Genomic DNA, 265,984 nt, shown 5'->3' with positions numbered 1-265,984 from the left:
AGGAATGGGGATGACAAAGCAGCTCTACTGAATGTCAAGCTGACACAAGCTGTGTTTAGAGAAAATGTCAAGAGGGTTAGATTTTGGCTCTGTCTACGCTACACTTTGGGCCATCTGGCCAATTACATGCTGCTTGGCTGGGGCATAACTTTTGTCTTTGTTCTGGTTTGTTTATTGTATTCTAGGTTATTAATTGTATTCTAGTAGTGCCTCGAGGCCCCTGTGAATTAGAAAATTGGAGAGTTAGACACTGAGGGATTTAGGGCCAGATTTTTCAAGGTATGTAGTTGCTTAAAACTCTATTGGTGTTAGGCACCCATGCCCAGGCTCTTCTAAAAGTTCCATTAAGGATGGGCTTTGCAAAGATATTTAGGTGTGGAATCCACGAAGGGATTTAGGCATTGCAATACTCGCCTAATTTTTAGGCACCTAGAAAAATCACAGGAACGGCCCTGTGCTCCGCAAAGCAGATTTAGACACCAAGACTATATATAAAATGGGGAGAGAGAGGTGCGTTAAATCTACAAATCGACCATGCCTAAGCTGACCAGTGGGAGATGCAGATGTGTTAAGTACTGCCCCTTTCTCAGAAATAGGCACCTAAATCTGGCTGCAGGGAGGTGCCTAGCTCTGCTAGTGATCCACAGACAGGGCCTGTCTCAGTACTTAGACGCATACATAGTTTTTTGTGGAAAAGTGTTAAGTGCCTGCCTTGCACCATGCAAAGGGGGGGCGGGGCTTATTCCTGCTCACATCCTGGTGCTCAAATAGTACTACTTACAGGTGGAGGTGGTGCCCACCTTATAACTTTTATCCCAGTGGTTAGCGCACTCACATAGAATGTGGAAAACTGAGGTTCAAGTCCCTATTCCCTGGCAGAGAATGAGAAAGTATTTGAACAGGGGTTTCTCCACCTCTCAGGACACTGCTTTAACCACTGAGCTCTGGGATAGACTGATATGAAGATAGAAATAAAGAGTGATTGTCAAAGGGGGACTTGACACATTGTCTCCTGCCCCCCTGGGACCACTGGAGTACAGAGTCATTCCCTCTCTCTCTCTGTGGCCCAATGACCAGTTAAGGATTTATCCACAGGGGAACAGCCTCAATTGGATATATTGAGGGAGCCCCACATCAGAATATCTCAAGCTCAGTGGTTAGAGCAGCTTCCTGAGAGTGGAAAGAAGCTCTTGGTATCCATTCACTGAGGTGATTACATTGTTGAGTGGGGGTATTTTTCATGAAAGATTTTATCCTGATTCCTGTGAAGCCAGTCAGCTCTGCAACAGACTGAACTTTGGGGGAAAAGCCCCTTTATTAGATAGGAAAGGTAGTGTAAGTATCTGTAGGCCCTAGTTCGCATTTTATAACTTCGTTTGTATTGTAGCCATTTGTTTCTGTCACTTTCATTTGTTTCTAGTAGAGTCTCTATTAATTCTTAAAGAAACCTTTTGTTTCATTACAAGTGGTGTGTGTTATACAGGAGTAGTGGTTTGAGGTAAAACTGGGGTACACTGCTCCTTTGGAGATAGAGGATCTGGGATTTCTGTCAGTAGCCATTGTCAGGGGAATGCTTCAGGGGACTCAGCTGCACCTGTTGCTAACCTGCAAGGCAAAGACCAGGTTGGCGTGCTTGAGTGGCTGAATGGCTGGTGGTGTTAGTTACCACAAGCCAGACTCCTTTACTCTGGAGGCAGGGGGTAACAAGATGATTCACAGTGGGAGGAACCCTGAGAATCATCACAGTTTCCCACACCCAGGAGAGTCCTCTAATCAGTGGGCTAAAACACCTCTTCTGGTTGGCTTTTAAATGGGGCCCGACTCCAGTAGGTGCCCTTTAGTGTGCCTGCTAAATAGAGCCCCACATGCAAGTTAGGTGGCTGAATGCCTATGTTCACCTGATTCATGAATCACATTGGGATTTAGGCAGGAGATAGACGTCAGGATGTCTAGAGTGGGGTAGCAATGCGCATGTCCAGAGGCAGAAACTTATGTGCCTAGAGAATTTTTACTTTGAAAAACTTAGGCACCAGGTCAGTTTTAGTGCCTACAGGGTTTGGTGGGAGTTTTGTGGATTGCAGTGGGGGACTTAGGTGCCTAAGTAGCTTTGTGGATTCCATCCTAACTGCCTAAATCCCAGACTTAAAGGCATCTAACTTTGAGGTGCCCAGAAAATTGGCTGGATTCAACCTGCTTGAGTTCAGCGCCTGGGCTAGTTTAAGCAATCCCATGGGAGCTTATGCGAGAGGGGTGTGTCCTAAGTTATGTGCTTCTCAAGGAGTTCAATGCTGAAGGGCCAGTCTATACTTAAAATGCTGCATCGGTGCAGCTGTGCCACTGTAGCAGTTTAATGAAGGTGCTCTAGCCCAACGGGAGAGAGAGAGCTCTCTTGTCCACTTAGTTAATCCACCTCCCTGAGTGACGGTAGCTATGTTGGTGGGAGAAGCTGCCCAGCTGACATATCTCTTAAGCAGTTAAGTCAGTATAACTACATCACTCAGGGTGGATTTTTCACACCTCTGAGTAATGTAGTTATACTGATATAGGATTGTAGTGTAGACCAGACCTAAATCTGGGCTGCAGGGAGGCACCTGCCTCTGCTTGGGATTGTCAGGTGCTAACCCTCTCCTGGAAATAGCTACCTCTATAGATAAATAATAAAAGAAGGAAAGCAAGCATGGAAATGACTTTGTAGCTTGGTGGTTTGAGCACTCCCTTGGAAGGTGGGAGACCCAGGGTCCAGTTCCCCTGTTGTAATAGCTTTTTAAAAATATTTATCTACTAGCTTCAACAGGAGAGATTGAGGGAGCCCTTCCCGTCAAGCCCAATGGCTAGGGCACTCGCCTGAATGGCCTGTTCAAATCTCTTCTCTCCCTCAAGCAGAGAGGGGACTTGAACTGGCAGTGTCCCAAGTTCTGAGTGAGTTCCCAAACCCACCAAGCTAAAAGTTATGAGGGAGGTCATCATCCTCCAGCTGTTTTGTGTAAGTTTGCCTATAGGCGCTCGATCCAGTAGGTGAGATTTGAGCATGCTTATTGGATTAGACCACACTGGCAAGTTGGGCAGAGGAATACCTATCTGTCCCCATTTGTGCAACACTCTGAGGAACGGCTGATAGGAGGGAGAAGCGGGGACAATTGTACTGTGGGGCTTAGCCCCACCCCAAATATCTATAATGGGGTGTGGTAGGAGCAGGTGGGGCCCCAGCAAACACGATGTACTAGGCCCCCAAATTTCTCTTGATGGGCCTGACTCTAGGGCTTAGGCATCCAGATGTCTGGCCTCATGCTGCAGTGTACCTGTGCACAGAGAGAAACAAAGGCACCTAGGGAACTTTTACTGAAAAAATTTAGGTGTTGAGCAAGTTTAGGAGCCTATAGAGCTTGGGGGCAGTTAAGTGGGAGTTTCATATATCTCAGTGGGGCCTGATTCTGGGATTTAGGTGCCCCAAGTGGCAATTAGGCATCTATGTCTTTTTGTGAATCTAACCCTGATAATCTTTCCATTGAATGAAATGGGTTTTGGATCAGGTTCTTGGCATGGAAGCAGTTATTCTGTTTACTTAGGACTGGAGCAATGTATTCTATCTTTCCTGATCATTAAAATTAAAACATTTATATGTCACTGTTACGCTCTCAACTCTTGACATTTGTAAAGAAAGTGGATGTAAAGTCGGGGAAGGTGTATCAATTGCTCCTATTTACAAAGAGGGTGGAGGGAATCTGAGTGACCTGTCAAGAAATTAATATTTCAACTTAACAGGTAAGAGGCAGTGTTGCAAATCAGTCTAAGGGCTTCATTTTGCACTCTTTAAAGTTAGTGCAAGGTCAATTTTTTCTGTATATTCAAAATATGATACCAACTTTTCCAAACGGTAGCCAGTCATTACTACAGTAGAACTTTATGAAAAGAAACAGTGTGCTATATTTGTTTATGTTGCCAAATTTTACTCAGTTATACCAGTGTATGTAGGAGGTCAGAGCCACTCCTCCCTGTCCGTCTGGGTGGGAGGTCATGCCCTCTCACTGTCATACCTAAGGAGACAGGCTCAAAAATGGGGGAATTAGCTGTCTTGGGGCTCTGACCCTCAAGTAGGGCAGCGCTAGTGAACAGTTCAGGGACTCTGGCCTAGTGGCAGGGCATAGCCAGCAAGCAGGTCAGGGACTCTGGCCTAGTGGCAGGGCAGAGCCAGCAAATAGTTTGGAGCCCAGGCCCTCAAGCAAGGTGGGGCAGCAAATAGGCAGGGGTGAGCACCAACACAGTCTATAGGCTCAGGCAGGCAGCAGGCGCATGCAGGCCTTTTGGCCTAAGGTGGGGAGGCTGCCACCCCAAGGGTGAGATGCCAGAGGGGAGGGGAACTCAGGCCCATCCGACTCCACTACATCCTAATCCAGGACCTGCAACAGGTGCTTAGGCAGGAGCACAACCAGACTGTAGTCAGCTACCCCTGAGCTTCTTCCTACACCCCCTCTATAGTGTAACTACAGCTCAGGGTCATCCTCTGTCTCTCCAGAATACACTGAGAGTGGCAGTGCCAGCAGCTTTTCAGGCTCTTGGTCAGCCAGCAGCTCTAGCCAGTCCTCAGGCAGCTACCACAGCAACTCCTCTGCTCCAGCAGCAGGCAGGATGCATCTGTCTCCCTTAGCAGCTCACCCTGAACTGTGCTAGAGGGCCCACTTTTTATATTTCCTGTTCTTATCCCATCCCTCTACTTCCAGTGGGGTGGGTGGACAGGTCCTGGCTCCGCCCACCGAGGGGTGGGCGAGGGCTCCTCCCTGTCTGTTTCCAAGGAAGGCCATGCCTTCTCACTACAGTGTATCAGTGATTTTTGTGTAGTTGCTATCAAAAAAAGTGGCATGATTCAAAATATTAGTATTCTTCTTCTTAGAAGTTGGTGTGCATCTTTGAAAATGTAGATTGTGGCCCCAAACTTGCAAACACTTTTGCCAATGCTTAACTTTAGGACAGAGTTTCTGAAAGATCACATAAAAATCATGAAGTTAGGCATAGGCATAAACATTTACAGATTCAGGCCTTTGCATTTCATCCTAAAGTGCTCAAATGCGTAAGTTCCACTTACATTTTCTCCTGTCATATTTTCCTGTAATTTTGGGAAAAAACTAGATATACACATTAAAACTGCCCCAGGTGGCATTTACCAATAATTTGGTAGATTTTTTTTTTTATTTCACTGATTTAAACATCTTATATTCTCTCACACTCAAATTGTTCTTAAATAAATGTCAGATGCAAATACCCTGTTTTCTCCCCAAGAGGCCAGATATGTCTTACTTTGTGGGTGTGGGGGTGTGTGGGTGGTTTTGTTTTATTTTTTTAATTTTAGTACCTGCCATTGTTTGTTGAGAGATCATTACAGGGAAAAGAAGATTAATATTGGATCCTTTGGATCTGGGCAACATCACAACAACTGTTCAAAGCTCAGTTCTGCTCCCATTGAAGTAATGACAAAATTCCAATTGACTTCTATTCTGGAACTCTAGTAGCAGGCATCATGGCACAGCTAATTGTGCCTGCTACTCCTAGTAAGGGATCTATAGAATAGATGCAACCTAGATCTGCAGTGGTTTTTCAAGTCATGTCATGGGAAATTATGCTGATATGGCCAAAATGTGCATCATGTTCCAGACTGATGAGCCTGTGGTGTGTGTTTTTTTTTTGAGCAGGGCAGAAGGGTGGCTAGTTACCAAAGTAAGCGAGTGCATTATAAGTAACAGTGCAGATGCATTAGATAAGTAGGTATGTTAGACAGATGCATTTATAAATCTAACCCTGAATCTGACATAGGATGATGTCATAATGGTTATTCATTCATTTCTGGTGAAGCTGATATTTAATAAACAATTCTTTTATTTAAACATTTAAAGTGTCTGTGTCACTTTAACTTGCAGCTGAATTCCTCTGGTTGTGCTGTTTACTCAGAGCTTAATATGTTATAGCAAATGACAGTGTTGTGCTTTTAACATTTTTTTCTTAAGTATAATCTGCTGTGTAGCATAAATACAGATGTCTGCTTTGCCTCAATGTGGATTAATACACTAATTTAGTTTTCAGAAAACAATTCAGTCCTAAAAAGGGATGATGATTGCCTTTTTGTATCTATTTAAATATAATAACTGGTGTAATGGCTTGAGGAGAGATCAATTACTGGGAAAATGGAGCTGCTTCTTTACTCCACTTATTAGGGCTCTAGCTTTTATTCTTAGTAGTAAAATCAGTAGTTATGAACATTCTGAAGTGCACTGCTCATATCAGAATAAGATTTAATATTTTAAAACAATCTATAGTTTAAACAAATAAAGTTAGCCAAAAAATAATGTCAGAAAAATACCAAATAAGGCCACAGATATTCCTTGGCTCTGTAAAAAGCTGATTGCACAATAGTAGTTTCCATAATATTTCATTTGGGTTTTGACAGTGCATAGAAGTGCTGTCTGCTTTACATAAAAACGTGAGAAAATAATCAAATGACAGGTAGGGTAAATTTTACCTGTGCTGATTTTTGTGTTGTTACTTACCTTGTTTCCATGTATTTATTTTATATGCATACATCTATTTTGCCTTTATACAGAACACTTATCTAGTTTTCTGCATATTTTGTCCTAAGAAACACAAAGACAATGAAATAAAATTAAACTGGTTTTAAAAAGTGCACTGATTTTTAATCAAGTCAAGAAGTTAGCATTTTTCCTTATAATCTGGACTAAAGGTCACTAAAAGACTATCCAATAGCAAAACCAGCCATATGAAATCATGAGCACTTACATTTAGTCTCCCTCCCATACAAGGTGACACCAGCACTCATCTTATTTTTTCACTACTGTAGCAATTTAGAGATTACCTGCATTTTTCTCATAAGGGGATAGTGTAACTACCAACTAGTCAGAAAAATAATTATGCTTATGCCATAAGGTATTATTTAGTAACCTCTGTCTGGACTATCAGAAGGTCTCTAACACTGTTTAAGAAGAGTAGTCACATCATATGAGATCATGCTTTATGGTTACAAATGCCAAGACAAACAGTAATTGACTTACATATTCTGTCCATTTGGTATTACAGACCCTTGTGAGCTTTGCCAGCCACACCCCAGCCAGCTAGGTTTTAGGAAACAGCCTCTATGTATCAACTCTCTTAAATACCGACTCCTTTTTTAGCCCGAAGAAAAACTCCTGGCTTGGCTGCAGACTTAGAGCATTTTCTTGCAAGTGGATTAATAATGCCGTCAGGGTCATGCATCATCAAGCTAGTACTTGAAATACTGAATAGCTCAAAGTCTCTCCCGCTCTCTTTCATGCCCAGAAAAACCAACACTAGACTAGAAAAAGAGGTTCCCAGTTGAGAAGTGGCCCCCTAATCTGCCCAATAAATCATAAAGCAGTCATAAAATGATACAGCAGTCTTAGAAGAATCTTCAGTCAGAATGATGAGTAGTTCTTTCCCTACATCTACAAATAAAATTATAGTTATCTATGGTAAACTCTAAAGTGTTTCCCTCCTTTCATATCCTTCTACCTGTTATCCCAGTACTTTAACATTTACAGTCACACTCAAATCTTTGACTCACATGACAAAATAATAAGTTATGGTTACTGTAATGTGGCTATAAGTATCCTCTTTTAAGTACAAACTTAGGCCCCAGTCCTGCAGATTGCCCTTGGCAGAAGAATCCTGCACCTGCAGAACCCTTTACTGGGGCTCCCTGTGGGCCCATCCATGGAGAACATTTTGCCATGTCTGGGTCTTAATTAAAATTTAAAACTGGAATTACATCAGTAGTTGCTGTAGGTCACTGTAGTTGCTTTTTAACTTCTGGTGTGTAATTTACCACATCCCTTTTCTGTTGAAGTGTTTCTAAAGGACACTTGGACAGCCCCTTCTTCTTAACCCTTTTCCTGGAGAGTTATGAATAAAAAGAAAGGTTATCCAAATGCTGAGTGGTCCAGGAGGGATAGGCTGTTAGAGTGGTGCTCACTACAAAAAGGTGACTATTGTCTCAAAAGCAGAATAAAAAATAGAGCTAATTGAATGCTCAGTTAACAAAAAAAGAATTCGCAAAAGCTTTAAAAATGGACTCAGTATATTTCTTCTAATATGGAAACCTCTCACAAACAGCCATGAGCCTAACCACATCATCATGTTTTACACTCACTTCTTATGCCTTGTCTTTAATTAGGCCTTGATCCTGCAAAGACTTACGTATGTGCTTAACTTTACGCAGTTGAGTAGTCCCATTGACTTCAAAGGGAGGATTGACAGGCATAAAGTTAAGCACGGGGGGGATCCATGAAGGGACTTAGGCATTTGCAAGGCTGAGCATCACAACACCTAACTTTTAGATACCAAGAAAATCACGGAAAGATGACTGCAATACACAAAGCCAAGTTAGATACCAAGTCTCCCTATACAATGCATGGGGAGAGACACTTTAGAAAGTGATCCACAAAAGTCAGCACACTAGGCAGGGAGCCACCTAAGATAGCCAATGGAAAATGCCAACAAGAGGGGTTTTTGCTAAGCCTTGCCCCTCTCTCTCAAAGAGAGGCACCTAAATCTGGATTGCAGGGAGGTGCTGCCTGGAGACAGGTGGCTTAAGCATCTATGCCACTTCTTGAGGGAATGAGTTAGGTACCTGTCTCACTTCACACACAAAACATCTGGAGGAAAAGGAGAGAGGTGGAGCCCCCACGTCAGCAAATCCCATAAGCAACCAAATGCCCATCTTCCCCAGGTTTGTGATTTGCTTTGTAGTTTAGTTGGGAGATAGGCATCTGGAAGCCTAGTGGTAGGCAGCAATGCTCACAGGTTACTTACAAGTGGAGGTAACCTTTACCCTGAAAACTTAGGCGCCAATTGAGTTCGGACACCTGTGGGATATGGCAGGAGTTTTGTGGGTCACAGTGGAGCCAAAACTGGGATTTAGGTGACTAAATCTGGGGTTGCTTTTGCTTATACCAGGGGTTCGCAACCTTTGGCACGTGCAATGATTTTGAGCAGTACACCGTGCCACTCCCTCCGCGCGGCAGCTGCTTCTCCCTTCCGCCCCCGCCCCCTCCCACATGGGCCCAGCAATGCTGTGCCCTGGACAGAGCCGGCGCTAAGCCCAGGATCCCTGCCGCTCCCTAGATGTGCCCAGCACAGGGCTGGGAGGACAGGAGGCTGGGGGGCCGGGTTGGTGCACCACTGGCCCTGGTCAGGAGCCGCGCAGCGGCCGCTCCCCCTCACCCCCGCCTGCTTTGTGTTGGCTCCAGCCAGGGCATCGTGGGCCCACGTGGGAGAAGGGCGGGACCGGAAGGGGGGAGTGGCTGCCGCATGGCCCTGTTTGGGGTCACGAGCGGCGCAGCACCGTTGGGCCCACTTGGGAGAGGGGTGGCCGCTGGGGATGTCAGCGGGGGGGCGGCTCTGTAGAGGAGGGCCTAGCTGGCGCCCCCTCTTCCCCCAGGTACTCCACTGTCACAGTGGCGGGGAAGGTGGAGAGCAGGAAACGAGCCTGCAGACCCCCCCTCCCTCCACTGCCACCGTTGCTGAACACCTTGGCCAGGGCGCTGGGCCCATGGCACTTGGGGCGGGGAGACTTGGCACTTGATTTCCAAAAGGTTGCCGACCCCGGCTTATACTTTGCTTTATACTTCCCACATACCTTTCTCTGTCCTTGTCCATGTGCTGCTCTATTAACCGCATCTAAATTCCCGTGTCTCTTTCTAAAGGAATCACTTAAGATCTGAGCTCACCTATCCCATCCACCTTTTGATTGCTTCATAGCCAAAATATTTTGAATATAATTTTGTAGCATCTATCAATTCTTTATATTCTTTATCACCAAAATACTTGATAAAGATGTAGACACAAAAAGCAATGGAGTGTTCCGAAGGACAGGCCAATTTCATTGATTCTTTCCTTCTCCTGTTCCCCTCACCATCAATCGTATAAATTATAATGTTAATAGTTAATGTTGCCGAACACTTTCCATTATGAGACCTTGTTTTTCAGTTGCTTATAACTTTGCCATACTTTATCCCTTTGGGGTGAAATTTTCCATGCCAGATATATGCCTGATGCTATTTTTTTATTTTATTTTCAGCAAAAACTTTCAGCTGTTTCTCAGAATGAGAGGGGGAAAATGCTTTGTTTGCCCATGATCTAAATTCTCCTAAGCTTCTGTCCTGAGCATGCTTCAGCCCAGCGGATGAGCAAGACCTTCCATGCAATTGCTGTTCCCAGCTACCGTGGCTGGAACTAAGATCTAGAAGACTATCTCCTGTGAATAAGCCCCTCTGCTGGCAACCAAAGAAGGAAGCATCTTGACTAGAATGCAGAGGTCAAAGAGCCATGCCTAGAGAGCTGGTGAAACCTAGGTCATAGATGGTGGTGGTGGTGAAGACTGATATGGAGGACTCGGATGAAGAAGTGGTGAGCTGGGGAAACTGCACTGAGGAGTGTTGAGGGCAGGTGAAGGGATACGCTAGATGTTTTAACCCTGCTGATGAACCGTGTAGGAGTCAATATAGCTCCACATGATGGAATTTCAGGTCTTTTTTCTTTGCTTTGCTTTGCTTTGCTTTTCCCCTGCAATCTGCTTTTTTAAAGACCTAGGAATTTACATACAAACCACTACATTAAAAGAACATTCAGATTGCAAAGCCAAACACTCGAAAGCTAGGAAATGTCAGAAGTAAGGCTGCCGATGGGATCTTAATTTGGCCTTTTTGTGCATATGTATTATTATAGAATGATGACATGATCCCAAACTCTTCTTTTCACAGAAGCCCTGCCTCATTCAGTATACAGGACGAATGGTGCTTAGGTAATGAATCAGAGTTGTGTAGTTAATGAGGTTGTTGTCTGTACCATCCCCGGAAAGAGGCAGGGAATCGCAGTAAGAGAAAGGATGATCTTGTGGCTTAGGTATATGAATGCCACTCTGGCAAAATGGATTCTATCTCTGCCTCTGCCATAGAACTCTTCTGTGTTGCTGAAACCAAGATCTTCATAGGCAGCCACTAAAGCATTCCTCATTTTTCTGAGTTCCCAAATTGAAAGACTAGTATGTTCCAGCCCTCTAAGGATGAATGCAGAACCAAGGGCAAATGTGATGTGTTCTGAAATGACTCTTTAGTCCCATTTCTTGAAGAACAATCACGTAGCGGATATAGATGTGATTGAGCTGAGGAATTAATTAACCATTAGAACAATTTTCCCAGGGTCATGGTGGATTCTCCATTGCTGACAGTTTTAAAATTAAGATTAGATGTTTTTTTCTAAAATATATGCTCTAGGAATTATTTTGGGAAAGTTCTCTGGCCTGTGTTATAGAGGAGGTCAGACTAGATGATCACGATGGTCCTCTCTGGCCTTGGAATCTATGTAACTATATATGATTTGTTATTTATTTATTTAAATTGATAAATTCTCTAAGTGTAAAACCTATGGTTAGCCAAAAATTAAAGAATACAAGATAAATGTCATACCTAGTTCTATAATGTATGATTATATTTCACTGAAAATGGTTTTTCACACTCAGCTACTCTATTTGGATATATTTCCTATCCAATTTTGACTGGTTGTACCAATAAAAAAATTGACTAAGCAATACTAAAGACTGAGATATGTGGGCAAGATCCTGCAAATTGATTAATATTTTAAGAGAATGAACCCATCATTCGTCCATCTAGGACAGGCAGGATTTTTTTATTTTGATAAGCGAGTGGCATATGCCACCAATTTGGTTGATTTAATCTACCCTCTCTGCACACATGCACATCATACATTATTTTAAAGATGATGTATGATGTGGAGTTGTCAAGCGGTGTTGTTACCATAGAAATGGAAATAAACAATGACATTATCAACTAAGATGACCATTTTGGAATATTGGTATTAGTTTCTGTTAATTTAATTATGATGTATTATTTCAAGACATAAAATTGGATTTCTTTGTGACCTCAAAGCATCATAACAACAATCTAAAGGGTAAAACAAAATGTAGTGATACATTTGTGCAAGTATCATTGAAATGTAATAGCTCTGGTGACACTTCTAGTTCACATCATCATCTTGTTCATTGCTATGATATCTGTCGAGAGTGCGAGGGTGACCACAGTCTTCATTCCCTTGCCATGTGCATAGTTGTGTTCAGGGAAGATTGTTCTGAAAGCAGACAGTTGATTGTGCAGCAACCCCTACTGGTGCAGGCACAGATAAGGTCTTGTAGAAGCTCAAAAGCCATTGGGCCTTTGAAAAATACTGGAAATGGTTAATCAACCATATTTTTCCACCCATGTTGTAATGGTGATCCTATATCTGGTTTGCTGGTATGCAAAGTCATCCAAAACTTGGTTTGCCAAGATGCTCTTTTGACATGCTCTTCAGAGCTGTCCTTAAATGGTGGGAGTTTGACCAGTGACTTGTCCTTTTTGATGGCTAGATTGAGGCACAAGCATTCAGGTCTCTGTGGATCTCCTTTTCTTTTTCACTCCAGTCACACAGCACTGCTGCCAATTTCTTTGCTGCAGAAATCGCAGATTGTCCGTCACTCTCTCCCAATTTGGCAAGATCTCTGAAGTGGAAACTCCCTTTGTTTTGACAACATTAAACAGCTTTACCCCTCACTATCAAATAGGGATGACAGTCACATCCTTAATGCATGTACAGCAGGAAGTATGTTGCAGAAGTCAGACGTGAGTGTATCACAAATTGCTCGCTTGTATGTTGCAGAAGTCAGGCATGAGTGTATCACGAATTGCTCGCTTGTCAATTGTGCTGTTAACAGTGCCTGTTCCAATCTATATGTTATCTATGTGTTCCATTCTTGGAAAGCAGTGAACAGCAAGGATGAAAACATCTGTATCATTTGATCTAATTACTATGATTCCTTTTGACAGCAAGCGACCCAAAAGCTATATTGGCACATACAGCATGCAGAAGCATCCTTGTGTCCACTTCCTCTTGAGTATTGTACAGGTTGTTACCCCCAAAAATAATACTCAAGGCACCCCTATGGCCTGCCTATATTAGTAATTTAACAGTAAATTTGTCTGTTTTTTTGGTAGGTGAAAGGAGGTGGCTCACCTTGAAGAATTGCCGGGGCTTTACCAGGGGTTTCCTTCTGATCTTTGGAAAAAGTCCCCAGAACAGACTAATTCTGTTGACCCTTGGGAGGACACACATACAGCCTTCCTCTCAGAGGACTGACACTCAAGCAGTAATCTTCAAAAATATTCTTTATTTAATGCATCAGTACTTCCTGATACAATAAATCTTAAAGCATGTGCTAAACGAACAAAACATAAATGCAATGAGTACAGTTATACACATCAAAATATCCAATACTGCAGTACCATACAGTTGGAAATAGCTTTAAATGATTACATTCTACATGTGGTGATTAGTCACATGTAGGATGCTTACAGCAAGTTCTTACTTAAATATTAAAACTGTATACATAACAAAAAAACATACACACACAAACGTCCACCTTTATTGTCTCAGAAATACATACTCTGTCCTATTTTCTCTTTATATTATGGTTGTTGTGATTACTTCTTCTCAGTCTTCTTCCCCTCTGATCTGTCAAATGGTCCTTCTGTTTTTTCATATCTACTTTTTAGCTGTTGCAGCTTAGCTGCCACCACTTCTTTGTTCTTGCTGCTGCTTGTGGCCTCTTCAGTGGTTTAGCTCTCTTCAACTCTCTTCCTTCTTCTGATAACCTTTTTTCCACCTGCTCCTATCTTGACTGCTTCTGACCCCTCACACTCACAAGCTGTCAGCTCTCTGCCTTATACACAGGTTTCGGCCTATTCTGATTAGTTACTTCCTCAATCCTTTTCATTAGCATACCTATCCACCAATCATCTTTAAGCCTTCCCCGATTGGTCCAGTCTTATTAACCAAGCACAGCACTAAACTTATCTGTCAATCAAAGCCGGACCGGGTTGAGAACCTGAATCATGCTCGACTGACCCCTCCCTTCAGGTTTTGCAGTGACTTTTATCTCACCTCGGCCTGCTTGTTTGCTATAGGCCGAATTGCTCCAAGTCAACCATTTTAGTTTCCTCTGGCTGTGATTCCCTGCAACCGCCATCTTGTTATCCCTGGCTGTAACCACTTTAAACTGTCTTTATTAGTTATTAAACCCTTATAACTATAAACAATTGCACATTTACATGCATCTTAACATTAGGCTTCACTGTCACCACTCCCATTTTTACTAATTTAAATAAGTTTAATTTCAATCTTTCCCTTCCTTGCTTCAGCTAGTGGTGGCAGAGCAATGTTCTTAGTGCTGTATTCCTTATGCAGAGTAGAGCAGCTGAAAAATCTCTTTTATCAAGGTCTTGGACTTCTTCAGCTCCTGTACTGGTGATGGATTTTGCATTGGAAAACCCTCCAGCAAGGAGGAGTGTTTGTGCTGGGTGTGCTCCTACACTCTGAAGTGCATTTTGAACCATTCACAGAGGAATTTTACAAGTGACTGCTTGTTGGATGCCATGTTAGAAAATTTTTGCATTGAGGCCTAGGGTGTCTACTAGTCACTTGATATGTCTTGCATCCAGCCTTAGATCCTGTCTAGTGCTATCTTTTGCAGTTTTCACAGAATTACTGTGGTAATATCTGTCAAAAGACTTCCATTACAGAATTAGCTTTCTCAAATCCTTTTAGGATCTGCCTCAAATACACAGCAGCCAATTCGCTGAATGTGTGGAATTTGTCTTCAGCCATCATTTGTATGACAGCCTGAGCCCGGGGAACTCTGATGTACACTGTCATTTCTTTGTTGCTTGCTCTTAGCTCATGGATTCTTTTTGCTTGAACTTCCAGCTGATGCCCTAATTGAGCTTTGTCCTTCTCATTGTTCCATCAGCATGGAAGAGGGACATAGGCTCAGGTCCTACGGGGTGACAAAGAACAATTGACATTGAAACCTCATCTTTGTATTTTGCTAAGGACTCGGCTCTGTGGGAAAACAATTTCTGGACTGATAATTGCTGTGATTGTCCTTCCTTTGCCAGATTTCAATTTGGTCTTCTTGCCCATGTCAGCAAATATTTTGATGCCAGATAGCTTCTTCAGCCCAGTCAAGACATGTCCCATCAGAATCAAAGTGCACCTCTCACAAATCTCTCCATTTGTTCTTCACCAACATCTGTCATTTTCAGTAGAGATTCTTATATGTCTGTTAGATGTAATCCAAGTATATTGATGAGCACCTCTGGATGTGATTCATCGGTTTGTTATGTTGTTGATGACATGACTGGTAAGAGTTGTAACATGGTGTTCATCCCTCTTCAGTGCAGAGGATTTGTGGACTTTGTCTTCATTACTTCTTATTAGGTCATTTCTTTCTTTCATAGCTTTTTCATATTTCTAATATGAAGCTGCGTATTGTCATCTATAATACTAATACTGACCTGTGCATATGTGTCACTGAAAGCTAGTTTCTAGATTATTTCAAAGGCTATTACTGCACGCCTAGGCAATTGCAAATTAAAACCTTCTACCAGGCTGATGAGATGCTACATTGTACATTTATTTAGCTGAGGTTAGTCCTGCTTTGAGCAGGGGGTTGGCCTAGATGACCTCCTGAGGTCCCTTCCAATTCTATGATTCTATGTACAAAAGCTTACAAATGGAAAAGTGTTACATTAGGAGCTCATGTACATTTATGTCTACCCACTATGCACTTCAAACTATTGGCACGTAATCTACTGCTACTGCTGCACAACCTTCAGCATGAGATTGATCTGGTCAGCAAATATCAATTTAAATATAGACAACTATTATTATCTATTATTTACTATTAACTATTATTATCATTGTGAGCAGGGAGGATAAAAATCAATGACTTTTTTTTAAAAAAAATACAAAAATTGGATTTTTTAACATTTAAATCAGATTTTTTTAAATTTTTCATTTTAAATCATCAGTAAAATACTAAATTTCTCTCTCATTTAAAAAATAACATTTAAAATTAAATCTCATCACAAACATGCTAAACCTACACTTACAGTCTCATAAAAATGAATTAATGGCTCTAGTCTGTCCAGCCTAACTACCAGCTCTTGCTTCTTGAAAGTTCTGGGCTTTCAGTTTCTGTTTCAGTTTCTGTTTCTCAGCAGACTAAAGTCACATGTGCAAAGAAAGACACAGGCTGGATAGAATTGTTGTTGTTCTGTGCTTATGTGGTGGTGGAGCTGGACCAAGCCAGGCAGAGGAGTTAGTTAAGACACTGTCTTAAAGGCACAGAGAGAATATTTTCATCATTTGGTATCATTCCCTCAATGCTGCAAACATGGCAAAGATGAGAAGATACTTAGAAGAAGAAATGGAAGGATGCTCCTTAATAACATATATCTGCAGTGCCCATTTAATGCATCTTTTAGCCAAAGACTTAAGTATATCTTCTCTAGGAATAAAAGAAAATGTTGAAGTTTGCAAAATACTTCCGTAACAACCATTTTGCTTCAGCTTCACTGAAAAGAGCAGGAGGATTCAAACTAATTCTCCCTCAAGATGTTCGATGGAATTCTGTGGTTGATTGTTTTGAACAATTTATTAAGAACTGGCCTATTCTCATAAAACTTTGTGAAGAAAACTGTAATAAAATAGATGGAAGTATCTCATCCAAAGTATCTAATACTGGATTAAAGAAGAATGTAGGGGATATGCTTAGTATACTGAAGCCTATATCCATAGCCTTAAACAAACTTCAGAGAAATTGTTGCTGAATTGCTGATGCTGTCGAAATTTGGAAGGCACTTCAAGAGACATTGAAGAAAGAAATACCTCACCAGAAAGTTAAACTGCAGACAATAAAGAATCAAGCACTAACTCCATCTAATTTTCTTGCGAATATTCTCGACCCCAGATATAAAGGTAGATGCCTAACTTCTGAAGAAGATGATGCTGCCATGGCATCGGCATCTCAAAATCACTCCTCAGTTATGCCAGTCATAATACATTTCAGGACAGGAGCGGGAACCATTTAAACAGTACATGTTTACTTATGATGTTTTGAACAAAGTCATTCCCCTGAATTGGTGGAAATCATTAGCCAGGCACCTTGAAACAGAGTTCCTTCAGTTGTTAAGCCAACTTTTCACAGCAGTAGCTTCCTCTGTAGGCACAGAGAGAATATTTTCATTGTTTGGTATTATTCACTCAAAGCTAAGAAATCAACTGGGAGTTGAAAAAGCAGGAAAACCCATCTTTCTATTTGTCTATGAATAAAAATGACAGTGGGAGTGGGAAAGATGAGAGCTAGTTGTAGAAGTTTTAAGGACAGCGTACGTTTAGTGTTGTGATGACTTGTCTGTTATAGTTAATAAAATTTGAAAAAAAAAAAGAGTTTAAGGACAGCTGTCAGCTGGCAACTCAGGAGACTGCTGCAATTGTGAATGTGAAACATTTAAGATTTAGTTTAATAAAATACAAGTGCTTTTCTGTTTGTGATTTAGTTTTCTTGATCCCAGGCTTTCTTGATCCCACCATACATGTTTCTGATGGTGCCTGTATTGGCTGCTGCTTGGATGCTTTCACATAGGTGCAGCCAATAGTTGTTGGTGCAACGTCGAGCAGTTTGTTGTACCTTGGGTCTTGCAACTCTCAATGCTTGTAAAGTTTTTTCTTTCGGGTCTGTCTTATAATTGATTTGGGCTGTAGGTTTGGCCTCGATGACTGGTGTCATTTCACTGGAATATGCATAAAACCAGTTGTTAGTCTTGTTTTCCCTCTTCCCAAAGTCTAACAGAGCTGTGTCATACATTAAACTCCAACAAATAGCTCTTTCTGGAGAATTGCCACATGCCTATGAGGTTTATGTATGGAGTGATTTACCTTGGAAAGCCATGGTCAGCTGAGATTGCATGTAATTTCAAGTTATCTGCATTCCTCTTTCAGTACTGAAACTGTCACTCATCTCTCACATAATTTCAAAATTGCATGCATTGTTACTCAGACTATCTTATTCTACTCGTGCATGTCAGTCTTTCAAAGAGAGGTGGGTTTGTGAGTTACGTTTGCTAAGTATGTTGGTCTATATGATCCGCTAGAGAATCTAAAATGAAACTTTACAATTTAAAATAATACAATGAACGTATAGGTCTCCCTGCACACTTGTGGTATGGGAATAAAGATAAAAAATTGATATACAATGTTCCTGATTCAGCACATCATTACTCCAGTTTTATATGGGGGTAAAGCCATCCTAGTTAATGGAGAGGCAGGATTGTCCAGTGGTTGGAGTATTAGCCTTGGATTCAGAAGCCTTAGGTTCAATTCTTTGGTCCGTCCCAGGCTGTCTATGTGATCTTGGGACAGTCACATAGGGTAAAAAAGTTCAAAAGGGACTTGAGTGCTTCACAGAGTGTTGAGGATAAATACATTACAGATTAAGAGGTGCTCAGATAATTTGGTAAATAATACAAACAATACACTGTGGGGAAAAGTAAATAATACAATGCATTGTATTGTAAATACAATAATATTTAATAATAAACAATAATAAATACAATACATTGTGGGAAAGAGTAAATAATACTTTTTTCCATACTATTCATAATTGTATAGACCTCTATTGCATCCCCCCCTTAATTGTCTCTTTTCTAAACTGAACAGCCCTGAACTTTTTAGTGTCTCCTCATATGGAAGCTGTTTCATACCCTTGAATCATCTTTGTTTCCCTTCTCTGAACCAATTCCACTATATTTTTTTTAAGATGGGGTGATCAGAACTGGATATAGTATTCAATGTGTGGCACTCCAAGGATTTATATACAGTGGGACCTCAGAGTTATGAACACCAGAGTTATGAACTCATCAGTCAACCACATTTCTTCTGCATAGTAAAGCTTCCAAGCTGCATTAAGTTAATGTTCACTTATAAACTTTTGAAAGAACAACCATAACGTTTTGTTCAGCATTATGAACATTTTAGACTTATGAACAGCCTCCATTCCCGAGGTGTTCATAACTCTGAGGTTCTATTATAGTGGCATTATGATATTTTCTGTCTTATCTATTCCTTTCCTAATGGTTCCCAACGTTCTGTTAACCTTTTTGACCACTGCTGCATATTAAGGTGAAGTTTTCAGAGAACTGTTCATGTTGACTCCAAGATCTCTTTCTTGAGTGCTAGCAGCTAATTTAGAACCCATCGTTACGTATGTGTAATTGGTATTATTTTTTCCAGTGTGCATGACTTTGCACTTAACAACATTGAATTTCATTTGCCATTTTGTTGCCCAGTCACCCAGTTTTATGACATTCCCCCCATAACTCTTCAATCAGCTTTAAACTTAACAGGGTGAATGAGAATGGCTTGGTGGCTAGGGTGCCTCGCTGAGAAGGGGGAGGGGGTTCAATTCCTCTACTTAAATCATTTTCATAAAGGCAAATACAGATAAAAAGTCTGATTAACAGATTGCAGTATGCTTGACTCCCCTACCAAAGGTACCATCTAGAGGTTGCCAGTTCAATCCTGTGGTGGCCTAGAAGGTATTTAAGGATGGCCTGCAGCTGTTTAACAAACTTCTTGAGGATAAGTATTCCTTCTACTGTCCCTTGAGATAGAGAGATCTCTCATGGAATAAACCTAGATAGGAGGCAGAGCCTCTTTAGCCCAGACAGTGTAAGCTTCCTTTATGCAGTCTCTCATTCTGTGAGATTCAGAATCTTTGGAAGGCTGTTAAGCTTTACGTGTGGCTCCAAAGAGGATACATTTCTCTACACTGAATTACATAAGCTGCTTATCTGTCTGTGCTCTTAGACCATCCATGTCATTTTGAATGATATTTCCATTTATTATTGTGTGCAGTTGGAATGAATCTTAACTCCTTTGCTGTACTGTTGAAAGCAGAGTGCATAGGCTAACTAGATACTTCTGTTTTCTCTCTGTAAAGTTGGTTCTTAAGATTAGCTTCTTTGAAAACTTCTGGGTCAGCTCCCGGGGTTTGACTGACCTGCATAGAATGCAGGATGTTGTGGGTGTGTACACATGTGCAGAGGTGGTGTAAAAGCTCATCTTTGTACTCTCCTGATTCTGCAGTCGTTCTGTATAAGGTCAGTCCCCTGAGTGGCAGGTTAACGCAACCTGAAGGCTGCTCTAACTTACTTGTAAACAATGCCAAGGTACAGCTAGGGATTATTACCTCCTTCCATTTGGGCACAACACCTTTCTCCTGCCACACAGAAAGCAGGGAAAGGGAATGGAGCTCTGTATAGGCTCTACACAAATGATCACCATTATATTCAAGTGATTTTTCCGGGCTGATTATACTGGTTTTAGGAACAGTTTATACCGATAACTACACCACATCAGAGAATCTGTCCCTTTCTGTTTGACAGGAAATCTTCAAAGATCTTGAACATAGCGTTGGATGAGGAAGGTTTCTTTGTAAACATCTTTTGCTTCTGTTATTTTAATCTACTAGTGACACAACACTTCAGAATTGGATCACTGTGTTTTTTATTATTTCTTTAGAACCATCTCAAATATATATTTGCTAGAGGCTGGCCTTGAAAGATTTATACTTTGTTACACAGAGAAGAAGTTTTATTTCTTATGCTGCTTTTTCCCAGGAGTCAAAGTTAATTTAGCTTTTGAACAAAGTCCAAGGAAGGAAGTACAGCATTGGTTAAGAGTTACAATTCTTCAAAGTAAAAGTTCAAATGATAAATTTTCTCAGCTAATGCCACTCCATTTTCAGTTCCATTTTTCAACAAATTTAGCTCAGTTAATATCACTTTAGGTCATTGAACAGATGTGAAGTTTGTTCTTAAAATTAATTTCCCTCTTCTTAATTTTAAAATGTATAATGATTAATATTTGGTACTTTGTACGTGACAAGGTAAAATACGATCACTATACATTAAGTCAGAATAGTATAAAAACAGATGGTTCACAGTAATACATAAAGCAAAATAGACACAAAAGAATGACATTTCTCTAAGATCAGAGACAACTTAAGTTTCCATATCAACACTTCCATATTAATTTATTTTTATCTTAGCTATTAAGGATATGTTGCATGAATCATCCTATCATTGTTGATGGCAGCACAGGAGTTAGGTCAACCGTGTTACTCATGACTCATGTAAGAGTAAGAAATTAATAAAGGTCTAGACACAGGGAAACACCTGTGTATAGGCCAGGAAACCATAAATGTGTCCCTTCACAGGGTAGGCAAGGTGTGAAATCTGCTAAAGCTTCAGCTGGAAATCCTGTGGATCTTGAGACACTCACAGAAAGCAGAGATGTTCATATGAAAGCTCATTGCCTCTTCCTTAGTCCTAGCTCTGAGCATCCATGTTGCTATAGCCTTCCCACAAGCTGATTTAGGATTCAGTTGCAGTTACACATCTTGCTGGAGAACCCATGGAAGATAATGCTGACTCAGATTAACAGTTTTTATTCCTGGTTATGGTGCATGAGTTAGAAAGAACACCACTTGGCTTTCAAATCCTAAATTGAGTGTGAAGGGCTGGCAGCCAAGGGGGGAAAAATCCTTCATTTGTAAACTGAAGAAAACTGATTGGGGGAGACATTAAACATGGACCTCTGCAGTGCTTGTCTTACAGAGTAGCTTTTCAGAGTAGAATCACACCTTAACACATAATCTTGTTTATTTCCTCCACTGGTTATTAGGGGGATTTCTGTACATGCTATGTCACATGAAGCACCACATTCCAGCAAGCAGAACACAAATGCATCTAGCAGAAAAAAATTCCAGCTTAGCAGACACAGGCCATAATATTTGCACATGACTTACGGTACAGAGACCTTCAGAACTTGAATGGTGGCCCTCCTAGTCAGCTCTTCTGTAAGGCCTGAAGCCTTTTTCTGCAGTAAGCAGCAGCAGCCACAGTAGGACAGCAGCAGCCATGAGCTAAGAAGCAGAGAGTCATATCCTCACATTACATCTAAATTGCATCAAAACAATGTAATATCAGGCTGTTAAGAGGGCGCCCCTGTCCTAATAGTACCCACCATCACCAGATAAAGAAAGAGAGCTTAAGATGGTAAAAGAAAACTTTCTTTGATAGCATTCTGTCTGGCAAGGAATCACTTAGCAGCAGTTGTGATTGTGAAACCTATACTTCAGTATTGTTTTTCTCTTATGGTCCCTGTTTTTCTATTGTTTATCTGTATGGTCTCTTTCTGATTCTTTAATTGTTTCTGTCTGTTGAATAACTAATTTTGCAAGATTTAAATCAACTAAGGTGGTGAGGTGTGATTGGTTAAAGAAGTGTTTCTTTATGGGCTAGGATTGGTGAAAAATACTGTTTTGTAGTACTTTAGTTTAAAATGATTGGTTAAGGTATAGCTAAGTGGGACACAAGTTATAACTATATAAACTGGGGTCCAAAAGGAATTTCTTTGGAACCTAACTCCAGGACACAGTCCAAGCTCGGAGCTGCCAGACCTCAGCACCTTGCCAACCATACTGTGCAGAAACTGGAGCCCTGGATGATTTAGCCTATGTCTACACTTGCGGCCAAATTCATAGAGTAGCTTGCATATCACCCATCGACTTCCTAACTTCTACTTACCGTGGTGTCATCAGCTAGCTGCACCGACAGGAAATGCACTCCCATTGAAGCAGCGTTACTCCACCTGGCGGAGGTGGATTAATAGCGTCGATTTCCGGGTCAGTTGAGTGGGTCTCCACTTCCGCTCAGTCGATCTGGAAAATTGAACTGATGGTGGCAAATTTGCTGCTGTCAGTCTAGACATAGGCCTAATCTTGATTGGCCATCAAGAAAAGTTTGCCGTATTGGGAATAGTGAGCATTGTATGCATAGTGTGTGTATTCAGTTTTGTAACTGTTAATAAATAGAGGTTAAGAATATTACTGTGTAAGGCTCTTTCACTGGTAAAAGGCCTGGCAACCCCAGAGAAGATTACATCCTGAGCTCTAGGAACTGAGTAAGGGTAAGTGCCTGTCGTTTTGAATCCTAGGAACTGGGAAAGGTTGGGGGTGCCTAAATTAACCGGGTTACACCTTGAGCCCATAGAAGGGTAAAGGTGAGGTGCCCTAGAGTGGGTGGGTAGCACTCCCACATCCAAGTTTTCCTAACAAAGAAAAGCAACATTTGCCTGGAAGGGGGTAAGCTAGGTCTCAAAGGAGTGCCCTCAGGAACTCAAAGAAAGGCAGCAGGACAGTTGTATGCAGTCTTCAAGAATACATACAAAGATCAGTCTCAGTATTAACAACCCCAAGTGTTCAAAAATCAGGATGCAGGCCCCAAAACTCATGAGGATGGCTTCCTTTATTAAGTGGGAACTGTTGCATAATCCATGCTGTTAGTTTTTCTCACTTCAATAGCCAAAACATTTTGATATTGCTGTAAACATGGTACCAATGGGTTTACATTAGATTGAAACATTTGTCACTTATATTGGAACCTGGCACATGGTATTTTTGTCTAATTGGCATTCAGTCTTAGTGTACTGAAATATCTAAAGTTTCTAGTCAGGACTTTTGAGGTTTTTCATTATGGAAATATGTGCTTAAAAAAACTTCAGTATATCAGTAACTTTTACTGGTTTTTTTCTAATTTACAATGAAATACATCAAACTGCAGAATTTCTTTGCAGAAAGGATGCAGAAGGATGTTTCTAATTCCCAGCTCCTGCTACAGAAGAAGTTTGCTGCCACCTTATGGGTCCGTGAAGTATTTTTTGTGTTCCTTGTAATAATTCATTGCTATTGTTAATGATTATGATGATTCTTTTTCTTATTAATTAATTTTCCTTTTAATTTTTATTCTTTATTTGTATTTGAGATGCATGTAAAAGCCCCAGTCAGAATGGAGGCCTCATTGTGCTGCATGTTAAATAGAAGTATACATTTTTAATTTATTTTTGCTATATTTAGTTTTAAAACTATCACAATTTTTATTGCTTCATTATCTGACATTTTAAAATATTATTTCCTTGTATTTTGTTTTTCCATTGCCGCTTTCCCCATGGAGACACATTTCTTTAGCTACTATCATCTCTATAAATTCTTCTGGGGAAATATATCTTTAAAGATCTATTTGGTGTAATTTTTAAAGTCATTAATAGACTGGGTCCCAGATCTGTAGTTTTGGCTAACTACATACTTTACTGACTATAATGCCAATAGGTGAAGGCTCATGAAATCTGGTCTTGCATATGCAGAAGATGTACCAATCTTATCTTTTCTTCTATAGCCCTTTAACTGTGGAATATCCCGCTCACTGGCCTGGGGAGAAATAGAAGTAGCACCTTTTCAAGGGCATTTAAAGCTTTTCATTTTAGAGTATGGTCATCTTAAGTACTAGGTATATTTTCTTACCCAGGAAACTTATGACATACTAGTGTCTGGTTGATATAGAATAGGAAGCTGAATAGCAGCAACCAATGGGCATTTGAAACAAGTGACCACATGGAATACCAAAGAGGAAAGTCAAATTACAGGTGCACATAATGTTTTACATTTATTTACTGGTACAGATACGCCTTTCACCCCCTCCCCACCCAAATATCAAACTCTCTTGTTTTGGATGATCAGCATAATTCATGGATGGCTTTAAAGAAAAAGTTCAAAGAAAATTGTTCATACTGTTTTTGCAGGTAACTAATTACTCTGAACATGAAATTTTAACTTATCTTTTATTCGTTTCTCTAGCTGAAGACACTTCATTGCTGTCCCTTTTAACTTTCCATGGCTGAATTTGCTTAAAATCATGCATAGGCTATATTTGAAGAAAATCGGTTGAAAAATAAACAAAATTGTTAACAATTGTTGTATCTACTTTAATAGTTCTAGTGTGTGTATGGTCAATGTTCCCCCTAGTGACTGGTTCCTGCATGGAGATAATTAATGAAGCCGTTCACTGTACAAAGCCCCAGCTGGTACAAACTGAAGTAGCATGTCTGCCTAGCAGTACAGGTCACTGTAAACACATCATGCTGGTGTTGGTCCTCCACTTTCTCTGCATTGGAACCCTGTTGAATACAGAATCCCAATCAAGGTGGCTCTCCTGTTATTCAAAGCCCTCAATGAGTTTGGCCTTAGTTACATGAGAGATTTATTCTTTCTCCATGGCTCTGACCTCCCCCAATAACTTCATTCTACTGCAACAATGACACTGACCAATACTGTTGTCAAGGTTTAGGAGTACAGGTGGCAGAACTTTCATAGGAGCTGGTCCTGGCCTATGGAACTCACTTCCACAAGAGATAAAATGACCATGGGGCTTGGACTACTTTCAGAACTAAACTTCAAGTCAGCACTCCCTCATATTTTCCTCACATTCCATTCACACAGACAAAGAAATAAAGTTTGAGGTGTGTGGTTTATCTAGTTCTGTAATTAGGTTTTGTGGGTTTTTTAGCAATGGATAAATTGCACAATAGCATCCAATGGTTCAGGGCTTGAAAAATTTACCTGGAATGTTCTAACCTGAAGATTAAGCTTACTAGCCAAAGTAGAAAAATACATGTACTACCATGCAGCCCTCATCCCCTAAATCATGTGCCCTCTTAATTTAAAGGAATAAAACACTTGGGCTTTAGTTACGTTGTTTGGTAACATATTGTCATTCAACATAGAAGAACAATATTGAATATATTTGACATATTTTATTAGTACCTGTCAAATAATAAACTCCCTAGTTAATATGTGACGAGATATAGAGTTGATTGACTGTCATTTGCTAGTTCTGATTGAGCTAGCATGCTAAAAAATAGTGTAGCCCACAGCAATGCAAATGGTAGGAGGGGCTAGCTTTCCTGAGTATGTACTTAGGGTGTCTGATAGGCATGGATTCAGGGCAGCTCTCCCTCCTGCCACTCACTGCTTCTGCTACATTCTATTTTAACCACAATAAGAGAGCTAGCATGGGTTCATCATCTTGAACTGGGTAGAACCTTGAATCTATATTTGCTCCATTTGTTATTCACTATGTACTAGATGCTTAAAATTTATTATTTTTTTTTCTAATACTGGACTTCTTTATCTAGCTGTATTTCTATGATTGTATTTAGCCTACTAATAAAATGATTGAAATATATTTTACATCATAGTTCTAAAACTGAAGTGCTCTGCCTTGGCGTAACTCTGCTCTTGTTGAAGCCAGTGGAAATGCTGAGCACTTTTCAAAAGTCCACCTGTAAACAATAGATGTGTACACACAAGACATCTAAAATGTAGATAAACTTAAGAGTCACACATTCTGACACGCATTCTTATGTTGAATAGTACTTTACTCCTTGAATGGTCTCTCTGAAATCAGAGGGTGCGTTCATGAATAAAGACGCTACTCAGCATGACTAAAGGTATCAGAGTCTGACATGCAGAATTCTGTTTTGGATTCTCTTGCAAGTATCTTTTTGGGGTGTGGAGAGTCCCTATTTTGGTAACTCTTTTTTTCTTCTTCTCCTCTTATGTGCTGTCCTTGTCACACATTTTTAAAAAAACTTTTGTACACTAACTCCTCCATACACAAATCTCTAATGTGGTCAGTCACAAGATTGTTCTATATGTTATTTTATTATATCTGCTTTGCTTGCTAGCATGTTCTGAATTTTTTGCTAAGTGTCAAGAGTTTCCAGAATGTTTTTTTTTAAACTTAAGATTATTATAGATAAAATAATAGAAACCAAAAGGACACTTCCAAGATCACAATGACATGCACCCCTACTGAGTGATGGACATTAAACTCATAAACTCCACTCCACTGAACAGCTTGCAACAATTCTCCAGATACATAATCATGTTTTTGTAATAGTTATGTCCAAACTGGGATCTGTGATAAAGGAAAGTTAAAAATGTTGCCAATGTCTTGTGATTTTAACATGTTGCTGATACAATCCAGTAAATTTAGAAAAAATATTCAAGTCATTTATGGTGCAGTCAGATGACAATGACTCAGCAGTTAAACTCCAGTGTCTACCACAACAGCACCTCTTGGGAGTTTCTAACAAGAACTAAACAGTAATTAGTTTAGAATTACTTGAACTGAATAAAGAGGAACTACTCTGAGTGAAGTAGGGAAGTATATAAAAACTTCCTACAACAAAGTAGGAAAGATTACTGGTATTCTATTATCTTTCTTTCCATTTCAGCTTGACTGCTATGAGAACCAATTTATTCTATAAAGACCGATAAGATGTTTAGGAGATTTGAGAACTCTGTATAGTATCAAGAGGATAAAATCAGTAGAGGCTAAAGGGTCTGCTTCTGCTTTAATTAAGTCTGTGGGAATTTTGCTGCTGATGTCAAAGGGAATAGGATTGGACCCAGAAGACAAGTAAATATACCTCTGAGGAGATGAAATCTATTAACCAACATTAACGCGTTACCTATTTCTGCCATTTGTTTTTCTCCTGCCCAGTGTAGTGCTTATGTTGTGAGGATTTACATAGGTGTAAGAGGTCAAATGATGGAGAAGGTAACATTTTCCAAACAGTATAGCTTCCAACATGCTTTTTCTAAGAGAGCTCTCACAAGAGTGCAAATTAAGTTTTATAATTAGAGACAGTGTTTTGCATGGGTGGGTAGCAGGAAGGTGGCACTCTGGGGAATTTTAGGGCAAGGAAGATAATTCAACAGCAGAGAGGCTTTGGTGCTAGTGCTGGAAGTGAAGGTTAGTTATTCTTTTGTTCTTAGGATTATCAATGCATATTCAATCATAGTGTTTACATCCAACATATAGACAGGGATGGGTCCTCCAGTGAATTCCCGATAGTGGTGGGAGGATCTATTATGGGGTGCTGGAATTGGATGATCAATGCCTAGTTGAAGGCCTTTTATTTGCAACCTGGCTGTCAGGCAGAGTTACTACTTCTGGGCCACTAATGTATTTATTGGTCAATGGTACATTAGCAGCAAACTTGCCAAGAAGTTTGGCAACTGACCATGTAGGAAAATTTTCAAAAAAGGGGGGTGGGGTGGGTCTAACTATAATCTTGATATTTGGATTCAAAAATTGCAAGTAGGTTATTAGAGGGTTAAACCCTAATCATTAGCTCTTAATTGCAATAGTTTAGAAAAGATTGGTGTGAGCGCCAAATAGCTGGTTTGTGAAATGAGCTCCAAATAGCTGTTTTGTAAAATCTCTACCGGAGGAAAAATCCCTTTCTCTGTTCAGAGAAGTCATTCTATGGGCACAGAAGGACCAGCACTAATTAAGTGGTAAGGCCTGAAATACAGAATTTACTTCACAAAATCCCCCAACTACACTAGGGGAAAATAATATAAACTAGTGCTAACAAATGCAACAGCAAATGTAACTGAGAAGGAGAAACTGTAATCAGCACTATTTTCAGCCCCAACCTTGTGCATCTTTACCTAAAACTTTAATGATGAAATGATGAACTTTTAACTCCTGAATCCAAATATCAAGATTATCGTCAGAACCTCTCCCCAAATTGTATAAATATTACTTTTAAATATATATCTATATCTATATATCTCTTGTGTGTATATAATATAAAATTTAATAGAAGATTGATGTATTGAAAGATATATATTGCATAATGAGGGGAATCAAACTCATACATTAAAATGTTAAAATACTTATATATATTTTGTATTAACATACTTGGACAATAAAGATAAATATTCATTTGTCCTATTTTATTTAATTTTTGAGAATGGGAATTAATACGGTCTATTGAAATAAAAGTATGCACTTTGTTTTTTCTATAACATGGTATATTATAAGAATATTGTACTTTTTCAGGGCACCTGTAGTGGGATTATTTTAGGAGAACAGACTTTTTTTTTAAAGCACCCTGTTCTTTTTCTTGAAAAACATGCTGAAATAACCCAGTTGGCTGTAAACTGTTACAACAGTGATACTGTACTATTAGTCATTCTGTTGAACTCTTTAGTTTAATAAATGAGAGATGAGTCTGATGTGAAAAAGAGGAAGCAACTGGGGTTGATATAGCTTGATTTCTCTTCGGGAGAAAGAGTTGCTCATTTAAAACTGAAGGAAAGCAGATACTGTATCTGAAAAGCCAGTAAAGAAAATACATACAACAGATCATATGCCTGAGACATTACTGAAGGTAACATTTTTCTGAATAATTTTACAGGCAGTAGATACATAGACATTCATTATAGCAAGTTGTGAGCATTAAAATGTCTTTAAATGGATTATTATTAATTTATATTACATTGTGCCTAGAGTCCCCAACAAGTTTGGGGATATATATATATATACAGTCTTACAGAAAAAGACACTCTCTGCCCTCATTAGAATCTTAGTTTAAACCAAAGATTAACAAGTCAATGAAAAATTGGGGGTGTGGGAGATGGGTTACAATAATACAAACATTTATTCATAGACAGTTGTGTACATGTTGTGGAGTTCAATGCTAGGTCCAAAGTTCAGTTGATACTGTTTTCTTAAATTGTATCATAAATTGTAATGTTTCATAAGGCTTTCTGAGGCTAAGCAGATATTATGTTTAATATACAATCCTGTTTGTGTTTCATTCTTCAGTATATTTTTTTTTAAAACTATCTTACAAGCTTGTGTATAAATTTAATGCCCATAAATCATAGGCACTGGCTGGAGTCAGTATTCCTATAGTAAGCTTAACACTAATTACAGAAAAATACAAGGAATAAGATTTTTTCATCCTTCTTACTAAGACTGTGATTCTGCACTTCTGATGCAAGCAAACCTGTTGTTGCAAAGGGAAAATTTGCCCTTATAAAGGCTGTAGAACTTCCTGAGTTCATTGACTAAGCATTGTTCCATTCAGCAGTTCATTACAAAGTGCCAGAACATCTCTCCTCAATAAAGGGAAATTTTCCTACATTCCATATAGTAGTCACTTCCTTCACATTGTACACATCTGTATAGCCACATTCTTAAAGCACTTAGCATGATATATATAAACTAGATTCTATAGTTACTCAGGTGTACGTACATTTCCCAGGTAGGTAGGTTAGTTGCAAAGAGGCATATATGAGAGAGACAAAATGTAAAACAAACAAGAAATGAAAAACAAATTTCTCCAAGCCAATTTAGCTGACCAAAATAATATCAGGACGTATAATTCCATCTTGTCTATCATTCTGATATTGCCAAACTGTTACGTGGACCTAAAGCCTAATAACTAGCACTGTTAGAAAAACGCTGGTTAGTTTTACAGGAATTATTTAAAATGTGCTTTTCTAAATTTCCTGGTAATTTTTTTCTTTTTTCTTTTCTTTTCCTTTCCAACTAAAAACCTAAACAATTTTTGTTCCTGAAAATAGTTTGCAGTCAAAATGTTTAACTTTTGGTTAAAATGTTTGGTGTATATATATTGAAAATGTTTGTTGACAACCAGTTTTTTTTTTTTTTTACCAAAAACTAAACATTTTTATTGGAAAAATGAACCAAAACTCACTATTTTATTGAAAACCAAACATTTTAACTAAAAAAAGTTCAGATTTTGGTTTCTGATTTTTCTACAAAAAAAGAGGAAAGGAAAAAGGTCAACCAAAAAGAAAACTGTAAGTGCAAACGTTGTTTTGGTCACTTTGTTGGAGAAATGAGAGGGTAGGTATGGTAGGGTTAGGCCATGAAGGATCTTGAAAGTGAAAACAAGTAGCTTATGTGACATGGTCAAAAAGTGACACGGTCAAAAAGTCAGGTTAGAAAATGATCTTTGTAGAAGCAGTCTGAATGGCAATGAGCAGGACAAGACTGCATTTGTCAAGGCCAGGGAAGAGGATACTGCAGTAACTGAGATGATGAGAGCCCGGATGAGAGTATTATATGTGTGATAGGAAAGGCCATATCTTAGAGATGTTACACAGAAAGAATAGGCAATATTTAGACCTAGCTTGGATGTGAAGACCCAGAGAGAGGTCTCAGGTGAAGATAACACCCAGGTTGCAGACCTGAGTGACAGGCAGGACATTGGTAGTATTCAAAGTGATTGAGAAAGTAGGTAGCCGGGATGGCTTGTGATGGAGGGTGTTTAAGAGCTCTATTTTAGTCAAAATGAGCTTGAACTGATGGTTAGAATCCATGAGGAAATGCCAAAAAGGCTGAGATTTAATTTGTCAGGAGACAGCTCTGGAGATAGGTCTGTGAGTTGTCATCATAGAGATATTTATGGCTGAAATTTCCCAGAGATAAGTTTTAGAGAGAGATGAGAAGGGGACCAAAGACAGAGCTCCATGGATCCCAATTCACTGAAGACAAGAAAACAACTTCATGTTATCAGTGCTAAAAGCCAATAAAAAGAAGTGATTTTACTGAACAACACAACTAAACATCTCCTGCTCTTTTCCCTTCCCTTGGAAAACCACTTCTACCCAACTGAGGCAAAACTCAATGTCTGTTTCCAAAAGACAATAACTCAGTACTTTGGACAAAGCCTGTTCCTAAATCCAGCCAACGGGTGTGTAGGGCACAAGGATGGAAAAGGGTGGCAAGAAATCCACAGCAGACAGCAGGGTGTGTAGCTGTAGTGTAAGGACTTGATCCAAAGCCAATTCAAAATCAGTGGTAGACTCGTATTGACTTCAGTGGGTTTGGGATCAGACCCATAGTGCACTGGCAGGTGCACTTCCATATTCTGATAGAGCATGCATTTCAGTCAAAGGGAGCATATTTATGAAATAAAGGGGTCTTACTGTTCAGATAGCTGGCATCAGTAACATGCTTGTTCCTCCTCCTCCCGTGAGAAGCAGAGCAGTAAAACATCTTGCTCTGATGTCAATATGGCTGGTATTTCAGGCATAGTTGGAATTCTGTTTGTGCTGCACTTACCTAGTGTTTAGATGTGTAGATTTTGAAGCCCCTCAGGGATATATATCTGTTGGTAACAATTAAAAATGTTGTATTACCACATTGGTGACTGATAGACTTACCTTGTTTTATTTTTAGTTGCCGGATGGATGTGCTGCAGTTTTGTGATGTTAAGCCTCGTACAAATTGGCAGGCATCTTGTCAATTATATTACCAAATTCAGAAAAGAAAACCCACCTCACTTTATATAGTAGATATCTACTTGACCTTTTGTTTAAATTGAACGCTAGTTGTTTTCTAGCATTAGAGGTATTTGCACAGAATACATAACTGCCTTGTTCATAGCAATTTTTGTATATGTTTTGCTGGCCCTGGGAAGCCACAGAGAGTGCAAGATTTTGATGTTAGTAGCCATTCTGATCCTGGCAACTTCTAGAATTCTAGAGACCCAGGCCTAGATACACAAAAGGACTTGGGCACTTAAACCTTACATTTAGGTGCTTAATTCTCAGGTGCACCTGTGCAATCTACAAAACTCACTCTCATCTGCCACCTAACCCTGTGGTCACCTATATTTTCACTGTAAAAGTTCCCTATGCTTAAGTTTTTGCATCTGGGCATATGCCCGTCTACCTCACTTTAGGTGTTTGGATGCCTAAGGGTATGACTATATTGCAATTAAACACCTGCTGCTGGCCCATGTCAGCTGACTCCAATTCATGGTGTTTTGCGGGGCTGTAAAACTGCAGTGTAGCTGTCTGGGCTCAAGGACCCTGCTTCTGGATGTCTACACTGCAGTTTTATACCCCCACAGCCCAAGCCCCATGAGCCCAAGCCAGCTGACACAGGCTAGCCAAGGTGTTTCATTGCAATGCAGACATACCCTAAGCCACATCAGGACCCACAAACCTGGGAAAGATTGGCAGGCTCCCACCTATCTTGCCTGCATGGCTTGATCCCATAGGCTTGCTCTGAGCATGACTTCCAGATCAGGCCCCATTCAAAATCTGGCTGGTGAAGGATTTTGCCCAGAGGTTGGAACGCTCACCCAACCTGTGGGAGACCTGGTTCAATTCCCACTTCTGCCTGCTGGGGAGACAGGATTTCAAAAGGAGTCTCTCACTGCTGAGGAGTGTGCTCTAGCCATTCAGATATGGGATATTCTGAGAGGGGGCTCCCTCAATCTCCATTGAAGTTGTTCCATTTAGTCTCGAGAGTGATTGGAGCAGGGGGAAGGAACCACATCCCCAGTGATTGCTCTAACCACTGGGCTATCAAGTCATTTGTACTCTCACTTTCTCTGGCTCAATGGCTATTTAAGTAGTTAGCTGAAGTGGAATAGCTTCAAAGGGAGATAGTGAGAGACAACCACATCAGAATATTTCATAGCTCAGTGGTTAAAGAACTCACTTGAGGGATGGGAAGCCTGGCAGGAGAAAAGGAGTGAACATGGGTCTTCCATCTCTGGGTGACTATTCTGGGTTAAAATTATAAGGGAGGCACTACTTTGTCCTCCATTCCTTGTAAGGAATGACTTGGGTGCCTAAGCTGCCTGAGTCCAGCAGACGGGTTTCTAGCTATGTATCGCAAGCAGAGATAGGTCCTTCCCTGCAGCCTGGCCTGAGGTGTGTATCTCTTTGAGAGGGAGGGGTTTAGGACACACCTCTCTCATCAGCATCTACTGTTGACTAGTTCAGGTGGTCAACTGCCTAGCATGCTGGCACTTGGGTGCCTATCTCTCCCCATTTGTTGTACAGGGAGCCTATAACCTGGGCATTTTGGACTCCAGTGATTTTTCAAGGTGCCTAAAAATCAGGTGTTGCAACACCTGAGTTCCTCTGTGGATCTGGACAAAAATATAAGTGAAGGAAGTGGTGAGGCATTATGCAGGGCCAGCTGAAGCAAGGAATTGAAGACCAGGATATTTCGGGTAAGGTGGGAAATTGGGAGAAGAAAATAAAGCATTAGATGTAATGTAGAATGGGAGTCATCAAGTTCAGTTCTAGGAGAATCAGCTATTATTGTATTTGGGGCATGAGAAAATTGGTTGGAGGTTTGGAGGAGTTTGGTGTGGAACTGATATAACTGGGAAACAGAGAAAGTTGCAGTTAGGGAAAAGTGATTAAAAAGTTCTGGTAAATATTCAAAAGATTTGGGGGCTTATTCAATCTCTGAACTATTTGAGGTTAGTCCAAAATACAACTCAATATTTTTAAATACAGCTTCATTGATATTAGATTCTCATTTGTCAAATTATTTTAGATAGTGCATATGCACACAACATGTATTTAGCATCGTAAATTAGCCAGTCGGCTTCGCAAGAGCTGACTGATCTGAAAGCACATCAATTTGAGTTTGCTTTGTTCTATCCGTAAGACCTATGCCAATAATTTTATTACAAAAAGAAATTCACAAAAAGTGGAATGACTAATTAAAAATGTCAAATTTTTTTTCTCACACCTTTGGAAAACGAAGGAACAAACAATTATTTTAAAAGAAATGTATAATACAATGAGATACTTAGTATCAGATTCTCATACATTTACGCACATTGAGTAGTACCTTACTGCACGAGTTGTCTTATTGATTTCAGTGGGGCTATTCAAGAAGTAAAGTATTGCTCAACATGAAGAAGGGGATCAAAATCTGTCCCACAGAGTTTGGAAAATATATGATGTCCATGTAAATGCTCCACTGCTGAGGATGCCTTAAGGTATACGTCACAATGATTTAGTTATTTTTGTAACATTTTTAACAGCATAGGATGACAGTGCTGAAATCCCCACATCTGCTTATAAACAAAAGCACACTTCCTCCTTTCAAATGTCACTACACATTTTTAGATACAATAAACCTGGGATCTATATTCTTACAACAGACGCACAACACAAGACGTTTAGGAAAAAGACAATGATCATGCATGCGCTAGACACAACTCCTTCCCTCCCCCTCCCATTTATCTACCCCTTCTTTCTTTAGAAATGAATTTAGAAGTCTTTGGGTGAGGAGGTGACAAGACCTCCCATTCACTGGTTGGTGGTGAGAAAGTTAACAAGCTTTCCCCGCAGAGATTTCGTCCGACACTGCAGGGTATGCCTACAGAAGGTGAGAGGACTGTGAATGGGCTCATCTGGAGGGACTTATTCTGCCAGGAGGGATAGTCTATAATAGGAATGTGTGCTGAAGAGTCCCTTTCTCTGGATTTTGAGCTAATTTGGAAAGCAGATTTGCTGTGGCTTTAAGGAGCTATTTTTATTTGTTTGTTTGACTCTCAAATCTGTGTTGCTTTTCCTTCACCTAGCCCTTGACTTACTTTTTATATCGCACTATTGTCTGAACTCACTTATACACTTGACAATAACTTCTCATTAGCGTATTCTGTACATTTGCCACCATTTGTGTGAAATGGTTCTGAGTAGCCCAATTACTACTAGTTTCAGAGAAGTTGTACGACTCTTTTACTCCCACTCTTTAACATACAATGTTTCACTATTCACTCTAGTAATCCTCTCCATTACTTGGAAGTGATTTGAAAGAACATGGAGTAAGGCAGGGAAAGAATATCACATAGATAAAAGAAGAAAAAAGTGAATGAGGAAGATGAAAGAAAAGAGAAACTAGCAGACATTGAAATACCAGAATAAGACAAAAGATTTACAATAAAACCCAGCCCCTAGGTTATGTCAGTTCTCCTGCTGCTGCTTGGACATGCATAGATGCCACTAAATGGACAAGTGGACAAGAAGCTGGATATGAGTCAACAGTGTGCTCTTATTGCCAAGAAGGCTAACGGCATATTAGGCTGCATTAGTAGGAGCATTGCTGGCAGATGGAGGGAAGTGATTATTCCCCTCTATTTGGCATTGGTGAGGCCTCATTTGGAGTATTGTGTCCAGTTTTGGGCCCCCCACTACATAAAGGATGTGAACAAATTGGAAAGAGTCCAGCATTGGACAACAAAAATGATTAGCGGGCTGGCGCGCATGACTTATGAGGAGATGCTGAGGGAACTAGGCTTGTTTAGTCAGCAGAAGAGAAGAATGACGGGGGATTTGTTAGCAGCCTTTAGTTACCTGAAAGGGGTTTCCAGTGAGGATGGAGCTCAGCTATTTTCAGTGGTAGTAGATGACAGAACAAGGAGCAATGGTCTCAAGTTGCAGTGGGGGAGATCTGGGTTGGATATTAGGAAAAACGTTTTCATTAGGAGGGTGAAGCACTGGAAGGGGTAACCTAGGGAGGTGGGGGATTCTCCATCCTTAGAGGTTTTTAAGGCCCAGCTTGATAAATGATGGGATGATTTAGCTGAGGTTAGTCCTGCTTTGAGCAGGGGGTTGGACTAGATGACCTCCTGAGGTCCCTTCCAAACCTAATCTATGATTCTATGAAACGTGTTATGTGCTTCCATGATGTTCTGTCCTCATATCAGGAATCAGAACCAGTCTCTGGGCAATCAACCCAGTGCAGTTGGTCTATAGTAGGTTGCCTGATTGGCTACCCTGCCTGATTGGTAGGAAGAATCAGCAGACCGGCTGGAAAGCCCCATGGCAATTTAGTGGCCCCTCAAAACATTCACTCATGTCTGTCATAGTATTTGTGCCTGCTTGTTGTTGCTCATATTCCTGCCTCAGACCCAGCCTTGCCTCCCTCTGACTAGCAGGGTTCTCAACCAGGGCTCCAATTCCTGACTTCTGGCTCCGGCATCTGGCCTGTGAGTCCAGTTCTGAACTTGTGCTTCCTGGCTACTGACTTCTGCTCCAAGCACTAGGCATGACTGCCCCACATCCTGGTCTCTGGTGTGTTATGGGGTAGGATACCTGTGAGACAGGAATCTGATACCATCCAGCATCTTCTGGGAACTATTTTCCATCCTCTTTCCATCAAATCTGAGATGATTCTCATTGGAAGTTGCTAGACATACCACCTTGGAGAGTGTTGGGTGGCTGTTTGAGAGAGCAGGACCTGCTTAGTTAGGAAGCAGATCTCCTCATCTGACTTGAATTTGTACCACTTGATGTTTTTGATCATTTGGAGATGCTTCAGCTAAATGATGTCCAACTTCTTTTCAGTTTTGATCGTGAACGGCCATATATCAGTCCCATAGGTCAGAATACTGGCCACGAAGTATTACATATGCTCAGCTTCATCTCACTATTCATGAAGGTGTTTGGGGTTTCAATGAGCTTCTGGTGCTACAGTAATATTACAAATAATAATACTGAATGGAAAAGAAAACTTGAAAGGCATAAAGCAAGGGAGAGGAAGCAGCAACAGCTGTAGCACATTTTAAAAGAATGTATTTAATAGAAAGTGGAATGCCAACAGTTACAATAAAATACTGTCAAAGTAAATAGTGAACGTGTACATATTTGCACCTGGTAGTTTACCATGCTACCATTCTGCTTTGGTATCATTTTATTGTTCAATTTGCACAGGTATAATTGACTATAAAAGGCAAAAAGCAGTGAAAATCAGGCCCACAGTACTGAAACGTGTGTATGATTTTCCTGCCTGGTGGAATCTCCCTCACTAGGGACTGCTATATATTCCTGACAGGGTTAATTTTTATCTTTAGATCTTTAATTTTTTATTTATTTATTTATTTATTTTGTGGGGTGAGTGTCTTTGAAATGCATCATATTGCTTCAAATAGTAGGTGCTTAAAACAAAATCCTATGGAAGGATACCCCTGGGGCCTTGCATAAGGGATATTTTCTTTCCACTACAGATCATTCTGTCTAACTTGGGCTTCTCAAAAGAAAACACCTAGGCCAATTTGCAGCTGCCATCCCCTACCAGCTCCTGATCTTTGATAGCAACACTAGCAAAGACTCAAGTGCAGCTATGGGAAATCCCGTTTGAATAAAATGAATAAATGTCCTTGATAAGAAGGCTCTATTGACTGTGAGAGAAATATGGGTAGGGATCCCTGAGCTCAAGAAGTGAGAGAGCCACTATGAAATGATTCTCCTAGATCTCTGCCACCTCAAATCTTTATGGGACTCCAGCTCCCATATACTGAGCTCATTACATATTTTCCACACTTTTATACCAACTGCAGAAACTAATGGAGCTTTTTCAGAGCAGTGGACATGCTGCCCTGAATCAGAGTTAATACATAGAGCTTGAACTACTAATTGGGTGTCAATATTAGGACTCTTGTTAATGTCTGAACTGAGAAACTATCTCAGTATTAGTATCTCAATTTAGCAGTTCTACCACTTCTGCTAAAGAAGAATTTCAATGTTTGCATCCATTTGTACTTTATATATTTTTAACTTTTACTTTCACATCTTTTATAAACCATCCCAGTCTTGATTGTTCCCAGATTCTCATGGTTAAAATGACCTTTCTTTGCCTCTTTTACTCTTTGGCATCTATCTTCCTTCTTACTGCATTAGTTTCTATTTCTCATTTAGAATCTGATACTGTCACCTTTCTTTATGTTGAATAGCCTGTGAGTAGCCTCATTGAAAGGATGCTAGAACTGGGCCCTTGGCTTAAAAAAATAAATACTGGGATATACATCAGTTTTATTATTATGAGAAATATGCTTGTACTCAGTGACCCAGATTCTCTGACCTGGCTGCACTGCTCTTGACACAGGATCAGAAGAAGGGGGCAAAGATGACTTTATATCACTTCTGCAGCTCCCTAATTTGGGGGGCTGGCAGGAGGCCACTCCATCCCCAAGATGGGGTTAGCCAGCACAGTAGTGCTTCATCCTCATCTGCTTTCCCTCATCTCACTATGATCAGGCTGGTGGAGGCTGGCATATCCTGGCTCTGGCCACCTAGGGAATCCCCTTAAGCAGGCGAAATTCTCAGAAGGACAGTTAAGCTAACTCTATGGCTCCTATTCAGCTTTGGATCTAGTCTGAGGATCTGGCCCAATGTTTGCATAACTAAATTTCAGGATGTTATGTTGACAGGAAGTGAAACTGTAATGAAAGCACTGATGTAACGTTTATGAGGTATTGAGTCTTGGGGATGAGAAGTTGTGTATACTTTTTTTTCTTTGTGGGCTCTTAAAATCATGTGAGAGTGACTCAAACTCGCGTTGTATTTATGTGATTTCATAAAATACCATCAAATATCCCCGTAGTAGTTGCCAGCCTTTTTTAATAGTCAGGCTCGATAAACCTGTGCTGTAGCATGTGACAATGTAAACTACTACTGAACAACAACTACAGTTTATAGTTCAGAAGCATCTTTTGGGTCTGCAGTCTCACCGGATTTAGAACAATGCAGAGAAAGGGAAAATATATCAGCTTATCAGTGCTAGTTACTGCAAAACTGTTTTGCAACATTTTCAAAGTAAGACAAAACACAAAAAATTGTGAATTTTGGTGCTATTGCAAATCTTGATTAGATTTTTTATTATGTCTCTGTATATTATTAAGGCCAAATTCTGACATGAGGCCTAAATGTATTTTCACTGGAAAGTTTGAGTACCATTCAGAGGTGCAAATGTTACTTAATATTTATTTTAAAGTGTTCAAACAGTGAGCTGAAGACCTTACAATCCAAATAAAGAGATGTTTTTACACATGGATACAGGACAATGGGGGCTAGGGGTAGGGGGAAAAGAAGGCAAGGTTTAAATCAAGGAGATTGTGTGGCTCCAGTACCACGTTTGCCCTGAGTCACCAGGGGATCTTTTAGTTGTGAATTTTGTTTTGTTTCTTCATAATAAGTTATCATTCTACCTGGAATCTGATGGCAGAAAATCTGGCAGAATACATCTGGATCAACTAATTAATAACTGTTTTAGGAAAAAAGGGCCTGGTCTGGGGAGGGAAGGGTGAAGGGTTGCCATAAAGGGAATACATTCCATGCAAAAATCCATCATTTCCTGGTCTTTGCTGAGTCTGTCAGCAAAATGCTCTGTATACCTTACCTAAGACAACTGTGCCAACTCAGTTGTTATAATAACACTATTGCTAACCGCATGTGTTCAAAAATCACAAATGGGTCACCCAAATAATCATGGGATTGGCTTAAAAATTAGATTTTAAAAGATAACAATGAGATCTTTTTGTTTACTGCTGCTTATTATTATTTTATTTTATATTTTTTTGAGCTTTTAAGGTTCAAGTTTGAAAGCACCCTTCAAAACAAATCACTCCCATTCATTGAAATAGCAATGGGATTTTCCCTTACATACAGCTTTTCTGAATCCTTTCTCCGTGTCTCAGATTTAATTAGATTTCTGTTTAGGTTCTTATTCCCAGAAGAACAAGTATAGCTTCTTAGAGTAGAAGTTCTCTCTCTCATTCATAAGGACAAACAGGCCTATCTCATTGCATCAATATTCACACTTTGCATAAGCTCTTTGAAATAAGATTTCCATTTTTAATGGTTTTAATTAACATTTACGAAAAACTTGTTTCATATGATATAAAGTGACAGATTTAATTTGTTAAGTGGATAATAATAAAATGTGAATTGATTTGTTTCACTGGAGTTTAAAAGGCTTCTGCTCAATGGGGCTTCCTTGTTAATTCATTAAGCAATATTTGGACCTTATGGAGAATTTTTTATTTATTTAACTAACACAGACGACTCCCAGGAGAGAGTGTCCTCCACAAATGTAAGTGACAGAGACAGTAATTCAAAACTTATTTATAGGTCTTTGTTTTCATTTACCCTAAGAGGTAATTTAAAAAACAAGATGAGATCATTGTAACACAGCAAGAGCTAGTGAAGTCATGGAACAATCAGACATGCCATAGAGAAATGGTCTTGGGGTTAAAGCCAGGTCTGGTTGTTGGGAGATCTTGGTTACATTCCTAACTCTAGTACTGACCTCTTGTATGATATCGGACAACTCACTTCAACCGATATTTTCAAAAATAGCCACTTATTTTGGGTGCCTCACTTTGTGGGATTCCACCCTGAGACATCTGGGATTTATATTTCAGATGTGCTGAGCACCTGCAACTCCCTTGGAGCTGTAGAAACAAATCACATCAGAAAATCAGGCACACAATTGGAAGGTGCCAACTGAAGCATGAAAAATCTGTGGCCACTTAAAAACAATTTGTCTATTAACTCTGAATCTCATTTTCTCCATCCATAAAATGAAAATAAATATATTTACTCAACCTCCCAAGGTTGTGAGGGTTTATTTATTAAGTATTTGGGAATGAACCCACCCAGCTTCAAAATTCTGATTAGTTCAAGAAGCAGTTGTCCACTAACTCAGTGATATTAGCAGACCAAATCACATTATTCCAGTGCTCTGCTTTCTACACCAGTTCCTCATTGAATACAGAATAAAGTTAAAGGATTTGGACTTTATTTTCAAAGCCTTCCATGAGATTGGCCCATGTTATCTGGGACACTACCTTATATTACATGATCATGACTATCCATGAAAGCTATGTTCTATTAGTGCAGTGGAACTGTTGTACTCAAGAGTCAGACTTTCCGACTTGGGAGAAAGAGCTTTCATGACAGCTGGCTGTGGAATTCTCCTCCAGGAAATAAAAATCTCCATGAATCTTCCTGACTTCAGATCCATCACTGGCAATTTTTAAATCAAGATTGAATGTTTTTCTAAAATATGTGTTCTAGTTCAACAGATATTGATTAGGAAAGTTCTGCAACCTATGCTATGGAGGAGGTCAGACTAAATGATCACAATGATCCCTTTTGCTCTTTATGATCTATGAATCTGATCAAATTGTAAAACCCATTCCTTTGACCTGATTTTCCCAGAATAAGAAAGCAAAACCAAACCAAATCCCCACAATGATTAGATGATGGAGACAAAGATAATAGGTGTTTAGTCTTACTTTTTTTTAGGGTATTTTATACTCTTGTATAAATGTCTAGACAGAATAACATTTGTAAATACTGAGCTCTTTGGATGGAAAACATTCATAGGTATACAAAATATTATTATCCACAGCTGGATTTATCTTTTGGTATTGTGCACTACACACCATCCACAGGATGAGGCAGGGTCCTGAGGAAAAATATTATAGTGATTTCAAAATTAAAGACAGTACCTTAATTCATTTGCATAAGCGGGATAGAGTTAAAGTTGCGTGACAACCTTCCCTAACTTTAGAGCAGCTTATCTTGCAAAGGTAATATATATTAAGTGTTGTTTTTGGAATGGATTTGCCTAGGGTTTTTTTTTTTAAATAAATAAAGATTTTAAAAATGCTGTCAATTATTTTTTAGACAGTATTAGAATGTTCTATCTCGTTGAGTGCACATCTCTGAGTGCTGAATAAGGCACGTCTCCTGAAACCCTGCTTCATTCAACAAACATATTAAGGCCCTCATTCAAAGTCCTGTGTAGTCAATAGAAAGATTTCCTCTTGACTTCAGTGGGCTTTGGAACAGCCTATAATAAAGCAGACAGAATGCTCATATAGCCCTGCCTCCTTCAGAGAGCTACTTTCACATATCTGCTCTGTGGTAATGATGGCTAATTTTTTTCAAATGGCAACTACTGTTTGTATTTGTTCCAGGAAGGTTTGGTAGAAATCTTTTCAATAGCCATTAGGGCCCAGAGTCTTGTGTTTTCTAAGGGATTTAATGACATTTTCTTATTCTTTTGTTTCCAGTGATTCTGTGAGAGCTGCTGGCGTTCAGTATGATTAATCAGGAAATTCTGTATTTTGGTGCTGAGATCAGTGATTGCTATTATTCACTGTACAGTTCCCATAATAGTTAGCAAAGGCTGGAGATAGCTCTTCTCCTTTGTTGGTTATTTTATTCTGTATTAGATGGCAAATATAGAGGATTGTTCTGGAGGACTGCTGCTTCCTCAGATGAAATGTCAGCAGTGTCCTTCCTCTATTCCAGTATTTCTAAGTTTTATTTTATATGTGTCGGTTTAGTTTTCATCTAATATTATTCAATTGAATTCTATTACGCTTTAAAGATTTTTAGCACCTCAGTAGAATTTTTTTGTATTGCATTTTTAAGTCTGCAATTATAGACAAATCAAATCCCTTGAGATTCTGTCCATTGCTCTTTTTTTGTTTGTTTTAAGAACGCATTTATTTTTCCTTTTGAGGACCGCTTTTATGGTTTTTCACAGGATTATTGGTGATATCTCTTTATTGAGGTTAATTTGCAGGTAATTTTTTATTCCCTAAATATAAAATGCTTAAAAGGAAAATCTTTTAAGAATGAGCAGTTAAGTTGCAATTATTTAATATATGGTTTTGGGGCTTCTTGTGGTCATATAGAAGACAGGTGGATGATGCAAGAGATATTAGGAGAGAACTTTTACATTCGTCAGGTGTATAGTCAGCAAGATACTTAATAGAGCTCCTTGAAAAACCTAATAATTTTTTACAACCATTTTTATATAAAAATTGTCTGTGTTTTTTTCCACTGAAAATCAATTTTGTGTTGAAATCATTCTCCAGAAATTCAAAATTCAATAAGTTTCTGCCTCCTTCAGTACTCAAGCACCTTCTTAGCTTTAAGTCCCAATGACTTCATTTATGAGTTTAAAGCTAGACATGTGGTTAAGTACCTGGCTGAAGCTGGGCTTGAATTTCTAGGATAAGAATGGGCTCTATCCTGGAGTACATTTTATGTATGCTACTGAAAAAGATGTCTGGCTCTGAGACATTAGTCATTCTTGAGGTACCTGTCAGCCAGTGGCATACAAAGGGTCTCCTGCGCCTGAGGGCCAAGCCTACGTTTGTGCCCTCCCCAGGCATCACACCCCATATCCCCGCACAGTGCAGGAAGGGTCCCGGCGCTGCACCCCAGCTGCCCTGTGAGGAAGGAGTGGGGCGTGAGGCTTGAGGGGGTTGCAAATACAAGCTTGGCTCTGCTATTGCCCCATCCCCACACTTACTTGCCGTGCAGTGCCTGCCTCTCTCACTGCGACCCTGCAGCCCGGCGCTGGCTCAGTTGGGGGTGGCCTCATCCTGCAGAGGTGGGCTGGGCCGGCCATTCAAGACGTACGGGGGGGGCGGGGGGGAAGATGCTGAGGGGCGCCCCTCAGAGCCTCCGGCACCCCTACCCACCGCCCATCGTGAAGGGCTGGCCCGGCACTTACCCACCGCTCCAGCCCTGCAGCCCAGTGCTGGCTCAGACAGGGTGGCCTCACCCCCCTAGCCTGGGGATGGGATGCCAGGCTGGCCCTTAACGATGCACAGGGGGCAGGGGGCTCAGGAGCCTCTCAGAGCCTCCTGTGCCTCCCAACTATCGTGAAGGGCCAGCGCGATGTGCCCCCCTGCACTTAACCACCACTCCAGCCCTGCAGCCCGGCACTGGCTTGGACGGGGCGGCCTCACCCCCTCGCCTCCTGCATGTGGTGAAGGGCTGGCCTGGTGCCCCCAGCCCCACAGGCCGGAGTCCGGGGGCCTGGTCCCCCCCGCTCTGTCTCCTCGGTACACCGCTGCTGTCATCTTAGTTAATAATAATTCTCTCACAAGAAAATGTTTTGCTAAGGATGTGGGCACAGGTAGTTGAATGTATATTTCCTTTCAAGAACACTAGAGTTATAAAAAAACAAAAACAAAGCAGACATTAGAAAACTGGATAGTTCAGAGTTAAGATTGAATGTCTCAGAGAAGGCACCCAACCCACCTGGAGTCTATTTATGAATGCTCTGAGAAAATTAGAAACTTGTACTACGTAATCATTCCCAGTAGCTTAATTTTATCAATCACTATACATACTAGAATACTTTAACTGCATTCTATTATTATACTGCCTTTCAGCAATACATAATGCACATAGAAGTAGAGGGGTTTGGGAATTTTTCAACAAAATATTTTTTGTCAGTAAATGCAGATTTACTGAAACCACAATAGTTCACGGTAAGGTGAACAGATGTCCTGATTTTATAGGGACAGTCCCGATATTTGGAGCTTTGTCTTATATAAGTGTCTATTACCTACCACCCCCGTCCCGATTTTTCACACTTGCTATCTAGTCACCCTACTTCACTGGAAAGGGTTGGTTTTAATAAATTTTCTATTGTGAAAAAAAATTGAAAATTGAAACTGTCAAAACATCCCAATTCAACATTTTAAAAATAAAACAGTTCCATTTATCAGGTCAAAATGACGTCTTTTTTTTAAAAAAAGTAACCCAAATCAAAAAGAAACAACTTATTTTTTTTGAAATTTCAGTGCGTGAAAATTTTTGAAATGTCATCTTTTCATCCTGATTTAGGATGGTGGCCTTTTTTTTTTTAAATCTTGAAAATTCTCCTGGGATGGAAAAACACTTCTCACCCAGCTCTGCCTAAAAGAATGTTAATGTCCTGGTTAGACAAATACCATGACACTCTTCAGTAAGAGTTGGATCCTGCGTGGTATTCTGAGAGCATTCTGACCCCTCCGGGAGGTGATCAAAACCTCTGAGGGTTACCTGCCAGATCTTGCAACTGTTCACATCTTATAGTCTTCATATGCCAAGAGTGAGAAACTACCTTACTTCCATGTAAAGAGTGAAAATAAGTGTGTTGACAGTTCATCACATATATTGCTGGAGACGCGCGAGTATGAAACAAATTATAAAATCAACATGCATATATTTTTGATATACTCCTTTCAAAGTTGGGGAGATGGTAGACTGGCATATTAGGGGGGTGGGGGGGTATTGAAGGGGCAGAGTTAAGATAGGTTGGATGTCCTGCTCCTGTTTGAGAAATGTAGCCTTAATCTTGCATTTCTTGGTTTCTAATTTCTAACTCAATTTCTAACCCTCAGCAAGTTTGCAGATGACACTAAGCTGGGGGGAGTGATAGATACCCTGGAAGATAGGGGTAGGATACAGAAGAACCTAAACAAACTGGAGGATTGGGCCAAAAGAAATCTGATGAGGTTCAACAAGGACAAGTGCAGAGTCCTGCACTTAGGATGGAAAAATCCCATTCACAGCTACAGACTGGGGACCGATGAGCTAGGCAGCAGTTCTGCAGAAAAGGACCTGGGGGTTACAGTGGATAAAAAGCTGGATATGAGTCAGCAGTGTGCCCTGGTTGCCAAGAAGGCCGATAGCATATTGGGCTGCATTATTAGGAGCATTGCCAGCAGATCACGGGAAGTGATCATTCCCCTCTATTCGGCATTGGTGAGGCCGCATTTGGAATATTGTATCCAGTTTTGGGCCCCCCACTACAACAAGGATGTGGAGAAGTTAGAGAGAGTCCAGCGGAAGGCAACAAAAATGATTAGGGGGCTGGAGCACAAGACTTATGAGGAGAGGCTGAAGGAACTAGGCTTGTTCGGTCTACAGAAGAGAAGAGTGAGGGGGGATTTGATAGCAGCCTTTAACTACCTGAAAGGGGGTTCCAGGGAGGATGGAGCTAGGCTGTTGTCAGTGGTGGCAGATGACAGAACAAGGAGCAACGGTCTCAAGTTGCAGGGGGGGAGGTCTAGGTTGGACATTAGGAAAGAGTTTTTCACTAGGAGAGTGGTGAAGCACTGAAAGGGGTAACCTAGGGAGGTGGTGGAATCTCCATCTTTAGAGGTTTTTAAGATGCGGCTTGACAAACCCCTGGCTGGGATTATTTAGCTGAGGTTAGTCCTGCTTTGATTAGGGGGTTGGACTAGATGACTTCCTGAGGTCCCTTCCAACTCTATGATTCTATGATTCTATCTCCTTGTGTGTGGTAAGGTGGGGCTGAAGATCTTGAAAATAACATATTGTCAAACCTCTGACATGTGCCTGCAATTGTAGCTTCACCTAAATGAAGTTATTTGTGTTGGTATTTCCTTCATTTTTCAAATAGTTCTATCATGGTGTTGAGCAGTGAAGAAGGCTGAAGGGAGGCATTTTCTCCCCTTTCAAGACTTCTTGTGGTCTGTAGGAAGGTAATCTGACTAAGCAGCTCTAGAGATTTTGAGGAGAGGAGCCAGTCTCCTGGAGACAGTAGGAAGTGTCTAGGAGTAGGGTTCTTCCGGGGCCAGTGCATCAACGTTTAGCAAGCCTCGTAAATCTTCTCAGGGCTCTTCTAACCATTCCCACCCGTCAGATTTATGCTTGCGGAGACTCTGTGAGCCCTAGGAACTTGGCAGTGAGAAGCTGCTGAAGGCATTGGAGACTGGAAACAGCAAAGAGGGCTAAGTGGGGGAGCTGAGGGGCAGCTCACCACTGCAGGAGAAGACACTGGGGAAACATTAACAGTTCTCTAGCTTCTGCAGCCCATGAACCTTTCTTGGTTTTCAGCAGCAGGACAACACATAGACATGAGGGGAGCATATGTTTTCCTAGAGGTCATTGGGAGTCTATCAGGAGCAGAGGGTTCAGGGGCAGGGAAGAGGGCATTTAAGCAGCTTGAGGTGGAAAAGATAGCAAAGGAAAAGCACTAATGTTTCCTTACCTCATCCATCCTATGAACCTTCTGTGGTATATCAGAGGGGAGCATTTCTCCAGGGGAGCCTCAAAGGACCTCAGAAAGTCTACAGCTGGGGAGACTGGCAGAGAACAGATATCCTAGCATGGAGGAAATTGGGACAGGAGGATATTTCCCCTTCCTGAGGTCTGCCAGAGGGAGAGCCCTCAGGGGGCCTTTGTCAGCCAACCATGTGAACCTCTGGGAGAAAAAGTTCTCCTTTTCTATTGACAAACACCTCTCATGATCCAGTTACACTTTAGCTTTTTTTCTTGCAGACAGTATGCTCAAAGACTTAGGCTTGGATCCACAATGTGACTTATGCACATAGAAAATCACTGGACTCTACAAAGCCAGAGTTAGGCACCTAGGCTCCCTATATAATACATGGGGAAAGATACATACCTGAGAATTGGAGCCAGCATGCTTGGGAGAGAGCTGCCTAAGCTAACCAATGGGAGATAGTGACAAGAGGAGTATGTCCTGAGCCCAGCTGCTCTCACAGAGTTCAGTCTGGGCTACGGGGGGAAGGGGAGGAGTGCCTATCTCGGCATGTGATCCATAGCCAAGAACCTTCTCCTGTAGTCAGATATCTTAGGTACCTAAACCACTCTAGCAACTCCACACAAAAGTACTGGGGGAGGGAAGGAGAGGGTGGAGGCTGTTCTGATGTGGGATATTTTGTTATAGGTCTCTCTGTCTCTCCTGCTGAAGCCATTATTAAATAATTTAATATTAATTGGGCCAGAATCACCCTACAGTCCAGTGGCTAGGGCACATACCTGAGCGTTGTGAATCCCCTGTTCAAATTCCTCCTAGTCATCAAACATAGAGGGCAATTGAACTGGGGTGTCTCATATCCTGGGCTAATGGTTATCAGGAAGCCTCTTCTCTGCTGTTTTGTATGGAGCTGCAGGAACAGCTCAGGCTTAGAGGTTCTCAGGACTAGCTTAAGGTTACACAGGAAGTCAGTAGCAGAGCTGAGAATTAAACCCAGGCCCCTTAACACCCAGTCTGATGGGACTCATTGTACTACACTGACCCATTTGTCATTCTTCTTAATAAATGTGGTTGTGGTCTCAATGTTGAGCTGCCCAAAATATGTTTCAGTTCAGGATACATTTAAAAATTTTCACCCAAGTGAATTTAGGGGTCAGTTAGACATTGCTCCAGCTAGTCTTAAAACATCAGAGGGATTTTGTTTTGTTTGATATATGTTTAGCCTAGCTTTAATTTTTCCTGATATTGGCGTTCTTTTGTTCGATTCATTTGACTGAGTGATGCAAAACTGGAGATGTATATTTTTGTGACTGAGAGTGACTATGTCATTTTTTGCCCTTGTATTTAATATAAGAGGAATAGAAATCTTGTCCTGCCCAGTCCTGTTAATTTTATTGTTGTGATGGGTGTAATTTTGAGGTATGGCAACTGAATACTGGGTTTTTTTGGTTTTGTTTCCCCCCCAAAAAATATTTAATGCCCTCCTTTTAACTGGGTTAGTCATACCCCTAACATTTAGTGTAGATCTGCAAAAAAAAAAGAAAGTGTTTTTTGCAGACATTTTCACAAAATGTAGTTTAGGATTTTTTTGTCAAAATCTCAATGAAAATTGTCATCATAATTTCACATTTCGACCAGCTCTAACTTAGAACTATGTAGTGAAATCCTGACCCCACTGAAGTCCATTGGAGTTTTGACACTGATTTCAGTGGAGACAGAATCTCAGCTCTAAACATTAGATTGTTCTATTATTTTATATAAAGGGTTTGTCTTATTTCTCTCTGGCCACTAGGTGTCTCTCTACCCATGTTATTAGGAAGTTATTTTTATTTGAGACTCTCTTGTTTTTGTTCTACCTTGTCTTGTTACATTTCAAGTCTGTTTCCCTGTAGGTTTTGCTCTTGTGCCTTGAGCACTAAGCACAGTGCTGCCCTCTCACTCTGTCCCCCCTGTGAATTCCAGGGATGGTCACTGATCCATTTTACCCCGATGGGGTTAGAGCTTCCCACCCTACTTAGGTTCTGATACCATGCTCATCACTGCCTTAGCTGGTCACCTCCATGGCTGCAGCTCTTTCCTTCTTGTCCCCTGCTCCACTGACCGGTGGCACTTCTCATCTGGCAATCAGTGGGGCTAGTTGTGCTGCGTTTCAGCTTACCTGCCTATTCCAGAGCTTTGGTGACACAGAATGCAATGCAGGACATAGGGAATGCTGAATTCCCCTGAGAACCCTGAATGTGCAGTAGGATATGTCTACACTGCAGTGTAAGCCCTGTGCTTGAACCTGGGCTCAAGTCTCACCCTGTTTGCGTTTCACACTACAATTGCGCTAACCCAGGGCTCGGACTCAGGGTGCTAGCTTGAGTTAGGACAGGGCCCAGGGTCTGAGCCCTATTGCTCTGCAGTGAAGATGTGAGTCCCGGGAGTCAGCAAGAAGCATCCCACAAGTCTGTGGAAAAGCTTTCTTTGTACTTCCTATCCCAACAATCTGCAGTCCATTCTTGCAAATGGAAGCCAACCGCCTCCTTTGCAAACAGGCAGCAGCTCAGGTCAGTATTAACCCATTGTGTTCTGATCACTGGCCTGCAAGTGCACTCTCAGAGAGCCTCCTGGGTTTGCAATGGAGAGTGAACCGATCAAGCTTTTTGCAAAGCGAGCTGCTTCCTGGTAACATGCAGGGTGGGCAGTAAAGTTTTCCCACAGTGCACCATGGTCCTAGGGCTAGAGCAGCCACATTTCATTGGGTTGGGAGGGGAGACACTTGGGACTCTGGGATACGGTTACCTTGACTTGGGTATGTGCATTGCACTGTGGATGCGAGAGCCCTACATTCATACATGGGTGAAAAAAAGTCTCAACATAGAGTTAAAATACAATGTAGATGCAAGCCCAGAGTTCCTTAACAGGTCAGCTGACTTGAGTCCCACTAACCCTGGGCTTACATTATAGTGTAGACAGAACATAGGTGTCTTTCTCTTTGTTTCCTCTTGGAGGTAGGGCTGAATGGGGAGTGGGTATCTTATCCTAGCTCCTTTGTCATTAGCTAAGCCAGAGTTAGAGTAGGGGAATGAACTTCCGGGGCTATATTTTTCATCTTTCCATAAGCAGCCATGGAAGCCATGTAACTGTGTCAATGTTTTTTTTTAACTAAACTGCTATGAAAGCAGTCTCAGAAAGTATTCTCATTCCCCATGTCTCGTAGGTGTTGGACCATATATAATCAACTCAAAAGGGATTCACAGAGGTAACACAGACTGATATGTCCAGTGGGAAGATGCTGAGAATTTTTCAAAAAAGACTGTTGGAACTGAGACTGTTTTTTTCTGAGAACAGAGCTGGGCTAAAAGGATTTGTAAATGGAGAAGTAGGGAAAATATAATGGGCCAGATTCTTAGTTCTTGGTACAGTCTGCCCTCCTCCCCCCCCTCCACCACCACAAAGGAATCATAAAGCTGCCCTAATGTGGAAACCCAGGATTTCCCCCACCAAGGAGGAATCTGGGTGGCACAAAAGTTAATCTGTCTACAGATCTCTTCCTCACTCTGCTGCTCAATTTTTGCTATTGTTGACTAGTTCTTCAGGTGTCATAAAGACTTCTGGACTAGAGAGGATCTGAATTTATAAAGTTATGAACAAATTAAAAAAAATCTCTTTCCTCTCCCTCTCCCCTTTTAAAAAAATGAAAGATTTTACTGATCATAAATAAGCAAAAAAAAAAAAAAAAAGCTGCCTCCTCTTCCCTTTTGTTTTGAGCAAATCACTTTTAAGGTTGCCATTTTTCTGTTGTAAAATGTTTGAGGACCTTTGCACACAAACCAATATTTCAACCCTTGTCCAGTCGTAAATGCATACTCAACTGATTATTGGCAACTGAAACACTTGAAAGGCTATAGAGAATGTGCACTGGTGGGTTAAATACACATTGCTTTGTTTCCCTTTCTCTTACATCTAAGTTTTGTTGTTATTGCTGGAATCATGCTCTTTATTGTCACATTAAGTCCTGCTGGTGATGGTGATGTGCCATGAAACCCCCTGGAGGTTGTAGATCCTCAGTCAGTGTTTACCATTGTTCCAGGGGCGTGTGTTAGTTGCAGGGTAAAAGGTCATTCAGAGTCCTTGCGGGGAAAGGGGGGAGTGTGGTTCCGGGTTTTTTTTTTTTGTTCTTTTTGTTTTGGTTTATTCTTCCTCCCTTCATTTCCCCCCAACCTCCCAACTGGCGGGGCTCATCAGCACAGTATGAACTTTTTACCTGATGCCCTGAGAATCAAAACATGCTGCTTAGAGTGTTTCCAGTTTGAGACCCACTGGCGCCTTTTAGGAATCCTTGTTGTATTCCCTGAAAGCAGCAGGCACAGTACAGTACTGTACTGATCTATGTAGCTGCACTTATAGCCTAGTAATTGCAAAAACCTAAAGCTTTATACAGCTTACTGAATTTTCAGAAAAGTCAAGGTATTGCAAGATTAGTGCTAGCTCAGTTTCCCTGCTTTAAGTTTCTGATATGACAGCTTTGTTTCCAGCCTCCCATGCAGAGGGTTTTTTGGGGAGGTTGGAAAGCCTTAAAATGATATTTGTGATCATTCCAGATTTTACTCTCATTTTACCTTAAAGATCCATTAAAACTCAAATTAAGCAAAACTCCCACTGTTAACCCAGTCTACTGTGAATGGCCTGTGTAACTGTTAGATAGCCTTTGAAAGTAATACAGTTTTGGGGGGAAAACTGTTAAGGCTTCCTTTTTGAAATATAAGAATTTTTACTGTAAAGCTTTCTCTTTTTTTAGTGCTTTGATTGCTTAAATATTTTCACAGAAGAAAGCATACATGATTCTTAATTGCTTCTTGAATAGCCTCTATATTTTAGGCAGAGAATTAAATTATTGTGCTCTCCTTGTAGATATGTGTCTTATTAATCTTCCAGATAAAATGAACTCTGGAGTGAAAATCATTAATCACGATATCTTAATAACACACACTTCAAAAGAAGTATATACCCTTTCAGATTAAAAAGATCCTATCTGTGAAGCCAATGTTTAATGCGACATACTGGGGACATCTAGTGGAGAAAAGCTAAAATAGTAAAAATACCATAACATTTGCTGAAGATGTTTCCTTTTAACTATAGTTAAGACAGAATCAGGATCCACATTACTTGTACCAAAGTTTGCTCTTTCTTAAAACCACATAGTATTTGCTTCCAGACAAAAGAAAATTATCTTTATTTTTCTGATTTTTGTAAAGTAGTGTTAATAATAAACCAACTAATTGTACATGCCTTTAAATAACACATTTTAAATATTTTAATTTAGTTTTGGAGAAATGATTCTATTTCATACCCTTCCAGAGACATGCTGTGTATCATTCAGCAATTAAATTAACTTCTCTGCTTCAGTTCCTTATCTGTAATAGAGGGAAGATAATACTTACCCACCTTTGAGATCCCTAGATGGAAGATGCTCATAGGCTTTAAGGTCAGATGGGACCATCATGATCATCTAGTCTGACCTCCTGCACATTGCAGGCCACAGAAGTTTACCCATCCACTCCTGTAATAGTCCCCTAGCCTCTGGCTGGGATACTGAAGTGCTCAAATCATGATTTAAATACTTCAATTTACAGAGAATCCACCATTTACACTAGTTTAAACCTGCAAGTGACCGGTGTCCCATGCTGCAGAGAAAGGCGAAAAAACCCCAGTGTCTCTGCCATGGGTCAGGGGAGAATTCCTTCCCAACCCCAAATATGGTGCTCAGTTAGACCCTGACTATGTGGGCACATTGTATCAGAGGAAAGTGTAAATGGGCCTTCTTTTACAGGAAAAGCTGGCACTGAAGTTAATTTGTAATTGTTAAGTATTATTATTATTTATTATTTAACTTAATAATTAATTAACTGTGATAGTAGACAGAACATTATCAATGCAAATTGATTTCTGGGGCTATTGCATCAAATTCTAATCCATCAGTTTGTTTCTCTCCTATCACTGCAGTATGTAGTCATTGGCCCATATGCGAAATGCTAAATTCTGATCTGTCATGAGTAATTCTGACTCTCCCACAAAAAAGGGTCAAAATAGCTCCTGACTTCTGCTTATGGAAGCTCTGCACAGGATTGACATATCCTGAGATTGGTCAGGATTTCAGAAATTCCGTGGAAGCTACTGCAGCAATGTGGCTGCCTGTGGAGTTGCTCCACTCTGAAAGAGAAGACTGAGGATGAGGATATGGAAACATCCTCTGTGGTAGGAATAGCTTGGGGCTTGCCAAGAGCTGTACTCTGTCTAATGCACCCTAGATTGCTTTGGTGCACCTGTATGTGTCCAAGAGAAATTTCAGCCCCAGTAAGTCCTTCATCATCACCTGACAGCTCTGTTTTAGAACTGACTCCAGACAAGAACAAAGGCACTTAAGAGCAACTCTGTCCACATCTCCCAGGGGTTGCAGTCATGTCAATAAACCCCATAGTTAATGGCGGCAAAGGAAACTAAGAGTTCTGGGAATTGCAATGACCATCCATCAATCAAAGATGATCACTCAGTACAACTGGTGCAGATAGCATATAGCCTGACTCACTTGGTTTAAGGAAATCAAGACTCCAGAAATTGCCATCACAGCCTGGTCATAAACTTTTCTATGACCTTTCCCCAAAATAGAAGATTTGAAGGGTTCATAGTCAGTAAGATCGTCACTGTGGAGAGTTATATTCTTGAGAGGAGGCCCCACTATAGCTTCTCTAAGAGAAAGTAGTACCAAGATAGCATGTAGGGCAATGATGACAACTGCTGTCATCCATAGATGCAGTACTTCTCTGCTGGCCTTCACAAACAAGGGAGAACATAGATAGATTAACAGGTGGTGGCCAGGGGCACCTCTGGAGCCTCAAAGATAGAGGCAGGCTGAAACTCAAGCAAAGCAGACTTTGTATTTTGTCTTTTCAAGATACCAACCTTGATACTAACCACAGCAGTAGACAGTTCTTTTTAGATGTAAGTAATCTTATCTGCAAAATAACAAGTACATTTTTCAGCATAGGATCAACTCCATTCTGTGGCCAAGCAGCAGCATCTGCTGAGGTTATCAACCAATCAGAAATGTCCACTGATAAATCACCCCCATTTCAAATGGAAGGAGATAATGGTCTTTGTTTTGGTGACAAAGGGATAATCTTTGCCTTCCTGATATCTAATCCCAACCCAAATACCAGATTCAGAGAAAGCACAGATATATGAGCAGAAACCAAAATCACCTAGGACAGTCCATGGTTGTCACAGCAGCTATGAAACGCTGAGTTGATCCAGAATAATTGTTATCTACATTCCAGAAGAAGTCACTGAAGTCAAGCAGTTTTAGTGCCTTCAATGTACCTTCAGTGAAAAATGCCACAAACCCAGCAAGAGCTTCCGGGTTGTAATGAGGTAACTGATATAGCAGCACTGGTCCCAGTTTGAGATGTGCACATGAGATGGGCATACTTGGTTATACCTTAGTCATAGTCAGTCTCCTATATTTCAGTCTTAATGCAAACAAAAAAGCATAACTATGCTTCCTGTACAATCTTCCTTTCCCTCATGCTTTAGGAAACACAGCCAAAGACAGCTGCACCAACGATGGTCCCATAGCACCATGCAACCAACTCTAGATTATATATGCACAGTCAGCATCCTTATCCATATCAGCATCTGAAATTGTCTCCCAAAGGAACTGATGGAAAATCTGTAGCTTGACTCCTTTAAAACAGGATTGGACAAAACACTATACTTTGTGTGTGTGCATGTGTGGAGAGATCATTGGCAGAAGACAGCACCTAGATGACCGATCAGTAATAGGTGGAAGTGATATATATAATGAAAAATAGTCAAAAAAGGGTGGGAGGTCATGAATAAGGATACGTCTTCACTGACAGCGGCAAATTTGCTGCCATCAGATCGATCTGTCTGGATTGATTGAGCGGTCAGTGAAGACCCGCTCAATCGATCTGGAAGTCGACTTGTTAAAACCACCCCCTCAAGTGGCGTAGCAGTGAAGACGCCATGCACAATGGAATTTAAGAAGTTGACGGGAGTTATGCAAGCTACTCTGCATAGCTTGCGTAACTCCTGTCGACAGCCGCCAAATTTTAAGGTAAATGTAGACGAGGCTTTAGACTCTGTTGGGAGAGTTGAAAGACATGACTGGTATTTACCTACTGCTCTTTTTCTTTGGAATTTGCAATAGAAAGTTATTTATTATGAACGCAGGATTTACTCTCTCTGTGCAAAATGATTACACCATTGGAAATGTAAAATTTGGATCTGGTAAAAAATGTAATCTGTGTTAATTTCAGCAGATTTACTGCAACTAAAAATTGAGATTGAAATTTAAATTTGGAAAAATATCTTCTAGGTTCCAGGAATTTCTCTGTCTTACAGAAAAACCATAACTGTACACAGGAATAGACAATTGGCTAACGGTTTCATTTCATTGATATTTTTTCAGACAACACTGAACAGAATTGTGAAATACTTCCTAGGCCTCGATTATCCCTCTTCTTCCACAGTGAAAGCAAATGCTGCTTGGGCAGATGCCCCCTGGCGAATATGGATGCAGGGAGTGCTGCCTTTGTGGCATTACGCCCCCTCCCTCATTCCCACAGTAGACTCTTCATGTGTACTCTGGAAGATTTGGACTCCATGGTCTTGGAAGAGGAGATGGCCAGGATGGGAGGGGGAGGAACTAATATCTGTGGCAGTCTCTCCTCAAGAGTCAGTAGACATCCATTCAGACATCTACACCCAAGTTAATAGTGCTTTGAAACAGAATTAATGTTTTTTCTATGCCAGCAATGCCCTCAGAGAAGAGGATTCGCTCAGTGTGTGGGATATATGCTTTCACAAGGCAGAGAAGGAAGTAGCTCAGAGGCTGTTCTTCTGCTGGACTCCAGAGACCCTGCCTTGCAGGTTTCCTAAGACATATGGTTTTGGGGGTTGCGCTCTCCTCCTCAAGACTTCGTAAAAAATTGTGCAAGGTCTGCATCTGAGAGTTTCCTGTCCCTCCGCCTGACCCCCTTCCCTAGAGATACTCAAGGGAGGGCAAAAGAAGTGCTTATTGCCTCATGTATAATATTTTGACACCACAGGGCCTGAGTCTGCTCTCCCTGAAGTTAATAGGAGCAGAATCAGGCACTCAAGGTATTTAGATATGAGGAGATTACATTTTTAAATTGTATGCATACAAAGATGTATACTTTGTGTAGACAGAATTAAATTCATTTAAATTAACATTTATTAATTGAAACTGAAGCACAAATAAAGTCAACACATTATTTAATTTTTTGCTCAGTAGCTGTTAAAGTGTGTAGTGGGGAAAAAGCCCTAAACTAATTCAAAACGTCAAGCCATATAGCCTCCCTTTCCAGGTATATGCCTTATGCATTAAAAGAAAATGCCCTTACAGTACCTTTTAATAATTTGCATAAGCTCAAAATCCATGATATAGAGAAAATATGCATAATGAATCCATTACTAAAAAAAATGAAGGTATGCAAAATAAATCAATCAATCAGATGAATACTAATTATCTATAAGCAAAATCTGGAAACATTCAGTATGCAGAACAAATCACTTATTGCAGTGAGCACCTATAACTAATTTCCTGCAGGAAGAATTTTTTCCACCAGCTTTAGTGAATTTATATACACTATAGAAAGGTTGTAGCTAAATAAATATTATTTTAGTTTAATTGGATTAAAAATTAGAAATGCAAATTCTGATGCGCCATATCTCTAAATCCTCGTGTCCCTTTTTATGGTAATACCCTTCTAATGGTTTAAGCCTATGAAGAAAAAACACTGAAGATTTTAACTAGCAGCTTTGCAGGGGGCCAGAAAGAAGCAAAGAAGATTTAGTGGTGAAAAGAGCAAATAAATAGGTGCTCCAAGATTAAAAAGAGGGTAGAAGTGCATGCTGAGCTGTTGAAAGACCTCTCTGTGTTTAAAGAAAAATATTGTTTGGTTCTTTCACCAGTGCATGATCAAAATAAGAGGTACAAATTAGTTCATGGCTGCTGAAGCTACAAAACATCATGCAGAGAGCTGTCTTTGGGAACGTTTTAATGAGGAGAAGAGGTCATCAGACTGTGACATTGCTTTTCAGAATTCTTCAAGAACAACACAGACTTCCTGTTCCAAATGTGGTAAAGCATAAAACAACCTTAGTAGTAATCGTACAACTTTTGAACCGTGTTCCTTGGAAATACAGTACAGTGCTCATTTTGTAGCTTTAGTTAGCTATCTCAAAGGAACTCTTCCATATTTTCCATGTGCCCTTATTTCAAAAGTATAGTGAAATGGTAGAGCTTCAACAAGGCTTATATTTATAAAATAAAGTTTTATTCAGTCTTCTAAAGAGATTTTAATGTTTTCATTGCTCTAGGTGAAATGGTACACTGTGGCTCTGTTCATTAACATTTAGCATCAGTGCAAAAATCAAGGATTACCACATGCAGTTTGAAAGGACATCCAAAATGACCTTGAAATTAAATTCACTACAATCTTAGTTTTGCAGCATTTCAAAAACGTGATTTTAAAATGTATAAGTTAAGATAATGGCATTTCTAGGCCAAATATCCCCAGTCCAATAACAAGTCCCACATAGAATGTCATTACTTAAACTTGCAATGTACTGTTGTGTGCTGACTGAAATCGAAGATGCTTTAGTTTATTTGACAAAAAAATATCCTCAGTATTGTTCAGAGAGCCCACTGGGGGATAGAAAGCATTGGTAAATCAAATAATTGTTCTACGTCTGAGTAGCAGGGGTTGCACAATTTAAGTGGCTGCAAAGTTAGACTCTATATTAATAGTAGTGTAAGCTATCCTGGTCACAATGAGTCAACAGTGTACTTTGCTCCTAATAAATAAAAGTTACTATACAAGACAGCCCCTGCACTGACTCATGTACACAATTCTTATTCCAAAGTCTCTGTCACAAAATTCCATAACAATAAAAGGGAATACAAATAGGGGTGATATAAACAAAATAGATAATAGTGATATTATTTTAATTTGAGGATGACCAGGTGTTAATGCCTGACTTATAAAGTCAGTGCTTTGCTTATAGAAAGTACTGTGTTTCACTGCACACTTTACCTTTCTCTTATTTAGAATAGCTCTCATGAATTAAGCTTTAAATGAGCATCATCGATAGTGGTACAAAAATGGGGGAGAAGGAATACTGCTCATTGTGTTGCAGGGTTATGCCATGGTTCTGTTATGTTTCATATACTGTTACAGTACAACCAATTATGGTACAGAAGAAAAGTGAAATAAGAATTCTATCATCTCAGCCTTTTGTCTCTGTATATTCCCTCCAAATGAGGAAAAAGTGAAACTGATACCCAATCTTGCTGTCCAGAAAAAGAATCTCTCATATTACTTTCAGTGGCATTTTTTCTGGAATAAAAAATGAAGGCAAAGATCCATCCTCTGACTTTTTTTTTACATTGTATGCAATTAACACTAATATTAAAAGTTTACAAAAGATGCATAGCTATGTATATTTCATCTGTTTTCTTGAACAAAATAATGACTAGATGATGAAATACATTTTTAAAATATTTTGTGTCATTAATCTTACAATTGTAAATATTAACAACTACCTACATTCTTAATCAGGTCAGTCCAACATTGAGGAATCTTGTATGGAACAGTTTTCTTAAGCATATCTGTTTGTTTTCTACAGAGTACGCTACTACCTTTTCACATTTAGACTAAACAGGCATTGGGAAATAATTTAGCTGGATGTTTCAACTCTAAAAAATCCCCGTGTCAGTTTTTCCCACAAAGACTAACAAGTTTGTTGATTTTCAAGTCTAAACCTTTAATCCTGTTTGAATGGATTGATGTCTTTTGCCTTGATTTACCATATTCTTCTGTCAGTGATCAGGGCCTGGGAGTTTGGGCTAATCTGAGATTTCTCCTCTTTTTGTATTGTCATTTCAGTGCCCATTATTCTTCTTTTTTCCCCTGTCTAAGAATACTATTGTATTCTATTCAATAACCATTGCTCACTAAAAGAAGATATCTTAGATAGCCAATTAGCTGTTATGCATAGAGTTTTTAGCCAGCATGGTAGCAGTATTTGTTACAGGACTGTAAGCAAAGAACTGAAAAGTAAATGTTAAAAAAGAGACAGTGGAAGAAAAAGGAGATTCTGAAAATCTGAATTTTGCTTTCAATTATCGCAAACTACATCTACAGGCAGTAATGACAAGTGTCAGTTTTCAGAATCAACATGATATGAGACAGGAATCTTTGATTCAGTGGATAAATTGTGATGTAGAAATATTGGAGCAGCTTTACTAGTAAGTATGCTTTTATAATTAGTGTATCAATGATTCTATGTGTAATGCATAAGTGATACTGGGGTCTTGGAAACTTTTAGCAACTGTCAAAAACCAAGGCACTATTTCATGTTTCTTAATCCAATGGGACCTTATTGAGTACAACAGAGTTACAATGATGTAACCAAGAGCAGGATTTGGCCCCATATCTTATTAAAAATATATAATTTTAATAGGCTTTGAAAAGCAATGATCATAGGCATTGCTAAAATTAATAGATATTTTGTGGAAAAAATCTTTTATATAAGATCAGAGACTTTCACAGTATATTGTTTACTGTCAAAATACTTTTTTGGGTAAGAAATTAATTCTTTGCATATGCTACAGATATAAACTACTGTTTTTATTTTTAAAAAAGGAAAACAGATCATTTATGTATCATGATAATTTAAAACTAAATGCCTATAAATTGCGTATATGTGTAGATTATTAACATAAATATTCATTTTTTCAGAATTAGTGATTTGCTATGTATTTGTAAGTGGTTTTATGTTTATTTCAGTTCTAGATTTTTTTCTCTTGGGTCTAATTAAATTTGACCTAAGAATTATACAAACTATAGTAATGTTCTATACTAGCGATGTTCTATTTTCATTCTGTTCTCTAAGGGATTTATCCTTCAAATTCCCACCAAAGGACTTATGCACATGCTTAAGTTTAAGTACATGAATTAAAGTTGGTTGAAAAACTGGAAAATTACTTCAAACAAACAAAAAGGACCTATATTCTGTTTTTTTGTGATATTTTCAGTGACACTTGTTACCTACATCTTCACAGAATCTGAACTGAAATTTTTATCAAAATCATTTTTGAAACATTTTGGTTTCCCCAAAAATTGACTTCAGTAAGAAAATGTGTTTTTTGGAAATCACATTGGAAAGTCTATGATGATTTTGAAAATGATTTCAGTAAAAATGTTGGTCAAAATATCTCAGAAAAATTTGCCAAAATTGGAAAATTTCTGTAATGTAGACAATTTTTTATGAAAAGTTTCATTTTTTAAAAAGGCCATTGTTCAAACGGAACACTGTGTGAAAATTTTTGACCAGATCTAATGTGAATTGTCATATGGAAGCCATTGTGACTTCTGGCCAGAGTGTGTGGAACCTCGTTAAACTGATTCTTAAAAATTTAAGTATGTAAAAAAGACATCATGCCAATTTACTATAGGATATATTCTTTCCCACCAGATTAGATAATAAAGTAAGATGGTACTTTTATAATATATCTAATAGTATTTTAATAAGCAAACTTACATATAATTATGAGTTGTATAGAATAACATAGAGATCCTATTTGTATTATATCCTGACCAATGGCCATGCCATCTTGTTTTATTGTCTGATGAGATCTCACAAGCTATATTGGATTGGAACTAGTTAGTGCTGAAGTGAGAGACCCAGGAGGAAAATCTAGGTGCTGCAGGAAGTGGTGTTGGTGATTCAGCAAGTGTTATAGTTACCTGTGAGTCAATAAAGAATGCAGGCTACAGGGAGGTATCACGGGGTACGGTGCTGCTTTGAGTTATTAGTTTTTGGATGAGACACAAAACTAAGATCCTCTCCTGTAGTGCTCAGTAAAGATCATTTGGCGGTATTTGAAGGAATAGGAATGTCAACCACTGTATCCTAACCAAACTCCAGTTTGATTAATTACATTCTGCCACTTCAAAGTCCCTCCAGCTATTTCACCAGGACACAGCATTTTCTCTTTACTTCCACATTGATTTTCTTTGCTAAACAGCTGTCATGTTCTAAAGATTGTCTTATTTTAGTGTTGGGTGCAGTGACTGACACATAGATATTCTAGCCTAGAATACTTATGTGCAACTCCCCACTGAAGTTGAGGGGAGTTTTCTCTGCATTTGAGCTAAAATAAAGCCTAGAGATGGAAAAGTGTTTTGGGGTCCTTCAGGATAAAAGGTGCTATGTATATAAAAATGTAAGAGATCATTTCTGGACTATTTTTCTATATATAGCTTATTCTAGGTAGATACATTTAGACAGATGAACTCTATTTAAAACATTAACATTTTAATTCTGAGTCATACCTGTCTTTCTTATTGACATTTTTATGTTTTTAATGAACTGTGTAACAATGCACCTGTAGACTATTACTTCATTAGATCTGAGATCTCTAGATTTCTAAGGTCATAGTCCTAACTCTGCTTCCGTCAATGGAAAAGAGCCAAATGGAACCTAGCTGGGGCAAGACAACTGAAAAGCCTTCTCTACAAACTAGTTTCCCATTTCTTGGAACCCTATAGAAACTCCTCTAAAAAAATTCTGCAGCATTCTTCATGCTTAGAAATTTTGGGGTGGAGCAAGAAGAAACTACTCTTGGAAACGGGACTGGGACAGCTTATTGGACAGCTAAGCTGCAGTTAGCTAATGGCAGCATGGTGTTTAAAGGAGACATACTGCCATGGGGAATGGTGGCCAACAGGACAGCTGTATGAAGACAAAGGACCTCTGCTGATGCCCTAAGATCCAATAACTTAGTAGGCCAAAACCTCTACCCATTACATGGTGGCTCAGGAAGATAAACTGACCCCAACTCCAGGAGAATGTTTCCTTCATGGAAAAGACCAATCAGTACTGGGGAGAATATGGCCCATAGTGATAAGTCAGGTTACAGGTCTGGGTGAAGGAGAACAAAGACAGAAAAATAATGTGAAAGAAGTAAATAATTGGCATTAATAGCCAGATAGATCCAATTTACATTAAATAAACTGGTAGCCAAACTGTGTGCATGTGCTTTTCTTGTGCCACCAACCATTTTAAAGCACTGTTAAGAATTAAAAATAAAATATCTGGTCTTCAAAGCCATCAGAATGATTATAATTAGTGAAAGACATTCAGCTTGATCCTATTTGCTAGGACCTTGCCTATCACCTGGTAGAAGACTGTCAGCCAGTACATAGTGCAACGCAGGGGCAGGATGTTAATTTTTGTAACAGACTCCAGTGATGCTATCAGTCATTCTATATAAGGAATACAGACACTCACAAAATTAAACAAAAAGTGGAATAGTATTTGTTTGTTGTTCCTATTGGATTAGGGTATTGCAGCATACTTGTCTCTGTTTAAATAAAAGTTGTGGATGTTTTACTACTTCCGCTAAGACATATAATCCAATTATGTTTAAATCATGATGATTGTGCTCAATGTAAATTCTTGTTCACTGCCTGAGCTTTGTGCCTGACTAATGAGAAGCTGTCTACTGTAGCCAAAACCCAAAAGTGATTTTTAGATCCCTATGGAGACACCTATATACTCATATATCATGACTCTTCTTTATTTAAAATAATAGGGAGGCTTTATCTCAAGGCAAAGGTGAAGAGTAGATAACTAAAGGAGGGTAAATAGACCAGTTTTCACAGCCTAGCAAAAGCATTTTGCTGATTGTGTGTTTTGTTCTGTTTTTAAAAAAGAAAATCATCTATTTTTACAACTACTTAAATAGCTAGGACTGAATTTTCAGGGAGAAAGGGGCTGGAGCAATGTGAATTCAGAATGTAGAAAGTAAATATGTATGATAATTATTCACCTGGAAGTGTGTCTGAGAACTGCAATTCTATTCACTCACCCTCCTGATCCTACTATCATGTAGCATGAGGGACAAAAAGGTTCTCATGAAGGCAAGAAAGACATCACTAGAGAATGCACTTGCCAGGACAGTTCACCCTCATATACTGGAGTTCAACTCACTGCCAAAAGTTCTTAACAAGAATCCAATTAAATAAATATACTGGGAAATAGCTGGATACCTCCAAATGCTACTACCCAAATATCAACTAGGACTGATCAAACAGGTGTTTAAAAAGAAAAAAAGTATATACTAGAGGTGAAGCTGGCAGCAACATTATTGTTAAGGTTGCTTAAAACTTCCCATTGTAATACATTGCTTTCAGTTACTTATAACTTCGCTGAATTTTAAGAATTTTGGACTTAAATTTTTCATGCCAGGTCTGTTCCTGAGGCTGACCTTTTTTTTGGAACATTTCCACAAAATGATACCACTGTTTCTGAGAATGAGGTTAGGGGAAAAAATTCTTACAACAGTTGGAACTGACAAGCTTTTGAGCCACACAGAGCGCTTCTTTCGGCCTGGGAAAGATAAGAAGACTCAGTGTGGCATTAAAGTTTGTCTCTCTCTCACCAACAGAAGTTGGTCCAATAAATGATATTACTTCACCCACCTTGTCTCTCTAATATCCTGGGACCAACACGGCTACAACTACACTGCGTACAACTCTTGGAATTGAAACTTGCCAGAGGAGTTGTCCAGGGATCAGAAAGTTGCTGTCTATGTAAATCCATCCAAACTTGGCTATATTATAAACATCTGAAAATCAGTTTCCAGATTCCCTAACACTTGTTAGAGAGTGGCAGCAAAACTCTCTGATTCTATCCGAACTGAGCATACTCCATATCCACAGAGTTACTGAGCATGTTTCAGTCTAGGGTTACAGAGACTGAGCACCACTTTTACTGCAATTGCTCTCCCAACTGCCAGGAACCAGTGTGGTATCAATCACCAGAAACAAGAGCAGGGAGGCTGTGTCTCCTGAGCTGTCATGGTATGTCATCAGCATAATAGGTTAGAAAATTAGCTGCAAAATCAACCACTCAATAGTTAAGAAATGACCAATTTAAGGTTGCCTGTGCAAGTTTACTTTGCCCCCTCAAGTGCATCCATTATGATACAGTCTTTAATTACATGGTCACATACTATTAATTCCAGAGGAGCCCTGTTTTATTCCCTGTATAGGATAGATGGGAGCAAATCAGGATTGTATACAGCGTGCTGTGTATAGGGCCCCTGCTGCATTAGTTGCAGAAGTTGGAAGGTGTGTAGTGAATGAAGCATGAAACTGCAGGAGGAGAAAGGATGGCCCTGTGGTAAAGGAAGTAGAATCCAGTTATCCAACATGGCATTCAATCTTTTAAAACTTTTCACAGGTAGCCACTGATTGTGTTCCTCATTTTTGGGTTTCTCATTTTTGCAGAAGTGCTGAACACTCACAACTGTAGCGGAACTCAATGAGAGCTTGTGCTTTGAACATATGAAGTGACATAAAGATACTAAGTACTCTGAACAATCAGCCCCTCGGCATCTTTAACTGGGTCCCCAAAAGTAATGAGCCCTTTTGATAATTTAGCTCTCTGTCTTGGTTCTGTATTTGAGAATGTGGATAATAACATCACCTTACTTTGCAGAGGTATTGTGAAAATACATTCATTGTTGTTTGTGAAGCACTTACATACTACGGTGATAAGCACCATAGAAAAGCCCATGAAGTAATTAATACGTATTTATTCAGGCTTTGGATGTTGTGTAGTAAATAAGGCATGTGGCCACATACTGAATGAGGAGGACAAAAAGAAAAATTTAGTAGCAACCTATTTATTGAGCACTGTCCATCCTGTGCCCTGAATGGGGCAAGGGTCCTGTAGGGAAAAATAGTAGGTAATCATGTAATTAAAGACTGTGGCCAGGTCTACATTATAAACTTACATCAGTATAACTACATAGCTCAGGGGTAAGAAAAATCCATAATCCTGTGCAAAACAGTTATACCGACCCTTACCCCTGGTTAGGGCTTCTCCTGTCGACATAGAACTTCTCTCATGGAGGTGGATTAACTACACCAATGGGAGAAGCTCTCCCATCAGCACAGTAGCATCTTCACTGACACACTACAGTGGCACAGATGCACTGGGCACAGATGTAGACCTGCCCTGTGTCAGAATGCAGACACACAAGGGTGTTGACCAAAGGTTGCACAGACAAATTAATTCAGTCATTATCTAACATTATGAGTGCTTTGGTTTGCAACCTTCATGTTTTTTTAATGTAGCTTTTAAAATGCAACTCAAGTTAACATATTATGCAATTCAGGCTAATTGTTGAGAGAATTTTCAGGCTCTTCATCTAACTTAACATGCGCTAAGTAGTAGCCTCCTGGAGGTGGGTTCCTGGTAGTGGCTCTTTTGTTTCTTATAGCAGACCTGTCCGTAGAGTTAGATGCCCAAAATACAGGAACAATGGAATTTCTTTATCCCATCCTGCACTCAGGACTTGGTTTTGGCATCATTTCTCCAATCACTGCTGCTACTCCAGCTTCAAAACCATGAGCATGTCTTAGTTTGGAACACTTACTTCAAAAGGGGTCTCTCCTGTCATGTAGTCCCATGCCATAAAGGAACTGCTAAAGAGTTAAACATTCTAACAATTAGTCTTCATTGTTCTATACAGGAGCTTCAAAAGAGATGTCAGATCTCACAGTTTTCTCACAAGTCTTGCAATATTTTGTATTTTTCTTAAAACCCCAGCTCTAGGAGTCATGTGAACTCAACAGTATGTCAGCTTTCATTTTTAAAAAAAGTAAGTTTCTAGCCCTCATGGTTGCAGAGACAAGCTGAAAAATGTGACCCCTAAAGGCTCTAAAACCAGAAGGCAACTAAAAGGAAACCCAAATTAATTATTTTTAAACATCTCATGGTTTTTAAGCCAATCTCATCATTTTGGGACCTGATTCAATTTTTGAATGCTTGGGGTTGGTAATTCTGCTTTATATACATTTGGAGGAAATTGAGCCTGGCAAAGCATGGCTGTTTCTCACAGCCCAGGAGCCTTCCACCTGGGGGCCAAAAGCAATGTGTTCCCAGTAAAAGGCCCTCGACTCGACAGTTTTTTTTCCTTCCTCATCTGAAAGAGCCTGACTTCAAGACATGTTACAAGGCATATGTAAGAGACAGACTCTGCAAATACACATGGCCTGTGTTGGCAACTGCATGTGTCCCGCATGTGTTCCAGAATCATAATCCTTCCCAACACAGCCCAGTTTACACGGGAAGCATGGCTACTGCACCATCCCCTGGCAGGTGGGCTTTGCGAGCCAGTGTGGAGGGAGATGGAAGGGGTCTTCCTCACCCCCTTTGGAACCCCAGACACTAGGATGAAGCAGTCCTTGTTCTCCCATCAGTTCAGGGACTGCAATAGTGCATTGCACAAGGGGCAGGAGTGGGTAGTCTGGTTGTGCTCTGATCCCCATATGCCCATGTTCAGTGAGGAAACAATGTAGCCCTAAGTGCTTACTGAGGCTTTTGGTAAATGTTTGTTCGGGGGGAGGGGGAGGATGTTATTGTTATGGCAAGTTCTTTTAACTGGGTACTGTGCCTTTCTATGTTGTTCTAAAGTATGTGATGTTGTATTTTTCTACATGCACGTAAGAGGAATGGATTAATGCAGTCTAGAAATGGAAAAAAATGGCAAGATAAATAAAAGTGCTGCATCATTAATCATTGGACTGCTACAGTGCTGGTGTAATTTGCTTAATTCAAAGTAGAACTGAGCAATAAGTTCTAGAGGACTGAAAATGTGCGGCTCAAATTAAACCGCTGGGTGTGATGCTCTTGCCCCCTAGTGGCTTGCAAAGATGATAATTTCTAGTACTACTGTTAATTATTAGATCTACTCTTTTTGGATCCACGGGTGGGAAGTTTAAATCCCAGCAGGTAGAGATTCCTCCCAAATTAAAAAACTGCTGTTCATATCAAAGGGACTGATTTAATATTGCTATCTGGACCAAGAGTTTGCTGTAAAACCAATATCCTGCACAAGCTGCGGATGTTTTTGGAGACTTTTACATATAATATTCAGGTTCCCTATCCACTTCATTAACATAATTAGGAACAGAACTTATTGAGCATTAGACAACTTTTAAAAATAGAGGCTGCTTGTGTGCTGTCTTCATTTCCATCTTGAACCTGCTGGGGTACGTCTACACAGCATTTTGGAGTCAGCCTCCCAGCCTGGGATGACAGACTCAGGCTAGCAGGGCTGCCACGAGTGCTCTAAAAATAGCTGTGTAGACAGCACGTTGAAATGGAGGCTCAGACGGGAGCTTGGGTTGTGAAGCCCAGGGAGGAGGTTGAGCTTCAGAGCCTGCCTCCCCAGCCTGAGCTGCACTTCAAAGACCTACACTACAGTCTACACAATTGTTTTAAGAGGACCTGCAGGAGTCCCGCTAAGCAGAGTCTGTCAACCCAGGGAGAGAAGCTGACTCCGAAATGTGTTGACATTCCCATAGAGGGCTCTAGAGAGTGAATTAACATGAGGGCTTGGGGCCAGATACTGTGAGGAATTGAGCACTTTCTGGAAGGTGCTAAGTACCCTCTGTTCCTGGTGAGTTCAACAGGAGTTGAGGACATTCAGAACTTTCGATTGATATCAGGCTCTAAATCACCCCACAACAGTTGTCCTGCTAAAATACTCCTTGAGATCAGCGCCTGGGCTGCTCAGTACTGTAACTGCTGAATCTGTGGATGATCCTGAACATAGGAATAGAAATCAGGGGTGGAATTTTCAAAAGCACTAAATGACATAAAAGCATGAGTCCCATTGAGGGTCAGTGGGATGCGACTCTGAAATCACTGAGGCTCTTTTGAAAAGCCCACCTCAGACTGTCATATTGGAATTATATAGTGGTTGAATTATATATAATTATATAGTGGTTGAATTTTTTGAAAATTTGAATTTTCAGTGACTTTTTTTTTGGAGGGGGCGGTTAACCAGCTCTAATGGCTAATATTCACCTACTATGTTACTTGTCTCGTTTGTTTGAAGGTACAAAGGAGTGTCTTTTGATTGTGGCACTGGCGTCAGACTCAGAAGATCTGAGTTTGTTCCCTGCACTGTCACAGACTCCTTGTGTGACCTTGAGCAACACTCTTAAAACTTGATTTCATGAGGTGCTGAGTACCAACGCAGGGATCCCATGCTTCAGCTGGCATTTTAGATGCTCTGCTCTTCTGTAAAACAAGCCAGGCCCTAAAATCATCTCTGTGCCTCAATTTTTCATCAGTAAAATGGAGATGATATCCTTCTCTGTATCAAAGGGGTGTTGTGAGGATTAAATTTGCTAAAGTGTGTGTGGTGCTCATGTAGTATGTCCACAAGCAGAAGTAGTATGTCCACAGAAAAACCCATAATCAGACAAGTAAAGAGAAAATACAGAAAAGCAGATGGTGGGAGTCCATAAATTGGTGTGGTGCAAGGAGAAGCTATTGTTATGATGAGGGGTAACAGTGACTTCATGACTCAAAACCCTCTTTGAGATTGGGTGTGAACCCATCCAGGAGTTCTTGGATTGAGTGGATGAAGGGCTTTTGCTAAGTGTTGTTTTAGGTAAAGTGTGAGGGAAGGCAGAACACACAGAAATCGAGAACACACACAACAGAGAGAGAGAGGCAGATGCAAAAAGCAAGGAAGTCAAGCAGTAGCCAGTGCTACTGGGAAAAACTAGAGAGAGAGCTTTGGGGTCTGTTGGCTGAAGATGTTGGAGCCGTAAACTCAGAAACTGCACCATTTGCTTTTGGGGCTTCCTGAGTTCAGAGAAGCAGAACTTTGTACATTCCTTGAAAATAAACAAGGCTACATCTTCAGGGCCCCAAACTTTGACTAGCTGCTCGGGTCAAAAAGGGGGCAATACTATTTTTGCAATGCACCATTTTGTTTCTTAGCAGGAAAGAGGTGGTTGGACTGGGGCCCATTTTTTCCCCTCTTCTATTTTCTATATTCTAAATTTGTTTTTTAATCAAAAAATGTTGGCAAGGTAGGTAGGGAAAGGGAACACAGAAAGATCATTACATTTCTGCACAGGGTTCCTTTCTTGTTCTTGTTCCTAGCTGGTGAGGTAGTGTGCTGAGACAGGCTATACAATTTATAATTGGAAGAAAATATTGCCAGAAGGAAACAGTATTTTTTTAAAACTTCTCTCAGCTACCTATGCTATGCTGTGCTTGGACTGGCTGCCTTACTGACTATGTATTTATTTGTCTTTAGCTGCGTAATATGAAGAGATGGCTAGGCTGTAATTTGTGCACTGTCATAAATCAAATTCGATCCTGATATGTGATCTTCTGTGGCATGGAGCTTATCGGAGCTTCATCGTCCACATGGATCTGCGGACTCAGATACAAATTCTCTTCCTAAGGGAGTGAGATTTCTCTGGGAATGATATCTGGTGCCCAATTCTTCTCCATTTTTAATGGGAAAGTCAAAAGTATATGGCCACTGGACCCTTCAAGGATGACATCGGGGTGGCACTGAGTATGCCCATGACTCTACTGAAAAGCGTAGTGGTGTGGGGGCCTGATGGAGTCTTCTGCAGGTGACTGAGTGTGGAGGAGATTGAATGATACTCATGGTACAAGGAACTCTTCCCATCCACCACAGGTACCCTTTTGTGTTGTTTTAATTTAAAAAGAAACAAACCTATCCTCCTCTTGATTCTGCCCCCCCCCCCCCCCCCGGCCCTGCTGAAGCTGTAAGGGGCTCATAAAGACTTTGCGCTCCCTCCTCAAACCGAGCAGGGGGCAGAAAATGAGACTGAGACACAGGAGCTTCCCACCACTCCAGCAATTCCTTTCCTGCAGACTGAGTGTGGTGCTATTCCTCATCTTCCCTTTCCTCTTGTGCACTGGGGGGTTAGCCCCAGAATCAGGCAGTGAGGCATGCAGCCCAGTATACATGGCGTCCTAGAGTTTATGCACCCCATGAGGCTTTGTAAAGAATGGTCTGAAATTGCTCACATGTTTAGATTTGTCTTTAATCAAATAGTTGACGGGGGACAAGGTATGTTCTGTATTTGTACAGAGGCTAACACAGTGTCCATGACTGGGGGTCCTAGGCTTTATGGCAATACAAATAATAATAACGGGGGAATGAGGGGTTTCGGAAGTACATATCAGAATTGGCTAAATTCTGCCTATTCCATATTTGTGTGGAAAGAAGGAAACACACCTCTGGCAAGCTGACTTTTTTTAAAGAAAAATAGTAGCTGTTTGAATATTCTCAGAGTTTTAGATTCAAGGACAAGTGACTTCTCTTCCTTGGCCCATCCGTATATTGTGCCTGGCTTGAGCTTCAGCCAGCTTGCTTGAACCCAAGCCACTATCCCAGCCCTGCAGTCTGAAAGCAGGGCAAAGACATTCTCTATATGTAATTAAAAAGAGCTGTAAGTCTGTATTTTATCCACACACTGATGGCACTGCAGCCCAAATCATCTCACTGTCTCCTTCATACACATGTTGACTGTGAAGAGGGACAGATTAGAACCCTGTGATCTGTGTTTGAACAAAGTGTTGATGTAGGAATCACTGAGTGAAATCTATGGGTTGTGTTATCCAAGTGGCCAGATGTTATAACTAGTTGTGGTAACTTTACTGGTGCATTTAAGCACTAAGTATTATTAGATTATTATTACATTTCCCAATTTAATTAATTCATGACTAAATGCAATATATAACATCATCAATATATTCACCTTCCACAGCACCTTCAAATCAGACTACTACCGCTGATGTACTTCTTTCAGTATCTGAGAGCCATAGTATTACTCCCTAATGCACAGAGGAGGTAAAGAGATTATCATGGAGGAGCTGAACAACAATGGGCCTTAGTCAGGATTTTGACTTCAAATGTTGGTTGCTTGGTGAAGAGTAGGAGGAGACAAACCCACTGACTATGCATTAAACTCTGCTACTGCTTTACCGCCCAAAGGTTTTCATTGATGGCAGGGGAATATCTTTAATGTCCATTTACTTCTATTCCTACTTTGCCCCAATCCATCTGCAACAATGACTTCTATATTTACTCTTCCTTTTCAATGTTCTTTAAGTCCAGGTTTCCATTCAGTTTCCCACCCTCAACCCTGGAAAGAAAAAGATATTTATAATTATAAAAAAAGAATTTTTGACTATTATGGCTTTGTTCTGATTTTTATCAGATAACTGTACAACCACCCTCACCTTTCCAGATCTCCCTTTGATGACACAGAGCACCGCTGATTACATGGACAAGTGATGCAAGCATCTGACTTAGAACTTTATAGGTTCAAAGCCCTTAGAGAGGAAAAAGACCAGATAGGGCATTTTGTCCATCCCCTGCTCATACAGGTTCACGACCTAGTGTTACAGTAGCTATACTAGTGCTTTGACAAGTCTAGTTTTAATGGACTCAAATGATGGGGTTTCCCACTTCCTTTGGGACACCATCACTGTCTTTTAAGATTCACTGTCAAGAATGTTTCATGGTATTCTACCTGTTTAACATTCTGAATAACATCTTGTATTATTTTGTATTGTATTATTTTGTCTCCTTCCTCAGTATTTACATCTTTCACCTACTTGTGGACTGTTGTGCATCCCGCTGATTTGTCATTTAATTCCTACAAACCAGTCTCTGACCCCTTAGCAATGCTTGTTGTTATTCTCTTTCACATAATTTCCTTCTTTCTTTACTCATCTTTATAATGTCGGGTGCTCAGAGCTATATGTATCAGTAAATGCAATCTCATCAGTGCTGTATAGAGAAAGGATATTGCCTGATCCATAATTTGACGCCTTTGGAAATATAACCCAAATTCTCACTGGTGTTCTTTTCCCCCTCTTTATTGTGATGAAAGCTCATATTTAATTTTCTGACTAGCTCTCATTCTTCCCTTTCTATTACTCCAGTATACATTTTAAACATTATTGTTGAAATTCCAATTTAGTAAATCATCCTACTCAGTTTTAAGTAAGCCCACTTACTCACTTACCCACTTCATTATCTCCATCGTTTAGTATTGTAGTTCATCTTATTTCCCGTATTCTTTTGTAAACCTACATCTTTTCTCACAAAATATTTCCCTACTTCTGTTTTACTTCGACTAGAAGCAAAAAGCACATGCAGGCTTTGAGTTACGTAAAAACTTTTACTTAAAACCGTAGGGAGCTAATGGGGTGAGATAGGGGGTTGAGTGACTGCAAGGTGGGCTTGTTCTCCAGTTCCCCCCTCTCTAAGGGCCTCTCCTTTGTACCAGGCCAGGATTAGGGTTATGGAGCTGGAGTGGAATGTGCTGCTGTGGGTGGTCTGTGGCACCACCAGTGAGCCATTGCACCCCCTCGGGATGACCACACATGGCCCATTTGGGAGGGCCCACAAACCACGTGGTGTTGCGACCAGGTGTGCAGGGGGTATGTGGAGTCAAAGTGCCACAGGCACAGGCTCCTCCATCACAATTGAGGGGTAGCTACGACAAACCTGAGTGGTGCTATGATCCTGCGTGCCAGGTCACAACATCCTGGGTAGGGAGCCAAGCCCAGCCCCATGGAACCAGAGCTGAGTTGCTGCTGTGAGGTGAATGTGGGGCAGACTCGCTCTCCAACCTGCCCTCCTCCCCGCCCACAATAAATCTCCTGTCAGTGATAAATTTTTTGTAAGAGTGGGCAGCCTCAGTTTCAGATTTTGCCCCAGACCCCTCCCCCCAAACCTCTGTGCAAACATCCCCACCCTCCATCCCAGTTGCAAAACCTGGCTTCATCACTGCTTAAAACTGTCTTGCCAGTTTTGAATTCAGGACATATTCAGGACACATATGACACCATAGGGGAAAAATATGAAAAAACTCCAAACCCTAGCGCATCTTTAAAAACCAACGTCACCTAATCTGGGGCCACAGACACTAAAATACCTTTATCATAATTTTATTTGTATAGAATGGTATCAATACAGGGCAGAATTAAGTTTGTTTGGATGCTCTAACTCTGCATTTCCATACATGAACATGCTGAGCTTTCTTTTAAGTTAATTCTGAATCCCTGCAAGGTCTTTTACCCTTCAACTAGTGATATGTACTCTCAACCTTACCTCCATTTTCACATTCATTTTTTTTTAATCTTGAAATTTCCTTGACCAATAGAGTTGGTCAGAAAAGTTTGAAAAGTTTCAAAATTTCAACTAAAAAATTAAAAAGAAATCTGGAAAAATGTTTGGTGATTTCCCCCCCACACACTTCTCCCCATGGGCAATCTTTCAATTAACTCTGAAATGAGGACCAACCGAGTATTGACTAGTTGGGTTTTGTTAATTTTGTTTTGTTATTAATAACATCCTGGAACAAATTCTAAAAGTAATTTTGGTAATAGCTGTAAATACTGTATATATTTGAAATTAATTTTTACTGTTATGACTTTTTGGGGGTGGGAAAACCTTGAGACAAATGTAATTTTTTAAAATTGAAAAAATGCTTGAGATTCCTGCTTGAGATAACTGTTGCTGTTGTATGTTATTGTCCTCCTTCCCTGTCACTGTAATTAAGGAACTGTAAGAGAGCATTCTATAATAAATACACAATTCCATTGTACCTAACTCACTGTCAAAATTTACTCCAAGCTAAAACTTGGCAGACAAATTGTTAACCAAAAGGTCAATGAAACATGAAGAAATCTATTTGGCTGAGTTGGTGTGTACAAAAATAATGTTTGCGGGTTTAGATGCCTTTTGTGCTCCTATAGTTCAAAAATATATATATATTTTCATTTTCAGGTTACCATTGACTGAAATAGATGACTGCTTTGAGGCATTTTTAAAGGGGGAAAAAAAAAAAAGAAAAATGACGAAGTTCCTTTGTTTAGAAAAATTGCTGCTCTGAACATCCAGTAACATTTTTAGTACACTAGACAGAGAGTTTTGCCTGCATGAAACTGCACAGTTTCTTAGTATGTAACAGTGACATCTAAATTGACGTAAGAGCCCAGGAAGGAGTACTTGCAGCCACTTGTGTCACTTTGCATAAAGTAGACTCTTCAGTACTCATTGGGCCTCATATCCAGTACCCGCTCTGAATAACTCAACCAGTCGTGGGGCTGGGAGGAGAAACTCTCTACTCATGGGTTGCAGATTGACTGTAGAGCCTCTAGCCTGCACCTTTGTTCCTCATGTCCCAGCCCCTGCAAATTGCTGTACAGGTAGCTCATGCTTGAGTCAAGAGCCAAGCTGTGAACAGGGGCTCTGAGCCAACTCTCAGCAAAGTCAATGGGAGCAGGAGCAGACCCAGAGTGTGCACCCTCTGGCCAGTGTCCCCCACGCTCAGCCTCCTTTTCGCAGAAGAGTGGTATGATATTGCTGCAAGTGGGGTAGGGCCTACGTGGCTGTCAAGGAGGGGAATGGATTTTCAACCTGAGGGCCTGATTCTGTATTAATACTGAACCCCCAAATCCCATTGAACTGAAAGGGAGTTTTGGATGTTCAAGGAATACGTGATAGACTCTCTCATATTGAGGACCTGTTGGATCTAGAGAATGGCACATCATTAATGTCTTTGGGGACAAAAATAATGCAATAAAAACAGAGCAGCAACCAAGTAATTGGGGTTTATTTTCTCTTGTTCTTTGATGGCACTGGGCTTTGTTCAACTGCACAGGCTATTTAGCACTGTGGCATAGCGCTAAGAGATGCCACATGATTCTAATCTCAGCTCTGTGCAGGCTTCCTTTGTCGTCTTGGGCAAGTTACCTAAGTCATCTGTCCCCAGCTGAAATACAGAACTTTTGCAATGTGCTACTCTGAGATTCAATTCATAACCTTTTGTAAAGTGCTTTGAGAGCCTCAACTGCAAGGCGCCATAGGAAAGGAAAGGAAGACACTGATCCTGCCGATTATTCCGAGTGGGCAGGGCTCCATTCACATCAGTGGATCTCCATGTCCACCTTCACAGAACAACTTGAAGGAGCAGTGCTTAAGTTGTTACATTACTGTTCAACTAAGGATGCCCTCGTTATGCCCACTTTAACCACTGTCAAACTGAGAAGGATTGAAACCTCAGGCAGAAAGACATGCACAAAAGTTACTAGGCTGTCTTCCACTGAAGTTCTAGTAACAATAATAATAAATAATAATGTTCTATGTAATGCTTTAAAACATATTTTAATGTTCCTTGATATGTATTGACATGCTTGCTCATAACAGTTACTTAAGAGCCATTATAGTCTAATAGGTTCATAAAATGCATTTTTCAAAAGACCCTAAGTAAGTATTTGCATAATGGAGGAAAGAGCTATGAGCGTGAGAAAAATAATGCACATTTTAAAAAATCCTGAGAATCTACATTTGGAACATTGCCTATATTCCTATTTAGCAGGTAGACTCTAATAGCTCCTATTTGGTCAATTATATAGATTTTTGGAAATTGTCAAATTTCATGCATTTCTCTCATAGGTGTCTTTCTTTCCTCCTCTTCTTTTTTCAAATGAAATAATTTATTAATAAATATTTTTTAAAGCTCATTTAAAAAACAAAAAAAGACTGTTCACTGCACAATGTGAAATGTGTCCCCATTTTGCTTGATCTTTCATCTAATAGAGTCCTCTACCAGGGGCCTGCAAGAAACTGTGGGTGACCTGATCTCACATATCAGGCGTGTTGCAACACTTATACCCACCAGAATGAATTAAAGATGAACTTGAAGCATTAATTCTGAATTTCCTGGGGCAAGTTGGTAGAAGCCATCTACATAACATTATTTTAAAGTCTATGATGCTGAGCCACATGATTAATACTTATTTACTCCTATGAATACTCCTCTTCACTTCTGCAGGACTATTCCACATTTATAAGGATTACTATTGTACAGCAGGGTTTTGCAGGAGTAGGTCCTTATTTTGTATGTGACTGTATAGAAAGGGGACTGTAAAAGATTTCCCATGCCCTAAACCGTGATCAATAATATCCTTGGCTATTAGCAACAAAAGTCCTTTGCAAAGTAGAGTGGACACTGTATATGGAATTAGTTTTGCCTTCATTGCTTTTTTCAAGAGGTTACTTACATATACAGTACAGCTGCTATAGTACAAGTGGGAAACAGAGTAAGGAAAAATGCAGGCTTATATCAATTGTGACTCTATTCTTTTTAACTGGCAGTTGTTCCTATTTTGAGTGTTTGTTTCTACTTTAATGAGGATATCAACTTTCATCCAGTGAGATATGTGGGTCACTTTGTTAGTGCACTTATACACACCAAGGCAATACACCAGCTGGAAATTTTGACTTTTAGCTGAATTATTTCTCCCCAGCAAATGGTTTTCCTTTTGACATATTTTAATGTACTTGCACACTGAGAGGAAGAGTGGGTGAACAGAAAACAGACTGTTTTATTAACCCAGCAGTCACCTTTGAGGTTCATACATGTCCACTTCTTTCTTGCCTTTGTACATAATCCCAAGAGACTAGTACCTGGCTTCCCTTGGAATAACAAAGTCAGTCACAAACCTCCAAACATGATTGTTAACTGAATGCCAACTGTTTCTTCTCATCTTTTAGTAATATGTTGGGGATTGTGTCCTTATGGGTGCACTCTAACCACCATAACATTAATTTGGTTTTCTATTTAAGGAACTGTTCTTTCACTGTAGTAGCCTTACATTGTGATATAAATTAAATTGCTGCTTCTATTTCATTTTTGTGTTTTTTACAGTGATTCTTTCAGCTCTGCTAATAGTGGAACAGGAGAGGAAATAAAGCTATGGTACAGGCACTAACTGGACTACAATTTCAGCTCTGAGGAAAGATACAGGATCAGGAGCGGATGGACAAACATCATCAAGAAGAGGCCCATGCACACTATTCATGGTGCTATAAGCCAGTTCCACAATATACAGGATTCAAAGGATTTTTTCCAGTGGGAACATATATTCCATCAAACAAAACATCTGGCTTCTTTGAGGTACCTATATTACCAACAAGCATTGATAAAGCAAAATTCAGTATACCATGCTAATTGTAGGAAGCTGGGTTTTTAAAGAGTCTTGTAGTATAATTAACTCACTGTAAAACGATTCCAGATTGGATCCTGAAGAGGAAAGAAAAAAGGCTGCTGGAATTAACACTTCCTAAAAGAAGGGCAGGCGGCAAGTAAATCTTAGCACACTGGCTCCTTTTTGGGCCCATCCCTGCTCAAAAACGCACTACCTGAGACAGAAACCTTAGGCTTAGCCTTCTATTGACTAAGCCTAGCCTCCTACAGTGGATCTGTGGGTGACTTTTAAAAGCCAAATTCTTTCCCTATGGGTAGTGAAATGGTCTTGGAGCTCACTTTATGCACCCTACTATACTCATTTCAGAGGATCAGTTTATGGCAGCTTTCCTGGCTTACCTTTCCTCCTTCACTGATGGTGGGAAAAGTCCTCAGCAGCCTTCAAAGTTCAGCTCCAATCTACAGTAGTGGAAGAGCAATCAGGCATGGGATGACTGCTCTTTCCCCCACTGTTCCTACAGCCCCATGGGTCTTAGAGGTAATAATCCCTCGTCCAGTTCTCTCATCTCAACCAGGATCAGTCTGAGGTTAAGATCTAGGGTCTGTGTTCATCCATGTTATTTTGATGGTGGTGGTGCATAATGGAAATCAACATTTTCCAGCAATTTCCAAACAGTGGTATCAGATGATAAAACTGTATTTCCCTCTATTTAGGAGATTACTGTGGTATATCAAATAGCACATGGTGATAGGAGCTGATAAGTGCTGATTGTATTTTGCTTGTTTTTTAATTCATTAAACCAAGGGACACTAATTTACAATCAATGAAATGGCCCGACACCCTTTTCAAATGTGATATTCCAGGAGTGGGCTGGGAGATCATCGTCTGGTATTTTACTGGGTTTCCTTATTTCTTTCTTGAAAATAACTACGTTTAGCAGCGGGAAAAAGACAGAAGCAGAGGTTCAGTTATTTATACAAAATCAGAATATGGCCACGAGTGTTCTAGGAATGTGTTTGACTGCTAATCAACTTATCAACTTCCCCACCAGTACTTGCCATTCCTTTCCCTTTGTCGGCCCCTCCAATCACCCTCTCTTGCAGTCTTCCTCACCATAGCCTGGGGAAAAGAAGGTTTTTTTTTTTTTAAAGTTTTTATTTATTCCTTATAGCTTTTCTGCCCCTGTGGGCATTTGTCTGCCTGTCTGGCTAATGTGCTGTAATGAATTTGCTCTCTGCCATATACACACCATTCTATCAATCAATGAGAGGAAATGTTGAGTATGGTGAGTGCTAACAAGCACTCTCAGTGGGTCAGTATACATCAGTTCAAAGGTACTGGCACTTTAATTTTCCCCTACAGGCTGCCTTTAATTGGGAGGAAATAAATGAGGCCTGCATATGGTTGGTACCATGACTTCCTGCCAGTCTCCTGCTTTGGTAAACTGACCAAAAGCTTCATCCTACAGGACAGCGTTAACTCAGAGATATCGCTTCCCTTCAGGTAGAAAATCATAAGGGAAAATGGAGAGGAAGGGACAAATGGAGCAGGAGAAAAATGAGAGGGTAGAAAAATGGAATATGATGAGTGAGGGGAAAGAAAGCAGGCTTTGTGGATAGCAAGGAAATTATTTGAAGAAGGAAAATGGTGGAGAAAGCAGAGATGGCAAATAGTAAGATAAGAAAGAAAGGGAAAATGGAAAAAGAGGACATTGGAAATGGGATGCAGAGTAACAAAGAGGAGGAAGACAAATAGTGTGGTAGTGGAAAGAAAACAAGATGGAAATAGAAAAAGATATCATATTTCAACCTAAGCTTATCCCCTAATAGGGGATCTCTGGGTGACCTTTAAAAGCCAAGCCCTTTTCCTATGGGTGTTAGAATGGTCCTGGGGTTCCTTATTTATGCACCCTGTTAATACTCATTTGCAGTAGATCAGTTTATGGCTGAAGCTTTCCTGGCTCACCTTCCTCCTTGGTTCATGGTGGAAAAGTCCTGGGCAGCCTTCAGAAAACTCCAGTCAACGGCAGTGGAGGAACAATCACAAATGGGATGATTGTCCTTGATCATGTTCTGTTCTCACAGCCTCAGTTGTCAGTCACAGAAAGGAAGTGCTATCTCCAAAAAAAAGCAGGAAGTGTCTAAAGATTCAAGGAGGATCAAGTCACCTGAGTTAGGGCAGAGATATTTTAGAAAGGTTTTAAACAAAATAGACAGGTCAAGCCCAATCCACTGTCAAGGTTTTGGTGCTTTAAACTACTCTGCTGGAGACAAGTTCATTTCTAGACATGATATCTTGATGTCCAGGCTGGGATGACTAGCAAGTGGTGTCCATGGAATGCCTGTCATCACAATGGCAAGTTGTTTGATAGACTAAGATTTGCATTAATTGGCTTAGAGGAAGTCTTAGCTCTCCTCAGCTGGCAATGAGTTTGGCAGTTGAGAAGGGGCTGAGAAGGAAAATTAGAGGGGCTTTGAAGCTCTGAAAGATACAGAGGCCCCAGTAGGAACACAGTGCAGCAAATTGCATCTTGTGACGGGGTGCATCAGGCATTTGTTCCCTACTGCCTTGGCATGCCTGCCCTGAGGAAGCTGTCCTTTTGGAAGAGAAGAGCAACAAGTTCAGACCTCCAGGTGTTGCCTAAAGGGGTCTCCTAGGATCAGCTGCTGGTAGAACCAGCCAGACTTAGTCCTCCAGCCTATAGAAGGGCTGGGATCAGGCAGAAGCCAATCAGGGCCCAGCAGGCTAGATTAAAAAGGATTGGCTGCTTCTTTCAAAGGCTGGTTCTGGGTGAGGGTGTGGCCGGCCTGCCTTCCTTCCTTCCTTCCTTCCTTGTCCTGGTGCCAAAATCTGATAGTATTTTGGAGGGATCAGGAAAGGGCTATTGTTTCATTTTATAATCTTACTGCCCCGGTAGGCTAATTATTTTTCTTGTAAAACTAAGGTGAGCCTTGTTCTTTGGGACACCCTGGCTCAGGCTCAGGCTAAGCATCATGACACACCTATTTGGAAAATGTAACCGCTTCACTCACACACATGACTTCCAATCCTGGCACTGATATAACTAAGTCACAACTACAGCAGAACAGCTTAAAACCTGTTTTAAAAATAAATCTCAATCTTCATTTTGTACTGCCCCTGGCTCTGGGCTCTGAAAATCCATCATGAATCAGGAGGGTCCCATGAGACAATGCGGGGAATTGGCTCAAGGATTTGGGAGGTGCAGCAGGGTGGTCTACTCCTTTAAGGGCCCGCGGAGCCAAGAAGCAGCAAGCCCTGCCCTGAGGAGAAGCTCAGGTGTTGAGAACCAGCTGATCCAGCTAAGCAGCAGCTAATGAGTGTCTCTGATTTCCAGCTGGAAGATATAAGAGAAGGAGGGCCAGAGTAGACAAATACTTCCCTGAACAGTAGCACTGGAAGGCTGCAACAGGGCGGGTAGGCCCTACAGGCCCCTGAGGCAAAGGGAAGGCTGTAAACCATGAGCTACTGCAAGGTAAAGGACTTGGCAGTATGAGTGCAGGTCAGGCCTATCACTTTTATGACTCTGCCATATTGTTTGTGTAAGAGAGGGATAAAAGAGCTTGCCCTGAAGGCTAAAATGGTGTGGGTTATGGCTGACTGTTTTATCCCCAAGCTGGTGGACAGACCCCCAGACTATGTGAGGGCAGTAAAAATGCTAGAGATCAGACTGAGTCTGATAATGCAGGGAGGACAGTGACAGAAAGGTGAAGATCAGGTGCCAGAATCTGACCCCTGTTGAGGATCCTTTCTGTTACATAAAACCTAAACACGAATCAACTACTATGATCTAATCTTTCTTTCTCTTCCAGCAACCAGGACAGCATACAAAAAAGTTAGAGGCAGTAATAAAGCCAACAGCCAGGCATCTTTGCAGTATTAGTCAGGTCTCACAAGCTAAGAAGGTTGGGCCTGGTAAACACTTGCATGAGGAGATCTTAAAATAAAACTTGGTGGTGTTAGTGAGTCTGTAGGTGTGACCAGGGGCGGCCCCAGAAATTTTTCATATGGAATGCATGTTGCATGGAGCTTTTGGTGGTTCCAGCCCGAAGTGTCTTCTCCAACGAAACTCCTAGTATGGAGTCAGTCACCGAGACCCATCAGTGGGCTCTAGGCAAAACCCTTTCATGTATGCTGCCCCTCTCCTGGCTGGCTCCCCTAACTGAGCACTTGCTGCAGCTCCCCATACTTGTGGCAGGATGTGGGATGGTCAGTGAGCAAATCCTGCAGGCAAAGCAGAGGGGGCAAGGGCTGGTGAAGTAGGGCCAGCCCTCTGCCCACTTAGGTTTGGCCTCATGGCCCTCTGTCATGATGGGGATGGGCAAATTTGAGTGACTGGCACTGTGATCTGCTGTACTGGGATCACAGTGCCATTCAGGTTTGGCCCCATGCCCCCTCCATCATAACCTGTGCGGCTCTGTGATCCCCTTGCACCAGGTTGTTATGCCACTCACTTAAGTTTGGTCCCACCCATCCTTTTCATGATGGAGGACCATGGAGCTGAACCTGAGTTGGCAGTAGGGCAACCAACGTTGCTCCTCCTCATAGCTTTGGGGCTGGCTCTGCCCCTGCCAGTGGTACATACCAGGCGTAATGGGCATACAGTGGTGTGTGCTACCAGATGTAACTTCCCTTTCAGTCAATGCTGAACCATTGCCAGCTTGATGTTAAGGCCACTGTACAGCTGGAGGTGCCATCGTTCAGACACGATGCTACAGCCAAGGTTCTGACCACTTGAGGTCATTACAGATCCCATTGCACTCCTTTTAAGAGTGTTCCTAGTGTACAAGTTAAAATCCAGTTGGGATAATTACTAGAACTGGTCACAAAATTTGAATAAAAGTTGTTGTTTTTTTTCTGTTGGGAAAATGGCATTTATTAAAAATAATTTTGTGAATTTTCTTCAAAATATCCACTTTTTTCCATTTGTTAAAACAATTTTCGCTGTTTTGACTTGTTTTTCCTTCTACTTCCCCTCCTGTTTCTCCCCTCCTTTTCAGTGGCAAAATGGGGAGGGAGAGAAGGAAAAAAGCATGGAAGGTGAAAAATAGGAAGAAGTTGAGTCTGGAGTGGGGAGGGCAACGAGGGGGTGAGAGAAGAGAAAAATCCCAACATTTCAAAACTAAACATTTTTATATTTTTAAAAAAAATTATGAAAAAACACAACATGGTTCCTTTTTGTAATCTGGACCAATAATGACTTTGAAATTTTTCCCAAAGAATATTTTACTTTTTTTGACCAACTCTAGTAATTGCATTCAGCTCACCAAAGTTCTCTTTATGTTGCAGCTGCATGCATCATTTATCTTCACTTTTCCTGCCCTAAAATGTTGGGTAGTGGTATTGTGTGCCTTTGATGAGTTGCTAGATACACCCTTTGTTGACTGCATTTCAATGGAGGGTTACATGATTCTTGTATATATCTGTGCAGTCCCCTACATGCTTTCATTCAGAGAAAGTCCACATAAATGTCAGTGATAACTTTGGCCTGATTAAACTGAGGATTGCACCTGTACTTTGTGAAGCACGTTAGGATCCCTTAGGCACAAGGAACTATGTACAATTAAGATACTGTATGAATTATCATTATTACTGTGGTAATAACTATAAAATATTCAATGCAAAGTGTGTTTACTTGTAGGACAGTAAAAACAATTCTCCTCTATGGTGAACTTAAGGGAGGGAAATGTGATAAAGGAGGGCAAAAGCTGCGCCATAAGGACATTTTGAAAAGGAATTTGAAGAAAGAAAATATTAACAGAGAGAACTGGGAAGAAGTTGCCAAAGATAGATGTAAATGGAGATCTGTAGTGTATGATTCTATCCAGGCAGTTGACGTGCACAGAAAGGCAGCGTATCAACAACACCATCTTCAACAGCATAATATCAAGCAGCTTTCAAATTTCTCCAACCCAAACTGTCACAGAGGCTTTATTTCTAATGCTGGACTCGCTTCTCATCACTAAGCTTATAAATGTTAAATTTCCCTCCTCCGCAGTCATCGTCGAGTTGACAGACAGCCAAAGATTATATTTATTATTTAAATTGCGGTAGTACCTAGAGATCCCAGCTCCATTAAACTAGGTGCTGTATGAACATAAAAAGGTCCCTTTCTTGAGGAGTTTATTCATCTATGTATACCACAATTTCTGAGTACCTCACAATTATTAACAGATTTTTATCCTGTGAGGTAGAGAAGTATTATCCCCATTTTACCTCTGAGGAGCTGAGGTACAGGGTAGATTAAATGAGGTCACAAAGGAAGTCTGTGGCTGAGCCAGTCCTCCTGCCCTGTACACAAGTGCCCTATCCACTAGAGGCCATCTTTCCTATATTCTAAGACTACAGACAGCAAATGGACACAACAAACAGACCAGAGGAGCACAAGGTAACAATGAGATGATATTGATCAGCACAATATGCATTGGTCTCAGCATATCAGCTGCCTAACCATTGTCAAGTTTTTTGTAGGCATCATGCCAGATAAGGATTTTAAGGAGGGATTTGAAAGAGGGCACTGAGCTGTAACATAGAAGAACATTTGCCAGGTGGGAATGGTTCTTTACAAAATAACTGCATGCTGGAAGTGAGCATTGGCATATCACACCACCACACAACAGTGCAGGTCAGGAAAAAGTGAAGAAAAATGTTATGGGTCAGATTGGCAGGCTCGGTAAATCATCATAGCTCCATTGACTCCATTGGAGCTATTCTGTTTTACACTAGTTAAGGATATGGCTCTATATCTTGTTTTTTGCATAGGTGAGTAAGACAATTACCCCCTTAGCCATTTTCAATCACTTGCTGTAATGAGTCTTTCCCACAAATACTGAATGATTTGGCTAATAAAAAATAACTTCCATTATAATTGCTTCCCAGAACAATGAAGGAGTGCAAAGGGGTCTTTTTGTAGGTGGCTGGCCAGCCGGTCGAGTTCCTGTTTGAAAAGAATATTTTAATGCTCCTGGGATTTTATTGTAATGCTAATTTAGTGTTAGGACACCCAGAGCCTGGTACAGGCAACTTTTTATTGTTTACATCTAAGTAACAACATCCATAGTTCTCTGCAAATAAGCAAAGCCTTGCTTTTTTATGATCTTCCAATTGTCACAAAGATTTTCTTCAACCAGTCAATCCCTCTACTCCTCTTATACCTCCCTTATGGCACCCCCATAAGGAAATCTAATCTGCCCTAATATTCCAAACAACTACTGCAGAAGAATCTCTTTGTCTGCCACATCCTCGAGGAGAGAGTCACACTGACTTTCTGCCATGCTTTTCTTTCTAACATAAAGTTGAAGGTCCTCTGCCGACAGCAGTGACTCAGCAATTGCTTTCAAGAGTTTGCATCCCAAAACTCTATTTACCCTTGTGTATGTGTGGGTGAGAAATCTTCTTTTGTCTGAGGTCTGTGCTTGTCTGTTCCTGTCTGAACTGCCATTTGACTATTCTTCCCAGACTCTCTGAGGCTAATATGCCATAATAGAAGAGTGTCTGAGAGAGAGAGCAGAGTGATGAGTATCTTCCCAGTGGTGGCTCTTGATCTGTGTAATGCTGCCTATCACATCTGTGGCGCTCTACAAATAAGAAATCCAGAACAATACTGTTTTTCCCAGTGTAACTGAATGAAACACATGGAATCTATGCTGCCTGTCAGTCTGAGAGACAATTGACAGGCATTCAGAAGCAGATGGAGAAAAAGGGAAGGGAGAATGAAGTCAGGCAGAAGAGGAAAAGGACAAAGGCAAGAATGAGGAAAATAAGGTGAAGCAGAATGGAGGGAAGAGGGAAATAAAACAGAAAACACAAGAAAATCAGAGCAGAAAAAAGTGTGGCGGAATGGGAAGATGGGGAGCAAATGAAAGATTTGAATATATGAGGAAATGAAGAGGGAGGGCAGAAGCTAAGGAAGGGCATCAAATGGAAGAAAAAGAAGTGAAAGAAATAAAAAAGATGGGATAAAAGAATTGGGGGAAGTTATAGAGTAAATAATATGAAAAAAATCGATTGAAATATTGTAAATCATTGATACTAAAAACGTCTGTAATTTGATTAGAGAGACAATGTGGGTGAGATAATATCTTTTATTGGACCAACTTCTGCTGCCAAGAAAGGCAAGCTTTCGAGCTACACAGAGCTCTTCAGTTCTGGGAAAGGTACTCAGGGCTTGTCTACACTAGAAACTTGCATTGGTGCAGCTGTAGCACTTCTGGTGAAGACGCACTAAGCCAATGGTGGAGAGCTCTCCCCTTGGCTTAATAACTCCACCTCCATGAGAGGCAGTAGCTACGTTAGCAGGAGTTACACAGGGCTGTCTACACCAGCATTTAGATCAGCATAACTGTCACTCAGGGAAGTGAATTATTCACACCCCTGAGAGACGTAGGTATACCAAAGAAATTCTGTAGTGTAGACCAAGGTTCAAAGTGTCACAGCTAAATACAAGGTTGAACAGATTGTAGTTAGTATTAGTAGTTAACACATATTTCAAGGGACCATTCAAGGTGAAGTGACCCATCCAATCATAGGGAGGAAAGGCCCCTGGGGGGCAGGCGGGAAGAGGTTTGTTAATGGGTTACAGAATGTTGTAATAAGCCATAAATCCAGTGTCTCTGTTCAGTCCATGATTTTTAGTGTCTAGCAAAGTTATAAATGTAAGCTCCCAGGCTTGCCTTTGAAAGTGTTGTGCATGTTTCCTTTCAGGATGACAGATGGGTCAGATACAGAGTGATCGCTCTATGAAATGTGTTTATCCACAGGTCATATGGTATTTTTGTCTTTTATCATTTTCCTGTGTGAGCTTATTAGAGAGCCTAGTGATTGTTTGGTTTCACCCATATAGTTGTTGTTGGGGCATTTAGTGCACAGGATGAGGTACACCAAATGTTGTGATAGGCACGTGTAAGACCCATGGATCTTGGAAGGTGTGTTGTGAGGTGTGTTGATCATTGTAGCAGTGGAAATATGTCTGCTGGTTTTGCGTCTGTTGTTTTGGCAGGGTCTGGTGCCATTTTGACTTGGTGTGTCCTGGTGTGTGGGGAGCTTGATGATGAGGTTGGGGAGTTGTCTGATGGCCAGAAAAGGGAGTTTAGGAAAGGTTTCTTTCAGGATGGGCATCTCCATCAAGTAGGGGTGATAGTTTTTGATGATACCCTATATGGGTTCTAGTGTGGGGTAGTAGGTAAGAACTAGGGGTGCAAAGTTGGAGGGGGGGTTATTTCTGTATTGAAGCAGGTTCTCTCGGAGTATTTGGGTGGCCCATTCCATGATACGATCTACTTCTCTGGTGGAGTGTCCTTGTTTGGTGAAGGCAGTTTTGAGGTATGTATCCTGGACTTTCTCCTTGGAGCATATTCTGTGGTATCTGAGTGCCTGGCTGTAGATAGCAGATTTCTTGGTGTGTTTGGGATGGTTACTGGATCTATGTAATTTGGTTAGTGAGTCTTCATCATACACAGTATGGAGGTCCCCATAATATAAACATATTGATATTCATTGACATATAATAGTTGCAATAAAGTGGTCATGATAGTAGGAACTTTGTAGTAGGAAAAGTTACCAGTGGTGTTGAATGGAGGAATCATTATGTAAGTGAGCCTTATGCAGGCATGCCAGCAACACCTATCAGTACAGTTCTCAGCAACAAATTAAGTAAAGTATTTACTGTTACTTAAAATGTTTTCAGCATTTTTCTTATGTCACAATAGCAAGTTAGCAACAGCTATTTCATGGTGCCAGAACAAAACTAAAAATAAGAAAAGAGTATAACAAATCTGAAAAAAATGGATGAACTAAAGCCTCCAGTAAGGTTAGTGTTTGAAGGAAATGCACAGAAAATTGGAGAAAGTGGAATCAAAGATTTGGGCAGTACAGAGTTGCAAGTAGTGCAAACAAAGATGAATGGCTGCAAACAGCATGACTTCTTCCTGTGGCAGTTGAAGAATCAAAAAAGGTATTTAGCACTTTTCAATTTGATGATGCAGGAGATAAAGAAAAAAATACAGTCAGATCTGAAAGAATAAGTTTGAGGCATACTGTGCACCAAAAAGAAATGGCACATATAAGAGGCACGAATTTTTCACCAGAAGTCAGATAGATGGGGAAAGTATACACCAATACATGACTGATTTAAAGCTGGCAGTACAATCCTGCGAATTTGGAGAAATGTGTGAATTTCTCATTAAAGACTTCATTGTATGTAGTACTGTGGACATACGTCATCCAGATGAAATGACAGCAAAACAGTTGAAATGCCTGGATGAACCAGAAAAACACATGCATGCATTGCAGGGTAAGGCCGCCTTTAGTAAGCATCCAAACATGCAGTCATGAACTGGAGGGTGTCCTGCTGCTAAGAAAAGCCTGTGATCAAGAGAAGCAGGTTTAAAAAAAAAGCGGGGAAAGAAGGAAGGAAGGACTTCTTCACAAAATGCACATTCAACCTATGGAACTCGTTGTCAGGGGATGTTGTGAAGTCCCAAAGTATAACTGGGTTTAAAAATAATTAGATAAATTCATGGAGGACAGGTCCATCGTTGGCTATTGGCCAAGGTGGTCATGGACACAACCCCATGCTCTAGGTGTCCCTAAGCTTTTGACTGCCAGATGCTGGGACTGGATAACGGGATGGATCATTTGATTGCTCTGTTCTGTTTCATTCCCTTTGAATCATCTGGCATTAGCTCCTGTCAGAAGACAGGATACTGGGCTAGATGGACCACTGGTCTGATCCAATATGGCCGTTCTTATGTTGTTGTGTTTTGAGTGGTCAGTTTGAATAAAAGGCGGGAAAAAAGGACACTGATACTGCTGTCGCTGTATCTAAAGATACAGTGATCAGAAAACCTGCTAGATACAGAAAAAATATTCAGATTGGAATTATGGATGTTAAATTAAGTTCATACAGTTAAGTGTAAAAATGTATATGATAGTAGGAACTTTGGAGTAGGAACCACTGTTATCCATAATGTGGTATGGGGGGGAATCAGTATGTAGTGAACTTATCATCAGAAGCTAAGCTTAGCTAACTGTAGGCAGTTAAAAATATTTTATATGATCTTAGTAACAATGGGACGCCTTTTGTGTCAAAGAATTTTTAAGCTATTTAGCTAGTGAACAGGGGGGAGGAAATGGCGATCTGAGAGGGAGATCTCCTGATGAAGAAGGAGCAAGCACTAAATCTTGGGATGCGTGAACTTGTTTGTCTGTTTGGTTTCTCTTTTGAGTTGCTTAAAGTTTTCAGTGTGGCCTGCTGGGGATTGTGTGGGAATGGGGACCAGAGGCCTACCAGCTGCTGGCAGAGTGTGCACTAGACAGGCTCTGTCCTTTGACCCTTGATCATCCTTGTGATCACCTTTGCCCTGGTGTGTTAACAAGGGGGCTGGGCTGACCTAGGAGAGGAGGGCTTAAAAGCCAGATGTAAAGTGACCAAGGGAAGCTGGCAAATGGGGGGAGGGAAGGGGGAAGGGTAGCAAGCCTAAAGGGAAAAAAGAGTTCAGGAGGGTTGGCAGTTTTTTAAAGAGATATTAAGGCTGTAACCCATGCCTGCTTGATGTGGCACTCTATCCCCTTCTTGTGGCACCTAACCCAGCTAGAGATTGATGAATCTGCTACAGTCATGGCCAAGCACTATGTGGCTTTTAGCTCATGCAGTAAAGGTTCATACACTATAGTTCAGAGAGCCTACGTTCAAGCTGATCTGCTGATGACCGGGGTCTGTTGGTGTCACAGGGGCACAAGACCAAACCGTCCCAGTATGTAGGAAAGATAGGCAGTATTGTAAAAGACCACCTTGGCTTAACCAGAAGATCTTCACTGACCCACAAGTCAAAAAAGAAGAGTCATACAAAGAATGGAAAGTAAGTCAAACTACAAAGGATGAATATTAAAAAACAAGAACAAAAAGAAAACTTAAACAAGTAGGGACAAAATTAGAAAGGCCAAGGTATAAGATGAGATTAAATTAGTTCAGGACATAAAAGGCAACAAAAATTTTAACAGATATATTAGAAGCAAGAGGAAGACCAGGTACAGGGTAGGCCCATTACTCAATAAAGAGGGAAAGATAATAACAGAAAACAGAGCAATACCCAAAATGTGAAATGCCTTCATTTCAGTTTTCACCAAAAAGGTTAGCAGTGATCGGACAACATGGTTAACATCAGTGTAAATGGGGTAGATCTGATTCTAAAATAGGGAAGAACAAGTTATGAATTTCTTAGACAAGTTTGATGTCTTCAAGTTAACAGGGCCTGACTAAATACATCCTAGAATACTTAAGGAACTGGCTGAAGATCTCTGAGTTGTTAATGATTCTTTGAGAACTCCTGGAGGATAGGAGAGATCCCAGAAGACTGGAAAAGGACAAATTTAGTTCTATTAAAGATCTTCAGAAATGATTTGGATAAGGGCATCGAGAGTACCTACCAAGCTGGTATGAAGTTATCCAAGCTAATGTAACTGTGGTTACATTCTTTTTATATATCTTGCCAGGCCATTTGCTGAAATAGTATCTAGTGGCCACGAGTCCCACCAGTTAATGATATACCGTGTTCACATCTATTTCTGTATGATATTTATTTTAAATTAGTTACCTTTCCATTTCATGGAGTGCCATATTCCTACATTATGGGAGGGGACAAATAAAAGTTCCTTCTTCTGCTCTATATCATTAATTTTTTGGTATACCTTTGTTATATCTCTTCTTACTCTAAACCACATAGACCTGGTCCTTTTAACTTCTCCTCATGTGAAGTGCTCCTACCATCTGCCTAATCATTTTTGTTGCCATTCTTTGGACCTTTTCATTTTTGTAGTGTCTATTTCCGGACATAGCTCCTGATGCCTGAGCACAGTTGTTGACCCACTTCTGTGCAATAATTCCCATAACGTGGAGATCACCAAATCTATCTCCTTTCTGTTCTCTGATGTTTCTGCTACTGAAAAAGAGAATTCAGCATGACCTTCACCTTCATCAGATGAAGAAAGCATTAATGCCAGATCATGTCTGTTCAAAATTACAGTCATTTCTCTCTTATGAAATAGTTCTCTAAAGACTTAAAACTGCACCTGTTAGGATGACTCATTGGAAAGCACTTCGTGATTCCTTGTATAAAAGATGAAATACAGTGTAGAAGAAAGAACTGAGCAGGAGAGGAAAAGATTTGATCCAGCCACAGGATACGCTGCTTTCCACCAGCCTATCCCCTATTCAGAGTCTCTAGTGGCAGTTGGAAAGTCCACCAAGGATGCACCACAACTCTTCTCTGCTGAGAGTCCTGGAACTGTCTGTTATACAACACAAATGGGTGGTGCTAGCCTAGGAAGGGGAATGGCCAGGGGTCCAACATCTGGGATCATCCAGGACAGCCATACTTTAAAGCTAGATAAGCTGGGTGAGGTAATAGACTTGAAGAAGAGCTCTGGGTAGCTCAACAGCTTGTCTCTTTCTCCCACAGAAGTTGGCCTAATAAATATTACCTCACCCACCTCTCTCTCTAATATCCTGGGACCAACATGGCTACAACAACACTGCAAACATAGCTTCTAGCCAGGGGCATGCAAAAGGGGCACAGGCAGGGGCACAGAACCCCTCTGGGGCTGGGGCAGGGAGAGCGAGCTGCTTCTGCCGTGAGCTGGGCTGGGCCGGGGAAGATGACTGCTCCTCTGGACCCTTGGCCACGTGGGGAGAACCAGCTCCTCTGGATATAGGGGAAGGGGTGAAGGTTTTTAAGGTGCAGCTTGACAAAGCCCTGGCTGGAATGATTTAGTTGGGATTGGTCCTGCTTTGAGCAGGGGTTGGATTTGATGACCTCCTGAGGTCCCTTCCAACCCTAATCTTCTATAATGCTATGAGGGGAAAGGGGAGAGCCAGCTGCTACGGCTGTGGGAGACACAGAAAGTGCCCTTCCAAAAGCAGCCAATTTTTTATTCCTGTGAACACCTCTGTTTGTAGCTGTCCTCTCAGAATGGAAGTAGAAGATGATGGTACCCTGGGCATGAATCCATCTCTTGAGTTACAGCAGTTTCACTGATGAAGGGGAGTGCAGTTTCCACCCACCTATGACAATGAGGGTAAATCAGACTTGCAGATCAGAAGTGTACCAACCAGAGGCAGTTGGTGTGGTGGAGTAGAGTGCCAGCTACACTGCACTAATGATATATCTGGAAAACACCAACTCAAACTTTAGACTTGTACGGAGAAAGTTAAGTTGAAGGGGCATAGCGAAAAGGAGCTTTGAAATTACAATACTGTTGCTCTGGAAAAAGCTATGGTGACTGAATTTAGAAGAGACCCAACTTCAAACTAGTAAGTAGCATTCCTTGAATCAGTAATTATATAAAATTTTGAAGGATAATATTAATTATTCTTATGCAAGTATTTTTTAAACTTGTAATTCAGATTTAATGAATGACCAAAGGCCTTTATTATGAAGAAAAGAAAGCCACACTTCACTTTTGAGATTAATCTTATTTAAAGCAAAATCTCTCTTTCTAGAAAGCTGGTGGTATTCAGCCTAAATTAGCATCTAGTGAAGTGAGTGGTGGAGCTTCGACTGACATTTATTAGGACAAATGCATAAAGGCTGTGCTGTGGAGATACCATTTCATTGTCAGTGCAATTAGTTACCACTTTGGATGCCAGAACTATCACTGAATAAAAAATCAAATGTAGGAAAATAAACTACTGGTTATTAGGGTCCAATGAATAATTGCTTCTTTTTTAATTTAAATTTGGGGCAGAATTTTATACTGCTCATGAAAGTGAGAATCTGAGCTCTCAGGCTAGACCCAGGTATAATGGGACGCAGAGGGAGGGGGGAAGTAATCATATTAACAGTGGTTGGTCTTCCTCATATGACTTCAAATCAACTCTGGCTTTTACAAAAAATATTGAAATTACTAGATGTGTTTATGGTTGCTCACCTCCTTAGAAGAATCAGGATTATTTATTTTCTACTGCATTAATATATTAAAATTAAAAAAAAAAATTCTGTCCTCATACATTATTCTGAGCTTTGCAGTTTACCTAGAGCTTCTTTAACAAATCAAACATGAAGTTCGTCTAACAGTGTGACTGCTCCTCTTATTATAAGAGCTTTCTTGTTTTCAAAAATAGCCGTAAACCTGAAACCATAATTAAGCACTCTCCCAAAATGCAGAGATTACAACTGCCCACTCCAAATGGTGCAAACATGCATATGAGAATTCATCACCACTTGTTATGCTCTTTTCAGTCCGCAAATCATGGATAAACATTATTCCTTTCAAATTAATTTTGTATATTAATTGAAGCAGTATTAGGGGCCAAGGAATGATCCAACGTGGAGAATTAACTCTCTTCCATTGAGAAGGTGGTCCCTTCATGTCAAGCCTGAGATCACAAGCAGTGTCTGGCAGCATGCCCTGTGGCAGCTTGTACAATGGCTGGCCTCTGGATTAATACAGGAATGCAGTTTTTAGGAGCCGCAAGTCCCTTAATCTTTATAGAGAATGACAATCATCTCTACATTTATTTTTCTTTTGTTTTTTCCTGTTGGAATCTGTCAGTTAGAAAGTGATCCAGAGAAATTTCTGTATCCTGATGTTTTCATGCACTGGTCAGTGGTGTGAGACCATATGCAGTGGTCTGAGACTATAATTTTGGTGGGTGTTGAATCTCTGTCCCTTGAAAGGTAGAAATTTGAAATGAAGTTCTTCTAATTAAGTCACTGGACTAGATCTTGGGAAATCTGGCTTCTGTTCCTGATAGTGCTATAGACACTTGGTCCATGCTATAGACAAATTACTTAGAAATGTGATGTGCTAACCACCACTTGCTCTCCATAGCATGCCAGTAACAATTCTCATACAATTATTCAGGTATTCACACCATCGTTTAGATTACGCTTGTTTTACAATTATGTCCCCTCTGCCCTGGCAATTTCTGCTACTTCAATACCAGTCTGAGCATAGTGTAATAGCCCCAAAGGTGCAAACACTCTTCCTCTTCAAAGCATCCAGTCACATAAGTTGCCTGTCTAGTTTACTTTCTGATCATCACTGCACAGAGTCAACTTTACTGTACAAATAGTGCTGCATAACTACTATCTTCTGGCAGAGATCAAGGGACTTTAGGATCAAATATAACAAAGCCTTGGACAATAGTAACATGTCAGGCCAGAAAAAAGATCCTTTTTTAACAAAAAAACCAAAAAAAAAAAACCAAAAAAAAAAGGACCACATCCTTGCCCCTTCCATTCAGCTTGAGGTAAGTTGCAATGAAGTCGTGGTGGGCAAGAAAGATGAGGAGAAGAATATAAACTCCAGATATTCTCCAGAAGTACTTGAAGTCAGACTGGAATACACCTGAAACATTGTCATGATCTGTCTGTGGGACTCAAGATCCACAGAAAACTGTGTAGGCTGTAGCCAAGGGGGTTCAGGAGGACGAGAAATCAGTGGATAAAGAGACCTTCTGTAAGAGGTATGCAGCCTTTTATTGGGGCTAATTTTGAAGATCCGGGGTTGAAGGGGGAGTTTTCCTGGTTCTCATGAATGCTGCCATTAGTGTCTCTAAAAGGATAAATGTATCCTCAAGTATTTCTTTGCCTCTGCCCACTAAATTTCTCCTTCTTTAGTTTCTACTTGCTTCCAATATTCATCCCTCCTATTGTCTCTACTGCCCAATTAGAAGCTATCATGGTTTTTCAAAAGCCTCATTTATCTCTGGCACATTGGCCATGCTATATATTGACATGTCCACCTTCATGACGAGATCACTATGAACTTCCTAACCCCAGCTGCTCCCTGAATGGCCTGTAACCAGCCAGGGTAATCAGCTTCCTTCAGGAAATTGCCACATACTTTTTTACATAGTGATTAGAGCCCTCATCCTGGTTGGTCTGACATGACTTCTGTGCTTCTGTTCTGCGCTCCGTCTTCAATGCACTGCGCCGACGGGAATCGTGTTCCCGTCGACGCAGCACTATGCCACTTGAGGAGGTGGTCTTAATATGTCGATTTCTGGATCGACTGAGTGGGGCTTCACTGACCGCTCTGTCAATCCAGATAAGTTGATCTGATGGTGGTGAATTTGCTGCCGTCAGTGTAGACATAGCCTATGTATTGCATGGAGTCGGCTATTTCAGGTCTAGGGGCACATGGATATTGCAACCAAAACTCCATTAGCTGCTGGTCTCCGTTTCTCATCTTTACACATATTAGGGTCAGACAATTATGGGAGCTTCCCAGTGAATTATGGAAAATTAATATCTTCCCCCACAATTCCAAGGGCTTTCCTTAAGCCCTTCAAAAATCTCCCACACCCCACTGTTTCAGGGAGGTGTGCAGTAGGTACATCGAGGACATTGAAATTTCAGTTGTGTATCACAAAGCAAATGTGAATGCAGAGTAAAAGTGCAGCCAAAACTGCATGAATAACTTGGACACATGCAGCACTGATGGTATTTGCATCAGTGCTGTCCACTGTTTCGAACACCAGAGTTTCAGTTCTCTAGTGCAGATAGATATATAGTGTTATTTTCTGTGTCTCATTTGTAAAATGGGCATACAAATACTCACGGGGGATGTTAGAATAAATTAATTTATGTCTGTGTGATGCTCAAATCTTAGAGACAAGCACCATAGAAAATCCTATTAATAAATAAAAATGTGATGAGCAAAATTGGACACTATTTCAACATAACTAGTTGCATGTGAGGAAACTTATTTTGACTGGCAATATCAGTTCAAGGGTGCTTAGGCCAAATGGAGAAAAATACTATTATTCTAAGTTAATCATAATTCACAAATTATAATTTGCAGCAGTTGTCAAGAAAGAAAGAAGAAAAAAGAGAAGCTAACATTCTACATTCCACTTATTTTACCCAAGGCTGCATATTTATTTTGAGATTAATTTGGTACATGTAGTGAGTATTTGCCAAGGTTTTTTTCTATTTAAATCTTCAGTTCCAAAACTATGTTTTAATCCTATTACTGCTAATTGAGTGAAGTCTGCAGTCTTTTTCAGTTAGGTGAAGTTCAAGCTGTAATTGGTATAAAAGAAAGGCACAATGCAAGAACTAAATATTAATATTTAACTCTTGCCATTTTATTATTTCCACTTGAAAATCACAGCAGTAGTTAAAAGACCATTTATGAGTTCATGAGGGCAGTGAATTGGAGACTATGGGATGAGATTTTCACTGAGGTAGAGATTAACAAAATATTGCTAGCTTTGTAAGAAGTGTAAATTAAATATTATATTGGTGCCCAGTAGCACTGGTTATATAGTCAAGAGTCTGGCAGTATTCCCATTATGAAGCTCTATCTACAGGTTAAGTATCCCTGCTGTAAAAATTTGCTTGAGGCTAACACTTGGCATATAAGATTCCAGCCCAGAAGCTATTTTGTTTCAGATATTCAGTTTGGCGTTCTTGAGATAACAGGAAAAATGTGACAATATGGGATGCTGTTTTGGACACTAGTAGTTTTAAAATGGCTGTGATTTTTAAAGCAGACTGTGTTTGGTTATAGGTGTGTAATATAGACTACTTGATTGTGATATTGAAAACAAAGACAAGGAACCATATTCTGATCTCTGATGCTTGCACATGAATACCCCGATTTGAGCAAATACATGTTGCTCAAACCCAAGGATGTTTAATTTGCTCACTATTTGCATAGGGCCTAATCCAAATACCATGCAAGGCAAGACAGTGTCCCATTGACTTGGTGGCTTTGGAAGTAAATTTCACCTCCAGTTAAAGAACATTTGGGAAATTTGTCAATTAAGAGAGGTTTCTGCCTATAGGTATTCCGCCTCCCCTGAGTTTTTCATAGTTAGGGGCATTTATATGGTTGCAGGACCTTAGTTTCATAAGCCAGAATCTTACATACATGTTACACCCTCCAGTTCCTACAAATGATCATTTGCAATCAGCCTGGATGTGTATCATCAGCGAGAAATCATTCCTGTACCATTTTAATTAAAAAAAAAAAAAAAAGTCTTCTAAACAGGATATTCCTGCAATATTTATTACCAGTGCCAGCAAAACTACTGGTAGGGAGTAAGGCTGAGAGTTGGAAGAAAGAAACAAATGAGATCAGTGTACAGAATAGGGAGCAAAGAGAAGAAAGAAATAAGCAGAGAGAAAAATGTAGCATAAAAATGACAGATGCAGTGCAAATAAGGCACATAGTGTATAAAGGATGTATTATTTCCATCTTCATTCTCTTTCTTCATTTCTCTGATATATAAGACAAGAAAAAAACCTATCACCCATGATCATCTTTATATATTTATTTATGTCTGGCCAAAAGTGGAGTTAAGTACCTTATTGGACGCAAAGACCAACAAGTTCTTGCACTGTGGACTTTACAGTCTAGGTTAGTCATTTGGTATGAGTAAGAGTGGTAATAAAGATGGTCCCAACTTGATTCTAACCACCCTTCCCTTGAACACTGTGATTTCAGGCCAATGTCTAAATAATCAATAAATAAGAGTAGTCACTATGAGGTTTATTCTCTCCTCTTTAACTCTCATTACTTTATTGGGGAAATTGACCAGACCACTAAAATTTCTACATTATACTTCCATTTATGTCACAAACATATCTTAATGGCTTGAACAAGTCTAAGAGTCCTGTGATACTTATAGTATATTAATTTGTCCCTACTGGACCCAATTTTACAGAATAAAAGATTCTAATAACTCATGGCCTAATGGCCTCCTAAAGCCTAAGGGAGATTTTTCTGATCAAGGATAATGGAACTGGAACCAAAGTGTGTTTGGATGAGAGTGTGTTAGCCTGTAACTCCCATTTGCACATATTTAAGTAATAAATATTCTCCCATAGTCTCTCCACATATCACACTGTCAGTTGTTGTGAAAGGCAGTTCAGAACTATGTGCCAAAGAACTTGAACTTACAAACAGGTCTGAATAGGCTGTCCTATAAAGGCTGTAATATCTCATATAGGGAAACAAATTTCTTGAACCTGGTCTTCCAACAGTAAATTCCTAGTAAAACCAATGAGAGTTCTGCATGGAAAAGAACTGCAGAATCAAGCTCAAATGAAGGGTGCAATGAAATCCTCATTATTGAGATCCTTGATTTTTGTGGCTAAAACTAAACTAACATTTGTAATGTGATTTTTATGGATCTTTTGAGCCTGCATCTTTCCAAGCCTGCTCCACAAATGCAGTCTACTGGCTATGCAGAGTCCAAATTAACTCTTTTCCAGGAGTTGGGCTTTATTAACAAAGAAGCCAATAATAAGATTTTTAAAAGTTCGGCTTATACCTTTTACACAGACTTGATTCTCCTGGGGTCCTTCTTTACCTATCTAAATACCTATCTTAAGTACTTTTATAATCTCTCTTACCATAACATACAAGTATCATCTAAGCTTTAATGCGTTTGTCCTCACATTTAGAGCTAAGTGAATTTGTTTCAGTAAAACTATTCATATTCAGGTAAACTTCAATAAATAGTTTTGGCTGAAATAAAAGAAGAAATATGAGATAAAGTCTAAACATTTCACTTTGACTTTTTAATTGTTATATGTTTCATTTTGAAAATTTCAAAATGTTTCATTTCAACTTTTCACTTTGAAATGGCATTTTGTTTTCAAATTTGGCCAATTAAAAAAAACCCACAAAGAAAGGTGAAAAAACACTCTTACTAGCCAAACTGAAATTAAAAACTTGGGGGGAAAATGTTTTGAGTCAAATGAAAAGTTTTGGTCAATTACAAATAAATATTTTTCAAAATTTCAATTTGATGAATTTTTTTTGTTAAAAATTGGGTTTGATTTTAATCTGATTTTTTTTTCCAGTTCAGCCCATAAAACAAAAACTTCATTATCTGCTCAGCTGTACTCACATTCTGTTGGAGGCGTTCCCCCCTTTACAAACAAAGCCCTGAGGTCCAGAGAGATTTACTGACTCAAGTAGAAAGTCTGTTGTACAGCAAGGAGTTGAACCTAAGTCTTGCAAGTGAAATCCTAGATTAGCACCTGACCCACTAGGCCATTCTTCTTTTAACCCACCTGCTTTGTTTACAGAGAGCCTGTCCTATCTGACTCCTATCCAGGTGAGGTGACTAATCCCATGTCTCAACAAGTCAGCAAAAGCTACTACCTTTTCCCAGCAGGATCAACATCTGCTACCAGGGAGACATGTTTCAAGCAACTACTATTTGCTGTTATAGTATCTGAGCTGAAATTTTACTAAGTAAAATAAGATATGATATTAATTCAAGGGCAGAAATTGAATTGCTATAGCTATCATAATTAATGACACCAAATTTTTAGAAGGGATATTAAACCTTGTGCTTCAGGGTTTAAGCCAATTTCTAACTGTTACATTTCATTCTGCTCTTTATTTGGGAACAGATGATCCCACACCTGCCTGTTGTGGAGTTCTTTCATCTGAAGTATCTGATGCTGGCCGCTGTCAAAATCAGGATATTGGACTACATGGACCCCAGGTCTATGTCCCTTAGGATATGTGACATGAAATATTTTACATTAGGATTCATCTGCTAATTATCAGGAATACGTGCTGGGCTAACTTTTGCTATGATATTTTTGTTCTGCATAAAATAAATGTTGCTTTCCTGCCTGCTAGTTGAGAACTGCTAGCTGATCAAGGGCCTGTTCCAAAGGCCATTGAAAACAATGGGCAGACTCCAATTGACTTCTACAGGCTTTGGATTAGACCCCAGAAGAATAGCATACTTTTAGTTAACAAGAAAAAATATCACTCTGTATTTAAAAAGAAAAATCACTCTGAAAAGGTTTCTAAAGCATTCATATTGGTGATACCACTGTGATGAGATTTTGTCTCAGCAGATATGTCTGTTATCTAAAACAAATTTGCATAAAATGAAAGGTATAATTTTGTTTTTAGAAAATAAAACGTAAAGAGAATCTAAATCCAATCAACCATAAAATGGAAAAAATGTATTTTTTTCTGTACTGTTATGTGAAACCTTTATACAAAGTCATGTCTCTGTGCATACAGGGCTATTTTAAACACACTTCCTCGCAGCAGAAGTGCTGATGACATCTCAGAAGTGATTCCCACACTGCTGTGCTAGTTATCACCACAGCTAATGGGCCACTCTTGTGATGATAGCAGTATTGCTTCAAAAAATGTGATGATCCTCTACAGATAGAAACCTCTTCCCCTGCATTATGCACACTGATTAAAAAAATACTAAAACACTTCTCCATGGAAAGGAGATCTGGAAGAAATGAGACTTCACTGGGCTTTTTTATTAAAAATAGAAAAGAATAAAAAGAGAATCTCTTTTAGAAGGGATGGATTCTTGCCAATTTTTATCCTCCTTATTATTAGTAATATTGAATATACTTACACACACACATATATGTCTGTCCTTTTCCATATATAAATAGCCCTCGGTGCATGGAGGCATGACTTAGTATAAAGATTTCAAATAAGAGTACAGTAATATCCAAAGGCTTCACTGTGTGGGACATTGTAAAAGCATATGTGAAGACCCAGTCCTAGCTCCCAAAAGACTATTATCTGATTCTACAAGATGCTTCTGGTTGAGTCTTGTTGATTTTAGTTGTGCTGTAGGGGTCCTTCCATACAAAGCCCCTTGCAGTTAAGAAAGCTAGTAAGATAGGAAGTTGGGAAAATATGGTTAAGCAAGCTCGTATCTAATGAGATCAAAGCTAACTTGAGAAACAATAAAAGTGAAGCCACGGAAGCTTGGGTGGTGGCAGGTCAATTATGTATGCAGGCTTCCAGGCAGGTAAGCTAGGCTATGCCGCTGTCTGTCAGCACAAGTTCCATTGTCTTAAATGAAACAATATTAAACAATAACTAACAAATGGTATGGAAAAGTGGGTGTGTCTGAAACTCTCTTCATTCAGGGCTATTTGCCCAAACCCTCTAGCATCAACAGTATTTTTGTAGTTAGCTCCAGCCAGACTGCGGATTATTTCTTCCATAATTGGAGGATGACAGTGATTATCTTTATTAAGTTCCTCTGAATCTGGGCATATTCTCAGACTCTTGTTTGGTTTTCTAGATATCACCATTGGCTATACCCAGTCATTTGGTTCACTGGCTTTCTTTACAGCTCTTAAATTCACCAAGCATGTTAGGTCTTTCAGAAACCAGTCTCTCAGTGGAAGTGGAGTTTTCCTAGGTAAAGCAATAAATGGGGTCACCTAAGGGTTTAAACAAATATAATGCATGATTTGTATGCAACCAAATTAACTAAACATCATTGAAATCTTCTATTATTGCCTGTTGTTTAGAAAGTAGATCACACAAGGTCTTAATTATATGTTTGATCAATTCTAATTTTTCACAAACATTTAATCACTTCAAAAGGTTGAGCTTCCACACCCTAACTCTTAAAACCAATTGGTTGTGCAATTTTTATATCCATACACTTCTGATTTGATATTTGAATTCTGGTGATTTCTCTCCACGCTCTGTTGAGAACATTATTTTTTTATTTTTCTCTCTCAGATTGATTCCTGATTTTCTGGTATTCAATTTCCGGCAATACATTGGCATGGCTCCTATATTAAGTTTATCTGTGTCAGGGTCTCTATTTACAAAGATACTTTCCAGTTTTTATTTTCCTCAGTGTTGACATGGAGCACCATTACCATTGTAATAAATAGTTAATTTAGGCCCCAACTCATGAAAGCATACCCATTACAGTAGTTAAGCACATATTTAACTATAAGGTCAGAAAGTTACAGTTGATCAGTTTCTGAAACTACATGTGCAATGCAATAACTGTGATTGTGCATAGTGATGATTCTTACTGTCATAGTTTTAGCTGACTTTCCATAGGGTTGCCAACCCTCCAGGATTGTCCTGGATTCTCCAGGAATTAAAGATTAATATTTAATTCAAGATTATGTCATGTGATGAAGCCTTCAGGAATATGTTCAACCAAAATTGGCAACCCCACACACCGAGGACATTTCTCACTAGGATGTCAAGTTCCATACTTCCTACACCCCAGCTTTTGAGTTATTACTGATCATTGCTTCTGTTGATATTTTGTGAAATGTGCTCTTCTAGGAGCTATTTCATTTAATGCTATCCACACTAGTTTCTACTTCCTGATTTGTGAGGGAATTTACTTGATATTGGGAAACTGTTTTTCAGTTCTGCAGATACACAAGTTCAATGAACTTGTTGCCAAGGAAAGAACTACTGCTATAAGTTATTTAATTGTTTCTGCACTGATTCTTCCCCTAATTTGCTTATTAGCTAAGAAAAAGGATCTAAAAATAAGATGGTAGGGAGAGGGGAAAAGCCTAGTTTCTGAACCACATTGTTTCAAGAAGGAAGATGGATGCATAAGTGGTTTCAAAACCAACGAATTGTCCTGCAGTATTCAGCAATAAGATAAATTGGGACTATGCCATTTTAAATGAAGCATTTAAGGTAGTGATTCATATAATTCTTACTGTAGCTCATTTCTCTTATTTTAAAGAGGGGTTTTTAATTTGTTACCACTTTAGAAAAGGAGGGTGGTTTAGCCTAATGATGTACTGTTCACAGAGGGGTCAGATAGTAAATCTTAAATCCACAGGGGCAACATGGTCTATATTTATTTACATACAGTAGAGAATCTAGTCAGGCATAATTTAGACCTTTTCTCCAAATTCTTTTGCTGCTGCTTGCCTGTCACTTCAAGTTCAAACTTACTGCTCTTTTTGGATATCAAGCTCCTCTCTTGTGTGGTTAGTACGAGTCGAGCTTAGTCTGCTCTTGGAGACATTTTTATTAGATTGTTTTGAATAATGAGCTGAATATTTATCTGTACACTGGAAAAACCCTTTTCACACCTGGATTTGTATTCTTCCCCAACTTTTGATTGTTCAGTGAAGAAATCATTTACTGTTCCTGTACCTAGGAGAGTATAGGGGTCTAGAAGACAGAGCCTTCAGTGCACCTCTAAAGTCTTTTATGGAAAGTCCCACCTCTTGAAAAAGAAAGGCAGATGAAGTGAGGTTTTCAAAAGAACTCAGTGTTGGCCGGGGTCTGAAGCCAACTGAAGTCAAAAGGAATTTTTATTGTCTTCAGTAGGAACAGAGTTAGGCCAGTGCTGAGTACTTTTGAAAATCGCATCCAGGGTTCAAAGAGCTCATTGTCCAATATTATTATTTATTGCATTACTGCTTAGAGGCCTCAGCCAGATCTGGGGCCCACTATGCACTAGGCCCTGTGCAAATATATAGTGAGCTCCTGCACCAAAGAGCTTACAGTCTAAAAGATGTCACATCTTGTTTAGTGACAGAAGGCACATCCAAACGTGCAGGGTTTAGGTGTCAAATCTAGCAATTACATTAATAAGGAGAATGGGTCACAATATAGCCTGGGCTCAAATATTCTAATACTAAGATGAGGTTCAGTCCTGTTGGAACAGGGTTTAATTTGTACCTCCTTATTACTAGGGGGTGCTGCCCCTGTTGTGGGAGTTACTCTGGAAAGCCAGATGGTGTTTATACCAGCTTCCTGCCTAGGGATTCTGCTCGTGGAGGTCATCTTGACAGGGACTCCAGAAAAGTCCTGGTGAAACAGAGTTCCTTGGGGATACACTGAGGCAGCCCGTTGCTCAGCCCCCTTGGCCATCATCCTTCCTTGACCATTACTTTCCATTTTAGGGGCTTTTCTGGCCAGCTCTGCCCCTCAGTAGTGCAAGGGTATGTGGAGAACATTTCCAGACAAACAGAGAGCTGTTAGGAATCTTGTGTCCTGAAATACGTCAGTAGTAGCAATTTTTTTTTTCTCTCTCTCTCCCTCTACCTCTGCCATAGCTGAATCAAACCAGGATCTGTATCTGATTCTCCACTGTCTGACACCTTACATAGTCATTTACGTCTTTGAAAACTGGGTGTAAAATACAGTCAGACTGGAATGGGAGAGTTTTAGATCCGCTTTAAACATCTAGTGAAGGTGCAAGACCATGGAGAATCAGGCTCCTAGTGTTTAAAGTGATAGGATCGGATTCAGATCCTCCTCCCACCCTTGTCTCCCCACTTTTCCAGTGCTCCTGCTTCATATGTTGCTCCAGTGCTATGCAGGTGCCAGATCTATACTGCAAAGGGCCTGGGCAGAATTCAGACATAACATATAGACCCTTTATAAGCACTGGTGAAGGGGCTATGCTGAAAGGGAGGAAGTCAGTGGGAAAGGGAATAATTGCAGTGCGTGCTATTATGGAGATTCTCCAATGAGCATCTCTCAGAAGTTGTCTATACATTAGAGCAGCCATTGGATCTGCTTTAATTTATGCGAGGGGGTGGGAAGGGAATCATTTTGGCCTGGAATAGCACTGAATCTCAAAGGCATAAAGCCACTTTTGCCCTCTTTTTCCTGTACTGTGCCTTCTGGATGGCAACACGGAATGCCAATAATAGTTCTGCCTATTATGTAACATATGGAGTGTTGCCAATGACAACCTCCAGCATTCCAAAGTCAGGAGTTAGTCCCCCAAAAGTTATTGGCTTAAAACTTGTTGAGATTTTGAAAATAATAGGTGTAGGACACTTCTGAATCTTTAGGGTTGATGTTTTCAAGCTTTTCTCTATAGCCATGGGGGATAACAATTTTTTTTTTAAATGAAAGCTGAGCTTCCTTCATAGCTGATGTCAGGCCCTGGTGTTTAAGAAAAATGCCAAATATTGTGAAAATTGAGATAAAATTACAATATACTATAGTCTAGTGTGTAGTTTTTACTCAGTCTCAAGCCCAAGTCTGTATAAGTAGCATTTCTACATAGCTTTCTATTTTACAATTATAGAACACTTTCTCACTATATACTATCTTCATTTTCATTTCTAAAAAGATTGCTATACTATTGCAGAGAGAGATTCAAATGTCTCGGTTGTTTAAATCACGTATTAATGAGATAGAAACATCACGCTTGGTCTTTTTAATGAGGAATAGACAAGGCATAGAATGTGAAAGTTGTCTACTTTATGCATGGACATGGTTATGTAAGAATAAATTAATTCACAGAACTCTTTGTTGTCATCCTAGTTTTGATGTTACAGTAGCTTATGAAACTGAGTTTGAAAGTGAACACTTAATAAGTCTGAGTTTGTGAATAATGAGTTTTTGTGTTAGCCAAGCCAACCGGTCAATCTGAAAAGCAAGGTCATTGATAATATCTTGATTAGACTAACCAGAAATGCTTTACATGAGCTTTCACCTGAAGATAGAACCTGAATGTTTCTGAATGCATGTGTAAAATATAATGAATCTAACAAAGGTGGTATTAATAACCTTGTATTCTGGAGTTTGTGTTCATATGGGGGTAAAAAGCACCATCCTGAGTTTATTTAGGTACTTGTGGCAGAAAAATGAAATCTATCAACAAACTTTTTCCTTTAATCTTTTAACTATCCTATCCTAATAATTGGACCTTGTTGCTTGTAAGATATTGGATTTCTATTACTTGCTGACAGAGATGAGCAGGCAGATTGTCAAAAAATGCCAAAATACTGCTAGAAATTTGTTTTGAAAACAGATGTATTACAAAAATCTCCATTTTGTTGCTGTAGCTTGAACATCCGAAAAGTGTCATGTTTCAGCTCTATGCCATTATACTTCATGCCTGTTAACGATAAAAGCACCTCTAATAAAGGGATGCTATTCTTTAGCTGTTAGCTGCATTGAACCCCATAATGACAGCATCATGTAATATTAAAAATGACTGGTACCCCAGAAAGGTAATAATTAGACATCTGAAAAGTAACTTAGGTTCATAGAATTATAATTACATTAAAAATGTTATAGCATGTTCCTTGAAACTGCTGTATTTTTTTGTTTACTTCATAGTGCGGTCCTCAGTTTAAAGGGCCATCTTTTTTGTGCACATGAGAAATGTATTCATCGAGGGCCCGGTTTTCAGCTGAGTCTCAGCATACTGTTTAAAGTATGTCTACACTGGAGTTGGATGTGTAATCTCCAGCTAGAGTAGACGTACTCGCACTAACTCTGACTGTACTAAAAATAGAAGTGTAGCACAGTGATGCGAGGACAGACTAGTTGCGCAAGCATGAGCTTGTCTGAAGCCCTAAGCACATATTCACACCACCACGGCTACACTTCTATTTTTCAATCAAAGCTAATACGGGTGTGTCTACCTAAAATGAAAATTGCACCTCCATCTTCACTGTAGAAATACCCTAAGGGCCTGATTCTGCCATTCTTCCTCACTATCCAGCTTTTCAAGTATTCCTGCTGATTTCACAACTTGCAGCCACATTGTAGTGACCATAACAAATTAAGAGGCAAAATTAAGGCACAAGAATTTGATTTCAGCGGGACTGTTTGAGGAGTAGGGTATTACTGAGTGTGAGTAAGGGTGGAACGCTACTGTTCTGATTTTGTCTGCGTGTCTTGTTCCTGCAATTTCTCCTGTAATTTTGCCCTCATAGTTTATCATTATGATTACAACGTGGGTGCAGGTATATGTGGCAGCAAAATTACATGCATATAATTAGAGGCCAGTTCTAAAAATCCAAATATCCATATTTGAGAGTGCAAACACAGCAGATAAGCCTACGTTTACTAGATGTGGGAGCTGGAGCATAGTACCTGAGCATGTCAACATGCACAAAGTTTGACTTCACAGAAAAAGGAGGCCCTTTAAGCATTTGCTTCCTTTTTTTAGTTCCACTGTTAAAATTTGTCCTTTTTTAATTGTAACATTTTAGAATTGGAAATATTTTGACTAATTCTAATCTTTTTTTCTAACAATAAGACTATATCCAGTACTTATATATTATAGATAGCTACAGATATACATACATCTCTCTATATATGTCTATATAGCTATCCATGTATCTATATAAAGATTTGTACAACTCAGTATCCTGTCTGAGAAAGATAAAAAAGGAGGAAGCAGTCCATCATTATTTGGTTGCTGCCAGTGGCTTTCAGGGGGGAGAAAGAATGCAATATTGTAAAATTTTTGCCAATTAGTTCTTAAATCTGCCTTTTCCTTTATTGTAAGAGATCTAGTCCAAACATGCAGTTGTTGTTAGTACGGATGCAGCTATGTGGGAAAGAAAACCAGGTTGTTGTGGCTCGTGGCCTCCCTGGAGAAGGAAGAATATAGTTGTAAAACATTACCTAACCAGTTCTTAAATCTGCTTTGGCCTCTGTCATAGGAGCCCTAGTGAAACTATTTTAGGCAAAGCTTTAAGAGAACCTGGAAGGCTGTACAAAAATGCTAAGAATTGGATTAATTGGCATAATACAAGGTGGCTGGGCACAGTTGGGGAAAGTGTCAGTGTAGGGAGAATCCCCACCAAGTAAGACTGTCTGTGCAATTAGCTATCTGAACTCTAACCCTTCTAGAATAATTAATGAATAACAGAGGGGATCAAGACAAAGACACAAAGTGATTTGGTGGGTGCTAGCAAGTAATACATCAAAGAATGCTGGTAATTGGCCCTGTGGCTTTCGTTCTTTGCCCTATTTCTTTCAATTCATTGACTCAAAATAATGGGTTCAGGTTCATTATCAACAGGTTTTAGCTGTAAGAGCACAACACTTCAACAAAGCTATGATTGTAGCAGTGCTGGTAGCTCAGTAAAAAGTTGTAGACTGCAGCACTTGAAAGGGAAAGTAGCAGCATAGGCATACGCTTCGTATTACATGAAACAGTTGGTATTCACAAAATTATTTTGAGTTTCCTAAAGCTTGGTTTCCCTACAGTTACAATGCTGGAATACAGTTGGTATGGGCAGGTACGTATAACTCCACTTAAAACAGTCTTATAGCAGCAGTGAATATTTTATGTTCCTTCAGCTGTAAGAAAAAAAAATTAATTCTTGGCATCATGTGTCACATGTATATGGCACTATTTACATACTAACTGAGGCAATTCCTTATTTTCTTTCATTGTTCTGGAAACATTGTAGTAAATTGCAAGTAGTTTGTTTTCAATCCCTAAAAATATTTTCTTGGTCTGTAAATGTTATGGTGGGTTTTTTGGCCTGAATTGGACATAAACTATGCTTAACAGTCTACAAGAGTTTTATTTTATAAATTCATTGGAAAGCTATTGACCTGGCTAAGGAAGATCTCTTTCATTGAAGATATATAACTTGAAGGAAAAAAAAATTCAAGACACAGTAGAGTAGTAGTGCAGGTTTTGTAGCAGGCATTTCAGAGAAGTGAATGATGTATATTGTTTTGCTAAAGCTCTGTTATTCCAATTTTCCTTCATTGTTCTCATATTTTGCCCAACTAGTTACATTCTGTAATATATGTTGTCATTTTATTAATAGTGTTTAAATTAAAACTCCATTTGTAGTAAGTAGTGTAACGATAAACTCTTTGTTTTTGTCTAATATTTGAGAAATGCCTTCACTGATTGTTTAAGTTACATAAGCACGAATGCTAAAGAACCCTTTGCTAAGGTAAAATGTTGTGGATTTGTACATAGTGAATGAGCAAAATGTGTAGGTGCTTAAATGATCACATTGCACTTCCAAACTGCTTCAGAACACTCAACATTTCAAACTGTTGCATAATGAAAGGTACGTGCCTTGTATTCTTCATAAATCAGCAAGCATTTTGTTGCTATTTCAGTCCTAGGGCCTGATCCAAAGCCTACTAAGGTCAGTGGAAAGACTCCCATTGACTCCAATGGACTTTGGATGAAGCCCCTAATTATGAAATAGCTGCTGTTGCAACTACTGGCTACTTGAACACTCTAGGTCAGATTCTGAACTCATTTATACCAGTGTCTATCCGGAGTAGCTGCATTGGCTTCAGTGGTGCTACTTTGTATTTACACCGTGGAACTGAAGTCAGAATCTCATCCTATGGGTTTTAAAGTTTGTAAATGTCAGATCAGGATAAATGGCTAACCTCTTTATTTTACTTCACAATATACAATCTTGTACAATAATAATATAGATGGATCAAAAGGTGTTGATATGGTCTTTCATGTTGACCATACTTATGCTTCTGAAATGACATTTGTTTGTGGAGCATTCAAATATAAGTATTAGGAGTTGGACTCTAACTATAGCATGCATAATCCATCCTCCTCCCTCTTTCCCTTATGTACACATACACACAGAGATTATAACAATATTAGAGCATTATAGACAGGTTTCTCTGTTATGCTTTCAGTCTCAGAATGTATCCCTTCTATTTTATTGCATAGCATGAGAAAAATCTTTTATTCTATAAGACTAATTATCACATTTGTGTGTCTTCTGTATTAACCAGCCATTTATTACTTACTGACCAATTACTTGCAGCAAAATTGTTGCTTGACACAGAAAAGATTGTCACAAAACTATTGAGATAAAACTGTTAAGCAACATTTTTGTTTTTAATGATTTTTTTCTCCCTCAGAGCTGGTTTTATTGGAGATTTTATATGTAAAACAGATTAACAATATGTAATATAAGATTGATCTAATGGTCTGACACAGGAGCAAGAGCACTGTACTCTTGAGTTCAGATTCTAGCTCTGACACTGGCATTTTATGGGGGGCATGTGCACCTCTTGGCCTCAGTTTTCCCATCAGGAAAACAGGTGTAGTAAAATGTAATTGTATCTTCCTCACAGGGGTGTTGGTTTTTTTTTCAAAAGCACTTTAAAGGTGATGAACACTGTTTAAGTGTTGAGAATTGTTGTTTTTGGTCTTACTGCTATTATATAGTGGTGGAATAATAAGAAATAGATACAATCATAAAATAAAGTTGTATAGCATATGATCTACAGAAAAGTGATTCCTTCATCCAAATAATCCTAGGAATTAGTGGATTAAGTTAGTAGTTGATTTTTTCCCCAGATGTCATCATGATTTTTAGGACAGTTACTTCTTTTTATGTATCTTTGTAAACTTCAAATGAATCAGATCACTCACTGGTAGCGGTAAGTGTTCATGTGAGGGGGGGGAAAGTGCAGGTTATAAAAATACCTTTGTCTTGAGTGTGAGAATATTTATTAACCTCCTTGGACATTTATTTTTTGGTGTACAGTGGGTCTGAGGCTCGAGGACATTGATATTGGTTTGGAAAACTGGAGGCTTTATTTAAATGAAATTTGCTTCTCAGTTTTCTTGATAGTCACATATTGAGCTCCCCAGGAGTACAGATTTACATGAAGTCTTGAGATGCATGATGGGCAAAATATTGTTTGTTTCTACCTGTGGAATATTTGTTTTGTACCTGTCGAAAGAAAAATACACCTGCTCTGTGGGGCTAACCTAAACTGCTCATTGCTCATGGAAATATGAGGGAAAACCTTTCTCTATTTATATACAGTATCTTGCTACCATGTAGAATCTTACCCCTACCTTTCCAAAGTCAACATCTTCCACTTTAACGTACAGGGAGGTAGTTTTGTCTACTACTGCTAATGAGAACTGCATATGCACACTGTCAGGAGATCATATTTGGTAGCAGAATATGTCTTTTATTTGGGTAGGCCTATGAAACCATTTTTTTGCCCCTCAACTGTAACCAATTCTTGTCCATTATTATGAACAGGGATAACATAAAGATTTTAAGGTGGTTTATCAGACAATTATTTCAGATACACCTCAAGCTGACTTGTTTTATATAAACAGTGTGCAGAGGATGGAGGGGATCTTTATACTGATTTAGATCAGTTTCTGTTTTCAAGTCTTTCTTCACTAGCAAAGAGGAAAGTAAGCTCTTTTAAAAATGAAAGTCTGAGAGTCTCTTTTCAATTTCTAGTTTCCCCAAAACAAGGGATCCTGTGGCTGGAGGCCAATAGCCAACTCTAGCTTTGATTCAGAATAGCTCTTAAATATGTGCTTAACCAAGTCCATCCTTATTCAGGAAAGCACTGCTTAAAGTTAAGGATGTGTTTAAGTGCCATTCCTGAACAGGTATGGTTTTCTAAATCAGAACCTCTGTTTGGCATGTACTCCATCTGCTTCAATATCTCTAAAACTGTAAAAGGATATTGAGTCAGATTCCTGCTAAGTATAATTTTATTGACTTCAGTGGGTCATATGGGGCTTAATTTGGCCTATTATCTACTTTTAAGCATGAAGAACAAACAACAAATTAAAAAAATAGCAATTATTACATCCCTTGAAATTATGTGTTGGGTTAGGCAGAGGGAAACAGATGACACCAGTAGTTAGAACAAAGGTCTGGAGTCTGCACTTCTGCATCTCATTCCCAGTTCTGCCACTGACTAGATGTATAACCTTGGGTAAATCCCTTAATTTCTCTATGTCTCTGTTTCCACATCTGTTAGCCAGAGATAACAATACTTACCTGCATCATACCTTTGTGATTCTCTGATGAAAGGCTTTTGCAGCAATGGATTACTATGATTATTTTATTATGAAAATCAGCCCATGTAAATTCAATTGATTTATTCTTATGGCCATTAGTGGCAAAGTTAATTTGACAGGTATCTTCCTGAGCTCTCACATTGTTAATGTTTTACCTGTTTTCATGATGTACTCCTCAGGTATGTTGATAATATCCTCTCTTGATTTCAACCAGGAGAATGTGAGCAGTTTGTCAGGTGGCAGACTCCTGGAGTCTTGTGGGCAGGGGAAGGGGCTCTCAACTTTCTTGTTGCCTAGTCACCCCTCTCCCAGTTCCATGTGGATTTCATGAAAAGCAATGAGGAGAGCTGGAGAGAAGAGGCAACATGGGGCATGTGGGGAGGGAAAGGGGCAGTACAGGACACTTCCTCTACCCTCCATAGTTTGTTGGTCAGTACATGGAGACAGGGTGGCCTGATTTGCTTGTCTACCCTTCCCCTCTCTTATAAATGGCTCTTACTAGGCCAGGGCTGGCATCTTTAGGACCTGAACTTCACCTTTCACCCTCCTATATGGCTTTTGTTGTAGTAGACATGTGTTGGTTCTCCAGGATTGCTGTGGGCCTGGTCTCCTGAGGGTGTCAGGATTTTCTGACAGGGCAAAACTGCCAGTATCATGTGGGCTTTTTCACCTTGTCACAGCATGCTGGAATTCTGGTTTTATTAGGGATTTAATTGCGTTGAATCTGTTGCAATATGTGCTGGTGTCTAGTGTGATGAATGCTGGATTGTAAACTCTAGTTCCTTAGTAAACTCAAGCATGGGACCCTTGAGACTTTGTTAGGTCCAGTCTTGCATGGAAGACAGAGACCTCTCATTTTGAATCCTCATCCCACTACAAAGGGAAAGAAGTTATATTTCCAGCCCCTGGGCTGAATCCTTTCTTTGGGAGGCTATGCAGAGGGCAGCCTACCTTCCTGCTCATTTTAGCTTGAAGCTGATTTTTGCCACACGGGACCCATTCCTGGCCATTGTACAGTTAGTTCCTGTTGGCTATGTTAGAGTTAATAGAAGTTCAGGCAGGTTCCTTAAACTAGGGCTGCCAGTTTTATGATTATTGGCCACCTGGATGCCTGAGACACCATTCCCCACCCCAGATCCCCGCTCTTCCCCCTAAATCTCTGCCTCTGTCACTGACTCCTCTTCCCCCATTGCTTGCAGAATCATCTCAAGGAGGTGGCCCTGGCTAAGCTGGGGCTGGCATGGGTTAATGACCTGGCACCTCCCCCCGCCCTGCAGTAATTGGACTTTTGGTTTGGGTGCCATTTAGGGTTGCCAGGTCCCCAAAAACTGTGCCCCTGGCAATCCTAAATGGCACCTGGACACAGAAACCAAAAACCAGATGGGTGGCAAACTTATCTAAAACCCATCCTCTGTCTTGTTCAGAACATGTAAGCAAACAATGTATCATGCACTCGGTTGTAATGTGTGAGTCTTAAAATTAAAGCTAGTTTAGTGTCATCTTAATAGAAATACATACAAACTCATGAAAACACTGTACTTGTTACTTTAAATTATTAATTTGCCTTTTTATTTTTATAGACAGCAGTTCCCTCTTTCATCCACTGCATCATCTCTTCAGCCATCCACCATCCCTTCCCCTAATCTCTGGTCTAATAATAAAGCCCTTTACTGAAACATATCTAGAAAAACTGAGTGGGAGATGTGTGTCCTTTGACTGTGAATCTCAGACTTTGGACAGGTAGGTGTAAACCCCCTGTTTGGAGGCAATTGAATCTCTTCAGATACACCTATAGTATTAATATCAACTGGGCCCACAATGAGGAAAAAAAGTTTCTCTGAAGGCTTCAAAATATAGCCCCAACTTTTAGGAAAAGCTCATAGGAACTTATGATTTTTTACAATTTTTCATAATACTGAAAAAATTGCATTACAAGAAGACCCTGATGATAGCACTTTTTAATCTCAGTCCAACAAACATTTCTGCATCACTACATATACCTGAGTTGCCCTTTTAAATACCAAAACCTTGATCCATATTCAGGATTTTTTTTTCTTGAGTGTGCCCGCTGAGATGAAAGAGTCATCTCATCATGTATTAATTTTGTCTGGTATATGGAATATCATTATGCTACAGCTTGTGGGTTAGGCTTGCTGGTACATTGGAGAATGTCTCACCTTTAAAGTAATCGTTAAAGTTTTCCTTTCAGCTCAAAAAAACGTATTTTGGTTGGGGGTTATATGGAATCTATTTCCATTTTCATTTGCTACATGCCATTTTTTAACAATTACATGAAGATAAGTTGATTTTGTGAGGAAACAACGGATCTTTAAGAAGTCTCTCCTTGTTTCTCAAGACCCAAATCCTGTGCCCATTCTCTGTGTCTGCAGACAGCACTCGGCCTCTGGTCAAGTAAAGTTGATGTTTCCTGTGTGGAAGAAGGGGAACTGCAGACCTCTGGTCCTTAAGAAGCTTCCTGGGGGTGAGGCAGGGAGTGTGAAGCCACTTGGATCCACTGATGATTTTCTTCGTTGTAAATGGAGCATACTAGCCAGTTGAACAAATGCAGCACCAGAAGCTGCTGTTCCATCCCTGTGGGGATCCAGAGCACATGGCCCAGCCAATCAGGTTGCACTCTCATAGACTTTAAGGCCAGAAGGGACCATCATGATCATCTAGTTTGAGCTGCTGCACAATGCAGGCCATGGAACCTCATCCACTCACTCCTGCAAAACCTCTGGCTGAGTTACTGAAGTCACTGAAGTCCTCAAATCATGACTTCAAGTTACAGAGAATCCACCATTTACACAAATTTAAGCCTGCAAATGACCTGGGCTCCATGGTGCAGAGGAGGGCAACCCCGCCCACCCCCCCAAAAAAAAACCCAAAAAGAACCAGGCTCTCTCCTAATCTGACCTGGGGGAAAATTCCTTCCTGACCCCAAATAGGGCATTCAGTTAGAGCCTGAGAACATGGGCAAGACCCACCAGCCAGCCATCTAGGAAGGAATTATCTGTAGTAACTCAGAGCTCTCCCTGTTGCTTCCAGTTGATACATCCCCATCTTATAGGAAATATTCTTGCCATTAGTCCCTAAAGGCATAACCTTGCACTATTCAATTTAATTCCATTTCTGTTTCTCCAGTTTTCAAGGTCATACAGATCTTCTTGTATGATATTTCAGTCCTCCTCCGTATTGGCAATACCTCCCAACTTGGTGTCACCCACAAATTTCATTAGCCCACTCTCACTTTTTGTGCCTGAGGTCATTAATAAAAATGTTAAATAAGATTAGTCCCAAGACTGATCCCTGAGGAACACTCCTAGTAACCTCTCTGCAGCCTGACAGTTCACTTTTCAGTATGACCTGTTGCTGTCTCCCCTTCAACCAATTCCTTAGCCACCTTTCAATTCTCATATTAATCTCCATCTTCTCCAATTTAACTAATAAGTTCCCCATGTAGAACTGTATCAAATGCCTTACTGAAATCCAGGAAGATTAGATCTAATGCATTTCCTTTGTCTAAAAGATCAGTTATCTTCTCAAAGAAGAAGATCTGGTTGGTCTGGCACAATCTACCTTTTGTTAAACCATGTTGTATTTTATCCCAGTGGCCATTTATTTCTATGCTCTTAACTATTTCTCTTTCAAAATTTGTTCCAAGACCTTGCATACAATTGAGATCAGGTCTGTTAGTTTGTAGTTTCCCAGATCACTTTTTCCCCTTCCTTGAAAACAGGAACTCTGGTTCCAGGTTCTGGCTCTAGGGGAGTACTAACTACAGAACAGTGTTTAATTGTTTAGACATTAGTAATTGATTTATATGCTTATGTTTTAACTGGAGCTGAACTTGCTCTGCTCTTTTGTGACAGGAACTGATTGATTAACAAGTTATTTTCAATGTCTTTGGATTTAGATCATGTCACAATTAAACTATTGTACCTCTAGGGCTGTTGTATTGCACCATAACTAACAGGGGTTAAGCTAGGCTATTAACCTATCATACTACTTACTGAGGAGACATGAAGATTATGTTTCCTAGTTTGCTAAAATTAATTTTTTTATGAAGCAGTAACATTATGATGCAGGGTATGATCTTTCACTGCTTACTCACGCAAAGCTGGTAAAATCAGTGGAATATTTGTCTGCATATTCAAAGCAAGTCTACATTCAAGTAATAGCTTACGGCACGTATGCAAACACACACTTTTTTTTTCTAGTATATTTTTTATAATTCTGATGGCTGTTTATTTTTAAGCTTTTATTTTTTGCAACTTTTAATTTAAATTCAGTTGTGTAAAATTATGGGTTTTAAGCATTTATTTTTTTATCAATTTAAATTTTCCACAGTTGCAGGAAATCATGGGGGTGGGTGCATGTGTATGACAGACAATTATTTAATTACAGTAGATGCTGAGATGTTAAAAGTTAAAGCTTTGTAACAGTTAAAATACAAATTGTCAACATCATATGTCATAATATACAAAGTAAATACCCTTAAATCAAACTCCAAAAAAATGCTCAAGTCACATTTTTCTTACTTTGCTTATATGTAAATTGTGGTTATCACAAATAGAAATATTTTTAGTCAGTTTGTGTGTCTATGGTTAAACTGATGTTTACTGACGTTTATGAATAAAAATCTAATCCTTCCAAGTATGTGTGTATATATCACTTGCATGTTATTTTTCATTATACATTTTAGAATTTCTGTTGTGTATATATACATAATGTTCATATATTATATTCCATATCTTTATATGCAAAAGTGTATGAAGAGAGATTATAATTTAAATCCCTTACCATGCATACTGACTGATGAATATAACTTGTTTTTCAACGGGAAAAAGAAAACCATAAAATAGAGAAAGCTATAATCACTCATTAGAAAATCTATTAGTTTAATAATTCATCTTATTGCTTCCAAAGTCATGGCCAATTTTTTTCCAACTTGAGTGCTTAAAATTGAGTGCCTTGGATGGGATTTTCAAAGGCACTTAAGAGTGGCACAATTCTCAGTGAAAGTCAATGTGGCTTGTATTCCTAAATCACTTATCTGATTATGCACCCCTAAATATATGTTTTGGCACCTAAAATCAGCGTTCTGTTGGTCAGTTGAGTTATACAGCTGAAGCGCCAACCGGCTTCAGTGGAAACTGAAGGAACTGAACTGCTCTGAAGATCAGACCACTAAATTAGTTGCCTAAATGTCAATTTAAGGTAAAGTTTTTAAAAATGCCTACATTACTTAGGAGCTTCAGTCACCTTTTCAAAAGTGACTTAGGCCCAGCTTTGTAAAGCTATTTAGGCACTGCTGTGCTCAGCATTACAATGCTTAATGGATTTAGGACCCAAGCATCTAACTGCTTAAATTCCTTTTGAAAAGGAGATGTAGGCTCCTAAATCAGTTAGGTGTTGCAAGGCTGAGTGCACAATGCCTAAACCCCTTTAAAAAATCTGGGCCTAGGAGTGTAAGTCTCACTGAAAGCCAGTGGAAGTTAGGTTCCTAAGGGCTATATTTTCAAAGTTATTTAGACATCTAGAGATGCAAATAGGTGTTTAGGGGATTTTCAGAAGGGTCTAGGTGCCTAACTCCCATTGGTGGTTGTGACATTCCCCTGGGTACAATCAGGACTGTTGGACAGCTGTGTCCCCTCAATTTTCCAATCTGGGGTGCCTGTTACACTGCTTTGCTGTGAAAGCAACTACTCCTGGTCTTGCTCACGCACAGCCTCTAGCATGCAAATTACTCGCAGCTGAGTTATGAGTGTTTCTAGACAGCCACTCCTGGATTACATTGCAGTGTGACACCAGCAATTCCCTGTCCCAGACTTGTCCCCATAAATGTGCATCTTGTATTGCCCAGCTCTTTTCTTCTGTGCAATATAAGTTCACAGAAAGTTAATTATTTCATTAATAGAAAATATGCATAAACCCTGTTATCTCAAATGGAGGTTTCCAAATACACTGGCTTAGATAAATAATAAAACAAGTTTATTAACTACAGAAAGATAAAGTGGTTATAAGCAATGGGACATAAATCAGAATTGGTTACCAAGAAATAACAGGTACAATGCAAAGTAATATCTTAATGAATACTTAATGAATTCAAAGAAAAGTTTTTTTCTCACCGCATGCTTTTACTAGCTAAGCTCCTTCAGACAGGATCTCTTCCCCAGTTCAGTGTTTCTTCAGTGTTTCGTTGATGCCACGAGCTGAAAGAGAGGATTATTTTGGGGCTTCTCTTCTCATTTCTGATAGTACTCTTTTCCCTTTGAAGATCATCTCCAACTGGGGTTCAGGAGATAAGAGGACTGCGGAACAGGAACTCCCAGCTGTTTCTTTGCCAAATATACATTTCTCCCTCACTCCTTACTTCCTGCCAAAGAATGGCTGCTTAACCAGGTGATAGTCCACTTGATTATGGGGAACTGGTATGAAGTTGTTTTCTCAGACTTGGAACATGCCTTAGACAATAGAATTTTATAACTATATATACAATGTTGCCACAGGTATTGTACCAAGGCAAGAATGTTCAGCAGAATCTGAGTTTTCAAATACCACCTCACAAGACATACTTTGTACAAAATTTATCATAGACTTGTAAAAAGGATAAACATAAGAGTACAGTCTGTCACACTGTTCTATATCCAACAAATGTCCATACTGCTGTTCGATTTTAATGGAACTATGCTTATTTACCAGCCGAAGATCTGGTCCAGTAAGTCTAGAATGACAAAACAGGACATTTTAGAAAAATGTGTACGTCAGAGTGACTGGTTCCTTTAAAAAAGAGTAGAGTCTCAGTGCATTTAGAATGATTACTGGTTGGCCAGCAGGGCTTTAGGGAAGGCACCTGTGTCTTATCATGGGGGAGACAGCTGCAGGTGGCTGTTGGCAGACACTGCAGACATCTGCCAATAACCACCTGCAGCCATCTCCCCCTTGCTTAAGGGAAGGCACCTGAATCTTATCCTTGTTAGGCAGCAGCTCATCAGTCCAGGTACACCGGCCCCTACTCACTCTTAAGGGAACCAGTCACTTTGTGACAAGTGTGCATTTTACACATTGTTTCCGATTTAATATATGACATTCCTAGTACAGCAATTTATGAACACTAATCATAATTTCTTTAAAGCTAATTTTAGCGTTAGTCTTCCATATGCTTTTTTATTATTATGGATTGGTGTTAAGATACCTTTAAAGATTTTTAGAAAAATCTCACATTTAGAATGCAAGATTTCTTTAATAGACCCTGTAAAATCAGAGGAACAAACCAGAGCACAATCTGGTAATTTAATCCAAACCTAATGCTCTTTGTTCTGAATGCTTCTGGAAGGAAGCAAAATTGAAGAACGATAAAGTTAGGTTCTAACACACATTGCATTTTAAATTTTATCTGTTTAAATTTGATTTACATATAAAGAGACTAAGCATACTGCAGACCTTTGAATTTCAAGAATGTTCAGCACCTGATCTGACAGGAGACTCCAAAGGTGACAATTAGTGATAGGCAGAACAACTCTTACAGAATTCTTATCTGTTAATTTCACAAGTTGTTTACACATGTTAAAGTGGGAATTGCAAATGCATTTGAAACATTGCAATTTAAAGAAGCTGATCATTCAGATTTTGAGCTGTGGCTGTAGAAGGGGAGCAAAGGTGGCTTTAAATTATCTCTGCACAACGCCAGTCTTGGGCTGATATGTGCTGGTCTAGTCCTCTGCTCCAAATTGTGCCAGTTTCCTACAGCCCTAAGGGGAGGTTCTGGAAGCTAGGGATAACTAGGGCACGGGGATACTCTGGCTACTTCTCCTTCCCAATAGCCATCCTTCCTGCACTAACTGCTGTTTGAAGATCCCTTTGCACAGAGGGGCCTGAGTAAGATGACTTGGGTGGTTTTGCATCAGTGGAGCACTGCAAAGCTATCCTAAAGCAAGATCTGCACAACAAACTGGCAGGGTTTGAGGATTTGCATGCTCTGCTCACTGTTATTTTGTTATTGTTGCTCATATGTACCACATATATATGTAGCCTGTTTAGATTGTAAATCCTAAACTAGGGGACCTTGTATTCATGCCTGTTTGTAAAGCTCCTAGCACTGTGCTGGCACTTTGCAAATAGGACCAGATTATGCTTTTACTGTTGCATATGAACATGGAGAGTGCAAGCTGTAACTCTACACTACCTTCAATACATGTATACAAAATTGGCTCTCAATCTTTCCAGACTACTGTACCCCTTTCAGGAGTCTGATTTGTCTTGCGTACCCCCAAAGTTTCACCTCACTTAAAAAGTACTTGCTTACAAAATCAGTCATAAAAATGCAAAAGTGTCACAGCACACTATTACTGAAAATTTGCTTATTTTCTCATTTTTACCATATAATTATAAAATAAATCAATTGGAATATAAATATTGTACTTACATTTCAGTGTAGAGTATATAAAGCAGTATAAACAAGTCATCTGAATGAAATTGTAGTTTATAGTGACTTTGCTAGTGCTTTTGATGTACCTTTGTAAAACTAAGCAAATATCTGGATGATTGATGTACCCCCTGGAAGATCTCTGCATACCTCCAGGTGTATGAGTACCCTTGGTTGAGAATCACTGACACAGATTGTCAAAATTATGGGGCAAACTATGTAATGCATACTGATAAAAGGTGCACTTGCAAAAACTAGCTGTTCCAGTTGCAAAAATACAATTGTCACATGCAAATCAAGCAACCACACACATAAATAGCCTATTAAGTATTCAGCTAGGTGTTTGAGTCTATGTGGGGAAGTTAAAACCTTGGTCACTTGAAGTTTGGTGGGAAGCAAATTTAAGTGTGGGATGGGGTAGTTGTAACACAAGTCTCAGATTATACTTGCTTTATGAAAAACTTAGAATAATTTCTTGTCTTTTTTCTTTAGCAAAAAAAAAGTTGAGAGCACAGAAAGTTTGTGTACAGCTCAGTTTTCTGATCATCCTTGCCCCATTCTCCCTTTCTCTTCCCGAGCAACTTGCTCAGCTGGCCCATGCTTTAGCAGGGGTCGCCATGGATCCACTGCTTCTCACCTTACTTACAATAGAAAGGCATTTTTAATTTTTTAGGTGCTTAACAAACATTATTGTAATGAAATGATGAGTGAATTTGTTCAGAGAAAATAAGTTCAGCCAAACTCAAACGAAACCTTCAAGGTTTGGAAAAGTAATAACTCAAGGTCCCAACTGCTATCAGTGCCTCATTGTGTTAGACACTGCAAATACATAGTAAGAGGCCATCCCTGCCCTGAAGAGCTTACAGTTTAAAGAGAGAACACAGACAAGGGGTGGGAGAGGAAACAGGCAAATTGGATTGCCTAGAGTCACGTAACAGGTCAGTGGCAGCCCAGAAGTACAGCCCAGTTATCCTAGCTAGGAGTCTTAGTCTAGTGGCCTCTCTATTAAATCTTACTTATTTAGTACATTTTTCACTTTCCACACAAACTTCTGCATTTCCTGGTTCCAGCCAGGGTTGGAAACAGTTGTCAAAATAGCAGGAAAAAAATCTGCTTTTTTAGACTTACCGTAAACAGAAGTATTGAAAATATTCCAAGATAGCCGAACTCTCTCAATACTTTCAATTCTGCAGACACAATGAGCCAAATGGTTCTGTGCTGCAAACCACTTAAACTCCCTGGCCTTTACTGGAATTGTTCCCACTTGAACCAAGTTTGAATTTGGCCCAATAAATATGGATAGTTTTATTTTATCTTATTGTTTGTTACATGCTGAATGTGCTGATTGCAATAGAACAGAGGTTCAAACTAGTGCACGGACCACGGAGAACTATCTGATCACATGGTTCTGGTTCTCCTCCATATTTCCATCAGTGAAAGTTCATTCAAAGATAGCTATAACTCCATAAGACACCTCTCTAGTTTTGTTTTTATACAATGGTGAAATTACTGTAGTTGCTACAAGGACGTTATGTGAGTACAAATGGAGGGGTTTGGTGGACCATGAGGCAATCCCTTTGTATTGAAACATGGTCTGTCCTATGAAAAAGTTTGAAAGCTGCTGCTATAGAAGATACACAAGGATAGTCCCTGTCCCCAAAAGCTCAGAGTCTAATAGAGACAGAAGAGAAAGGATAGTCTGGGAAACTCTTGGGTAGGAATAACTTAAGTGTTTTTACTTTTCTTTGATAAGCTTTAAATAAACATCCAGCTTCTGGGGTGAACCTGTTGAGGTTTGCCTATCACTAGTCTAAAGAGACTCCAGTAGAGTCCATCTTCTTAATAGGTTGCATCATTCTATAATTTTGGGGCTGGAATTCTATTTAAAGACAATTTCTAAAAATAGGACAGTGACATTTCACGACTTTGAGCATCTAGGGTATGGTTCATGCTATGTCTTTTTACAGTACACTGTTGACCCTTTTAAATTCATAACAAAGGTAGCCTCTGTTCAGTTTTAGTTACTAACTCTAGGGCTATCTTCTTTACAGAACTTTGGTACCTATTGAAGTGCTTTTTATAGTATCATAATTTAAGACTATAAAACAAAGTTAAAACGTAAGTGGCCTGCTCTTTGGTTGGTGTAAATTGCTGTAGCTCCTTTAACTTCAATGGAGCTACATTGATTTATACCAGCTGAGGATCTGGCCTGATATGACCAAGCTGAAAAGTTAGAGGTTGTCCCTCACAGAAGCTAAATGCAGCTTTAGTTAGCTGATTAGATAAGAATTGTATCTCTAACACATTTGTGTTAAAGTATTTAAGGATGATGAAAAACAGTAGCTAAAATTTTACAAAATGCCAACCTCAGTGTACCTGTTTAGCTTCAGCCCTGGAATAGTCCAGCCTCTGCTGATGTAACCAAGGATGCAGGGCTCTCAGTGGTAGCAAGTCTATCTAAGGTTGTGTCACACGGTGCTCGGAGGACTGGGCAGCCTCGCAGTTAGCACACTTGATGTCCCTAACTGGGGCTTCCCTAACTGGGCAGCAGAGGGCCTGGTTCCTGACCTTAGACCAGGAACCTTCTGGTCTCAGCCCTTAAAGGGGATGTTGTAGGTAGACCCAGACTCTCTCTCCCCCTAAGGTCCCAGCCCAGGGCCTGTGTGACACAACAGTGGCAGGGTCCTCCCAGCAGACAGCCTAAGTCCCCTGCCCTGGGCTACTCCCTGCCTATGTCCATTCAGTTTGGGCAGGGCCCCCTATAGTCCATATCGTCTGTAGTGTCTCACCTGAAGTAGCACTCCTCCGCCCTTCTGGACCGTTAGCAGCATCCTGCCACAGCCAGAAATCCCTCTGGGCAAGGCAGATACAAAGTTGGAGTGGGCCTAGCCTCATGATGCCCTCATAGTCAGAGAATAAAGTTCACTCACTGCTGGGTGCTCCCCAGTATCCTTAACAGTTTCTCTCGGTCAGGGAGCAGTGCTGTTGTCCCAGTTCTCAGGCCTGTAGAGAAGCTCTCCTCCTGTGGAGAGAAGCAGTACTACCTCTTATCTCTTCCTCAGTCAGCCCTGAGCTGAGCGGCGCCAGATTCTCTCCTTTTCTTCTCTCTCCAGTCCTGGCGTTGACTGCAGGTATAGCAGGGTGGGGCTGGCAGGGCCCATAGGCTCTCTTTAATTTTTTTCTGCTGGTATGAAGTTTCTCTGCTCCATCATAGTGGGGTAAGCTGTAAGGTGCCCACCAGGTTCCACAGTGCTAGGAAAGAAAGAAGTGCCAGTACAGATCTCAAAATGGTGATGGCTGAGGAAGGATTATAGCCAGAGAGCACAATGGGATTTGTTCTTTCCCAGTATATTCTTGGAAGCCTCCATCAGCAGAGCTCCTATAGAGCAGTGGGTATGTTAGGATTTGATTCTGCCAAATGCTCAATGACTCTTGGATGTTTTCACTTCTCATTCAGGTTACTGATGTTGGGGCTGCTCTGAGAAATCTAGAAGGCATCCAGCGCCTTGCAAGAAGAACCTCTTAAAAGTTGCTCTCCCTTGCCAGATTCCCTGGGAAGAGCCAAACTCCAAATGTCGCCTGTCTTACCCCAGGGATAAATCTTTCTGTCAGCGGCCCTGGCTCCCTCAGGTGCAAAGGGGTGTAGTTTGCAACCCACATGCTACTGCCTATAGATCATTCCTTGCCTGAGTTTGCAGCTTATTGCATTGTACAATGAAATCCCTGAAAGAATGTCTAACCAATTATAAACACCAACGGGAATCCTAGTTTATCTTTATAGTTACTAACAGGATAGTAAGTTGAAATATTCCTGCTTTCTAACCAAACTGAATTAATCAACTTATCTTTCTCTTTGAGCATTTTGCAGAATGCATCATGGAAGATGAGTTGTGGGCATCAAAGAGTTAAATTAAAGATGAAACAGCATGCAATAGCATTCAGCAGAGGTACCCACCAGCCCACAAAAATCATATTTAAATGATAAAAAGCCTTTCAACAGGGTTAGTTCTAAACTGTAGAGTTCCTGTTATGTTTAATAATGTAACTTCATACATAATGATAAAACTTAATTCTTTAAATTTAATTTCTGGAATTACCGGAATGAATTTACTATTGGTGTATGAGAGGAATTGAAACAATTCGCATACTGTTTATCTGAATATTGTTTAAAGTTAACTGTTTATATGGCACAACCATTTTTTCAGTGTGCTTTAATCTTGAAGACTTTCTTTTACATTAACTCCAGTAGTTTCATTAATTTTTTTACATTGTTGTCTCTGGGTTCATATGATTGCAATTAGATTTTATTTTACATTTCAACTGAGTAGAAACATGTTCTGTTCATATGTTATGAAGTTTGCCAAGAGCACGCACCAGTGACGACAGTTGCTACTTAGCGTTTGGAAAATGGCAAGAACTTCATTAAAATAAGATATTTCCAAAGACAGATGGGGCTGGCAGCTGCAGGATGGCTGGGAGGTAACTTTCTTCTTCAGCCCTACTCCATCAAACAGGAACAAAAGGGACATCCAATTAAATTGAAAAGCAGTACATTTACAACAGGTAAAAATAAACTTTTTTTTTTTTTTTACATAACACAGTATAACCTGTAGAATTTTTTGCCACAAGATATCTTGGGAGCCAAGAGGTTAGCCAGATTCCATTTTTTAAAAGCATATACAATTACATTAGAACAAGACTTTTTTTTTAGCAAAGATATATATCCCATGTTTCAGGGCAGTAGCCAATCACTAACTACTAGGAGTTAGCAAGAAACTTCACTATGGACAGGTTATTCCATAGTTGTCTGTGTTAAGGTTTCTTACATCTGCCTCTGAATCACCCAGTATTTGCCATGTCAGAGAAAGGATAGTGTACTGGACAGACCAATGGTTTGATTTGGTATGCCTTTTCCCATGTCCCTTGACTATCTCTGGCAATCACCCCTTTTCACAGAGATGTAATAATGTGTGTTCTGGTTGTACACTTAACTCATGAAGTCATTAATGGGCTAGGCCTACCTTGTCCCAAAACCTAAATAGGCTTACAGTTCCGCACAAGTGACTGAGCCAGGTTACCCCCAAATCTCAGTGTGAGAGAGTGGACATTTCTGTTGATTCAAGTATCATTCGTTCTAGGTGATGGGTTGATGCCTCATTAACAGGAAAGGGTTTATCCCTTAACTCCAAACCTGTCATCCTTTTTTAAGGACAGTTCCCTGTGGACCAAGAACCAATCATTAAAGCTGAAATGAACAGCCGGGATTAACAAGCGGTAGCCCACCTACTAGAAAAAGCAAGTTCCATTGGCCAGACAGTGCTGTAGTTTCACCACAGGAAGTTGGTTCTGAAGCATCAAACTCTGCAATGCAAGACCAACTGAAAAGGCTGCTTTATGTAGACTGATCACACAAAAGTGAATTGGGTGTTGCATTAGGTATGGTTCTCTTGTTCAATTATGGGATCTGACATAGCGTGACTTTTTAAATTCATGCCTTTGGACAAAGATCATTAAGAATAGTGGCAGTGATAGCTCACGTGCTACTGTGCAAAGATCAGGATCATATAACATAATGAAAGTTTCTGGTGAACTTTTAAGTATTGTGACATTTGTGCAAAATAACTAATGCTTTCAGAATAGACACAGTAGTTTGAACAAAAACAAATAATGTTTACTGTAAGTTAGATATTTCCAAAAGACAGGTTTTTGTCAAGGAGGAGCATACTTGAAAACAGTTGCATTTCTTTTTCGTACAGTAAAGAACAAAGTACAAATCTTTTTCTGATAACCTTGGCATTTTCGAAACATACATGCCTCTCTACAGAATGAGAAAGTTACTGCTTGCAAGAGGTTTAGAAACTAATCCAAGTCAATTGAGAACAAAGGAAAGCCTCTGATTTACTTCAATGGTCTCTGTGTGCTACTGTAAATGTCAGTGATATGTAATTTTTTTTTTAAAAGTATAGTTTTGATGTGTATATGAAGTTAAATGTTTAATGGAATTGGACGAAGGCAAATCTAATAAATTTCATGTAACTCATGTATCAAACAGGGAATCTCTGAGAAATAATATGCTATTAATTTAATTAGAATTAAAGAATTCAGAAGTAATTTATTCCCAGAGTGCATTAGCACGGGTCTAAGATCAATGAAATGTGTACTAGATGCCACAATCCTGCATTACATGTTGAAATAGTTCCATTTGAAGTCAATGGGAGTTGAAGGTGCTCAGCACCTCTGAAAAATCAGGCCTGAATTTGAATTTTTGGGTCATTAGGTCGGTCTTAGATGCACATTTTCGAAAGAGGCCTCCATATTTCTAAATATGCCATGTTGGTTGGCATCTGTCTTCCTTTTCTAGCTGATGGGGATCATGGTCATAGCTTTGCCCTGAAACCACCCCGACCTCCCTCTTTGGACCACTGTCCAGTCTACATTTTCCTGCTCCTTGCATACCAGGTGTCAGGGATTCGGATTATGCTTGGAACTGAGACAGATGCACATCTGTAAAGGGAATCCCTTGTGCCTTCCCATCCTCAGGCACTCATGCAGGAAATCGGTCTAGCCCTTGCTGTTTTGACATGGTTTCTATTGGGTGGATGTCATGAATGAATTATCACGGCTAATTCAAAATGTTGCATAATGCCTGGGTTAATATGAAGTTTTGTTAACAGTGCAGGTGGAGTTTGAGAATGCTATGCACTATAATCAGATATTCAGCCTGTTCTCATGGTCCTTAAGAACTGGTGGTGTCCTTTGATCAGACTTTTCTTAGACTATCATTATTAGCTCTAAATCTCCTTCTTTCAACAGGAGTAACTTTATTTTAATTAATGGAGTTATACAGGTGTAAAAATGGTGAAAGAGATCAGAAAATGTAAAGGCTAATACAATGGGAAGATATTGTTTTGAGTGTTCAATAGCTTGCCTTTTAAACAATATACAAGAAATAGAGGCATCTAGTTTATCAGTCAGCAGCAGCTTTTACCAGACCCAATGAGAGACCCATGTGCATGTGTGTATCAATACCTGAGTGAAATATATACATGTATGACATTTCCCATTTTTTGGTGGTTATTATAAAGATATAAGTAAATACCAACTATCCCTATTTGGTCTTGGTGGTCCTTAATCCCACTGGAGTGCCCCCTTGTGGCAGATCTGGAGTGTCACCCTGCATGTCTCCTGGCGGCCAGGTGCAGAACTGCAGGCATATCTCTGCCTTCACTTCCCCAATGAGCTTTCAATGAGGCTTTTATGGAGTGAACAATGCCCCTTCAGCGGTCTAATTCATTTACATCAAAAGCCAAATGGACATGCATGTAAGTCTTCACCCCAGCTTCCCAGCTGGGGATGGGGATGCTGAGGTAGACTTAGCCTGTCTGACCCATGTGAATCCAAATAGGCTTTTTATCAGTAAGACTCTCTCAACCCAGGAACCCCCTCTGGACAACCCTGGCTATCACATGGGGAAAGGTTCCTTCTCTGAACTCAGGGCCCTGCAGAGGTCAAAATAATATAACTTCACTAGAGTGAAATGTAGTTCCACTGCAATCTGGACCACCTGCTACTCTCTGGTAAGGGCCTTTCACAGGGACCAGGTCTCACCAGGGGCTTGGCGCTCAGAGCGCTTCCCTCACAGAACCTCTTGTTTCTAAGAACACCTTTCCTAGGTTCCCTTTCCTGGTGAGTTCCCTAACCAGCTCCCTGGAAAGTCCCTCTCATCAGGAGCTTCCTGTCTTCTAGCCTGCCCTGACCGAGCTCTCATAACACTTTATTAGGCTCATGTGTTCCTTAGCTAATTAACTGCCACCCAGCCACTTTGTCAAGTAACTACACACAGGTGGATCAGGGATAGCTCCTTCTCCTTAGCAGAGCCTGTCATTGTGACTGGGTGCCAGACCGTCTCTGAGGGCTAGCTATTCTGTGACGCCTTTCAGCCTAGACATCATTGGTTGGTTGATTTCTTACTGGCACCATGACAGAGATGGGACTGAAGGGAGAAGAGTCTGTTCAAGAAGGGTATTCTTGCAAAATGGAGGCCAGCATGAGATCCAAAGCAATCAGTAACAACTGGGGCTTTAAGTCAGAGATGATTGTTTTGTATATTTTATAACATGAATAAGCTATTATATAATTCTTAACCGGATGCAATATAATTTGGTTTGATGAGTCATGTGGCAGAATTCGGATAGGTGTTTGAGATCCATTTGGAAATTCATGAAAGTTTGGCATGTTTTGAATAAGTCTTTCCCCTCCCCCCCTTCTTCTCCTTTATCCCGCAAAAGTGGATTTGGTGCATCTCAAATGAAAGTTTTATCTCCTATAAATAAGTGATTGCACAATTATTGGAAACTCAAAAAGGACATGCATTCTGCTCCTGAAGACCTTTTGTGCTGACAGTGTGGTTGTGGTCACTTAAAAAAAAGTAGGCCCTGCCTTGTAATGTTTGAAACTCATGAAAAAATGTATTTGCCCTTGTTTCTTGTGCTTCGCTTTGAGAACACTGAGGATATTTGCATTTCACCAGGCAAAGTAGAAATAACATATACTAAAATTACACCCAGATGTGGCATAGCCCATAGAGATTATCACTGAATGCATGCATCTGAATAGTAGGAAAAGGCTTTCTGATTGATAAATGTCCTTGCTATTATATTATAACTAGTCTATGGCTACACTGGAATGCATAGGTATCACTGGGCTTCACACCATAGCCTCTCACTCTGCAGTAACAGCATTCAGGTCCTCCAGCACCAAAAAACAGAAGTCCTACCGCTTGCGCAACAAGAGAAGGTTCTTAAGCTGATTGAAGTACAAGACCTGTAATAAGTAGTTGAACAGTTGTGTGTCTATTCAGAAAAGGACAGCAGCATACTTACAAGTCAGTGTGTTTGTGTTTACAGTACTTTGTTTAGATATGTTTACAGCCTCTTCACTAAATTTGATGAAGTATTATTAATATTTCATTGGCAGATTGGGTCTGTACAAATCTACAAAGGTATATAAAAGCAATTTTTCTTGGCTAGATGTTATTGTGAGCTAGATATTGCTATAGTTTATAGAAGACATTCATATCTGGAGACCCGGGTTCAGAAACCTCTTGTCGTCTTGCAAATGAAATGTATTAGGGGATATTAATCTTGTCCTAAGCAGACATTTATCCTTATCACAAAACCACTGTATAAGATTTTATGGATGATAGAGGTAAGCCCCAGTAATTGAATAACTGTAGTGCTGCAGGTAAGGACTGAGGTGTGTGGAGAATCTTTCACAGGGTCTGCCTTTCATGAACGCTACAATTCACATACAATTATTTTTTCTATGAGAAAGGGTGAACAGTTGGTGCCAACGTACATAGTGGCTAGCTATTGTTATTCTTTTTTATTAACAAAAGCACATTGAATATTCATAAAAAGTTGACATTATTTCATTAGTGGTTGTAGGGACATGTATAAATCTACTGAAAAGAGTATCATGCTCTCTGCTGGACATCTGCGTGAATGTTTCTAAAACATAACTTTCGGGGAGCACTGCAGGACCATGCAGCAATAGTCAATTAACGTTATTGAATGTGTGTTCCCAGCCTTTCAATCCTTTTCACTTCCTTGTTAATTCAAAACTGTGTTGATTATTACAAGTGAGATCTGGCACATGAGCTGCATGCCCTGGTAGACAGAAGCGGATATGTGGGATTGAAAGGGAATATTTTGCAGACCTCTTCCTTAGATATAACAAAGGAGTTATAAATATCATTAAGACTTTTGTTATGCAATGAAGCTGTCAGGGTTTTTTTCCAAATGAGCATTTCAGTACTGCCAATCCCTAGAGTTTAAAAATCACGAGTCTGTACCCCCTTCCACCTAAAATCACAGGATTTCAAACAAAAGTTAAAAAACAGACAACACAAAACCAGTTTCTCTACCCATACACACTCCCTGTGTGTGTGTCAGTTACAGTGTGACCAACTCTTGATTTGGTCCACTGCTGCAGGAGGCTCTCAGTAGAGGATGCAGTTGAGATTGGATCCCCCCTTGTGCTAGGCCCCATATAAGCACATTGCTGTTTGGGGCAGGGGCTGTCATTATGTTCTCTGTTTGTACAGTGCCTAGCACAATGCAATCCTGGCTGACAACTCTTAGGTACTACCTCAGTACAGATAAATAATCTTAGTAGTAAAAAGTAGTCCTTGTCCCAAAGAACTTGAAATCTAGTGGGGACTTTGTGATATGGGAGCTGGAATTGGGACTTGCCAAACTCATCTCATCTAGGGGTTACCAACCATCCATTAGATAGGAGCAGTTCTTAATCTCCACTGAGCTAGGCAGTATTCAAAGTGGTGATCTACAAGGGAAAGGCTCTATTCTTCATTGGCAACACCCTGAGGCATCTGGCTTCCCATAAGAACTCATGTTACAACTTAAAGGAGGGTACTTGGTTTCTGGAAATGTAAGTTTATTAAATCAAGTTCTGACCTTTTGGGAGTTTGCATAGGCAGGGTCTTCCACTCTCGGAACCTCATGCAAAAATCTCCCATCCCTTGCTGTCTGTCTCAAAACACATGTAAGTCTAGCACACCCCACTGTGGAGGGCAGAGTTCTCATTACCTAAATACAAATAATAAAAATGCTGCAGTAAAACAAGCATTAGCACACATCCAAGTTCACTTCTGAATACAATCTTTGACAACAAAATTCTGGAACTATCAATCTTACTGTTACCCCCAGGTCCTTACACTAACTTTTACCCATAATTTCTTTTTCACCCCCACAAGGATTATCAGCAGGATATTAACCCACAACCTTGATACCAACAGCATGGAAGGAGCCATTGGTATGACAAATGTATGCTGTTGTCCTCTGTATGGATCAGTCCATGCAGGGAGACTCACAGGGCCAGTGACTTACACAAGGAGACAGCAGTGGATTGCTGGTGTGACAGGGCCAGCCCTGACGGCTATAGGAGGGTGCTGGAAGGCATATATATCAGCCCCAGGCTTAGCAAATCTTTGTTCCCTGGGTGATCCAGCTGCGGCCACTCCAGGGCAATTAGGCCAATTAGGCCAATCAGGCCAGCTGGGGCCAATCAAGGAACTTGCCCCAGCAGTTAAAAGCCTCCCAGTCAGGCAGATGGGGGCAGCTGAGAGGGAGTTGAGTAGAGCTGCTACAAGGTGTGGAGCTGGTGGAGGAGCTAGTGTGGGTGTGGCGAGAGCACCCAGACACGGGAGGTAAGAAGGAGCCTGTGCAACCAAGACCAGAAGACACTGGCCCCAAAGAGCCTGAAGGAGAGCCACAAGCCAGGAGGGGCTACAGAAGAGTGACCCAGGGAAGGTAGTAGCCCCTTGGACTAATCTGTTTGAGGCTACTCCTCGCAGGGTCCCTGGGTCGGGGCCCGGGGTAAAGGGCGGGACTGGGGCCCCCCTCCCCTTGCTCCCACCCAGCCACACCACCGGCATAGCTGTAAGGAGCGCAGACCCACGGGACAAAACAGGCCCACCTTGCCACAACTGGTGTCAGGAGTGGGATTTGTGCACAGTGGCTAGAGAGAGAGAGAAGAAGAGAGGAAAAAAAGAAAAAAAAAAACCCCTGGCCATAATGGAGGACATAGTCAAGGCCCTCATACAAGCCGTGGCGGCCTAGCAAGAGGCCACCAGGGCTCAGATAGCCTCCCAGCAGGAATCAATGCAGCTCCAGCAAGAGACTAACCAGTTGCTGATCAGCCAGGCCAACCAGGACCGGACCCTCTTGCGAGAAGTGGTGACCCATCTGAAGACCCTGACCTCCCACACTCCTGGGCCAGAGGGGATGCGAACACTATGGGCCACCAGCTATTTGCAGAAGATGACTGGGGAGGATGATGTGGAGGCATACCTCCTCACCTTTGAGAGAGTCGCTACCCGTGAGGCTTGGCCCCAGGCCCAGTGGGCTGGTATCCTCGCCCCCTTTTTGTATGGAGAAGCCCAAAAGGCCTATTATGACCTGCCCGCTGTAGCTGCAGCAGACTATCACCAGTTAAAGACAGAGATCCTGGCTCGGGCGGGAGTAACAATGGCTGTGCGGGCCCAGAGATACCACAGCTGGAGGTACCAGGAGGACAAGGCCCCGCGGTCACAACTATTCGACCTTGCCCTTCTCGCACAGAAGTGGCTGCAGCCAGAGATCCACCAGCCAGAGAAGGTCCTTGAGATTCTTGTCATTGACCGGTACATGAGGGGACTACCGCCGGACCTCCGCGCCTGGGTAGGCCAGAATGACCCGTCTTCCTACGATGAACTAGTTGCTCTAGTAGAGAGACGGGTAACAGCAAGGGGTCTTACCCGACCCACCAGAGAGGACTTACCCCGGATCAAAAGGCCTACCCCAGTTCCTGGGATCCGGACACCCGAGAATCCAGGGAAGACTGGGCGGAAGATGAGGGAAACGGAGGGCCCTCTGGAGGCTACCAAAGGACGGGGTGATGTGGGCAGAAAGTATAGGGTCAGACCCCTTAGCCCAAAGGATAAAAGTGTGCCTAGGGCCTCCTACCGATACTATGCATGTGGGGAGTGGGGACACATAGCTGCCCAATGCCCCAATTCGGAGGAACCCATGCAATGTAACCTGGGGACCTGGGCAGACTCCTGCAGCCTAATCCACCTGGTGGGGGTCGCCCTAACCCCACATAGGTATATGAGGCCTGTGAAGTTAAACGGAGTTAAGACCCTGGCCCTGGTAGACTCCGGGAACGCCATTACGCTCGTTTCTGGGAAATTTGTAAAGCGTAGCCAATTGACACAGGCTAAACGCACAGGAGTAACTTGCGTTCATGGGGCCATTAGTTACTACCCAACCGTCCCAGTGGATATCGAAGTTCCGGGAGGTGTCACCAGGGTGACAGCAGGAATAGTTCCTAGGCTTCCATATCCAGTACTCATAGGAAGAGATTTCCCAGGGTTTGGAACCCTACTTCCCCTGGAGGGGTCAGGGGAAGGGGAGGGCCTTGAAGCTAATGGACTGGCCTCCCTAGATAGCCACCCCCTGATGTTCTCCGAGATTGCTGAGGATCTGTTCCCGGTCCCAGGGAAGGGCCGAAAGACCAGGGCCGAAAGGAGGGCAGCCAAGGCACTGGGTACAAGGATCTTGGCCCAGGGTTTGAAGCCAGCCATGGTGGGCAGGCAGACCCGAGCCGCAGCTAGAGAAGCTGCCCTGAGAGAGGAAGGGCCCAAAGCGGACCCCGAACCAGATCACACCAGACCGGAAGCAGAGGTGGAAATGGGTCCCTTGGATCTTGAACAACCCGGATCGGCACGAGGGAACTTTGGCCGAGACCAGGCTGAAGACCCGAGGTATGTCAATGCCAGAAAAGCTGTGGCAGAGATAGACGGAGTGCCTGTGGAGGAGAAAACTCGGGGTCCAGGGCCGTATTTCATGCTAAAGGGGGATTTACTGTATCGGGCTACAGAAGTAAATGGAGAGAAGGTGCTCCAGCTCCTGGTGCCCCAGAAACACCAAAGAGCTGTGCTGAGCTTGGCCCACAGCCATCTCTTTGGAGGGCACTTGGGGGAAGAAAAAACACTGGCCCGAATCTTAAGGAAGTTCTTTTGGCCGGGCATACATGAGGAGGTTTGGTGCTACTGTGCCACGTTCCCGGAATGCCAGCTACACAGCCCCCAGCCTCACTTACGGGCCCCTTTAGTGCCCCTCCCCATCATTGAAATCCCATTTGAACGGATTGCCATGGATCTAGTGGGTCCCTTGGAGAAAACAACTCGAGGCCACCAACACATACTTGTCGTCCTCGACTAAGCCACCAGGTACCCGGAAGCTGTCCCCTTGCGGAATACCACCTCGAAGGTAATTGCGAATGAGCTACTGAAGATTTTTGCCCGGGTTGGGCTACCCAAGGAGATATTAACGGACCAAGGGACCCCATTCATGTCAAAACTGATGAAGGACTTGTGTATTCTCCTACATGTGCAGGCCCTACGGACTTCCGTCTACCACCCTCAGACAGACAGCCTTGTAGAAAGGTTCAATAGGACCCTCAAGGCCATGATAAAGAAGGTGGTAAGCCGAGATGGGAAGGACTGGGACGTCTTGCTGCCATACCTCATGTTTGCCATCCGGGAGGTTCCTCAGGCCTCCACAGGGTTCTCCCCCTTTGAATTACTATATGGATGTCACTCCTGGGGAATCCTGGACATAGCCAGGGAAATATGGGAGGAGGAGCCCACACCAGGGAAGAGCGTAGTTGATCATGTGCTCCAGATGAGGGACCGGATAGCCCAAGTCACCCCCATTGTACGGGAACATTTGGAAAAAGCCCAGCGGGCCCAGCAGGTCCACTATAACTGTCAAGCCACAGTGTGACAATTTCATCCAGGGGACCAGGTAATGATACTAGTCCCCACCGCCAAAAGCAAGTTGTTGGCCCAGTGGCAGGGACCCTACGAAGTGGTTGAGCTCGTGGAGGAAACAAACTATAAGGTACGACAACCAGGGCGTCGCAAACAAGAACAGATTTATCACATCAACTTATTAAAACCCTGGAAGGCTCGGGAAGTATGTGTGGCCTTAACCCAGGACGTAGAACCCCTTGAACAAGTGAAGATATCCCCGGACCTAACACCAAACCAGAAGGCTGAGGCAACCGAAGTGGTAGCCCAAAACCGGGATGTCTTCACAACTAAGCCAGGACGAACAACGGAGGTTGTTCACCCCATTATCACAAACCCCGGAGCCAGGGTTACGATGAGGCCCTACCGAATACCTGAGGCCAAGAGAGAGGAAATTAGGGCTGAGGTCAGGAAAATGTTGGAGCTGGGGATCATAGAAGAATCCCATAGTCAGTGGTCTAGTCCAATCGTGCTAGTGCCTAAATCTGACGGTACGACGAGGTTCTGTAATGACTTTCGCAGGCTCAATGAGGTTTCTCAGTTTGATGCATACCCCATGCCCCGAATAGATGAGCTCGTGGATCGATTGGGCAAGGCTCGGTTCTTAACTACCCTTGATCTGACCAAGGGATATTGGCAGGTCCCTCTAGCCGAAGAGGCAAAGGAAAAGACCACGTTCTCTACACTAGACGGGTTGTTCCAGTACACTGTCCTTCCCTTCGGACTACATGGGGCCCCAGCTACCTTCCAGCGTCTAATGGATAAGCTGCTGCGCCCCCATGCCGACTATGCAGCCATGTATTTGGACGACATAGTCATTCACACCCCAGACTGGGAAACCCACCTGAGGAAGGTAGAAGGGGTATTGAACACCCTGCGGCAGGCCGGCCTCACCGCCAATCCCACCAAGTGTGCCATAGATCTAGCTGAGGCTCGATACCTCGGATACATTGTAGGGAGGGGTGTGGTGAGACCCCAACTAAATAAGCTAGAGGCTATCAAGAATTGGCCCTGGCCTAACCGGAAGAAGCAGGTCTGAGCATTTTTAGGTGTGGTGGGGTACTACCGGCGATTCATCCCGCATTTCGCCTCCAGAGCCAGCCCCCTGACGGACCTGATAAAAGCCCGGGGCCCAGAGATGGTACGATGGACCACTGCAGCCGAAGAGGCCTTTACAGACTTGCAGACGGCCCTCTGCAGTGACCCCATGCTCCTCGCCCCGGACTTTACAAAAGAATTCATCCTACAGACTGATGCTCTGAGGTGGGCTCGGGTGCGGTCCTATCGCAGAAGGCGGGAGACGAGGAACACCCTGTATTGTACCTCAGCAGGAAACTCCTCCCAAGGGAACAGCGGTACGCAGTTGTAGAATGGGAGTGTCTCTCAGTCAATTGGGCTATGGAAGTGCTCCGCTACTACCTGCTGGGGCGCCACTTTACCCTCGTGACTGATCACGCTCCCCTCCAATGGATGCACCAGAACAGGGAGAAAAATGCACGGGTAACCAGGTGGTTCTTGTCCCTGCAACCTTTCCGGTTCACTATACTGGGCATCAGGATTCTTGTTTTCCATTCCTTGCTCTGGAAGAGGAGTGTGGTCTAGTGGTTACAAACAGCATAGCTGAGTCAACTGAGAAGGTAAATCCAAGATCTCTAGATGTAAAAGAATGATTTTCTACCACTTAAGATAAAGATTCAGATCTTAGTACAGCAGCAGGTGCAGAATCCATAAATCTGTTATAATTTGTCTTGTTGCTACAGTGTGATACGGAGCCACACTCTATATGTCCAAACATGTAATTTGCCATGCTCCTTCTGAAAGTCTGTGTGGCAAAGTGGATGAGCCTTAGCTCTGCTCTATTAGAGATCTGGGTTTTATTTCCAGCTTTTTTGGAAGTGATTTTATGCAAGCTCTGTTATTTTAGCTGTGAAACTGGTGAATGATAATTACTTAGTATATGAAACCTTGGTTCATAATAAGGGTAGTGAAGTGCACAGGAATATTAACAGCAGACAACGGAAGAGCTGGGCCTGGAACCCATGGTCTCTGGGCTTGAAGCTACTAGCACATTACTATCTCCTAGGAACAGGAAAGGAATTGTCTCTCTCTCAGGCATGATTCATAATCTGTACTGCTCCTGGGGGCAGATTGTAATGGTATGGTCTAACCCTACATTTGAAAGGAACAAGTATCTGGTCTCCACTTCTGCAGCAAGAGACTAAAGAACATCCCCCGCTTCCACCATGCACACACTTTTTAGGGAAAACGAGTCAGTTAATTTTAGGATAGAGCTGAGATTGTGCATAATTCATTCACTCACATGGCTGATCAAGAGTTGTTTTTGAAGCCGGAGTAAAGGTTTCTAGTGACAAATAATGAATAGTGGATGACATACTTCTATTGTGAATTGGTGAAGTTTTTGATATTCCTGAAAGGAGTCAAGTTACATTTGGGGATGAATGTTAGACAGTTTTTTGCACATCTGCATCAAAATGCAAAGCCAGTACGAGTTTCATCACTCTTGCAGTGAGGTCAACTAAGTTTGTAAACATTGTTTATAAAGACAAGATTCTAGTACATCATTCCAAAATCCCTGTATGGATGCATAAGTGGATGGAATGTATATTCATCAAAAGAGTTGTGTATTCTGTAGCTAGACATACTAGTTCTTTTAAAAAATAAAAGGGCCAGTTTCTCAGTTGGTGTAAGTCACTTTAGCTCCATTGATTTTTGTACAGCTACATTGATTGACACCAGAGGACTTATTCCTATATTCCTCTCAGATTTCTTTCAGTTTTTCAAGAAAGGCCATATTTTGAGTCTATCTTTTAAAACAAAGCACGTGTAAGTCATGCACCCATCTATGTTCATCAAACATAGTATTGAATTTGATAGTTATATCACATGTAAGCTACATACATTGTTGCTTTAATGCATTCCCTCACTACTTTGATAAGCCTTAAGACGTTGCCACTAGTCCTTTGATCATTTCTTCTGATGTTACAGGACGTCTTTTTTTCCCCTCTTCTAAAAATTCTTTTTTGCATAAACATGAGCTGGCAAGTTTTTTCTAGTTAAGGGTAGAAACAAAGTTTTATCAATAAGAGAACCAAAAAAAAAAAAAAAAGGCAGACTTTTATATACTATTGTCAAGCCCAAAAGCATTCCATGTGGGTGTTTCATTTAGAACTAATGATGTTTGCCACAAATCCAATGTAAACAATGACATAGTTAATATATTTTCAAAGGTCTGTTTTCTTTCCATATGCATGCTTACTTCCCAATAGTATTTATAAGAATGATATCTGGGAACTCTGAAGGAATAAACCTCAGTGTTTGACCCCATAGTTCAGAGGTTGGTTGTGGATCCAATCCTGTCCAGGAATGTATAGTAAGCCCTAGTCATGCTTATCAGGGATTGATCTGCTAGCAAAATTCACCCAACCTGAATTTTGACATACAAGGTTTTAGTCCCCAAACTGTATTTTTATCTTGAGAGAGAAAATTGGTTAGACTGTTCTTAATTTATACAAGTAAAACAATCATGAAATATGTATAATGATTATTGCTGTTGTTGGGTCCAGAAGTTCCAACCAATATCCAGGCTTCATTATGCTAGGTACTGTACAAACAAATAGGAAACACCATCTCTGCTGGTAGAAGATGCATAATTACCAACAGTGCCACCTAATGGTTAAGATGGGTTTTAGCAATGCGCTTCCCCATTGAAAGCACAGTCCAATTCTTCAGTACCCTTGCCCCAAGGGTTTCCAGTGCTCCCTTTTAGCACAGAGACTTTGTTGGGGCTGGGCCCTTGAACAGTCAAGGCCTTTTCCAACAGGTCACTTAGGTGAAGACTCCTGATGTGGTTATGTCTTCTTGGGATGGGTGGGGGAGCTCAGGGGGAGCTCTACCAGGATCCGATCCAGGGCCCTATGGTGGGCAGCTACACTCAACACGTTGGAGTACTAAGCAGCTGCCCTCCCCTGTACCACTCCTATCCCAGTCCCCTTTTGCTTCCTGTCTAACTCACTCTAATCAAGTATCTGGCCTGCAGTCTCTGCAGTCTCTGTTTCTCCTCTAGGTTTGCACAGGCCTGCATTGCCTGATCACAGGCAATGAGGTCCCAGGTAGTATTTTCCCTTCAGAGCTCAGAGTAGCTCTCTGCTCCTGTCCAGTGCCTCTCTAAACTGCTCTGCTCCCCTTTGTAAAGCCCTGCCTCCAGCTTGCTCAGGCTTTGCAGATGTGGTTGTGCGGTGCCGCCGGAACTCAGAGCTGTTCCTTAAACCCTTGCTTTCCAGTGTGGGGTCTGTCAACCCCATCTCACTGCCTCAAAGAATTTGGGATCTAAATAGATAAAGGGTGGGAGAAAGGAAATATTATCAGATGGGGAAGTGAGGCACAGAGAGATGAAGTTACTTACCCAAGCTCTCACAGGAAACATGTGGTAGAGCCAGGAATAGGAAGTCCCACCTCCTATGTCCCAATCCAATGATAGTCTATGATACTTTACCAATAAAAATTATTATGAACGGCAAATGTATGTTACAATATTTGTGAAGACAATGCTGTGGCAGAGTTGCAGCATGGATCAGTAATTAGAAAATATTAATTTAAGCCATGAACTGCTTGCTTCTATTCCTGATTGCCAGAGACTTGTTTTTCTTTGGGTTAGCCAAAATTCTTATTGATTTCCTAGAGAACACAATTAAATTCAATAGTAGATTATAGTATTAGGCTGAGATTTTCAGAGCCATCTACAGAATAGAAGGAGAGGAGCAGCTGTGCTTTAACTTCAGAAGGCTGGAGAGGTCTCCTTTTGAAATCCATCACTGATTAGGAGGAGTCACAGTGGCGTAAAATTATTTTTTTTATATTCTATCAGTGCTGTATACATAATATTTTGTAACAGAAATCTATAAGATGCCCAGCACAATCGTTTATTGACTAACTCATAAATGGTCTGTTTATATCAAGTCTTTTAACTTCATACACCACTTCACTGGTGTAGTAGAGCAAGGCTATGGACCTCCTGTTCATGCGGCAACCCTGTGCTCTTACGTAATCCTCCCCTGGCTCCCTCTCTTGCTCATCGTCTAGGCAGATGTTCAAGTGCTGGGGGCCTAGATTCTGAAGCTCTTTATGTACACTGTTACATTTGTTTTTGGCATATTGGCATCTACTGAAAATTGAGGAACATAACTAACTGTTGAGGTGTTATCCAGGGAATTAGGAGAGCAGCCTGTGACAAAGTGACTCACTAGCCAGTGTACCATCTTGTGGCTGGATGCAGCATTGTCAGGTTGTCCCTCACTGTAGTCTCACTGACCCACCATGCAGGTCTGCTAGTGGCCCCCTTTAGTCTTGTGACTTGGCCCTTTAGCTAGGTCAGTTTTTAATCTCTCCCCTTTGAGGGTAAGTCAGCCTCAGTTCAACAGCCTTGTTTCAGGGCTTCAGCCCAGCTCCTGCCCCACTAGGCCTTATGATCCTTATCCAGGGCCTTCACGGGAACCCAGTCCTTCCCTCTATCCTGGGTTCCAGATCAAGGCCCCTTTAGCAGGCAATTAAGGTCTACTCATTCAGACATTTTGCTTCTTTCTACCGTGGCCTGCCTCTGGGTCCTTTTCCTCAGCCTCAGAGGAAAGGCATAACACAAAAAGTCTAAACATACCCCTAGCCTCCCTCCTTTTCAGGAGGTACCTGACAAGCCATAGTCTAGCTCTGTGTCCCAGACCTATTACACAGTGTTCAGAGGAACCCTCCACCAACTGCATCCTTCATGATGCTCATACCTAAGAGCTAGTGCAGAGAGGTCTGCTAACCCCTCGTGACCTGGGCTTCTCCTTTTAAAGGCTCCTCCTCCAAGATTGGCGTGTGTGTGTGTGTGTGTGTGTGTGTGTGTGTGTGTGTGAGTGTGTGAGAGAGAGGGGGGAGGTCAGGGCTGCCTTAGCCCAAGCTGCTCTTTAACCTCTTCTGCAGGGTTTGTACACCCCCTTCCCCACATCTCAATGTTCTCAAACCCATGCAGCCTTCATTCACTTTTCAAGAAAAGTTCAGAGGAGGATATTTTTCTTGAGTTTAGCCTGGATAGTGGGACTTTGCAGATAAGTTTTTAATGGTAATTACAATGCTTGATCTTTTTTGTAACATGGGCCTTCTTACTGAAGTCCAAATCATTGGACAAATGCATAGCCTGACTGTACACCCTGTTGTGTGCTGGTACGTTCCATCGGGACCAGGAGAAGGAATCCTCCTTGCGGTCTATGGAGTTGTTCTGTAAACGCTACAGCAGCTTCAGGGCTGCAATATCCTCAAGGCTCCTTTCTCCCTCACCCAGTGAAGGATGGTCAGTAGATTCACAGAGTCACGTGGGGCAGCTCCTCCCTGTGTCCATCCCCAAAACTCCCCTATACAGTGTTGCACAAAGACCTCCAGGGAAGATAATTCAGCATCACACAGGGGGCTTGGGGTTTTGACTTGGTTCAGTGCCAGGAGATAGTCGAAAGCCTTATTAAAATTAGTACCATTGTTTTATTTTCCTTGTAAAGTCTTTCTTAGGCTAGCCACTTCATTCTGGAAGAACAATTTTCAGCACTTTTTGGCTGATGCACTGTTTTGATCTGTTCTCAAAGAGCCATCTGCGTTCTTTGCTGTGCATGCATTGAATAGAAGTTGGGCATGCAGTCAATTTCAATTCACAATTAAGAAAATATGTAAACAGTATGCATCACCTTTGGTATGAAAAGAGAGTTGAACTTGTTCTGCATATTCCCCAATTTATTTTTTAAATAATCAAGAGCCTCATATACAAGACTACCAAGAGTTCTTTTCTTGAGCCAAACCTAATCACACATGTCCTATAAGTCTATTTATAATGTATCTTTCCCTGTTTTCTGCTACCTGTCTAACAGACTACCTTGGCGCCCTTCATAATAGTTATCTGTATTTCTTTTCTTTATTTCACAACATTTTCCCGTTCATTGTCATTTTACCTTCTTCACAACTTCTGCAATTTCTTTCACCTGGTTTTGTTTTTTTACTAGTTGATATTTTTTCTCAGTAGGATGCCAACCATACTTTTTTCTCCTGCTTCACTATCCAGCTTTATCCTCTGTACTTTCTTGGTGAGTGTCTTTGTTTTTGCTTAAAATGACACGGCTAGTAAAATATAATACAATAATATGAAAATAATATAAAAATATCAAAAATATCATTACAAGCAGAGATGAGACTTGACGTTCAGTCTTCCAAATGGTCTTTATCAAGCCTTAATTATTTATTTTGACCTCATCATCCTGCCTGGATTAGCATGCAACATCTCGTCTAGCTTCTAATTATTTTTCATCCATAATACTTTCCTCTTTCACAATTATATTAAACATGATTTTAGTCTTCCATGTATTCATCATTAATATTACCACGCTTTTCTTCTCATTCAATGTTTATGAAGACCTTCTCCAGACGGGAGGTGAAATATTTTGGTGACATAGTTCAACCTGATCTATTCACTCTCCTCGTCAAACATAAATATCAACTCAATTGCACTGAAAGTGTTTTTTCAGTGAAAATTTACAATAATGTTAACTGAACCTTTGGAAGTGAAAACAAAACTTTAGTAGTTAACATGAACGTCTTGCTTCAGGAACTGGAAATGTAGGTTAAATTTAGCTAAGCTGAAGACTTGAGTGTTAATGTGATATGCTAAATTCTTACACTGGAGATCCAGGCTTGGGAGTGACAGTGGGAATTCTGCATTTCAAATTAATCAGATTTCTTGATCTTTTGGGAAGGCTAGCCTTGCATTTTATTTGGAATGCTTACAGTTGAGCAGTGGGCTGTTGGAAGAACAGCTATGAGAAGGGAGACTAAAGAAGGAATTATCAAGAGGGGTAAAAAAGTCAGCAGAACCAAGAATGGCACAGATTCAAATCTTGGGACTATACTTACACTCACTCTGATATTCTGGGTTACATTGTGAATTCTTTAATTATTCTGGCAAGCAGTTATTCATGTTAGCAGTTTCATTAACTTCAGTAGGATTTCTTCTGACCGGAACTGCCCACCAATGTAAGTCTAGACCTTAATTAGAAAGGTGAAACCTTACTGATGAAGGAGAGTTAAGGGAGAAGACACTTGGAGTGCCTTGCCACCAAAATATGTGAGTATGTAATATATCCTCATGTATATAAACCTGATGGAAAGATGACTCCTGAAGCCAACTATTTCCGAGAAAATTATGGAATTAAGTGACTTCAGAACAGTGAGTCACATGCAAGTATGTTGAACTGTGTGGAGGATATTTCCAATGCCTGGTGGACTGTTAGTCTTTGAATACAGGAAGTTAGTCCATGCTAGATAAGAATAATATATTCTGTTAGCAAAATGCTGCCTCTGTGTTTAGCCTTGGTGCTTTTTGCAAAGAAGCAACGATGACAGAGCAATAAAGCGATTAAGGAAAACCACTAACATGGCTATACCATTATCCTAAAGTTTCACTCCAGCACTGATTCTTCAGTTAGTAACACACTTTACACACAAATAGGAAGTGTCTTTTCTTGAAAGTGCTGTATCATTTCTTCTTCCTTAACTGAAATTCTAGGGTGACCATGGTGAGCCACTTCTCTTTTCTCTCAAAAAGAACTGGTTTTGCACAAAATATACCATACATTATTCATGGTCAGATTCCTGTTCTGGTAACAGAGTTGAGGCTGTAAGAGGTGATAAAACTGATAGAAATCCAGTCACTGCTGGTAGGTAACCAAGCTGCCGAGTCAATGTTTCTCTGCTTTAACTCAGTGGTGAAAAGCAGCCTAATCAATACTTGCTTTATGTTGCATGTTTAACTTAATCAGTTTTGTTATCTTGTTAAAGCAGATGAAAAAGAATACATTTTGCATCTTTTCTATGATGAGGCTTACTCAAAATGCTGTTAACAAATTCAGCTATTGTTGGTAAATTTCATCTTGTTTAACACTCATGGGGTCTTCAGTTGCTGTAGCACAAATTCTTTGACATTGCCTCGTTAGAAGTTCTGTATCTTTTGTAGCTTACAGCTGGGAAATATTTTTAAATATAAAATTACTCAAAGTACAGTGAAATCAGAACTTGTAAAGATAAATAAGAAATGCTTAATAAGAGGTTTTTATTCTTTCATGATGACTTAATTTGATATTTCGCCTCATTATTATACATTGCATTCCATGACATTAAATTTAGAAACTGGTTCAGTATGATTTAATAGTGTTCTTTGCTTTTAAAAATGCTGGCTCTGTACTTTCAATGTGAGAAATGAAATTTAGTAAAAAGTTTTCCTCAATGTAGGTAACCAGGAGAGTTATTTTCTGTGCAAGTCTACATTTATAATGAATGTGCTTTTTCACGTTATTCCTATACTGTTTATAAGGCTTGTGAAGTCTGCTTTATGTTGTACCACAGATTTTAGAATTAATACTCCTAATTATGTCATATCTATAGTAATCATTAATTCCTTATTCACATAACTCCCTTTCAAATTAAATGGGCATTTCACATGCTTCATGGACAGCAGGATTGCCTTCTTAATTTCATTTTTACTTGATTAAAATATTCTTGAGTGGATATTCACTGCAAATTGTTGCTTTGTAAATAAACAAATCAAGACAACTACTTTACAGTGACAGTGAGAGTCCCGTGGCACTTTAAAGACTAAAAAATTTATTTGGGCATAAACTTTCGTGGTAGAAACCCACTTTGCCAGATGCATGACAGTGACAGTTATTAACATTTGGACATTTCACAAAACAGCCATTCCTACAATAGCTTACTGCAGTATAGTCCTTACTCACACAGATAACTCCTTCATAAAGGCTACCCAAGTGAGTGAAGGTTTGTTGCAGCAAGCTCTAAATGTAAACAAGTTAATCTAAAATTATAATACTGAATGAACATGTCAGTTTGCCTTTAAATCTGTTTATAGTACATTTATGGGACTTTAAATTCAATAGGTCTTTTTAAAAAATGGTTTCTCAAATGCTGCTTCTAGAAATCAAGTAATTGGAGACAGAAGTGAAACTTTGATCCATTGCACTTTAGAAACAGTCTGAATGAGATCTTTTTTCAGCTAATTGAATGACCATGAAACGGGACATATGGTGAACTAAGATTTGTTAATATATGTTGACTGTCAAGATCATTTGCTTGGTTTAGTGATGTAAGTACCAATTATGCAGTTTGTGAGATTTCCAGTTAACTGCAGAGCATAGTAAAAATACACATTGTGTGGTTTACTGTCACCAACCTTCTCTTCATGAATTCTATGCTCCTATTCACCACTGTAAAGGATAGTCAGTACATGGCCAAATAGAAGATTTTCCAGACTCAAACACACTCACAAACAAACAAACAAACAAACAAACAAACAAAAAAAAACCTCACACACAGACACACATACACAGAATTAACCTTGATTTAATTGAAGGTTATGTAAGCTTAACTTGTAACTTTTGTTTACACAATTGGGCCTCTATTAGTGTTTAGGATCTTTGACTTGGTTTATTGAAAAGTAGAGATAGGCAGTATATTACAAGGGGTACTTAGTTACAAGGGGAGAGTGATAAATTGTTGTTCTTATCCACTGAGGACAGGACAAGTAGTAATGGGCTTCAATTGCACCAAGGGAGATTTAAGTTAAACATTAGAATGATGTACTTTTATGTACTTGAAGACTATCATCATATACCCCTCAGTCTTCTATTCTCCAGATTGGAAAAATTGGGTTTGTTTAATCTTTCCTCATAGATCATGTTTTTTTAGATCTTTAATCATTTGTGTTGCAGAAAAAATGGAGAAAGTCCAGAGGTGAGCATCTATCCCATAGTGTGGTGCCCAAAACTGGACACAGTACTCCAACTGATGCCTCATCAGTGCTGAGTAGACAGAGAAAATTACTTCTCACGTTTTGCTTACAACACTCCTGCTAATATATCCATCATTATCTCTTGGGACAGTCTTTCAAGGGATTCCAAAATCTAACTAGCCCTCTTCTCTCTTTCCTTTCTTTTTAATCACAAATCAGACTTGACTATAGTCTAGAATAGTTTATAGCCACAACAAACTATAATTCCTCACTACTTAGCACTTTATATTCTCTCACTCTGTCCTGTCTTTCAGGTAATGTAACAGCACTTTTCAAATAATACACCATTTCCCAAATGTTTTTACTATATCACAATGTAATTTTTTTTTTTTTACCTTAAGACATTTGAATTGCTCTAAAAGATTATCCCTTTTTTTTAGCAAAGCCCTTAACATACCTGTAGAAGGTGATCAATTGTTTCTTCTACCTTACAGAGTGAACATAGTCTAACTTTAAATCTATTTATTCCAAAAAAATTTTTAAGCCATGATGGACAGTTAGTACTCAAAACAAAAGCACTTCATTAGTCTTATCCAGGCCCTGAAGCATAGCTCTCTTGAGCTTGTTTTCAATCAGAGCATTTTATGAACTCTCACCTTAAATTGAGTGTATTTGCTCTTCAGCTAGAGGGCTTGCAGTCTCTTTCTGTCCCCTTGTTGCTTTCTCAAAAGCAGCCAGGCCCAGGGCTGTGTTATCCCAGGCATTTCTATCTCTGTCTCCCTCTCAGTTCTCTCTACTTTATAGCAAGGCTTGTTTTCTCTGTTGGTCACAGATGTGGGTGCCTGTCTCCATGACTGGCAGCTCTGGCAGCTGTACAGGGGTGTGATCAAACTGATTGCCTGTAAGCAAGACTCTTCTCTCCCTTCTGGCTCTGCCCAGTATGGGGTTTGTAAACCCCATTAGAACGTCCCAGAATGACATGCACTTTGTTGCATTGTATTACATTGTTGACCCATATTTGGTTTGTAATCCACTATAATCTCCAGATCCTTTTTCTGCAGTACTCCTTCCTATGCAGTCATTTCCCATTTTGTATTTGTGAAATTGATTATTCCTTCCTAAGTGTAGCACCTTGCATTTGTCCTTGCTGAATTTTTTCCTACGTATTTCAGACAATTTCTCCAATTTGTCAAGAACAATTTGAATTCTAATGCCGTTCTCCAAAGTGCTTGCAACCCTTCCCATCTTGGTATCATCCACAAACTTTATAAATGTATTCTCTATGCCTTTACCCTCTATGCCTTTGAAAGCAAAAATTCTAATTTTCTCACACCTTCACACCTTGTGCACTATCTACAGTGTATTCTGAGTTCTAGTTTTTTACAGTAGATCTATGAATAAAACACACACTTCCAATCTTGGATTTCTTTCATTACTGACATTATTCTGCTTTAAGGATCAGCGACTATAGTTGCTGCAATGGACAAATACAAAGAAACTCTTCATAATGCTATTTTGTTTCTGCTATGGGAACCCAGCAAAATGAAATAGGTACAAGCTCATCCAACAAGGGCCTCATTAAAGCCAGATAATCCTTTGTTTCATGTTCAAAAGTAGCCTTTCCTACACAGATAGTGCCACATCCTGAGGTTTTCAATAGGAGACTGAAACCCCTCCTCTGGTTCAGTAGCCCCTTCCACCTCAGGTAGTCCAGTTGATTTCAATGGGACTACTCATGGAGATAGATGATATTCAGTGTAAGTAAGGGTATCAGAGTCTGACCCTTTAAACATAGCTACTCAGGCAAAACGTTTCTCTCAGTTTGTCAGCTTCAAGAGCCAATGGTTGCCAATCCCTTAAATTAATAATGTCAACAATAAAGACACACTAGAAAGGCACAGGTGGTTTGTATTCAGAGATCTAATGAAATCAGTGAGACCATTGATGGTGTCAGGCGCTATTCAGCATGAGTAACAATATTAGAACCTGTTCCATAATTTTTATTGTGGTGCCCTGGTGAGCCTGCATGATCCTATTAGAAAAAACAGGTTAAAGAATATTTAGTTAAGTTAGTTGTGTTCAAGTTGGCAGGGCCTGATGAAATTCATCTGAGGGTATTTAAGGAGCTAACTGAAGCAATCTTGGCATTGTTAACAGTTACCTTTGAGAACTCATGGAGGACAGATGAGGTTCCAGAAGACTGGAGAGGGGCAAATATCTTTAAAAAGGAAACCAGTCAACCTGGGAAGATACTGGCACCAATTTTTAAACAACCAGTTTGTAAGCATCTAGGAGATAATAGGTTTATAAGTAATAGCCAACATGGATTTGTCCAGATCAAATCATGCCAAACCAACCGAATTTCCCTGTTTGACAAAGTTATTGGCCTAGGGCAGTGTTTCTCAATTGGTGTTCCGTGGAACTCTGGGGTTCCGTGGGAGCACTGTTAGGGTTCCGTGAGAAAGTGACATCGTGCCGCCAAGAGCAGCTGTTCTCCACGCCGCCGAAAAAGGGAAGATGTCCCGGATTTTTTGGCGGAGGGTATCGAGTATGAGTGTAATTTAATTGAGAAATGCTGGTATATAATTTGCTTATTTTGACATTTTTTTTTGGCCCCATATGTAAAAATACTGTTAAGAGTTTGGGGGGTTCCGCAATTATTTATCGAGTTCAAAAGGGTTCCATGGCCAAATTTAATTGAGAAACACTGGCCTAGGGATAGCAGGAAAGCTGGAGAGGTGATGTGTCTTGATTTTAGTGGTCTAGGTGACATTACTTGAAGGTGGGTGCAAAATTGATTGAAAGACCTCAGAGAGTAGTTATCCATGTTTTGCTGCCAAGCTGTAGGGACAGGGTCTAATTCCGCAGGGTCATTAGTGACTTGGATAATGGAGTGGAGAGAATATTTATAAAATTGGAAGATGACACCAAGTTCAGAGGGGTTGCTAGAACTTTGGAGGACAGGATTAGAATTCAAAATGACCTTGATGAATTGGAGAACTGGTCTGAAATCAACAACATGAAATTTAGTAAAGAGAAGTGCAAAGTACTACATGTAGGAAAGAAAAAACAAACACACAACTACAAAATGGGGAATAACTGGCTAGGTGGTAGTATTGCTGAAAAGGATGTGGGGGGGAGGTTTATAGTGGATCAGAAATTGAATATGAACCCAACAATGTGATGCAGTTGCAAAAAACGTTAATGTCCTTCTGGAGTGTATTAATAGGAGTGTTTTATGTAAGATATGGGAGATAATTGCCCTGCTCTAGTTGGCACTGGTGAGGCCTAAGATGGAAAACTGTGGCCATTCTCAGGACCAGACTTTAAGAAATATGTGGACAAATTGGAGAGAATCCAGAGGAGAGCAACAAAATGATAAAAGGTTTAGAAAACCTAATCTATGAGGAAAGGTTAAAAAAAGGGCTGGGTAAGTGTAGTCTTGAGAAAAGAGATGGTGGGGACAGGATCTGATAAGTCTTCAAATATGTTAAGGGCTGCTATAAAGAGGATTGTGATCAAATGTTCTCCATGTCCACTGAAGATTTGACAAGAAGTAATGGGCTTAATCTGCAGCAAGGGAGACATAGGTTAGCTCTTAGAAAAAGCTTTCTAACTATAAGGATAGTTAGGCACTGGAATAGTCTTCCAATGCAGGTTGTGAAATCCCTGTCATTGGAATTTTTTAAGAACAGGTTGGACAAACACCTTTCTGGGGTGGTCTAGATTTACTTTGGTCCTGCCTCAGCACGGGAGGCTGGACTAGATTACCTGTTGAGGTCCCTTCCAGAACTACATTTTTATGATTAATTATAGTGTTGAGTCTCATTCCTAGTTTATTTTTCAGTTTTAATCTTTAATTTGAAGTACACAGTTTGTAAAAATAATTCCTGTAGTCTGTTTGTTTTGTTTACAATTTCATACTGTTTTTAGACTGCATGTTTTAAAACTTAAATCCTTTTGGGCTAGGGAGTTAAATTGTTCTTAAACACCAGTAAAGGCTGCAAAGTTATAGAGACTTAAATTTTATTTTGAAACCTGACAAGCTGGCCTTAAAGCCTTAGGGCTCCTTTCAGCAAAAAGCAGAGTTAGATGGTTTTGGCCAAGGAGCCATCAGAGGATTGTGCGTCTTGACTGCATGAGTTCAATTAAGGAGCTAAAAGTCTTTCCAGTATTCCAGTGCAATTGGGACTGCAAGCTTTGATGATATCCCTGTAGTTGTATAGTACGGGTAGTTGGCCTCACACAACTCATTTCCTACTGAATGAATGTTGTATGAACAATGAATTTAACAGACAGAAACAAAGGAAGGAAAGGACTGAGCTCAACCAATGAATGTTAGCAAATATCACCTTGAGGAAGTGCTGTCAAAATAATCACCCTCCCAATTCTTAAAATAACTTTGCAGGGAATGGCTAGTTCTAAAATAAAGCCTCTAATGGTCACATGCTGCTGGGTTGATCTTCTGACTTTCTAGCCATGGGAAAGCTGTTGTTCTACTTATACCTTTGTTCATACCTTGCACCTTTTCCTTATGCAACACTGGTAACTGAAAAGTCTTTTTTACATTTGACCCACATTGTCCAGTTCCTTCTGTTTGCTAATTTGCTGAACCACTTTTCTTTAGCTCTTTTGGCTGAATTGTCTATATCTGAACTTGCTCCCTAAGGCCATTGCTCTGACAACTAGGTGGGCTTTTGGTAATGGTTTATATATCAGGGCAGACTAACAGTGGGCAAGGTGGGCAGCTGCCTTTCAGTCCGGAGGCCATGTGGATTCTTCTCTCACCTTAAGATCAAAGGACTGCAGTCATTCAGTCTTTACTTCAGCTTTCTAATCTAACTCACTTCTCTTCCTAGCAGACTCTAATGTAGAGCTGGGTCAAAGTATTTTTCAAAGTATTATGGAAAAGGTCAAAATGTTGAAGTTGTTTCTATTTTGCGGAGTTTGAACCAGACTTATTTTCTACAAACAAATTGTGAATTTTTGCAATGAAATTTTGTGAGAAAGATATTATTGAGGTCATTACTGAAATGATTATTGACATTTTTCAGATACCAAAAATCAAGTTTGATCATAGAAAACTACTTTAATGATAATCACATCTGTGTGTTCAGAGATCGTGTCCGAGGCTTTGATCCCTGCAAAAACTTGTACTCCAGTTTAACTCTAACTTTTTTACAATCCTATTAGCAAAACTTTTCTTATATTGCTTGTTAAAGATTACGTGCCATTTTGTACAGATTTTCACAACCTCAAAAGTCAACATTTTCATTTACAAACTTTCTGCTATGGACGTTATATGCTGCTCCAGGCCATGGTCTTACAAGCTGCTGGGCATGGGAAGTGTCCCATTGGAATGCTTTTTGTATTACACACTCAAAGTCAATGGGATTGTGTATGGGAAGAGGAGTTAGTCACATGACACAGCTTGTAGGAATGGGGTCCTATTTATCCCCTTCCACATTTCATGCAGATCAGAATATGAAACATTTCTGGTTGTATTTTGCCAACTGAAGCAAAACTTGGAAATGTAGTGTCATTCATGTTTCAACAGTTTGTCTATCAAGTTAGAAATTTGTGTTTAATTTTTAATTAGATTTCTGGACAGTTAATTACTGAAAAAAAAATTAATTAAAGGGCTTTTTCAAGGTCCTACAGAAATGACAAAACTCTCATTTACTCCAGTGGGAGGAGGGTCAGGCCTTCATGAACATCTGCGAAGCAGATGGTTAGAATAGAATACGGCAATTTAAGGTCTTGATGCAGGAAAGCACCTAAGTGTATGCTTAGATTATCCCTATTTAGGATATCCCTATTGTACTGTACTTTAACACACGTTTAAGTTTCAGGGATAATCTACACAGTGTGTTAGTCTGCACTAGAAGGGTGTAAATCATAGTGCACACTAGTAAATTGTTCACTCACTGGCCTGTGTGGATCCTGCTGACATTCACTAAAAGTTCCCTAGCGTGCACTAATATAGCATTGTTTGAAACTGGACTATATTAATGTGAACTAGGGAACTTTTAGTTCACATAAGCAAGGGTTCTCATGGGCCAGTTAGTGCGCAGCATGCTAGCGTGCACTAGAATTTAGACACCTCTAGTGCAAACTAAAGCACCATGTAAACAATCCCTCAGTGATTTCAGTGGGACCAAAGTACATATATAAGTGTCTTCCTGAATTAGAACTTAAATGATGATATTTTCCCAAGATAAAAGTAAATGCCTTCAATCATTGTAATCTTTAAAATGAACAGAAAATTTATCATGGCCCTGATCCCATGTTTGGATCCACTGCTTTAAGTGTGTACTATAGAATCACCTGTATCCTTTAAAAGTGAAAGATGTCTCTTCCAAAATATTGTAGTCACTTTAAAATTGTCATATCATTTTTTTTTTTTGTGGACAAAAACAACAAAAATGCCATGTAAACCTATTTCAAAAGAATATAAATGACAAGCGTTAATAGATTTCTTACCTAGATATAGCTGCCACTGATTTTTTTAGATTATATTTTTATTAAATATATATCATGGTTGTTATAATGACTGACAGCCATGCTGGAGAATTTTAGATTCCTTCCTCTCCCATTTATAGTTCTCAGAGCTATTTTAGGACAGTGAGATACCAAAATAGAGAAGACAGTGGCGATTGTCGAAGATGTGGTCTTTGTAAAAAACAAAACAAACCAAAAAAAAAACCTTTAAAATGCACTTCTTTAGATTCTTCACCCTTGAAAGAACGTTTACAACTTCTTGATGAATATGATGTCAAAAGGTTAAACTGGATGAAAAATAATTCATTAGAATCACATGAGAGTTTTGTTTTAACTTGAAAGCAACTTTATAGCATCTGCTAAACACAGTTGGGGATTGCCAGACTGGATGTCTTTTTCCTTTGTAATCTCTTTTCATGCATATTAATAGAAGAGGTCTCATCTAGTCAGATCAAAGTTCCAATCAACAAATTTCACATTAAAAAAAATTAATTACTCTGTTTAGCTTAAATAATTGACATCGCACATACTTTTAGACATCAGCTCTAAGACAAGCAGCAACATTATTTGGTGATACATTTTTAGATAGAATTACAATGTTCCATTGTTAACTTTAATTGAAATTTAATGTTTGTATGAAACAGTTTGACAAATGCATACTGTTCCTAATAAAGCTTAGTAAGTTTAATAAAATGATCATGACAAATAAACAATTTATGTTTGGTGCTGCTAGCAGTTAGGAAAGACTATTTCATCGTCTAATATACAGTCTTTCTGAAAGCTACTTGAAAACCCATAGAGAAATTATTATAATCATCTATGTTGCTGTTGCACTTATCTTAAAATAGGATTACGACTTTAGGTTCTTACGGAACATTTTATTAACAAAGAAGCCATAATTAGGTGCTTAGTTTCTAATGCTAAGACTGAAAGAACATGAAATCCTATAACTAGAATAGTTACAGTGAACAGTTGTATTCCTGTCAAATGGTAATTGTGATGTTCCCATTAGCTTAACTGCTACTACCACTGGAGAAGTTTATTTCACAAATAATTAAAAATATGGTAGTGCATTCATCTGTGACATAAGTGGGCAAACTGTAGTGATGTTCATTGAGTTGTGTCCAGTATATCAAGAGTGAATTTGATCCAGTGACTTTATAACAGAGGCTTCCAGTTCTAACATTGTTTGCTGAAAATTCAAAATTACTTTTTATCAAAGTAGCTATAAAGCAGCCAAATGTATTGATTCATAGAGTAAACTTCAGAAAGGACCATTAGATCATCTAGTCTGACTTCCTGTATATCACAGATAATTAAATTTCACCCATTAACCCCTGTATTGAGCCCAGTAACTTGTCTTTGACTGAAGTATATCTGCTAGAAAAGCATCTAGTCTTGATCTAAATACATCAAGAAATATGGTAGTTTGTTCCAATGATTAATAACCTGCATTGTTAGAAATGTGTGCCTTTTTTCCAGTATGAATTTGTCAGGCTTCAGCTTTCAGCCACTGGTTCTTGTTATGCTTTTCTTCACTAGTTAAAGAGCCCGTTATTTGGTATTTTCTCAATATGAAATTACTTATGCACTGTAATCAAGCCATCTCTCAATCTTCTTTTTGGTAAACTGAATAGATTAATCTCTTAAAGTTTCTCATTGAAAGGTATTTTCTCCAGCTCTTGAATAATTTTTGTGTCTCTTTTCTGTGCTTTCTCCAACTTTTCAACATTTAAAAATGTGGATGCCAGAAAGGAATACAGTTTTTTCCAGTATTGGACTCAACAATGCCGTATACCAAGTTCAAATGACCTCCCTGCTCCTACTCACTTCTCCTTGGTTTATACATCCAATGATCTCACTAGCCCTTTTTTGCCACAGCATCACAATAGGAGCTTCTATTAAATTGCTTTTCCATTGTGATGCTAAATTCTTTGCAGAGAGACTGCTTTCCTGAATACAGTCCCCATTCTGCATGTATAGGCAGCATTCCTTGTTCCTAGATGTGATTTGATATTTACTTCCAGATCATCCATGAAAATGTTCCAGAGGGGTAGCAATGTTGAATAGCCTATTATTTTGATACCTGTGGAAACTCACCAGAAACACTCCTATCCGGTGATGTCTCCTCATTGTCAACAACTTTTAGAGGTCTCTCAGTCAGTCAGTTCTTAATCCGTTTAACATGTGCTTTATTGATATTGTATAGTACTAATTTTTTAATCAGAATGTCACTTGATACTAAGTCAAACACTTTACAAAAGTCTCAGTATATTCCATCTGAACAATTACTTTTAACTAGATCTGCAATTTTATCAAAGAATGAAGTAAGATTTGTTTGATAAGACCTATTTTCCATAAAATTATATTGATTGGCATTAATTATATTCTTGTCTTTTATTGATTGAATCCCATATCAGCTTTCCATTATTTTCTGAAGGACTGATGTCAGGCTAATAGGCCTATGGTTACCTGGGTCATTCCACTTGTCCTGTTTAAATACTGACACAACATTAGCATTCCACTTATTTGGGTATTTAGAAGCGCTGTTCATGACTCCTACCTGCCCATCAAATATATGCTTTTTCTTACCTTTAACATGATGGCTATATAAATTGTTTTTTAACTGAAAAATCCCCTCATCAAATATAGAAATAAACCAGTTAATGGCGGTTTAAATAAACAAATTGGAAATTCCGCTATGACGTGTAAGATATTAAAAAAGAAAGTAAAATTAGTCTGAATTTCAAACTTGTGCAGGAATAAAATGGATATTACACAATTTTACCACAGATTTACAACAGAGTCAAGATGTGTCCTCAAATCAGAAAGAAAACGAGACTTTTGCAGTTGCTTCTATAACTCCTACGAGGGTTGTATTTGTACTCATAACTGGCTCGTGAGTGGAATATAAATTAGAAATCCAGTAGATATGAATGACATGTAAACTGAGGTTACAAAAACAAGGCCTGAACTTTCTCTGAAGTTTGGGAATGTTCGTCTTCAAGGTTTCAGTTCGGGGTTTGGATCTGGATTTTTAACGCCTTCAGTGTTCAGGATGCTTGGATTTGGAATTCTGGTTCTCTACCATCTAATTATATAATCTTACTTGGAGCAGTTAAGCAGAATCAAGGTACGAAAGGAGTGGGCAGGAGATGAAATTTTCTCTGCTAAAACTTATGCTAGCTTTCATTCATTGAAAAGTCTGAACAATGATCAGTATTTAAAATGCCTGGCTCAAACAGCCACAAAAGAACGTCTGGGAGGAGAATTAGTACCTGGTCATCTGCACATTTCTGCTTTCCGGAGTGTTTAATGGTAACATGTTCAAAAACATTTAAGTCACTTAGGAGCCTAAGTCTCATTCCAAAAGTGAGCTAAGCATTTAGAGCCTAAGTATAATTGAAATTCAATGGAACTCAGGTTCCTAAATACCTAACTCACTTCTGAAATTAGGACTCTGACTCTTAAATTCCTTGGTTGCTCTTGAAAATGTTACTCTTAGTCTAGTTAAAAAAGTCATTGGGATTTAGGCTTAAGGCCCAGATTTTTAAAGGGATTTTTACAGCTAAATAGTTGCTTATATCCATCATGTAGGTGCAACTGATATTTTCAAAATGGGAACTCAGGCGCCACCCAACCCCCCTATGTGCCTAACTCTCCTAAGCACCTAAATTTTGGCCAGTCAGCATTTTCAAAGCAATTTAACTGCTGCCTCAACTCCAAAACCAATGAGTAGCTCAGAGCTCTAGCTTAAGATGAAGCCCCAGAGGGCTGAGACGGGCCCTCAGCAAGAGGCAGGCCACAGGTAGGGAGAGTCGCAGCAGAGCATCTTCACAAAAGATAACCAGGGGCACAGGGAAACGTAGAACAAGCATGAGAGAAGTATTGAGCATGTGCTGAAGATCAAGAGAGTGAGAGATCATTTTGACTGCTAGGGCATGGGCTACATGCTGACCTGGTTAAGTACCTAACTCCAGAAGGGGGTTTGTATCTGAGACACACCAGATCAGTCACTTGGGTGCCTAAGTCCCTCTCCTCTCCTCAGCATTTCACTCCTGGGTAAATTAAACAGCTCCCTGCTCAACTGCCTAGCTTCGGAAAATCCCTTTCTTAGGTGCTTCACTTTCCCCGTGGACTTTATAGGGAGCCTAAACAGCACAAAGATGCCTAACTTTGAGCTTAAAATTCTGCTAGGTGGCATGTCACCTAGCGTGTGTCTATCCTGGAGCAGGGAGAGAACCTCCCAGCCCGGTGTAGACAGACTTCCTGCTAGTGTGGCTTGTGTTAGCATGCTAAAAGTAGCAATGTGGACGTTGTGGCTCATGCTGGAGTTCAGGCTCTCAAGCCTATACAGTCAGGTGGGCTTTAGAACCTGGGCTGCAGCCCAAGCTGCAGCCTCCATACCTTTACTTTTAGCATGCTAGCATGAGCCCCACTAGCTCAAGTCTGTCTCCCTAGGCTAGGAAGCTCGTTCCCAGCAGCAGTGTAGTCATACGTGTAATGATTTAGTCTTGCTCTGCTCAGTGGACCTAAGTCATTTTGCAAATGGAACTGAGACTTCTAACAGTGTGTCCACACTGTGATAAAAAAATCTGCGGCACCTAGTCTGAGGGTATGTCTACACTGCAATGTAAACCCAGGGTTGGTGTTACTTGAGTCTTCTGACCCTGGGTTAGAGAACCCAGGGCTTGAGCATCCACATTGATTATTAGCCCTAGGTTAAGAATTTTCTAACTTCACTCAAAGCTGAGGCTCTGGCGTATGTACTGCAGCACACAAACCCAAGTCAAACCAACCATATTCCAGACTCTCTAGCACCCACCTGAAATATGGCTGCTCTTCCTTTGACCACGGTAACTGAGGGGAAACTTGACTGTCCAGTCTGCAAATTACAGACAGTTTGAACAGCCTGCCAAGTAGTCATTTTGGTCAGTGCACTCCCAGCTACTGCAGCCAGCACCATGGAAGAGGCACTTTTGAGGAACTTTTCTTGCTCGTGCTTTCATTTCTCTGTCAGGAAACTGGCAGATCACCTGTGAGGCGCTGGTGGACATTCTGGCAGTGTTTTGTGACCACCAAAGGCACCTGACACAGCTTGTGATGAAGAAAGAGGAGGAGTATTCTGGTGTGTCAGACTCAAACTGACTGATGCTTCTCAGTACACTCGCTACTGCCTCTGATATCCCCTCTGCAGACTGACAATTCTGGAGCAGGGCCACAAGCACAAATTGGTGGGATCACATCATCATGCAGATGGGATGATCAGCAGTGAGTCCAGAACTTTAGCATGAATAAAGCTACAGTTTTGGAGCTTTGTTAGCACAACAAAGCCAAACACATGAGGCCACCCCTGCTGGCCCAGAAGTGGATTGGTATAGCCATCTGGAAGTTGGCTACTCCAGACTGCTACAGGTCTGTTGCAAACCAGTTTGGTGTTGGAAAGTCCACTGTAGGTAAAGTGGTGGTGGAAGTTTCTAAGGCTATCAGGCTTGTGATTTATCCCAAGGTGATGATCATAAAATATATTCCGGAGGTAACTGCTTTGAGAGAATGGGGTTTCCAAACTGTGCTGGGGCCACTTATGGGACTCATGTGTCCATAGTTTGCCCTCCTCAAGGAGCACATAAGCGGCAAAGGGTATTACTTCACTGTTAAGCAGGCCCTCATGGACCACAGAGGATGATTTATGAACATCAGCATGGGTTGCACTGGAAAAGTTCATGGTGCCAGGTTTTTCACCGATCAGGAGTCTACTTTCATGGACAGGCTGGGGCACTTCCCACCAAATGACATTGTCATAAATGAAGTTACTGTCCCCACTATTGTTCTGGGGGACCCAGCGTACCTCCTTTTGTCTTGGGTTATGAAATCATACCTTGATTTCAGAGACCCTGGCAAAAGATGCTTTAATTACACTCTCAGCAGGTATAGAATTGTTACTGAATGTGCTTTTGGCAGATTGAAATCCTGGTAGAGATGTTTACAGACCCATTCAGATGCCAGTGTCATCAATGCTGTCTGCATTACTGTGACTTGCTGTGCTCTTCGCAATCTCTGTGAAGCCAGAGGTGGGCATTTCCCCCTGAAGGGACCTATGACAGTGAGGGGCTGCTGAATTAGTACACTCAGCCAGAATATGTACCCCCAACCACAGCTGGGGTTGGATGCACCCAGACAACAGAGGTCAGGGATACTTTGTGCTCCCATATTATGGACATTAGAAGAGAGGGAGTAGTACCTCATGAATGTGCTTGTGGGCAGGGGGATGAAGCTCATTGATTGCGAGGAGGGATTTGGAATTTTAGTGTCATGTGATGTACTTATGAATGACATTACCACTTATGAGACGAGGGGGGGGAGTTATTCACAGTATGCATTGATGTAAAAGTAGGGACTGAAATATGAATATGAAATATCTATATGAATATAGATAACTATATTGAGGGATACTCTTTGCATACTAATTCCTAATTGTCCCTCATCATGTGTTTACCTTTATTATTCTGAATATACATGGTATGGTGTGAGGCAGTGATAGAAATAAACTTTCTTTATAAATAAAGTTTATTTCATCAACATGCACTAGAAAAGTACAACTTTCACCATTGCCAGGCAGGCCAGCTGCCATTGCCACACCAAAACACTAGTTCTGGGGAACTACAGTGTTATGGGGGGGAAAACCCAATAAAAACAAAGTGCATGAACAAGTGCAAACATGCCCTACCGTGGCGTGGCCCTGGCCACCTCTTTTTCTTTCCCCATTTGCCATGAATGTGGCACTCTGTCCTCCTTCCTTAGTCACCGTTCCTTTTCCAGGAACTGTGAAGTGGCTGCTCCCTCTCTGAAACTCTGTCCTCAAGCTGTACAGCCAGCCTGAGTCTTTCCTCTTGCCTTTGCGGCATGCCTTTCCTCTAGCCGCAAGTCATTTTGTCTTTGGTACTGGACCTGCTTGTTGGCCCACTCCAGAACTTCAGCCATAAGCTCATCACAGAAACGCTTCCTCTTGGAACTGTCCGTACATTGAAGGTACATTGGCACAGGCTTCTGCTGCACTATGGGTGAGCTCTGGAGGTACTGCAGCCAATTGAGGGACCTGGAACAGGACAAGACACAGAGCGTTATTGTCCCAAATAACTCTCCGCTGGAACACAGAAAAAATCTTCGTGGAATTTCAAGGACATAAAATGATACTTTTACAAACTGAACTTCAGTGTACTGTTAGAGGGATGCTTCAGGTCACAGAAGCTCCCTAGACACAGCCTGATTAATCGCAGCAAGAGAATTGCAGGCACAATGGTAAGTTATAAATGCAAAGCTGTGTTTTTGATTTTTAGAAAATTTCAAAACTATATGTGTTTTGGGGGGAGGGAGAGGCGGCCATTGGTGGCTGTGCTACAGAAGCTTTTTTTTTTGTTTTGATTCTAGGCCTTCCACATTTTTTTCCCAGGGCATTTCTGGACAAAATTTCAAACCATAGAGTACATGGACTATCTGTAGCTGAAGTGGACTAGATGTGTAAATGGAAAGCATTTCCCCAAATGTACAGAATTCACTGTTTCCTGGCTGCTTGATTGGCCGTAGAATGATTACAGAGAGTCTTACTTACTTACAGGCATGGCAATGTGAGGTTGTTATTTTTAAGAAATGGGAATGGCCCTGGAAAAAATCAGTGCCGTTCCAGGAAAAATACACTTTAAAGGAGTTCCTTACTGTTTGCATATCCCGGTTGCCTTTTTGAACTCCGTGTGGTGGTATGGGAAGTACCCACACTGCTGGCATACAATCTGCCATTAGCAGATACATGCTGCTAGCTGGGGCAGCTCATAATTTTTGCATTGGTTCATAGAGTGGAAATCCCTCCCACTGCTGAAACTTGAAACATGAAAATGGAGCCCGAAACTTACAGGGCTTTGGGGAGGCTCCGGTCCTGCCTGTGTCTGCTGTAGGCTCTGCAGCCGGCTATTCCTCGGTGGCTACGGCAGTTCCTCTTAGCATGGCTCCAGAATGTGCTACTCCTGCTCTTGCTCCAAAGCCTGCTCTGGAACCAGTTTCAGCAACACAGCAACTTCATTATCCCCACTCAGAGCCTGCTGCTGGCTCCCATCTGTCCCCGTACTGGATTCTGGGGCCAAGCAAGTCACCAGCCTGGCTGGCCGGGTCATCACGTACCACGGTTGACTCCATGCTGGCTACAGTATCAAGCACCTGGGCAAAGTCCTCATAAAAGAGGCATGATTTTGACAAGTTGCCCAAGGTGCGGTTCTGGTCCATGGTTTTCCAGTACTCACTCCTGAGCCATTCAACCTTCTCCTGGCACTGATTATGGGTCCAGTAAATTTGCAAAGCTGCCAACTTCTTTGCTATTTGCTAGAATGTGTGGTCATATCTGACAATTTTACTAACGTCCACCATTTTGCTGGCCTCACACCAGAGATTTATCAAAATCAGGCTGTGCGTCTGTGACCATTAAGCAACACGATTTGCAAAATGCTTGTTCTGGTCAGTCTCCATTACAAAGTCAGAAGGCTCTCTGCTGGTGTGTTTGCAGCTCAGTGGTCAGAAGGATTAGCACTGACTCACTGAGCTACTGCAGTACACCAAGGGTGGTTGCTTCTGTTTTCAGTATAGTAGATTCAAGATTCTTGGGATATAAAGGCCAAAGAGAAGATCGTGGGATATTTTTTGGAGAACTCCCAGGATCTGAGTCAAGTGGAGCTATGTCTACACTGCAAAGCAATAGGGCTAAAACCTGGTTCTAGGCTTCACCTCGTCTCAAACCCTGCAACCTCTCAGGGTCCTGGGGCTTGGGTTCGACCCCTGAGTTAGCACCATTTGTGTGTGGATCAAAGGGGGCTTGGGCTTGAGCCTGAGTCTGAGACCAGGCTTACATTGCAGTGAAGACATACCTCCAGAGCTAGGGTCAGGTGACTCAGGCTTGTGGGGCTTGGGCTGCAGAGCTACAAATGGCAGTGTAGCTGTACAGGCTCGAGCTGGAGCCCCAGCTCTAAGATCCACCCCCTTCAGGGGGACTCAGTCCATGTTCCAGCCCATGCCTGAACATCTACACTGCTCTTTTATAGCCCAGGCTAGCTGCAGCCATGCCGTGGGACTTTTATCACAGTATAGACATAACTATATGATTTAGGCACTTCTGAAAATTTGACCCTACCTCATCTTTTCACAATTTAATCATTTACATTTCCTTTTCACAAATATTTAAATAAGAAAAAGAGGACAAATGTAAACATAGTTAGGTCTGAATTCTGTAATAATTTACATACATGAGAAACTTTATGCACATGAATAGTGAATACCATTGAATAGCATAGTTCCAGTGAATTTAAAGGAGCTACTCATGGATGTAACTGTTCATTCTGAGGTTCATTCAAAAACTGGATGAGACTTTGGGAGATCCCAGAAGCAAAGAGGAATGTTTATTTTATTGAATGATCCCTTCCCTAACCCCCTAAACTGAGTATTTCAATGCCAGTTGTTGAAAATGGGGTAGAATGTCCAAGTTTAGATTCCGATTCAAACTTCTCCAAAGTCTGGGGTTCATGTCCTGGTGGCCAGGGTTTTGTTCTCAACTTTCACAGAAATAATAAATACCCCAAAATTATGTTAAAACTCAAAATCAATTTGAAAAGGAAATACTAAAAAGAGATTATTTTATTTTAAAGTCTCAGCTATTCAATAAATCTACACTTAATAATATTACTAACATACTCAACATAATATTACTAACATTTAATAATGTGAATCATTCCAGTCTATGGTGTTCCAGTAGAGAATAAAACCTGGTTTCCAATTATATTGTGGCTAATTGCTACATTACCCTCAGACTTGATAAAATTATTACGAGTTTTGAATTCTCTCTCCTATGTGACTCATGTTGCACAGATATTCTTAATTATTTTGAGTACTTGACTTTGCAACCCTTCTCTTAACATAAAAGGAAAAATTACAGAATATATAGTAGGACCAGAATTTTCAAAAATGGGTTCCTAAAGATGGACTTAATACCTTAACTTCAAGTATCCATCTTAGTATAAATCCCTTCCCACTCAAACAATTTTACTTTCATAATAACTGCTTTTGTAATTTGAACACTAGATGCCACCAGGAGTTTGCAAAATTATAGCTGCAGTAATGACCACCCATTGGAGAAGCTTTAAATATTTTCCTGCTTGTGAAACATCTGCTACAACATTGTCAGGATCATTGTCTTTGTTGCTTCCACTGAAAGAAAACCATCCAAGAAAAGCACTGATGACAAGCTTGATATCTGAATTATTACTGCTCCATGGTTAGTTGATTTTCATTCATGGAAACCACAGTGCAATATGACAATGATGGAAGTGGTGGTCCAATTGGCAATCAGGCTCCACAAGGGTTCTCTGATCTTCCTAAAACCCAAAGAAACAAAAAGAGAGAGCCGTCCTCCTCCGCATCATCCTTCCAGCAAAGATCGTGGTAATAAAAATCAATCAGTTGATTAAATCTCCCAGTTTGCAAGACCAATTTAAATTAAGGCAACATAGACTTCTCTAATGAACTTCAAATGCCTTATACATTTATTTTTTAATTTATTTTTAAAATCTAGTACTGTAGTTTCAATATTTCCTGCAGGAATGTTGAATTTCCAAGCCACTTCTTCATACATGATAGAGAGATTGCCATTTCATTAAGAAGAAAGAGTATTTGAGGTGAAATTCAGTCATGGTATGGAGAGCCCATGCAAAAGTTCTCCTCAGCTGTTATGCCATGCAAAGGGCCCTTTGGGGTTTTCACTGGCAAAATTGTGGAACTTGAGTGCCTTACTATTCACTACAGGATGGGTCTCTGCACTAGCCTAGGCAGTGCGGAAGTTCAGGTAGGCTAGGGAGGGGCACACATTCACTCCTTTATAGTTGCCCTAGATCTTTGTGTAACTAGTAGTGAGAACATGTTGCTCTTTGTGGAACAGCAGCATGAAGGAAGGCCACACAGTAACTCTGTATCCTAATTGGGGTCATTTCCCAGTCGTGCTGCATTCCACCTACAGAGCATCCAAATTCCCAAGTTTATTGGGGAAGGGGTAGATTTTACACTTAGGCCCTAATTCAGCAGCATATGCTTACATTTGAGCATGGGCTTAAATCCAGGTGACGTTGAAGGAATTTAAGCACATACTTAAGTACTTTGAGGAATAGGAATGGATTTAGGCATGAGTTTAAAGTTAAGCACATGCTTCAGTGCTTTGCTGAATTGAGGCCTTAATTAACAGCACATTACATACTTTCCCAAACTAATATGACAATTCCAAACAAGACCTGACTATTTTTGTGGACATAAATATGATCTAGTAATTGAATTTACTGACACCTGGTGGGATGATTTGCACCATTGGAGTGTTAAAATCAGTGGTTATAACCTATTTAGGAAGGACTGAGTGGGCAAAATGGTGGGGGAATGACACTATGTCAAAAATGGCATTACCTATTTCTGAGTCACTGTTAACTCAGAAGAAAATGATCCTGAATGCTTATGTATCAATGTCCGAACATCTGAAGAACAAGATGAGATATTAGTTGGTGTCTGCTACAGACAAAAAATCAAACTAAGGAACAAGATGACCACTTCCTTATGTGCCTATCTATAATGTGCAGGAAAAAAAGCTGTGTGATCATGGAGAACTTCAGTTTGAGTGACATATGTTGGGGGGCTCATGCTACTAATACTAAAACATTTTGGAATTTCTAAACATTATAAATGACAACTTCCTAGCTCAAAAAATGTTGCAGTCAACATGGAGGAATTCTTTATTAAACCTCCTCTTAACAGATAAAAAGCAACTAACTACAGAAATAAAAATGAGCTTAGGGAGCTTAGATGCACGTGATCATGGCTTGATCAAATTTATAATGTGCACACAGAATAAAGTCCAGATCAGTAATATATATACTTGGTGCTTTAATAGGGCCAATTTCACAAAGATGAAAACAGTTATGAGCCAAGTCAGGGGGAAGGAAAAATTTAATCAGAAAAATGTGAATGATAATTGGGAATCTTTCAATAACACCTTACTAGATTCCCAAAGAGCCACAATCAAGGAAGAAGGGTGTATTGGTTAATAAATAAATAACTAGTTTAGAAGTGAAGTGAAGGCAGCTATGCAAAATAAAAAATAATATATAACAAATAGAAGAAAGAGGAAGTTGATAGTAACAAATATAAATCAGAAGCTAGTAATTGTAGAAAATTGAGAAGGGAAGCCCAGGGGCACAAGGAGAAATCTATGGTCAGCATAGTTAAGAACAATAAAAAGGAGTTTTAAAAACATATTAAGAACCAAAAGAATCCTGACTATGGTATTGGTCCATTATTAGATGAAAATGGCAGAATTATCAATAATACTGCAGAAAAAAGCAAAAGTGTTCAATAAATATTTCTGTTCTTTATTTGAGGAAAAAACAGATGATATTGTCTTATCATATGGTGATGACACTCTTTCCGTTCCCATCTCTGGAGAATGTTAGACAGAAGCTACTAAAGTTAGACATTTTAAAATCAGCAGGTCCAGATAACTTGCATCCAAAGAGTTTTAAAAGAGCTGGCTCTGGAGCTCTCTGTACCATTAATACTGATTTTCAAGAAACCTTGAAGCACTGGGGAAGTTCCAGAATTCTGGAAGAAAGCTAATGGTATGCCAGTTTTTATAAAGGGTAAAGAGGGTGACTGGATTATTATAGATCTGTCAGCCTGACATTGATCCCAGGCATAATAAAGGAAGAGCAGATATGGGACTCGATTAATAAAAAAGGAGGATAATGTAATTAACGCAAATCAATATGGGTTTATGGAAAATAGATTGTCAAACTTACTTGATATTTTATTTTTTGATGAGATTACAAGTTTGGATGATAGGTAATAGTGTTGACGTAATATACTTAGACTTCTGTAAGGTGTTGGGCTTGATACCACACAAAAAACTAGAACAATATAAAATGAAGATGACACACATGAAATGGATTAAAAACTGGTTAACAGATATGTTTTAAAATGTAATTGTAAACAGAGAATTATCATCGAAGGGGTGTGTTTCCAGTGTGGTCCTACAGGGACTGAGTCTTGGCCCTGTGCTATTTAACATTTTTATCAATGACCTGGAAGAAAACATAAAATTATCACTGATAAAATTTGCAGCGTTACAAAAATTGGAGAAGTAGAAAATAATGATGAGAACAGGTCACTGATTCAGAGTGATTTGGATTACTTGGTAAACTGAATGCACGCAACAATATGCGTTTTAATACAACTGAGTGTAAATGTACATGTCTAGGAATAAAGAATGTAGGCCATACTGACACAATGGGGGACTCTATCCTGTGAAGCAGTGACACTGAAAAAAATTTGAGGGTCACAGTGGATAATCAGCTGAACATGAGCTCCCAGTCTGATGCTATGGCCAAAAGTGGTAATATGATGACATGGGATGCATAAACATGGGAATCTGAAGTGGGAGTAGAGAGGTTATTTTATCCCTATATTTGCTACTGGGACACTGTGTCCAGTTCTAGTGCCCACAATTCAAGAAGGATGTTGATAAATTGGAGAGGGTTCAGACAAGAGCCATGAGAATGATTAAAGAATTAGAAAACATGCCTTCTAGTATTGGACTCAGAGCTCAATCTATTTAGCTTAACAAAGAGAAGGTTATGGGACGGCTTGATTATAGTCTATAAGTACCTATGTGGGGAACTATTAAAGGTTCTGTGTGTAGTCTCCTTTTGGTATCCCATCTTTCACCGAACTAGCTCTCCCCTATTTAACTCAAATTAGCCCAGTCCATCAACTTAACATAAAATGAATCAACAGTCTCTAGACTCCAGGACTTGCAGTTTTCCTTTACATCCCTATCAGTTCCCTGGAGGCAGCCTGGGTCTGTAGCCCCTCAATCATCCCAGACCCTTCTGCCTCCTTTCTCTCTGTTCTCCTTCCTTTATAGCTGGGCTTGTTTTTCTTTTTGGTCTCTATTGTGGGTGTGTCTCTCTGGAAGTTCTGGCAGCTGTGTGGGTGTGCTCAGCCTGCTTGTCTGTCGGTGGGGAAGGCTCTCCTCTGCCTATGTTCTGTGTGGGGTTTGTAAATCCTATTACAGGAACAAATACTCAAAAATGGGCTCTTTACTCTAGCAGAGAAAGGCATAACACAATCCAATGGCTGGAAGCTGAAGCTGACAAATTTAGACTGGAAATAAAGCATAAATTTTTAACTGTGAGTGTAATTAACCATTGGAACAATTTACCAAGGGTTGTGGTGGATTCTCCATCACTGACAATTTTTAAATCAAGATTGAATGTTTTTCTAAAAGATCTGCTCTAGCAATTATTAATAATAATAAGTCCTATAAATTGTGTTTTACAGGAGATCAGACTAGATGATCATAGTGTTCCCTTCTGGCCTTGAAATCTATGAGTATATCGTGAATTAAGTGACTCCAATATATATATGAATTTACAACTGTCGTATATAGGATGTGTGTATTCATAACTTAAAATTATAGGGTCGTGTAAACAGCATTTTTAAAATTGTACAGTGATATTCTTCTGAAATGTTAGTTAATATCTTTAAAGCCTATATCATGTATACTTTAGCAGTATGGATATTTTTTATTACAAATCTTTTTATATGACTGAAAAATTAGTTTATCAGAGCCACAGTTAAAATAATTCTAACAGTACCAGCATAACACTATTAAAATAAAAGAAGTACTGCAATATTGTACCAAAATATAACTATCTTAAATGCAAAACTCTTTTTATGGAGTAATTTTTCTGTGCTGATGTATGTTATGGGAATGAAAAAGAAGTTTATTTAAATAAAATGAAAAAAGAGTGAAAATAAGAGCTGCAAAGCAAGATTTAATATTGTTTAACAAATATTAAACATGCCTACACAAAGGCCACTTGAGGAAAATTGATTACAGGAAATTTGTGACTAGTCATACCGTAGCATAGAAAGAAAGCCACAGGGCTGAAATGACAGTACAGTTTGTGTGTGCAGTATTCCTGTGGTGGTTGAATTGTAGGAATGTGACATTGATCTGAAACGGGAGCCGTTTGAAATAGTAACTGGCAATTTGTGCAATTAAAGGATGGCCTAAAATTTTACTCAATTAGTTCTTTTGGCGTGACCACTTAGTTTATAAAGTCCCATTGTCTTCAAAAATTGTCATTCTGCAAGTGGAGCCTGGAGAAGACGGTATGGTTGGGGGGTTGGTTAGTACCCATCTAGGATTGTATCTGGAACTGCATTGTGTTTTCCTTTCACAAAAATACAACAATGCCTCATTTAACAGACTGCTCTTACTACAAGGTGAGCCAATCAAATATATTATGAGATTTAATGAATGAATGCTTCTGTTTAATTACTCAAACACAGTTAAATTACATATTGTTTTAGAATCCTTTTATTCACTGTGACACTTATAGATAATATTAATGTTTCATTGTACACACGTTTAAACATTTGACTGCCATATTTTGCAGGTATGATCAGTGTTTTCAATTAGAGATGAATCATGTGTTTGAAAAAGGAAAGAGATGTGCCACACTTACTCTGTATTCGAAAGATTATGTGTAGTGGTTGTATTTCTACCCTGGCTTCCCCCATACCCCCATCATTTAAACACATTATTCAGCTCTAATGGGAGGAAATAATGGTATGTGAAATATCTAATTAGTGTATAAGGGAATGAAATCTACCAAAGGTTTTGAGATTTATAATAATTCTACAATGCTGACATAAGGGCCAGATCATCACCTGGTTTAAGTCAGCATAGCACCAGTGACTTTAATGGAGTTGTGTCTATTTACTCCATCTGAAGATCTGGCCTTGTATGTTCTTCTTTACCACTGTTACATTATAAAGCAACATCATGTATAAGTAATTGTACTGATAAATATAAACTTCAGAAATTATTTCCTTTTCTCCACAGGTACAAACACACTTGGAAAATCAGTCTAGATATCACATACAGCCAAGCCAAAAACATCAAGTGAAACAGTACCTGACACTTGACACCAAGCTATCCAGCCAAACCCTCGCATTGTCCCACTGCCATACTGTCCAGCCTGCAGGAGCTACACCTGTACTAAGAAACGGACACATGCCTCCTGTCAGCGATATCGGCAATCCAGAAAGTCCGGTTACCAAGTTACTGGCTTTTGGAGGACAACATGAAAATGTGGTATGGCATGTAGGTTTAAGATACAGGCAGGGCAGAGGGAAAGTATGGGAGCATGGTGGTTATCTTGCATGCATGCCTTGTGTTACTTGTGGACAATAACTGAATGTATGTGTTCCTGTTCTTTGCTGCAGCACATCTGTGTTCCTTTTCTCATGGCCTTATTTTGCAGCCCTTGATCACTTGAGTACTCCTTGCTTATACAAGGAGTCCCATTGAAGTACATGGGAATGCCAGTGTGAATTAGCTCCTTTCAGGATCAGACACTTCAACTTTCAGTGTACACCTGGATATTTTGTATTTGCAGAATGCAAGTCAAATGCAAAGTCTGACAGTAATATATTACTGTCCGTTTTCTGAATATGTGCCTAGCTTGTCAAATGGAAGTTATTTCTGTCTAAGAGACATTATTTCAAGCATATAATAAAGTCAAGCACCAAATCAGACTAAATTGCAGATGCAACAACCATTCATTGATTTTTCAAGTTAATTGCTATATTTTATCTTCTGCGGGTGTAAATCAGTGTAGCTCCATTCACGTCAGCACTACATTGACTTCAGTGGAGCTGAGGATCTGTCCCATGCATGTCTCATACAATCAGGTATAGATCATGGTGGATTTCCATAGATTTCAAGAGATGTTGTATACCAGCAAAAGGAGAATTCATCCAATGGCATAAGAAAAGGAGCAGCTATATCACATAGTGGAATTTAAATAGAACAAAAAAGGCTCTTATGAATATGCTGTAACTACAGGGTGAAATCCATTCCACCTATATATGTCCTTAGTAGTTGATTCTATGTCCATGCAGTATGAAGGGCTGGGGAAGTGGAATCCAGCATCTCAGCATGGGGCTAATGAGGGGCGTGGGGCTGCAGCATAGTTCTCTTCTCCAGGGGATGATAATGGCTGCAGTAGTGGCTGCAGCTTCTCAGTGCCAGTTGCATGGAGTATTGGAGCCACCAGATCTGCATAAACATCCCTGGATTGCCCCATCTGTGGCCTTTCATGGTAGCTGACTTGTGGGAGCATGGAGTGTGCAGGCTCCTCCACACAGCTGCTCCACTTACGTTTCTCCTAACAGCTCCCCTTATACAAACCCTCATAACAGAAGTAAAACGTATCTATAGACAATAAAATTAGCAACAGTATTTGACTATGAGGCCTCCTTCAGGGTTGCTATGTTAAGGAAAGAAGACATTTCTGAACCAATCCAGACTGTCACTCAAAACTCAGACTGAACCCAAACTGAACCCAAACCTATATTGAGGTTTCAAAAAGTATTTTAACTCTTTTTCCTGCTTGATTATTTATCAATTTCACATGCTTCCACAATTCCTGATTCTGGCCAGGACCAGACAGGCTGTTTTGGATATGTATCCAATCTTTGGGGTGAATAAATCAGTGAATATCCAAACTGAGATATCATCCATTTGTAGGCTTCAAAACACAACACATTACTCAGCCTGCTGAATTTTGGCAGCGACATTATATGCTTCAGCATGAATGACCCGGATTCTTGAACAACCACAGATTCCTGGCAGCCTTCCTGGACCAGTAGACAAATGTGTTACGGATGTGACACACTTCAGAGGGGTTGGGATTAATGGTTACTAGTTACCCACAACCCTCCTGACATCTGATCTTGGTGTGACAAGGTGGTAGGCTCAGAAAGGGGGAATGGGTAGAGGGCTGTTGGTATTCAGGGAAAAAAGTAACTTCATGAACCACAAACACTTTTACTTTACTCATGGGAACTCTTATATGTGAAAATATTGCACAGATGGTAGAGTGTGTATGAGGTTTAAGAATTTGATCTTTGTTTTTAATTCAGTTTTATTGATTGCAGGTTATTTTCTCTTTAGTTTCCTATTATCAAAAATATGGATCCTCATTAATAGTTATTTTAAAACTCTTATTTTCTTAGATGGAAGAGGTTATTGATGACATCATCAATATGGAATCAAGTTTTAATGATGAACGGATAGGTTGCTCTGAAGCTTCACTACTAATGCAAAGAACTGTAAGTATTTTATGGACTTTACTAGTAATATAGATTTTTGATCTAGAACTGAATTGTAAACTATAGTGTGGAAGGAATAAGCAGTATTGTCAAGTGCTGAAATTTCCTTCCCATTCTCCTGAGTTATTTGTCTTTGTGCCAGGAAATGCCTTAAGGGTTGAGGGAATCCACAGCCCCAGGATAAGGATAGAGGGTTCCAGCACAGTTCCTCTATTGCTATTGTTATTGTAGTCTCCGGGATGGAATAGTGGCTTCAGCTCCCCAGTACTCCTATGAAGGGGTTTTAAGACTAAATAGATCCATGAAAGCCTGTATAAAGTCCCCCTCCTACCAACAGCATGGAAGAAGTTCAGAGATCCCTGGTGTAGCAGCTACTCCTGCATGCTACTCTGAAAGGAAAGAAAGTGGGGTGGGCTCTAACATGGGTAAACAGCACCCATTTGGAATAATTCTAAGCACTGAGATGAGAAGACTACCCTTGTATGAAAAATACCAATTGAATAATATTAAAGCGTTAGACTCCGTTTTAAAAAATGTGCTGAACAGTCTGCTTACATTATCAAATATGTTACAAGTTTGAGGAAGTAGAGTGGACAAAATTTGGATAGTTCATAATATACAGTATTGCATATTTGGGGAAATAGATCTGGGGGTTCAAACTTTATTTAAGATATCATCTGCTTTCTCCTCTCAGCCCTGACTCATGTTGTGATCCTTTTTCCAGATTTCACCCTCAAAGTGATAGTGCCCAGACTGGCAATTAGAACCTGGAGTGAGTGTTCAAACATCTATATGCCAGTTACAGAGATCAAATTATTATTTTTATAGAATATTGTAAATATGAGAAATCTTTACAGAACTCATCAGATATATGGTCCATGACGAGCAGAGTTATCATTCTAGCTCAGAGCAATCTGATGCTTGGGAGGAGCCTTACAGTTACAAGATGGTATGAAGGGATGGTCAATGAGAGTGTAAAAGGCTCTATGAAAAGTGGGTTTTCAAGCAGGAGTGGAATCCTTTAAAACTGAAGAATTTTTTCATTAACTGAGTATGCTAATTCCAGTCTCATTAATGTTTATCTTCAGTCATGAAGCACACACACTCTGTGCATTGTCGATGGCCACCCTCTTCTTGCAGGTGCAAGTCAGCAGTTTGGCTTTTATCTATCAAACGCTATGGGCCTGAATATTCTCTTATTTACACTGTTTTGACTCTGCTGCGACTCCACAGGGCCAAACGGTGCCATTTACAGGATGGCTCCTTAGAGGACAGAGAGATATAATCTCTTTCTGAACAGCCAGGTGTGTGTCATTTAGGAAGATACAGCCTGCTCCCCATGGAACACCTGGGTCAATGTCGAGGGAGGCCAGGCCATGGCTCTGCCTCCTTCCTGCCCTTTTTGGGTAGTGTATGCTCACAGAGGCACATGATAGACTCAGACACACTTCACCTCAGGCTTTTGTGGGATTTCTCAAGCCCACAGGCCTGTCTCCAAAGTCTAAGTAATTACAGTGCTTCATCAGTGCAATGAACATTGAACAAAGCATAGGAAAGATAGAGAAATGGGTCCTGTTCAGGCAGGCTGCAAAGATGACAGTTCTTGAGTTCTTCAGACCCACTGTTGTCCAGCATCACTTAAAATAGGGGAATATATTACTTTACTGAGTTAAAATATCTATATGTATTTGGTCATGTTATAAAATGTTGCCCCAGGGACAGGGATGAGGGAGCAGCCAAAATTAATGTTTCAGGATGTTCAGTTTCCCACACAAGGCAGGTATTTCCAACACTAGATATCATCTTTGTGCCACCAAACAGAGGGACTTCAGTTGTGCTCCAGTTCTTTGCACAAGGTCACAAGGAGCAGTGGGAGAAAATCCTGGTGCCTTCCCCTGTGTTTCTGCACAAGGGCCTGACATAACTCTTACACTGTTGTAAATAAGATCAGAATCAGGCCGTAGGTGATCGTAGGTCTGTCTCACTTGGTAGTCTCCCCTCTCCTTATACTCCATTGCAGCAGTGGAGATCTACTGAAGCCTTTCTAGAGACACACTTTGGATTTGTTCTTCTGTGTCATTATCTATGGTTTGTTCCTCCGTTCTGAAACACATTCTCTCTTATGCTCTATTAGAACCCAGGTTGTTAGGCTTCATGTGCCATGTAAAGCTAGTCTTTTCAGTGAACTTTGGTTTCACTGGGTCTAATCTATAGACCATTTCCTTTCCTAATCTTTCTTATTGTAAGGTTGTTGTGGTTGGGTAATTTGTATTGCTGCCCATTGTACGTAGTTCTAAACTGATGTTTGTTTTAGTTGGATGTGTCCATATACCAATTAAATGAGCACATTAAAGTCTATGGGACTACTTATGTGAATAATTGATCAGAGGTTCATAATCTGCCCCTTAACTAATGAATTACAGGAGTGGTATTAGTAGGACCAGAGAAGTGAAAACAGGAACATACTACTTCCACTCTCATGCAGCTCCACTCATGCTGAAAAAGCTGGTCTTCTGGCTTTTACCGATATTTGGTCTATATTCATTATATCACAAAACCATCTATTTCTGGGTCCCTGATTAAGAACTATTCAGAGTGGAGAATGGATTGGCTGTATTTCTTCTGCACTTACCCCTGGTCTCAAAGTAGAAATGTATCTTTTATCATCAACTTTTTTAATCACTTATGCAAGGAAAGATAACGGGACAGAGAACAATTAATCTAGCTTCCTCAATACTTATGCAAGTGTTTGTAGACCCCAGTTCTATCTCTGACCATGAAACATTGGTTTAAAATAAAGCATATCTATTACTTTCATCTATTGCTCAAAGGAAATTTAAGACTATTGTTGTTTCAGCAATACTAGTTTTATGTCTCCCCTGAAGACAGCAGAGCAAGAATAACAAACCTGAAACACCACTTAGGGGTTTGCATTTTAACAAAGCTTTTTTAAAGAATGAGTTTTAATCCTAAAACTCTCTCAGTTTTGCTGGCATAATCTAAAAAATTAATTAGACAAACAAAATTAAAAGTAAAACAGAATATGATCAATCAAAACTCATTTTTCCATAATCATGAGGATCCTGTATAATGAGACCTGTTATTTTTACTGTTATTAGTGTAAACTCTGGAAAGTAGCATAGCCCATTGAGAGATGTCACTTTGAATACTGGGAGTGATGTGCTGAATGCAACACTTATATTAAGACAGTAGGCCAACTGCGACTTTAGTCATTATTACGTAGCTTCCACCTATAATGAAACAAAGATTAAATTAACCAAGGGCAAGTACTGCTATAGCTGGAGATAATGCTGTTCTCCATTTTCATCAAACTTGCACTTTAACACAAAACCTTAACAGCAACCTCAGCATGGTTAAAGTGTTTTAATTTTCCAAATACTTGGAATGTGTGATGGTCAGATATCCATTGATATAAAGTATATGACATCACCATTAAGATTTTGCATCAAAGAGCAAGTTTGATGACATTGGGGGAACACATTGCTTTTGGTTTCTGTTGGAGATGGTCGTGAAAGCTTTATGGAGTGTGTTATAGAAAGTGTAGTAGGCAATGTGAAAATGGCAAGGAATGCAGGAGACTTTATTTTCATGCTTTGCAGGTTTTGGGTGGATTGAGTTCTCATGATACAATCGTAACTATCAGTAAACATGGTTTCTGTTTGTGTTGCTCTATTATATGTAGGCTTCCAAGACTCTTGGGAAGGCCCTATTGGTAGTTTGTCAAGAACAGTGGTCTCTGTAAAAAATGTTGCTATTTACCATTAGTTATTATATAGTGGCATCTGAAATGCCACTAATTTTCCAGTACGTATAAGAAATAACTGCAGTATTTTAGATAATTGCAGTGTCTCAAATGCTGATGAACATTGCCTTTTAATGGCTTCTGCTGAGCATGACTTCTAGCAAACCTTACATCAAAAGAATTAGAAGACTGCTAGTATCCTCACATTTGGATTCTTATCCAAAACAAACCATTTTGCAAGGACCTGAGCTCACCAGTAAAGTGCTAAGTAGGGCTGCCTGGAAAACAACAGTTCTAATTTGAAAAAAAAAATTTAAAAATGGAGGTTTTGGCATTTGTTTTCATTCCAATACAGAACAAAAATGAGACCTTTTGAATTTTTTGCATGAAAAAGCTCAAGAGAGAGCCCTTCTCCCTGCAAACAGCCAATATTCTGGTGATTAGGGCATTCACCCAGGAAACACAAGTTCAAGCCCCTACTCTGACTCAGGCTAAGTAGGGATTTGAACTCAAATCTCTTGGGTAAGTGCCTTAACCACTAGGCTATGGAGTCACTCTTTTGCTTTTTCTCTGGCCCAATGAATATTTAATTATTCAAACAAAATAGAACACTTCCACCAGAAGAGCTTGAGAAAGAGAAAGAATGACTTTAAAATGGAAAAAAGCTGTCAATTTTTTAAAACCACTGCTAGTGCTGAGCAAAGCTAGCAAAAAAGGTCTTTGAATATTCATTCACAATCTTTAATGAATTTGTGCACTTTTTTTGTTACTATTCTAGTTGACTATTCTAGTCTAGCAGTAATGTTTCCTGAAAACAGTGAATTATAAGCAAATACTGGAAAATACTGGTGGAAAGCACATTTTGAACTAGTACGTGTGAGTTCTTGCACCAGAAACATGGTTGTATGAATTAAGTTCATTCATTCATTTAGGGAATAGAAACAAACCATGAGATCTAGACAAATCTAACCAAAATAACTTGTTCACTGATTACTGAAAACAAGCTGTTCTAATAAAAGCTACAAAGTATTTGCCAAAATATTTGTGAATGAGAAGAGATTTAATATATCAAACGTGAATTATTCCAACGGTTCTAACACAGAACTCATAGCCAAAACATCTCTATAGACTCAAGGATCTATCTGCCCCTTCCAAGCTCTTCAGCCCCAGCTTTGGTCCCTTTAAATTCAGTCCTTCACTAGAGCTTCCCAATAAGCTCAGTGTTTACACCACTTAGCCTGGGACTGCGGGGCCTACCCACTACTCTAAGGTCTAACCCAGGAATCCTGTAAACAGCAGCCAGATACTACTCAGTTTAACTTGTTACTGCTACTTCTCTAGGCCTCTCTATCTTCACCCTTGCCTCAGGGCTAAAGTTCTCAGGTCCCCCTCACCCTGAAAACCCAGATATAGAAGTGTAGTCTAAACCCTCCTAATCATCAGGCACCTGTGACTAGAGAGGAGCATGCTTCTCTACTCCTCTTGTCCCAGCCACAGACTGACCTGCTAGGGCCCTGAAACTCCTTTTATCTGAGCCTGCTGAGCTCTGACTGGCTGTCACTAGCCCTTCTAGCCCTTGAAGGACCAGGCCTATGTGGTTTCCAAGATGGCTGTTGAAGTGAGGCTTTTCTAGGTAGGCCTGGGAGGCCTACTTTCCGTGCTTCTTTTCTCCCATATGGCTGCTTCCTGAGGTGGGGTGCGTTAGGACTGGGGCACCTTCTGTAGGAAGCTGGAAAGGCCAGGTACATCCCTTCATCAGGGGATAATAGACTTGTGCAGAAAGAGCCACAGAACCTACAAAAGTGAGCTAGGGTGTTGCAAAGGAACAGCCCATTAGGCAGTATGTAAGAATTACTTTCCCTTGGTAAAGAGACAAATAGCTGCAGTCTCACAGGGACCTGCAAATTCGCAGAAAGAACATAGATGAGCCTTGTAGCCTATGCAGGGAAACAACTGATTAAGCAAATTGTCGGTTGGCCAGTGGCTCAATCCAGGCTAGTCCTTGTGATATTGATAACCTGAAAAGCAATAGGAATGTTCTCTAGGGAATAATCTTACCTTGGCAGAGGTTTGGACTAGAGGACCTGATAGGTCTTTATCCATCTGTAATTTTTATGATTATGTTAACCGCAGTGGATAAAAAGCTCTCATTAAATCTCTCTTAACCATGCCTTTGGCACTATGGGAATTCTATTTATTGATGAATGCACAACACTATCTATCTGCAAAATCTTGTTGCTATCATAGGGTCTTTGAGGTCACAATTGCTCATCATGGCATCAATAATTTGTATTTATAGTAATTATTTGTCAAATATTGATGGTTAAGATGTGGTAGTTGGATGGATTACAAAAAAATTACTGTCTATCCCATTCCTAGAAACCATATAGAAAAAAATTCAGGTAGGGTATTTCTCTAAGTGCTTTATTGAATAACTACTATGATCATTCAGGCAGCTATCCTTTCTGTTAAAGGGAGCACAAAATATTGCTGGACTAAGCAGTCTAGTGCTGCATATTGTATGGGTAATTTTCAATTAGTAAACCCTGACGTCATTTGGCAATTTTCTGGAGTTCAAAACAATTCTAGAGAAAGGGCCAGAGTAAATATTAACAACCCTCTTTGCTTACTGTGGCTAACTTGAAAAAAAAGCTGAACAACATCTGTGAGAATGCTTTGTCAATTACATTCTACACCAGATTAGTCTTAAAGTCCAAGGAAAAATCAAAGTTCACCTTGGTACATAAGCTTTAGCATAGCTCTACGGGATATTGTTTACAAGATTAATGAAAGAGAAAAATGAAGGAGAAAGATCAAACTATTGCTATTGTGGAAATTATAGACTCTTCAAAAATAAAAGTGGTGAGCAAATATTTTCTGTTTGTCTTCAATAATTTGAGTTTAAAAATATAGGGTATGTGGATGATGAGATACTGATCTTTGAACAAACAAGATAAAGTACTGGACTGGAAACTGAGTCTCTAAAATGCATAGAACTAATAGTGTAGTTTGTTAATTTAGATTGCTTAAGAACTGTTTGCTGCAGCAATTTCTGTGGAGACATCTGATATCAGAGAGGACATTCTCTTCTGTTTGTAACTGAGCTGTCAAAACAAATGTTTATTACCAGTTTTTCATGAGTTATACCAGTCTGAAGCAGGACTCCTTGTGTGAAATTCATTCATGGTATGGCTCTCTGTACCAGTTAAGCTCTTCATAAGGGCTGCATGGTGGTTATTTTGAGGGAATGGCAAAGCAAGGATGCCTATGCATCCAATCTGCCATGGAATAGGTTTTTTATTACAGCTGTACAGAGACCCGTACAAAAACCACAATGGCTGTGGTCCAGGCAAGTGGTTACAGGTCCACCTCACAGTAATCAGACATCACTTCATTAGTTGGCTTTTAATTCACATTCTTAGGTTACTTTTTTAAAATGTTCCTGGCCCTTCTGGTTGCAAAGATCATTAAAATTTATATTCCAGCACACAACTCTGCAGCAAGGAGTTGATTCTATACCAAATTCCATGGCTATACAGTATACATGAGGTCCTGGTTTTATTTGGCCAAGCCATTGGCTTGACCATGGACATTTATGCATATGGTAGATATTAGCATTTCTTCTGGTCATATACTGTGTGTGTGAATCTGACACTAGTTCATTTTTCTCTTGTGAATAATGAAAAAATTTGCTACTCATTATTCAAAGATAAAAATAACCAGTTTTCATACCTAATATATGAGTGTTAAGTACCAGGTCAAGCAGCGTATAATTATTAACCAGGTTAAAGATAAATGTAGAAGGTGTTGGAATTCGTGCTGGGTGCAAGTACAGAGGTCTGAAACTTGGTACACCTTCTAATTTGATGTTTTACTTGGGAGAAAAGGAAAAAGGAACAGGTATAGTTTTTATTAGTTAGCAACAAAGCAGGTTTATTTCCCAATATACAGTGGTTGCCATTTTAAAAGTCAATATTTTAATAAGTAATTATTTAAAAGTTCAATTTCTGTAGCACCTTTAATGTTCAATTGCAAAAGGGATCCCATTGTGGTAGGCCTTGTAAGTACTCATCATGAGAGACAGCACTTGCCCCAAAGAGTTTACAGTCTAAATAGTCCAGTCAGACAAAGGGTTGGGAAAAGGGGGTATTGTTATCTGTAATCTTACTGAGTGAGTGTATGCAGAGAGAGATTCAATGAGTTTCAAAAGGTGACGCAGAAATTCTATGATAAAACTAGAAGTTGGATCCAGATCTCGGGGGGGGCTGTTCCAGTCCTGAATGACTAGACTGCCCATCCTGTCTATATGACCCTTCCATTGTGTGAGCTGTTACCACACACTAAGTCAAATACCGAGAGGTATTTGAGTGATCCCAATTTCCCCCCTTCTATTTAAAAATAGGAAGTATCTCTGGTATTTCAGATATTATTGTATAGTTATTGTCTGAGCAACAATTCACTCAAAATATAATTATGAATTTAAAAATCAATGCATGTTTTGAAATTCATATGCATATTCAGAGATGAAAGCCAACCGTGCCATGTGGTTACACTGAACAAACAAGAGGTAAATGATAAGGAATGAAATATTTTGTTTTTACTTTTTGAATCTCAAGGAATAAAACAAATACCAAAAACGTTACTTTTTACTTAATACATGAAATGGACAATCAAAATATGGTTCTAATTTTAGACTTCCTTCCACATTAAGGATGCAAGTTAAACCATGGTAAAAGCTTTATTACAGCTCTGTCTATACTTATAATTAGAAAGAATTAACAAGGACCATACTTTTCCTGGATGGTGTGGACAGACAAGAATCATTTTACAAAATTGTGCTATAGTTTAAAGTCCAATATTAACATGATTTAAGAGGGGGTAGACGGGGTTTAAATGTGAATGATAGATTGTCCTAATATTTAACATTCTAGCACTGTAATGTGGATGTCATCTGAAGTACTAATTTTTATCAAGCAGAAATGGAAACTTATAATTGCAGGTATTCTGATACTGTACACTCAAGAAGACAGACCAAATGAGTGTAGCTATTAGAGATAGATGTGTTTGTGGAAGGTGTCTGCTTTTAATAAGTCTGACTATCCTCCACCCTTTTCAATGGATGGTGACATGCTTTTCAAGGTCTAGTGGAACAGTTATGGTTGCTCACAATTTGAGTGCCTCTTGCCAGCTAATTTTAGGATAGTTCAGGATTATTAATTTTGGCCTACTCATGTGGTTGGAAAAATATAGTGCAGATGACTAAAGTGGAACAGAGATTATCAAGAAATTAAACTCAAAACTCTATCTAGACTAGACATTACTACATTCAGGAGGGCTTTGCAAAAGCAAGAAAATCTAGTTTATTTTGGAAAAGAAAAGATTTCTTACTTTATGTTTGTATAACACCTAGCCTGATCCTGATTAATGACTTTGGGTGCTTCTGCAATACAAATAAATAATACAAAAAACAAAAGGTAATCTGGAAAAATAGTAATGTGATCATATAATTAAAGAATGTAAAGATACATATAAACAAGGATGTCAAATTAAAGCAATTTTAATTCTGTGATTTCCTGATTTTGGGTGCTTGACTTTGCAACTTTAACGTTCTTTTAACATAGGTTTTTGTGTGTGTGTAATATTCATATATTATATATTTCATATATATGGTCTCCACTGAAAAGACATCTACCGACAGTTCCCAGGCTGTGATATCTGGAATATCACAGTATTTCCCTAGATTAGGAAATTAGTTTGCTTAGCAGCATGACATTTTCTTTTGATAAGGAACTATTTGGTGGTCTTTCAGATACGGGATTGCATTAACTGCCCAGCTGTTCAATAGCAACTATGAAATTGTGTTTTTATAACATCAATGTCCGCAGCCATACTACTTCAGGCTGCAATCTCATTAGCTAGGACACATTCTTCAGGGTCAGGCCTGTTCAGTAGCTGGAGGGGAGACCCTTAACAAAAATACTGGAGCTGCGGGAAGTGCTATTGAGGACACTATGGACTTGATCTTGCAAAATGCTGCTGAGCCCTAGCCGGAGACTCACTCACCCAAGTTAAAGTTAAGTATGTGCAGAAAGACTTTTGTGGTTTAGGCTGGAGTGCACTGTTCAGCACCTTGCAGGATTGAACCCTATGTCTGAGAACCACCATCTACTGAAGAACCACTATTCTGATACAGTCATTGAAGACCCAGTGATACTTTCTTTTTATAAAAGCAGGAGTGTTAATCCTGGTATCCTTGCCAAAATCTAATTTGGTCAGTTACGTTCTGCTTTCGTTAATTCCCCTTGCTGTTTCAGTTAGATATGGTATTCGCTTCCAGTACTACACTGTCACTGGGTGTGCCTGGTTAATCATTTCCTGTGTTAACAGTTGATATCTTTCTTCAGAGCCGGCTGCACTTTTTAAGAGGGTGAAATGATTAATTATATATGTTTGTATGTGTGTATGACATACATGTTATCTATAAAGTACACACACTGACAAATGCATATATAAACTGAGAGTAAGCATGTATATTTAGGACAATTAGTTAGTAAATTTTTTAAGTGCTTTGGATTCATCACATTTAATGGTGCTTTGTAAATGTAAGGTCACTTCTACATACATAATGTATAACTATATAATTGCAAAAGTATTTGTGCTTTTTTATAAGGTTACAAAGGCTTTTGTGAGGTTGGAATACAGAGTTTGGAATATACTTGGTTGAAGCCATAATGGTGTACAAACTTTCAGTGCTACATCACATAACATCATGAAATCATATTGTGACATACAGCATCTCTAATATTTGTGCAAGTGGCCTGAAGTAATGTGAATGATGCCTAATAAGTTGTATAATATTTTGGGGACATAAATTGTTTTCTTTTGCATTTAATTCCCAAATCCCCACTTTCTGGGTCACTTCTACACTAACTTCTGCAACATTTAACCAGGAACCAAAATTTCTCATCTCTCATTACAGAAAGAGTGACCATTAGAGTTAAGGTTGTAATGCAATTTCTATTTTAATCTCCTCCTCCAGTGTCGTATAACTTTGGCAATCAAATGTATTTGTTACTAGAATTTTCCATGCTCGGTGTCACACCAAGAGTAAATTTATTTAGAGAGTTTCAGCAAAATCTTTCAAGAGATTTTGAAGTTTTCATATGAAAAAAAAACAACAACAAAAAACAGAAATGTGTACACATGTCAAAGGGGCATCAAATGTGTCTTACTTTGTAGATGCTAATGTGATTTAAAGAAGAAGCCATATTTGAAGGAAAATAGCTGAGGAGCTTTTATATTAAGAATACTGACAGTTTCTTTTTAATATATGTACAGTAGGATTTTCTGAGATTTTTTTTTTTTTGCTTCATCTATTACTTATATTACTAGGGACACACAGCTTCATTAAATATTGCTGTTAGTTTTTTCTGCTCTGTCTAAAGGAGATTCAAACACTGTGAGGGCACTGTAAAATGCAATCTAAACATCTAAGTATCTTTAAAATCTATTGTAGCCTATAAATCCTGATGGAGGAAGTAGAACCACCAGGCTAGAAGAAGATCATCTTGAAGTATGAATGGGGGAGCAGAGCTCTGAAGTTCTACTCCCATCTTTGTTACTGACAGAATTGATAATATTTTGTATATATATAGCATTTACAGACATTATTTCATTCGAGCACTCTAACACCAGTATGTGAGGGAAATGAACACATTTATTCTCATTTTAGAGATGGGCACACTGACATTCAGAGAGGTCAAATCACTTGCATATGGGCACACAGCAAGTCAGTGCCAGAATCAGGATTAGAAACCAGCTCTTTTGATACTGAGGCATGTTCCTAATCCCCTAGATTCCTAGAACATAGTAGATGACAGTATCTATTGTCTTGCTGTATGTGGAGTCATTTACATCAATGCAAAGTGGATATCAAATGTTATCATTCTAACTTAGTGTTTTACACCTACTTTGTGCGGGTGTAAATGTCCATATAAAGTGCAGGGAAACCCAGAATCAAACTTAATGTCTTCAAGTGAGATCCCTTAGGGTATTTCTACACTGCAATTAAACACCTGCACCTGGCCAGTGTCAGCTAATTCAGCCCAAGCCCCCATAGGGCTGTTTAATTGTGATGTAGACATTCAGGCTTGGCCTGCAGTCCAGGCTCTGTGACGAGAGGGGAGCATCCCAGAGCTTGGTCTCCAAGGTCTCTGAATTGCAATTTTGCTATTTTTACAAAATGGATAATGGATAATATTTTCCCACCTACCTCACAGCAACATCCACCTCATGGTCTTTTTGCTCAATACAAAGCTGGCACTTGATCTACTGGAATTTTAGTTTGCTGACTTTGGGCACTGTGTGGAAACAACAATTCACTTCACAGCACTTCTATCTGGTAGAACTCATCAAAATGATTGGCAGCCTGGTGAATCCTAGTTGCCTCCACTTAGAAAGGGTCAGATCTTATTGTTAGGAACTTTCTGTTTAATTTCCAGTCAAGTCTAATTGAATATAGACGGGTGCAAATTTGTCTCTGGCAAGTACAAAGGTGGTGACTTTTCTTATTGAGTTTTGGTTACTGTTGCTCCCTAAAATGCTGGACGTTTTAGGGGAACTTTTACCTGTGACCTGCAAGTTGGCTCCTAGCCCCACTTGGCTCATAAATTCAAGCAGGGAGCTATGGGATCAAATGTAAGTCAGGATTATTAACATCTTCTTTTGGGAGATTAGAGTGCCATTATCCTTGTGATGGTTAGGCCTCTGCTGCAGAAGCCACCTCTTAATACTGTTGTTTCTTCTTTCTGTCTGAACATTTCAGTCATGTTTTTTTTTCCTGAATATGGCAGAAAGATTGGGCTAATGTTATTGATCTGCTAATGATTTCCTAGTGACGGACAAAGGACAAATGTTTATGCTGATTTTTTTTAGGTCTATTCTCAGTCTTTGATAGTATTGACTGCAAAGTTTCATAGAATCACCTTGTTCCTTGGCTGGAAAGGTGGTAAGTTAAATTCTGGTTCCCCTAAAGTCATTAGGAATTTTGCCATTGACTACAATGAGGACCAGATTTCAGTGGTCTCTCTCTCTCTTAATGACTTTGTTTTTATCTTTCCAAGAGGTTTTAGAGGGTGATTTGGGGCAATTATTCATCTGCCAAAGTGTTTCTCCACAAGATTTCTTTTGCAAACTCCTGTTTAAACCTACATGGGGCCTTTGGGGAGATTATTTGGACTGCACTGACATCACTCTATGGATGACATGCAGCTCTGTATCTCATTTTTATCACATATAGATAGTGTGGTGGCTTTGCTTTCCCAGTGCCTCATTGACAATGGATCATGGATGAGAGAAAAACTGTCTGAAGCTTAAACTGTATGAGACAAAGGTGATGTTAGTGGGTTGGGGAATGATTCTGGCTCTTTCATATCAGTAGTGGAGACTCAGGCCTGGTCTACACTACAGAGAGAGATCAATGCAAGGCAACTTACATTGACCTAACTATGTGTCTACATTATAAACTCGTATTCTGTAATTCGCCCGCTACACTGACTTAATAACTCCACCTCCACAAGAGGCATAGAGTCAATGTCGATGTAGTTAGGTCGACACAGTGTCAGTATAGACGTTGCATTGCTTACATCAACTGTTGCTGGCTTTCAGAATATGTTTCACAATGCCCCACACTGACAGTTCCATCGATGCAAGCCCCTTGGTGGAGACGTGCACTGCCAACACAAGGAGAGAAGTGTAGACACACACAAGTGATGTGATTACTGCAGCAGCTGTGTGCCAACATAAGTTAGGTCGACTTAATTTTGTAGTGTAGATATGCCCTAAGGGAGTTTGTCCACCCTTTGTAGAGGTGATTGTCACTGAAGAGGTTAATGCATCGTTTTTCATCAGCATCTGGTTAGATGTCTGTGATCTTTTTTTCTCACAGATGGACCTTGTCATTATAATTCATGCCTTTGTGATTAGATGATGGAGCTTTGGTTATATCTACATGACAGATGGCTTAACTCTTGAGATTTAGATGTTCTTCAATTTAACTTACCTATTCATATCACCTATCACGTACTCTGTCATCTACACATTCTTATTTTTCTTCAATGGCATTGGTAACTGTGGTGAAGCAGCATGCTGCACTCCTGCCTCTTTCATGAACACACCACACTGAGACACCCTTGCTTGTAAACACCACTGGGTACTTTATTTACAGTGTTTTAATTCCTCCTCAATACATATCAGTATTAACAGACTGTATCTCAACTTTCTAACCCCCTTCTCCAAAGGGGGGAGGGGAGCAAAGTGTCTCTGCTCAGAGGAACCCCTTTGTCAGGCTCTCCTAGCCTTCTGTTTCTCTTCCTCTCTTTCCTCCTGAACACATCTTCTTGTGTCCTTCCCTGTTAATGGGGACAATTGTCTCATTGAATCACTAGCTCCAATATGGCCTGGTAATCAGGTACACTTCTGCCCAAATAGGCCTTTTCCAGGGGAACCAAATTAGCATTAGTTTCATCCCCCTTTCTCTTCCTCCTTTAATGGAGGCTCTACCAGGCATCTGCCCCTCCTTGCCCTCAGAATCTTTATCTTGGATCCTATAACAGGGGCTATCCCTTCTCTACCCACAAAAATTGCATTTGGTGACTGGGGGTCCTCCCCATCATTCTGTCTTTGCCTGAGATCATTGCATTAAGGGCAGCCTGTTGAGCTGTTCTCCCCACCTACACCTTTTTTGGTGGGATCTGTTCTTGCCCTTGGGGCTTCTGGGCCTTTGTGTCCATCCACTATCCCTATACATTTCCATCTAAACATCCCCTTGACTTCCAGGAAAACCTCTGCCATGGGAAAGAATTTATTGTTCCCATGTACACATTTGATTTTGACCCTTGTTCCAGGAAATATCCGGTGGGTTTACACTAACTCCTGCTTGATTAATGGACAGAATAAAGCTGCGTACACTAGACCCCTTTGGGTGTCTCCTCCCTACCATTACCATGACTGTAGGTCTTTTTTTTTTTTCTTCCCTGACTGGAGTTCTTGGCCCAACCACAGAACAGTGTAAACCCACAGTCCATGAAAGGACAATCTCTTTTTATATGTCTTCATGCCCACACTGAAAGCACATTATGGCCCAAGTCCCTACTTGAGTTCCTCAGAGCTCCTCCCTCTTCTTCTCAGGGCCCTTTCCAGTCATATTCTCTCCAGGCCTCCTCCCCAGGTCTAGCCCTTTAAATTGCTGACTCACTCTGGGAACATCCACCTCTGCAAACTCCTCTATAAATTTAATGGCGGCATCCAGATTAACTGGCTGATGCTGCCTAACCCATACTCGGGTTTTGTAAGGAAGACTCTGAAGAAACTGTCCCAGAATCACAGTATTCGTAATGTCCCGCACAGTTTGGGTATCTGGCCTTAACCAACGAGTGGCCTAATTTGTTGATTTCTGTGTAAATGCTTGGGGCCGTAATCCCCTACTCCACCTTGCCACTCTAAATTTCTGGCAATATTTTTCTGTAGACAGGCCCACCAAATAGAGGATGGCTGCTTTAACCACGTTATAGTCTCTTGCAGATCCCAGGCTTTGCCAGGCTTGCCGAGTCTTCTGTTTCTCTTTTTCCCCTCAGCACTCCTTCCTGTGCCCTTTTATACAGCTTCCCTGTTAAAGGGGCTAACTGGTTTACTAACTATCCCCAATCTGGCCTGGTAATCAGGTGCACCTCTGTCTAATTAGGCCTTCTCGCGGGGGGGTGACCTAATTAGTATCAATGGTAACCAAAGTGCTGACTCAGGTGCTAGCCCTCAGCACTCTATTACAGTAACATTACAAATTGTAATGTATTTACCATTATTAGGATGTTAATACATGGTTTTGAATACATATATATAGCTACATGAGATTTTTACTTCAGTTATTTGAACAAATTTCATTTGTTGGACTACTTTGTATGTAAGAAAACTATTATTTTATTAATAGTTATTTTTTCCCTAATACTGCACTGAAACAATAAGACTAATCCCAGTAAGGGCCTGATCCAAAGCCCATTGAAGTCAATGGTAACATTTCCATTTGGAAGATTTTGGATTAGGCTGTAGAAAGTCATTGATTTAACATAGTGTCAGGAGGCCAAATTCTGATCTAATTTACATAATGTAAAGTCAGAATAGTCCCTAAATATACACCTGGAACTGATAGGAAATACACTGTCCTAGTTGTTATAGTATGACTGCAGCACAAACATTATGAACTGAAAACTATATAAATACTATAGTACTCTTTGGCTCAGTACTCAGGAATGAAATAAAGGTGCTTAATATGGGAATGTGCTTAGCTTTCAAATCCTACATATTAAACGTAGCTTGTTCTTGAGTAACACTCAAGTGAATTCCGAACATTCTCAAAATTTATTTGCATTGGGAGATCAAATATTTAAGCGGATTTTCAAAACTGAGTTGGCGTGGTGATTTCTAACTGTGTTTAGGAGGGCTCAGTGCTTTGAAGTATTAGTCTTCTGATAGGGTGCTTTGAAGTACGCAGGTGATGGTGTTTGTGTGTGTGCAACATGTGCAGTGGTAGTTTCATTCCATTACTGGTTATTAGGAGAATTTGCAGTGAACTCAAATGGAAAATCTTTTAAAATGAAAGAGATTTATTCCCTCTAGAAGATAAAGCTTTTTTGTGATTAGATACATAAATTGACTGATGAAAGAATGTAGTAACACTAGCATGGGACAGATAAGCATTAAACAAATCTTTACCAAAAGTACCTTGCTCCCAAGCAGCTTGTGGTAAGGTACGTGCCCCACCCTTGGGAAAGTACAGAAATAGTTAATCAGGGGCTCAGGAATGCAAAAGGGAGGCAAGAGAAATCTAGAAGAGACATCTTGAGGGGAAGAAGTAGAAGAAATGGAAGTGCTTTTCCCACCCAATCCCATGGTCAAGAAACAAGAAAGAACTGGGGCAATGAAGATCTACACAATTTAAGAGAGACTTTGTACAAAAGGACTGTTTACTTTTCCCCCAACTAAAACAAACCATCTTTGCTGTTTTCATCTTTTTTTTTTTTTTTTTTGGGACCAGACTGACAAAAGCCCCAGCCCTAACTCCTTGTACATTGGCCCCGAGGGGGGAAATGCTTTGCGTAGTAGTTGTGTATGCCATAAAATGGCAGAATACAATACTTGGCACTTTTTCTTCTCATTTTCCCCATCTTATTGTCTGTGGGGCTGGCTTGAGTCACATTTGTACACAGCTGTTTTCATATGGATACACAACAGTGTTTAGTTGTAAGTCGGGCGTGGGGATAGTGAACGATGAAGTGTTGATTATATGGGATTGGAGTCTAAATCAGCGGTTCTCAACTGGTGGTACGCGTAACCCCACCGCCACTGAAATTCCCCCTCCCGCTGCCATCCCCCCCCCCCCTTTTTTTTCCAGGGTCAGGTACAGTCAGGTCAAGTGGTACTCGGGGAAAAAAAGGTTGAGAACCGCTGGTCTAAATAGATCATTTCTAGATTTCCAGATTTGGGGGTTTTTTTTAAAAGATTTTAGAATTATTCAAAGACAGGGTAATATGTTGGGTTGCTAGCAGGAATCCACAGAAACACTCTTTTAACATTCACTCTCTTTTCACACATTTTTTTGTTTTGTTTTCAAATATATCACATTTCACAAAGGAAGGAACAGTACTATGTAGGTTACCATGTACAGCCAGATGTGGTAGAGCTGAAGGAAAGCCATTTGAGTTTCTGGTCTATTCTTGTAACTTTGCATGATTTGCCCCAAGAGCATGTTGTCCAGTGCTGTGTTCACTCCTATTTTAAATGCAATCGGTCCTTCACCTCTTTATATTGTTAAAGCATAAACAAATCTGAAATAATAATTCTGAGTTCAGTAGTGTGGTTACATATTCACTAGGGACTAGGTTAAGACCAGCAAGGTTATTTCCCCTTTCAACTTAACTCATGTTTGAAGTGTAGCTGCCATAATCCTGTTACTGGAAAATAGGCTACAGGGTTAATTCAAAATGAGAACAAAGGGCCATATTCTGCCATCACTCTACATACAGAACTCACATTGACTTCAATCAGAGTTCTGCATGTGGAACAATGGCAGACTTTGACCTTCACCTTTTAATTTTATTTAATACTTGATAAGGGCAAATTCTCCTCTAGATGCATATATGCAACTTGCACTGAAGAATGTGAGACATGAATACGCATCTGAAAGAGAATTTTGCTCTTAGCATTTATGTATGCTTTTTACCTTTTAAGCTTGTAAATCATTGTGATTTTTTTTCTCTTTTTTGCTTTGTTTCCTTAAGCTGTCCAATAGCATTTTGGATATATACAACAGTGACCACGGAATGTCACCTGCTAATATAGGTCTTACAAATGCTTCCTGCCCATCTACTCTACCCGTAAAAAGGGAAATCACAGGTAATATAGCTCTAGGATTTTGGCATGTAATTATTCAGGAAGCAGGGATGTTTGTTTTAAAAGTTCAGTGAGCCTTACCAATAAAATATATGTGAAATAAATAGTACTTTTTTGCTTATAAATTTGCAAAGTGTATGCTATTTGCTTTACGGAGCTGAGCAAAGAGCAAGGAAAATGTTTACACTGTATCCTCTTGTTTAGCAACTCAGAAACAATGTAAATTCTGTGATCTTTATGAACATCATGCTTCTAATAAACCTAATTATTTTAGGAAACATAGTGGATTTTTCCACATTTTGGCTTCTGATCAACAGTATAAATAAATTATCACCCATTAAGTTTGTTCCAGGGTTGAACAAATGGTTCTTTTAAAAGCTTACAATAAGTCTATTCAAGGAAAATCTATATTAATGGATTAACAACTTTAAAAGTTACATTCAGTTAATCCAAAGAATGCTAACTACCATGTACAGTTTATTAGTGTCACTCGAAAGAAACAGTGAGTTTGTTCAATATGCATATTTTAGAAATCTGATTAACTCTTGCATTATGGGATATACAAATCCAGTTTCACATTAGTTTATTGTAAAGGTTGGAGGGAAGGGATTCTTCTCAATGTAAAGTACTGAAAATGAGAAAAAAACACTAAATGTAATGTTCGTCCATAGCATTTTAATTAAAAATGCACACTCAATAAAGTCTTAAGAAAGCTGTCAGACACACTGGAGAAACCAATACTAAGTCAAAGGCAGATACAGCACAGTCTTCTTTAGTAATGTGGGAATTGATAAAAATGCTAAAGTCATTGCCTAAAAACTTTCTCTTAATGAAAAGGGGACATTGTAACAGGGAGAAAGTAGGAGAACTGTGACCCAAGGATTGTTTTAATAAATGTTACTTTCTGTCAGAAGCAGATACACGAGCAATGGCAAAGGAGAGGCAAAAAAAGGATAACCACAACCTCAGTGAGTATATGTTCTACTTTTATATCATTATATGTTTGTGTACAGAGAGAACAGAAATAGAGTGTGCCAGCTATCAGTTATTTGCTGTTGTCGAAGACAAGCAGAAAGGATCTGTTTCTGGGTGGGAGACAAAAAAGAACTCCACAAATATATTGCTTTCTTCCCTGAGGTCATAAACTAATACTTTGCACTTGTCTAACATTTTTTAACTTTGACATACTTTATATATTTTCATTAATTAATTCTTACAACATATATTTATCAGTAAAAAATTAGAATAAATTATATTCTAGTAGTGATTAAAAGGTGGCAACTGAGACTGAGGCTTCATTTTTTTAGGCACTGTACAAATAAATAGCAAGAGATAGTCCCTGCCTCAAAGAACCTACAGTCCAAACAAAGACAGGCAAAGAGTGGGTGGGGATACAGAGGTAAAGTGACTTGCCCAAGGTCACACAACGAGCTGGTGGCCAAGCTAGAATGAGAAACATGGTCTGCTGACTCCCAGTATGATTCACTCTCCACTGACTAGACCATAATGCCTCCTTTAACTTCTGTGAATTAGATATATTATTATATAATTTTACAGAAGAGGAAACTGAGACACCACTATTAAATGACTTCCCAAGGCTGTGGTCTTCATCAGACTAGGATTAGAACTCAGGAGTTCTTAGATCTCCATCTATTCAGATAACATTTGATGTAGGTTAAGCAGGATACTTCCCAGGGCATTCCTGGCATGGTACTGGCAGTGTAGTATCACTCACCCACCCACATAAGTTACTCTTCACTTGCTGTAGACTACTTTCTGCTCACTTAGCCTTCCCCCTCCAGAAGGTATCCTTGTTTCCACCCAGATGTTTGAGGTGAGGCCCTTTGGGTTACAAGCATACCCTGGAAATCTTTCTGATGGTGGCTGTGGCAACCTTTTTGAAGCACTGCTGCAGCCACTGCCTATTTCAGATGATTGGCCAGAAATGAAGAGTTCCTTCTGAAGGAGGAAAAGACACAGGTGCAAAAATTCAGGTGTTGCTGAATTGTTTGGATTAATGAGGGGGAGGGAAAGAGAGGAGCAAGCATATTTTTGGGGGGCCAAATCTCATCTCTGCTTAGGCTGTTGCCTCTGACTACTTCACCATAATCACCACATGCAAATCAGGTAATTAGGCATCTAAGTGGGTGAAAGAAGGGTGCATTTAATTGTTCCACACTATTAGAGGCTGTGTTGAAGCCTAGCTATACATCATGAACACAGTATTTGGCCATGGGGGTGTTTCATATTGCCTTGGTTCTGGGTGTTTATTTTAGGGCTCAGATGCTCTCTGGAGGCTAACCCTACTATGACTGCTTGTATGTATTAAGGCATTGAATATAAAGGTTTTGCTTGTGAGATTTAAAAAATAACCCTTTAAAATAAGCTCTTTTTATGAGGATCATATTTTTAGAGCTGGTCTGAACAGGATTAGAATTACACTAGCATTCAGGTACCAGGCTGAATTAAAGTTCACATTTTGTAGTTATGATCGTCTGAAAAGGAACTGGAAAAATAGGCCTCATAAATTTCTGGATCCAGTGCGGAACCAAAATTATGGAGGTGGGTTTGGATCTAAGAAATCAACTCTAATCTATATGAAACTGTATATGACCAGTTCCTGTTGGTTTTAAGATCTTTTATTATTTCTTTTAATTTGAGGCTGGTTAGGTGTTTCATGCTACACCTGGTCAACAGTCACATCTTAGCTGATGCCATCATGGAAAGTGAAGTGGTTGATAGCTTTATGCAGTGTTTTGTTTAGTTATCTCAAAAATAAATTCCATGTGTTCACTTTGGCACAAAGTGCTCCGTTTCTTTGTCCTTATAATATTGACACACTGCTGATATAACTGGTTTTCCCGGTAATGCACACTCCCATTGGTAATACATAAAAGGGAAAATACTTCCTTTGAGAGGTAAAATTATTAACCAATAGACTAGACATCCTATTTATGTCTGCCTTATTGTTTCAAAGAATTAGTAGGGTGAGGGAGTGTAAGTTCCCTGATGCTTTGCCTGATCCTTGGCTTAAGTGGCCAGGTACATCTTCAGTGACTTGTCTCTTAGAGGGTGGCAAATGTCCCCAACTCTACTGGGGGCTTGCCAACACAGTGGTGTAATGTGGTTTTTGGAGGTGTGTTTTTCTAAAGCTCACTAACATATTGCACATTAATTGGCCCACACAGATCCTGCTCGTGCACTTTAATGTAGTACTGTTGGGAACAATACTACATTAAAGTGCACTAGGGTAACTTTAATACGCACCAGTAGAGTCTATATGGACCAATGAATATGCAACACATTAGTGCACTTTAGAAATCGTACCCCCACAGAGTACGATTTCCCTTGATTGGTTAGAGGTGGAGAGAGAAGGAAAGAAGGGGGAGAAATGGTGACAAGACCATTGACTGAGGGAGACTCACACATCTCTTGCTGGACAGCAAGCTATGCAGACCAAAGGACTTGAGTAGTCATAGAGAGGGGATTGCTTTTAAGGGATGTAAGCTATTCATTTTTTGTTCTCCTCTGTAACTAAACTGAGACTAAACTGAGAAGGTCTTATCTTGCAAATCTTGGTTTAAGATGACTGTTGCATGGGTAAGTTCTATATACATATCTAAGGGGACATGCTGTGGGGTAAACAATTTCTGGAATGCAACCTTTAGTCAGTGTCTATTGAGGGGCATGGTCAGATGTGTCCTCTCCCAGAGATTCACATTGCTATCAGGCTGTAGAAGGTGAACACAAAGGGAGAAGCTGAAGCACTTTCCAGGAGAAGAGTTGACTGGGCTGTTGGTTACAATCCATAAAGGGAGTTTTGACTGATTAAGGACTGATCAATTCCATCTTGCTCCTACTGAAGTCAATAGCAAAACTCTGTTGAGTCCTACATAGGAAGAATTTGGGAAATGAGAAGTTAAGTATGACCCTATAAGCAATATGCGCCCAATTCATTCCTACGATTGTGGGACCACAATGGAGGAAAGTTCACCAGCTACCACGAGGACCAGAGATGGCCATTGCAGCCAGGAGAGTGGATGTGGAAAGGGGGCAGACACAGGCACCTAGGAGATTCTGGGGCCTCTATGGAACCCCAGCCATAGTAAATGGTGGCAACCTTAACACCATCTGCCCTGAGGTAATGCCCCCACAGGTAGAGCTTCCCTGTGAGCGGAAGGATTTGAATTTGCTCCCTCCTGGACCACAGGGGTCAGTCAAGCTCTGTAACTGTATCTTATATTAAAAATCAAAGCAAATATGCATTACTAAGACCCTGAGACAAGGAGATAAAGGGATGTTGAGCTACACAGGTTTTGAATTTGAACTTTGAACTTTCCAAGCTAATTTCAGGATTAATTCTATCGTTGTAAATCAGAATGCATTGCACTGGTCCTTACACTAGTCCACCTGTTTTTGACTAATTAAAATGTTTCATTGGACCAAGTATGTTTCATAATGAAAATAGTAAATTATTCTTTTTTTTTAAACAGTTGAAAGAAGAAGAAGGTACAATATTAATTACCGAATCAAGGAGCTTGGCACACTTATTCCAAAGTCTAATGATCCGTGAGTTCAACAGTCATTTCTATAATAATGTCTATAGTGTAAATATAGAGGGGAAGGAGTGATAAGATAACCATGAGAATGGCTAATGGGCTACAGAGACTTTCACTTCTAGGTCACTAGTTCAAGTCCAGCCCAACTAGTCTGATAGGTACCAAAAATTATTAACCTCTGATGGCTGTAAGGAAAAGAGTTGGTGGTCTTATAATTCCAGTTCCTCACAGAGAAGTCTCCACACCACAAAAACCACCATTACATCTGGGAATAATTGTTATGCTTGTTTGGAGTCTCACCAGAGAGGCCAAGGATAGAATGATAATGGAGAATGAACTACCTTCTCATCTCTGGAGATGGTCCCTTTAATGGGATGAAGCAGCATATGCACTTCTGCTACCTGCTCTTTAGATAAACAGAATACTTCAGTCTCTGAGGCTGTTGATTTGGCACCTTTCATAAAAACCACATTCACTGAAAAAGAAGCTGAAAAACAAGGGAAAATCAAGTATTTTGAATTAATACAAAAATGACTATAAATTTATAGTAATGTATAAAAAAGTACAGTAACTCAAAATATATACAGCTAAACACTACTGCATTCTCTTAATGTTTATATTTTCATCATCCCTTTTAATTTAATTATAAGAAAATAAGTTGTATTGTCAACAGTTCTGTTTAATAACTAGCATCTAAAGATTAACTTTTGGAAAGTCTTAGCAATCACCATGGACTATTAAAAGAGTCTGCTTTAAATCTTTTAACATAGAAAACAGGGAGTGGATGACCTTCAATCTGCTTGCTTCCCCTGGTGCCAGCAAACTTTCAAAACTCTGCAGTAAACAAAAAGGGGGAGGGGGAAATGACACACTATGGTAAAGCCTATTGCAGGATTAGCAATAACAATTCAGTAAGTTATTTAATGCCTAGTCTTGGATCTCTCATGTCACTCAGTGAAGCCTAAAGAGTATGCACCAGTATGATTGTGACTTGGATATAATTGGTTATACAAATATTGTGGGTTTCATTTGTTCGTCAGTGACAGTTGTGTGATGCTCAGAATAAAATGATCTGTTGACACTTCAGCCTTTTTTCCTCAGGGCTAAGAATTTTTTTATTAAATTAAGGATTTTTATAACAATATAAAGCTGTGTGAGACTTACATAAGTATAAGCTTGGAATGACAAGCCACTTTGAGCAAAATCGCCAATGAGAAAGTTAACACAGTCACAGTCCTTTCTAGGGAATGACATTTTCACAGGCTCAGCCTGTTCTCTGGCATCGACCCAAGATGAGTAAAATGGGCATGTTGTTGTTGATGCTACTAATACAGTGATGGGTGTACCAATTCAGTTAAAATAAGACCACTCCATAGCCCCTGAATAAGATTTTGTTCACATCAGATATCCTGCATAGACACACTGGTAATATTGATTTTAATTTTAGTGTTATATCTTAAGATCATTTAGATAAAGAATTGTGAGAAAAGATTACTCTGAGAAACAGTGCATGGCACTGTTGGTTTGCAGCTGTGAAGTGGTAATGTGATTAGAAATGGGCATGAGCTGCATGAGCTGCATGAGCTGCAAACTCCAAATATGAATCAACATTTTTCAGAAGAATGTAGGGCTATTTGGGTTGAGTATTTTGGTTTCGATTCAAGTCTTGCTTTGATATTTCATTTCTTATACTCATCTCCTGCTAAAATGCATAAATTAGGCCTTAAATCTGTTGTGGTGCTTTCATAACCCCATGATGTATTTAAACTCCCATATATTGGTGATGTTGCCTTATGGAGTGTTTTGGGGAAAGAGAATGAAAATGTCACCTTTTTTCTTTTCTTTTCTTTTCTTTTCTTTTCTTTTCTTTTCTTTTCTTTTCTTTCAGTATCTGACTGGTCATATGATGTGACAGTCACAAAGTGACCCATGAATTTGGGTGCCTCAATTTTTTAGTACCCTGCTTGAGGCATATTGAAGTACTATCTGAAAATCAGGCCTCTTTAAAGCATCTCAAGATGGCCCCCCCCCCCCCCCCCCCCCTGAAAATTGAGGCACCCAACTTAACTTATCACTTTTGAAAATGTAGCAAATAAAATATATTATGTATATAAATATAGGCCATAATCCAACCTTACTACTGTCTGGTCAGATTAATTCTTTGAAGCATTTTAATGTATATGAAGTTCCCTTTATTTGTAATCATAAATTAACCTGTGCCTTGGGCCCATCACATCTATGCTACATGTTCCTGGCATAGTCCTTCTATGTCACCAATTCCTTACAGCCTCTGTTGCTGCTCCTGTTCCTCCTATCACCCATGTTCCTCTGTGCCTAGTCAGGCCTTTTTCTTTAAAAGCACACCGCCATATACCATCACTGTGTAACATTTCTGAAATTCAATGTTGTCATCATATTTATTGATTTTAAAAGATGCTTCTGATACTGGGGACTTGGTTGCAGGGGGAAAGGCTTGGATGATAGTTGGACTAATGACAATGAAGAAAATTATCCTTAGTGTTAGAAGAACAATGCTACTGCTGAGGGAGAATGATTAGCATGCCTATCCTAGATGGCTTCCTTTGAGAAGATCACATTCAAAGTCAGGATCAAAAAGGACATTTTACAGATGCTATCTGGAAGTCTCTTCTGAGGAGGCCATGTCTAGTAGGGTGCTGCAGGGGTCTACCCTGGTACTAGTCAATGTTTTCGTTAATGATTTGGATAACACAGTGGAGTGTATATTTATTAAATTTGCAGATGACACCAAGCTGAGCAGGATTGCTAGTACTTTGGAGGACAGGTTTAGAATTCAAAATGACCTTGACAAATTGGAGAACTGGTCTGAAGTGAACAGGATAAAATTCAGTAAAGACAAGTGCAAAGTACTACTCTTAGAAAGGAAAAATCAGATCATAACTACAAAATGGGGAATAACTGGCTAGGTGGTAGTACTGCTGAAAAGAGTCTGGGGTTACAGTAGATCACAAATTGGGTGCGGTGTTTGATGAGTGTCTGATGGCCTGCCCACCCATGTAACCTGGCCTGGCTTAGCCCGAAAAGGTGACGTGGACATGCTTCATGGGCCCACCACCTGCAAGGTGAAGGCTGGATGTGATGCCAGAATGGCAGCAAGAGTGATGGACCATGATGGACTGGCTCTCTGCAATGGAAACTGGCTCTAGGCACATGGAACATCACTATGTTGGTGGGGAAAGAGCCAGAACTGGAGGAAGAGTTGGAAAGGTACCAGCCATATAGTTGGCTTCACCTCCACAGATAGCAGGGGCTCTGGAAACAAACTTCTCAATCCATGCTGGTCTCTTTCCTACTCTGGAGTGGCCCCATGTGAGAGGCCCTGGGTGGGTGTGGAGATACGCAGAAATCCTTAGCTAGATGCTGCACAATTGGAGTTTGTCCAGGTAGGTGAGAGGGTTGCCTTGATGAGATTTCAGGTCTCAGAGAGGAAGACTCTGACCACTGTGTGTGTTTACACACCTAACAGCAGTTCAAAGTACTTGGCCTTTTTGGAGATGGTGGGATTGGTGCTCAGTAGAGTGCCACCTACCGACTCTGTCATTCTACTGGGGGACTTCAACATGGAGAATGATGGAGATACCTGGAGTTGAGTTATTAGGAGGAACGGCTTCCCTAATCTGGAATTGAAAGGTGAGATGTTAACGGACTTCTGTGCTAGTCATGGATTGTCCATAACCAACACCATGTTTGAATACAAGGTTGTTCATAAATGTACCTGATACCAGAGCACCTTGGGCTGAAGATCAATGATCAACTTTATAGTCATTTAATCGGACTTAAAAACATAAGTTCTGGACACCCCGATGAAGAGAGGAGCAGAGCTGTCAACCGATCACACCTGGTAGTGAGTTGGATCCGACACATGGGATGCCAGCCGGATAGTCACAGGAGGCCCAAACTATCAATGCGGGTTGCCTGGGAATGTCTGGTGGAGGAACCTGTGAGGAAAGACTTCAATTCCCACTTCTGGAAGAACTTCTTCTGCATTCCGGACGAGGTCGTGGACATCGAGTCCAAGTGGACCATGTTCAGGGCTTCAATCATTGAGGCAGCAACGAAAAGCTGTGGCCTGAAGGCAATTAGTGCCTGTCATGATGGCAACCCTAGGACCCACTGGTGGACACCAGTGGTAAGGGAAGCTGTCAAGGCGAAGAAAGAGGCTTCTGAGAAATGCTCGTAAATTGGACTCCTGATATGACTGAGAAATATTGGCTGGCTAGGTGGGCTGTGGTGTGGCAGTCATTGAAGTGAAAGCCCTGGCCTGGAAGGAGTTTGGAAAGACCATGGAGAATGACTAGCAGATGGCCTCAGAGGTGTTTTGGCAAATCATATGTTGCCAGAGGGGTCGACGGGACATTCACCACCCTTGCTGAGAACAGCATGGGCAAACACTGACCCTGACTGAAAAGATGGTTGAGAGGTGGAAGGAGCACTTTAAGGAACTCCTCAACCTGGTGGACACGCCCTCCTTTCAGGAGGCAGTGCCAGAAACCCCTGGTAGGATTGGAGCTATTTCTGTTGATGAGGTCACTGAGGCAGTAAAGTGCCTTCACAGCAGTAAGGCAGCAGAGGTGGATGAGATTCACCTGGAGGTATTGAAATCACTCGACAAAGTTGGGGTATCAAGGTTAACGCACCTCTTCAAGGTCTCATGGAACGTGGGTGCAGGACCTTGGGATTGGCAAATCAGCATGGGGGTCCCAATCTTTAAGAGGATGTGTTCCAACTACAGGAGGATCACACTTCTGAGCCTCCCCAGCAAAGCCTGTGCCAGGGTGTTGGAGAAGAGGCTATGTCCATTAGTTGAATCTCGGGTTCAGGAGGAACAATGTGGTTTTCATCCCAGACGTGGAACAATGAACCAGATCTTTGCTTTCTCAAAGATACTCAAGAGAAGTTTTCTAATCCGGTCTACCTTTGTTTTGTAAACCTGGAGAAGGCTTATGACCGCATTCCCCAAGATGTCCTGTGGGAAGCGCTGCAGGAGTATGAGGTGCCAGTGCCACTGCTGCATGCTATCCAGTCCCACTATTCCCAGAGTGAGAGTTGTGTCCACATTCTTCGCATTAAATTGAGTTTGTTCAAGGTGGGCATTGGACTCCGCCAAAGGTGCATCCTGTCCCCACTCCTGTTCATGATCTTCATGGACAGATATCAAGGTGCAGCTGAGTTGTGAAGTGTACCTGAGACAGGGACTTGGAGGTGGCATCTCTGCTGTTTCATAAGATGATGTCCTTCTTGCTTCTTTTTGTTTCTTCAGATCTTTGATGCGCACTCGAACACTTTGCTGCCAAGTGTGAAGCAGCTGGGATGAGAATCAGTGCCTCTAAATCGGAGGTCATGGTTCTTTCCTGGAAGAAAGACGAATGTTCTTTCTAGGTGAAGGGGGAGCAGCTGACTTTAGTGCAAGAGTTTAAGTTATCCAGGGATCTTGTTCAATGATGGTAAGCAGGAGTGTGAAATTGACCAGGGATTAGTGGGGCAGCAGTGATGCAGGAGCCGTAGTGATCCGTGGTGATGAAGCTCTCTGTTTACAGATCAGTCTATGTCCCCATCCTCACCTATGGTCAAGAAGAAGAAGACAAATTGAATATGAGCCAACAGTGTGATACAGTTGCAAAAAAAGCTAATGTTCTGGGGAGCATTAACAGAAGTGTTGTATGTAGGACATGGGAGGTAATTGTCCCACTCTAATCAGCACTGGTGATGCCTCAGATGAAGTATTGTGTCAGTTCTGGGCACCATGCTTTAGCAAAAATGTGGACAAATTGGAGAGAATCCAAAGAGGAGCAACAAAAATGATGAAAGGTTTTGCAAACCTGACCTGTGAGGAAAGGTTAAAAAAAAAAACAACTGGATATGCTTAGTTTTGAGAAAAAAAGACTGACAGAGGATCTGATAACAGTCTTCAGATACGATAAGGCTGTTATAAGGAGGACAGTGATCAATTGTTCTCCATGTCCACTGAAGGTAGGATAAGAAGTAATGGGCTTAATCTGCATCAAGGGAGATTTATGTTAGATATTTGGAGAAGCTTTCTAACTATAAGGATAGTTAAGCACTGGACTAGCCTTCCAAGGTAGATTTTGGAATCCTCGTCTCTGAAGGTTTACTTGGTCCTGCATCAGTGCAGAGGGCTGGACTAGATGACACCTCAAGATCCCTTCTAGCCCTACATTTTTATGATTCTATGATATACATTTACAAGCCAGATTTTGCTTCTTAGAAGTGTTTGTATCTCACTTTTATTTTCTTGTGTATATGCTGAACTTGTTTGGGTCTAGTTGAGCTTCAGAGGGACTCACTCCTGACCACATTGAAATCCCTTTTCTTTTTAGTTTAATTTTATGGTTAGCGGTGTGGATTATGTTGCTTAAATGAATGGATGTTTTGAATTTGCTTTACCAGGAGAAGACAATTTGAGGTGGGAATATTGTCTCTAGTAAGCTGCAAAATACTTTGTTTTTTTAGTTTAAGTGCTTAGATATTCAAGTGATAGGCACTTTCAAAATGCAAAACTATTAATACATAGGTAAAATTATTTAAAAATAAAACTGGGGAAAAAACCCAACCAAGGATTGATATTTTGCTGAAAATTCAAAACCAGTGCATTTAAATATATGTATTTTTTCCATTTTCTTTTTTATATATCTTAGTACTTCCAAGTTCCAGTTCCAATTGGTTAAACTGGGCTCCAGATGGAACCTGGAAGTGCCAAAATAATAACTTGCTCACAGAAGTCGTCCATTCCAGTCAACATACGGTTTGCAGAACTGAGCCCTTCAGAACACAGCTGGGAGCAATATCATTCTTCAGCTAATTTCTGCTGTGATGGGGCTCTTTGTAGGTTGTTCACAAACCTATTTTGATGTTAATACATTTGTTTGTTAAAAGTTGCTCAATGAATGATTGATGAAAACAAATTTCAACCTATAACTTACTCTCAAACTGTGTTTGCTATGCATTTCATTAACTAGTATTAATCCTGTATGATGGGACCCTCTTGTCACATGGGGCCAAATCCTCAGCTTGTATAAATTGATGAAGTTCCACTGGTTTCAGCATAGTTTAGCCCAACTGAGGATCTGTCCCATGGTATTGTTTTTCCCCCTGACTGGATGAGTGTAGTTATAATTAACTGGGAGAGGGTGAAACCTTGAGTTTCACAGGAAAATCAGTTGGTGGAGTAAGGAAGAGGTAGCCTAACAAGATGTGGAGATTTATACAACATTTTATACCTGTTTATTATTTTTTCACTTGAACCCACTTGCCTGAGAGACCACTGAAAATTAGACAATTAGCCTGTAATACACCTGTAATATAATAACAATAATTCTCTATAACACATAATATAATAGTCTGGGGTCAGATTATTGTTACAGTAGCACACAGATGCCATGGGCGGGACTGAGGTCTCACTTTGATGGACTAACACATAGAAAGACACAGTATTTATTCTGAAGAGTTTACAATCTAAGGTCCTAGTCCTGCAAGCGCTTACTGAGTTTAAGTGACAGGCTCTTGTGTTTTGGGTTACACACATATGTAAGTATTTACAAGACTTGGGCCTAATTTAAGACATAAATTAGCGTGAAAAGAAATAGAAAAGAATGGGAAAAGAGGACAAGAGTAACAACTAATAACTCCATGCAGGTCCACAGGCTAGTTATATGCACAGTTTGATGGTTTCAAATCATTTAAAATGTATCTGTGTTTTAAAGACTGCTTTAAAATATCATTTTAAAAAATCAATAAAATAAATAACAACTAACATCAACTGCTTAACTTTGCAGATTTTCAGATGAGTTTGCAGCATTGGTACCTAGAAAATCATAATCTATCCACAAACTGAGTGAGGTTGATATGGAAATCACTAGGAGATGATAAACATGCCATTTTTAGTCACGTCAACTACATTTCAACTTAGCATTTCAGAGTTTTGAAGAAATTGTTATGGGAATGGCTAAATTATTCTGATGTGGTGTTTTTTTTTTTTCTCCCTTAAGTGACAATCTTTTTCAGATTCCATTATTTTTTCCCTCTTAATGTTGAGGAACTCAGCTATCATGGAAGTCCGAACCGAATGCTAACTTGAGATAGGCATGCTGCAGGCCTTTGTTATGCAAGCTTCTCACACAACTCAGCCAATATACTGCTATTCGTACTCTACCGGCCCTGAGCACAGACTCTAAGAGATGCAGACAGATTCTGCACTGCGATGTGGCTCCCTTATGCTGCAGTGCCAGCAGAAGGTGATGCTAAAGTGGGCATTGCTGTCACAGGAAAATCACCCCAGTGGAAAGGGAATCTCTGCGGTGTAGAGCCAGCACAGAAGCTCTTTCATCGCTTCTCTGCTGCTGACATAAATGGGCATGGATGGAGCAAAGGGGCTATCGATGGTGCTCTTGTACACCAGCTGATCCCCAACCAGTCCTTTGCTGATACATGCCTTTCCCCTCCCTGAATCAGTCCCAGGGTATGTATCCCTTTCATGCACTGGAAGGATTAGCTATAACACTCTTATTTCGTAAGATATCCCACCAATGCTAGATATATATCTATCTATGCCAATTAGGAGGAATTTTGTACTTACTACCAGGTATTGAACAATACACTTGTTGGATATCACACTTAAGAAATTGTGACTGATGTCGTTCAGTCCAGAACTTCCAGACTTAAAAGCAAGGATTCAAAATTCTTTACTAAAGTGATATCTGAAGGGCTGTAAGCTTTTCATCAGAGATCACAGTGGTGGGCAAGCCCCTCAAATTTGTAAACTTCACCTTATGAGCTATCTAGCATTTGTGCCTTAATGCTTGTGAGCCATGTGGCAGCTGACTAGATCTATCTCCATTGTAAATCTGAATGTAGCGATTAGACTCTTAGTGAAAATCTAACTTAAAGGAAGAGATAAAAATAGCACCATTTTATCCGTGGAAACACAAGCTGTCCAGCCAGCACAATTAGGAAATGTAAATAATATTCAGAACATTATATTAAGGTTATTAATATTACTCTGTAAAAAACAAAGCAAAACAAACAAACAAAAAGATTTCCAGTTTTTGATTAGTGGGTTCAAAGTATAGTCCATAACACATGGTTTATTATTATGTCTAGGAGGAATATTCACTGAAAAATCATTTTTGTCAATACTTGCCTGTTTTTTTAATTCATGGACCTTATATGTAACAGCAGCACTTCTGTGAAACTGTTGTAAAATATTTGACAGTTTTGTGTGAATTATTTTTCCTCTGTGGGGATGACTCTATCTTAGTCATTTCTAATTTGCTGAGCATTGAAGTATCTTGGCATCTCATTTTGCAGCTCTATATTCTTTATTTTCAAGCTGAGCCACTTAATTGTGATTGGTCAGGTAATTCTCATGATATTATTCTGGTTCCATGATAGGATAGGCTGACTTTATGTGGATAGGAGGATTGGCAAAACCCAGTTTGGATGTGTTTCTCTGAAGACTATGGTATAGATATTGTTATTTTAGTATCATTTTGCAAAACTGCCATGAAAATTTACCAAACCAGGCACAAGATTTAGTCACTCGTTTTTTTCCTTAAACATAGAGAAAATATTAATGATGTTTAATCACCACCAGTTAGTGGGTGAGTAGAATTTTCCAAGGCTGTCTTTGAAATAGTATCATTCTCTGCTCTTTTGATGCTCACAACCCGAAAAGCAGTGGGAACTGACTATTGATTAATTCTAAAATTTATATTTCATTTTCACCATTTATCGAGCATATATGAGTATACATTAATGACCCTGATCCTGCAAAGCAAGCCTATATGGGTCATCTATTAGCCCACCTCCAGATCTCAATTGACTTCATCCCATCAGTGTCATTTCATGGCAACTGCACTAGTATGGTCCCTCTATGGTCCACCAAGGGCACCCACCCTCAGGCTGACACCTCTCTTGGGCAGAAACATGCGCCTCACTCCTTCCTGACCAGGGTATTTCCAGGCGGCACAATTCCCCGCCTACTCTGTGAATTCCCCAGCAAGTCAGACTGCCTAAGCAGGCCTGCATTGCTTTTCTCCTCAGAGGCTACAATCAGAGTAATTGAACATAGTTATAAGACACCACGCAGCTCTTCCTAACCAAGCACATTTGTTCTTAAGGTGAAAACATTACAGAGAAAACATATTTAAACAATAAACAAACTTACATACATGCTAATAAGCTTACCAGAGCTCACTTGAACTCCAGCAAGGGCTATGGTAGCAGACAGTTCTTCCAGTCCCACCAAGGGGGTTTTCTGTGGATACAAGTTCATAGCCACCTTGACTCAGAACAAGGAAAGCCATGAATGTGCACTCCTTTATACTGATTGGGCCTCTGATCTTGTCCTCATGTAACAGATGATCAGTGGACAAAGGTTCCCTCCTCAGGACAATGCTTCAAAAGACTAAGTTCTTGCATAATCAGAAGGGGTACATTAGTATACACCACCTCCTAGAGATTTCCTGGGAAACCCACTTGACTTTAAAAGTTCATACTTGTCTGGCTCATTGTTTCAAATAGTCCTTTGAAGTTCACAATACTTCCCAGGGTTTCAATTAGCCATTTCCCCCTCTCTAGAAATGTTACACAGTAATACATTATAATTATAATACATAATAATACATAATCATTTGCATATTTAATACAATGAACTCCTAAGACTTAATTCAGCAAGGTTTGTCCAGAATATTACAGGAAATTACCATATTTGTCACAATCAACTATTACATATGTACAATTCCCTTTGCAGGACCCGGGCCCATGTGAGTTCTTTCCTCTGTCTAGATTCTTACAGGCATTCTGGCCTTGAAGTTGGTGACATGGATTTGCTAAAATCTTGCAATCAGTATCTGTCATGTAGGCTGTACACATACTTGTATTAAGAAAATCTACGGGCTTCATAAAACTAATTTTTGTTTCAAGGACACATCCAACAAAGTCCTTTAGTCCAATGTTAACTTTAATCATATTAACTTTAATGGGACCTCTTGAGTGCTTACAGTTGAGCATGTGCTTAAGATCTTTCTTTGATCACAGCCACAGTCAGTCTGATCCTTGGAGAGGAAATATTTGGGATATATTTTTCGTTATGGTGCTTAACCAGCTGTATATATTGTTTCAAGTGCAGTCAAAGGGTTTGACTGAGAAAGTTTTGTCATATTACATACACTGTGATTGCTAAACTGTGCTTTGTCTGCTTCCCCATCAATAGGGACCAGCATTCAGCACAGACCATATTTTCCCCAACAAGTATAAAAGCAACCTCATTAGAAAGTCAGGTAAAAGTAGTATATTTGAAATGATCTTTAAAAATTTAGGCTTAAGTCCTCAGTAATGTATATTTCCTAGTTCATTAATGCAGAAATACTGCACATAGATTTTAATCTTAGAGTTAATAATAAAAGCAATTTTCACTAAAAATATAAAAACTGTAATGGTAGAATCATGATATTGCATTTAGCTCTCCCACAAAAAGTCACTTTATTACTTTCTTTTGACACTTATTTTCATTCTGGGATTAATTTTACTATATAAGGGCTTCTTAACTATTCTATTAAAATTTCCATTCAGAAGCAATAATATCTAAGAGTGAATAATAGTCATGTAAATCATTATTTCATATTAATGTAAAAGATTTTGTAAGTTCTTATGAATTCTGCTGACATGCACAATTGTGAAAAGGTTATCTCTACATTCTGCAGTGATATGCGCTGGAACAAAGGAACTATTTTAAAAGCATCAGTGGAGTACATCAAGTGGCTACAAAAAGAACAACAGAGAGCCAGAGAATTAGAACAGAGACAGAAGAAATTAGAGCAGACTAACAGAAGACTTCTACTTCGAATTCAGGTTTGTATAAGAATGTCACCACGAACTACAAAGCTTTCTCACTACTTATCCATCATCAAATTTAATTCATCTATATCATTTTTTTCTCCTAAATGCCATTTATTAAAAGTGGATTGGCCTTTTGCAGGAATGGTGCAATTTTACATAATTTTACAAGTCCGTATTTATTGCTATATAAGTACTTTAGGTTTCTAGGAAAATCCTTTGATAATTAGGCCTTATGTAAGGTAACACATATAGAAAGAGCTAATAAAATATTTTGAAGAAATGTTGCCTTCTTATGTAGTATAACTACATTATAACTATAAAAAAATGCATTTGTTGCCCCAAAACAATATTGAACACTAAATCCTCCTCCATATTTTCTTTTCCGCTTTGTAAAATTTCCACGGCATTGCATTGCCTTGGGGTACATTGTGCCATGTTATATTAAGTCACACATCATCTGCTCATGTGACATAAAGTATCAGAATGTGGGTCTCCATAGCTCGAAATGCAAGATTTAAAGAAATATATCATCAGGTAAGGTACCTGCTCTCTCTCCAGATAGCAGCCCTGAATTTTTGTGGATAATTAATAAGTAGAAATGTCTGCAGCATTTTTCCATCACCTTTAAGTGGTACAGTACTGTAGGGAATGGTATTATGGGGGCTGTCATAACTCTTATATTCCCACAAGGCATCCACTTAATAACAGGCTGAGAATTACAAAGAAAACCGGCCCATGTTGTTTATTGATATTTATCATGGATTGTCCACATATCATATTTTTAAACATATTGCCACAACTGGATTAAGAATTACTGTGACTGTGGATGTACAATATGTATGTATATTTCTTACCTGCAGTAGTTCTAAAGAAATCAAGTTCCCTTCCAAAATTGTTATTTAAATGTTTTTGTTTGAAACCATAGGAACTAGAAATACAGGCTCGTGCACATGGGCTACCAATCGTGTCTTCACTCAGTGCTGTGGATGTAGCTGCCCAGGTCATCAAGCAACAGACATATCCAGAGGAGAATTCCATAGACTATTCTCAGCAACTGGTTCTGGTACATGGACCTAGCTCTGACCTTTGTGACGGATCTACAGCCTTTTCTGATCCACTCTCTCATTTCACAGATTTGTCTTTTAGCGCCGCTTCAAAAGAAGAACAAAGGTTAGAGGAAATCTTAATGGATGACACAATATCGCCATTTGGAACAGATCCACTCTTGTCTGCCACATCGCCTGCTGCATCGAAAGAGAGCAGCAGAAGAAGTAGCTTTAGCACAGATGATGGAGATGATTTCTAAAAACTAGAAAGGGCATAATTAATTTTTTAATCATTTGCTGGTGCTAAGAGATTGGGTTATGAATTTAAGTGTGATGTATATACTCACTTCAAAGAAAGCGGAGAACTGTTGTGGACATAAGCTGCTGTGTGGGTAGTGTGTAGGTGAGTGCATGCTTCACAGAAAGATGAAAGATGGACATAGTCATATCTCTTTGCCCAGAATTGACTACATCTGTTCAGAGCTGGCTTTTGCACAGACCCTTCCTATTTATTGGGAAGGCTTTAGCCATTTCCCCCTGCATTCTCACAGCCGTATTAAAATGGTTCCCAGAAAAATGAACACCCACATTGCAAAAACATATTCAAATGTTCTGTTGAATCTACCACTGACTTCTCTCAAATTTAATGATGAGTTTTAGTCAGAAATATTTGTTAATTTCTTTTTAAATGAAAATGAGAAATTTCAATAAACATAACAATTGCAACACAACAATGAGGAAATGTTTTAGTGTGATGTACCTTCAATAGAGAGATTACAAACCTCAAAACAACATTCAATGCTTCATGAACTGCATCTACTTCTCTTTCAAAATGAAAGCACAAAGTGTATAAAGTTGTTTTTAGAATCCTTATAATTTCTGTGTTTTATTCCCAGGTAGAAAAAGTATTCAATATTTTATATTTATTTACAAACACTTCAGTATTACAGAAGAAAAACAGAAACTAATGTAATGATAGTGATTTTAAAAGAATAATCAGACAGAAACAGATGTAAGGTTTAAGCAACTTCGAGAGATTCTGTTCAGGCAACAGAACATACTAAGAGTGCAGGTATGTACAAGACACAATGAACATATTCAGTATTACAGTTAGTACAAATAAAAACAGCCATTACTGTTAATAGGACTAACGCTAGCTCTTTGTTGCATAGGTACCCAAACTCTTTTCTCTATTATTTTTCTTGATAAAGCTTTTTCCATACAAGAATTGTATCTTGTTTTCTGTTGTGGAATAATAAGGTATTTCTAAAGGGACTTTATCTAAATTGATACCTACATCTTTGACCAGTTGGATACGGAGGGCAATGCACTGGATTCACATTATATGCATTCTGTCAGACAGAATTTAACTTGAAATTCATCTCTAGATTCACTATAAAAAATGAAGTAGGCAGACCTTGGAATCATAAGGGATATTCCCGATACATATTGATATGATCTTTCTAACTGGGCATTCACAAAACATATGGATTGATAACCCCACAGAAGTTTGGCAGTTGGAGGGCAGATAGAAGACAATTTTTGTATCTAGTGAGATTTTGGAGAGTGATGTATATGTATATAGTGCTTATCACAACAGGGCTCTGATCCTTGATTTAGGCCCCTAGTTGCTACTAAAATGCAAATAATAACAACTGACATGTTAATTATTTTTTTTAAAGAACATCAAGAGTGGGGATTGGAGGTTGAAGGGGCATTAACCAAAGATAATTGAATATAGGAAGAGGAGCCATTTTAATTAGAATGGCTCGGTAAACTAGGGTTATCAAGAGAGAAGCCTACTTCACTAGAGTTCACAATTTTGTCAAGGACTATCTTGTAGTTAAAGTCAACTACAAAATAGGATATAGCCAAAGGAACATCCATGCCCAGGTACGTAATTTAGGATGTGAATTGTCCATTTTAGCTGCCAAAGGGAGGGGATTGTTGGCTAATGTCAAGTATTTTCATTTGTCTTTGTACTGTAGTTTCTACTACATTAGTTTTAAATACACCAGCGTGAGTTTGCTCATGATGGAGAAAAAGAAATTAAATATGAATGTGTTACATGATTTTCCCATTGAATTTTTAGACCATACGTCTGAACCATATTGACTTTAGGAACATCCTGAATTTAATCACTTTTACAAATGCTGTCCTAAAAAAGTATTACAGTGCACCCGTGAATTTTTTTTAAAGTTCATTTTTATTCATCTGACACTTCGCTCAATATGAAACACCACATGTATTTTCTGCATGAAAAATCTAACAGGGTACTTCTAGTACCATATACTGAATTGCTGTCTCTGTGAATAAACAAATTGACAGCAACTACACTTTCATCAAGCTGTAGTCATTCATGAAAATGCTTATATTAATGCATATGATGGTAATGCCATGTCAATGCCATCAAATTATTTTTCCAGTAGAAAATCATAATATCATATTATAGTTAGTGTTTTCATGAATTACTACAACTTAATAAGAGATGTACTGTCATGCCTGAAAATAGTTAGTGGTATAGGGTGCAGAATACTTCTCCTACCCATCTTTTAGAGGATAAGTCTTTGGGGAAAAAAGAAAATGAAGTTGGCTCCTTAGTGGCAGAGTGTATAGTTTCCTGGTGTGTTTTGATCTATTAATACAAATATGCTAATACTTACAAGAAGGGCAATAGAGGGGTGCCCTACTGAGTTAAGAAAGAGTTAGAGAAGGCTAGATGGTCAGAGCTATCTTTTGTATTGGTTTCACTATCCCAAACTTCCTAGAATAACAAATTATCTGTCTCAACTCAGATTTAGTTAGATGGTACTAAGGCTTAGTACTTTTTAAACCAGGGCACAATGCTTTCTTCATTGCACACTTGTGTAGAGGAGAGGGATTTTAAGAATATGGGGACAAATCCTGAAGCCCTAACTCAAGCAAAACTCCTGTTGATGTCAATGGGATTTTTACATGAGTAAATTATGTAACAGGACCGTAGGGTTTGGTGCATGAAAAATATGTCGAAATTATTTCTAATACAGTTTTCTTTGTTGAAGGCTTATATAAGAGGCATGAAGTGTGTCTATGATTCAGGCCCTAAGAAAGAAAGACTTCTACAGTTCTTCTAGGATATCCACTATCTTAATTTTTTGCAAATGGATTAAATGAGGAGCTTTTGCCTGTTTTCAGTGGCAGATATTAAAAGCTGGTGGTCATATTCTTACAGTATACATGAATGAGAGAACTGATAAATATTCAAAAGGAAAGGGAGCTGAAATATTACCATCCTGTTTAATTCATGAAATGGATATAGATACTATATACTGTACTAAGAAAAGAGACCTAAATTATTTCACTGTCTACAGTGGGGATACTGTTTGAAACGGTAAAGTAAGTGAAAACATTTTAACAAACAGAACTGCAGTTGCTTTATAGGGTAAAGGACTAAATATAATTCAGTCATTTAATCTTAATAAGAGTATTGTTATTATAATACCTTCTGACTTTAATAGCACTATATATATGAATGGAGGATGTAAAATTATTGTAATTTAAAATTATGTTAAGTCTGTTAGATCAGTAAAGGCATTTACATTACTAGCATGAGACTGGAATATTTTTATAATAATTGCTATTTTTCATTGTTAACCATACAGTAAGTATCTTGTTTTCTAAGTAAATGTATGTGACAGAATGTACTTTATTACATACTGTACATGCAATCTTTATAAAAAAAAATTTGATATGTCCTGGTACTTTATGTTTATTATATTAACACAATTAAAGAACTAAAATTAAAACAGCTTTTTATATGTCCCTTGTGAAATCTCACTGAACAGACTCACTAAGAATGCACTGCAAGACAATATAATACCATCAGCCAAGAGCATCTGAGGAGATACCCACTAGGCTTCACAACTGCTAAACATTTAGTCCATTATGATACATCATGATCCAGAAGCCTTCCGTTAATGAAAATAATTGATATATTCTTTAATATGGTCTCCTGCCATCTGCTTATTCCTGCTGCTAAGGCTTTGATTTATGGAAAGTGTTTTCAGAATGTTGCAAAATTGCTAGCAGGCATGATGGTATCTGTTAAATCACTAAGACGCTCTACAAAAATCTTTTAATATACTAGAAGTTCCCCAGATAACCCAGGATAAACAGAATATTGTATTTTAAGATGTAAAACATTTTTAAAGCTGATAATTAGGCAACATTTGGAATTAAGTTAGGATTTGGGTTGAACATTTTGAATTACTAATATCAGAAGTGCCATCTCTAGACTATAGCTGGCATTTTATGTACAACAATGCTAGAAATATTATTATATAGGAATATATATTTCAGCCATGTTTTGGTAGTATTTTTATTTAGTTCTTTTAAAATATGGATTTGCATTGTTTTATACAGCACTAGATAAGCATTTTATTTAAAATGAAAATAGTATTGTCATCTTTTTATTATTATTATTATTATTTATTATTCCATTAGTCCATTCATTCAGATATCCCTAATTAATGTTAAAAATAGCACAGGCTAATTATTACTTACATACTAAAGTTCTGTGATTAGCCAAAGGAAGGAAACTTTGCTTGTGCATACATTATACACAGATCTGATTATGAAAGGTTCTCTGTGCGGTGTTGAGAGCTCTCAATACCATTTGAAGAAAGATGGTGCTCAGCGTTTTGCGGAATCAAGCTCCTAATGGTTAAATAAATAGCATTAGGAAATCCAATCAGAAGTTATTAAAAAGATTAGGAAAGACACTGTGTGTTAGACTGCTTGATTAAAAATGATGATGTTAGCAAATGATAGTCAATCAGGTTTGAGGTAAGCATCATTTGTATTGACAACCGATGGAAGATTAAAGGAAAACCCAGAAATTTTGATACTAATCAGTTGCAGGGCTAAAACTAATTATAAAGGGGGTACAGGAGTGAAGCATGATAAGGCTTATTGGTTAAATCACTGATACCCATCAAGTTATATATATATATCAGTTTCATTAATTGGCAACCACAAGACAAGTGTACTATATTCAGGATGATGATGATTTTGATATAATCCACCACATTGTGGTTAAGTATATGATTCATGTAATAAGAAAAAGGTGCCTGCAGGCTATTGTTCCTAGCATGGATTAAAATTTACATATTGCTTCTCCTTATGTCAAAACATCTGGTGTCTGCAAATGCTAACATTTCGTTAAAAAGTTTCATGAGCTAGGAAAAGTGGATTGGAAACATTGCCTGTGAATCATTCAAGCATTATAATGGAATAAGAGGCTATGCTAGGAAAAAGCAGATTGCTGAAAACAATACTATAGTTAATGTTATAGACTTCTATGCTTGTCAATGTGATGGGTGACTCTGTGTTTGTATGAGAGGGGAAAATGCCCCAAATTTTAAGAAATAATTAGTAATTTTTTCAAATGTCATGAAAAATTTCTCTCCTACATTCAAAACTAAACAAAACAAATTTTCATTTAATAGAAAATTACCATAAAATTTGAACCAAATGAAAAATGTTAATTTTCTATCTAATTTTTCACTGAAATTGATGTATATGTTTCAACCAGCCGTGTTCTGTAGCAAAAAGTGTGGTGAGCATCCCAGTGGAGGAGACTGGCAGTGTCTGGTGAAATCAGCTGGATTGGGGGACGCACACCAATAAACTGTCTATTGAAGAGAAGATGTAAGTGGATTTGTGGCTTTTAATGCCATCTTTTCTTCAGCTCTGTGTTTTGGTATATGAATGTCATACTTCTCCGGAATAAAGCTATCATTCCTATTTACTGCACAGGATGAATTGCTATATAGTATTCAGCTGTTCATCATTCAGCAGTCATTTTGTTTACAAAGATACATTCACTTTAATCACTAAAGTTGTTTGCTTGTGACAGTGTAAATCAAATGGAAAGTGCACTGGAACTACCAAAGAAGCATAACTATGGCAGCTACTTTAGAGGAGGCTTCTGGCAGATGATTTGTAGAAAATTGTTCAGCATGTCATCCATACCACCTAGATGTGCTTTGAAGTGTGGTACAACTCACTGATACAACTGGCCATAAAAGTAAGCATCATGGCTTGTGAAAGGTCAACATTAGTCTGTTTTTTACTGTTACTTATTGTTATCCTAGATGTAAAAAATCATGCTGGTTTCCAAGTCCAGCACTGAGCTCTCAACTGCCTGTTCTTCCTATCTCTGTCTGACCAAGAGCTGCCATTGGCTGCATTGTGCCCCTTTCCTTGCAGCCCTTTCAGTTGCCACTGAGCACGGTATCTCCTCGCACCCCCAAGGGGTACCCGATCCCAATTAGGCAGTTGGGGGAACAAAAATGCACCTTCCTCCACACTTCTTGCCTTCAGTTGTATTGGGCTTTGTCTTAGGTTTTTTGTTTGTTTTTTAAAGTGAGTTAATGAACCCTGATAGTTATCACGCTGTCAAATTGTTAGTGTAGACAAGGCACTTGTACTGCTTACTGTGAGGAAACTAGGTGAAGTTTGCACTATACTCGTTCACAATTGTTGGCCATGCCTAGTTTACCTCATAATAAAACTAAAGTGCCTTGTCTACACGAGGAATTTACAGTGGAAAGACTAACGTGTTAATTATCCCACGCACCATTTTTTCAACATATTTGAATGGCACCTGCTGCTGCCCCAGATTATCAGGGCCCTGCACTGATGTAGGAAATCTACCTAGGTGGGGCTTCTCCATCTGTCAGGAGAAAAGAGGCAAGGAGCTGTCAGGTTATGTCTACACTGCAATGTAAGCTCAAGGTTGGTAGAACTCAAGTTTGCAGACACTGGGTTTGTTAATGTAGGGCTTGAGCATCTACACTCATTTGTAATCCCAAATTCGGAATTGTTGAATCCTGCGTCCCAGTTTGGTGCTCCAGCATCTACACTGCATTATTCATACCCGAGTCCAACCACCCATATTCACTTCCTAGTACCTCCCAAAACGCGGCCACTCTAGCCCTTTGTTCATGGTACAATGTGGGAAAACTTGACTGTCCACCAAACTTGACTGAGAGGACAAAAGGTCAGCCTGTGGGAGTGTGGGATACTTTTGGCAGACTCCCAGAGCATGAGCCCAGTGGGGCTGTATTGACACAGCAAAGCAACAGGGCTTGAACCCTTGACCCGAACCCTAGGTTAGCATGATTTGTATGTAGAGGGAACAGTGGGGAATAGCTTGAGCCTGAGTTTGAACCTTGTGGCTGCCCCATGTTAATGGGCTGCAGGGTAGATGACTGGGCTCTGGGACCCTCCCCCTTCATGGGACCCCAGAGCCTGGGTTCCATTCCAACCCCACACATCTTCACTACAATTTTATACCCCACAGCCTGAGTCAAGTGACCTTGAGTCAGCTGACACAGATCAGCCAGGGGTGTTTAATTGCAGTATAGACATAATGATATTTCCAGCATGGATCCCACATTCTCTTCATCTTCATTTTTTTTCTTTAAAGAGAGAGAGATGGGGCTTATTTCCTTCCACTCTCAGGACTTCCTCAACTTGCACAGAGTGGGTTACGAGTGCTTCTTCCCAGACCACCTCCACAGCTATCTTATTCTTTCCTCTTATCATTTTCAATCAGGTCCTCATTCCTGGAGGAGGAAGGTGCAGGTGATCCTGTCTTATACTTACAAATATGAATTCCACTAACAAGGTCCATTTACAGCAAGTGTTCTTTGATAGGGATCAAACAAGCAATTGTGTGCTGTAAGGAAAAAGGCCTCAGGACATTCCCAAGCAGATACACAAACAAGATCCTAAGGTGTTACATGCAGGATGTTTCCCAAATTAGTATAAATTAGTATAAACACAATTGCTGAAGCAAAGCCTCAGGGTGTCACAAGTGAGGTTTCACATTCATGTTTGCCTCCTAAATAATACTAGTGATAAATCAAACAAAATATCTCCTCTGCCTCTACATCTGGATACCCTGTTGCTGGCTGCTGTCTCTTTCCCCCTCTTTGGGTGTGTCTGGGTTGTTCCTTCCCTAGGTAAAAGCTGTTGCAGAGCCCTTTTACCAAAAGGGAGCAAAGATCCACTTTTTCCCACTTCCTTTACCCACCCTCCCCCTCCCCCTCCCCAGCTATTTGAAGGCTGCTGCAGTCCCAGCTGGGCCTGGCACAGAGGGCTAACAGGGGCCACTTAATGTAAATTAATACACTATATTAAATAATAATTATTATTAACGTTTTTTAAAGATCAAGATGTGCTATTTACGCTGACCCTCATTTTTATGAAAAGTCATAGGCCGTTTAAAAAAACATATGCTCGCTTTAAAGCTGGGACTTTCAAAGGGCTCTAAGGTGCCAGATTTAACTTAGATCCAATGGGAATTGGTCACCGCACTCCCTTAGCCTTCTAAAAAACCTACTCTCCTTATTATTTATTTGTATTACCAGCATGTTAGAAGCCCCAGGCATGGACCAGGTCTCCATTATTTTAGCTCCAGACATCTTAGATGTCACTGAATAAGTTGTATGTTTCATATTTACTCTCAAGCATACTCCCTGACTATGGGAGCAGCCCTATTGACGTGAGCAACCCTATTGACCTCCTGGGGCCTTCTCTCTTAGTGAGGTTTTGCGAAGTCAAGTTTTCAGATTTAACAGGAAGTGCAGATGCTTGTAAAAATGAAAAATGTATTTTGTTAAAAGCCATTCAACCTTATTCTCAATTCAGCAAGGGGTCAGGTCAGTCCTTATTTTATGCAAATCAATTATGTCGTCCTTAGCAATATGTATATTAATCCTATTGAGATCAATTGAATTGCACTGGGGTAAATGAGAGGAGAATTTGACCCTTATAAAATTAAAATGGCTGAATATGCACATATTTGAATGTACCACACTCAGACACTTGCAACAGTACAAAAAGTGGAAGAATAGGGAAAGATAGACTGGAGAGAAGTTGCCATGTTAACCAAACGAGGCAATTGGCTCCTGTCTTTTATCTATCCACATGTCAGTAAAAATAAGCTTTTCTGTGCAGCTAACTGCCTTGTTTCATATTTCTATAAATGTAATACACAAATAAACTAGTAAATTTTGCAGCAAAAAAGTTTTGCTTTTGAGCTTTTGCCTCCACAAAGCTCATTTATTTGGGCAGGTGTTTGGTGGTTTGGACAGCGAATATTAGTTTTTTTATTTTTGGAGGGGGAGGGCTAGAGTTTTGTGAGAACTGAGGGCAAAGAAGTTGGGGTTTGTAGATGGGTTCTTTTTGTGAAAAAAGAACAGAGAGGTTTGCTGTTTTTGTCTTTGATTGCATTTCTTTAATTTCTCTGGTCAGATGCTATAGTTTGGGACAGATATTCTTTTCATGCCTTTATTTTGAAATATAAGGACCAGATTCTGCCTCCTTTATTCACATTCAGCAGTGCCTTAATCCACAAATGGGACTATATATGGAATAAGGTGCCCTTCAAAGTGTATAAGGACCTGGCCCTAAATAAAACACATTGGGCATATTACACCTTTTCCCATGCTCAGAGCCCTGTAATTTTTTCCTCCTTTGTGGTACAAACTTTATAAACATTGTTTTCATATTTCACTACTGAGGCACATCTGCGAGCAGGAGGGATGAAGAAGTTTTAGCAGCTTTTAGCACCAAGTCCTCAGGCATCTTCCCCATCTATAACCTATAGTGAACCTACATCTGTATTATAAATAATAATACCTATAATTGGTATATAATTCCAATGATGTAATTCCGGTTTTTACTATCATTTATAATTTGCTTCAGCAGACCTCTTGTAATTTAGGATATCAATAGAACCCCTTAAATTACATCCTAAATGCTGCCACGTATTGCCCTGTGAAATAAAATGGTCTTGTATCTAATATCATTGTAAGAGCAGCATTAAAGGCAGAATGAGCCAAACGTCAAATATCCTTTTATTGAGGAAACAAGTTACCGCACATGATAGCATATAAGACAACTATGAGCATGACAAAAATGAATGTAATATGCAATTTATTTGCTTCTGAAGTATATTTTGTTTTCCAAAGAGGCTTGCAAGGATTATGAAACACTCGGAGTGAGAGTCTGTGCACCTCTTTACACCACCTTTGCACTCTCCTAACTCTGGGCTGCTCCAGGGGCTAAAATAGGAGGCTGTGTTAAGGGTATTTCTATGCTGCACACATTTTATGGTGGAGTATGGAATATTTATACTGCATGACCCCGTAGCACAGGTACAAATTGCAGTGTAGATGGTGAGGCACTATTTTGGTGAGTAAAGAACCTTAGGGTATCTACCCTACACAGCTCATTACATGCCCAAGCTGTGCCTTGCCCATCTACACTGCTATTTTTAGCATCCCACGGCCGGAGCCCTTTCCCTGCCAGAGCCTTTCCCTGCTGCCTCTCCCGCTTGCTGGTGTCTTTCACTGACACGTGAAGCTGCACATAACTCAGATACACCACTGGTAACAGCATGTAGGGTGAGGTGTAGACATTTTCTAAGTTTCAGCAGATTGCCTCTTGGGGGAATCCCGACCCAGCATTCCAGTATGGTACAGGCCTATCCCCTTCTGTCCCTGTCATGGTCCCAGTGCTGGGGCTAGTTGGAAGGTCAACAGAGGGACCCTTACGGTGGCCCTACAAAATGTCTGCACCGGGAGAAGTCTCTCCCCAGTGGCTCTGGGGCTTTCATGGCACCTGTATGCTGTGGCATCATGCAGGGATCATAGCATGAGATGAGATGCTGTTATAATCTAATTCGGATTTATATGCCAGTTGTTTTGAATATCTCTGACCCTGACTCTAACTGAATTGGACTCTTCTGGTTTTGTGGGTGGAATTTGAAAATCCCAATGAATCCAGTGGGGGTGGATCACAGAAGGGTAGAGTGCTGCCTCCTTGACAGCAATCCCTCTTCACCTGTCACATGAACCCCCTCTAAGGTGAAGAGCTGCAGGTGGTGAGGGGGTGGGCAAGGGATTCTTCACAACTCTGCAGAGAAAACTCCCCATGTTACAGCTGACGGTGTTAGCTTTAATTCAGGTGCTTTCTTTCCTCCGCAGTGGCACTCCTGAGGGTAGGAGCTGGAGGGGGATACCCTAGCATGTTGGCTCCATCAAAGCTATTCTGCAGTGAGGGTTCTGCCTGAGGGTCTGGGAGGCAGTGTGGAGGTGCAGAAACTGAGGGGAAACTCATGTAGTTTTGTATCCCATGACCGGTTTTCTCCCACAGCTGGGATGGCTAGCTTTTAATTATTAAAATCATTAGGAAATAATGTATAGGGTTGTGCTGCATAAATTGCACTTGCAAAGCCACCAGAACTCCTCAATGACCATGTTTAATTTTATCTTGTGATAATTTTCTGACAGAGTCTTTGATTGTTTGCTATATTTCAGTGATGAAAGTCATGTGTATTAAGGCATCAAAGTGGCATTCAGAAGAGACACTAAAACCACTATACTGACCAAAATATTTGAAATGTTAATAGGATCTTTAGTAGTTGACAGTGACAGCTATGATTTTTCAAAGCATTTTAATGGAGTTTGACCTTGATTGTTACCTCTGAGGGAAGATGACTTTAGACTTGAGCTTTTCTCTTGCAAAAGGAGCAAAACCAATTACAACTTATTTTACAGATCTAGGGAAACTCTTGTTCCAAAATCTTTGCAATTGGTATTGTCTGAGCAGATTTACTTACCTGAAAAAATCTAAAAGGCTTGTTCTGAACATCCCACAACTTTGGAAAAAAATGGATCTGGACCTAAACTTTCGGTATTAGTCCTATTGGTGACTAAAAAGCAGAAAATGTAACTTTGAGATGAATGAGACACAGCACTTGAAAATTTCTAGGCTTTTTATACAGTTCCCTAATCTTATAATCGATGCACCTATTTACATAGGATAACCTGCCAGCTCATGGGAATGTTATCTATACTATCTTTTATCACATTCACTGTATATTGCTACAGGATTTTATTTCACAAATTCTTTTTTGTGGAATTTAATTCTAGTTACACTGTGTATTTTCCATCAACAAATGAAAGGAAATGTATATAGTAGAAAATGAGTTGTGTTTTAAAATGTTCAGACCTGTCTTGTGTCCATTAATCTATTATATATTCTGTGGAGATAGTAGAAAGGAATATGAGTTTTTACATTCTTTGTATTTAATATTTACCTGTGGGCATGTATGAAATAATTCTAATAAAACTGCAGCTACTTACAGTTTACAGAATGGGACTAATGCTGGCAGTTGATCCTAAACTGACACAAACCAGATATTCTCTTAATGTTACTCCAAGGAATTTTAAACTGACTCTGTTAAAGCCAAGGTTATTTGCCTTGGGGATGCCTAATGGAAGGGTTATTATAACACTGTCCACAAATAGGTGTCTTGAGAGAGCCAGGGCCATAATACTTCATTGACAGCTAATAGATTGTGCTATTGCTGTATCATAGTGATCTTTGAGGTCAAAGGTCATATCTCTCCCTTAATATTTAAATAAAGATACTTGACTAGAGCAGAAAACAGCTTATTGCCAGTGATGGCTGCTGCTCAATTTACAAGAACCTTTACAAAGTCATGCTAATTCCTGGCCTTCTTAGAATGCACGGTAACCTTTCATAAATCCATCTTTTCCAGATGTCCTTGGAAATGACAGTTATAAAACTACAAATGATTTGTAATACAAAATGGGCCTGACAGACTTGAAGATTAGTTCTCAATGTAGTAAAATGACTAAAGACTATAGCTAACAAAAGGCTTAAAATGCATCAATAAGTATCTGCCAAAACAGCTCATGACTATCTTAAACATGCTTAGTAACTGCTGGAAAATATGAAATACTTGTGTTTATAGTATGACAAGTAGCAGTTTTCCTCATCCTGGAGCAGAACTTCCTCTCTTTTGGGGCCAGTCTGGAAGACAGATTTTAAACAGCTCATGCTTTAAATCCCCCAACCTTATTTTTTGTTTCATTTTCTTTATGACTAAGGCCCTACTGGAATCGTGGGATAATTATCAAATAATTGAGGCTGAGGTGTGGACCAGACATGGAAAATTGTGGAAAAGCAATAATGAATCTTTATTAATTGCAGTAATTTGGAAAAGCCAGAGAAGACCTATTTGTTTAGGAAAATATTGCTGGAACAATATAGACACTTAAGTATTATGTTATGCCTGCTATTTTTTCCCCCCCGATAACCAGACATTTTGTGGTAACTATATTATAGTCATTAATGTGCAGCACTGACAGCGGGAGCCCTGCTGCCCCTGGGCTGACAGTCGGAGCCTTGCTACCCTAGGGCTGACCGCCAGAGCCCAGTCACTGTCAGCTCAGATAAATGGGATTCTACTGTACTAATGGGGTTCTAATGTACTAAGTAATAAATGGGGCTCTAATGTACTAACTAGTGTGTTTTGCAAACCTCAAAATGTATGCAAAATTGTGCAAAGTAAGCTAATTAAAATAAAAATTGTGGAAGAAGCCTAATATTGCGGTATCTGAAATATCACAAATGAAGTAGGGCCTTATTTATGATGCATAAACAAAACTGTGGGACCAAATATTGACCTGATTTACACGTGGTGAAATGTAATGGGGTTTTATGAGGTTCCAAGGCACATTTAGATTTAGAAATCACAGCAGAAAATGTGGCTGGTTGAAATTAATAATATTCTCTTCACAAAATTTAAGAAAACACACAAAAGTCCTGTTTATTTTATTCTACAGGGTTGCTAGTATATATATGATCAAGGGTTCAAATTTTCAGTGAAATTATATAGGATAATGTATATTTATAGAAAAAATATGTTCTACTTCAAAAGACTGTTTTTAATTTAGATAACAAAATGGATTTTTTAGAAATGTGCCTTTATGAGCAATACATAGTTTTACTATCTATTTTCAATCAATGGAGAAAGTCAGTAGAAATAAAAGGCACAAAGATTTCAGGATCTGTGATTTTCTAGTAAAGGGCAAGAAAATATTTTCTATACCTTTTTTAAAAATAGTTTTTGATAGCCCAAAAGACAGCATATATGCTCTCTGGTGCACAGAATCCATTCAGGGTTTGCCTGCTTCATAAAGCATTAGGATGACTGCAATAGCTCATTGAGCCAACAAGACCTGCTCTGGGAGAGGAATCTGCTTTACAGCCCAAATCCACTACCCTTCTCTTCTTCATTATCTCTTCTACTTTCCGTTTATATACCCTCACCTTCATTCTCACACCCCTCAGCCAGAACCCTTAACCCCTGAGAAATGATACCACAGTATCACTGGAATTTTGATGCATATTTTATGTTATGATGTGTTTTGGTAAATTTAAACACATAACAAATGTTATTGGTTGGGTTAGAGCAATATATGCTGTTGATAGTGTTATCTTACTCATATTTTTACACCCTGAAAGTGACCTACTTATTAGAATCAGTCAAATTATTAGTTATGAATACATTATCAGATGGCATTAGCTTTTTGTTTGTGAATTTTTTTGCCAATCCAGATAGATTTCCACAAATGTATTTATTATGCACAAGTACTGAACAAATTTATCAAAATAGGGTGTTCACAAACTTTTGCCTAAGCTGTTTGGCATTTCTTATTTGAGAGATGTGACTGTTTGCCCAGATCTTGTGGTACTGTTCCTGCTCTCTGATTGAATGAATGAATCAGCCACTCCCCAGCACCTGAACAATAAGTTATTCATACAGATGTTCATGAACAGCAATTAATGCAGGGTACGAACAGGGGCAAAACAAATGGTCATTCAGAATCAGAATGAATGTTCATGAAACTTGTGTTTGTAGTTTCCTTTTAAGTTTAGTTTTTATTATCCATGTCTGTGTTACACTTTCCCCCTTTCTCTCACAGTCCTTGGGCCATGGCTTTGAGCTCATGACAAACAGCTATGGTATTATGGTTTATGGACAATTAATCATACAGAATGAAAACAAGGGATTAATATAAACAGCATGCCTTTTACGTGTTACCACAATTCTGTGGTTCTACTATATCTGTGGCCTACTGTACCTGTGGATGTGCATCAGAGCAACACTGTCATCTTTTGGAGTCTCAGTACTGCCTTGACCCCATAACCTTTTGATCCAGTTGGCTGTGACAGGTTAACAAAGGAAGGGAAGGGAAGGGAAGGAAGAGTCTTGGTGCCCACTACAGCCCTGAGGAAAGCTGGCAATGAGCTCTCCAGCGCTTTTCCTCCATGAGGGTGTAACATCTCAAGCTGGCAGACCACCGACAGCAATTCCAGGTGCTAGGGCAGACCAGTCAATGGCCCCCAAGAAAGGGATGGCTGAGGTCTGAGTGGGCTTCCGCCAGAAGTTTACACTTATTTATTATGTGCCATGCAGGTTCCTGGGTGCCTGAGGTGGCGGTATCTGCTACTCAGCTTCCCAGGTCCCTTGGACTCACCAGGGAGATCACTGATGAACCCAGGAAGCTGAGTAGTAGATAACACCTCCTCAGCCACCCAGGAACCTACATGGCACATAATAAATAAGCTCAGCTGAGGTGAGGGACAGAGAGCACACACGGTAGGGGCCTTGGAGGAAGGAGTGTGTGTGTGTGGAGGAGACGAAGATATGTATCTATCCTCCCATCTGCCTGGGCCCTTTTTCACAGGTCCCCTGGGCAATTGCCCTTTTGCCCCTCTGTTGGCCGGTCTGCAAGCTGGTTAGGTCTCCCTCATCGGCGTCAAGAAGTCCCAGTACCCATTGTTCTCAGCTGACTGTTCTTTCCCCCTCTCTCCAGCTTCTAGAACCTTCTGATTTACTCATCTACATAGCTCACAACTAGAAGGTGCTGGCAATTTTCTCTTAAGGCCACAGTACGAACTGCACAGAGACATCTGTGACATCTGAGATGGGATGATGTAAATTCAGTGACTTCAGATTTACACTGAGGTAACTGAGCTCAGAATCTGGCCTTCTATACTGGTTTATAAATAAAGTTTAGAAAGGCTCCCAAATGACTTTCAGTGGAAAATACACTTCTAAATACTAGCCTGGCTTGTGAGTGGTATATGGACAGTTTGTTTGACTACACAGCTGTTTACCTAAAACAGGTTAAAATCAGTAAATAGGGCTTTTTTAAAAAAGAGACAGTAAAATGTCCAAATGTCAAAGCTGTTTGTTTTGTAGGGAACAGTAAATTGGGGAGATAAAAGAAACATCCCCATCAGAGGTAACAAGAGCTGAGTATGCAATGTAATGTGAGTAAATCTTTTGCCCAAGTGGGTAAGAAATACAAGAGCACAAATAGTACTGTAGCAGCACCATGGTGCTAAGATCTCTGATCTGTGGCTACCTGTCCACATAATAAATCCCTGTGTCCCCGCACTTACCATTCACCATCAAGAAACTGTATGAGAAAGGAAGGAGACAGAAGGGGGTTTTAGATGGGCACATATGAGATAGTTTGACTTAATCCATCTGACCTGAACTGGTAATTAAATTCCATCATGGAAAATAAAAAAGAAACAACAAAACCCAGTAAGCTGCCTCTAAAGAATGTAGTTGGTAGTTTACATTAAGCTAAACATAATATTGCTTAATTAATGCCTATTCTGCATTCCTATACTCATAGACTTTAAGGCCAGAAAGGACCATCTTGATCATCTAATCTGACCTCCTGTCACCATTGCAGGACACAGAACCTCATGTACCCACTTCTGTAATAGACCCATAACATTGGGCTGAGTTACTGAAGTTGTCAAGTAATGATTTAAAAGACTTAAGTTACAGAGAAGCTACCATTAACTCTAGTTTAAACCAGCAAGTGACCCATGCCCCATGCTGCAGAGGAAGGTGAAAATCCCCCAAGGTTCTGCCAATCTGACCTGTGGGAAAATTCCCTCCCAACTCCAAATAGGGCAATCCCTGAGCATGTTGGCAAAACCCACCAGCCAGATGCCTGGGAAAGAATTCTCTGTAAAAACTCAGAGCCCTCCCCATCTTGTGCCTCAGCTCTGGCTGCTGTGGATTTTTGCTACTAGCAGTGGCAGATGGCCCACATGCCATTGTGGGCAGTCTCATCATACCATCCCCTCCATAAATTTATTAAGCTCAGTCTTGAAGTCGGTTAGGTTTTTTGCCTCCACTGCTCCCCTTGGAAGGCTCTTCCAGCATTTCATTCCTCTGATGGTTAGAAACCTTTATCTGATTTCAAGTCTAAACTTGTTGATGGCCAGTTTATATAAATTTGTTCTTCTGTCAGCATTGGCTCTTAACTTAAATAACTCCTCTCCTTCCCTGATATTTATCCCTCTGATGTATTTATAAAAAGCAATCATATCTCCCCACAGCCTTCTTTTGGTTAAAAAAGCCAAACTCTTTGAGTCTCCTCTCATAAGGCAGGTTTTCCATTCCTCGGATCATTCTAGTAGACCTTCTCTGTACCTGTTCCAGTTTGAATTCATCTTAAACACAGGAGAGCAGAACTGCACACAGTATTCCAGATGAGATCTCACCAGTGCCTTGTATAATGGCAACAGCACTTTACTGTCTCTACTGGTAATACTGTACCTCACCTGATGCATCCTAGGATTGCATTAGCCTGATAGGAGCACAAAAATGAATAGGTGGTAAGAGAGAATATATTAGATAGTCTGTACATTACCATAGGCTTCCACAAAGGAAAAAAATAGTGGAGTTGTAAAGAGAGAATTAGATCTCTTTTTTGGGATCAAGCATCTCCATTTCTTGATTCTCCTCTTTTATAATTTAGTCGGTTCTATTTATAACTATTTTTCCTTTCTCCAATGATGTCATTGTCATCCAGAAAATAAAAGTATGTGTACATGTATTTTGACCTACCAGTATTTATTTAACACAAAAACAGCTGACACCTTAAGGTGTCCATCCACAGAATCAAACTGCCCAATTTTATGAAATGCTAACACTTAGGTAACAGTCAGTACCTCTTCATCATTAGCTGAGAACTATTGGTATAAGGTCTGAAAGAACTATGAATAACTCGCCTGGTGAAAAGGCTTTATAAATGCCATCATCCTCCCATGTCTGAGGAGATTTTAATTAATGCAAATTAAGAATATTAGAGGTGAGTGGGAAAAGTAGGGCAGAAGCTGAAAATAAAAATAGATCTGCAAAATTTTAGATCTCCCTTGGTCTCAAAAGAGATCAATAAAATCTTAAGAGAAAAGGCACTTAAAGAATTCCTTTGGGGCCAACAAAAGTCTAAAATGTGATATTTTGAAAATGCCATAATTTAAGGACAAAACAATGTTATTTCTGTATGACACCAAACTCCACAACCCCACCTCACCCTGCTGTTAAAAATCATACTCAACTAGGTTAACACTCACAACTCATTGACACAATATCCTGGGTTTTTTTTTAACACTTTCTACCTATTTTTTCCCATGTTGCAGTAGTTCCAGAAGTCAGTCACCAGAGAAGTCATAATTATGAAATTATTCTTCACAATTCAGACAGGAATTACAGATTTCTTTCAAAATTATGTACCACACAGGAGACTAGCAGGTAAATAGTGCTGCAGTAAACTGGCCCAATAATTTTTTCAAGGCATCCTACTCCGAGGGTTTAAGTCTCTGATGAACTGCTTACTCCATCTCTAATTAACATTAACACTAATAAACATTATTTACTATTCATATTTGCTCATATCCTTATCTTAGATTAACTACTGTTTAATATGTGGTTAAAATTATTCTGCACATCATCAACTGATCTATGTGAAACAGCACAGAGAACAAAAGAAGCTTAATCTTCCATGAAGCTTCAGTCAAGTGAAACTGTACATAATCCAGAGACAGTTTCTTTTTGATAACCTGTCCTTGATACACACTGCATGTCCCATATCTCTGTCTCTGCATATTTCGTACCTGTTCATAAAAAGTCATTATTATAATTAATTTGCTGGTTTTCACACACTTAGGGCCTGATTGTGCAAACCTGGGTGTAGTGCTTGTTCCTGTGACCTGTCCCATTGACAGCAGTGACTGCCACGATACCAATGGGACCACTCACAATAGCATTATACCCAGGAAGAAAGAAGAGGCTGCACAATTCAGGCTTTGAATAACAATTGTAACTGCAAACTCTAGAGGCAGGAACCTGTCATTTTTGTGTGCTAAGTAATGGCATTTCTATGGTGTTATAGCAAACAAACATTAATGAATATATAATTACAAATTAAGAATCATAGTGGTTGGCAAAAACTTAATAGATGATAAAGGCCTAATTGCAGCAGGATTGCTGATGACCGCTTACTGACAAGAGCAGCCCCAGTGAAGGACCTGGTTCCCCTGTGGGATTAGTCACCTCTGTAAATGCTCTACAAACTGGCTTCATAAAATAAACTAAATTTTCAGACTAAATGCTTCTGTAGCTTGAAATATTGAATATTATAAAAATATCACATGTAGTAATAGGAGCATTTTAATTTGTCAAATTGTTATATCCCTTAGCCACTCTGGGCTAGATCCTGGCATAGCTCCATTGAAGTCAGTGGAGTGACACCCGTTTATGCTAGCAGAGCATCCAGCCCTGTACCTTTTATCCAGATTGCACTCTTCTTGGCGTAATATCTGTCTCCCCGGGTCTCCATTTTCATGTCTCAGCCCTGATTTTGTATCATAGTGTACTGTATGCACAGTAAACGAAGGATTACAGTAATTCTACACGGTACCTATTCTTTCCTGGTTGTCACTTCCATTGTCATGAATGGAAGGTTTGTGTGTAGCTAAAGAGAAGACTAGTCTCCTGAATTATCCAAATTTAGAAGGAACAAAAACAATATGCTCACCATTTAGTAAAACAAAGTTAAGACTGTACAAGCTAAGCGAAAACAGTAAAATCCTTTTTAGCTGCACACATTATATTCCACTAGAGGTCTCTCTCGTAACAGCTTTCCTTCTGCTGGGCTCATTAATTATTTTACTCAAAGGAACAATTCTACCTTTTAGATTGGAATGCCTCACTTTAAGTGTTATGCTAGAGAAAGATATAATGCCTCCTTAGCTTGTTCTCCTGCTGATGAGTAGATGTTGAGTTGACTGAATGAATCATCTTGGATATTTTAATACACAATGGATATGCTTTAGCAAAGAAGTTTGAGCTTTCACCTTGGCTTCCAAAAGGTTGAAAATTTGACCAGATAAAACAATATGTTACAGTAAAAAGTGCCTTACCATTGAGAGACAGGCTGCATGATACTTCAAACTCTCCTAAGGACACCTAGGAGCTGGTATATACTTAGATCCCATAATTGCAAGCATGAACCCTTTCACATTCATTTCTATTTCTTTTTAGAAGAAAAGGAAGTGTGTTTTCCCACTTGAGTTGGCCCTAAATGTTTAGTATTTTACTTCTTTCTAATCCTGCATCTATTCTTTTTTTTAAATTTATTTTTATTATTTTAAATGGATTCTATCCCTTTTCATTGCATTCTCATTATGAAATAATATTAATAATAATTAATAAACGAACCATTTAGATGCAATACTTCAATTTTAAAAAATTCTTTCAGGTGGTGCCCCCCAGGAATTCTTACCTGGATGAAACACAACAATTAACTCACTTAAAATAGGGATAGGTTATTGTGATTCTGAAAAACAAAAGAAATGAAGAAAAGGAAAAGAAATGGGGAAAAAAACCCTTCCCATAAACAATGCAAACCACGTTTGAACAAAGTACGGTAAAGCACACTGATATCAACTGAAAGACTATATAAATATTCATGGGGTATAAAGAATTTTCAGATTTCTGAGGACAGTGGAAGAGAAAGGTGGAAAGACAGTTGCATCTTTCTCAGCACAGGCAGTTGCATGTAAGAGGCAAAGAAGGACATACTGTAGCAAATCAATTCCAATGTTATGCTGGAGGAAGAGTCAGTGTAAGTGAACAGATTCCACAGCTAAACACAGAGGTAGGCATTGTATAACAGTGGGAGGAAACAAAGAGATTTGAACGAATAGCAGTAATACGATACAACCTGGCCAAAATCAGAAGAAAAAGTCACAAAGTTCTAAGGGAAGATATACTGTAACAAATAGTATTCTGAATTGAGCAAAAAGGCATGTTAAGAGGTGTCTGAGTCCAAAACCACAGAATGCAGGCTGTGAGAAACGATTTGAAGATGAAGCCTATTTCCTGTAACAAACTGGAAAGTACAGTTACTGTGCAAATATATACACACCACAATATCTTATTGGGATTGTTACAAGGTTATATAGGTCCTGATTCTTATCTCACTTACACCATTTTCACACTTGTGTAACCAGATGACCTCAATGGAGTTACTTTAGGTTTTCAACCCATTGAGATCACACTCGGGTACTTAAAAAGCAAAGGCTTCTTTGCATATCTTTTATGACTCCAAAGAATTTGTTCAGGATCATGCTGAACTGCAGAAAATGCTTCCTTTAAGATTTTTAAGGGCCAGACTTTCTACTGCCATGTCATCCCCATCTTTCCAAAATGGATGTAAAATGCTACCATTCTGCTTTTGCAGCTTTTTTATACCCACTTTGCACTCCCCTTGCACAGGTGTAAACAACAAGGGCAGCACAATCATTTTTCAGTGATATTTGTATTGTTAAAATATATAAACGGCCCAAACCTTGGGCCAGTGAACATCCACAGAGCGACAGGCAGAGATCTGCACTTCCAGGCCGGACTCCACACCCAGACACAGTTTTTATAGAGGGGGTGTTGGAAGCCATTGACCAAAACTGTAGACCCTGTATATGATGGAAACCACTTCAAGCCACTGGATGTTGCTGCACCCCCAGCACCCTAGTTCCAGCACCAATGCTCACACAGGCCTGTGTTTATTGAGGCCACCTGCATGTCAAACTAGCCCCAGACAGGATACCTGCACTTCAGTCCTGCTGAGCTGGAGAGAAAGGCTCCAACCATTGGAGGGAGTTGTGTTACCCAGTTCAGCATACAGCCTGTAGAGGGCTCCTACAGGAAATGGAAGCAGCATCATGGGGTCAGAGTCTCCCTGAGAGACTAAGTAGCAAGCCATAGGCAGCAGCCTGGGAGCTGGGCAGGGGAGCCCTTGTGGCAGTGGGTGGCTCCACTAAATACAGAGTAGCAGCTTGCAAGGAGGACTGACTGTATGTGTGATGGAAGGAGGCCTGAGCGTGCCCGGTGCCTCCTTGCTTTAATATGGAGGGTAGACTCCTGCTCATCTGCCTGACAGGGAGACTGGCAGTGCAGCCCACAGAGAGCTCCTGCCTGTGGGATCTTGCAGGTATGCAGGTTGGGATCCGTTATGCAGAACAATCTTCCCATCATGCGGCCATCAAGGTAGGAGGACATAGTGGCTTCCTAATCCACCCCTCTTGCATCAGGAAGCCATTTTGTTTTGAAGCACTGCTAGGGACCCACTTCTGTCTATCTCTCCACCTCCTTGAGCAACTGCAGTCCTCTTTACAGTTCTAGGAAAGGAAGAGAAGGACCAGGACTAGTATTTATTCTTTGAGTGTTCTGTATTATGGCAATACCCCTGGAGGTCCGAGGAGAGACCATAGCCCCATTGTGCTAGGCTGTGTGCAGCATGTAGTAAGAGACAGTCCCTGACCCAACAAACTCACATGTAAGTAGATATACAAAGAGAAGATGGGAGGGGAAACAGACACAGAGAGATGAGGGAGTCACACCCAGTTCTCCTCCCCTATCCACTGGACCATACTGCTTTTCATAGGATCTGTGGAGATTTTGTTCTGGGGAATGAAAAAAAAAAAAAGCATGCCCGGTGCCTCCCTGCGTCAATGTGGAAGGTAGACTCCTGCTTGTCTGCCTGACATAGAGGGAGACTGAACGTGTCCCTTTTGAGCAGCTTTGCATCACCCTCCAACCCTCTCGCAGGCAAGATGATCTGTAGGGCTGATTTGCTTACTGAAGGATCAGATTATGCTGCAGTAAAGGGCAGGAGCTAAAATAAGAGGGACTGGGGGAGTATAGAAGGTACTCTGCTCCCTCTGCTCTGCTAAAAAAATGGAGACTGAGACCACCTCCACCCCCTTGTTTTCTCTAGTTTGGGGCAACAGCACCTGCCCATAACTACCTTGATCCTTAGTTGTTGCAGCTGGAATCCCCACTCCTATTTCCATCTACTCCAAGCAGTCATATGACTCTAACCATACACCTAACTGCTGCATAAAATAGAGCCATGGCCCCCACATTTGTTTAACTGGAGTCTCATTTGGCTAATGCTATAAATTAGGAAAATGGGAGGGGGCTTTATTATATTTCGATGTGTCCTTGTTTGGCAGATCCTTCACCTGGTGTCAATAATCAGTAGGGTTTTCAATTAGCTGATTCCTGTGATTTGCACTGTTTTTACCATTCTTTTAGGACAAAAAAAAAATTGCAGCCAGTTGGGGAGATTTTATTGGTGATAAATCTTTAATAACTGTGCTAACGAGTTTAATATAGCTGACATCACTTATTTAATGGGATGTTTCTATCTTGTCTAGAGTGAGGGTGTGATTTTAGGCTGGATAGGAGACTACTTAAGGTGGATAGTTCATGGGGGGGATTACAATTCTGAGAAGAAGTCCACTGCAGGAGTATGATTTCTGGTGAGAGGGTTTCCACGCTAGAGGAGAAAACTGCTTAACTAAGGGATAGTAAGAAATCCAATGAGCGTAGGCTGTGGAAGGAAGTCAGATGGCCAGGAGACAAGTCCTGCTTTAGTTAGGAGAAGGAAGAGAAATTTGGAGGCCAGAAGTTAAAAGAGAGTACTGTAAGGGAAAGAAAAGCAACCTAGGGAATGAGGAAGGAAAAGAGAAGATCCATCAAGTGGCTGATCTGAGGGATAGAGTTCCAGAAAACACTTTTTTCCAATGACACTAATACAGACAGTGTCCTGCAATGGAGTTTATTTTTGAACCTAGGCTACTTCCTATTTGAAGGGGGAAATTATCTGCTTCTCTCCTGACCCCTGGTAGCTGTACCATATCAAATCAAGCATTCTCCAATTATCTCCTTCCTCATTCAAGAGTGGGACAACCTTCACAATTCCCAGTACATAAAGGAGAAAAGCTCTAGGTTGATAGTAATTCCTTTGCATGCCAGGAGCTAGGTGAAATAGTCTAAGTGTAGGTGCTATAAATCTAAGAGTCTGTGGAACATAAGGGGCAGGAAGCAAGCTCATTTCCATCAACTCTTAACCCCAATCCCTTAAAGCTTCATAATTTGCTTCGAAGGACCAAGGTGGGTTTTTTCCCCTCCTACAAAAGGCTAAACTTTTTGCGAATGCATCCCTGACCGTTGACCTTCTAATCAGGCCCTAAAAGTGTTTCTCGTTTTCCTTTGAAATATTGTATTACTGTTCTGTTGGTTAGGATTTTCACCAATGAGTTTGATAACAGAGAGATTTACAGCTAGCTTTTGAGCTCATGCTGTATTTGTGCTATATGATGACTCACCATCCGCCAATCAGATTATGTAGAGCTCTGCATATATGTAGTAAGAGCAGAATGTTGCAGTTGAGTTCCATGTGAGACTCAGGGAACAAAATTTTAGCATAATAATAATATTGTCTTTAAAGAAATATTACGATATGAATCCTTTCTTGATTTGAATCATTCTAAGGAGATCCTATATCTATTACTTTTGCACAGGTTTCCAGTTTTGAGGATTACCAGTCTGGCTGGTTGGAGCTAAACCTGCATTTATCAGAGTAGAGAATCAAACCAAAACAATCCTTGAATTACCATAGAAACCTCCCTATTTAGCTTTCAACTCCAAAGATATATGGGATGCCAGCATATTTATACAATTTCTGAAGTGTGTATGTGCTTGTATGTCTGTGTGTGTGTGTTGCTGTTGACCTCAAAAATGTCTTTGTTGGGAGCCACACGATGCATAAAGTAAATGGCTTTGTTTACAGCAAAATGGTGGCATAAATAAATAGGAATATTAAATCGGAACAATTGCCTTTAGCAGCCAGCACTGTAAATCGTACACAAGCTGTCATCATGAGTTGAAACACGTCTGCATATTTAGTACCATGTGTGGCTTGCCTAATCAGAACAACATGTAACCTGTTAGTGCACAGGAGAACTTGCCAAGCCAAAATTATTTACAAGTTGCATTCTGTGTTTCTGAAAATTTTCAAAAAAGAAAATATTTCGATGGTGTATGGGAGGAAACCAACATATTGGTCAGAGTAATCAGACAAACATTGACAATGTTTTGTTCTATGATAATATGTTGGGCTAGATCTCCAGCTTGCGCAAATCAAAATAGTTTTATGGAAGCCAATGAAGCTATGCAGATTAACATAGCCCTGATTTGACCTGTCAAAGTGTTTAAATCAGATGAACATAAACAAATAACTTAAAGCTCACAGATTTTTCAGCTTGCATCCAGTTTTCAAAGCACTGCACCTTCAAATTATTTATTCTCATCATAATATTCCTCTCAGTCTCTCGCTCACAGTCTTTCAAATCTGCATGATGGGCCAGATTCTCAACTGGTGTAAACTGAATGATTGGTTTGACTGGTGTTACCTCAGTTTAGGGTTTCAAGGCCATATTCACAAAGAACAGAAATATTTAAAAATAAGAACAAAAATAGAAAGCCAAGATTCTCCTGTCTATTATTTGGGGGGATGGGAGTTGGGAGCCAGGGGTTTCACAATCCTGAGGAGAAAGGCAGAGGCCCTATTAACAACTCACTGCCAACCATCCCTGAGCAGTAGCCTATTCTGAACCAGTCCAGCACCAGCTTCCACAATGCACGGGGAATATATAGGTGTGGCTATCTTGCCCCTTTGGATTGAACATCAGCGGTGAACTAGCCTTCTCCACTGGGATGAATTTCTCAAGTGGGCCTGGATTGTGTGTTTAAAGTAAAATACTGCTTTAGAGGCAATGTAAAGGTACCTTAAGGAGTCAGCTTCAGGTGGCATTGCAGATAGTGTCCAAGACAAGCTGCCTCCCAGAGTTCCCTGCTGCACGGTGTGAGTGCACATGCAGTAGCTTTGTCTTAGAAGGCGAAGCATGCACTCCTCTGTGCAGCTGGCCAGCTCTGGTGGAAGGGGATGGGATCCTGGTCACAAGTCAGTTGTGCCTTGTTTCGCTGTGCAGAGAGAAGAGCAAGCAGGGAAGGCTCCTTAATCCTTCCCTCCGTTGCAAACCAGCACAAGGGCCAGGTACGAGCTGTCGTTAATGTGCAAAATATAGTGATTATTAAACCAGGAGAAAATTGCAAAACAGCAACAGACTTTACATTATAAATAGTCCGCTATTTTACTGACAATAAAGAGCACATTATTGTAGCACAGATGCTTTCCTGGAGTGTTTGCTGTTCACAAATAGGATTCTCTTTTGTTATTCAACGTGCCATCCTAACAGAGGATCCTTTCTAAAATTTCTGATTTCTTTATAGGCCACACACAATTTGACTATGGTGGGCTACAAGAAATAATATAAGTAGAATTACAATAGCCTCCTTTAAATCATGCCTTGGCACTTGACCATGAACATGCACGTACTCGGAGGTTTCCACTTATTAAAAATCCAGCACTTTTTATTGATCAAATTAAATGGTTCAAAATCACAATGAAATAGCACTATTGCAGCTGATCTTACCTAGAAAAATATGGCACTAAACCTAATAAGAATGAACTGCTCTGTTTCCATTTTACATACATTTCTGACATCCATATGTGGCTTTGCTAAAACTATCTTTGGCCTTTTTAGAAAATCTTAATGTGTATTTAAATGAAAACATAAGTGGGCTACAATCCTCTAAAGTCCTGTATTCAATTAACTTTTTTTTTCTCTCCTCAGTAGAAAGATTTGAATTATTTTAGATTGTTTTGCTCCCTGAAAATCTCCAAAATGATTGTTGTGATGGTGCCATTTGTGCCATCCTGGTACGTTTGTGCCATATTTTTCATTTATAACCCCTTATTTCAGATTTTTATGAAGGAGTCATTTAGGAGCTTGGTCGTGCAAAGACTTAGGCCCCAATCCTGGAAACACTTCTACGTGTTCTTAATTTTAACACTGCAAATAATCAGGGTAGTAAAATTAAACATGTTTGTCAGTGTTTGCAGGATTGAGGCCTAATGCATGTGAGTAGTCCCATTAGTCTCAGTGGCGCTACTCCCAGTGAGTACATGCCTAAATCTTTGCAGGATCAAGGCCAAAGTTTGCTCTGGGGTGAAACTTGATCTTCTGGGTTTTAGATCAAAAGCAAATGATAAAATTGGAAACCATTTGTTTTGATTGTTGTTAAGTCACGTAAGTGGAAAATATAGAAATGATGTGATTTTTAGATGCTTATTTTTTTAGTTCATGCAACTTTCATTTAAAAATATTTTGCAGGTCATTAGTCTTCAAAAAGCAGACGGATGTTCAAGGGTAGTTTGAAATGGTCAGATAAAAAATTAGTTAACTGGTCATGTACACACACACACAGAGCCATAACCTAATTTTAAAAATAATACATTTAATAACTGCACATAGGTTACTCTATACGTGCAGTGGCCAAATGGACACAAGATACTGTAACAGACCTAATCGAGCACTGTAGTCTAATGGGGTTAAAACTGTCTACAAGAATTTAAATATGCTTTTAAAAGCATAGACCATAGTGATTCAAAAGCCTACTATGGTAGGGTAACAGTAGTTGACAATAAAAAGTCAGCATTTGCTAACAATTATCACACAGAGATACCTGGGCATACCGGAATTGATCCAGATACTTAAATAGGAAATAAATGCCTTGTATTGCAACCTTTACTCATGCAGTGGTCTTCAGTCATGCAAGTAATCCTGTTGACTTTCATAAAACCAGATTATGAACCCATCATTCACATTGCTCAGCAGTTACACAAATAGGCCCATTAAAGTCAAAGAGACTCCTTGTATGAGTAACTGCTCTCCTGTGTAGGTAAAGGGTTCCTGATCTGGCTCTAAGTGATTAAGGATTTATAGAATAGCACTCTCCAACTTTAGTAGCTGTGTGATAAGCATTGGCAAATGCTGATTTTTTTTCAATACAGCCACTCTATAACGCTTCCTCTAAATTAGCACGCGTTCCAAAGTCTGTACTTACCTAACAGACAGTTTTTCTTAAATGCAACTAGAGTTGCATCTGACGAAGTGGGTTGCAGCCCACGAAAGCTTATGCCCGCAGAAATTTGTTAGTCTTTAAAGTGCTACAGGACTCTCGTTGTTTTTTAAATGCAACTGTTGCTTCAAACTGTGGCCCTGATCCTGCAGATGTTTACAGATGTGCGTAACTTTACATAGCTTAGCACTGCATTTACAAACATACTGAAATGTTTTCTGGATTGGAGTCTTATATAAGCCCACATTTAACTGCATTTAACATATATATGATTTCCTTTTTCTCATACACTTAAACTCTGAGCCTGTGAACTTGCACCTATGTGAGAATTTTATGCACATGCCTAGTCCCATTGACTGCAAAGACACTACTCAAACATGTAACGTTACTCACTCATATAAGTGTTTGGAAGTTGAGGGCCTTCATTTCCTATTTTTACTGTTTACAACTGAATTCAGAAGTTTTCTTCATTGTGATTAAATGCAGGTGAGGAGAAGAGTTTTTGGATACATAGTTTCCTTTCATCTTTATTAAAACTTAAAATAAATAAATAAATTAAACTCTTCACCTTAGAGTGGAGTTTTGAGGTATGATAGCGCAATCCAGATGGGAAATACCCAAAGACATGCATAAAAGAAAATGAACTGCAAAGGGGGCTAAAGCTAAAGAAGTTGACAAAGCTGTAATACCACCTCCGATTTAGTCTCTAGCTGTTTGTTTTTGCAGTGATCACAAGTTTCCATTATAACATTTGCCTGTATGAAAAACTATGGCAAGACTTGGTTTCCATGGTGACACTTCTCTTTTCATACATATTTATCATTAAAAAGCAGGAAACCCACCCTTTTCTATCAGAGAATGCTACTTTTAGCACTTAATAATTGAAGTCAAAGCTGATTTATTTTTTATGTCGGTGTCTTATACACATCCCTCTATCAGTGAAAACTCATGCAGTATTAGTCATTTTCTTGTAAGTATTTTATTTCATATATGACTTCAGAAAAACATTCCCAGTTTTTAAAACTGGAGAAGAGTCTGCCTTCCTCCCTCCCCCGACTTCACCACAGGGATTCATGGCTAAGCTTTCAAACTATTTCAGAACACAGGCCTCACTATACACAAAACCTTCCATTTCATTAATATGGCATGCAAGAATAAAAACTGCATTGCTAACCCTTGCCAATAAATGGGGAGAATTGAAAGAGCAAGATATTTGACTAAATTAATCTTTTTTAAACAAACCACTTTGCCTTTACCTGGGTTACATTCTTTTGAAGTTACACTATAGCTGCTTTTTCTACAGACCTCAAAAATACACAAAAAAAGAATTTAAAATATCTGCAATGTCAGATTTACTTTTCTTAAAATCTGCACTTCAGTTGGCACTTTGCTAGCATTTCTCAAGTGATAAAAGTTAGAAGCACAATCCCAAACAATTTTTCCATTCTTAAGACCCCATGTGGCTGCCTTTTATTAGCTGTGCTTTGTTTTGTGAAGGAGAGAGACCCTTGTGAAATGTGTTGTCTAATTAGTTTTGAATCTAAAAACACAAAGGATAAGTGACATAATTAAATATACAAATGGTACTTGAACCTAAACAATGCTTAGAGAAACTGAGGTGAGCATCTGAAATGGTTCATTTAGGAACATAATAAGGGACAATGAATGAAGTGTTTATATTATGTATACTCATATATATAGTATAGAACAGATAGCCACTTAACTTTACTTTAAGTTAGTATTTGCAATGTTTGCAGCATTCTTTAGTCCTTACCCAGTAAAGGGTAAAGTAAAAGGATCCTCTGAATCCATGGATGGTAGTGTAAATCCATGTTTAAGAAAGTGGATGTTGGGCAAGACTGGCTGAATAGATTCTCATATCTGGGATACCTATTATAGAGATATGGTGATGAGTGTGGTATAAAAATCCTTATGATTTTATCATTTAATGGCATGGAGTTACCACATTAACTAAAAGTGTGACAAGTATTACAGAGCACAGTGCAAATGGATATAAGTATCAAAAATACCTTGAAACAAGTTATAGCATGTGATAAATAGCAGTTGTTTCAGACACTATTTTATTTTTGCTCAAATCCAGATGCTAAGGCCTGCCTGGCATGAATAGCTGAATTGGGCATGGGGGGAAAAGCATAGGAGAGAAAGAGGGAGGAATTCAGTGGCTGAAGTAGTCGATGCAGTTTGTTTATATAAGCACCATCACTTGTGCAGAAACAAGGGATGGGAAGATCCACAGTGAGGAGTGCCTGTCCTGCCTATAAGCCATCTCCCTCCACACCTGTGTGATGCTGGGTAGCAGGCATGTGCAGTGCAGTCCTCTGTGACACACTGACAGTGTGCATACCTCACCCTCTTCCAGTTCCCTTCACTCTTTGGTGCAGCTCCAGGGCCCTCACAGCCTTGAGGAAAACTGATTAAATATTACATATAAAGAAACAAAACCTGTTGGAAAAATAGTAAAACATTATCTTTGTACAGAGGAAGCAAGAGATATGAAGTTGAAACTCAGGGCATTTGAAAACCATATCTAGTTTATGTTCTGTAGAAGAGCACTTTTTTATGTGCAAGTTTTCCCATTTTAACACCAGTTATCCATTCTTTGTTTTCTTACATCCTAACAAAGACACATAACTTTCCCTTTCTAGCAACTTGGTTGATCACACCATCTGCGGCTATTTCAGTCTAGGGTCTTGGTCATATCCTCTGGATTTATTTATCTTCCAGTGTAGAGCAGAGGTGGTCTTTCATATGTGTGCTAATAATGTTTACCTTTATAAAATGGAACACAGACTTTCTGTTAAGGTAAAAGATCACAAGGTCAAGGAAACATAGAGATTAGATCTTCTACCTAAGCAGACTGCAATGTAGGGAAACTTTGGAGATCTTGATCTGTAATGCTAATATCCTGCTTTCCAGCCAGAGGCCAAAGCCTTGTGTACCCTAGCATTTTTCTTTAAATTACCCCCTACAATTTCTTCAAATTACCCTTGAGCACTGGCAAAGCACTACGCATGTTACCCTAGCAATGGGAGCATTAGTGTAGCTAAGCCTTTGGTGTTATAATCATCATGGGTATATCTTCTCTGCTAAATGAAGGTGTGTTTGTAGCAGGGGCGGGCATACCCATGCTAGCTTTAATCTAGTGAGGATGGGTAACAATAATGGTGAAGATGGCTTGTACTCGGGCTAGGTCCCTGAGTATAAACCCATTGGGGAACCTGGCCATGTACTTAGGTTGCCAGTTTGTACTGAAGCACATGCTGCTAAGTCTTCACAGCTGCTGTTAGCTAGATTAAAACTAGCTCAGGTATGCCTACCTGTGCTATAAAAGACCTTCACTTTGCAAGTAGATGTACTTTAGGTAACCTAACCCTAGTAGAGCAGAGTTAGGCAATCAGGGTGATTAAAATGTCAGTGGCCCCTGACAGTCCATCAATACTCCCTTGTTACGATTAGTAGATAGGAATTGGTGGCAATGATGCAGTGAGAAATTTTAAGAAAAATAGTGTAGTGTAGTGCTAGTATAGAGTAGGCTCAAGAGGGATGAAGATTTTTTAGTAGAAGAAATGCATTTATAAACAGCTAATAAATAAGGAAGGTGAAAGTCAACATCTTGACTGAATTATCTGGGTAGCAATATACCTAAACAATTAAGTATACTATGCTGTTGAAAATACTCTAGAGAGAGGCTAACTCATGAGTACAGAATTAATTGGTGGATACATTTAACTCATTCAGATATAGGGACATTGGTTCAAAATAAATGGAGTTCCTCAGGAGTTCCTAGGACCTGAACGATGGTAAAACACCAACAGGTTTTCCTTGGGGGATATTCACCTCTGTGGAAAGGGCCAGCACCAACGCTATGAAGTATGCATATAGTTCTTACCATGCATCCATGAACATTTGAAGTTTTAAAACTACAGATGATGGACTCAATTGCACTGTGTCCTTGCAAACTGTCCTGAGCACCTCTCAGTTTTGGTTCCCATCTGAAGCAAAATTTGAAATTTAACCATACCTCTAGTCAAAGACATGGATGACTGTGACCTTAATGCACAAGGAGTGAAAAATAGCTAAGATTATTATGTGTATTTAAGCACATAGCACAGTGGGGCCATGAGCCATGAATCGGGTTTCTAGGCACTACTTTAATAATGTTAACAGTAAATAATAAGGCTAAAAATTAAAATTTTAAAATGGAATTGGATTCTGTATGTCTGCTCTATTGTGATTAGAGCTATCAATACACGGATCTTCCATCCCACGGAACTACATTTGAAATATCAAAACATTTTGTAGTACAAAAAGTTCCAAAAAAGGTCAGTTTCTAGACTGAAATGTTGATTCTGGTTTGTCAACCTGAAACAAAAATATTTTTGTTTCTGGCAACATTAATCTATGTATCTGCCTTAGATGGTATGATGCCTAATAGGATATGTAGTTCTGGGTTCCTACTATTGCCATTGTTCCCTATAGGATATGCTCTCCAGATGGATTACGTGATGAATGGTGGTCTCTCCCTGAGGATGAGCTGTTATGGTGCCTCATGGGGAGAATAGGGGCACCAGAACTACATCTCCCATGGGGCACTGCGGTGGCTCAAGGGAATGCAGAGATTGTCACCCAACACAAAACATTTCATTTGGGGCCAACTGATTGAAATGATGCATTTCATTTTGAGTCAGCCCTGCCCAAAATATTTCATTTCAATGTTCTTGACATATAATTCCACCAAAATCAGACCTTTCCTGTAAGAAATTTAATTTTGATAAGGAAAATACTTTGTAAAAATAGTCCCTCATTTTGATTAAATACTTCATAGATAATGCAACATTGTCCATGGAGGTGTCTCTGTCTCCTTAGTAATCTGGAAAGAAGATGAATTCAGAATTTGTACTGTTGTGCATCAAGCTGTATTTTGATTCTTTGATCAGTTTTATGAGATGGATGAGTTTTGTAATCAAGATAAAAAACCTTCTGGGCAGACTTTTAGGTAGCCAAGAATATTACTGATGAATCTTTAGGTTAAAAATGAAGACCCTAGTTTAAAAACAAGTACAGTAGAACACCTTTTAACTAAGCTTCCACTATCCCGCTCACCGTATTAAGCAAGCCACCAGCACTGACCGTGGCTCATGCTCAGGCTGTGAGCTTTGGGTGGATGGGGCTTGGGCTGTCAGTCCTGACTGGTTGGGCCTGACAGCCAGAGCCCCGCTGCCCATTCTCTGGTTTATCCAGATTTTTGGTTATCCGATCTGGCCCCGGTCCAATTTGATTGAATAATGTGGGTTCCACTGTATTGTTAAATATTTGATGGCGGAATATTTATTTTGCCTTAATGTGTTGAAGATTATTAAAGATTACGCTAAAGAGGAAATTAATCCCTTCCTGCACAAGTCTAAGTTACTGAGCTTTGTGCAGAAGTTTTACAGCAGTTCTGGGATGGAATACACCTCCTTTACCTGTAGGCAGGTACTTGAGCTGCACACCAACCAGTCTGCTGCTGCTCTCCCTGCCCCTAAATGTTCCCTATAAAGAGGTTCCCGCCAACTGAATCTGCATGATTACAGCTCACTTGGCCCCACTGCTGGCCTGCCCCCAAGAACCCTGCTGCACTGGTGTTGTTTGATTTACAAGGTTGGAAGAGTCTTTCATGGTCCATTCATATGTAGTTGAATTGCAGTCTAAATAATTTAAACCTCTTTTCTGAATGGAAACGAGGATATAAGGTACACCACTGCTGGAGTGCACAAGATCTACAAAGTCCATATAGCAGAAAGAATGGGGTTGTGTAGCTGTTGGGATCCCCCAAGACCATCTTTCATTCGATTCCAAAAACTCAGTTTGATTCCAGAATTCGTCACTTGGTTACCTTTATTTGGCATACGGCAGCACTAGCTGAAACACAGGAGATGAATGCAGGGTACGTCACAAAGCCAAAGTTACACAGCAAAACTATTCCTTATATACATCTTTACTAACATTCTGATCTGCATTCCTGTCTGTACATTGCATCATGCACTTCATGATTGGCTTGGTTATTTTTCAGGAACCAATCCCTGTGAAGCATGCTCTGTCCAGATGCTGTTTATGTATAACCTGATTTCTACATTCCAGGTTTATTTGTCCATTGTCCCTAGTATCAGGGTGTTCCTGCTTGTCTTAGCTAGACTTACTCTGGCCTAATGCTTGTTACATCCTTATTTATAGATTAATCTTCCATTCCCTTTCCAAATCATTTCCACTGAGAAGGAGCGCTTACTTATGTCAAGTTACACCTACAGTGGCCTAAAATGATAGTCATGTAGAGGCTATATAGGAGACAGTCCTGCTATGCAGCCTCTAAGATGGAGACTGTTACCCTTCATGTTACAAGATGGTGGCAATGGGTAAAGGCTATGAATAGAGAAAGGGTGATGGGGCGAGGAGGGGAGGGTGTTGTTTGGCCAGAGACAGAGACACATTTTTAGTTGAAACCAAAACATGGGAGTGGAGCCAGATCAGACTTTATTCCAGATCCAGACAACCCCATGCTAGATGTCTGATTCTAGCCAGTTTCTAAAAATAACGTGAAGGCTGTGGTGAAAACTGATAAAAGCTTGGGAATACCAGCTTACAGTTAGCACTCAGGGCCTGATTCTCATTTGTATTAAAGCCCCTTTACACAGGTCTGGCAGTGTAAAGGGGCTTTAAAGCTGGTGTGAATTACATAGTTAAATAGTTAAATCTGATTGATCAGAAATAGTGTTGCTATATAGGGTCCTGGGAAGAAGTATTGGCTAGTCGTTCTTCTTGTCCTGTACAGGTCTGCAGACATAATTGTAGGGTGGTAATAGTTAGGGGGCAATCACAGTTTTGCAGTATGTGGTATATTATTAGAAACTTATGCTTGAAGCAGAAGCTCACATTTCTCAACATAGGAGGTTTTAATGCATAGGATATCAACATTTAATTTAAATGTCATTTTTTAGTAAGTAAAAACTGAAATTGTCAGAAATACTCTTTATGCCATATTCCTATCTGGTTTCTCTAGAGGACTGCAATAATAGAAATAAAGCATGTTGTTCAGACAGAATTATGTAGACGTGATATTCACAAAAGTCTAAAGTTCTTTCTGTAAATAACATCTAATTCAGCTGTTGCACCTTAGCTTTAATATCATTATGGAAAACATGCGCAATTTGAGTAAAAAAATGACCAGACAGTGGTTTCCTTGCAGTTCGACCTAATCCATCGGAAGCAGCTTTAAATAGCCATAATTGGTGATTTTCTAGATCAAGGGTCTTACTCAGATCAACGACAGTAGCTTGTGTATATTGATTACAAACCATGCCTATGAAAATATCATTTGTTACCTTGGGAATGATAGGGGATGAACAGGCTAACACCAAATTGGAATGGGATCAATGTGTTGCAGGTAGGTAAAAAGAAGCATGTTATCTGAGGGAGCATCAATTTTTCATGGACTACGGGCCAGACACCAAAGGAAAAGAAATACACTAGGTCAGTCATTCAATTATTAAAATCCTGGTTTTGTTTTCTAGAAAAATTCTGAATCAAGTAAATTTAGTGGAGTTCATTTTTTCAACTGGTGAGGGGGGAAAAAATGAGCATTCCCTAATCCTTGTTAAACTAGGCAAGGTATATCCATTGTAAAATGAAAAAAACCCTTTCACTAGCATTCCACTTGTGTACATAATGATACAGAAACTCAAAATAATGTATCATCTTTTGAAACCATAGTCAGCATGTGCTGCGCTCCCCACAGGTGATTTGTGAATCATATGTCGAACGAGGCAACCTCCAACACCTTTTAAAGCTACATGTAAATCCCACTAAACCTCCCGCCCCAAAACACCTGGAAATTAGGAATACAAATGTAGATACAGAAACCATATACACATATGTTTCTTTGTAAGCACATGCCTTAATATGTTATTTCTTCACCTACTTTGGACTTGAGCAAAAGGGATTGGCAGATCCCATCTGACGAGCTTTGTAGGCCTGACTGTGGGATGGTAGGAAGATGGCAAGCATAACGAAGTAATAAATATGACAGTTTCACACCCAGGATATGTCAAGGAAGACATGATGCCCCAAAATGAAAAGAGACATAAAGAAAAATGCACACTTTTAGCAGAACTATATTTTAAGATTCAGGCTCCTGGGGAGCAGAGGGTTTTCCAGAGGCTGCAGTAGCAGACAGAATAGCTTCAATGTGGCCATGCTGGCAGGCAGCTAGAGACGGGGCTTGTGACCCTGGAGTCAATATGGAGGCTCAGGGTTGCTGTGCGGACAACTCTAGGTCTCCAGAAGAACCCCTGAAACCTGACCAGTTTGGATTAGAATCAGGATTAGGAGGTTCTCTGAGTCGATCCTTTTCTTGTTCCAGGAGGATGAGGGAGGGGGGCAAACCCCAACTCCTTGTAGAGCACTCTGGTGGAAACTGTAGATTTTTTTCCCTCTTCTCTTGGCCTCTTCCATTGTTTTTTGTTTTCTACAGCAGGAAGTAATCTGGCCTGATAGACTAGGTAGGTCGCGAGTTGTGATTGCTGTGGTTTCTAATGCTAACTGGCTCTGAGTTGTGCACCAGCTAGTATACGCTAAAACAACCTATCATTTTAGTTAGCGCAGCCTCCTTTCCTCTCGCCTGCTTGTTTGATTTATCCAACTGTCATGTCTTGTCTTTTAAACTGTAAACAATGTGGGGCGGGAACTGTCCTTTACTTCGAGTTTGTACAGTGCCTAGTATAATGGTGCCCTACCAAGTTGAGGCCTCTAGACATAAATATAATTCTAACAACAATTTTGATTATACAGTGTTTAAATGAACTAGAACAATTATCTGAATACAGACACATAACTGATTGCCTTTTTCAAGATCTTTTTATTTGGTCTGCATAGGAGGAAGTTTTCATATCATTTTGTCTAGGAAAGTCCTTTAGAATAGGCCATTTTTATCTTGCAGCCCTTTGAAATGTATGGTGCTACCATGAGTAAAATATTATATTATTTGGTGCTTTTCTTAAGTTCCAATTCCTTGATTAAAAAGAATCTCAGTTTTCTTTTTAAAACAAAAAGTTAGTTTCTAACCCTCATGCTTGTGGAGAAAAGTTTGAAAATATGACTTGAGTGCAACCTGAAGGTTCAAAAACCAGAAGGCAAATAAAAGCCTCTGCAAGTGTGTATTTAAAAAACAAAACAAAACATGATTTTTAATCCACTCTCATGATTTATTGACTCGTGATTTTTGAGTGGTTGGAGCTGTTAATATTGAATGTAATTGTGGATGTTATAAAAAGAGAAGAAATTGCTTACTTTTCAATCATATTAGCTTGAAGTATTACAACCCTAGGAACAGATATAATCCTTACAGTCTGTACCTCTTTTAGATTTTGTTTCCAACAGTGACAGGATGACTGCAGAATAAAAGGCTTTCTACTTCATTAGTGAAGACCACTGTGTCATCAGAGTTTGCAAATTATCCATTGCTACTTCAAATAAATACTTCTCCACAGTGCAGATCCCCTAAAATATTTTGTACAGATGAAACAAACCAATTGCACTTACACAGATTGGGGGGAGGGTGGGGGACATGAAAAGAGGAAAACACAAATACTTCTGTGGTTTATGGAATTTGTAGCTTAAAGTAAACAAGTAGCTAAAATGTTAATCCTATATTTGTGTAAAACAATGAAGGTCATGAAAACACTTCACGGTACAGAATCTGGCATATGTTGGAGGAGTGGGGGCCTCATCAGCAAAGGAAAGAATGTTGGTATTAGTTTGCTAAACTGGATTCATGCTGCTTTCTGCTTCTGCTGCTTTTCCTTTGTTTCTAAACATTAGACAAAAACTAGCTTTCTAGCTTTGTTTTCAGGCAACGTGTTTAAAACTAGACACTGACTACATTGCAAAGAGCAAATACAGGCTGTCTTGGAAAATTAACACCCTTATTATATGGCTCAGGTTTTAAATAAAAATTGACAAATAAGAGTGGCATATTACTGTATGTGAACCAGAGGGCAGTTTTTACATATATAAACACAAATTAGCATTTCACATCCATTTGTTAATTTAATTAGATATTTTCAGCAATTTTTCAATATTACTTAAGTGGAACTCCCATATTTAAAGCTTTTATAAGAAGGTCATATGGGCAAATCTTGTTTTGCCAGGTGGACTGTCTACAGTGTACAGAGTCTTGATAAAAACCAGCTGCAACTGCCTGATACTAGTTAAGACTGAAAAATCAGACTGTGCAAACAAATATATCTTGGCCCTCGATACTTGCCACATCTGCCAACAATTAGTTATATATCAGAACAAGAAAGAGGCACAGAATAAACAGGATCTGATTTCAGAATAAGCAAATAAACAAGGGGCTCAGCATCATTATTCATCATGTGGATGTGGAATGACCTAACTTTTAGGCTCAGACTTGGAACAGTCAATCCTTGAGGTTTAGCTAAACGTATTGGGTAACAAAAGATCTGATTGATGATTACTTTGCAGATGCAACTGGGAGCAAAGGGCCTCCCTTGTCTGCCTGCCTATGCCACCCAAACTGCCAATGGGATGCTTACATATCTTGGGAATTCTTATGCATCTTTTAGACTAGTTTGGGAAGTACCCTCTCTAAAGTGTACTCAAAAGTATGCTGAACAATGTTGTTATATGTAGTGTTGTTGTAACCATATTGCTCCCAGGATATTAGAAAGACAAGGTGGATGAAGTGATATCTTTTACTGGACCAGCTTCTCTTGGTCAGTCAATCAACCTTTCAAGCTTACACTGAGCTGTTTGGAAGGAAGGAAGGAAAATTTCTCTCTCTCACCAACAGAAGTTGGTCTAATAAAAGATATTACCCACTTTTCCTCTCTACCAGTGCTGTGTAATTCCAGGATTTCTAGAATAGTGGTCTCAGGGAAGTTGTTTCAGAAACATCATTGTTCAAGAAGAGAAACTGTGCCACAGGGATACTTGGCTTTCTGAAGCTATACAGTTGTAGTGTTGTGAGAAGAGCCCAGGTATCTTGGCTCTAACCACTATTTTTCCAACAAGCAGTTGCCAGTTTTCCAGTTTGTTTGACGTGTTGTTGTAGCTGTGTTGGTCCCAAAAGGTCTCACCTTATCTCTGTAAAGTTTTCCAGGGCATTTTGACCTGATTCTGAAGATAATGCAAATGGAACAAAGGTTTCAGTAATCATAAATCATTTAATGGAAATAAAATAGACAAATAATAGATCACGTTTACTTTACTATCTAGACAAAGCAAGCCTTTCTGATATTCTGTTTCACTTGAAAGATTGTATTCAATTAAAATCAAGGCAGAAAGGAATTTTATTAGCTTCATGCAATGTGGGATATGATATAATGACCTTCATTCAAAACCCCAATCATTAAAACTCTCTAACTGGTGACCAGGGAGGGCTTCAAATTCAGGCCCAACAGCTGCAAAATATGAATAAAAACTATAGCTTAATTGAATCAGTGATTCTAAATCTTAATACACAAATGGAATGAGGAAATCAAGCGTGTGGGGAAGAAAAGTTTTCACTCTAATCTATTACATTTTATTTTGAATAATTCTCCAGCCCCGTTATGGTGGTAAACCGCAGAATTGTACAATTATTCAGTATCAATTCTGCCTCATGTTCCAGTTTTATTCTCTTGAATGAGCTAATTAACATTTGGTTTATGAAAGAGTTAGACAAAATATATTGATCCCACCAAAGAAAGGGCAAACTCTGCAGGAGGCTATTGCTCTCGTCTTCTGTACTGCACAATTTTTATACTGGGCCAGATTCTGATCTCAGTTATGCTACTGCAAATAAACAGTTAATACACTGTAGAGCCCAACTATTCTCCCAGGTGCGTATGAAAGGAGATACTTTGAAGACATAGTTTTGAGCCCACATGGAGGAGGAGGATGCTCAGCCATCTCCACAGCAATGTTTCTAGGAATCCACAATGGACTCTCAGGATCCATTCATGTGGCTTGATACTGCAGTGTACTGAAGTCGACGGAATGACTTCTGTTGTCCCCAGCCAGCTTTGGATGAGCTCATAGAGAGCAAGTGAGCCATGACCGAGACTTAGTGGATCCAAATTGTCCTTCCCAACGCCCGTGGAGAACCCATTCTTGGCAGAGCATCTTTTCATTAGGGAGCAACCATTAAAAAAGGGAAGTTCCAGGGGCAATTGCCTGTTTGGGATTTTCTGGCTTCCAGGAGGCTGCAAGCTAATGTTGAGGCACAGGATCTCCATATAGATTGTCTTGTGCCACAGCTGGATCCTGTGGGATATGCAGGGTCAGGTGTGGTACCTTCTGCTTCTCCTATGTGGAGGAAGATGGAGCTATGCCGGCCTCGCTGGTGGAAGATATTGGAGGAAGCTTCACAAGGGGATCCTCATTGAGTTTTCTCTCCCAGAATCTCTTCAAACCTTTTTCCACCAAAGGTGACAATATTTTCCAGAATTTGATCCTTTGTGTTTAATTTGAGTAATCAGAATATATATAAAAGTATTAACAAATTTATGGCTAGGTTGATAATGCTTTGAAAGCTCACTGATAGGCATTGAAATATTTTTCTGAGCTAATTAACAAAACTCTTTTTCATTGTATTAACTGTATTTAACCAGATCAGCTGAAGATCTTTTTTTTTTTTTGCTTTTTTTTTAAATCAGAAACTGAAAATGAACACATTAGAAAGTGAATTAGCATTTCACTGACTTATATGTTTAACATTGATGTATTTATACAGTACAAAAAAATTACAGCTATACTATGTTACAAATCATTAGTATATGTACCTACCATATGTATTTACTTTAGATGTTGTAGCTTATAGTTATGTCAAATGCTAAGTAAATATAATTATTCCTATTATGTTCCTATTATGTCCCAGTTATTAGATGCACATAACTTGTTACTAGGCCTGCCAACAGGGGGAGAGGAAGGGGGCAAAAGGGGCCATTGTCCAGGAGCCTGGCAATTTAAAAGGGCCCAGGGCTCTTCCGCCTTCAGCCCCCCCCACCAATAATCCACCCCTGCTCCACCCAATGCCACACCACTTGCCACGTTGCTCCTCACTCCCTGCTCAGCCTCCTCGCCATCGCTTGCCACTTGCATTCCTCCTCTTCTTTTTTTCAGAATTGTTAAGGCTTTTTTAATCTAAACTATTTGGGAAACTCACAAATTCATGAAATGTTTTGGTGTTGCCGAATCTATATTTATTGCTACACAAAAATTTTTGGATAAAAATTTCTCCCACCATTACTCACATGTCTCTGAGTATTTCCCAAATATTTAAAAATAGAAAAACTATCACAATCCCTCTCTTTCTTCCTTTCCAGCCTGCAGGGGAAGAAGCTTGATTCATTGGTAAGTGTTTTTTTTTTTTTAATTGCTTTGTGTGTGTATGGATACAGTTGTGTTTTATGTGGCTATATGTATGTTTGTGAATATTTTATTGAAGAAAAAATAAATAGAAATGAACTTTGCATTTAATTCTGAATGAGGTTAGTTCTATGGTAATTATGAGTGAGTTCATAGGCTAGTTCCAGATCACCTAAAAGTTTAGTATCCTGCACTTGAAAACCTCCCCCTATTGGTCGATTTAATACTGCCTCTAGTGACACAAGAGAATGAATACAAACCTCAGGACAGACTGTTAAGAACCAGGACAAAACCCCAAATATGGTTGTGAATTATGTACTTAGTTTTCACCAAACAATTGTCATTTGTAAACTCCTCAGGCACTATAACAACCTAAACATGGAGTCATAGACAGTCCCCTTGGGTGTCCCCAATCTGTCTTGCCACCCAGAGTGAGCATATCTTTGTGATAGATGGTCCCTCAAGAATTACAGCAATATTCAGGTTACTCACAGTCCCAAAGGACCAGTCACTTAACCCTGGTCAATTGCATCTTAGATCTCACATGAAAGAAAATGCTATAGCCAGTTCTAGAATAAACTATATGCAGATTTATTAATAGGAAAAAGAATCGAGAGTTATTTACAAGGTTAAAGCAGGTAAACATATATACACAAAAGAGTTACAATCTTTAGTTTCAAAAGGTAGTAGAAACTTTTATAATAAGCAAGCTCTGTATGACTTTAGAGCTAACCCAGGCTAAGTAGCTGGGGATCTCTTGCTCAAGCCTAGAAAACCTTGCTCCTCAGAGATACAAACCCCTTAGAAGAAGGAACTGTATTCCCCTCCTCCTTTGTGCTCTCAGCTGCAAACTCTGCTGATAGGAGGAATCCATTTGCATGACTCATCTTCTCAGGGGGGAAGGCAGAATAACTAACACATTTTGTCCTCTTTAATGTCCCATACAAGTCCATCTGGTGTCAATGGACCTTTTCCTGCTGGGCAGGATGTAACACCTGATTAGCATTTCACACTAGTTAATGTCTCTCTCCTGTTTGGTCATTTACATAGTCACAGAGGCTCACAATACAACTGCTCACATATTGCCTTAAAATATGGGGTACAGATGTTAGAGGTGAGATAATTGAACGCTTGTGAGTTGCTGCATGCATTAAAGTCTAAACACTAAACACATTCCTAAAGTTTTAATGCCTATTTTAACCATACTAACACACAGGGGAGCCAGACTGATAACAGCTTATGTGTTTGTCAGTGTTCAGTTGAGGCCTGGGAAGTTTGGCATTAGTTGGCACCTGCTCTGCCAGCATCACAGTTGAAAGGGTTCATGATTGGAGAAGGAGGGACTGTCTCTCAGGTAGCTGTTGCCAATCACATGATGGACTTTGAACAGCCATTTTGAACTAACTTTTGTTTTCAATGGAAAGCAGAACACCTTGGTGATTTGTTCACAGATAACAGTCTTGCTTAGTAGATGGACTGCTACATTTTATACCAGCTGGCGTTTTTTCATTCCTAGATGTGAGTTGCAACAATTGAGCCCAGTGGTAAGTGGAGTTTGTGTCACAATGTCACTGTGGCCAGATCTGCATCAAATAATATAAGGTACAGACTTCTGGCAGTCACGGGTGAGGCTTGCTGCTGTGGTATTTGAGCATCTAATAATGGTGATGCCCACCATGCTGAAGGCCAACTGAATGTGAGGGCATATCCTTTCAGTAGTGCGAAGTATGTTACAGAGGAAGCATGCTTCTATCTTCCTACCAGCATCTCCACAGTTTTAGCAACATTTTCTCGACAATGGCAACAATAACAATTTAAAATACTGTACTGAAAGAGGTGGGGGGAAAAAGTCATTTTTCAAATCATTTTCCCTATGTCAGTATGGAAAAGCAAGGCTTTGAATATATTATAAAAAAGTTAAAGGAAGACTAATAAAATGTCTCTTCTTTTACATTCATGGCTTGTATTACAGAAGGACTTGGAAAGACTGTAGTTCACACCATCATCTTCTCCCTAGACATAAAAAAGCAGGGAAGGCATAGATTAGAAGTGAATGTCCCTTGATTCTTGTCACCCGCATACAAATGTATATGGATGACATAGCACTGCTTAGAGTAAATCTGTTACAGAGGAACTCTCCTGATTTCAGTTCCACTTGTTACTGGTTTAGTGATAATAGATGAGTATTCAATGGAAATAAGTCAAGGTCATGGTTTTGGACAATCAGTGAAATTCCTCAGCCTTTCTTACCATATCTCCTCTGACTTGTGCTAAAACTTTTTTTTTCCAGATGACTTATGTGAAGAATTCTTGTAGTGTTTTCAGTGGCATATTTTGGTATGATACTCTGAGCCCTTAATAGGGAAATTACAGTGCCTGTCAAATTGATGCTCAAATGCTACTGTGCTTTTGTGGGATAGTATGCCCTTTTTTATATTTATTTCCAAAAGAACAGACATATTTGTATCAAGTTGAGCAAAAGGTATTCATTATCACAGTATGTTGTTTAGCCAAATATATAAAGAGTAAATTATTGGCTGATCATTTTGCAATCAGTTCAAGATCTCAAAATTCAACTTCCTTTTTTTCTATTTTTAATCCATTGCTAAACCATTCATAACAGTTTTGTGTTGTGGAAAGTGTACAAACTACTGAGATAAATATACAGAAGTAAAATGTATTAAAGGCTAAATTATTCTCTCAGATCCATATGCTGGTATTCAGCTTCATTATTCTCTCTACACATATGGATCGCTCATTGTTACAAGGGAAAATTGAGTACTTCCATATAGAGCTGAGAAGATGTTGTCTATATGTAGATGTTCTATATGCAAAAATATGGGGTTAAATTCTACAGTCTGTAATGAAGGTTAGAGCCGGCTCGAGTTGGTGAATATTTTTCCCATGGAATATCTCCCTAAAGAATTTAACACTTCGGTGTAGTTTTCAACAAAATTTGGAGGAATCAGATATTCCTCCCAATTTTTTTTACATATCAGCTTGGAAAATTGGCTTCTGGCTCAAAATGCCATGATTTCACAAATGCCATGAGACACATCTTGTAGCAATTTTGGCTTGGGAAGAGAAACTCAGGAGGAATAGAGTAGTTTATAGATAGAGTAACACATAAAGTCATACAGTTTTTTGTTATGTAGACACAGACGCAAACATACAAATTCATAACAGACTAGGTGGGGACTGACGTGGCTAGAGATGTATGCACTTTCTATCACTAGTAGAAGCACAAGTGTCAGCCTTACAGCTACACTTGCCAGAAGAGGTGGTGCATGGATTTAAACTGGAATTTTGGTCTGCTGAATAAGCTAAGAGTTTTTTGAGGTTGAGAGCATGATTGTCATTCTTTTGACTATTTCTGGTGTGACAGCACATAAACAAACCTGCCTCTGTCTATACTTTATCAGTTCCAATAACCTACAGGTTGTGGGCCAGATCCTTAGCTGCACTGGTTTTGCCCCTGACACAACTTTGAATTATTTGGATGTGTAAACCTGGGTTGATTTCTGGGGTTGTGTCAAAGCTGTGTGCCATTGGCCATTCAACTGAGTTTTGTGTTGATATTTTGGGTTCATTTGAACATGAAACTCAGAGTGAAATGGAAAGGATGCAAATCCATATAAATCAAAACAAATATCCACATACCTGATACCTGTGTAGTGAAACCATTCTATTTCACTAAGCCCTGTTAAATAACTAGCTATGGACATCAACAAAAGTTTATTGGTTCAGTTGTAGCAGTGAGCTTAGCAGCTTACGGTCTTTACTTTGCTCAGTTCTTCATGAGCCTGACAGAAGGCTCCTCCCACTTTATGCCCAAAGTTGTGTGTGCACAAATATTTTTGGGTATAATTGATATCATTTACTGCCTAGTGCCTGATTGGCTCTAAGTATGGAGACATTTGGCAAAGCTCCAGCTTCCACACAGGGAAAGTTGAGAACAAGGAGACTTTAAAAATTATTTTCTTTAATATCTTTATTAATCTAAAAGACCTGGACAAGACTTTAGACGTGCAAATGATACTAAATTAAGATATGTTGCAAATACCTGTGAGGACAGTAAAAAAATAAGGGAGTTAGGGAAGTTAGCAATATGTGGGTGAGAATAAGCTCGCATAGATGAGATTCAAACTGGAAAAATGCAAGATAATTTGAAACACTGATATTCATGGAAGGGTAACACTTGAAAAGTAGCAGTGCCAAGGAGACCTATTGTGATATAATATAGCAAACTGGTTATAAGCTGATAGTGTGTCAGAATGGCAAAAAACCAAAGGATAATTATAATTAAACCATTTTTGATAGAAAATTCTGGCTTACCATTTTGCAGCTGCAGCATATCTTGAGGCAAGGTCACTGTCTCCTGTTAAGTATTTTATTATAGTCCAATTAAAACCACAGAATTTCCACAAAAGAGAAACATTTAAGTATTCTACATAGTGAAAGGAATAAAGCATGTATCATTTGTTCTTTCGTCTAACGTCTATGGCTATCTTTCTGGTGAGACTTTTTAATTCCTTTGTTTGTGTGTGCAATAATGGTCTCGTCAAGGATCACCTGAAGATGAAAGTTCTAGTTTATCAATTTCAAAATTCTAGCCTGGATCAGTATAAAACAGATTTTTTTTCTATCCTTATTATTTTAGTAGTCTGAAGATAAGGTGTATTGCACAGCCAATCTCTGTGTAGTCTACTAGTACAATATCCAGCAGATCTAAGAGATGATCTAATAGCATGCATTTGTTAATTTGAATTAAGTTTTGGGGTTTTTGTTTTTGTTTTTTAACCCTAAAGGGGAAAAAATGGTCTTGCCAATTGATTTAGTTTAGCTGGATCTGATTTATAGCGGCAGTCAGATGAGATATTTCCCCGACACTAAAACTGGCAAACCAAGCCCCTTCCATGTGATTCATTTTGATATGCGATGAGGAAGCTGAAATCAGGCTAGCAACAGAAAACGTTAAGCTGTTGCAAATACAGGTCAATGAAATTAATGTTCTAAATGAAGTCACTGAATTATCTGATTTTGAAAATAATTTTTTTTGTCTGCATCAGCGGAAGCTTGAGAGTCATAGAGATTGAGATGAGAGGACAAATGAAGATGCCTGGAAATGGAGAAGAACACCTGACTTTCTAGCTGTTCTGAATGTTGGTGCTGGAATATTTTCCTTTAAAATGATACTTCAAAAAATGGCCTCACAACTTCCAAGTGCAATGATTGGTTGTTTCTGTGTCAAAATTCTATTTATTTGTTTTTTATTTCTTCTTCGCGGCAATCCTTCTGGGAATGTTTTTTTTTTTTTTTTTTTTCCCCCAAAAAAGTAGGCCCTATCACCTAAAAAAATCTGTACATAGTTGGGGGCCATCTGTAGTCACTGGTTATTCCAGTTTTATCTCCATTACATAATTTTTTTTGTGGAGTATTGGAGAGTCAGTGAGGAAGGGAAGAGAAAAACTGAAGGCAAATTAAGCACTCAAAGAACGTTTATAGTATTTTTGTTTGTTTTCATAGATATGAGTGAAAATATCTGTCACAACTTTCATAAATAGGTAAATAGCTGTATAACCTTTGTTGAGTCTTAATCCTATAGTTCTGATGTCCCACTTTAATGATGCATCTGAAACTGTAGGAGAGATTAAAGTGTTTCATAGAGCGGTCGAGTCAGAGCTCCACAGCTCAGTTACGTTTCGCATGTTGCAATTTTCAGGTGCTTGGTTTTCACAGGAAGTTTGCCGCCGTCAGATCGATCTGTCTGGATCGATTGAGAACAAGTGAAGACCCGCTCAATTGATCCAGAAGTCGATTCAATTAAACCACCTCCTCAAAAGGCGTAGCGTTGCGTCGACGGGAACGCATTTCCCATTGGCGCAGTGCAGTGGAGATTGCGCGCTAAAGGGAAGTTACAAAGTTGATGGGAGTTACACAAACTATTCTGCGTAGCTTGTGTAACTCCCGTCGGCTGCCACCAAATTTCTGGGTAAGTGTACACCAGGCCTCTCTGGCTTCTCTGTATTCTGTGGAACACAGGGAGTAATGTGTTATGAAGCTGTTGTGTTTCCTGTGTGACCTTTTCATCTCTTTTCTACAGAGGTTTGCTTCCTGTTTGCTTCCCTTCTCCTTTGTGGAGCATTTCCCACTCTAATGAATGTGCATATTTACTTAGAATCAACCCATTTGTATTTGGTAACATTTTGAATTCACCATGCATTCATTCTGCACAGCTGTAAATTAATTCAAAAGTGTGGAGAATCAGGCCAGCCCCTCAGCAAATGACGCAGTGTGTGCTTGGAGAGCCAGACAGAGAGGTGCTCATGGGTAAAAATGTTGAGAACAGTGTTTTAGCTGGAGCTCTGTGAAGTGCTGCTGATGTTTCTGCCATCTTTTTTCAGATGAACAAGACCTGTAAAGTGGCACTTACTGGGCCTGATTCACCAGTGTAATAAGTCAGCTTTCTGACTTGACGTACAACCTGCTACAGTGGGTCTGTACTACCCAAGGATTCCTTTAAGCAAGGAGAATGCTCATGTGGCTGGATCCATTAAGTTTATGGATGCTTTGCACTATCAGAGTGACACAAAATGGCCAAAGGGCATTTGAGGATCTGGCCCATTGACCCTGGTGGCCTCGAATTTATTCTCACATGCAGTGTTGTAAATCAGTAGTAATTCCATTAAAGTTGATACAGTTGTAGTGTAAAACTGTTGTAAGCAATGATAGAATCAGGCCTCAAATACTGTGGTTGAAGTTTGATTCTCTGTGTTGGTTTTTTTGTTATAACCTATTGGGCACTTGCGATTACAAGTCTAATGTAAGAAAACAAGGGACTCGTGCAAGCAATGTATTTTGGAAAGAATACTCTCCAGTGTTTCCAAGAGAATGTTAACTTTGTCCTCAGATCTAAAGCTGAAAAATTGTGTCACTTACTAGTTATTACATGTGAATAAGGAGAAAGCCATGCAGGAATAGTTTCCCAGTAGGTTCCCTAGGAAATCTGACATTACATGAAGCAAAATGACTGTACAATGACAGGGACTTGATACCTGTTAAACTGCCCAACTAAGAGGATGGGCAGTTTATCAGCTTGTATTTTACTCTGACCTGATCATTGTTTGCAGTTTTTGGAAAGAGGTGACATGGAATGTTAACAAAAAGCAGGCTGATATCGGTCAAATAATTCCTCTCTTCTGTGATTCCTCCTCATCATACTGAAAACTATGAGACAGGATTTTGAAAAGGTATCACCTCGTGCAGTAGAGATTTTTCCCCTTTTAACCAAATCATAAAATGATACAAGATTTTTTCCTACTTAAAAAGACTCCTCCTATTCCATTTTTACTTACCTTATTTGATCCAGGGTTTAAGAATAGCATACATGCTTCTTTTTATTCTAGAGTCAATCTGAAGAAGAAAATATAAAGACTTACTGAGACTAGCCTGATGCTGCTGCAAGTGTAGTCTGATGAAGAGAATGGGATCTACAAAAACCCATCTCCTCCATCTTCTGCTTCTTCCACAGCTTCCAGTAGCTTTCTTCTCTAAACTGTGGCTCTGAGTGAAGAATAATGGAATTGACAGTAACTTGTGACAAAAACCTCAGCAGAAAAAGTCTGCCTTCTTCCATCACACTACCAGCTTCCTCTATGGCTGAGTCATACTGAAATCACTATAGTAGGCTGGCAGGATTTTGAAGATCTCCTTAGGTACTGACTTCTGAAACAAAATGTGTGACCTGCCTCTCAAGATTTTTAGTACTTCTTCTTTCAGCTTTATAGATAATTCATTACTTTTTATTTTACTATAGCTGAGCATGTGGTTACTACCAATCCTGAAATAGGACTGGTGAGAAAATCTGAGTGCTCAGCGAGAGCTTGTCACAGGTGCAAGGGTGTGGCCAGGCAGAGTTTATTGCCAGATGTGGGCCTAGGGATTTGTCATGGGAAAATCATCATTGTAGCTTTTATTTTAAGAAATGAAAGTGTGACACAATATTGTAAGTATTATTAGATTAATTTTCCATTGGAAAAATATTATAGCTATCATTAATAATTTAAAATCAAATAAAGACAACACCCACCCAAGAAAGAGCAAAATGTGTGAAGATATTTTGAAGCGTACAGGATAGAATGGGGTGGAAAAGACCTCAGCCTGAAAATAAACCACCCTAAAAATCCTTTTTTGCCAAGGGAATTATGAGAAACATGCTGCCTTATTTATGGCAGTGTGCTGTGAAAGGCGAAATAGTAAAAAGTAATTCGGAGTATAACGTGATATATGTATTTTTATTTCACCACCACCACCCAACCCAGTGTACAGCACTGGATAATTGGAGAGGTCCATTATGATATTTGTCTGAATTATTCATCACTAATAATTGCCAAGACGAAAATGCTAAAGTAGATTGAGCAATGGTCACATTCAATATATCATATTTTATTATTGCACTGTCTTAAAGACTCTCTTCTTAAACTAATGTAAATCAAGACTATCTTCTTTGGCAATACATTGGCCTAAAACTGATGAGAGGAGAATTAGGGCCAAGGATGTGAAAAGGGTTTGTTTCTACCCAATCATTTGTTATCATATATTATAGGGACTGTAATAAGTCATTTATTTTCTTTCAGGTAGTCCAATGAAAAGTTCCGTGATTATTTGTATGAGACAACTCTGACTTTCCTTGGCTTGATTGCATGATTTAGGACCTGATGCATTTCCCACTGATGCCAGCACAATATTGAAGTGCACATCAACACCAGAGGCAGAGAGCAGAGTTCTCAATAGGCCTGATTCTGATCTCACTTATATCTCACCAGTGTAACTCAATTTACTTCAGTGGAGTTTCTCCTGATATAAATCAAAAGGGAATCAGGCCCATTAAATCTACTGAAGTCAGTGGAGCCACACCGGTTTAAATCAGCTGAGGATCTAACCCAGTGTATTCACATTCCCTCTTCTATTGTTGTTGTTTCTGTCATTTACTCACTTTTTAAATTCCCTGACTATAATTTCATCCTTATCTTGCAATCTTTGTTAGTTTTAGGAGGAAAGATCCAATCTTGCCTGCCAGAATACTCCCAACTCTAGTTGAACTGATTTGCATTATCTTGTTCATGGACAGAAAGATAAGTAAATTGAATGTGTTATTAACTGAGCAAAGCGTAAAGTCTATATAGAGTTAACGTTATTGCTGGACTACTTGCAGTCATTTTCAAAGGGTAGGAAAGACACTCTAATAAGGAGTGCATGAAATATGATGATTATCTTATTGAATATAAAACATTTACTACATCACTCTATTCCTTTTTATTTAACTTTAAATGTGTTAAACAGTTTCTACGACAAAAGCTAATCATGTCCCATGGAGGTGACCTAGTGCTGGCAAAATGGAGAAAGCCACTGGATTTGAACATGTTAATGCAGGTGTTACTTTGGAGGAAAGATACATCTGTATTCTTTTAATAACCCACTCTTATCAGAACACTGAAGCTTCAGATGGCATTTTCAGAAAAGCACATGTTTAATACTTATTTATGGAGGAAATTTAACATCCTCTTTATTTCTAAAGATGCTTTTCTTATTTATATTGCATTATAAACACATTCAGATTAGAATCAACTATCAGGATGCAGACATTTATACACTGATAATTTATTCTATAATGAAAGAATATAGTGGACATTGATAAAATCTCAGGGTCATATTGTAGCTGGACTGGTGTGGAGAGTGCAGAGGTGATGAAAGGACTCTGGGAACTTCCCTCTTCCTGCCACAGTCTCGGTCCTTGGCTCCCAGAGTGCAAGGAGTGTTCCATGTTAATAGCACCTATGACGCTAGCCTCTACAAACAGGCAAAATCATATTCCAGAGGGCAGCATGGAAGGCTGAACTAGCTTAGTGTGGAGAGGAGTATACACAGTCTGGGAGAGACCTTTCACTGGGGAGAAGTTTTGTCTGAGTCAACTCGGAGGCTCCCACTTCTCCCCAAAAGAAGACCATAGTTGAAAGTCACATTCAAGTTCGTAATGTTTATTGTGCCACAGTAGTTGCCTTCCCAAGTGGTAGCTTGTCAGCAGTGGTGGTGAAATACCTCAGATTAGTCATTCTGGGAGACTGCTTTCACATTAACAAGGACTCAAATGCAAAAACCCATCTTTTCACTTGTCTCCCCTAAAGACTTTCATAGATCATCTCCACTGCAACTCACACAGCCAGGTATGCTGTGGAGCGGGTCTTTGGTTAGATGTTGATAAAGAGGACATCACATCCCAGCCATTAGCTTGGACAGACCATCACTTCATTAGAGCAATGGTCAGAGCTCTTAGGCAACAAGACAGACCCATAACCCTGATTTGTCCATGAAAAATCATAGACCCCATTAAATTCTAAAACATGCTACAGGACATCAGCATTCCATCCACAGGTTGAGAATGTGGTGACTCATTAGTGTAGTCTAGCCTCTACCATCAATGTGCTGGTCCTCATAGAGCTCCTGCCTCCCATCATCCACACAGATCTGCTTGATTTTATGGCACCCTGCACTAGATGAAGAGAAAGGGATGACAACTGATGCACTGGTGGCTGAAAATGAAGGCTCAAAAGAGAGAGATTGCAACAAAGAATTTTTCCATGCTAATGCTGAGGCTGTATTACAGGCCAAGAGAACCTTCCTGTCATTCTTCACAGAAGCTGCCAAAAACCACCAGAAGGAGCTGTCCAGGGGAACTTCAGTCCTTGAGATAAAAATATTCACTCCACAAGAAGTACCAGATACTGAAAAAGAGTCTCAGCTAAAACCTGTTGATCCAACCTGGGCCCTATCTGGTTTATGAAAGAGGATTAAGAGCAATGTGTGCCTTCATGGCTGAAATAGTCAATGTTCCATTCAGGGAAGGAATCTTCCCTTTCTCCTTCAGGCACACAATAGTTCTGCCAGCACTGAAGGATATGTTTATTCAAGCCGACTACACCCATTGTTAAACCTTCTGTTTCTGAGTTAGTTTATAGAAAATTACAATCTCATTTTATAGTATCACTTTCTACCATCTCTGGTTGGAGTGAGAACTACAAGCTCATCAAAAGCCACTACAAACTTATCTAACAAAAACCAATATCCTACAACTGACACAATCTAGAATCAAGCCAGGATATGGGACTGATGGATGAGACCCTGCTGTTGATAGATGATGGCAGGCATCCATTGTCATCCTCCTGGACCACCCTGCAGCATTCAGCATTGTTGAGTGTGAAATACTGCTGTCCTGCATGAGAGAGTTGGCAGGAGTTCAAGGGAATGCACTGTGAAATGGCTTATGTTTTCCTGGAGAGATGCATCCAAAGGGTAGTGATGTGAAATGGCTCCTCCACCATTATACCCCTCACTTGTGGAGTCCTACAAGGATCAATTCTCTTTCCAGTCTTACTCAACATCTACATGCGAATGCTAGCTGAACTGGTAAGAGGATGTGGCATCAAGTGCCAGCAATATACAGATGACTCATGGCTCTACTTATCCATCACCCCATATGACCATATCATTACCACTAAGATGGCCCAGTGCTTTGATGAGATCAAGTCATGGATTAAGAGCAGTTGAACCCAAGCAAGACTGAGGTTATGCTGGTGGAGAGTGGAAAGCACTTGGAAGAGTTTGTACCATCTCCTTTGGTTAAAGGTGCATATCCACAATTCAACCTGTAGTTTACGAGCACTGCTAGATTCCTTGTTGATGTTGATGTTAAACTCTTACATAGCACCATACATGAGTAACACTTTCTGACATCTGGCAAGGAAACTCAACCCTTTCAGGTGGACAGTGACCTATCCTCAGTTATGCATGCTTTCAACTCCCAGAGGAACTCTAACTCATGCCGGGATTTCTCTGGCCACTTGAGTGACCTGGAATCCAGAGGGCACAAATGTAACCTATAGTCACCTTTGCCCCTACACTTCCTGGGTTGAGGCACAACATAGTACCTGGCCCACAGTTTCTAATAATTTAAATGGTCCTCATGTTTCCTTGTTTGCGTAAACAAACATGTTTTAATCAAAGCACTGAATTGGTAAATAGTAAAAATAAAGAAAGTTTATTAAACAAAAAGACATAGATTTATGTGTTGCCAAGTGTAAGGAATAAAGATAGAAAGGATTACAAGCAAAGTAAAAATATGCTTCTAAGACTAAAAGCTGATTTAACAAACTACTCTCTGTTGTCAGTTGTTTGCTGCGTGTGTGTGTTCTCCCAGTGTGTATGCTGTCCCAGCTCTGTGCAGTAATTGAAACACCAAACCATGATTGGATTATCCAATAGACCACAGATCTATTTCTGTTACGAAGGCACCAGGCCAGGTTTATTGTCAATCAAGCATGGTAAATACCGCTCTATAGATGCTATAAGTACGTTTAATAATGTATGCCCGTGACAATGGATCAGCTCAGACTTTCCTTTCCTTACTCGGTCAGACAAAGACACTCCTTTTGAGACCCTCTTTTATACACTGATACAAACAAGTTGTGTATTGCCCCTCTAACAGGTTTAGCTGCCACACTCTGACATGATAACATACCACCCTTTATCTTGTACTGGATGGTTTGGTCAAAACATGTCTATCCATCATATTATCATTCTGAGGGGTCAGTAAGCCCTCATTATCTTTGGGGTATTGGGGTGTTCTGGTACCTTTCTGGAGTGTGCTTGCATAAGTGCCCTGTACCTAGTGCTTCTTTAGGAATGTGTGTGTTTGCAATACCAGCTCTGTTCTTGCCAGTTACTGTGAGTCTGCTAGCATGCACAGCTTGACTTCTGCTAACTTTGCTTTATAACAGCAGGGCTTGACTATTACTTTAGTTCAGGCCTCATACCTGGTCTGTTATAGTAGGCCTCATGTCTTAGATTCTCACTTTCTACTACAGTATCCTGTTCAAAGAAGTGTTTCTCACCAAATCTCTTTTCCAAGATGGCTGACCATACTATCTGAGCAGGATCTTTCAGAGAGCTCAAAATGTTCTGTTCCTTAGTCTTCTCAGGTGAAGAATGCGAAAATGGCTTTTTCTCTCTGCTTGTATCTTCTCTTAGTTCATTGACCCTGCTTCAAGAAGCAGTAAGGTTTTCTGGGAGTGCTGTCTCCATCCCCCTGCGAGATTAAATGGTCATCTTTCCCCACTTTCTCTCCTAATGGCTTTGTTTACCTGGCACATAAATATGCTTTTCTTTGTCTTTGGTCACACCTTGCTTAATTTACATTGGAGATACATTCAAGCAGGCAGAACCACCTTGCTTTGTCTGAAACAGGCCTGGCATCAGCACTTGCTTGGAAAAAACATTTTAAGAAAGTACATTTCCAACACATACTTATATCTCTGTACACACCCTGTACATACACCACACCACGGTTTTTGGGATCACTGTGTTACCTGTTTGTATCTGATACCTTACATGACACCTGTTAGATACAGATTATGACAACAGTGTGTGAGATGTAGTGAAAAGAGTTGCTGAAGTAGTGAAACACCAGTAGGTCCCTGTGTCACAATAGTTCTGCTCTCCCCTACCCCCATCGGAGGCAACAGCAGCATGGGCACTGCCTTGTGGGGGGAGGGATCTGCAGGCCTGTTTCCTGCTCTCCCCCCACTGTGGGCCCAACAGCAGTGGGAGGCACGAAGGGTTCTGGTCCTCACGGATCCCTCCTTGCACCCAGCACAGGGGCGGAGGGGCCAGGAGTACACCCTGGCTGCCTGCGACAGAGGGCATCTCCTCCTCCGAGGGTCTGGCCGCTGCCCCTCCCCGGCTGGCATTCGGAGGCATGGCCCCTTGCTGTCTCCCCCTCAGTACACCACCGGTCAAATTTGCTCCATATTGTCAGTGAGTCTTAGGGAATCTAAGAAGTAGGGAAGTCTAGAGGGAATCTAAAAGAAGTCCAAAGTGATGTAAGATACATGTTGAGGCAACTTGAAGAGAGCATAAATTACACTGATTTAGTCCTTCTTTAGATTTCCTCAAACTCACCTCTGAATTTGGCCCAGTTATGGCTTAAAACAAAATCTTTATTGAAGTTAGAGTGAATTTTTCCATTGATTTTGGAGAACATTGGATTAGAACTTTAGTTATCCAGTTTCCTCTGTTATTTGTGTGTGTGTCTCAGATAGCAATTGGGGAAAGAAAAAATGTTTTTGAAAATAGAAAAATGTGATTATAAATCTCTGAAGATTGGCAGAGGGTCTCAGGAGCATCTTTTGGACCAGGAATTAATTCTTTTTTTTTAATTGAGTTTTAAGTTTACTATGTGCCTTTTAAAAACAGTGTATGTTCTATCTAGATGCAGTGGAAATTAGATTTGGTTTGAATCTCTTTAATTAGCATTGTTTGTCACTGCAGGTTATTTTTAGAAGAAATCTATTATTCAGAAACAAACCCAGATGACAACAAATGACAAAGTACAACAGATATCCTTCTCCCATAATGAATTGGGGAGACACAGCTGACTGTAGCAAATAATAATAGACAGCTACTGAACAATATTCCTTTTTTCTTGAATTTTGATAATTCTGGCTACAGCCTACTACTTGTTTTTCCATTTTTGTAACATTCCTCCAATGCTGCATATTTTTATATATTTATATTTTCTGTGTTCAAAATTTGATAAAACTATTTAAAAATAGACCTACTTACCCAGGATATATAAATGAGTAAATGTTTTATGATATTGTGATATTAAAAAGGATGGTACCAAAATATCTCTGGTACAACAGCCAAGGGAATATCACAAGATTAAAACACTGAGACAAGACTGAAAATGTTTTTTAATCTGTATCACTTTCATTTGATAGCATAACTTTTATCTTCAGAATGTATTATTTCTTCTGTTTTTCATTTATGTTACAAATTTTAGGCTTCAGAAGAATTATAATTTTATTTTTTTTCCCAGTGAACTATAGCAGTATAGTCTACTATGTATTTGACCTCTTAAATACTCTGTATTCCGATTGGCTTGCCATTCCACCTTTTCCTGAAAGGTTATTGAGGTTGTCAACAAGAGAAGGACTGGAATTACCAGCCAATCAAATTACAGAATACTTAAAAGGTCAGAGTAGTACAGCACACTAACATAATTCACAGAATATATGAGGCATTAAAATCCTAATACCTCATTCTCGTAACAAAGGTTGTAATGAGAAGAAGAAATGGCACAACATGAATTCATTCACGTGACAATGATTATAACAAGAACCTGAAATGCTATAAACTTAACCCATTTTTGCAGCTAAAGTAAGACTGTACCTTTTAGATTCCTTTGTAATGCCCAGATATCCTGACAATGGCTTGAAAGCAAAATATTAACTGTTACTGGATAATATCTGACTTTTTATAATATGCATCAAATTAATTGTTAATCATCATTCTATATTTGTCATCTGCATTACATTATGTCAAAAACAAGCACTAAAAATTATTCAGTGGATAATCTTCTGCATTATGTTTATTTGCATGCAAAAGAATTTTTGTTATTCACACTGTGGTAAAATGTTACATCTGTTTCCATTTTGCCGCTCTTACAACTCAAGTTGTATTGTCTAACAACTGGCTTCTCTGTATAATAGCAATGCAGAAATACCAGTCAGAAGAACAGGCACAGTAGGTTTTGGGGTTTTTGTTTTTTTGTTTTTTTGGAGTGAAATTCATGTGTTGCAAAGTTCCACAGAAATTACACTTGTTTTTATAGAACTCTTTAGCTCCTCCATCACTGCAGTTATTATAACATGTAAAAATCTTAAGGCTTTTCTTTCTGATGGACCTTTCAGCTTTAGATCATAAGCCTTGTCAGTATAAATAAGGATAACTCTGACAAGCAGGCCAACATTTAACTTTCCAACATTATGGGGAGGGAGGCAAAGTTACTTTTAAATAAGATTTTTTTTTTTTTAATTTTAAATCTCCTTTCCTTAGTGAAACATGTAGGATAAATCCATTAAGTAGTTCTATCTGTGGAGGAGAAGTAAGGACTGATTTAACCTGGAGACCTTTGGTTAATGTCTTCCTAAACTAAATAAAAGTTACCTCATCTTGAAATTAGAAGTGAAAAGGGGGAAAAACCCCTATAAATTCCCTTACTGAGAATCCCTTACATATAAAAAGAAAAGTCTGCATATAAAAGACAATCCACAGACATCTTTGAAGGTTCTCTTTCAAAGCCTCTACTTCCCAGCGTGTCTGGGGATTTCTGTTATTAATTGAAGTTAATTTTCTAGGATATCAGTTTGCCATGCACGTGGGAAAGATTGATAGCCTCTTCGATTCTCAAGAGTGTTGAAAATGACACTGTTCCATCACCGGGTGCCTTCACTTTTATCATCACAAATCAAATTATAAACATCGGGGCAACCTTGCTGGAATCTGGCTTCGGGAGATTTCCATAAGATTAATTAGGCGGCCAAAGCAAAGATGGTAAAATATAAAGGGGGGCTGGGAGGAGGAGAGTGTGTGGGGGAGGGAGAGAAGAACCATTCATTCCTTGTAGAATGGGAAGTCATTTCAACAATGGGTAATTAGCGTGGGCCCTGGAATCTCAAAGGCACCGAGGACACTGGACTCTTTCTCTCACTCTGATGTTTAGTGCTGTATTGTGGACCCCTCATTTAATTAGTGCACTTTGATACCCACAGGAGCTTGAAGCTCCAGGGCATGCTAAACACAGACTGACACCAGCAAGCTTCTGCCTCCTTCCGCTCTAATTAGAGACACAATGAGCTGCAAAGACAATGTTTTACTCCAAGATTTCTTCTGCACATACCTCTGGCAGGAAACAATCGTTTATTTTGTGTCTATATTGGTATTCAGATTAAATTGTTAGCATGCGAAAGATGAGCTAAGGGCACGCAGCTATTAATGTTTAGCAGAGTTCAGAAATGATGGAAGCAATTTGTGTGGGTTTTTTTTTAAAGTGTCTCTTTTGGAATCTTTGTTATTTTATTATTATTTATTATTATTTATTATTGTTTTATTGTTGTCTTTTCTAATTAGCAGTAAATTGTTTGACTAAGAAAGCCAAAATAGGCTGAACTCCAAAGCATCTTTTATAAAAGGCTTTCCCACTTTGCATTAATAATTTCTACCTCTCAAACAAGGGAATTTTTAACTTAACCATTTACCAAAGGAGAGGGGGAAAACAGAAAAGAGAAACCCACAAGTTATTTTCTTCAAATTGTCTGTTGACATGAACAGCCACCTGACTGTACAGTCAGTTTTGCAGAAGGATTGTTAATCTGACTACAGCTCTTTTAAAAAAGAAACCCTGAAAAAGTTTGTGGCAGCAAGTTAAAACATATATATTTATAATGTTATTTTTGATGGACAGTTCTATGCTGATTGGAAGAATATAAATATCCCAAGGGAAACTGCATGTTGAAAATTAATCTCCACATACACAAAATAGTTGTATGTGCAGCTTAACAATATCTTGAAGATCTGTTGCTCCTAAAAATTCAACATTGATTTAATTTTTTTACTTTGTCATTATTTTCTATTTATTTCTTCAAATAATTAGTAAGGAACTAAGATTTATTAATATGTTGACACTGGAAATCAAACGGTGCTTCACTAACTCACACATGATAACCTGGAAAAATGTACAATGTATCAAGTAATTATAAGGAAAAAACCAGACTAGGTTAAAAAATAGTTCCATTTACATATATAGGACAAGATCCTTGAGTTTGGCAAAGTGGTGCTTGATGCAGAACCTGAGAGGAGGCAAAGTTAAAGTCATGTCATGCCTTATTCCTCCTTCCAAATCTTGGTGGTCAACTGGAGCTAGTTTAGCTCCTGTTGCAAGATAGAGCAACCACCATGTTGCTATAACTTGTACCCAGCTGCAGAGGTTCCCAGGAGGCCATTCCAGCAGCAAGGCATCATAGCAGCACTTCCTCTGCACTTTCCAAATTCCTCCAGCACTAGGGCCAGATGGAGGTAGTGGTGGCTGCACCACCTCTACAACTTCAGCTGGTCAGAACAATATAAAAATGGGTGAAAAGGGAGTGCAGGATCCAGCCCATAATTTTTAAATTTGTGGCCAAATTGGGCAGTAGTGGGAGCCCAGAAAAGAATTTTTTTTTGCTTTCATTCTGGTTCCACACCCAACCCATAAAGAGGACATTTCATAGGTCAATAGCTCTCAACCTTTCCAAACTGCTGTACCCCTTTCAGGAGTCTGATTTGTCTTGCGTACCTCTAGTTCCACAGTTCTTGAAAACTACTTGCTTACAAAATCAGACATAAAAATACAAAAGTGTCACAGCACACTATTACTGAAAAATTGCTTCCTTTCTTATTTTTACCATATAATTTTAAAGTAAATCAATTGGAATATAAAGATTATACTTATATTTCAGTGTATAGTATATAAAGCAGTATAAACAAGTCATTGTATGATATTTTAATTTGAAATGACTTCATTAATGCTTTTTATGTAGCCTGTTGTAAAACTAGGTACGTATCTAGATGAGTTGATGTACCCCCTGGAAGACCTCTGGGTACGTGTACGCCTGGTTGAGAACCACTGGCATAGGTCATCTATGAATAGAGCCATGAACGGTCATCTGAATTCAGGGCATGGTCTGTATGATTCTCATCTATGTCCCCTAGCCTGGCAATAGCAGGCACTCCCTCCCCTATAAAATAACGTCTATTTTGAGCAGGAATAATCTGCCTGAGAGCTTTGTTGGCCAGTGCGAGTGTGCATTAGTCCTCATTACTATGTTCATGTGTGTCTGTAATGGGGACCTCTTCTGTTCACATCTTATACAACTCTCCTCACCGTGGTTTCTGAGAGTATATCTATACTGATGGCGGCAAAGTAGCCACCGTCAGATCGATTTCTCTGGATTAATTTAGCGGTCAGTGTAGACCCACTCAATCAAGCAGGAAGTCGACACTGGTAAACCACCCCCTCAAGTGGCATAGTGCTGCGTCGACAGGAACACAGTTCCCATAGGCCCAGTGCAGTGAAGACACCACACAGAAGGGAAGCACAGCAGTCGACGGGAGTTATGCAAGCTACTCTGCATAACGTGTGTAACTCCCATCGACTACTGCCGAATCTCCAGGTAAGTGTAGACCAGGGCTCTGTAGCCAAATTGTGTCAAACAGTAATTGGCCAAATGAACGAGATCAGAATTTGGCCCCATGAAATCCTAAAATTTAACTTTCTGATGAACAGAGAAAAAGTTCAGTTCTTTTATGAGCCATTTTAATTGTAGCGATATTAACTACCCACTCTCAGCTGGTCCCGTGGACCTGGCTCTGGGAAAAACCTGGAAGTCAGGTGTTTTGTCTCAGCAAGGACATAGCTACTGAGGCTCTGATCCTTAAGTCTAGCCTCACTTTCTAAGTAGGCTAGAGCAAGATGGTCTGCTTCAATCTTTGGGGAGAGAAGGAAATGGCAGCAACAATATGTCTTCTAGTAATAATACTTTACTGTAGCTAGTCTTACTTTAAAGACAGAATCTGTTCTCCCAAAGGCAACATATTCCCTATCCGAAACATTAAAGTAACTGCTGAATAATTAGTTGTGGATACCTGGGAAATTAATGTTTAAAATCAGCCATGACTTGAAAAAGATTAGTACCTTTTCTGCAAGAAAAAAAAATGTTTTAAGATAAAGAAAGCTGTGTAATCTTTTCAAATGTGACCCAAGCACCCGAGGAAATAAAACAATGGCTATTATATATATTTTCCAGATATCCATTGTTTTTTGTCTTTGTGTGTGTGTGTGTGTATGTGCGCACACACATACACACACACACTTTTGCATCCAATATGAAAAACAATCTCAAAATTAATTAGGCAAGTACAAGGATTTGAATAGGCTATAGGCAACACATAGCTTTTCACATGAATAAAACAAAACATGTGCCTGATGAATATGAGCCACAACTGAAACAAAATGTTTGATGCTCTGTAATAACCAGTTATCTCCTGGGTTTGAAAAATTGATACCATCACCAGTTTTCTCTGGAAAATGTGGGGTTCTAAATTA

At 39.8% G+C, this 265,984-nt stretch overlaps 1 protein-coding gene and 2 long non-coding RNA genes across 4 annotated transcripts; 2 read left to right on the top strand and 1 right to left on the bottom strand.

The window, feature by feature from the left end:
• The first annotated feature begins 79,170 nt into the window (after positions 1–79,170).
• On the top strand, positions 79,171–205,383 carry TFEC (transcription factor EC). Of its 2 annotated transcripts, none has more exons than XM_067564239.1 (8): positions 79,171–80,526; positions 166,469–166,720; positions 168,646–168,741; positions 186,835–186,949; positions 187,861–187,914; positions 191,440–191,515; positions 203,265–203,412; positions 204,326–205,383. In XM_067564239.1, exons 1-8 carry the CDS (start codon positions 80,512–80,514, stop codon positions 204,704–204,706), a joined length of 1,137 nt encoding a protein of 378 aa, XP_067420340.1. In that variant the 5' UTR covers positions 79,171–80,511; the 3' UTR covers positions 204,707–205,383. The 2 variants fall into 2 exon arrangements, with proteins under 2 accessions (XP_067420340.1, XP_067420339.1); XM_067564238.1 differs by lacking the exon at positions 79,171–80,526 and adding an exon at positions 165,753–165,846.
• A 20,761-nt stretch (positions 205,384–226,144) lies between these two features.
• LOC137163673 (uncharacterized) lies at positions 226,145–227,637 on the bottom strand. The gene is made up of 2 exons (XR_010922776.1): positions 227,498–227,637; positions 226,145–226,868 (listed from the first exon to the last, which is right to left on the bottom strand). It is a non-coding gene; the product is annotated as an uncharacterized lncRNA (long non-coding RNA).
• Positions 227,638–228,480: 843 nt separating this feature from the next.
• LOC137163672 (uncharacterized) lies at positions 228,481–251,152 on the top strand. Its single transcript, XR_010922775.1, has 4 exons — positions 228,481–228,648; positions 245,904–245,931; positions 247,463–247,490; positions 251,016–251,152. It is a non-coding gene; the product is annotated as an uncharacterized lncRNA (long non-coding RNA).
• The last annotated feature ends 14,832 nt before the right edge of the window (positions 251,153–265,984 follow it).

Source organism: Emydura macquarii, unplaced genomic scaffold (genome assembly GCF_026122565.2).
Source record: "Emydura macquarii macquarii isolate MOO-44397 ecotype Brisbane River unplaced genomic scaffold, CSIRO-AGI_Emac_v2 contig_2636, whole genome shotgun sequence".
NCBI lineage: Eukaryota > Metazoa > Chordata > Testudines > Chelidae > Emydura > Emydura macquarii.
Note: the sequence above shows the minus strand (reverse complement) of the source record. Positions and strands in the feature narration are given on the sequence as shown.

What these genes read in the sequence shown, in the direction of transcription:
- TFEC (XM_067564238.1), top strand. Translation starts at nt 165,814, where the DNA reads ATGCCTCATTTAACAGACTGCTCTTACTACAAG. An exon ending in GAGGACAACATGAAAATGTG is followed by an intron (nt 166,721 to 168,645) that starts GTATGGCATGTA and finishes TTATTTTCTTAG; the next exon opens with ATGGAAGAGGTTATTGATGA. An exon ending in AAAGGATAACCACAACCTCA is followed by an intron (nt 187,915 to 191,439) that starts GTGAGTATATGT and finishes TTTTTTAAACAG; the next exon opens with TTGAAAGAAGAAGAAGGTAC.